This window comes from Pinus tabuliformis, chromosome 1_2, assembly GCF_031772625.1.
Source record: "Pinus tabuliformis cultivar Carrire ecotype Pingquan chromosome 1_2, CPIR1, whole genome shotgun sequence".
Classification (NCBI taxonomy): Eukaryota; Viridiplantae; Streptophyta; class Pinopsida; order Pinales; family Pinaceae; genus Pinus; species Pinus tabuliformis.
The window spans coordinates 1248863231-1249151588 of record NC_142298.1 but is presented as its reverse complement, the minus strand read 5'-3'; the positions used below and the strand labels follow the sequence as shown (position 1 = coordinate 1249151588).

Below are 288358 nucleotides of genomic sequence, written 5' to 3'. Positions count from 1 at the left end.
GAATCCCATAAGCCCAATATATCTGTCCCATTTTCATGCTTGGCTTTCAACTCATTCAACAGATGAATGTGGAATTTGCTGCTCATAAGCTTCTCTTCTGTAATTTGGTAATCCATATCTGCCAAGGTTTTCCATTTCAGGTTATTTTGAGGGGCATTCAGAGGTTGAACATTTAGTACTACAGGTGTCTCCATTGCACAGGAGGATTTTGAATCAAGTGCAAAGTGATTTTGATTGAGCAGGACAGTACAGAGGAATGCCTCTGTACCAGGGAGGTGAAATTATCAGGAACAGAGAGTGGTTCTAGGAAATAGCAATTGAAATACTATTTATAGTGCAACTAGGACCAATGTTTGGCCTCTCTTTGTCTCTCTCAGTAGTTAAATTTGGTTTGAATGAGTCTGCCGCGATTGCGCAGTCAGAGCTTAGTTTTTTCAATGAAAATGTAGGTAAAACAAGGCTCGGCTAGTAGTTTTCGAGTCCACAACTGTCAAAGGGGCAGGTGCAGTGATTTCTGTCGGTGAATTCAAGCGTTTTCTCTGTTCTAAGCTCTTTTGAGGGACAAAACAGATAAATCAGGTACGTGAAGGATTTATGGCGGAAAATACCTGGTGAGGAGTAGGCAATGGTCACGGATGACTGTGGAAATGGTGCTCCTCCGGTCTCCTGGTCGGGTTCTGCAGGTTGGTGGACTTTGGACGTGAAAGTCACATGCAAGAGCAACAATGTATTTTGTGAGAAAAATGTGAAAAAACGCGAAATTTCACCATATTATTGGCCTTTTAGACTTTTGGCACGTTTTTCTGCTGACGTCAGCATGACGTCATAGGTGGGGTCAGGGCCGGCTGACATCATAGGTGAGGTGGTGGGCTTTGATTGGTCCACGGGGATGGTGAAGTGGCGGGACAGGTCGGCCGATGGTCGGGTGCAAGGGTTGACGTGACGACATGGTGGCAGTGACGTGGGATGACGCGAAGGTGACATAGCATAGGCGAAAAAGCCGAAACTGGAAACAGCCAGCGGTTTCATTTCGCACCGCTTATGGTACGGGGCAGAATCTATCAGACGTACCTCCGACGAGCTGTGGCGAGGACGCGTGGCTGCCGAGTGACGTAACCATTTTACGGATATCGAACAATATCCGTCGGACGTGAGACCCGCTCCGATATCGATGCTGACCGTCGGATCTGGAGGGCTCGATCCAACGGCTATCGGGGGAGTGACGTGACCGGTATATACGGCGGGTAAACGGCGGACGTCGGAGCCGCTCCGATGTGATAAGAGCCGTTGGATGCTCTAGATCATATCAGACGGCTGTCGGGGCGATGACGTGATAGGTGGATAAGGTAGCGGGCGGAGGAATAAATACATATTTTTTAATGCTTTTTCAATATATTTCGAAAATCGAATATATGCGCAAACTTTGGTTAGGCAACGGAAAGTGGGTTTTTTCGGGATTTTTGGTAGTTTCAAAGGGTTTTCATGGGTAAAGGGGTTTTGTAAGGTTTTTCTTGGCAACTAACAGTTTAGTGAGTGGAATGACTTGAGGAAAGGGGGGTAGATGAGGTGAAGGTTCATCCAAGTGGCCAAATGTCACTTTGATCCCTGTCATAGGACTTATTGGCTATAATGCCAAGGGGAGGGGTATTTATACAAAATTTGGGGTTTATACACCATGGTGTTTAATACTAGTAGGGGAAAGGTGATATAGGGATTTACATAGTAAAGTTAAAGTTAATATGGATGGGGGGTGAACAAAGGGAGAAAACACTGAGTCTGTTTGTGAAACACTTGGTTTAAAGAGTAGATCAAAATGAAAAGATTTTTACACAAGAAATGTGGCTTTTGAATGAACAAGAACCACCATGAAACCATGATCTTCTTCCATGAATCTCAACTGAAGAGGGGATGTTAGTAATGAAATGGAAGGGGGAAAGAGGGAGGTTAGTCATGCTCCTTGCTGTAACTTGATGAAGGTGAACACCTTGTCAATTGATAGACTTTGCTTTGGTAAACACAGTTAACACATCTGCAATGGTAAAGATAACCTTTCTGCAAGCCCCAACTACTTACCCAACTATTTGCCTAAAATTTTTTATTTCTTCTTGGAGGGTGCACTTGGAATTGCAGACCCTTAATTGCCTTTTCTTTTCTTTGGATTTTTCTTTGTTATTTCTATCTACCTCTACCCTTATTTCTTCCAAGGTCCCAAATTAAGCTGTTGGGAGCCTTTTTTTCTCTACCTAAACTACTTGTCTGCCAAGATTAAACAATTTGGACAGACTTTCTTCTCTATTCTACAACTAGAAATTTAAACCATGGAATGATCCAGATTAGACTGTTGGACCATCCATCAAAATCTTAAGTCCATACCTAGCTATATACATAGATTGGATTCTCTTGGAAATATGTGATCTTTGAGTTATCAAAGCAGAGCATATTTGGTCCTTTCATAGCCAATCATGAAATATGAAAACTATTGGTATAGGTAGCTAACAGAGTGACAAATCATAAAGGTGGTTCCAAAACATCAGGTTCAGTGTCAGGCTCAAAAATTTCAGGTTCTTCAACTAATTCACTAGAAGGATAAATACTACCCGTAACTTCAGAAAATGAAATTGGCTCTTGAATATATTTTGTTGTTTATATTTGATAATTACGATGAACAATTAAAGATGACTCTTTGGCTTCTGGTGATCCAACTCTACTGTCACTAGGTGATACGAGAGCTCATAGCCCTTCAAGTTGGCTTGGTGTATACTCAGGAGGTTCCCCTGAAGTCTATGAGATTGTCTCGGTAATTCTGCTACGATTAAATATTAATTAATCACACACAAACAAAGAAAATATCAATAAAAACACCTAAAGTGTCTAAAGAAACAAACAGCTGAATCACACACCTAAAAAATATAAGAGTTCAAGCCCCACACAAACAGTAACTTCCCGTACTAAAAACACCAGTTGGTGATGAAATCCAACTTAGTAGAAGTTTAATATAGAAAGGGCAGTTGGAGCAGTTACCCCGATAACCTACTTAATCAAACAAACTGGCACAAGTTTCTTCACAAAACCATCTCGAGTGAAGAGAACCCCCCAGAGAGTCGAAGTGAGTCTAGTCGACGTCTACTCTAGGTACAATGAGATCTTTCCTTCACCGTCACCTTAGGAAATAATCTTAAGTTTATGTACACTAAGGTTACCAATAGTAAAAAAGACAGCTAGGGGAACAATCTACGATCCAATCTACGCGCAAGGGCATAGTAACAAGGCTCAATCACCTTGAAGGCTCCTCGACATGGACAATCCGAGGTTTACCAACAAGTGACCCCAGGCTCCTCGAAAATAGTTAATATGAGGTTTACCGTTTATAATACGCGCAAATCTTCTATCTTTCCCAATGAAATAGAATTGATTGTCTCAAAGCTTCGGACATGATCTCTTGATTGACTCCTTTAAGAGAAGCTACCCAGAATGTATCAATTACAATTAGATTTATTTCCTACCTCAAAATGTATCTACTTGTTTTTTTTAACTATCTTGGAGAGTTAATTACCCCCTACTCCAAGATACTAGCCTAAGCTATATTGGTGATAAGAACCCTAGAAATAGAAAATATTACTATATCAATTTTAATTAAGCGTTGCTTTTATGGGTTGTTCTTTAAGTCGATAAGTATGGAAATGAAACTTTGATGGTGTGAAGACTCGACTTGAAACACTCTAAAAAAAATGCACCTAAAATGATAAGCAATTTGTTTTTCTTTCAATGAAATTCTAGCTAAAAGAAAGAGTTCGAGAATGCAATTCTTTAAGAAACAATTATTTCTTTCAACATGGAAATAGAAAGAAAATCTTTTTGTTTTTTCAATAATAACTCAAAATGAGACAAATAATTAATGCTCACAATAAATCATTTTCCCTTTTCACAACTCAAAACTACAAGAAAAACAATTTTCTTCAAAAGAGATCTACAAGTTCTAGAAAAACACTCAAAACTACAAAAAACTAATTTTGATATCTAAAAACTTTAAAAATCTATTTGAATAAAAGCTTCAATTCTTTTTTGAGGATGTTTTACTTAGTTTTTCAGTAAACTAAGGATTCATTTGCACAGAATAACAAACCAATCAAAAAACATCCAGATATGCTTTCTTTTGTAAAAATGAAATTCAAAACTTATAACAAAGTTTGTTCAAAGATTTGCAAAGAGAAACCTAAATCTATTTCTCACAAAGGATAGATTTCACAACCAAGTCAGACTCATCAAGAAGACGATAAGACACCAAGGTGATCTAAGGTTTCTCAAGCTTCTGATCTTTGACTCAATACAGAGGCAAAGTGAAAACCACTCCAAGCATGCAAAACTTCTAGAAAATCATTCAAAACAAAAATACTATCAGAACTCACTCACAAGAGATTTTTGACAGGAAAAATACAGATCTGGTTAGACAATAAAAATCCTAAATCAAACCTAAACTTAACTGGAAGAAGATATCTGCAGACTCCAGAAGTAAGAGGTGCGGTTCCGCACTGTTTACTAAAGGAAAAATGCGGAGATGCCCGCATTGTCTGTAAATAGAAAGTGTCGTCCCCCGAAAACTTAAAAAAAAACAAAAATATTTCTAGATTCTAAAAGCTACCCAAGCCAGTATACATCAATCAAAAACCAAAAAAGAAACAATTTTCTCAAGTCAAAACAAAGGAAAACCAAAAATCAAAACTAGTCCCCAACGGAGTCGCCAATTTGTTGGCCGGATAAATCGATCTTGCGAACAAGGCCGATCTCCCTCATATCAAAATATATTCTAGAAACAAATGGACAAACAAACCTATCTTTCTCTAGACATATGTGATTTATAAGTAAATACTACAAAGGTGTTAAGATCCTACCTTAGATCCAATGCTTGTTCGTGGTAGTCATCTTCCAATCGTTTGAAAGAGTTACCTTTAAAGATTTGCAATCAAAAACAAGCAAACATTAAATAGCACCTTCATAGAAACTATTATAAATCATGTCTATTATGGTGATCAAGGAATCCATAAAATAAACCATGAATTAACATCTTATTGAGAAAAACAAATATATTTGTATTAACTTTGAATACTAGAAGAACCTTACAACCTTTCCAGCCTTCATGTTGAACAAGCTCTTCCTAGGGTCCGAAACAGGAATTTCCTTTACTTTGACAAGCCTCGCACTCTTCCAAATGAGATCTTAGAGGTATGCAATCTCTCCTCATAAGAACTCAACTAAAGAAGACTAAGTTCTAGCAACATTTCACGTCAAAAAATATTAAGCTTCTCACTAGTAACCAGCCTAATGCTTCTTTTTATAGTGCAAAGGAGGAGGTTACAGGTCCACATATGAAGGGATAGAATCCTTCTTCAAAGGGATAAGCTCCTCACGTCAAGGGGTTAGCTCCTTAAGGTATGGGATACATGAACCTTAAAAGAGAGAGCTTGCCACCTCAAGATTCCTTCCAAAAGCTTCTAGAAATAAATGAAAGTGAGTTTTTTAGAGTATACTCGCACCTTTTTAACTTTTACAGGGGTCCACACCTTTAACACAGAGACAGTGCGGTCATGTGCGTAGGAGACTTGACCATTAGGTGCGAGACCATAGGTAAGACAAAGATAAAGTGCGAAACCAGAGTTTTAAAGACTTTTTGAAGGCATTTGTCTGATTTTCCAGACTTGATATGAGGAACTAATGTTTTAGACTTGTAGAGGACGAAAGTATAAGTGGTAATGAACTCACACAGATAGTAGAATGTTAAGGTGACAATGTTTTGTGCAACAGCTAGTACTAGGAATGCTTATGCAAAGAGCGTAGGGATACCCTTTAGTCCAACAACATAGGACACCCTTGCAAGTATCCACAACTATGTGATTGAGCAAAGGAACTTTGTAAATGTGTGAATTGCCTCCTTCTACAACCAAATATTCCACATCATCTATAAAATACCAATTGATCTGAATCAGAAATCCCGGGGTGGAATGCAACGACAAATTGCGCACATTTACTTGGAGGGCATCACAAGAAGACAACAGATAATTCCATTGTTTGCATAGACTCCTCATTTTGCTCAGAACCTTAATGGGCAACCTCGCTAAAGTCATATGCAACAGTTCTTCTGGGAGCCTTTTCCATATTTCTGCTTCCATTACTAAAATGTTTCTTTCCCACTCAAAACATAAGAAATATATTTCTTACTATTGACTATGCAACCACTCTTTCTGAAACCATCCACAGTCTTGCTGCTCAATCCACTATTTATCAGGATCTAACTTTTCCCATAAGAAGTGCTCCCAGTGTCTTCACTATTGACACCCCAATACATAACAACCAAATCGAAGAATTAATTTATATTACTAGACATCAAATTTGACATGAAATTGGTTTACGTAACCACAGTTCAGAAAATCTAGGTCCACTCCAACGATGTAACTAGTTCCTGTTACTTTACTACAAAGAAAATTAACTTCATTTTATATGCATAATTATAGTTAAATATAAATATTATATTATCTATTACTAATACATTTCTTTATTTATATTAAAATATGAGTAATAATAATAAGGTTTTTGTCACCATGAGTCAGAAGTGAGGGTTCATAACCCTATCTTATTAGACTAATTCAATTACCAATTTCTTTAATTAAAAAAAAATATTAAAACTCTAAGAATCTATTAATAATAATATATTGTTTTTAACTATAACTCACATGAAATTACAAAAATGGTCATTGCTATATCACAAATGCAAGGTGGGTCAATATTTAGTTTTTATATCATAACGATGAGTATGCGCATGGGTATCCTTACTATAGTGTTAAGAATGCTTTATTCTTAGAATATAGAAATGGAGAATTTTTTATTAAATATAAATATAATGTTATTAAAATAAATAATAAAATATAAAATTAATTGTTATTATATTAATTTTGAATTAAATATTTTTTTACTTTAAATGAAATTTGTATATCAAGAGATTTGATTCTTCTAGACCAGAGCTAAGATGGATCTAGAATGGCTTACTTTCTCTCTTTAAATAGGTTATATTCCATATGAATACCATGGGTCAATAACATGGGTTTTCATACCATGGGTCAATACCATGGACCATATTTATTTTTATTTTTATTTTATTTTTATAGGGTTATTTTTACTTTTATTTATTTATTTTATTTTAATTTATTTATAATTGGGTTTTTTCTCGTCTAATTTCTCTAAAATCCCGCAGGAATTTATTGAAATCACAAGGTCAATGGGTAACCCCTGCGCAACTGAAGTTTCCTAGGGTTTTTCATGGTGTTGAATTCATATATACATTAAAAAAATCAGTTTAAATATCACAAATCAAGATTTCATCTCAAATTTTACCACCAACCTCGAAATTCCAAAAATTTGCACTAATGACAACTCCATTACATTATATCAAATAATAGTCTTTAAATGCAACTTATTGAAAAGTATTATGGTTTATTTTCCAATCTAATTTTTCGAGAGTGATTCATTGAAATCACAAGTTTGATGGGTGAAAACTTCATAATCCAAGTGCCCCAAGGGTTTTTGAAGGTGGTGAATTGATATATGCCATTAAATAATTAGTTTAAACAACACAAATCAAGATTTGACCACAAAAATTTTTGTTACATTGAGAAACTCCAAAAAAATTGCACTTAACGACTACTCCGTATATTAATCTTTTTATATAATTTATTTTTTTGTTTTTATTTCTATATAATTTGACTTAGTCTGAATCTTAAACATTACATTATAACATATCTTCCACATTGTTGATTTTTTATTTTTTTTTGTGCAATTTGACCATGTCAAAATGTTGTATTCATAATCTTAATTATTAAAAAAATTTCAAAATTTTCAACAGAGTCAAGATGTTTATGGGCATTACAATCTCCCCCTCATACATGTTTCCTTTCAGATTTAATTTAGAATATAAAAGATAAAAGTAAAATAAAATATATATAAAATATTTGATTTTGAAATGAGTTGTTGGTTTTGGGATTGTGGTATTAATATGTCATGGTATTGTAAAAAAACTTATTTGCAAGTTAATAATATCCATAGTAAAATGAGGTGAATATAAGTGATTAATAATCTTGTTATATGGTAAGTTTATTGTAAGAATTAGGTTTTTATGTTCTTATTAATTAAAATTAAATATGACTATGGAATTATTTTTTTACACAAATACATCTTGCCAGTACCTTTTTTCTTTTAGATTTAATTTAAAAAATGTTATAAAAATAAATTAAACTAAAATATTTAAAAAATTGTTGACATACAATCTTTCTTACATTACACCTAATGCCTACACATCTCTGTAACATTGAGTTGGCTATCCGCGCAATAAAAACAAATTAATTCATCTTTATTTGTATTCTTATTCTTTGAAATATATTTCTTTGCTAAAATTAGGTATAAATTTAACTTATGTGTATTTAAGAGAATATATTTTAACGTTAATTCAATGTTCCACCAAGTTTCTAGGGAACAGGGACAATCAAGGGGACATGTGAGAGAACCACCAAATTTTATGGAAATATAGGGGTGGGAGAACGCCAATGTCTACCTCTTTCAATGTTAATTATTTTCTCGATTTTTCATGAATTCTCATTAAACAACAAAATTGTTTGGGCCAAGGAGTGGTGTAGGAGGTCCCATATCGGTCCCAAAGTCATTGGAACTCTATAGTGCTGAAATGAAGAGGCATCAAATTAATACGATATGTGAACTCTTGACATAACAAGAAATTTTCCAACAACAATTGATGTAAATGAGTTTTTGGAAAAGTACATCAAATCAAAATGCTTCAATTGTGGACTTTAGACTTGGTACATAGGTGCATCATGATTGGAAAGTTGGAAGTAGACTCAATCTATTCATGTCTATGTGTTAAAGTTGTCACTCACAATCCTCGGCCACATCGTGAAAAGAAATTGTATCTAAGGCATTTGGTCTTGAGACTTCAGTCTTAGTACAAAGGCTTAACATTTTTTGGAAGAAAGATATGATGTGTAATATCTAATATGGAACAAAGAATATGGTCTTAGCACTTGGTCATGAGGAAGGATGCTTAAGGTTAGTTAAGGAACAAGCCTAGAAAAGCATCTAATCTGTGGCCATGACATATTTAAACGTGCAAATTATGTTAAATATGGTGTGTGCGTGCAGGTTAAAGGTGAGAGTGTTGATTAGAGAGGACGATAAAGCATAGATGCCATTAGGAAGGATGAGTGAGAATAGAACATGTGTAACAAGAGCATGATAATGTGGATATCACAAGAGTTAAGTGGATATTCATACTATGTGAGAGTAGTGGAGAACTGCAAAGATATGGTTTTGTAAGGGACAAGATAGAAAGAACAAAGAGAGAATGTGGGAATATATGAGAGAAATGAAACATAAACAAAGTGGGTTCATAAGAGAAGTGCGAGATCTCATCCAAGAAGGAGTAAAGAATAGAGAATTTTACTACATAACATAATAGAATATTGTACATGAACCAAGGAGAAAAGGTTCCTACAAATAAAGAAAAGAAGTAGGTAGATATGAATTAAAAATTGTTGTCTTTGAAAGAATTGAAGAATGTGCCTATGAATCCAATTTGAAAATGTGATGAAATCGAGATCTATGATGTAAAATAAATTAGATCAACATATCCAAAGGGGATTGGTGTCTCCTGCAAGTTAATGCTTGCAAAGATGAGGGGATTGTTGTCTCTTATAGGTTAAAGCCTACAAAGTGTTTAATATTAGGTTGGTTGCTATTTCAGTCAAATAATTAATGTGGATTCGTAGGTAATTTAGTTTGAAAATTTTATGAAAGAGGGATCTGATGGGTGGTGTCGGTTGATGCCTTTAAATAAGGGGACTTAAGTCTCCTTCAAGTTGGTGCTTGTAAATATAAATGGGTTGAAGTCTCCTTTACATTGGTGCCTTTAAATATGAGGGGATCAACATTTCCTTTAGGTTGTTTCCTATAAATCTTAGGAGATCAAAGTATCCTTTAGTTTGGTTCTTGTAAATACCATGGAATCGATGTATATTTTAGGTTGGTGATTATAAATCAGGAGATTTATGTCTCTGTTAGGATGGTGCATATAAATCCTAGGGTATATGTTTATCCTTCTAGTTGTAAGTACTAAATTCAATGTAATAGTATATTGGTTTCTACAAAAATATGCAGACATAAGTTTTATTTTTTTCTCTCCTATGGGTTTCCATGTAAATATATATGTCTCTTGATCTATGTGTATATATTGTTTGATTAATGGTGTTTCTATGTGGTTTACTAGAAATATCTCATATATATTAAAGATTTGAAAAAGTTGTACAACACTAATTCACCCCCCTCCCGCCAATATTATCTTGGATTTAACAGAAAAAAAGGTTCCAACTACTTAGGTTCAAATTTAACTTATTATTTATATCTGATTGAAGTTTATGGTTTTCCTTAAGGACTAGGTTTCCAACCTGGAAATTTATGCTCTTGATTTTCTTATTGTATCTATGACAAAGGTGATTTTGGTAATCTTGTAAATGGTTCAATGCATTGAGTCATTATTTATCTAGTAGTTCTAGTGTACACAATTTGGAAACTTTTTATTCTTCATTATAAATAAGGTGCTACAAGGAAATCTATAGATATGGGATCCTAAACTTAATAGGTAGAATAAATTCAGTAACATAAACAATAGAGTATGGGGTGGCACCTATAAGAGTGAAGATAATAGTGCAATAAGCCCATAAGGCAGGAGTAAGTTGAAAGTGTCAATCATGACTAACTTCATTGACCATCATTTTAAGGATTTTTAAAATGGTTTTGTGAGATCCCTCGGCTTGGTTGCTACCCCATAGGTAATATGATGCAAAGAAGTGGCATTGGATATGGAATTTATTGAAAATCTCATGAACATTAGCACTTTTTAACAATGTACCATTGTTAATGGTGATAACTTGTGTGGCTCCATATCAACAAATGATATAGTTCAAGATGAATTTGAATATTTGTTCGCTAGTAATATACATGAGAGGAATGGATTTAACATACTTCATAAAATACTTGGTCACACCGATTATGAATTTATGCCCATTGGATGTGGTAGGATGAAATTTTCCTATGAGATCAATTTGCCATTGTCAGAACAACCATGGTGTAGTAACATATTAGAGATCTTCTATTATCGCATGTATCAAATCCCCATTTTGTTGAAACTGTTGACATTTAGTACTACATCGTTGAACATCTCGTTCAATAGATGGTTAGTAATGTTGATTTTTGTGTATCTTGGGAGGTACTCCAAGCCCTAATGTTCAAGGGTTGGAGGTCAAATGACCAGAAGTAGACTTGTGGGCTTGGTATCCAAGCCTAGAGTTTTGTACCTATATATGTTTGGGCCAAAATCATGACAATTCTTTGACATGTGATGAATGAGGATGATAGCTCTCGGCAATACGATTCTAACGCAATCAGAATCATCTGATTTCGAGTTTTAATTGAGGAGTTATGAATTTTTGAAGATTATGTTGGGTTTTGCACATGATGGTCTAGGTTGGCCGAAGGTTAGTGATGCAAGAGAACCTAAATGAAGAGGCGATAGTTGGGAGATGTTTCTTGTTATTTTCTATTTTTTTTCGTTTTATTTTGACAAGTAGAGAGGAAACAATTTCAAATTTATGTTTCATTTAGTTTCATTTTCTGTTATTTTAAATCAAGGCTGAATCAACCATTATTAGTTTTTTGAATTAGACAAAATGGGGTTAGATAGGAATTAGTTTAAAGAAATTGTCTCATAACAGAGAAATAGTTCCTCGAACTATAAAAGGAACTTCCAATGATGTATTAAAAATGAAACAAGAATGAAGAGTGGGGGGTTAGCCGAGTTGAGTATGATTGTAAGCCTATGGGCAGAATGTAAGAGGGGCCACTGGAGTTAGGTGAGCATACCACAGAGAGAGACAGAGCCTCAAAATATATCCTTTGTTTAATTTTTATGTGCAAAGACAAATTCAAATCCATGTAACTATGTGTTTTTAATAGTTGAATGATGAATTCAATGTAAATCATAGCTTCTATACTATATATATATATATATATATATATATATATATATATATATATATATATATATATATACATGCAGGTGAATTTAGCAGACTCAAAGAGGCGAAGGAACACATAGAGAAAACTTGCTCGTGGCACAGCGGAAGCGTAAAAGGCTCAAACAACAGAGGAGCAAAAGATTAAGGAAGTGACACTCAGGGACCGTTGGATCCAACAGATCAATGACAGAGATTGAATCGGTGAAATTGAAATCGGCGAGTGGAATAACCCCAACCTCGGGCAAACACCGACTGCGTTCAAGCGACAGAATATGGATCGTTGGATCTGTGGGAGGATCAATGCAGAGATTGAATTGGCGGGACTGGATCGGCAAGTGGAACAACCACGACCTCAGGTGATCATGGATTGCGATCAAGCAATTGAGCGAGGACCATTGGATCTGTAGGAAAGATCAATGGTGGAGATTCAATCGGCAAATTTTGATCGGTGAATGTCGACGCAATCATCGGAGTGATCGCATCGCAACATTCAATCACATTGCAACCTTTGAAAGGTGGCTATCACTGGAGGAGTATGGACGTAGGTGATAAGGCGGACCCGACGATATTTATAAGCCCTACTGCATAAATTTGAGATCCGGCCTAAGTGATTGGAGCAAATTTTTCTTTCTATTCCTGTGTTTCCCATAATTTCCAATATAACGAACGATGCAGGTTTTTAGTGTAAAAACCACCCCTCTAGAGTCCCAATAGTGTAATTGCATGTCGAGGAAGTGGAAGGAGTGGGTAATACGACCCGCAGAGGGGCCGATACCCGACTGCGATAAAGGGAAGGTCTCGGAAATTGTGCCAAGACTATGGAATGAGCAAGGAAATGGTGTGTTACGCATGTTTTATGCCAAATTCCTTTCTTAATGTTTTACAACCATTATAGCAACGATTTGAAGGATTCATGTAATAAATCCAGTAAACCAAGGTTAAAGAGGAGTAGTTACATGCATGTAGGCTTGAGGGCTTAAAGCGTTATAAGGGGGTTGTAGAGTCCGATAGGAAGAATTGGTGAAGGGAAAAGGTTGGGTTACTGACTTAAAACATTCTATAGAGACTATTTAAAGGGGTCATATGATAGAAAGGTAGTCCATGATGGAGTGAAAATTTGTTACATATTTGTCAAAGATGGGATAAAGCATACCTTGGTACCCGTGAAAGAAGCCAGGAAAGGAGAGGAGACAGTAGAAACAAGTGGAACGACAACATTAGTGCTAGGAGAAAAGGAGTTTCTACGACGGATTGAAGAGAGTGAAATGAGTTATGAACTTGGGAGAAGACCAAGGGTAGTGTTAGTACACACAAATCTTATTGATTTACCAGAAGAGATATAGAACATGCTGCAAGAATTTAGTGATATTGTGGTAGATGATCTACAGGACAAACTACCATCAAAGAGGAGCATGAGTCACCATAATGATTTTATTCCAGTAGCCATTTTTCCAAACAAGGCTGCCTACCAAATGATTCCAAAGGATAATGAAGAAATCTGGAAGCAGGTGCAGGAGTTGCTAGATAAAGGACTAATTCGGGAGAGTTTAAGCCCTTGTGTAGTTCTGACTGTTTTGTCTCCCAAGAAAGGAGGTGAGTGGAGAATGTGCACGGATTCCCGGGACATTAACAATATTACTATCAGATACATATTCCATTACCTCAGATGGATGATATGATGGATTGCTTGAGTTGAGCAGCGTACTTTTCAAAGATAGACCTGAAAAGTGGCTACCACCAAATCAGAATTCAAGAAGGTGACGAGTGGAAGATAGCTTTCAAGAATAATGAAGGCCTGTACGAATGGCTGGTTATGCCATTTGGATTGATCAATGCCCCTAGCACGTTCATGCGGTTGATTAATGAGATGCTCAAGGAATTCATTGGAAAGTTTGTGATTATGTATCTAGATGATATACTTATATTCAACAAGATGAAGGAAGAACATTTTCGACATGTGAGGTATGTATTGGAAAAATTGCAGTAGAATAAATTATTGATATATTTGAAAAAATGTTATTTTTTCAAGAAAGAGTTAATTTATTTAGGATTTTTTATTTCTAGGAATGAACTAAAAATGGATCCAGATAAAGGTTGCAGCTATAGTTAGTTGGCCATCCCCCAAAAGTTTTTTTGAGGTATGGAGTTTTCAGGGATTGGGGAGTTTTTATCGAAAATTTATTAAAAATTTCAGTGGCATTTGTGCAACCTATGCTGGACACAATTAAGAAAACAAATCAACCTTCCCATTGGACATAAATGACAGAGAAGAGCTTTCAGTTACTCAAGAAGAAAATTACTCAAAGACCGATTTTGAGATTACCAGACTTTAACAAACTTTTCCAAGTTCATTGTGATGCCAGTGGGACAGCCGTTGGTGCAGTACTCAGTTAAGAGGACAAGATGGTAGCCTATTTTAGTGAGAAACTAAATGAAAGTAGGCAAAAATACACATCCTATGACAAGGAACTTTATGCGATGGTTCAAGCACTAAAGCATTGGAGACATTATCTATTGGCCAATGAATTTGTCTTATTTTCAGACAATTTTGCATTGCATTATATTATGCAGCAACATAAGCTGAACCATAAACATGTGAAGTGGGTGGAGTACTTGCAGAGTCTTACGTTTGTGTTGAAATATATCAACGGTCAAGCCAACAAAGTGGCAGATGCGTTAAGAAGGAGGAATATGATCCTACAAGAAATTACCATACAAGTATTAAGATTTGAACATCTTAAGGACTTGTATGAGGAAGATGCAGATTTTAAAGAAGCTTATGAAGCTTGCCGAAATCCATTATTGAGAGATAACAGTTCATGGCTGGACTATAACATGCAGGAAGGATTGTTGTTCAAAGGAGGGTAGTTTTGTATTCCAGAATGTTCTATGAGAGATAAAATAATCTAGGAAAAGCATAGTGGTGGTTTAGCCTGGCATTTTGGCATAGCGAATACCTTGGATCAGTTGAGCCACTTTTACTATTGGCCGAAGATGCGCAGATATGTAAAAATGTTTGTAACTAGATGCAAAATGTGTTAGCTTGCAAAGGGACACACCTAAAACACAGGGTTGTATATGCCCTTACCCATTCCAAACAGACCATTGGAATCAGTCAGTTTAGACTTTGTCTTAGGTCTATTGAAGACACAACAGGTATTTGATTCCATCATGGTGGTGGTGGATCGTTTCACTAAAATTGCACATTTCATTCCATGTAGGAAAATCAGTGATGTCATACATACAACACATTTGTTCTTTACCGAGATAGTCATATTACATGGCTTGCCAAATTCTATTGTTTCAGATCAAGACGTTAAATTTACAGGACATTTTTGGCGAACCTTATGGAAAAAATTAGACACCAAACTAAACTTCAGCTCAGCTTATCATCCACAGACTGATGGCCAAACCGAAGTGGTGAACCAGAGTCTGGGAAATTTATTGAGGAGTTTAGTTGGAGAAAATTCTCGATAGTTGGATCATGTGCTTGCACAAGCAGAGTTTTCTTATAATGATTCGCCCAATTGGAGCATAGGTAGTAGTCCTTTCTAGATCCTATATGGAATGAACCCACGTGGAGTACATGAGTTACGGGATTTGGGACAGTTGGAGCGCAGGACTGCTAATGGTGAAGACTTCACAAAGGCAATCAATGATCTTCATGAACATGTGAAATTAAAATTACAGAATAGCAGCCAAAGATACAAGAAGAAGGCAGATTTGAAAGGGCGGGAGGTGCAATTCAACGTAGGAGACATGGTATTAGCACACCTACATAAAGAGATGTTTCCAAAAGGCAAGGACAACATGTTGAAATGGAAAGAGATTGGGCCTTGCAGGATTCTTCAGAAATTTTCTGCAAATGTTTACAAATTGCAGTTATCCCCAAGTATTGGAATTTCACCCATTTTCAATGTAGTAAACCTATACCCCTACATTACAGTAGGGGACGAAGACATTTTGGAAATACGAACACGAGACACCCAGAAAGAGAGTGATATGTGTATTAAACAAATTCCCCTAGAAAAACCTCTAAAGATTGAACGGATCCTAGATACCCACGTGGCTAGACGAACTCGACGGAAGGAATATTTGCAGTACCTAGTCAAGTGGAAGGGTCATCCTATTGAAGATAGTTCTTGGCTAGATGCTAGCCAGATTCAGAGTGCTGGGTACTCTATTGAAGAGCTCATGGACATGAGCCATGAATTTAATTTACCCTAGGAGCCTGATGAGGGAGCACTCAAATGAAGAGGCAACAGTTGGGAGATGTTTCTTGTTATTTTATTTTTTTTCGTTTTATTTTTGACAAGTAGATAGGAAAAAATTTCAAATTTCTGTTTCGTTTTGTGTTATTTTAAATGAAGGTTGAATCAACCATTGTTGGTTTTTTGAATAGGACAAAATAAGGTAAAATAGGAATTTGAAGAAACTATCTCATAACTAAGAAATAATTCCTCGAACTGTAAAAGGAATTGCCAATGATGTATTAAAAATGAAACAAGAATGAAGAGTGGGGGGTTAGCTGAGTTGAGTATGATTGTAAGCCTATGGGCAGAATGTAAGAGGGGCCACTAGAGTTAGGCAAGTAGACCACAGAGAGAGACAGAGCCTCAAAATATATCCTTTGTTTAAGTGTTATGTGCAAAGATAAATTCAAATCCATGTGACTGTGTGTTTCGAATTGTTGAATGATGAATTCAATGTAAATCATAGCTTCTGTACTATATAGATATATATATATATATATATATATATATATATATATATATATATATATATATATATGTAGGTGAATTTAGTGGAATCAAAGAGGCGAAGGAGCACATAGAGAAAAATTGCTTGTGGCGCAACGGAAGTGTAAAAGGCCTGAACAACAGAGGAGAAAAATATTAAAGAAGTGATGCTTAGGGACCATTAGATCCAACAAATCAACAATGGAGATTGAATCGACGGAATTGAAATCGGCGAGTGGAATAACCCCGACCTCGGGCAAACACATATTGCGATCAAGCAATAGAATCTAAACCATTGGATCTATGGGAGGATCAACAACAGAGATTGAATCGGCAGGATTGGATCGACGAGTGTAACAACCCTGGCCTCGAGCGATCACTGATTACGATCAAGCAATTGAGTGAGGACAATTGGATCTGTAGGAAAGATCAACGGCAGAGATTCAATCAACAAATTTTGATCGGCAAATGCCAACGCGATCATTGAAGTGATTGCATCGCAACATTCAATCGCATGCAACCTTTGAAAGGTGGCTATCAGCAGAGGAGTATGGACGTAGGCGATAAGGCAGACCCAACAATATTTATAAGCCCCGGTGCATAAATTTGAGATCCGGCCTAAGTGATCGGAGCAGAATTTTCTTTGATTTCCCGTGTTTCCCATAATTTCTGATATAATGAAGGGTGCAGGTTTTTAGTGTAAAAATCACCCCTATAGAGTCCTGATAGTGTAATCACATATCAGGGAAGTGGAAAGAGTGGGGAATGCAACCCGTGGAGGGGCCGATACCCAATTGCGATAAAGGGAAGCCCTCAGAAACTGTGCCAAGGCTATGGAATGAGTAGGGAAATGGTGTGTTACGCATGTTTTATAACCATTATAGTGCCTATTTGAAGGATTCATGTAATAAATCCAATAAACCAATGTTAATGAGGTGTAGTTACATGTATGTGGGCTTGAGGGCTTAAAGGGTTATAAAGGGGTTGTAGAGTTCCAATAGGAAGAATCAGTGAAGGGAAAAGGCTAGGTTACTGACCTAAAACATTACATAGAGACTATTTAAAGGGGTCGTAACCTATAAGGTTTGGAGATTGGTGCATGCTATAAATTGATGGCATCAGTTAGGAAGGCCTAATGATAGTTGTTCAATCCCCTAGAACATGAATTTTTGGATCTCCTCTCTTTAGTATAAATAGAGGGTGAATGTGAGAGTATTATCTCATCCAAAGGTGCAACACAAGAAAAAGAAGGAGCTCATTGGAGGAGAAAGAGAATTTTGTCTTGGCCGTAGGAAAAAGGAAAGAAACTAGCAAGGAGGAGAGGGTTGTTAGGGAATCTCTCATGATTGTTGGTAATCGAGTTTTGTTGTGCAAGAGGGCCAAGTAAGGATAGACAAGTTTTGGTCTAGTTTTGAAGGTGTTTAAGGGTGGAGAGGCATTGGAAGGGGCGGTCGTAGGACCCAGAAGTTTGGTATAGGTAGATGCAAGTGTTACAACCTGAAAAATAGTGGTGTAGGGTTGTTTGGAGTTTGGTTTATGCACAAAAAAAAAATGAAGGAGGGGAGGAGACTCCCAAGGGAAGACCACAATGAGAAAAGGAACTATGATGTTGAAGAGAGGGGTTGATGTCGACCTACAACTAGCCCTAGCCAGATCATATAGTGTAAAACAAGTTAACACTGGATAAGAGATATGTTTCTATCTTATGTGGGTCAATATTTGACTAGTTTGGATCAGTTATAGGGAAACCCATGGAACTCAAATAGGAGGGGAAAGTCTCATGGTTAGATGCCCTAAGCTAGTGACAGTTTCCATAGTGATTGGACAACATCTTGGATTAGTTTGATGGGTTTCTTGTAGGAGCGATCTGAAATTAAAAATAAATGCAACAAATTACAGATATAATCATAAATACATAGATGCAACAGAAAAACACTTCATTTCATTAATAGAAAAATACTAAACTATGCTTACAAACAAAATCGAAATAAACTAGCTTGGACGATGGTAGCTTATCTCTAAGAAGAGATGTGGTGGCTACATGCCTTTGAACTATGTTACAATGAGGCTCAAGGCCCTATTTATTATTGAGAAACAAGATAAAATCCTAAAAAACCAAAATGATAAACCGACAGATGTAACACCAAGAGTTAGTGGGCCTCGTTGGGGTTAGTTGGGCAGCTAAATTCTCGGGGTTGTAACTTGGTCATGTTATCTTCGTTTGATGCATATGATACCTTTCTGGAAAGGTCTCTCCAAGTACTACGGGATTTGTGCTAGGCCTTTCCTATGGAAATGGGTCAATATCAGACCTCAAAAAAACATCGTTTAGGGGGTCGAAACTAGTCCAAAAGTTCAAGACCTGAAAAACTACTAAAAATATTAAATGCTAAAATAAAAAAGGAAACAGATGAAACTGGTTGAGGTCTAGGTGGAATATGTGGGTGGCCACCAATATCCACCTGGATCATTCCTCCCCCCCTTAGGAAGAAATGATCCCCATTACGTACAGAGCCTCCATGAGGTGAAATTTTTTTTGTTGAACCTGGTCCCTGGTAAATCACTTTACCTAGTCAAGGAGGTGGCCTCCTTCAACAAATCAATATAGTTGGATTCTCTATTGGAGAGTGTTCTTGATCTATATGTCCATGAACTGATCAGTCATTGCTTGTTCCATGTAGTTCGGGTTGATCTATATTGGTGTGAGTTGTTCCACAATGTTTGATGTGTCGAACAATTGTTGAAAGTATGGCCAAAGGGGGTCTACATTGAAAACTAGGTGCAGACCAAGGAACATTGGGATGATAAGCTTGAGTACATTGTCACTGATATCCTTAGTGATGGTGTATGACACATATCAGTGGGTGGAGCTTGCAGTAGGGTCCAGTGAGGCGCTTCTTCTGCAAACATAGGCAAACTTTGTCACCCACCTAGAATGGGTGTGGCACTCGATGATGATTATGGCACTACTTGTACTTACAATTGGCTCTATCCAATATATCATGCACTAATCTAGGTGGCTCCAGAGACACACACAGGACAAAAAGGGCTTATGGAAGCTAAAAAATAAAAGTGATCAGAATGCTTTCGAACTAGGACCAGAGCGTAGATCTTGTTGTCCTGATCACAACGGTGTGAATGGTTCATCAATCTGAGCTCGTATGAGGGAGAACGAGCCAGTCAATGTTTTGGTCAAAGTTGGGTTATTGGCTAGGTTTAAGTGTCCTACAATTTGACTGACCCCGAGGCATGAAACCTAACTTCTGAAAGTGGGAAAAATGTGGTCTCTTTAATTTGTCTAATAACCCTTATGTTAGACAAAAATTAAAAAATTCCCTATTTCTAATAAAAACCAAAAAAATATAATATGAGTTGGCGAGCCATGACCCCCACAACCTCCCTTCCCCAATGCACATTTAAATATAATAAAAAACAAATTTTATGTTTGGGTCGCTGGCCATGACCCTGCCGAACCCTCAGCAACCACATAACAAATAAAATTAAATATGGCTCAAGGGCCATTACCCAATCGAGCCCTCCAACTAACCCCACATGCATTAAACACATAGTACATGGTGTGGGCGAGCCACCTCTAGTGGACCGGGCCCACACCCAACCCACTAAAAAATAATATGCCATGTTAAAGGAGGGGCTGGTGGGAGTTGAACCCATGGCTGGTGGGAGGGTCAGCCCCACCCACACGGTGGCTTCACATGTCACCATCCCATGGTACAACCAAAAAATGCGCACCAAAATTAACATGCCACATTAAATGCACCCTCCATTTAATACAACAGGTATACGTAGTTATGGGAGTTAAGCGGAAAATCATTCAATGCAGACCGAACCCCCACAAAAATGAAATTCGTGTGGATTTTTGGAGGTAGGATTTGATCCCTCAACCTCCCCTTAACTAATTACTTCTTTTACCAATGGACCAGTGGGGCCTTCTTGTAAACTCCACCTGGAAATTTGCATATAAACTCAAAAGTTTCCCAGTGTGCTAAGACATGGAGGACTAGGAGCACGCATGGAAATTGAGGGGAGACAATTTTTAATTAACTTTTGCAGGTGGAACCATGATCCTAAAAAAGGGCAAGTGGAACCATGATTGGGAAAAATTCTCAAGAGGGAGAAATTTTTGCAATGTCCAAATTGGAAAAATTTCATGTCCATCTTACACCTCTCAGAGACACGAACCAGATGGCGCAGTCAGTTTCCTGATTTGAGCAGCCTATTTGAAGAGGACCTGGAGAAGTGAATCTTTGAGGAATCTAGGGGAATCTAAAAGATTCCTTAAGCCCCATATTCTCATTTTCTTAGAATTTAGAAATTTGACAATCGATTTTTCACTATTCAATGTCACAAATCTGATGGTAGATTAAGATTTTCCATTTGATCATTTCATTTTTTGACTACTTTTCAAAGTGGAGTGTAGGTGTTGGCATTCATGTGTGAGCAGCGATTCCATGAGATTCGATGCTGTGAGATTGATGGTATAGCCAGTTTCAGTAGTTTGACATCCTTTTCCTTAGATGGCCCCTAGGTGTGAGTTATATGCAGTTTGTTCATGTACTTATTTTTGCTATGCATTGTGCTGCACAAATCCATGTTTGATGTTTGATGTGGGATCTTGTTTCTTACTGTTTTTCATGATTCCTACTTGATGTGATGCGAAATCATTTATGGGATGTACTTTTTGTCATGATTCATCATGTTTCGTTTGAGATCCCTTTGTCGTCATGTTGATGGGATACTCATGTTGTCGCCATGTATGTTTACATTGAGATCCCCTTTATGACATGTTGGAGGGATGATCGTTATCATCATGCATGAGTTTATGTCATATTGATAAGAATCCTTTTATATTGAGAGTTCCTGTAGCGAAACATCTCTTGGAGCCACTCCTTGCGTGAGGGAATTTTCCTTATATGATAGCGACATCACCTCTTATGTACATCATCACTATTGACAACACTTAATGTAGCGACCTACACCATCTTGACATGGGGACCCGAAGATGTAGCCCCTCCTGGACGAACTTCGTTATCAATGTCTTGTTATTTTATGTTGTTGATGAATGTCATGTTCCTCTTCTTTACAACATGCAAAGGTATTCATTTATGTTCTTTTAAAAATGAAATTTAACACATCATGAAAGTAAAAGGTCTTGGAAGGGTCCTTTGTCACACCCCAACCTAGATCAGGTGGTATCAGAGTGGTCTTTGCATCGATATGAATTGCAAGCGTGAACAATGGACCGTGCAGCGACAAAGAATAAAAAAGAGATGTACGAGACAATGCTAAAAAATTCCAAAAGGGTGGAAATGATGTATGAAACTCTACAGAAAGAGACAGAGGAAAAGGAGCTGTTACACAGTAATTTGTCACCATCCCTATTACTCCTCTTGTCGTACCTTGGAGGACTCATTCCGGGAGTTATAAGAAGTGACAAGGACTAAAAACACTTGCATTATGTTTCCCTGAGTATGTACTCCATGTTCCCTGAAGACACCTTCTACAGATCATCCCTAAAAAGTGCTCTTTTTCCATTGGGCAAGTCCATAGTATCCTACCCACGCCAATGATGGAGATCCTCAAAAGAGGGCGCGACCATTGGAGCTCTATCTTAGAGCAACAGTCGCGCCAACCAAATTTAGTCGTGCTTTTTGCCTTAATGCATGTCCGACTGTTGTTTCCTTCATTACATGGAGCTTTTCTGAGGATAGAAAATCTGTTTTTTGTCAAGCTTTATCCATCTTTATGGCTTTTGCTAATTCCACGAAAGGTGTCCCGGTTCATCGCATCCTCCTCCCTTCTCCATCTATATAAGCTTGTCATTATGCATTGGACAAGCTAGTGCAAAAGAGAGTGTTGGTGTTAGTGTTATGCTAGTGATTTGGTGATTGAGTTATGGTAGTGATGATTATTGGTCATGGGGAGAATGCTAATGAGTGCTAGAGAGATTATGCTGCCGGAGAGGAGATGCATGTCAAGACACATATACTTACTCACCCAGCCAGGAGAAGGGTCAACGTCAGAACAATGGTTGTAACTTTTCCTGTTTATTAATTGATGAGCGACTGCTGTTATAGTTCCAATCTCATTATCTATCATGGTGATATGTTGATTTATTTCCTTTCTGACTGAAATATAGTTGTGCCTTGGTAGTTTCTATGTTGGTATTTGTCTCTTCCTTTGCATGTGCAGGTGTTCGTTTATGATCTGTTGGAGCAAGGGAGCAAGGATATCAACTCTGCTTCAATCATAGCGTTGGACTCTAGGTTAGTCTTCTTGATTCACCTTTGATGCATAACTAGGAACTTGCGTAGTAGCGTGGTTTGTTTGTGGCTAGTTCTGTGATAGGCTAGTGGGATCGCCTCTGTCCGCAGAGGGGATTTACCTTACCAACAAATTGGTGACTCTACTGGGGAGTAACTCTTTGATTTCTGTCTTGCATGTTAATTTTCTTCTGCTTGCTTGAGTGCATGAGCTTCCTGAGTTAGTTTTGAGTTGATTCTTTACTGTTTGACCCATCTGAGCACTGTCAACCCGACCTGAGGTTGTATCTTTTGTCTTTTTAGTTGGCAAGCTTAATTGGCACGGTTATTTCTCTGACAGTCGCGCCAGTTGGCGCACGTTGCTCAAAGGCAACTCGCGCCAATTCTGTGGTAGCGCAAGTTGGAGGCTGACAGTCGCGCCAGCTCTGTAAATTTTGCCTGTGTGTGGGTAGAAAGCTCATTCAGTCTCTTTATATATCTCTTTCAGCCTCTGGAACTGTGTTGAACCTCTGCTTGACTGGTTTTAGCCTGTATCCCTCAGCTATTTTCTTATTTCCAGTGACTTTGCATGTCTAGCCTTCTATGGGAAGTTTCGGTCTCTTGATCATCCAGTCAGCTTGTTGATTGTTCTACACCTATCTAGTGCTTTGTTAAAGCTTGATCTTCTATACTCTGAATACTTCACTTCTAGCCTCTTTGAAGTTCACTAGTTTTTGTGTTTTTCCTTGCTTGCATGGTTCATTTTGTGTTTTAGAATTGGTTCTATTTCATTGACTGAACTTGGATTGTGCATATCTCTTAGAATTTGTTTACATGAATCATGCCATCTTATAGGAAAGGAAAACAAAAAATCTCTTGCATTATAGTAGTTAGCATTTATTGTTATTTGTTGCTATTGAAAAGGAAAAAGACAAAACTTCGTTTCTTGTTATTAGCTGCATTAGGATCTTTGTTCTTTGTTGAGGTGATCATTTTGTTTGTGAAAAAGATCTCAACCCTCCTGTAGATAGAATTCATCGAATCAATTGATTTAATTCCGGCATATAGTTTGCATGTAAGAATTTTTCGAGATATCACATACGGTAGGACCAAAAAACTGAAACATAATCAAAGATAAACTTTAAAATGAACTCAATGAACATAACAACGCATTGGAACATAACACAAACACTCTAGAGGTCTAGGTTAGAGACGTGTTCCAGCGTCATTAAACCTGGTAGTTTATCGTCGAGTGGTTGGGTGATTCCTCCACGGTGAAACGGTAGCTTCCAATACAGACTGTGCTCCCACGTACCGTCGAGTATATATTGGGAGACCCCTATAGGAATAAAGCCTTTATCCATAGGAAGCTGTGTCAGCCGCCCTACGATTTGCAATGCAGTGAACACAACATTCACGAAGATCGACCACCCGTACCCTAAAAACTATTCTGTGGTTTTGCGAAAAGTTTGGCACACCCTCTACCTAGAATTCCAGAGCAGTCACTTTTGATCCTTTTCGGACTCCCTAAACGAAAAGGTGACTATGAGCGCCTTGTCACTTCGTGCTCATTAAATATTCGAAGGAGACTAGAGTCATCTTTTACCCTTTTCTTGACTCTTAAAAAATGAAAAGGTTAAGTTCAGTGTCTTAAAATTTCTTGGCCATGATAACATCTACCCAATTAGATTTTGTTTGCGTTAGCTTGAGTAGGGTTATTCCTCGTTCAATGGCAGCCTTTCTGGTGCCCACCGGCCAAGGTGTTCCTCCTGATGGGTACCCTCGTCCATTTCCTTCTGTTGGAAATGTTGGTGTTCAGTATATCGCAACATTGTCTTTGCCTGGGTTGACCATTGGTTTACCCGTATGGTTGTTTTCAAACTAGGTGGTCTCAAGTGTGATGACTCCTGTCCCACCACCACCTCCTCCACCCGAACAACACCATATTGATTCTAAGTTGGACCCCTTCCCTTCTTCGCCTATTGCTGCATCCTCATCTTCTACTTCGCCTGGTGAAACCTTGGATTTCACTAACCAGGTGGCTAAGAAGAAGAAGAAGAAGACCAAAAAGAAGAAGTCTCCTAAGGGAAAGGTCGTATCTACCACGAAGCTATCAGAAGTGGAACCACCTTCTGCTCCTCCGCGGAAGCTCCGGTCTCCTTGTCGATTATGCAAAGGGGACCATTTTCTTTCTGATTGTCCTGGCATTCCCAGGATCCTAGATATATGGTCCCGTGACCCGACTCGCCCCTTGCTGTCGCAAATTGATGACACCTTACTAGTTGGTAACGGAAAAGGGAAGGTTCGTTTCCCTTGTCGACTTTGTGAAGGTAATCATCTCCTTCGCCTTTGTCCACTTATGGATGAAGCTTCCCGTCTTTTGGAAAGTCTGTCGGATTCCTTACCCCAACTACCCGCTGGATATCAGCGTCTTGTTACACCTGCAGAGCGTCTCTCCACTAACCAAGTGATCAAACCTGATTCCTCTTTGGTCCAGCTTTCCCTTCCTGGACCTACCTGTGCTCAGCCCGTTCCAGACTAGTACCTGGTCGGAAAGAGTGTTCCTCAGCCCGTTCCAGACCAATACCTGGTCGGAAAAAATGTTGCTCAGCCTGTTCCAGACCAGTCCCTAGTCGGAACAAGTGATTTATGTTCATCATCTACGCACCACTTGATCATCAAAGATGGACCCCCTGAGTCCAAACCGACCGAAAGTCCACAGTTCAAGCTTACAAGTAACCCGGTCTTTCAAAAGGTCCAGCTTACAAGTGACCCGGTTTTGCCTACAGAAGTTCCATCTTTAGCTGCTCTTACATCTGAATCCAAACCAGACAACAGTCAAATGGTCCGGATTACAAGTGACCTAGTTTTTCTTTCAGAACTTCCACCCCTAGATGATCCTACATCTGAATCCAAACCAGACAACAGTCAAACGGTCCGGATTACAAGTGACCCGGTTTCGCCTTCAGAAGTTACCTCCTCAGATGATGTTATCACTGCCAAGAATGACGAACCCACCGTCCAAATTCTATTCATTGACATAGACATTAATGATCAAGTGAGCATCCCTTTCATTTCTTCGCAAGAGGAAGAAATTCCATTAGAGGCATATCCGGCTGTCTATCCAGTCCCACCTCTGAGCAACCTAGTTATTTCCTTTAATTGGGATCACCTAGTCAATCCTCGGTTACCAACCTCCATACCATTTCGAATTATAGTTCAAGTCTATCACATGGTTATGGCTGGTACAATTATTGATGAAGGATCTCCTGTGAGTATCCTTTCTTCAACAGTTGGGAAGCACTTGGTTCCCCACTGCTTCTACCTGAGATGAGAAGCCTTGTAGGTTTCCATCGAGAAATCACTCGACCTTTAGGAATTCTTCCCAATGTACCTATCACGTTAGAAGGGAAGACTATCCAAATGGGTCTCATGGTAGTCCAAGGTCCGTTAGATTACAATTTACTCCTTGGACGAGACTATATTTATCGCATACGTGCTATTGTGTCCTCACTCTTCAGAGTGATGTGTTTTCCGCATGAAGGAAGAACGATCAAAGTCGTAGACCAACTTTCATTCCCCGGTTCACACTTCACATATAGCCATTTGCCATTCCTAAATGGTCTTATTTCCACAGGAAATGCCCCAGCACCCACCCCGTCATTCTGATGACGGCAGCTCACCCGGGCGCGTGACTGAAGCCCGGGGGCATCCTCCAATCGAGTCTTTCCAAGTAAACCTTCATTCCATCCACTCCGTGAATGCCATGAAGCTTGGGGGGCATGTACCTCGATTGGTATAATCATGCTGGGGGCATGCAACAATTTGTTTTTACAAGCATAGTTTTTAGTTTCAAGCTTGTGTAAAAATGAAACCGAATCCAAGCATGGTTTTTCGTTTCAAGCTTGTGTAAAAATGAAACCGAATCCAAGCAAAGTTCTTCATGGTTCAAGCTTGTGTAAAAATGAACCCATTTACATCCCGTGATTGCCTTTTATCCGCTAAAATTCTGCTAGATGAGCCCTGGTTTTTTCATTCCAACAAAAAAAAATTTACAAGCATAGTTTTTCGTTTCAAGCTTGTGTAAAAATGAAACCGAATCCAAGCATAGTTTTTCATTTCAAGCTTGTGTAAAAATGAAACCGAATCCAAGCAAAGTTCTTCATGGTTCAAGCTTGTGTAAAAATGAACCCATTTACATCCCGTGATTACCTTTTATCCACTAAAATTCTGCTAGATGAGCCCTGGTTTTTTCATTCCATCGCTACCATATTTTTTGCCGATCATATGCTTTCACTTGGTTGTTTCTCCTTTCCTGAGGAACCGCAGCGATGAGTGGTCTTGTTAGCCAGCCTCTTAACCTTTATGTGTTTCAAGTAAAGTTCCACCATTACCCGAACCAGTTGCTATCCCTTATACCACTAGTTCCTTCAGGACGAGTCGCCTTTACGCTCTTTTCTGACTCGTAAAATATGAAAAGATTGCCGAGTATTTTTCCCTCTTTGACTCGTTAAAGAAAATAAAAATGGAGGTCCGCTTTCAGCTCTTTTCTGACCATTTAAAGAGGAAAAGATTGCCGATTCGCTCCTCTTGACTCGTTAAATGGTGATAAGGGGCGGTCGTGTTAAGTTCTTTTTGTCGACCGTTAAAACATAAAAAGATTACCGGGTTTTTGTCGTTTCAAACTCATTAGTGGTTACGAAACGACGTGGTTTTGACCGCTTTTTTACTTTTTCAGGTCGAAGTCACTAATCATGAAAAGTACTACTCGATCGTAATGATCGAGCAGTTCTTTCGGGTATTATTTTATACTTTTTCGGGCCCGAGAGACACAACTTTACAAAAAAAGACATCCCTGGAGTTTCCTTTTCTGCTGTCTTTTCAAACTCTCTAAACAAGAAAAGACGCCGAGTTCTTCCTTTTTCAAACTCGTTAAAACTTAATGACATCAGATTTTGTCACAACACAAGCATATGCTATCCCCATCAAGCTTGTTAAAAATAACTGGGGTACTCGCCAGAAATGGTGGGGGAAAATAAAATTTTTGAACCATAATTGTTACCGTAACGGCAGTATGTCGCTCTTGAACATGGCACTTTTTGCTTTCGTGTCCAGGGTGGGGATATTTCATCTCATATATTTCACTTACTTCCATGGATTTGGGTACCCTATTTGACCTCTCATTCACTCATTGCCTCGTCATAATGACCTTTGATACATTGATGTCAAATACTGCCAATTCCGTTAATGTGCCGCCGATATGTTCAAGAGAAGTTGACCTCTGCAAATAAACAACCTCCCTCTGATAGTTCGCACAATCTTGATTCATGACATTATCTCTCTGTCTCGTGTCGATGATGTGGGAAACATTATGGCCCACCTTCGATCAAGGTCACTCCCTGTCGACTTCAGCTCATTATCCAGGAAGTTGATCTAGAGACTCCCTTCCGGTGCCTTGGAGCCTGCATGCCTCAATGGTAGGTTCTTCGTGTTCGACGTGAGGTTTTCATCATTGGCCTCTGATCAAATGATTCTACGGGTGTTCGACTTCATCTCATTAATTCACACGCCGTAGATTGTACCTATAGTACCTTGAGGGCCATTGTCATTATTGGTGGTACCTCTCGCGTCTGTTAACAGTTTCCATTATTGACTGGTAATCAGGCGATGTTCATGCATGCTCGACTTCATCTCATATATTCACATGCTTGGACTTGTACTCTTGTTCGGTTCGAGATGGAGCGCAAGACCCTGGATTGTGTCTGTTGTAATCCAGGCGTGATTCTTGGTACTTGACTCATTCACTGGATGGTTGGGACCATACCTGAGTCAGTTCGTTGATCCTAACCAGATGGCTGCGTCCATACTATGGATCCAGATTATTTATGTACTCTCTTATGGATGGCTGTGACCATGCCACGTACATCATGTAATTGAACTATCAGTCATGTCTCTTAATACAGCTCCTCGGTGGCAGTAACTATATGTGCTCTTGTGTGCTCTCATGTGCGTTCTGGTAAAGCATTTCACCCCTCTCCACCTCTCGGACTTCATGCTTTAGGGGGCATCTGTTACACAGTAATTTGTCACCATCCATGTTACTCCTCCTGTCGTACCTTGGAGGACTCATTCCGGGAGTTATAAGAAGTGACAAGGGCTAAAAACACTTGCATTATGTTTCCCTGAGTATGTACTCCATGTTCCCTGAAGACACCTTTTGCAGATCATCCCTAAAAAGTTCTATTTTTCCATTGGGCAAGTCCACAGTATCCTACCCGCGCCAATGATGGAGATCCTCAAAAGAGGGCGTGACCATTGGCGCTCTATCTTAGAGCAACAGTCACGCCAACCAAATTTAGTCGTGCTTTTTGCCTTAATGCACGTCCGACTGTTGTTTCCTTCATTACATGGAGCTTTTCTGAGGATAGAAAATCAGTTTTTTGTCGAGCTTTATCCATCTTTATGGCTTTTTCTAATTCCATGAAAGGTGTCCCTGTTCATCGCATCCTCCTCCCTTCTCCATCTATATAAGCTTGTCATTATGCATTGGACAAGCTAGTGCAAAAGAGAGTGTTGGTGTTAGTGTTATGCTAGTGATTTGGTGATTGAGTTATGGTAGTGATGATTATTGGTCATGGAGAGAATGCTAATGAGTGATAGAGAGATTATGCTGCCAGAGAGGAGATGCATGTCAAGACACATATAGTTACTCACCCAGCCAGGAGAAGGGTCGACGTCAGAACAATGGTTGTAACTTTTCCTGTTTATTAATTGATGAGCGACTGTTGTTATAGTTCCGATCTCATTATCTATCATGGTGATATGTTGATTTATTTCCTTTCTGACTGAAATATAGTTGTGCCTTGGTAGTTTCTATGTTGGGATTTGTCTCTTCCTTTGCATGTGCAGGTGTTCGTTTATGATCTATTGGAGCAAGGGAGAAAGGATATCAACTCTGCTTCAATCATAGCGTTGGACTCCAGGTTAGTCTTCTTGATTCACCTTTGATGCATAACTAGGAACTTGCGTAGCAGCGTGGTTTGTTTGTGGCTAGTTCTGTGATAGGCTAGTGGGATTGCCTCTGTCCGCAGAGGGGATTTACCTTACCAACAGGAGCGATTGCAACTTCAGTTGCAAGCCACAGAAGGCCATGGAAGAACTAAAGCACAACAACCAAAAGCTTCAAATAAAGAACGCTAAATTGAAGATGTTTTTACATGAAGAGGAGGAGGAAAAATAGAGTTTTCTACAACAACTATAAGAAAAGGATGAGGCCTTGGAAAAGCTGCAACGTGACCCATGTGAGGTAAAAAGTAGTTCTCTGAATTTATGTATGTTTCTTAATGATGATTTCGCTATTTTTGAAAATCATACCACAGGAATTGGCTCCAAACTATTGAAGAAAATGGGGTATGAAGGCAAAGGCTTGGGTGTTAATGGCCAAGGCATTGTCAACCCCATTAAAGTAGAAGAATTAGCCTTTTAGGTAGGACTTGGGTATTTCAGAAAGGAAGTTGGGGAATGCGCCGAGACAGCTAGCAAACCAACAACAACAGATGATGAGAAGCCTTCGTCGGTTCTTTCCAAATTGAAAAAGGAGTTAAAAGATGTTGATTTCCTTTTGGTTTCATCATCACATAGTATGATTTCTATTGGAGATGTGGAAATCCCAATTACAGGGACAAAGATGAGGCTCCTTAATAAGACGAGGCATGAGGAGGAAAAAGAACTTGGTGTTAATAACCAAGGCATAACTCAACCTTTGGAGGTTGTGCGTAGACATCAATTTGTAGGCTTGGGATACACCAAAGGAGAATGCTCGAAGGTTTCATATTCTTCTTATACATTGTTGAAATCACCGACGAAAGAGAATGATGGGAACACATCCCCATCATCTAATGGCAGTGCCCATTATAGGGAGAGAGCTAAGGAAAGATCTTATCACCATACTTACACGAGAGACAACAAGGAAAGGTATAACCAATCTCAATATTCGAATGTTCATGTAAACTATAATCATGTTGTTAATGATGGACATAAATCATGGAATCGAAAAACATGTACCTTTCGTGGATTACATAACCATACATTCTAAGTGTTGGAAAAGAATGGAAACACACAAAAGGATGAGGTGTGAAAGGCCCTCTCAACAGCAGGTAAAGAAACATGTTAAGCAGATCTAGAGGAACAAGATGTATTGCAGTCATTGCAACTGATGTGACCATCAAAGAGCCACTTGTTGGAGGCTCCATCCAAAGCAACACCTTAAAGACAAGGCGTCGGTGCATGAACCAAGTGAAACAATTGTTTGACAAGAAAAACCACCACAGGGGGATGACCCATTCATAGCGATCAGTGAAAAATGGTTTCTAGATATGTTAGCTTGTCATGGTCGTGCTTTTGTAAATCATTTTTTGCAACTTAAAATGTAAAATTGATGATGTGTTTCCATCACTTGTTCAACAACAATGATGTCTGGTATTAATTTGAGTTGCATTTTAAATTGTGAATGTGATGTCGTGTTTCCATCACTTGTCAAAGAAACAATAGTGTTCGGCCTTATCTTTGTAAATCATGTGTTGCAATGATGATGTGTTTTCCATCACTTGTTGAAGCAACAATGATATGCTCGCCTTGTTTTTGTAGCTGGGGTATTGCATCCATCTTGATGTAAACTTGACCACTGAGTATGTGTTATAAACTCATGGCAAGTGTTGGATGATTCGGTCATTAGTTGGTCATGAAAGTCAAGCATGTAATTTGCAAAACAATGTACTACCGGTTGTAGAGATTGCAGGTGTTGGCTCATCGCTTAAGGCTCCAAAGAACAAAGGTGAAGGAGATGAAAGCAAGACCTTTCAAAACACTTGTGATGTAGATAAGGTATAAAGAATTTGCAGACTATTTTTCATGCTTTTGGAAGACCAAACGCTCCTCAGTGGGGAGATTGATCTAGGTGGCTCTAAAGACACACACAGAACAAAAAGGGCTTATGGAAGCTCAAAAATAAAAGTGATCAAAATGCTTTCAAACCAGGACTAGAGCATAGATCTTGGCACCCTAATCGCAATAGTGTGAACAATTCGTCAATCCAAGCTCGTATGAGGGCGAATGAGCCAGTCAAAGTTTTGGTCAAAGTTGGGTTGTGCCCTAGGTTTAAGTGTCCTACAATTTGATCGAACCCGAAGCATGAAACCTAGCTCCCAAAAGTAGGCTAAATTGTGGCCTCTTTAGTTTGTCTAATAACCCTTATGTAAGAAAAAATTAAAAAAATGTATTTCTAATAAAAATAAAAAAGATATAATATGAGGTGGCGGGCCATGACCCCCGCCACCTCCCTTCCCAACAACACGTTTAAATATAATAATAAAAAATAAATTATGTTTCAGTCGGTGGCCATGACCCTGCTGAAACCTCTGCAACCACATAACAAATCAAATTAAATATGGCTCGGTGGTCATTACCCCATCGAACCCTCCAACTAACCCCACATGCATTAAACACATAGCACATGGTGTGGGCAGCCCAAACCCAACCCACTAAACAATCATATACTATGTTAAAGGAGGGGCCAGTGGGAGTTCAACCCATGGCCGGTGGGAGGGCCAGCCCTGACCCTGCGTCAGCCTCACATGTCACCATCCCACAGTACAACCAACGAACTCCCACCAAAATTAACACACCACATTAAATGCACCCTCCATTTAATACAACGGGTATATGTAGCCTTGGTAGTTAAGGGGCGGGTGATCCAATGTGAACCTGACCCCCACAAAAATGAAATTCATTTGGATTTTTGGGACACGGGATTTGATTCCCCGACCTCTCCTTAACTAATTACTCCTTTTACCAATAGGCCAGTGGGGCCTTTTTGTAAACTTTGCCCGAATTTTTTTATATAAACCCAGCATTTACCCTATGCACCGAGGCATGGAGGACCAGGAGCACACATGGAAATTGAGGCGAGAAAATTTTTAATTATTTTTTTCAGGTGGAACCATGATCTTGAAAAGGGGTAGGCGGAACCATGATTGGGCGAAATTCTCAAGAGGGAGAAAATTTTGCAGTGTCCAAATTAGATCAATTTTATGTCAATATTACACCTCTCAGCGACACAAACCTGATGGTCCAGTCAATTTCCTGATCTAAGAAGCTGATTTGCAGAGGACCCAGAGGAGGGAATCTTTGATGAATCTAGGGGGAATCCAAAAGATTCCTTAAGCCCCAGATTCTCACTTTCTTAGAATTAAAAAATTTGGCAGTCAATTTTGCACTATTCAATGCCACAAATCTAATGGTGTATTCAGATTTTCCATTTTCTAATTTCATTTTTCAGCTACTTTTCAAAGTGCAGTGTAGGTGTTCACATTCATGTGCAAGTAGCCATTCCATGAGATTCGACGCCGTGAGATTGATGGTATGGCCAACTTCAGCAGTTTGACATCCTTTTCTTCATATGGCCCCTAGATGTGAGGTATATGCAGTGCGTTCATGTACTTCTTTTTTCAATGAATTCTGCTAGATAGATCCCTATTTGATGTTTGATGTGGGAACTTGTTTCTTACTTATTTTCATGATTCCTCCTTGATGTGATGTGGAACCATTTGTGGGATGTACTTGTTGTCATGATTCGTCATGTTTCATTTGTGATCCATTTGTCATCATGTTGATGGGATACTCATGTTGTCACCATGTATGTTTGCATTGAGATACCTTTCATGCCATGTTGGCAGGATGCTCATTATCATCATGCATGAGTTTATGTCATACTGATAGGAGTACTTTTTGACTGATAGTTCCTATAGTGGAACATCTCTTGGATCCACTCCTGCGTGAGGGAATTTTTCTTGTACAATAGTGACATCACCTATTATGTACATCATCACTATTGACTGCACTTAATGCAGTGGCCTACACCATCTTGACATCAGGGCCTGTTGATGCCCCGAAAATCGTTGTATCAACATTGGGGGATAACCACCCGGTCCGGACCTTAATACAACTCCTTTTCCATTTGGAATGGTGGCTCCGACTGGGGATAATGGGACCAGTTTCCCATTAATGAATAAACGAGATGGATGAATGATTGATTGTCTAATCTAGTGATAGGCGAATAACTTAATCTATCAGCAAAATAAAAGAACTACTATTAATCTCAAGAACTATTGTACTTTGAAGTGTAGCACTTGATTATCTATGTCTATTGATAGGCATATATATGACTCCATCTAATAGACATGGACATTTATTCATTCAAGGATTACTTTGCTTAAATAGTTAAACAAAATGATTAATGCAATATTGCTACACTTATCATTTATATCATCGATACATATATGATCAAAAGAAAAGCATACCATAAACATCCAATAGTGGAGGGAATAAAGAAATGATGTTAAAACACATAAATATATTAGATAATAGCAAAGGAAATCAAATGACAATTCATATAAAAATAATGAATTCAGACATAGATAATAATACCATATGAGCTGCTAGTCACTCCCAATATCAATCGCTATTTGAGATTCTTCTTCCAACTCAGGAATACTTTCAAACAAAGACAGTAGTGCACATTTTCATAAACGCTTCCTTGCCAAAAATAGAATAATTGGTCCAGTTTTATAAAAGAATATGGATGAAGTACAGTAGTGCAACTTCAGGCTTTAAGTCATGTACAAAACTTTACGACCCTTTCCAAAACAATGAAAGGGTCTATAAATACTGAATTAAACTAACTATCTATGAAACTGAAATCCTACTTAATTGGTATCAAACGATCTTGAATATCTCCTTCTCAGCAATCTGGCAGTCGGTGCCATGAATCATCATGTAGGTTGTTTGCCTTTAAACCTGAGCTGACATATCGCAAGCATTGGCTCCACTTCGGGTGGTCTGTTGATGTGAGAGTTGAGTTGGGCGGCATAGGTGGCATCCTGAATATCGGGAATAATATACTCGATTGCATCTGTAAGGAATTTGAGGGCGGCTCTTTGGATGTGTGGTTTTACTAAGAAGAACCAATAGGCATCCCATGTTAAACTGTTAATTCCAGCGATTAATCTCCCATTTTTCTCTAGATCTGGATAACATGACTACTCCAATGTTTTCGCCGCTGTCAATTTACCTGGAGTGCATTGGGAAATCATGTTAGACAAGTAGAGAGTATTATTAACCAATTCAACCAAATTACTTGTGGTTGATTTGCATCTTGAAATTACCCTCTCTGCTTTCATTAACTGGGACTGCCATTCTGTAAATAATATTTCCTTATGTGATTCTAAAATCTTTGGTAAATTTGCCACCTGTCCCTGATCAGTATCTTGCCACTCAAGAAACTCAATTAATGTTTCATCAGCTTGATCCAAGTCTGTTCTAGCTTTTTCTGATTTTTTACTTATTGATGTTGTCAAATCGCATAATGGTTCTGCCTAGGTGATTTGTTGGCATAAAAGCTTGATCTGTGTTATTAATGCCTTATTTATCTGTAATTCTTCTGATTTGAATTCGGCTATATGTGGAAGATCCTTTATCTTCTCTCGCTGGGCTAATAGTTGAGCAATCTGTTCATCTTTTGACTTCAGCATTTGTTCATTAGCTGCCCTCAGTTGTGCCAATGACTCAGACAACTCTTTCTGCTTCTGGATTGCGCTGTGATCAATCCTTCGTTTCTCTTCCTGCAATTGTTGAGTTAATTGATTATTTATTTGCTGTTGTGTTAACAATTGTCGTTCTTCCTGCTTTGCCTTCTGTTGTGCTTCTTTTAGTTGTGCTTGCAATAAAAAGATCTCTTGGTCTTTTTTTTTTAATAAAAGACTCACCTCTGATGCCTTGTCTATTGTTGCTGCCGAATAGGCTCCAACATATTGCAGTAGTTTTTTTAGGTCATCAGAGGGGTCAAATTCCTCCTTCCAAACCAGATTTCCCATGACCGTTTGTTCTAGGAATAGGGAAGGTTGATCAGTCCTTCTCCTCTTCCTTTGTCGTTTTACCACAGCTTTGTGTCTTGGGCTATAGAAGACATCGAAGGGAGGAATTTCTTCTATCTGCAAAATAATTTGATCAGAGGGATCCTTTGGGATTATTTCTACTTCTTTTGAACTGGGTAGGCCGCTGGTTCCACTTGGAACCTGTTTTGAAGTGGTCTCCTGTGTATCTGCCGCTTTTGAAGTTTCGGTGTCCTTTGAGCACTCAAGATTACTGATAATTGAATCAAATTGCTGCCATTCCTGGAGCAATTTAGGATCAATTTGAGTATCTACATTTACCTCTATGTTTCTCTGTTCTTGCTCTTTAGTCTGGGTTTCCTCTTGCACTTTCTCCTGTTCTTTTGTTGTAACCGGAGGTTCCTTAGTATGTCGTTGTTCAGGCTCACTTGATCCTGTTGCTGGGGTTGTCGCTAACACATCTAGAGGCAGAGTTTGCAACCTCTGTTCTCTAAGTTGTTGAACTCAACTAACCCTTCATCTTTGTATTCCATTATGGCCAGCGATCTAACTTGATACATTGATTTAGCTGAGGAGAACAGGTGATCAAACTTATCTTCTTTATGGTTAAACTTTGTCAATTTGGCCTATTCAAGTGCATTATAGGCGACTTTGTTGTGATCAAATCACCTATTAGGGAGAGTTTCTAGAGTTAATGATTTCATCTTTGTAGGTTCTTTCTCTGCATGTTTGAAATCATGCAAAGTGTAGACACCACATCTTAGAGGAAAAGAGGGCCAGACCTGCTTCTTATTTTTCTTCAGAGTTTGCGTAACTCCTTCGGAAATAATCTGATAGGCTATCTCCCTCGCCAGCAGTTTATCAGGTATGTACAAAGGAAGGACATGAGGTTCGGCTTGGCTGCCGAAAATTCTTATATAAGTAAATTTTTCCTCACCGAACCATCTTTGTATTGATGTCAAATCAATCCCTGTTTGGTAAGAAAATTTGGGGGCAGGTTTATCAAAAATAGAGTAATGAATGGGTAACATGAAGCCATTGCAGACTTGGTATAAATGGTGCTTATAGGAAGTTTTCCACAACTTCTAATGGTATATGTGAATAGGCATGGGGTCTTGTGCAGTCCACCTCCAGCCGAGCATGGGAAATTCAGAATTAAAACACAGGGTATCTAGTATATAAGTACTATAGTAGAATGGAGGAATAAGCCTTTCGGTGACGCGGGTTTTAGTTCTAAAATCGAGAACTGTTGTTGCTAGCTTATCTGATAGTATAGTTTCCCAATCCATTATTTCACTATTACGTGCCGATTCCATCAAAGGAACCATTTCTATAGTGAAATTAGCGGAATCGTACAACCCCCACAATCTACACATCATTATCCCAGCATAACAATAAGGAGAACATAGGGAATCAACAAAGTACTTATCGGAAGTTTCATGCTTGTGTTTCGCCGAATTTTGCCTCCAATCCCAAATGGGTTTGGATTCAGTTCCGTTCTCACTTCGGAATTTCTCCAGAAATGCCTTGTTGTACTTCTTATCTGGCTTAGGCAAATGATACATTTGCCTCAAATCATTAGCCTGAAATGAACCGAAAATTCTCCCATCTCGGGTGCAGAAGGTTCTGTCTGTGATGGGGATTTCCTCAATTGCCCACCTCACTACATCCGTATATGGATGAATTTGTTCCCGAGCCGCTACCCGATGAAGGAAAGAGTTGGCTAAGTCCTTTAAAGTACCATCAGGTTTTCGATTGGTATCCGTTGTGGCTTGTAGCGCTGTCACCTTTGGTTCTTCGGCCTCAATCAAATTATAGGTACTTTTCCAAGTAGTTCTGCCGAGTCTTGAACATGTAGTATCAGATATCAATCCTTTCCTTTTAGTTCCTGGATCAGCGACGGCTTGTCCTGTGGCTGGTGAAGCGGAAGCGATTGTAGTTTTCTTAGACTTCTTCCCAACTCTGCTTGAATCTATTACTTCGGAAGAATTCTGCACAGGAGTGAAAATAAGTGTAACACAGAGAATTGGTAGTGAAAATCAAATACGAGTGAGATATATTGATCAATGCATGATGAAGGATTAACTTAAAGTGGCCGTGAATACAATCTGTGAAAAGATTTTTTTAAGCTTACTATTTCATTAAATGGCCGTTAAAACCTGCCAATCCTTTAAATGCCCATCATATCGTTTATCAGCCGAATGATTTGTTTAAGCGTGCCTTGGATGTTTTGGTGGTTGTGCACAGGTGAATCATTGTTTGAAAGATAAGGCCTTTAATACGAATTAATCGTAATATCCCTGCCTTAATAATTTTTTAAGTTTGCGCTTTTTGCTTTATCGCAATCGGGCGTCGGGGGAAAACTTAAATCTTTATATTGGCACCTTTTGGAATCCCCGATCGCCGATAGCGATATCGCATCGCATCGGGATTATTAACTAGGGCACTTTGAAAAGCATGTATGGTATATCCCCGATCGCCGATAGCGATATCGCATCGCATCGGAGCGAAAGGGACTTGATCGCATCGCATCGGAGCGAAAGGCACTTTTGTTATGGGAACTTATTATTGCCGATATTCGATAGCCTATTGCATGTTATCGCGTCGGAGAAAACCAATGGGCCTTTAAGTTATGCCTCCTTTGTCTTTGCGATATGCGATCTTGCAATCGCTTTATCGCAATGATAAAAGATTAATCATTTATATTATAAGACTAAACAATTGGTTTGTCAGAAAGCTTTTGTAATGTTTTCTTTTTGTTTTCGGACCTTTTTAAATAATACAAAGTTGATACCAATTAAAATAAAAAGGGACCCATTTCATATTATAGTTTTGTGAATAAAAATGATATGAAATGGGGGGTTGTTGTAGAGCACAACAATTGGCGATTTGCTGGAAGAAACAGTTATCTCTGAAAAGTATGGAAATACTTAAACTTTTTCAAAATAGAGTTCTCATCAAAGGGGAAAATTCTAATATAACTAAGTATATATGTATTCCAAATAAACTGAAACTATCTTTGCTAATTTCCTCTCTTATTTAAAATTAGATACATTCTAATTTTTAAATTGGACTTTATTGGTTGATAGTGATAAAACAGGAAACCTTTCCAAATCACCTTTAGGAATTGACTCCTTTGTCATAGGTAGAGCCTCTGCTGCCAACAAATATTCATAGTTTCGACAGGGATTCCTTTTAACCATGTTATTGTCTGTTGTCCCGCTCATTTCAGAATATGATTAACAGAATGAATTCAAAACATGCTTTTCTTTTATTTTATAAGACAAAAATCCATTATCCTGGCTTGGTGACCAGCTGAGTGACAATGCCATTCATTGGTAGTAATTTAACCGAACAAGCTGGTTCATGATGACACCCCTTGTCTTATAATTCTAAGCCATTACCCTATTTTGGTATGCAGTATTGGTAATGTTGGTTAAACTATTTCCCTATGATCATGGTAAGCAGGCTTTTAATAAGACCTCTTATCTTTTATATCAAATATTGTAGAATTACACTCTGAGTAATCATAGGCTTTGGTGAGTGGGATGGACAATTTTCTCCTTAAGAGTAAATGGATGACAAGGTAAGAGTTAAAGATGCTGAAGTTGGATTAGTTTCTATTTTGATATTGATAACCTTTTTTTTGACCAATTTGAAAACATAAAATGATTTAAAATATTTCTAAACTTTGAGAAGCCTTCACAAAAATGGAGTGTTGTTTCGGAATGCAACTACACCTAGTTTCCTAGAAATTATCCCTTTCGTTTAAGACTTCTATTATTTTAAAAGTAAATATCAACCCTACTTATTTTGAGCAAATTTCAAGTACAGAAAAGGTCAATGGAATATACTTCACAACTTTATTTTCTAATGATCCTACAAACTACAAAATTTTAAAAAAAGGAGAAGGGGTTACCTTCTCAATTGAAGAATTTCTTTAAGGTAAGGCCATTAACAGGGAGAGAATCTCTCAAACCTGATAAATCTTGTAATATGAAGGTCAAATGGCCTATATTCTCGCAGATCTGAAATGGCCCAAGACACATCTTCTGGAACTTGGTGTGTTTCCCTTGTCCTCATGGGCTTTGTCCCATTTCAGAACTAAATCACGGACTTGAAATTGTTTTGAACCGGATGAGACTGAATCAAAGGATGACTTGATGATTTTATGATGTTTTGCATGAATAACCTTGGCTTTTTCTCTTTCCTCTTCTAATTTTAAAATTTGGTCATGTCTAAGTTGAATAGAAGAAGAAGGGCTTTCCTCAATAAACCACACTATGGCTAGAGAAGGAAGGACAAGATTTGTTGGTAGCATTGCTTCTTTTCCATACACAAGGTTGAATGGAGAAGAACCTATGGAAGCCTTTTGCGTTATCCTATCAACCCATAGTGCAAATATTAAGGATTTGTGCCATTTTTATGATTCCGTTCGATAGTTCGCTTAATAATTTTAATCAGATTTTTATTTGTAGACTCTGCTAAACCATTACCCTGGGGATAGTAATTAGCAGAATATTTTAATTTAAATCCTCTTTTAATAGCGAAATCAAACATAGCATTGCTTGAGAAGTAAGATGCATTATCAAAAACAAGAGCATTTGGGACACCAGACCTGGTAATGATGAATTGATCTATGAATTCAATGATTGCCTCAGAATTTGTTGTCTTCAAAGGAATTGCTTCAACCCATTTAGTAAAATAATTAGTAGCGGTAAGGATATACTTATGCTGTTTGGAAGAATGTGGAGTAATTTCTCCAATGATATACAATCCCCATTGCTCAAATGGTTGTTCAATGTTGACTGGTTGCAAAGGGAAAGCTGGTTTTCTTTGTCTTCCACTAGAAGTTTGAAAATTTCAGCATTTCCTTACATATTCATGAGCATCTCTAAACAGAGTGGGCCAATAATATCCAGCATGAATGATTTTGTGGGCTGTTGTATCAGCTCCAAAATGTCCTCCTGCTAGTCCATCGTGTAATTTCTACAAGACCTTTTGTGCTTCAGGTTTTTCTAGGCATCTTAATAATATTGAATCATAATTTTTCCTAAAAAGAACATCATCAATAATTGTAAAATTTTTTGGTTTTAATCTAATGGCCCTTTTGTTTTTGTAAGACAGGTTAGGAGGTGCATATCCATTTTTCAAATAAAATATTAAGTCAGCATATTGAGATTCAGAATCAGTAATACTTATCTGGTTGATTTCTTCGGTTTGGTCTGTATCACTTGATTCTGGAATGTTGGATGCTCCTGCCAATAACCTACAAAAAACTTGGCCTCTAACAATCTTTGCTGGTTTAATTTCTAAATCATATTCTTGAAGTGTTGTAACCCAATTTTCCCTTTTTTCACCTAGTTGTTAGAAAATTATATATTACGGAGCAATGGAACACATAAAATGTTGCAGAAATATAAACACAGAAAACACACAAAACAAGAGAGACACAGATATACGTGGTTCACCCAGTTTGGGCTACGTCCACCTCGAACAGCCAGTCCTTCCTTTCTATTATCCAGCAAAATGAAGAGACACAACCTATAGCAAATCCGTTGTAATATCCTCTGTTTTCTCTCACAGTCTCACCTCTCTGTTTCTCGCACACACAATACACATCTATCGCACAGCCTCAAATACAATACCCTCATACAAAGAGAGGGGTTGCCTTCTAGGGAAAAAAACCCTAAACTAAACATAAGTTCTACCGTTAGATCATCTGCCTAATGAATGACCCAGATTGACTAGAAATTACTATACTTTTACAAGGCAATTTTACAGTTGTTTTTAGCTTTAGGGGCGCTGCCCCCGAAACCCCCCGTCGCACCCCCGTGGACCCCCCCTGCAGCGAACATTTTATGGGCGGCAACCCATTTTGAACTGGGGTCCTATGTGGCGATACCTTTGAATATAGAAGATAATCAGGCTCCACATCCAACACTAGTTCCCTTTGGATTAATAGTTGCCTTACTGCAGGGAAAGGAACTATAACTTTTGTATGGGCTTTTAAAAGGAAGGGTCTGTAATGTTTGACAGCTTTATATACAGCAAAGGCTTGTTTTTCTATGTCGGAGTAATTCAATTCAGTACCCTGAATATTTGAACTATAGAATGAAATGGGTGCTTCCGAATTGTGATCATTAATCTGTGTGAGTATTGTTGCATAAGACAAATCGTATGCGATAGTATACAATGTGAAATGACTAGAAAAATTAGGGGTATTTAAGGCGGGGGAATTAATTATTGATGGTTTGATTAAATCAAACGCTTCCTTTTCTGTTGATCCCCACTTAAAGACTGAATTTTTCTTAATCATAGTTTGAAGTGGCAAAATGATTTGAGAAAAGTCTGGAACGAATCTTTTGACAAAATTGATTTGGCCTAAAAATGACTGCATGGATTTTTTATTATGAGGGAAAGGGGTTTCAGATATTTCTTTGATCCTATCAGGATCAATATAAATGCCATCTTTAGAAACTATGAAGCCTAAGAGCTTTCCTTGGTCAAGAGCGAAGAAGGATTTTTTAGGGTTAAGTGAAATACCATACCTTTTGCAGCGTTGAAAGATTTGATTTAAATCATGCAAATGATTGGACTTCTCTTTTGAAAATGCAGTAATATCGTCTAAGTAGACGACTAATGTTTTATATCAACCCTTTAAAAGTTATATCCATCGCTCTTTGGAATGTGGCTCCTGCATTAATAAGTCCGAAAGGCATTTTTTGATATGCATATGTTCCCCATTTTGTTCTAAATGTGGTTTTGAGTTGGTCATCAGGATGGACCAAAACTTGATTATATCCTGAAAAACCGTCTAAAAAGGACATTAACTCAGAGCCTGCTACTAATTGGAGTATCTGCTCCATAGTAGGTAATTGGAAATTATCTTTTAGGCTCGCCTTGTTCAAATTTCTGAAATCTATACAAATCCTGATGTCGCCATTTTTCTTTCTGACTGGCACCATATTGGAGATCCAGTTTGAGTGTCGAACATGAAAAATAATCTTAGCTTTCAAGAGTTTATTAAGTTCAGATTTTATTTGAATCTCTAAGTTCAGATGTATTTTCCTCAACTTCTGTTGAATTGGTTTTTATTCGGGAAGCATTGGAATGGTATGATGGATGATGGATGTATCATATGTCTTTAAATCATCATATTTCCAAGCAAAAACATGTTTATTTTTTCGTAACAGTCTAATGAATGATTCCTTCTCTTCCATGGAAAGTCCTAATCCTAAATTAATGTTTTGAGGAGTTTTCTCAGTGCCAAGGTTTATCAATTCAAACCTTAAGGTAGAACTTTGGAGCTTTGTATTGGTCACAGGTTTAAACCTGTCTTTAATATCATAAAGATCCTCAAGCTTCACCACAGGCTTTGGGATTGAATTCTCCTTGGGTTTACCTCTCATTTGAAGGTCATGTTCATTTTCCTCAATTATTTGATCATCATATGACTTTTCGGAAGTTAAAAATTGTAAAATTTCTTCATCGTGGTTGAATACTCTCCAATTAGTGACATTGTCTGGAATTGATGGCCTAAAAAGTAATTCTACTAAAAATCTATCTGGGCTATAGTCTTCAGAAGGTAGGAGCTTGGAAGCAACATTGACTAGCAGGTTGGCTGCCGAATTTTGAGACCTGGAATGGAAGAAATATTGAATGCCGAAAAGTGGGAGGTGAGTTCCTGCACCAACGATTGATAATGTTTAAGATGGGTGGAAATACAATGAATTGTATTCCTTACCTATTTGATAATAATTTCAGAATCTCCAAACACTTTCAAATATTGGACTTTGAGGTCAATAGCTTTATATAGTCCTTGGACTAAGGCTTCGTATTCTGCTGTATTATTCATGCATTCAAACTCTAACCTACAGGACAACATTGTTTTTTCTCCTTGCGGGCTAATCAAAATACATCCTGCTCCCGAGCCCTCACTAGATTTGGACCCATCGAAATATAATGACAAAAATAAAGAAGTATTAACAATTTTATTTACAACTTCCTCAGTATCATTAAAACATCTTGACCTATCTGTTGGTGAATAATTTTCGATCTGAGATGTAGAATGGTTTACTGAGAAAGGAGATGGTTGGGTAGCGAAGCTGCCAAAGAATGACTCTGATGAATAATTCCCCAAAATGTTGTTATTAAATGCTATTGGTTGGTTTTCTTGTTCAAATTCAGTAACTGTATGGGTCATATGTTTTTCCCGATCAATTTTTATTTGATTTGGTTTACCCTTATAGGGAAGCCACATATGGGAACAATCGGTCGAAATATACGCATGTAGTTTTTCAGACCAATCCCTACTCAAGATCAAACCATAAAATTCAGGTATATCGGCGATCAAGATATCAATTCCTTGTACTACTCTAGGATCAACGGATAGCCTGATAGTTACGGAGTTGATTTCTCCCAAAACCTGTACTTTAGTCCTTTCCAACTGCACAATATGAATAGCGGACTTCTGGGGTTCAATGTTCAGTTTGGAACAAACTAAAGCTGGAATTATGTTAGAAGATGCCCCTGAGTCAATCAAACAGTTATGCAGGTTTCTATTGTAGATCTCATAGGTTAGAAGGAAAGGTGGAGTATGAGAATTTGATCTATCTCCTATCAGAACTGCATCAGTAGCTTCGACCATACCAGAAGGTGGTTGACCTGTATCGTTTGCAGCTTTAGCACTAGGAAGGGGTGAAGTAGGAACAACATTTAATTCTTTGAGAAGCAATTTTTGTTGATGTTTCAATTTACTAAGTTCAAACATGGTAATGTTTGCCTTGGTCTTTTTCATGTCATCAACAATATTGTAATCCATTGAATCAGACACTACCAATGTCTTAGATGTTGATGGGATTGTTGAGGTTGAAGGTTGGTTTTGTGGAATTGTTACAGGTGGCTTTTTTGGGGGTACCTTTTCCTTTGTTGTAGCAGCACCTGCACTTCTTTTCTTCGAAGTTGTCTGAATAGGTTCGGAGGTACCTCTACTCCTGGTAGTGACAGGAAACGCTTCTTCTTCATTTTCTGTATTGGAGTTAGGTAATATAAAATCCCACATTCCATGACATTCAACAACTTCCTCTTCTTCATCAGTTGGTGTAGCTGTTTCTTGTTCTCCTTCTTCAAGATCTAAATCTGCATTCGATATAACATTCGGTGGTTTTGATTCAGTTTTCTTGTAATTCCTAAAGGGTCTTTTGGTTGAGGTTTCAGCTACCTGTTTTTGATTTCAACCATTTGATTTGACATAGTTTTGAGGACCTTTTGTAGACCCTCCATGTCATATGGATCTTTAGGGGTTTTCTTCTTTGAATCATCTTTAAAAGAAACTTTTTTGGTTTTTCTATCTTCAAGAGCAACTTTCTTCTCTAGAGCATTAATACGTTTCTCCACAGAAAGTGCTTCTTTCATGTTTTCAGCTAAAGTTGGTTTTCCAGCCCTGTCTACAAAAATAGCTATATTGGCAGGTAGGGAAGTTATATACCACTCGCTTCGGATTTGCTCACTTGGTTTGGAGGTCGCTGGGATTTTGTTCAAGAGTTTATTGAATCGCGCATTAAATTCTTTAATTGGTTCCCTATGCTCTGTCCTAAGATTTGAGAGATCATTTATTAGTGTAGGCAAAGACCTATCATCACCATACTTAGTAAGAAACTATTCTTGGCAAGTCGTCCAACTGGTAATGGAACCAGAAGGTAAAGAAAAATACCAGGATCCTGATGATCCTTGCAAAGTATAAGGGAAAAGCCTAATGACAACATCTTTCTCCGTTACTCCCTTAAAATTAATTGCCAACATGAAGTTATTAATATGTTCCTCAGCTTCTGTTACATCATCTGGGTTAAACTTGGGTAGCCATTTCTCATATGCATCAGGTAATGCATTCAATGGAGCGGGCATATTGACTGCCCTAGGCCTGGTCCATGGATCTGCCATTGTAACTGCAGTAGTGGATGATATTACTGTTGAACTTAAAGAAGTCTGGGAAGGAGTTAATATTAAGTATTACGCAGTTTGGGATGTTGCAGTTGCTAATCCCTGATGAACAACAATGTGTGATGAGGGAGTGGATGGTTGACTTCGCACGTGGAAAGGTGAGATGGACGATGTGGATGAAAGTTCTTCACTGTCAAATCCTTCAATTTTTTTCTTCACCTTTTTCCTTTTGGGTAAAGGGAACTTAGTGGGTTCAATACCGAGCTTTCCACTCTAAAGTCTGGCGAGAGGGTGAGGTAAATTAAACTGCGAAGTCGCACTGCTTTGAGATACCTCAGATTTCTGTGGTGAAATCGAGAAGTTTTGAAGTTTGTGGATAAGAGACTGGACTTCAGGGGATTCAAGACCTAAGTGTTCAGGAGTATGTTGAGTTTGAGCAGTGGTAGTTGATTCCTCTTCTTCTTGTTTGGACACTGGAGAACCAGCATGCAATTGGGAAGTGCGAGGTGATGTGGAGGGGGAATTACTCTTAGAATGGTTTGTAGATTTGGGTTTGCTTGCCATTCACAGTTGATGGCCCTCCTTCTAGCACCAAAAATGTTGATGCCCCGAAAATCGTTGTATCAACATTGGGGGATAACCACCTGGTCCGGACCTTAATACAACTCCTTTTCTGTTTAGAATGGTGGCTCCAACTGGGGATAACGGGACCATTTTCCCAGTAATGAATAAAGGGGATGGATGAATGATTGATTGTCTAATCTAATAATAGGTGAATAACTTAATCTATCAGCAAAATAAAAGATCTACTACTAATCCCGGGAACTATTGTACTTTGAAGTGTAGCGCTTGATGATTTATGTCTATTGATAGGCATATAGATGACTCCATCTAATAGACATGGACATTTATTCATTCAAGGATTACTTTGCTTAAATAGTTAAACAAACTGATTAACATAATATTGCTACACTTATCATTTATATCACCGATACATATATGATGAAAAGAAAAGCATACCATAAGCATCCAATAGTGGAGGTAATAAAGAAATGTTGTTAAAACACATACATATACTCAATAATAGCAAAGGAGATCAAATGACAATTCATATAAAAAGAATGAATTCAGACATAGATAATAGTACGATATGAGCTGCTAGTAACTCCCAATATCAATCATTATTTGAGATTCTTCTTCCAACATAGGAATACTCTCAAACAAAGACAATAGTGCACATTTGCATAAACGCTTCCTTGACAAAATTAGAATAATTGGTCCAGTTTTATAAAAGAATATGCCTTAAGTACAGTAGTGAAACTTCAGGCTTTAAGTCATGTACAAAACTTTATGACCCTTTCCAAAACAATGAAAGTTTCTATAAATACTGAATTAAACTAACTATCTATGAAACTGAAATCCTACTTAATTGGTATCAAACGATCTTGAATATCTCCTTCTCAGCAATCTGGTAGTCAGCGACATGAATCATCATGTAGGTTTTTTGCCTTTAAACCTCAGCTGACATATCGCAAGAATTGGCTCCACTTCGAGTGGTCTGTTGAGGCGAGAGTTGAGCTGGGCGGCATAGGTGGCATCCTAAATATCAAGAATAATATACCCGATTGCATCTGTAAGGCATTTGAGGGCGGCTCTTTCGCTGTGCAGTTTTACTAAGAAGAACCAATAGGCATCCCATGTTAAATTGTTAATTCCAACGATTAATCTCCCATTTTTCTCTAGATCTGGATAACATGACTGCTCCAATGTTTTCGTCGTTGTCAATTTACCTAGAGTGCATTGGGAAATCATGTTAGACAAGTAGAGAGTATTATTAACCAATTCAACCAAATTACTTGTGGTTGATTTGCATCTTGAAATTGCCCTCTCTACTTTCATTAACTAGGACTGCCATTCTGTAAATAATATTTCCTTATGTGATTCTAAAATCTTTGGTAAATTTGCTGCCTGTCCCTGATCGGTATCTTGCCACTCAAGAAACTCAGTTAATGTTTCATCAGCTTGATCCAAGTCTGTTCTAGATTTTTCTGATTGTTTACTTATTGATGTCGTCAAATCGCATAATGGTTCCCCCTGGGCGATTTGTTGGCATAAAAGCTTGATCTGTGTTATTAATGCCTTATTTATCTGTAATGCTTCTAATTTGAATTCAGATATCCATGGAAGATCCTTTGTCTTCTCTAGCTGGGCTGATAGTTGAGCAATCTGCTCATCTTTTGACTTCACCATTTGTTCATTCGCTGCCCTCAGTTGTGCCAATGCCTCAGACAACTCTTTCTGCTTCTGGACTGCGTTGTGATCAATCCTCCGTTTCTCTTCCTGTAATTGTTGAGTTAATTGATTATTTATTTGCTGTTGTGTTAACAATTTTCGTTCTGCCTGCTCTGCCTTTTTTTGTGCTTCTTTTAGTTGTTCTTGCAATAAAAATATCTCCTGGTCTTTTGTTTTTAATAAAAGACTCACCTCTGATGCCTTGTCTATTTTTGCTGCTGAATAGGCTCCAGCATATTGTGATAGTTTTGTTAGGTCATCAGAGGGGTCAAATTCCTCCTTCCAAACCACATTGCCCGTGACCATTTGTTCTAGGAATAGGGAAGGTTGATCATTCCTTCTCCTCTTCCTCTGTCGTTTTACCACAGTTTTGTGTCTTGGGCTATAGAAGACATCCAAGGGAGGAATTTCTTCTATTTGCAAAATAATTGGATCGGAGGAATCCTTTGGGATTATTTCTACTTCTTTTGAACTGGGTCGGCCGTTGGTTCCACTTGGAACCTGTTTTGAAGTGGTCTCCTATGTATCTGCCGCTTTTGAAGTTTCGGTGTCCTTTGAGCACTCAAGATTACTGATAATTGAATCAAATTGCTGCCATTCCTGGAGCAATTTGGGATCAATTTGAGTATCTACATTTACCTCTATGTTGCTCTGTTCTTGCTCTTTAGTCTGGGTTTCCTCTTGCACTTTCTCCTGTTCTTTTGTTGTAACCGGAGGTTCCTTAGTATGTCGGTGTTCAGGCTCGCTTGATCCTGTTGCTGGGGTTGTCGCTAATAGATCTAGAGGCAGAGTTTGCAACCTATGTTCTCTAAGTCTATTGAACTCAACTAACCCTTCATTTTGCTATTCCATTATGGCCAGTGATCTAGCTTGATACATTGGTTCAGCTGAGGAGAACAGGTCATCAAACTTATCTTCTTTATGGTCAAACTTTGTCAATTTGGCCTGTTCAAGTGCATTATAGGTGACTTTGTTGGGATCAAATCGCCTATTAGGGAGAGTTGCTAGAGTTAATGATTTCATCTTTGTAGCTTCTTTCTCTGCATGTTAGAAATCATGCAAAGTGTAGACACCACATCTCAGAGGAAAAGAGGGCCAGACCTTCTTCTTATTTTTCTTCAGAGTTTGTGTAACTCCTTCGGAAATAATCTGATAGGCTATCTCCCTCACCAGGAGTTTATCAGGTATGTACAAAGGAAGGACATGAGGTTCAGCTTGGCTGCCGAAAATTCTTATATAAGTAAATTTTTCCTCACCGAACCATCTTCCTATTGATGTCAAATCAATTCCTGCTTGGTAAAAAATTTTGGGGGCAGGTTTATCAAAAATAGAGTAATGAATGGGTTACATGAAGCCATTGTAGACTTGGTATAAATGGTGCTTATAGGAAGTTTTCCACAACTTCTGATGGTATATGTGAATAGGCATGGGGTCTTGTGCAGCCCACCTCCAGCCGAGCATGGGAAATTCAGAATTAAAACACAGGGTATCTAGTATATAAGCACTGTAGTAGAATGGGGGAATAAGCCTTTCGATGACGCAGGTTTTAGTTCTAAAATCGAGAACTACTATTGCTAGCTTATCTAATATTATAGTTGCCCAATCCATTATTTCACTATTACACACCGCTTCCATCAAAGGAACCATTTCTATAGTGAAATTAGCGGAATTGTGTAACCCTGTTAAAGCCCCGAAAATCGGGTCGACAACAAAGGGGGATACCCACCCGGTCCGGACCTTGATTGGCAGCTCCTTATCCGTTTGGTATAGCGGGTCCGACTGGGGATAATGGGACCAGTTTCCCAATCTAAGGGTGTGTGTGTGTAGAGTTGGATGATGTTGATCTAGGAGTGTTTTAATATAATTTAATTCAAACTTCTAAACTAACTCTATGCTATTGTAATCTAATGAGAAACAACACATCTAATCTACGCTAACCCAGGGTGTATTTCTTCTATTATGTAATCTAAAGAGATTTCGAACAATAACTGGTAATAAAGATCATTCAGCTATCATAAGAATAGAAATCAATTAAGATAAACCATTCTGCATAAAAAGTTAAGAAAAATAGTTGTGAACAACATATCACATAATAAGTTATTCATATATCAAGCATTAAAAAATGACTCCACCGTACAAAAGTGCCAAATGGTAACCCACACATTCATGCATTAACATATAAACAACTGAAAACTACATATCACTTTAAGAATATAAGCAGAAACTGGTAAAGAGATAAAAGTACCATTTATGACTGGTTCCACTCATAAGCTTCAAGCAATAACGATTTATCTCTACTTGTTCTAACATCTACTAAGAGTACAAAAGTGCAACATCAGTAGCACACATTAAATGCAAACATTAATAAATATCGATCCATCCATTCATCAAAACCTCCTCTGAGGGTGCAGAAGTGCATGTTCCGAGGACAAGTTTTTGACAAATTTCTGGACCCTTCTCTAAATGCATGAGTACGGTTAAAATACTACTTCCTAATTCTAATAATAGTATTATTACAAAATTTAGGATGCGGTTTTCAAATGACCATCCTTTTTCTAATCTAGTTAAAAAAAAAACAACTTTCTAAACAAGGCTACTTCTGAACTTGGTCCCTAAAGTTGCAAGTGTTTAGCATGGGCTTGAGGAGAGTCGGCTGACTGATTTCGGCGCTGAGCTGGGCTGCGAAAACAACATCTACGAGAGCTGGCACTATTTTTTCGACTGTGTTTGTGATGCATTTCACCATCATCCATTGGCTATGAGGCTTGACCAAGTATGTCCAGTAACATTCCCAATTCAACCTGGCTAATGCTTGGATTGCTCTCCCCTTTGCCTGCGCTTTCTGCTTCCATTCTGCTTCCATTTGTAACTTATTTGGTAGGTACCCCGGGGTTGTCTCTGCGATTAAATTGGCCCTGTGTAAATTCTCATTTACACAGTCGATAAGAATGCTTGCCTGTGTAGCCGCTGTCTCCGCTGCTCGCTCCGCCTGCATGATTTGATCGTCCCATTTATTAAAGAGCAATTCTTTATGATTTTTCGTTTATCCTAGGTGCACCTGCTCTTTTCCCTCAATCATCATCCTTCCAAGTTAAATATTCCGTCACCCTTTTGTCACTCTGATCATAGTCACTCCGCAAGTCTACCACCTGATTGGTGATTTTATCGCTCAACTCGCAATAGTGACTCCACTGTGATATTTTACATCCCAACTCTTCCTGTTGCTACAGTAGTTGCCCATTTAAGCCAACAGTTTCTGAAATAAATTTCTACTAGCTTAGGCTCATCTTTATGCATTTCTTGTAAAGTCTCCAATTGTTTTCCTTTCTCGTCTAGACTTCCTTGATAGCCTATCTGCATCTATTGAAAGTCTTCCTGCAGCTTCTCGAGTTGTTTGGAAGCTTCAATGTTAGCATTGGCTTGTTGCAATTGTTGTTGTAGCAGTTGTATCTGATCTTTTCAATAGTTTCTGAACTTCCGATGCTTTATCAATAGTTGCAGAAGCATATGCTCCTGCGATCTGAGATAGCTTAGTGAGTTTTTCAGTCGGGTTATTGTTGGGGTCTTTCCATAAGACGTCCAAATGTTCAACATCTTGTGACAGTGTATTTTCTAGTTTTCTTTTCTTCCTCTGTCTCCTTACAACTGCTTTGTGTTGGGGACTATAGAATACATCCAGTGGGGGAATTTCTTCTACATTAAGTAGAAGCTTAGAAGGTGGAGCGATAGGAATGTGCTCCGTTTCTGTGATACTACTGACTATGGTCGGAATCACTTATTTCTCTACCTGTGTATTGTTCACAGGTGTTTTTGGGGCTTGCCCTTCAAGATTGATCAATTCATTGAAGGTTTCTCATTCTTTGTCCAGTTCTGTTGTGACGAGTGGTGCTTCAATGACAGGAGGGGGGACATCTCTTGGCGAGGAGGCGATAACTTGCTGTTGAGACATTGCACTTGACTGAGCTGTATCTTTAGTTGTCTCTTCGTTTTTTCCTTGGTCGTATCAAGACTTTTTAGGATGCTCAGGAACTCCTTTCACAGCGTTGGATTTAGATCTTGAAGTGCTAGAGATTTCGCTGAGGCTAATGCTTGGAGTTGGTTCTCTAGTAGGCAGTCGTAGCTTCTCTAGAGGAATACTGGCCAACCTTCTTTCCCTGTATAACATGAATCTTTGGAGGTCATCTGGAGACAACCTCGACCGAGCTTCCCGCAAAATTTCTTGGAGCGAGCTTCTACTCTGAAACAAATCATCAAACAAATCTTTCTTCCCAACGAACACTTTTATTTTGACGTTCGTTGTGAACTCTTGGGCAACATCATTTGGGTCAAATGGCCTTGCTGGGAATTTAAATAATTGAAAACACTTCACATTCTCCACTTCGCTAAAAGCGTGTCCTACATCAAACAATGAGAAGGCCCCACAAGCTACAGGAAATTGAGGCCATGTGGCCTTCTTCTTGTCCTTTAGGTCTTTGGTCAGGCTGCCTTATGAACAGGTCTGGTAAGCAATTTCCCAAGCCAAAAGTTTATCAGGGATATATAGAGGTAGGACATGTGGAGGTACATTGCTTCCAAAAACTCTAATGTAGGTAAACCGTTATTCCCCGAACCATCTTGCGATGGGGATGATGTCGATTTGTGCCTTGGGAGAGCACCTCGGGGGGTATTTATCATACATTATTCTATACAAGGGCAAAATAAGCATGTGGCAAATCTGGTAGAAGTGAGTGACGAACTGAGAATCCCATAACATCTTATGATAAACATGGATAGGAAATGGGTCCTGGGTAGTCCATTTCCAACCCATAATAGGGAATTTAGACACAAGACAAACATAATCCATAACATATGCAGACAGATAAAAAGGAGAATAGACCCTTTGAGACGAGGATCTTTTAGACCGGTAATTGATAATAACCGTGTATAGATTATCAGAAAGGATTTTAGCCCAATCTATAATATCGGTGTTTGTGGCAGCATCAATTAAAGGTAGCCATTCAGACGAAAACTTGTTGATATCCGGCATCCCAAATAACCTAAAAAAGCATGGCCGCAACAAAACAATATGGAGAGGTGAGGGAACCAGTGTTGTACATACCGTTTTTGTCCTTTTTGAGCGGCTCCTTTTTTCTAGACCAATCTTTGGTGGTCTCTGATAAGTCTGGGTTCTCCGCCGCGAATTACTTAACGAATTGTGCGTTATAGGTCGCCTGTGGTTCAAGAAGATGATACATAAGCTTCAAATATTGCGCAACAAACGAACCGATGAGCCCGTGTCCCTGAACTTTGAATTGTCTGTTTTTCATGTCTGCATCATCCAGTATCCACTTGATCATATCTGTATATGGTAGAATTTTGGGTCTTGTCGCTATCCTGTGAAGAAATGAACATGCTAAATCCTCTAAGGACGCCTTAGAAGAGCGTTGTGAGCCCGCAGCAGCAAAAACCTTCATTATTCTAGGATTTTCCTCTTCTAGCAGCCTGTACATGCTTTCCCATGTTGATATCCCTGCGTCTCTATTACAGGCTGTGTCTGTATACAAAGGCGCCATCTCCTTCATATTTTCCTTCGCTTCGGAGCTTTGAGCTTTATTTTTCTTTCCCATTCCTTCCTGCGTTTGTGTTTGAATCATCTTAGCTCTTCGTTCCTACAGATTACAAGTGAAATGGAAATGACTGATCCAAAAAGGTGATGGGAGAGTTTTAAATGCAACAGATGTACCAAATATGCCACCTTACATGAAGTAAATCTCTACAAAGGCACGCGTCTTTAATTCATTTAATAACTGACAACTAATTCATTTACTATCATTAAAAGCGCATGATTTTGAGTCAGATTATGGTAAGTGGCTTTTCTTTGAATGGCGTGCCCGAAGGATTCGTAATGAAGTGATTTGCTTACGTAACCTCGCATATCGCGCGATCCCAAATCGTACCATTGCAAATCGCACCGTCGCAAATTGCAAGGGTGCAATATCGCAGCGATCGCAACATCGCAGATCGCAGAAGTTTGATGTTTGCCAAATCTTGTTGGCTCATTTCTGCGATATGCGATCTTGCGATCGGCGTTATCGCAGATCGGTGAATCTTTAAGTTTTTCTTTATGAGTATTAATTTGCTGTGACGCGATGTTATTCTTAACACGAGGATCTTGCGCATACCAATATTTTAAAGAAAAATGGAGGTATTTCCTATTTTTTTGCAACGCGACTTTAAAGATTTTCTCCTTATCATAGACTTAGGTTTAAAATAATCAAAGGACTTACCTAAGCCCATGATGGCAACCATATTTTGAGGAAAGGAAACTCTTGTTTTTTCTAAACATTAACTAAATGTCCCCATTCATTTAGTATTTTGGTCAACACTTAAATGAACAAAGAGGGGTGTTTCCGGCCACAACAAACCCCCACAATCTACACATCATTATCCCAGCATAACAATAAGGAGAACATAGGGAATCAACAGAGTACTTACCGGAAGTTTCATGCTTGTGTTTCACTATATTTTGCCTCCAATCCTGAATGGGTTCGGATTCAGTTTCGTTCTCACTTCGGAATTTCTCCAGAAATGCCTTGTTGTACTTCTTCTTTGGCTCAGGCAAATGATACATTTGCCTCAAATAATTAGCCTGAAATGAACCGTAAATTCTCCCATCTCTGGTGCAGAAGATTTTGCCTGTGATGGGGATTTCCTCAATTTCCCACCTCACTACATCCGTATATGGGAGAATTTGTTCCTGAGCCGCTATCTGATGAAGGAAAGAGTCGGCTAAGTCCTTTAAAGTACCATCAGATTTTCGATTGGTATCCACTGTGGCTTGTACCACTGTCACCTTTGGTTCTTTGGCCTCAATCAAATTATAAGTACTTTTCCAAGTAGTCCTGCCGAGTCCTGAACATGTAGTATCAGATATCAATCCTTTCTTTTTAGTTCCTGGATCAGCGACGACTTGTCCTGTGGCTGGTGAAGTGGAAGCGATTGTAGTTTTCTTAGACTTCTTCCCCATTCTGCTTGAATCTATTACTTCGGAAGAATTCTGCACAGGAGTGAAAATAAGCATAACACAGAGGATTGGTAGCGAAAACCAAATATGAGTGAGATATATTAATCAATGCACGATGAAGGATTAACTTAAAGTGGTCGCGAATACAATCTGTGAAAAGATTTTTTTAAGCTTACTATTTCATTAAATGGCCATTAAAACCTGCAAATCCTTTAAATGCCCATCATATCATTTATTAGCCGAATGATTTGTTTAAGCATGCCTTGGATGTTTTGGCGGTTGAGCGCAGGTGAATCACTGTTTGAAAGATAAGGCCTTTAATACAAATTAATCGTAATATCCCCGCCTTAATAATTTTTTAAGTTTGCACTTTTTGCTTTATTGCAATCGGGCGTCGGGGGAAAACTTAAATCTTTATATTGGCACCTTTTGGAATCCCCGATCGCCGATAGCGATATCGCATCGCATCGGGAGTATTAGCTGGGGCACTTTGAAAAGCATGTATGGTATATCCACGATCCCGAAAGCGATATCGCATCGCATCGGAGCGAAAGGGACTTGAATGCATCGCATCGGAGCGAAAGGCACTTTTGTTATGGGAACTTATTATTGCCGATATCCGATAGCCTATTACATGTTATCACATCGGAGAAAAAAAATGGGCCTTTAAGTTATGCCTCCTTTGTCTTTGCGATATGTGATCTTGCGATCGCTTTATCGCAATGATAAAAGATTAATCATTTATATTATAAGACCAAATAATTGGTTTGTAAAAAAGGTTTTGTAATGTTTTCTTTTTGTTTTCGGACCTTTTTGAATAATACAAAGTTGATACCAATTAAAATAAAAAGGGACCCATTTCATATTATAGTTTTGTGAATAAAAATGATATGAAATGGGGGGTTGTTGTAGAGAACAGCAGGGCCTAGAGATGTAGTCCCTCCTAGATGAACTCCGTTATCAATGTCTTGTTATTTTATGTTGTTGATGAATGCCATGTTACTCTTCTTTACACCACGCAGAGGTATTTATTTATGTTCTTTTAAAAATGTAATTTAACACATCATGAAAGTAAAAGATATTGGAAGGGTCCTTTGTCACACCCGAACCTGGATCATGCACCTACTAGTGGATGTGCTGAATGTGCTCAATGAAGTTGTTATCCCTATCAGCTTTAAACTAGATGTGAGCCGAATCTGCTTGAGTGGATGCCACTGGTATCACCACATCAATGGGACATAATGGCTAAAATCCCAACCCTACCTGAAAGGATTTATGCCTCGTTGAGTTGTGCAAAGCTCTGTTTTATCTAAGTTTAACATAGGGGAGACTTTCATCCCACGTGCCTGGATGCTTCGAGTTGTACAAGTGAAAAATGTGTATGATCATCCTATTGACAACCTCTATTTTGCCATCAATTTGGTGATGGAAATCCATGGACTTAGTAAGTTTTGCATACAGCATTGACCAAAGACTTGACCAAAATGCACTCAGGAATCTGTTGTCCCGATCTAGGAGAATGGACTGTGGGATCTCAAAGTGTACCCACACTCACTCAAAGAAGAGCTTAGCAGTGGCCTTTGCTGTGATACTCTTCTTGGAGGTCACCATCATGGCTATCTTAGAGCATCTGTTGGAAACCACAAAAACGAAGTCATTGTCGTGTTTACTAGAAGGCTCGACATGTAATCCATGGAGATAGATTCTGAAGGCCAACTAGGAGCAGGTAGAGTATAAAGGCCTTTATTCTTGATGGTTGGTTTGGAAATGGAATAGGCAGTGCAATATCTCATGTAGATCCCAATATCCTAAAGAACTTTCGACCAATAAAAATATTTCTGCCATACTGCAACTGTTTTATCTACCTCGAAATGTCTCATGATCCAACTGTAGTGTACCTCCCAAATCATCTTCACATGCTAGCTTGAAGGAACATAGATGTGTCGTAGGTGGCATAATAGTGCATCATAAAGGTGAACATTTAGAACTTTCTTCCCTTCCAGGAGTGTCTGGTATGTTCTGCCAAATTCTAGATCTCTTTGGTAAAGATGTGATCACCCCAAAGTCTCGTGCCCACAAGGGTCGAGCATAGTGATCAACACCATGATTGATGGTCAGCTAGAGAAATCATCGACATTATTGGTGTTTCCCTTCTTATACTTAATGTTCAAATGGAACCATTGTAGGTAGGTGGACCATTTATGATGGTGAATGTTCTGTAACTTCCCTTGTGTCTGTATGAACTGTAGGGGTCAGTGGTTTATGTGGATGATTGTTTCCTTCCCCAAAATTCAATGCTTCCATTGACAACAAGCCTGCACAATGGAATAAATTTCTTTTTCATAAGTGGGATACTTTCAGATTGTGTCTGGAAGTGTCTCACTATGGTAAGCCACTAGATTCCCCTACTGATTAAGAACTACACCAATAGCATAGTCAGAGACATTTCTCTCAAATCGGAAAATGCCAATTGTTGGGTTTCACGTTGAAGAATCAAGGGTAATTTAGCTATAGTGTGATTCTTCTTGACTTGATAACAATTTGTGAAGTCTTTGTAATTTTTTTTGTTAGCTTAATCCTCTTCTTCTTATTAGTAATGCATGTGCGTGTACTTCATCAAACTGCTACAAAAAACATAAGAACAAGAACACAAGATGTTGGCTCTCTGCCAGGGTCAAAACCTCTCTTCTCTTGAGAGTAAAACCATTTAGTAAGTTTCTATTATTGAAGCTTCTTATTGGTCAATGCTAAACCCTAGACCCTTGACTAGAATGTCCTCCAAGCACAAGTCAAGTAATTCCTCCTTTCTACACTTTGATACCCGACACTTAGTCTCATTCTTCTCGCACGTCATTACACAACACTTTGTCCTTCTTTCAACTATTGTTAGACCTTATTTATGTGAGCTGTAGATGAGATGCTTCTCTTCCATACTTAGAGATATCCTTCACTTGTGTGGACACCTTCCTTCTTTCAACCAAATGAGATCCTTCTTGAGATGTAGGTGTAGAATAAAGTGACTATATAGCAGCCCTATATTCTCACATGTGTGGGAAGTTTCCCCTATACTTTGGTTCCTCTCCCCTTTGCTTGAGAGACTCTCTTCTTCGCTTGAGTATGAGGCCTTATAGGCCTAGGAAACTAGCCCAAAAAATGAGATATATATGATTGTTATCATACTACTATAGCAACTACAGATTCTCCTCTATTTCTCGCATGTCTAACTATTTTTCACCCTAAAAATAGTCCCTAAAACTTTGGTTTAGGTCTCTCCTTGTTCACTTCCCTTGGAGACTCTTATTTCATCGTTCAACAACCCTTTTTCTGACCTTCTACTTTCACTGATTTCAGAGAGAATGCTTGACATTATAGTGGAGTGGAAAACCTCTATATATCTAGTGTTTTCTCTCCTTTTAGGCTAACTAGAAGACTGACTTGAACTATTTTCCAACTTGATATCTTTGTTTTGAATGGATTTTTTGGTAGTGTCACATGCTTGGAGGAAACTTGAATTTTCTTGGAGGGTTATTCTTTGACTCTTATACAAACATATACATGGAGTAACATGCCCTTAAGGTCTTCAACATTTTATCTTGACCATTTGACTCACCTATAGAACTTTAACATGTGCTAGACCTATTTCCTTGAGAAAGTAAATCATTGACATATATTATAAAAATAATATTTCTTTTCTTCAATAAATGCAAATATAAAAAGTACATTTATGAAGACTGAACCTATTTACATTTCCTTCAACACTCCCTCTTAACTAGGGAGGCATTCATACAACATTACAAGGTGTTTGGCTATGTTTCAATATTGAAGAATTCACATAAGAGAAAACGGATTTGCAATCCATGTGTTATAGCATCATGATAACCAACATTTTTTCCACAAAAAGGCCTTGATTGACAACTCTATCTCTCAATGGATCAACTAAAATTGTTTACCAGACCAATGACTTATAGACACCATAGTCATTGTTTCTCGAGGTACATACCCGCCTGGGTTTTCAGTGGGTATGACCTTCTAGGAATATTGTTATCCTAGGTTCCCATCCCTCAAAGAATATCGGTCCTCTTTCCTACTCTTTTCTTGGATTCCCTACAGATCCTCAAAGAGTATCAAATGCCAAATTATTACCCAATCCTCCCATTCTTTCTTCCCAGGTGAAAACAAGAATGTTATGTCTATCTCTTCCTCCCAATTGAGGAAGACATGCCCAAATATCCTCTGACAAGGTACTTGTCGAAGTTCTTTTGTAATTGGGAACTTGTTATAATACCCTCTTAGCTAGGGACTTATCCATTCATCAACAAATTCTTCTTCATGGATCCTCCAACTGCTTGATATCCTTCCTTCCTTTGATTTCATGAAGTATTTAGACGAACTTCTTCTTGGTAGGGAACCATCCATCGATCACTTTCCTTCCTCTCTTGTCATGTCATTGCTGCATTCGTGGAAACTCGCCTTCCTATCATATATTAGGTTCTCTTGTCATCTGGTCATTCTTTGTCATCTTGTCTATGCTTCAGACTACTCTTCACATGGATGCTTCCTTTTACTTGCTTGTTCCCATGCTTTGATCTAGTAGCCCTTCATGACTCCATCCTGATATTTCTTCAATAGTAAATGGTGCTTTTTTTGGATGGATTCTTTATCATGACATCTTTGTAGAGTAGAATTAGTTATCTACACCATTCATATCTCCAAGGCCTTCATAGGTCTGAAGGTTCCTTTGATATTTTCTTCCTTTGTTATATTTTTCATGCCTTCTTTCGGGAGATGTCTTCAAAGTATCTTGTAAGAAAGTGATTCTTTGTGATCATGGTGTTCTTCACATGCTTGTTCTCTTTCTTCATTTACTTCTTCTTGGATAGATTGGTCAACCAGTTTCTACTCCTTGTCAGAGAACTTATTCATTGCTTGCTTCTAGGGCTAGTCAGCATTTCTTCTTTACTTGCTTCTTAGTCAACAATCTTATACTCCTTATGTGAGTATTTTATTTTTTTGACCTAAATTATATTGTATTACATGCTCTCGAGCATGTCATTGGTGAAAGAGATTATTTCCTACTTGATCATGTTATAGAACTATTCCCATGACTCAATAATATACAAATGATAACATTATTAAATGTTGAAGCATAGATACCTCATCTTGATTCTCCTTTGATAATCTTAGCTTCATTTGGTTGTCCTTGGTGTGGCCCTTCTTGCTTCATCTTAGCTTTCCTTCATATCGTCCATTTCTTCAATCCCATGAATGGGATTCCCAATGAGACATTTTCTTTTGTGTATGAATCTTCTTTTGAAGATTCCATCATAGGATCTTGAAGACCCTTCCCTTGCAAATGTTTCTTTCCTTTTGATGGTGGAGGTCTTCTAAGATTCTTAATCATGATCAATTTTATTTTATTATGGATTAGGTCCTATTCTAGGTATGTTCCTTCTACATGAATATCTTGAGCTATATCTACCATGCTTCTATATTCAAGAAGATATTTCTAATGATGTATATTGTTCTTATTTATAAAATCTCTTTGTACATGAGTATTTAGAACTCTATGTACTTCATGCTTCTAGATTCTAGAAGATTTTTCTAGCCATGCAATTTTATTCTATTCCTACATGCTCCTATCCTACTGAAAACTTTGAAAGAATAATTTATGTAAAGAGTTTGACATAGTCATAGAGATATGGAGGATATTAATTATTTTGCTTCTTTTCTTATTCTTTCACCTCTTGATTCATGTGAGCTTCTTCCATTTTTCTTTTGTTGTTGTTTTCCTTCTTTAGTTTAGGACAATTCCTTTTGTAGTGTCCATATTCTTGGCATACATGGCATTAGGTTTTGGACATATCTTTGTTATTTGTTCTTCGTGGATCAAATTTTCCAAATCTTCCCTTTCTCTTGGCCATGGTAGCAAATGATTGCTCCTTGAATCCCACATCTTCCCTTGATTTAAGTCTTGTTTCCTCTATCTTTCATAGAGACCACATTTCACTTAGTGGGGTGGCTTCCTTATTTGCATATATTTTTGACGTGAAGTTGACCAAACCCTAAGGTAGAGCATTGAGTACTATAGTTTTAATTTCCTTGTCAGACATAACTTCCCATATCTCTTGAAGTTGATCCCCCATCTTAGAGGTATTCATGAAGTAGGGAGATATTCCTTCCTTTGATATCTTCATCTTGTACAATTAATTTCTTAGAGATATCACTTCTCCAATTATGGTTACTGAGAATAGCTCCACTAGTTTGTCATAGATTTCTTTGGATGTCTCCAACATTGAGAGATAAGGAATGAGAGAGTCTTTAATAGATTCTATTAGAAACCTCTAGGCTCTTGTATCATCCTTATTGTACTTGGATAAGGCTTTATTTTGTTCCTTATTAGGGATAGTTATTTTCCCTTTGATGTGTTATAGAAGTTCATTCTCCTTGAGAAGTAAAGCAGTCCTCTTCTTCCATGCAAGAAAGTTATCGGTACTTACCAATTTGTTGATTTCCTCGCAAAAGTGTTGGGTTGTGTTATATTCTTTCTACTGCTAGCGCCGATGCACGGGGGGGTGTGGTCATAGGGGGGTTTGAGAGGGTGGTTAGCCCCCCTCTACGGGGTCTAGGGAAGCACCTACCTATGGTTTTGTGCATGGTTTTCGCACATGGTTTTGGGCGCGATGGTTTTCGGTCCATGGTATTTTGTAGATTTGATCAAGGGAACTATGATTATGTTCGAATCCAAGGTTAATGGATTGGATTTATGGATGATTTGGCATATATATATATATGTATTGTAAAATTGAAAGGAACATAATGAAAAATCAATTTGGTAGTCCCGGTTTTGGGATCTAAAGGAAAATCTTTGTGTATATTTGTTTTATGTGTTATGCTCTTGCCATTATTTATTTTCTGTGTTTATAATTTATATGTAGGTAATTTTTGTATGGGGTTAAAACCTACATTTGGTATGAGAGTTTTTTTGGCTTCAAGGGGATGCCTTTGTTGCTTAGGGGTTTCTCTCAGGCCTGTGATAGACCCTGTTTAGTGGGAGATATATGGGATCGATTTTGGTGGTGAAAGAAGATCACGAGCAGTGGAAAGATAGAGACCAATAAATTCAATGGTCAGAGTTTTGAGATGTGGAAACTCAAGATGGAGGATTTGTTGGTGGAAAAATATCAGTGGATCATAGTAGATCTGGATACTAAACCAACGAGAGTGTTTGATGAAGAATGGAAGAAGTTGGATCGGAAGGAAAAAAGCTTGAATGTACGAGGGGAAGCTACATCGAAGGCTTTTTGGGAAAATTTAGGGAATTTGTACCAATCTAATTCTTTGGTGAATAAATTGTTCCTATGGAAAAAGTTGTATAACCTGAGGATGAAAGATGGAGACTCGGTGACAGATCATATGAAAACATTTAATAGTGTGGTAAGACAATTATTATCTTTTGTTATTAAAATTTCAGATGAAGATAAGTGCATTATTTTGTTGTGTTCTCTACCTAATTTGTGGGATAATATGGTTATTGCAATAGGTAGCAATGCAATTTCCTTGCAGTTTGACGAAATAGTCTCATCCTTGTTGACAGAAGAGATGAAACTGAAAAATATAGAGAGCCAGAATGGTGATGCCTTGTCTATGTGAGGACAGTCCCAGAACAAACAAAAAAATAAGTCATCGAATGGGAGATCTAAATCTAGAGGGAGATCTAAATCTCGAGGAAAACCTGTAAACTTCTGCTAGAAATGTGGAAAGGAAGGGCGCTACAAAAGGGACTATAAAACTAAAGCTCCTGAGAAAGGGAAGGGATCTGATGATGCTCCTTATATACAGGTGAAAACCACCTCAGATGAAGGTGGGGATGTGTACTTGGCTTCTTCTTCAATTACACATGTACATCATGAGGCATGGTTGATCGACTCAGGTGCCTCCTTTCACTTCACTCCCCATAGAGAGTGGTTCGTGAGTATGAGGAATACGATGGTGGTGATGTATTCTTAGGGGTGATAGGAAGGCTAGAATCTTTGGTCATGGAAAAGTAAAGTTGAAGTTTCAAAGTGTAAGGATTAGAACACTTCCGGGTGTTCTGCAGATTCATGCATTGGCCAAGAATTTGATTTCTGTAAGTAAGCTAGATGATGAAGGTGTAAAAATAGTGTTCAAGAAAGATATCTGCAAGATGGTTCAGGGAGTGCTGGTATTGATGTGGGGAGTTTCGATTGGAAATCTCTCAAAGCTCCAAGGTAGCACTGTGATTATGGGTGCAACAATTCTGTGGTTCCTGGAAGTGGAGCAAAAAATATCGTGGTCTCTGAAGAGAAGAACATGTTGTGGCATCAAAGGCTTGGACATATTGGAGAGAAGGGCCTTCAAATACTTCATGGTAAAGGTATGGTAGAAGGTATGAGTAATAGCTCTTTGGATTTTGATTTCTATGAAAATTGTGTATATGGGAAGGAGAGTTGGGTGAGTTTCCCCTCTGGTGGTAAGAGGGTGAAACAGATATTAGAGATTGTGCATAGTGATGTGCTTGGATCTCTGTCGGTTCCATCACTGGGTAAGTCCATGTACTATGTATCATTTATATATGACTTCTGAAGGATTATATGGATATATTTCCTCAATAATAAATCTTAAGTCTTTGAGAGGTTTAAATAATTTAAGGCTCTAGTGGAAAAATAGATGGAGAAGAAGATAAAGGCGTTTATGGTAGATAACGGTGGAGAATTTTGTAGGAAGCAATTTGAAGAGTTCTGCAAGAAGTGTGGTATAGAACGACAAAAGACTACTCTATGCACACCTTGGAAAAATGGAGTTGAAGAAAGAATGAACAAGACGTTGATGGAAAGGGAAAGAAGCATGCTCAATGGTGTCAGGTTAGGACAGGAATTCTAGGGAAAGGTGGTGGAGACTACATGTTACGTGGTCAATAGATCACCTTCATCAGAATTGGAGGATAACACTCCACAAGAGGTATGGACTCATAAGAAACCCTCTCTTACATACCTTAGGATATTGGATATGATGCATATGTACATGTTCCAAAGGAGAAAAGAAGAAAGTTGGATAGTAAATCTGAAAAGTGCATCTTTATTGGGTGTAAGGATGGTTTAAAGGGTTATAAGCTTTGGAACCCAATAACAAGGAAGGTTGTGTATAACATATATGTGGTGTTTAGAGAGGTGAAAGATGTTATTAAACATGAAGTCCAATCAAAGGAACCTAAGAAGATAGAGTTTTAGGTTAAGGAGGAATAATCAAAATCTACAGCAGAAGAAGAATCAGAAGATGAAGAGCCACAAACTCCGATTGTGAGAAGATAATTTTGAGAAAGAAGGCAACCAGAAAGGTATAGTCCATCAAGTTTCTGTTCAAACTTTGCATCATATATTACTGATGATGATCCCATAATTGTGAAGGAAGCAGTAGATTTAGAGGATGGAAAACTCTGGAAAGAGGCCATGGTTGATGAAATGGCATCGTTGCACAAAAACAAGGCTTTGGAACTGGTGGAGTTGTCGACAAGAATGAAACCCATTGGCAGCAAATGGGTGTTCAAGAAGAAGATAAATGCAGAAGGAAAGGTGGAGAAATATAAAGCTCGGTTGGTAGTAAAAGGTTATTCCCAAGTGCCAGGAATTGATTTTCGTGATATTTTTTCTCCTGTTCCCAAGGTAGCTTCTATTAGATTACTATTATCTGTTTCTGCTTATTTTGATTTTGTGGTAGAAAAGATGGATGTGAAGACAACATTTCTTCATGAGGATCTAGTGTTAGGATATTCCGACACATAGGAAATAGTTAAGTACAACTTGGTCTAGTATAGAGTTAGGTATAGAGTTAGGTAAAGTATGTTTCTTTACCATGTACATTTTGTAACTTACAATCCGACGGTCACGATATATAGTGATCTGACGGTTCATTCTCTCCTCGATATTACTGACACTTGATCCGTGGCTTAACACCCGATTGGTCCATGATCTCTATTTAAAGAGCATGGAGGGTCATTTGTAGGGTACTCCATCTATGAGAGAAGCATATGTAAATTTTCATTCTTTTATTAATAAATTGCCTGAAGTGGCCGTGTTGGCTCAGGCCGTGGACCGTTTCCCTCTTTGAGGGTTTTAACCATGTCAAAAGTACGGGTGTATTGATCTATAATTTTTTTGTGAGCGGTGTCCTTTGGTGTTCTGTCTGAGGAACTTACCCTGTAAATTCCTACATGGTATCAGAGCTATTTGAGGGCTGTGTCCGTTGGTGATCCAAATCTGAAGCCGGTATAACTGCATTCGAAAACGGTTTCCTAGATCTATTGTTTCTGACTTCTTTCGGGCCAAGAGGACTGCTCTGTTGTGTTGGGAGCATCTGTTCCAGTGAGGAACCCCTTTCATTTCACGCAAAAAGGTTTTCGATAGCCCTAGCTACGTCATTTTTAAGATCTGGAGGTACACAGTGTTTATTTGCAGTTTACAATCATTTTCTCTCTGTTTATTTCGGTTTCGGTCTATTTAGCTTTTTTTATTACCAGATCTATACCTTTCATTTCTACGTATGCTCTTTGCCCTACGACTCTGTACGATATGGGAAAATCAGAAATAGAAAGGAAGGATTTTTCTCATGCGTATGCTCTTTTCCGCTGCACCTTAGTGTGATCTCCGAAAATCAGAAACATTGAGGAAAATATTTAGTTTCCAGCTAAAGCTAACTTCGAGCCGCAAGGTTCGTTTTTGAAAATATTTAGTTTCCGACTGATTTTTTCATTTCCACACATTCCCGCACTTCGTCGATGACTTCATCAAATTTTCTTCAAAAAGCCATAACTTCTTCATCCGAAAGTCGTTTTCAGAACCATTTTTTTGAAACAGCCTAATTTTTCGAGATCTTTCCATTGCAACACTTAGTTTCAACATCTATAGCTTCAGTTTTTTCTTTAATGGAAATTCCATGCCAAATTATTCTTGACAGCACCAACTACTTCCAATGGTGGTCCTACATTGTGGATTTACTTAGAAGTAAAGGTATTTACAGAATAGCCACAGGCCAAGAGACCAAACCAAAAGATGAAGACAAGGTATCTAAATGGGAAAATAGACAAGACCAAGCACGTGGGTTGATAGGGATGTCTATTTCTCCAGATCTTAGATTCCATATTGCAGAACATGATACTCCTGATGAAGAAATGAAACAGATTACTAAAGTCTTTGTAATTAAAAATGAAATTAAAGCCCATCAACTTGAAAATGAATTGCTTACATTGGACCCCAATAATTTTTCTTGCATTGAAGATTTTTTGTCCAAGTTCAAGACCCTTAGACCTCTCTTGGAAGGTGTTAAGGTTAAGAAAGAAGATAGTAACCTTATCTATTCCATTCTTACTAAGTTGATACCAACCTATTCTGTGTTTGTTTCCATCTTCCATTATACAAGAGAAGCCTTCATTTCTCAAGGACAAACCTACAAGTCCCCTTCCTTTGGTTCCTTTTGTGATTCTTTAATAAGGGAACAAGAAAAACTCTTACACCTTGGTCTTCTTCATCTTAGAAACTCTTCTAAGAAAGGGTTAGCCGCCCAGCAGCAACTAAATCCAAAGAATCCTAAGAAGTTGTATCCTAAAAGGAATGGTCCTAAACCAAACAAGGGTCCTAAGAAATTTCAACCTCAAAATGAAAAATCATTTCAAAAAAATGATAAGACAAATAAAAATGAAGGGAAGAAGATTGATAGACATTGCAACTTTTGTAATCGAGATGGCCACTTAGAATCCAAATGCTTTAAGAAGATGGAAGCCTTGGAAGCAGCAATGAAGAAGCATAACATACATTTGGAGCACTCTTCAACTTCAAGTTCATCTTCAGGAATGGCACTTTCTGCATGTGGTTGTCAAGCATCTCGGTCTAGCTATGCACTAAATGTATCTTCTTATTCTCATTCTCATGAGTGGCTCATTGATTCTGGAGCTTCTTATCACATGGCCGAAAACAAAGCCATGTTTTCTTCTTTAAATGATTCAAACACAAAAAATATATATGTTGGTGATGATAGATCTCTTAGTGTTGTAGGGACTGGAACTGTTCATCAAGACAATGGTCAGTTTGATGATGTATTATGTGTTCCAACCTTATCCTGCAACCTTCTATCTGTATTCAGATAACCCATTCAGATGAAGGTAAAATTGTTGAATTTTCACCTCACGATGTTGTAATTAAGGACCTAATAGATCCTAGACAGATTTTAGCTACTGGCATTTTTGATGATTCTACAAGGTTGTATAAGTTTCACAGCTTTTGGTCATCAAATCTTCCCTCAGTATTTGTTGCTCACAATGATGAAGTGAGCAAACTTAGGCATGAGCGATTTGGTCACTTAAACTATCGCTCTCTTCAGAATCTATGTAAATAAAATATGGTGATAGGTCTTCCAATGGTATCTTGCAGATATGGTGTTTGTTCTGGATGTGTACTCGGAAAACATCATCGGGACAATTTTGAAAAACGTGCCTCTTGGCACGCCTCACCCCATTTACAGCTCGTGCATAGTGATTTATGTGGTCCACTTCCAGTTGCTTCATTCTATGGCTACAAGTATTTCTTAACTTTCATTGATGATTTCTCCAGAAGCACTTGGGTATACTTCTTAAAACTCAAGAGTGAAGTATTTAAAATGTTCTTGGCCTTTAAGGCCTTTGTTGAAAAAAAATCTGGACATCAAATTCTTAAGCTAAGATCTGATAATGACGGAGAATATGTTAAAAACACATTCATCAACTTTTGCACTGAGAATGGAATTCAAATGCAACATACTATTCCATATACTCCACAGCAAAATGGTGTAGCTGAAAGGAAGAATCGCACCTTAAAGGAAATGGTTAATTGTATGCTTCAATCTAAAGGACTTAGTCTTAATTATTTAGCAGAAGAAATTAACTGTGAAAATTACATAATAAATCGTACTCCTACTAAGGTTTTAAAGAATATCACTCCAGAAGAAGCATGGAGCTCAATCAAACCAGATGTAAGTCACTTTCGTGTTTTTGGAAGTGAAGCATGGGCCCATATTCCAAATGAGAAACATAAAGCTTTAGAACCTAAGAGTGAAAAATGTATTTTTTTTGGATATTCTGAAGATGTCAAAGGATATAGACTTATTCCACTTAAGTCCAAAAATGTTATCATTAGAAGAGATGTAAAGTTTGCTGAAAATATATCGGCCCGTGAGCCTAGTTCGACAGATGTGCCACCTCTCCCTATCTCTTCTACTTTTGAAAATATTTCTTCTTCAGATGATGAAAGCGAGGATGAAAATCCTCCGCCACCTTCTTAGGATCCTCCTTCAACTCCTCAGCTTCCCAACTGGGTCTGTGCTACTCGGGATGCAGCAGGTGATCTTGCCGGTGATCCTACAGATCAACAATGTACACGTTCTCAGTTCGAGAGAGCCTCTTCTTTACTGGCTCAAGCTTCAATGAATTATGATCCTAACACCTTTGCAGAAGCTTCAGGCCATCCAGATTGGGAAGCAGCTATGAATGAAGAATATCATTCATTATTGGCAAATGATACATGGGATCTTGTTCCTCTACCAAAGGGACAAAAACTTGTTAGATGCAAATGGGTTTACAGAACCAAGTATGGACCGGATGGGAAAGTTGATAAACATAAAGCTCGTCTTGTTGCTAAGGGTTTTTCACAAGTTGAATGCATTGACTCTACTGAAACCTTCTCCCCTTTTGCCAAAATGAACTCTATCCACCTTGTTCTTTCCCTTGCTGCCTCTTTCAAATGGGAAGTCCATCAGATGGATGTTAAATCCACCTTCTTGCATGGGGACTTGCATGAAGCAATCTATATGGAACAACCTATTGGCTTTATACAAATAGACTCCAACCTTGTATGTCGGCTTAAGAAATCCCTTTATGGTCTCAAGTAAGCTCCTTGAGCTTGGTATGCCAAAATGGATAACTTTCTTTTAGAAAATGGCTTTTCTAGGTGTCATTTTGACAATACTATCTACACCAAGAAAGTGGGCAAGTCTCTTATCATTCTTGTTCTTTATGTTGATGATTTTATCCTGACTGGTAGTGATCCAACCTTATAAACCATGTGAAGTCTAGCCTTAAAAGGAAGTTTGAAAGGGTGGACTTAGGACACTTACATTATTTTCTTTGTCTTCAAGTCTTGCAATCCAAGGAAGGTATTTCCCTTTCCCAATCCAAGTATGCCTGTGATATTCTACACCATTTTCACATGGAAGACTGTAAGCCAGCCCCTTCTCCCTTTCAGTCTGGATTCAAACTTTCAGTCACTTATACTTTTCCTGAAGTTGATGCTACCTTATACTGTCAACTTGTAGGAAAATTTTTGTATCTAACCCATACTCGTCTTGACCTTTCCTTTGTTGTTGGCCTTGTTGCTAGGTTTATGCAAAACCCACATGAAAGTCATTGGAAAGCAGCTAAAAGGATACTTCGTTATGTTCGAGGTATAGTTCAGTTTGGAATTCATTACAGTGCCGAAGCAGCTCCTCTATTGGTTGGTTTCACTGATTCTGATTGGGCTGGTGACCCTGATGATCGGAAGTCTATTGCAGGTTATGTGTTCACTCTTGGTTCATGACCTATTATATGGGCTTGCAAGAAACAAGGTGCCATTTCTCTTTCTTCAGCAGAAGCAGAGTATCTTGGTGCTATAGAAGCTAGTAAGGAAGCCTTGTGGCTTCGTCAGATCCAGTTAGAGTTTGGCTTTCAACAACAGCATCCGACTACACTTTGGTGTGATAATCAAAGTACCATTCAACTATGCAAATATCCAATCCAACATCAGCGCAGTAAACACATTGAACTGCACATGCACTTCATCAGAAAGCTCATTCATGACTATGTTCTTGAAGTGCAATATTGTTCAACAGATGATCAAGTTGCAGACATCTTTACAAAGGCTCTCACAAAGGCGAAGTTCACTAAACTTTGATTTATGGTTGGAGTTCAGGAAGTTGTCACTAAGGGGGGATATGCTCTAGTGCCTCCTTCCTTCTCCTACTGTGTCATATTTGTAAATCCTTCAATCCTATCCCAAGTTGTTCTTAAGGGGGGATGTTAGGATATTCCGACACATAGGAAATAGTTAAGTACAACTTGGTCTAGTATAGAGTTAGGTATAGAGTTAGGTAAAGTGTGTTTATTTACCATGTACATTTTGTAACTTACAATCTGACGATCACGATATGTAGTGATCCAACGGTTCATTCTCTCCTCGGTATTACCGACACTTGATTCATGGCTTAACACCCGATTGGTCCATGATCTCTATTTAAAGAGCATGGAGGGTCATTTGTAGGGTATTCCATCTATGAGAGAAGCATATGAAAAGTTTCATTCTTTTATTAATAAATTCCTTGAAGTGGCCGCATGTGCTTAGGCCGTGGACTGCTTCTCTCTTTGAGGGTTTTAACCACGTCAAAAGTACTGGTGTATTGATCTGTGATCTGTTTGTGAGCAGTGTCCTTTGGTATTCTGTCTAAGGAACTTACCTTGTAAATTACTACATCTAGAAGAAGAGATCTACATGAATCAACTTGAAGGCTTTGCAGTGAAGGGTAAGAAAGAACTAGTATGCAAGTTAAAAAAGTCTCTGTATGGGTTAAAACAGTCACCAAGGATGTGGTATCAAAAATTTTATACATTGATACAGGGACTTGGATTCACCAGAAGCAAGGTAGATCATTCTGTGTATTCTAAATTAATTTGTGACTGTGTTATTTATCTGGTCTTATATGTGGACAATATGTTGTTGGTTGGAAATGACAAATAAATTATCTAGGATTTGAAGACCCAATTATCCTCCAAATTCGACATGAAAGATCTTGGTGTTGCAAACTATATTTTGGGCATGGAAATCAAAAGAGATTGGGCAAAGAGGAAGCTCTTGTGAAGCCATAAGAAGTATGTCGAGACAACACTAGAGAGGTTTAATATGCAGGATAGTAAACCAGTGAGGGTTCCTATTCCTGTAGGTGTAAATTTATCTGTTGAACAGTGTCCCAAGACACAAGAAGAGGAAGAGGACATATCTCGTGTTCCATATTCAAGTGTAGTAGGTAGTCTGATGTATGTGAGGGTCTATACTAGACCAGGAATTGTACATGTAGTGGGAGTATTGAGAAAATTTATGTCAAAACTAGGGAAGGAGCATTGTACAACAGTGAAGCGGGTTTTCAGGTATTTGCATTGGACTAGTGATTATGGTTTGTGCTACCAAGCAAGACTGGAATTGGAAAGAGTTTTGGATATCTGTGGCTTTGTTGATGCAAAATGAGTTGGAGATTTGGATCAAAGTACATCTACAAGTGGGTGTGTGTTTAACCTATTTAGAGGTGCAGTCAATTGAATGATTAAGAAACAATATGTAGTGGCACTATCAACTATAGAGGCAGAATACATAGCAGCCACTCATGCAAGAATGGAAGAAATTTTGTTGCAGAGATTGTGTTCAACTGTGGGGTTAGTACAGGGAACCATAAGGATAGACTGTGACAACCAAAGTGCAATTTTCTTGGGAAATATCCCTGCTTATCATTCAAATACAAATAACATTAATGTTCAGTATCACTTTGTGAAGGATATGATAGAAGACAAAAATGTGTTGCTGGTAAAGGTGAACACTTTGAAGAATACTGCATATGCATTGAAAAAAAGTGTGATCTCTAAGAATTTCTTTTGGTGTAGAGAAACAATGGGTGTTGCAGTGTTAGATCAATTAATAAGCTCTCTTGTGGCCCCCTATGGAAAGAAAAAAACAAGCTGCAGAATGTTGGGTTGTGTTATATTCTTTCCATGACTAGCGTCGATGTGCAGTGGGGGGGTCACAAGGGGGGCGATAGCCCTCCCTGTACGAGGGGTTTGAGGGGGGAGGTTAGACCCCATCTAATGGGTCCAGGGCAACAGCCTCGGGAATTTTTTTTGGGACCATATATTAGGTGGACAGACCTACCTATCGTTTTGTGCATGGTTTTCGCACATGTTTTTGGGTGCGATGGTTTTTGTTCCATGGTATTTTGAATATCGGGTCAAGGGAACTATCGTTATGTTCTAATATAGGGTTAATGGATTGGGGTTATGGATGCTTTCGCATGTATATATAGGTATTGTAACATTAAAAGGAATAGAATGAAAAATCAATCTAGTAGTCCCAGTTTTGGGATCCAGGGGAAAATCTCTGTGTATATTTGTTTTATGTGTTATGCTCTCACCATTGTTTATTTTCTATTTTAAGAATTCATATGTAGGTAATTTATGTACAGGGTTAAAACCTACAAAAAATACATTGATGTATATTTAGAAGGGGACATGCAGTTACTTGATAGGTTTTGAGATGTAGTGCACTTGCTTTCTCCTTGAAGACTTGATGGCTTTCCTTCCTTAGATCTTGATGTTCTTCAAGTTGCTTTCTCCAAGTGAACTTGACTTGATGATGTTATTATCTTGATGACTTCTAGCTTAATGTAGGTCCTTCTTTGATTTTCTCTTCTTGTAGGTGCCCTTGTGTAAGGCTCTCCTTATTTCTTTGTAGTCATTCTTGATGAATGATAGATGGTAGACGTTCTTGTTCTTGAAGTGATTGAGACTTCTTGGATAGGTGCTTCAACTTTTGTACATGTCCCTCCTTGATTTGTGTTCTTGAGATGCCCTTTCCTTGAGGTGTAACCTCGCTCTGGTACCATGTTGAAGAATCAAGGATAATTTAGGTGTAATATGTTTCTTCTTGACTTCATAACGATTTCTGGAGTCCTTATACTTTTTATTGTTAGTTTAATATTATTCTTATCATTAGTAATGCATGTGTGTTTACCTCATCAAACTTCTACAAACAATAACACAAGTTTTTGGCTCTCTACCAAGGCCAAAACCTCTCTTCTCTTGATAGGAAAACCCTTTAGTAATTTTCTCTTATTGAAGCCTATTATTGATCAATGCCAACCATATACCCTTGACTAGAATTGCCTCCAAGCAGAAGTCAAGTCCTTCGTCATTTTTGCACTTTGTTCCCTGACACTTAGTCTTCCTTCTTCTGGCACTTCGTTACTCAACACTTCGTCCTTCTTTCAACTATTGTTAGACATTGTTTATGTCAGCTCTAGATGATATGGTTCTCTTCTATACTTAGAGATATCATTCACTTGTGTGGACACCTTCCTTCTTTCAACCAAATGAGATCCTTCTTGAGATGTAGGTGTAGACTAAAGTGACTGTACATCATCCCTATATTCTCGCACATGTGGGAGGTTTCCCCTATACTTTGGTTACATTCTGCTTCACTTGAGAGACTCTCTTATTTTCTTGAGTAGGAGGCCTTCTAGGCCTAAGATACTAGCCCAAACCATGAGATATATATGAATGATATCTTCTTGTTTTAGTGACAATAGAATGTCCTCTATTTTTTTCATGCATGACTGATTTTCACCTTAAAAACATTTCCTACAACTTCGGTTTAGGTCTCTCCTTCTTCGTTGCCCTTGGATACTCTTCTTTCATCCTTGAACAACCCTCTTTATGACCTTCTACCTTCGCTAATTTCAGAGAGAATGTTTGAAATTATAGTGGACTAGACAACCTCTATATATGGATGATTTTCCCTCCTTTTAGGCCGACTAGACGGCCAACTTGAAGACTATATGCAAGCCAACTTGTAATCTTTATTTCAAATGGCTTATTTGCTTCTGTCACATTCTTGGAGGAGACTTGACTTTTCTTGGGGGATTATTCTTTGACTCTTATACAAACACATACATGGAGGAACATGGAAATAAGGCCTTCAACGTTTTATTTTGACCATTTGACTCACATATATCACTTTAACATCTGCTAGACCTATTTCAATGAGTAAGAAACTCATTGAAATATATTTATAAAAATAGTATTTCTTTTCTTCAATAAATAAAAATATCAAACGTACATTTATGAAGATCGAACCCTAAACCGTAAACCCTAAAAATGTTTCTTTCATTTTGCCACTAGTGACTTGACTTAAAGGCCAAGTGATATGACAGAACCCCAATACAAACCTACCATCGAAATTGGAAAGACCCAAAAAGCTACAGAGTTATTTTAAGTGGTTGGGTCTGGAAAATCTCGAATGACTTGTATCTTGGCTGGGTCCACATGCACATTCCTCTTGTCAATGATGTACCCTAGATATTGCTCCTTGATTGGGCCAAAAGTGCATTTCTCCAAGTTAACACAAAACTTTTGTTCTCGCAGGGTTTGCAGGACTTGTTGAATATGGTGGAGGTGCTCTTACCAAATTTGGTTGAAGATAATGATGTCTTGTAAATACACAACCATGAATGCATTGGTGAAGGGTCACAATATGTCATCCATCATTCTCATAAAGGTTGCAGGGGAATCCATCAATCGAAATAGCAAGACCAACTATTCGAAAAGGCCCTCCTTGAATTAGAAGGTATTCTTCCACACATCGGAGGGTTCGATAAGAACCTAGTGATATCTTGATTTTAAGTCAATATTGCTGAAATATTTGGCCCACTTGAGCTAGTCTAGAAGGTCATCAATCTATGGGATTCGGTACCTATTCCAAACAATGATCTTGTTCAATGCCCGATAGTCAATACAAAGTCTCAAGGTCCCATCCTTCTTTTGTACCAATACAATCGGGCTTCCATAGAGTGATGAGCTTAGCCTGATGTGCCTTTTCTGTAATAGTTCTTGAATCTTCCTCTTGATATCGTCGTTCTCCAAAATAGAGTGTCAATATATCAGTCCATTGGGAAGAAACGCTCCCTCGATCAGATCCATGGATTTCTCGACTTAATCGTGTAAAGGTACCCATGTAGGTGAAGAAAAAATGTCCATGTACTCCTCCATGACTTTGTCCATCTACTGCTACTGTTCAGAGGAGACCTGCTTGGAAGTCGTGGCCAAAAGTCATAAGGAAAAAAAATTCCTGGTCTAGAAAATGATCTTACTGCACTTATTTGTAATGATCAAAGAGATGGCGGTAGGTGGGGCTACCTCTGGTATGTTGCAAAAATTATTGGCCAAAGTAGTAATCACATAGTGAGGTCTAGACTCATATACAACATGTCACTTCCATAAGTATGGTTTTCCTAATAATACATCACAAACTTCAAGAGGACCAACACCACACAATACCTCATCCATGAAGGGTTGATGTTGTAGGGAAGGCGACACTATTAGCTGACACAAAGATCTCATCCTTCGTGAAGCCACCTGATAGTGTACAGTTGTGGATGTGTTGTAGTATTTAGGCCCAACTGCTTCATGACCTCTATTGAAATTAGGTTCTTTTGGCTCTTGATGTCAACAAGGAACTGTAGCGAAGAACCCTTCACCCACATCTATGAGTGGAAGAGGTGTTCCCCCTCCTCTGGATATTTAGGCTCAATCTTATGGATCTTGGTGGTGGCCACGGTGGCACTAGGCTCTTCATCAATTATCTTCTTCCCTTTATCATTCCCCTTAGCAAGTTCTAACTCAAAGTCAAAACATGCATCTGGTTCAGAGTCCTTCAGCTTGGCCACAAGTGACTAATTGGGCCGACACTCACTTTTTTTGTGAGTGGAGCTCTTATGGAACTTGTGGAATTTCCCCATGTCCTTCTTTGTATTTGTGGTGTTGTTCTTTTCTTGTGGCTTCGATGAGTTTTTCCTGGTAGCCCCAACTTGTCTCTTTCCTTTGTTTTGTGGTTGGGGGTGTATTTTCCTTGCTTTGGATTCGCAAATCCAAAGTCCTACTTCTTCTGTTTAAACTTCTGCTCAATCTTGACAACGTATTGGTACATCATGCTGAGCGATGAAATGTCCAAGAAATCCATTGCTTCTCAGATGTACTTGTGTAGACAACCATGGTACTTGAGTACCAAATCCCCCTGAGAATCCTTGATATCCAGCTTCGTGCGAAGCGTATGGAAAACCTTTGTGAACTCCAACACATCTTGGTCCCTTCCTTGTCGTAGCGTGCTCCAATTTATGTATTTTTCTTCATAGCTCCCAAAAGGATAATATTATTCCTTGATGGCGTCTTGGAAAGAATCCCAAGTGGTTGTAGCTAAAAATAGTGAGGGTTCACTCTCATCCTTTTGTTCACAATAGGTTTCCCACCAGTCCTTGACGTGTGGGGTGGCTTTAGGAAGTGAAAAAGTAATATTTTCCCGATTGGAAAAGTCATGAACTAAAAAATATCCTTCCAACAAATATAACCATTTATCTACCACATCCACATCTATCTGGCCATCAAATATGGGAATATCAAAGTTAAATTGTACTTTAAAAGGAGTGGTGCCTCCAGAGTGGCGACTATATGAAGATGCATCTCCTGTGGGTAGTTGTAGAAGGATCTTGGCAAATTTATCCATCACTGCGTACTCTATCACTTGAGGGCTTCCTTGAGGAACATTTTGAAAGGATCTACTACACCCTCATCTTTATTTGCTTTTGCCATGGGAGGCTGTCGAGGTTTTCTTGGCTGATCTTGAAATGGTTCAACTAAATCGAGCCCTAACTCCTTATACCCTAACCTCATTGGGACACGCAAAGAAAAACAAAGAAAGAGCAGACGACTCTAATACCGTTGGTTTGAACTTAAACAGGAATGCAATGAATTACAAATATAATCATAAATACAGAGATGCATTAGAAAAAACCTTCAATTCATTAATATAAAAATATTGAATTATGCTTACAAATAGAATGGAAATAAACTAACTTAGGCAATGGTTGCTTATCTTTGAGAAGAGATGTGGTGGCTATATGCCTCTGAACTGTGTTACAATGAGGCTCAAGGGCCTATTTATTATTGAGTAATAAGATAAAACCATAAATAACCAAAAACCTAACCCCAAGAGATGTAACTCCAAGAGTTTGTTAGCCCCGTTGGGGTTAGTTAGGCAACCCAATTCCTGGGATCGTAACTTGGTGATGTTATCTCCATTTGGCACGTACAATACCTTGTTGGAAAGGTCTCTCAGAGTACTATATAATTTTTTATAGGCCCCTAACCATGGCCACGGGCCTGCATTATACCTCAAAAAAATTTCATTTAGGGGGTTAAAACTGCTTCAGATGTTTAGGACCTGAAAAACTGCTAAAATAGTAAATGTTGAAATAAACAAGGAAAAATATGAAACTGGTTAGAGGTATAGGTGGAATAGGTGGGTGGCCACCAATATCCTCCTAGATCAAGGAAGCCCTAAGAGTTGTTTTCAGGAGACCACAGGGATTTTTGGGAGGCCTACCAAGCAACCAAGGTGACAATAGGCAAATGAGATTGGAAGACAAGAGGACAACATGAAGGAGTGTTATAGATTTTCCCTTGGTTGATGAGATAATGGTGTCCTAGGAGAGGAAAATTTTTTGTTTCCTAGATGCGTTCAATAGCTCGTCTATTACAGAGAAAGGGGGAGATTGGTGAAGTCTATAGGTAGCCATGTGTAAGGGTCTCCTATGTGTGGGGATACCCTAACTAGGTGTAGATTCTACAACATGGACTTTGTCTCTCATGGAAAATTATAGGGTAGCATGAGAGAAGACCAAGTGTGGACGAGATTTGGCACTTATGGTTTATTGGAGGACAACGTTATAGTGTCAAACTTGTTGCCCATTGAGAAACACCTTGATGGAGAAAGGTAGTTTCGAGAGAAGCAATTCTTGAGCTTAGGTGTTGACGAATTAGAGGAGAATTTGTGGAGCCTGAGACTCATGTGTGGAGAAGGACTTATACAAAAAAGTGATGGGAAGTCCTCCTAGACTGTGTTCATTGTGGGAGATAGACATCTTGTAGTGATAGGTGGAAGACCTCTATGCCAAATGTTTGTCTTCATCGAAGCAGCACAGGAATACCGTAGTGAGTAGAATTCCCTGAGTAGCTGAGGAGCAACCATGGGTAGATCAAGAGTTGTTCACAAGTGGATCTATGAACAAATCGATACGAGTCTCGATGTGTTGTAACCTTGACGGATGAAGGCACAACTAGAGAGAAGATTGGATAACTGAGATTCAGTGGCCAGATGGACTTGGAGCATTGATACAGGGAGGAGCTGCAAATCAAGAGCCGAAGGATTGGGTAGTTATATGGTATGAACAAGAGGAGATCAAAGATCATACGATAGCCAAATGGTCAAGTATCGTTTTGAGGGTAGATTGGTTGTCTATGGACTGACATTAAGTCCCAATTTTGTATATTGTAGTAGTGGATGTATGAGGGCTATTCTCCCTGGTATAGGATCGCTAGACTGTTGTATTATATGTTGTTTAATATAAAGAAGTTGGGTTGAAAACTGTAAAAATTTGTATATATTCCATGCATGTGTGATTTACTATTTTTTTTATTCCACTTTGCGAAGTAGTATCATTGAGATTCTTGTTTTGGTAGCATCATATATTTTAAGATTCTATCCTAGACCCAAGATCATGGAAATTCAACATGGTATCAGAGTGTATCTGAGCTACTTTGATGGACAGTGAATCAGAATATGCACAACGAAGAAACTCAGAGGTAGTTTTGGGTATCTAGATCATGGAGAAAAATGTTCATTTAAAAACATGGAGATGTGGTCTTGATAGGTTACATGGTGGTATGGGCTAGCAGTTTGGGTGGATTGGTGGTGAGCCTGGTGAAAAAAATGTTTTTGTAGGGCAGATTGCTTATCATGGACTTTTGTGGATTTTTCATGGATGGTTGGGAAAACTCAAGGGTTTCTTTGGCATGGATGAGATAAGGTTAATCGAGATGGATACATGTGATGTTCTAGATATTGGTAGGCTAGAGTCTTCATCGGATCGTGATATTGCATATCCAAGATTGGTGGGATTTGCACAAGTATTATTTAATCCAGGACGATGAATTATTATAGAATTGAGCCATTGGATATCATGTAGGCTCAGAGGCAGTCTAGCCTCATAGGGAGCATCCCTATGGAGGTTTTGAATATTCAGGTTTGGATGTGATGAGGCAGAGGCACTACCCTGATTGTCACATTCATTATATAGGGTATTTTGCAATGATGGATGCCAGATGGGCTAGTCCCGTCGCTAGATGATGATGGTTACTTCCTAGTCTTAGAAGTACCTCCTTATCTAAGAGGGAGTGTTGAATTTTTTATAGCTTGGGAGGTACTCCAAACCATAGTGTTCAAGGGTTGGAGGTCAAAGTTCCACATGTAGGCTTGTGGGCTTAGAACCAAAGCCTAGGGTTTTGCACTCATAGATGATTGGGCCAAAACTATGATGAGTCTTTGAAATGTGATCGATGAAGATGATAGCTCTCAACGAGAAAATTCTAACGCAATGATAATCATCTCATTTTTAGTTGTCGTTGAGGAGTTATGAATTTTGGAATGTTATGTCAGGTTTTTCACATGATGGTCTAGATCGACCTAAGGTTAGGAAGGCCTAGTGATAGTTTCTCAAGCCCCTAGAACAAGACAGTTTGGAGCTCCTCTCTTTAGTATAAATAGAGGGTGAATGTGAGTGTAGGTTAGAACCCTGTATAGAAATTACCCGCATACGAATTCTAAAATAGAAAATAAACAAAGGCAAGAGCATAACACATAAAAAAATATACATAGATATTTTCCCCCGGACCCCAAAACTGGGACTACTAGATTGATTTTTCATTATGTTCCTTTCAATGTCACAATACATATATATATGTATATATATATATGTGTGTGTGTGTGTGTGTGTGTTGAAGCATCCATAAACCCTAATCCATCAACCCTGTATTAGAACATAACCATAGTTCCGTTGACTGGATTTACATAATACCATGGACCGAAAACCATCATGCCCAAAACCATGTGTGAAATCTAGGCTGCCCCCTAGATCACGTGGAGAGGAGACCCATGCATACCCCCTATAAGGGGGGATGCCACCCCCCCTATGACCCCCCCGCTAGTCATGGAAAGAATATAACACAACCCAAAATTATCCCACTTTTTGTTTTCTTTCCACCGGGGCCACAGGAGAGCTTAGTTATTTATCCAGCCCTGCAATGCCCATTGTTTCTCTACACCAAGAGAACTTCTCAGAGATCACATATTTTATCAATGCATCTGCAATATTCTTAAATGTGTCTACCTTTACCAACAACACCTTTTTGTCTTCTATCATATCCCTCTTAAAGTGATACTAAACATCAATTTGCTTTGTATTTGAATGATAAGCAGGGTTCTTTTCCAAGAAAATTGCACTTTGACTGTCACAGTCTATCCTTATAGCTCATTGTAATAACCCCATACTTGAACACAATCTCTACATCCAAATTGCTTCCTTTCTTGCATGAGTGGCTGCCATATATTCTGCCTCTGTAGTTGAAAGTTCCACTACAAATTGTTTCTTACTCATCCAACTGACTACACCTCCAAATAGTTTAAACACATACCAACTTGTAGTTATTCTTTGATCTAAATTTCAAGCTCAATCTACATCAACAAAGACACATATGTCAAAAACTCTGTCCAATCCTGGTCTTCCTTGGTAACACAAACCATAATCACTAGTGCCGCACAAATACTTGAAAACCCACTTCATTGTTGTCTAATGTTCCTTCCCTAGTTTTGACATAAGCATGCTCAATACTCCCACTTCATGTGCAATTCCTAGTCTAGTACAGACCATTAGATACATCAGGCTACCTGCTACACTTGCATATGGAACACAATACATGTCCTCTTCCTCTTCTTGTGTCTTGGGACGTTGTTCAGTAGATAAATTTCCACCTATAGGAATAGGAACCTTCACTGGTTTACTATCCTGCATATTAAACCTCACATCATTATCTAGACATACTTCATATGGTTGAACCAGAGCTTCCTCTTTTCCTAATCTCTTTTAAAATCCATTCCCAAAATATAGTTTGTAGCACCAAGATATTTCATGTCAAATTTTGAGGAAAATTTTGTCTTCAAATCGTGGATAATTTCTTTGTCATTCCCAACGAGCAACATATCATCCACATACAAGACTATATAAACAACATGGTCATTAATTAATTTAAAATACACACAATGATCTGCTTTTCTTTTGGTGAAGGCAAGTACCCATATAAACGTATCAAATTTTCGATACCACATCCTTGGTGACTATTTTAACCCATACAGGAATTTGTTTAACTTTCATACCAGTTCCTTCTTACCCTTCACTACAAAGCCTTAAGGTTTCCTATTGAGCCCTGAACTTGCATCTTTCCTATACACCTTCCTAGACTTTTTCCATTCACCTGGACCTCCTAAGCTATCAACATCATTGCATATTAATCATAAAAGAGCACTTAAAATGGTTTTTAACTATGTTTTGTGTTTACTGTTTGAATTAGATTTTTTCTCATTGAGCTACGAAATCTTGTCACTTTCCGCATCTATTTTTGTTAAAGTCTACATTGCAGGTGTCATCAGGAAAATCGAGCCACATGGGCAAGTTGGAAATGACTTGGACATGGACCGAGTCCTATTGGCTCAGTCGGATTCATCAGAGGAGGCCGTGGTCAATGGTGGTCAAGCGGTGGTCAAATAGAAGAGACCTATGGCAACATGACTCCATTTCCAAGCACGTGAAAGATTTTCGTGGCCGTTTCTAGATTTCTGGAGGCACGCTGACACCTGTAGGCTGGCCACGATGTGAATCCAACAAGCCATTTTCAATAGATTGAATAATGTCGGGATCATGACGCTAAATCCATGGACGCTATCGTTTACGTGTCCTCTGTCAGCGTAGTTTTATAGGAAAATAGTTATGTAATCTTTTGTTATAAATAATGCGTTTCTATACGCATAGTAGTTAGGATTTTGAATATAATTTTGCTGTTAAAAATCCCACTATGCCTTGACACTAGTTTCATTATTGTGATTGTGTTCTGAAATATATGAGAAGACTCTACTTCTGAGCATAATTCTTGATTGATAGCTATTGCCCGAGGTTGTGCAGAGGGCCCCTGCACATGCCAAGGTTTTGTTTCTTATTGTTGTACAGTTTCATGTTGTTTTTCTTTATGTTTATTATGCCATAGTTATTCACTTATGTATATTTCATTACTATGGTACTAATGTTTCGTTCGTGTTCATGATTTTACATGCTTTACATTGATGTTAACGCTGATCAGTGTGTATGTTCCAGATTACAGTAGGAAGCCTAGGCATTTGCATATAATTTTCACAATGACTAATGACATGGAATCAGTATTTCTGCTGACTTACTTTTCTTAGCTTTTAATTTCAATTCTGTTTGTTTATTTCAGTTTTCTTCATTGGCTTTATTAGTTAGCTTAGATATTAAATTACTCAAGTTGTTGATGATTACCTCCAAAAGGCATAGTGAGACTAACTGGCGAGGGGTCAGACTATGAATTGATGTGATTTGATTTTAAGTTTACTTTTCTGCAATTAGATGTTAGATTGCTCAAGTTGTTGATGATTACCTCCGAAAGCCATAGCGAGACTAACTGGCGAGGGGTCAGACTATGAATTGATGTGATTTGATTTTAAGTTTAATTTTCTACAATTAGATATCAGATTGCTCAAGTTGTTGATGATTACCTCCAAAATCCATAGTGAGGCTAATTGGCGAGGGGTCAGAATATGAATTGATGTAATTTGATTTTAGCTTTACTTTACATGCAATTTTTTGGATTTCTTTGAGTACATTAGCTTAATTCATTTCTTTTGTATTTAGACAGCAGCAGGGATAATGGTTTCATGATCAATAGTTCACTGTTTGTTTGATTAGAATAGTGGCACGTTTTCATTTTATTTTAAGAATTTATTTCATCATTAGTTCTAAGGCCCTCTAAAGTTTGAAGTTTTGGAAATCATTATAAAGGACATAATTGCCTTGAAAATTTATATCCATACTTGTCTTTTAGAATTTCCATTTCACATTAGGAGATAAATGAAGATAAAAACCCCCAAAACAAAATAAAAAATTAAAAACGACAAAAAGTAAGAAATAGGTTATGTTGCACATATAGTGCACCACACTTCAACAATTTACGACTCCCGGATTGAAAATTGATATAGAAATTTAGGACACTCTAAATTGACCAAACATTTTGGCATCATTTCCGGGGAAGTGTAACTAGGTAGCCAATTTCTTAAAAAAAAAATTCAAAGAAGGGAAAAATTGATAACTTCTCAAAGTATGCTCTCCTCTTGCACCTACTCTGATATGGAGGATCAGAAAAGAGAGTTATTCGTTCAATAATTTCTTGAGTATGCTCTCTTCTTGCACCTAGAGTGATCTGGAAGATCAGAAAGAGAATTATTAGCCCGACTTGAAGATAAAGAAATAAAAAAATGACATGCATAGAGAAAAAGATTCTAGAGGATGGTTTATAGTTAGGGCCAAGAGTTCGATTTTTACAACTCCAGCTACTTCAAGGCATAAAAAAGATACACCTCCATCATCTCCAACTCACACTCCTAGCCTTAGGATTCCTAGAATCCAAGGGGTAGCAGCTGAATTAGGAGACTCTCCCACACTATCCATCAAATCTGACCTAGGGAAATAACCTTTCTTCACTTCTACAGGGGAACATATTGTAATCAAAGAAGTAGAATCACCTGAAGAAGAAGAGGGAGAAATTCCTCCTTGTTTTCCATTAATAGAAGAACCAGAGGAATTTGAAAACTCTAAGGAAACTATCATGACAGAGGAAGTAGTAAACGGATTTGGAGGAGGAGTTAGAGGTAGAGGTAGAGGAGGAGGAAACAATGGAGGAGGTAGAGGTAACAATGGGGAAAATAGGGATGGAGATAACTCATTTGGATTCCCTATAGTTGATGAGGAAACTCATACAACAATGAAAAACATCTCACCATCTATCCTCCCAAACTTTTATGGGTTGCGAAGTGAGGATCCTGAAACATTTCTATTTGAGTTTGAAGTCGTGTGCCGAACTTATGACTATATGGAAGACTCTCAAAAACTCAAATTGTTTCCTTCAACATTGAAGGGAGATGCTTTGAAATGGTTCATGGGATTAGTCACACAATCTATTAGGACTTGGAACGATATGAAACAAACATTTCTAGATAGATACCTGGACTATTGCATGCCCACCAACCATAAGGATGAGGTATTCAAAATGGTGCAAAAATAAGATGAAAACTTAGAGGATTTACTTGAAATATTTCAATACAACTTAAAAAGAGAAAAAATGAGTAACTTAGATGAGGAGACCTTGAAATCCCTTCTATTAAAAGCCATTAGAGATGAATGGATATATATTTTAAACATGATGGGAAAGGGAGATATTTCTCAACTTCCACTTTGTGACATAGCAGAACTATGTGTCCATCTCTCGAGGGGAAAATCTAAAACAGGAAAAGGGCCTAGAGATCCTTCTCTCATTAGAGCAAAAAAATCTGCAACTGGATCAGTAAGTAGGGCACAGATTGGAAATATTCTTGATGTGTTCAAAACTGATATTCTAGGGAGCCTTAGTGAACAATTAGACACCCTTAAAATACAAAACAAGTAGAAAGCAGAAGCTGAAGCCTTGGCCCTATTTTGTCCAAAATGTAGGAAGAAACATGCTCTAAGGGAATTCCCCTTCGATGAAAAAGTTGTAGAAACATGTATGATTTGCTCAGAAATCCATGAGACCAAGGATTGTCCTTCAATTCCTGGGCTCAAAGTTGTCTTTCAAGAAGATCCAAATTTATTAGAGTCTCTCTATTTTGTTTCAAGGAGACCTTGGCAGGGGCAACAAAATCAAGGGCTTAACAACCCTATGAACTTTCAACCCCCGCCAAATTGGAATTCTTGGCAACAACCTTGGTCCTAACCTAAAAATCCATATCAATCATGGGTACAAGGTATGCAAAATCCTTATGGGAGATTTTCTCAATTTTATCAATATCCTCCATCTTTCCAAAATCAACAAGCTCCACAACTTCCAAATCAAAACCCACAACTTTCATTTCCATTTCCACAACAACAACCTTCTCAACAAAATCCAAATTCTCAACTCTTGCTTCCATTCCAACAAAAGACAAATCAACTACCAGCCTAGCCATTACCAAATCCTAATAACAAAAATCCTTAGAATGCTTACATGGTAGAAGGAAAAAAATTTTCTACCTATATGATTGTTCCTCTTAATGATGTACAACTCAGGTCTGGTAGAGTTTTAGAAAAACCTTCTATAGATTGCTCAAAAGAAAATTACTTCTGAGGAAGATTCTCTTAAACTCAATAAAGGTTCTGAAGCATCTCTTAAAAACCCAAACACTAAAAAAGAATAAGAAAAAGAGTCAACCCTCACAACTCCTATAGTTGAGCAACCTGCATCTTCATCTACCCCTCATTTCCCTGAAAGATTACAAATTGAAAAAGGGGTGGAAAAACAAATCTTGTTGCCTGACTATGATTTCCTAGATGAATTAAAGAATGTCTGTATCAAGATTCCCTTGCTACAAGCCATTAGAGAGATTCCTATTCTAGCAAAAAAAATAAAGGAGTTGAGTCTCAAAAGACCAGGAAGGAAACCAAGAGATACAAGAAGAATCCACCTGGTAGGAAAAATTGCAGATATCATGATGGGAAAAACTACCATGCAGAAATATGTAGATCTAGGTAGTCCAATTGTGAAGAAACATATAAATGGGATAGAAATTCCAAACACATTAATTGACTTAGGGGCTGCTATCTATATTATGAGTAGACAAACTATGGAACAACTTAAACTTCCTAATCTTGTTTTTACACCTACCTTACTGCAACTTGCAGATAGATCAATAATCAAACCAGATGGTGTATTAGAAGATATTTCAGTCTCCTTAGATTCTTGGGAATATCCAGTAGATTTCATGATTTTGAATCCCAAGAGTAATTTAGGAGGGCACCCACTCATATTAGGAAGACCTTGGCTAGCCACAGCTGATGCTTTCATTAGTTGTAGATATGGAGATATGTACATTTCTGATGGTAATTCGACAAAGAAGTTCAATTTGTATCCTCCAGCAAAAGCAATTACAGAAGTAGGAGATAATGAATGGGTTGATGATGAGGACACTATACAACCCATCTTTACCATTTATGAAATTAGTGAAGATAGTCAAATTCTGAACACATTAGAAAATTTTGAAACATCTTCTGAATATGACCACACACAATTTCAGTTAGATTTTGATATTGAGTATTTATCATCAAGACAAATGTCTCTTTACTCTATGGAAGAGTTCGGTAGTTCCACCATTGAGATTTTTCCAGGTAAAAAATTGAATATCAATAAAAATTTGGAAAAGTCACAATAGGAAGAGCTAACCAAAATCTTTCAAAAGCATTCTACTACATTTGCATGGGAGTATACTGATATGAAAGGTATTGACCCTAAGAATTGCATTCATCACATCTACATTGAGGAAAACAATAGACCAATCAGACAACCTCAGAGAAGGATGAATCCAAACCTTAGGGAGATAGTGAAAGAAGAGCTCCAAAAACTACTCAATGTAAAATTCATTTATCCAATTTCAGATAGCCGATGGGTTTCTCATTTGGTTATAGTACCTTAAAAGAATGGTAAATGGAGGGTATGCATTGATTACAGAGAATTGAATAAAGAAAATTTGAAGGATCACTTCCCTTTTCCCTTTATCGATCAAGTATTAGATACATTAGCAGGCAAAAAGTACTTTTCATTTCTGGATGTTTTTAGTGGCTATAATCAAATTCAGGTAGCACCTAAAGATCAAGATAAGACCACATTTACGTGTCCATGGAGAACTTTTGCTTATCGAGTTCTTCCTTTTGGATTATGTAATGCACCTGCAACATTCCAAAGAGTAGTGCTAGGAATATTTTCTGATCGAAACCATGATTCTGTAGAGGTTTATATGGATGATTTTACAATTTATGGTAATTCATTTGAAGAGGCATTAGAGAATTTGGAAAAAGTCCCTATAAGATCTAAAGAAACAAACCTTTCATTAAGTCACGAAAAATTCTTTATGATGTTTACTGAAGGTATTGTTTTGGGACATCACATTTCAGGGGATGGGATTAAAGTTGATAGATCAAAAGTTGAAGTCATCTCCAAGTTGCCTATTCCAAATTGTCAAAAAGATGTTAGAATTTTTCTGGGATTTACTGGGTACTATAGAAGATTTATAGAGAACTTCACTAAAATAACATCTCCACTCTTCAAATTGCTTAAAAAATATTGTGAATTCAAATGGGATCCTGATTGTCAATCAGCATTTGAAACTTTGAAAACAAGAATATCTGAAGCACCCATCTTGAGAGGGCCAAATTGGAAACTTCCTTTCCATATTTCTACATATGCTTCAGATACAGCTCTAGGGGCTATGTTGGGTCAAAAGGATTCAGTTCCTTATGCCATTTACTATACCAGTAAAAATTTGACTCCCAATGAGTTGAACTATATTGTAATTGAAAAAGAGTTCTTAGTTGTTGTTCATGCAATCAATAAGTTTAGACATTATATAACAAGCTATGTAACTTTTATTCATACTGATCATTTTGCGATTAGATATCTAATGAAAAAAAATGTTACTAATGGCAGAGTTACAAGGTGGCTCTTACTTTTACATGAATTCAACATTACTGTGTTGGATAGACTAGGGAAACAAAATACAGTAGCTGATTTCTTGTCTAGGATTCATAATACTAAAGAAGATTCTCCTGTAGAGGACAAGTTTCCTAATGAATACTTATTTGCAGTAACTACTAAGACCCCTTGGTATGCAGATATAGCTAACTATTTGGTTACAGGGAAAATGCCTCCACATTTGTTTCCTGGTGAAAGAAGAAAGATTATTCAGGAGATTTCAAAATATTCATGGATTTCTAATGAATTGTTTAAAATAGGGCCAGATCTTGTGATCATAAGATGTGTTAGGGAAGATGAAATACCTAATATCCTCAAAGTGTCATGATGAACCATGTGGTAGACACTTTGCTGACAAAAGGACAGCCTATAAAATCCTCTCTTTGGGATATTATTGGCCCTCCCTTTTCAAAGATGCAAAAGAGTATGTCAAAAGGTGTGACAGCTGCCAAAGAGTAGGGAAACCTACCCTTTCAAATGAAATTCCATTGCAGCCATAGGTACTCGTCAAACCCTTTGAAAAATGAGCTTTAGATTTCATTGGACCTATTAACCCACCATCTAAACATATATATATATATATATATATATATATATATATATATATATATATATATATATATATATATATATATATATATATATATTGTTATGTACTGATTATGTTACTAAATGGGTAGAAGCCAAAGCATTATTTTCTGCTACTGAAAATTTAGTTGTTAATCTTCTTTATGAGGATACTTTTACTCGCTTTGGTGTTCCAAGAGAAATTGTGACAGATCAGGGAAGTCAATTCACATCCAACCTGGTGGAGAAGCTGATGGAAGAATACAAAATCAAGCACAGAAAATTTACTCCTTACCATCCGCAAGCAAATGGCCAAGTGGAGTCTACAAACAAAGTTATTGAAGGCATCATCACCAAAATTGTTCATCTACACAGAAGAGATTGGACAGAAAGGCTTCCTGAAGCCTTATGGGCCTACAAAACCACATGGAGAAATACAACAGGACATTCTCCCTATGAACTAGTTTATGGGAAAGAAGTCCTGCTCCCCATTGAGTTCCAAGTCAAAACTTTCAAGATGGCAGTTCAATTGGGGATGGATCTATCAGAAGCCCAAAAGCACAGAATGGAGCAATTGAATGAGCTAGATGAGATAGGACAAGAGGCAATTCTAAGAACTGATCTAGTTCAATATCAAAGAGCTAAGTGGCATGAAAAATACATCAAAGAGAAAAAGTTTCAAGAAGGAGATTGGGCATTGCTATTTGATTCCAAGTTTAAAGGTTTTAAAGGAAAATTTCAGACTCATTGGCTTGGGCCATATGAGATTGACAAAATCTTTAGCAATGGAGCGGTAAGAATCAAAACCATTGATGAACATCAAACTCCTCTTATTGTGAATGGCCACAGATTAAAGATCTATCATAAGCCACTCTCAAAAGAGGAATTTGTCAAAATATTTCAAAATAGTTATGCAATAAGGCTGGTGAAGAAGAATCCTTCTTCTCCACCAGCCTAGCCTTTGTTCATTTCTATTTCTAATAATAATAATAATGTATAAGCCTGAAAACCAATCACTAATTGGCAGTCTTATACAGAAAATACAGGGCGAAAATCAGGAACTCCTGATGCCCTATATTTTCCAAAGAAAAATTCTCTCTCTCATTTCACAGTTTTGTGACACTCCACTTCATTTCATTCCACTCCATTTCATCCATTTCATTCCATTCCACCAATAAAAGTTTTTTCCATGAACATTTTCATTCAGTGAGTTATCATCTATCCATCTCCATTCAGTCAAATGATTGCTGTGTCAGTTTTCGCAGCTGAACCCAGTTTCCGCAGCCAGAAGTAGTTTCCGTAGCTATCACTCTGTTTTTCAAAAAAATTGACAGTCAAATGTTAGTTACATAATCATGAAATCAAATACAGGTATGATCTGGAACATATTATGAAGACATGAGGCACTTAAAAGCATCAACAAAGAGCAGCTGATCAAATATTAATGGACAAAAAGTGGCAAGAATTCCAAGGTATGAGTAGAAATTTATTTCAAATAGCATTCAAAGCACATTTTTACATAGTTGTAAAACCATAGCTCCATTATATGCAATGATTGGCATTGATAGCTCCATAACCGTTCCACGATCTCTATATGATTCCCCCCACAATCCTTGCATTTATTTTCCAATGGCCTCATAATCAAGCCTCTGGTTTTAACTCATGTTCGGCTGCACTTTGATACTCCACCTGTAATTATGGGACATGGTTGATTTGATCACGGCTTCTCTCCACCACACAAATTCCGTAGCCATTTCATAAGCGTGTTTACGTCCACTCCACAGCCATTCAGTTTAAAATTCTGCCGGGTTCACTTTACTCCCTTACTATTTTATTGAAGCCACGGTTGCATTTCCACCTTGTTCATATCAGTCTCCACTCCATTTTGTGAATTCACTTCCACTACCTATTCTCTGCTTTCCATTTACAGTAACTGTTTTCTTCTCCATAAACCTCGTAACCCAGCCCTCTTACATCCGCTAAAACCCTTACTCACGCAGATGAATTTTAAAAGACAGAAGGAAGGATGGGTCTACTATTGAGGGCAGAACCGGAAGGGCCCAAGTTTTTGGAATGATACACGCAAGTGAAAAACATATTGAAAAAGGCAAGGTGGCTACGGTTTATTCAAAAATTCAAGGGCTACAACAAGGAGATTACAAAGAATTTTCCGAGGTCTTTTAACAACTTGGAACTGGAAGTTGGAGACCTCAAGTTTACAGTCACTGATGCATCTATAGCAGTTGCTACAGAAATTCCGTAGGAGGGTGAATGCTAGTTCAAGAACAAGAGCTTTGACGAGAAGGCTTGGAGGGTTATCCTATGAAATCCAGGTATGGATGTAACTATTTTTAAATGAGGAATCCCTGTCCATGCTTTAGAAGAGAAGTGGGCCAGTCTATTGTTGATTATGCAAAATTTCATCACCTTTGAGGGATGTTTTGGATCAATGTATATGTATCACACCCGGTTGTTGATGAATTTCCTAGAAATCCAAATCCTCAATCTGCCATACTTTTTACTGAACAGTTTGAAAAAGATGTCTATAACCGTTCAAAAGAATCTGGGGGACGTAGAACCACACTTGTATCACCATGGCCTTGTGAAAATTTTGATAGAAAAGCAACTGAAAGAAAGAAGGATACATGGGAGTAGTTTCTAATCAGAAATTTCTTTCAAGGTCCACAAGAAGCCCCTGAAAGCAGTACATCAAGAAGAAGCAGAAGAAAGAGAACAAGCGATAAAACTCAAAGTACTCCTACTAACATAGTTGATGAAACTAGTATAGAAGAAAGACTATCTAAAAGGAGGAAGGAAAATAATGAGGGTAAGAAGCCAACAAAATCAAAAGAGAAAAGAAGAATTGAGGCTGTGCATCAAACCCCAGAACCTTCCTCAGAAGAATACCATCAAGTATTTGTCTGAAATACTAGTTCACCTTCAGGAATAGTTAGTGGTAGCCAAGAAGAAAGGAAAAGAAAAACAGAGTAGGGAGGAAAAAGACACTAGTCCACAACATGTAAGAAGAAGCTCCAGGCTAAAAGGGAAATTAAGAACAATCCAAACTAAAGGACCCCACTTTATTGACTTGGGAGGGGAAACACCGGAATAGCCTCCAACAACCTCTCCTGACCGTAGCCCACAACATACTTCCATTTCACAGCCATATTTTGACATGAGTCCTTCTTGGCCAGATTTGGAAATCAGTCATTCTCAACAGGATTTTGGGGTCAGTCCAAAGAAAACTACACCTAAAATAGACCCGAACTAGCAAGAGATGTATGATTATATACAATCCTTGGAAAAGACAGCCACAATTCCAAGCACTTCATCCACTCAACCTCACACAACACAAGAAGCTCTAGTCCAATCGTTGAAACAAGAAGTTTTTGAATTGGAGGTCTTAAATAGACATATTAAAAATGAAAATGAAGCATTAAAGGAACAAAGCAGATTGGACAAGATCATTAATGACAACACTATGTTACATATGGGGCTGTGGCAGAAAACGAACAGGAAATTGAAGAAGAAATGCAAGAGGTTGAGTAAAGCACTTATCAACCTCAAATTCAGATGCTTGATGAGGAAGCCTAAAATATTAGTAGTACCAAGGAAGAGGAGAAGAGGGCTGGATGTGCTGGCGGAGGTGTCAGAGCATATCGATTGAAGTGAGTATAGTCAAAATTTTGGTTGCATGGGGATATGAAACACCTTCAGAGTGGGGATATGTTGAGCCCTGAACTTGCATCTTTCCTATACACCTTCCTAGACTTTTTCCATTCACCTGAACCTCCTAAGCTATCAACATCATTGCATATTAATCATAAAAGAGCACTTAAAGTGGTTTTTAACTATGTTTTGTGTCTGTTGTTTGAATTAGATTTTTGCTCATTGAGCTGCGAAATCTTGTCACTTTCCGCAGCTGCTTCAACTTTTCGCAACTGTTTTTGTTAAATTCTACATTGCCTGTGTCACCAAGAAAATCGAGCCACATGGGCAAGTTGGAAATGACTTGGACATGGATCGAATCCTATTGGCTCAGTCAGATTCATCAGAGGAGGTCGTGGTCAACGATGGTCAAGCAGTGTGTTGAGCCTCAAACCTGCACTCCTTTACACATCCTCTCAGCCTCCTTTTCCTACTCATTTCCTTCTTTTTCCACTCATTTCCTTCATCAAATTGCTCAAATCATTGTATTATAGGACTTTTTACATGATTTTCTAATTATGCTAACGACTGTTGTTGGTTTAGAATTTTCGTACAAAGTGCTGCATTTTCGCAGCTCACACAAGGTTTCCGCAGCTGATCCCGGTTTCCGCAGCCAACCCCGGATTCCGCAGCTGTTTTCTTAAATGCTATGTTCCAGGTGTCCTCCGGGTAGAAGAGCCACATGGGCAAGTTCGTGGAATCAAGGACATGGTGTGTGTCCTTCCAACTCACCCAAACTGGTCATATAAACCCGTGGTCAACGCAGAAGCAAAAACGGTCAAACAGAGGTCATTGGCGGTGGCACGGCTCTGCCTGTTCGGTTTGGAGCACATAAAGAACAGCTGGCCTCCTCCTCAGCCACGAGGACCGTGGGAAACAAGAATCCAACAGAAGATTGATAGCCCATAACGAACGTTGCCTAAATCCGAGGATAATGCCAGATTACGTGTTTTTACACAGCTGATAGAATAGCCCATCTTGCGCTAAGTTAGTTTTCTTTCTTTGCTATAAATAAAGCGTCTCTAAATGCTGGATAGTTAGTCTTTTTAGTCTTTGTAATCAGTTGTAAACTCTGTTGAGACATATTGTTATAAGCATTTTGTAAACTCCCCACTGTATTTTTCATATGTGTTGTTAATACATGAGAAGACCGTTCTGTTTCTAAGCATGTAATTGATCTTTTGGATTGGTTGAAGTAGGCGGAGGGCCCCTGTCTGCTACAACCACTGTACAGTAGTCTTTACTTTATTTTCTTGCATTTCTTCTTTCTGATTTTCATGTATATTAATGTACAGTTTGAATTGCTGCATTTTATTTTCTTTTAACATGTATATTATTGTACATAAACTTTGAATTATGCTGATTTACATTTCTGCACTTTTGTTCATGACTGATCTGTGTGTTTTTGCAGATTTCTTAGGAGCCCGGGACAATTTTCTTTCTTCTCTTTTTACAACTAGTGGCATTTGTGATCGTCTTATCTAGACTGCTGATCTTTATTTTTTATTTTCATTAGTATCATTGCTTTAGTTTGCACTTTACTTTCTGCTCATAGCTTATCAAGTTGTTCATCTTTTGATGTCTCTTTTTATCATAATCAACTAACTTTAGTAGAGCCAAAATATCACTTAGTGGAGCTTGGTTTATTTTGTTTTAAGACTCACATTGCTAACTTGCTCATAACTCTTTCTTACATGATCAATCTAGCTGAAGGCAAAAAGGTTAAGGGAAAATTAAGTGGTGTGATTTGTCACCTAGATCTTACATTGCTTAAGATTTAATTGAAGAGTTAAAGTAGTTGTTCTTGTTTTTAATTGAGTTAATGTAGATGTCATTTTCATTTTCATTTTCATCAGTAGTAGAGGTATTGGGACGATGCCATTGGTCTTTTATTTGATGCCTTTACTTTCCTTTAAAGTTTTGATTTCATTTCAGTTATTGTTCAATCTTTCTTTAGAATACTCTTTAAGTTTCAAGAAATCATTTAGAAGTCGCCACAAACACACACATTCACTCACTTGATTACATCTCCATCACATCACATTAGGAAAGATAAATGAAAAACAAACTAAAAAGATAAAAACGACAAAAGATTAAGAAAAGGTTATCTAAGTACATATAGTACACCTCACTTCATCAGCTTACGAGCCCCGGGTTGACATTTAAAAGTTGCAATTTAGACATCACTAAATTGACCAAACATTTTGGCGCCGTTGCCGGGGAAGTGAAATTAGGTAGCCAGATTCTTAAAAAAAAAATGCAATAAGAAAATTTCAAGGAAGGAAATTGATAACATCTCAAAGTATGCTCTCCTCTTGCACTTAATTTGATCTGGAGGATCAGAAAAGAGAGAGTTATTGGTTTAATAGTTTCTTGAGTATGCTCTCTTCTTGCACCTAGAGTGACCTGGAAGATCAGAAAGAGAATTATTAGCCCAACTTGAAGAATAAAAAAAAAAAATGACATGCATAGGGCAATATATTCTAGGGGAATGTTTTTAGCTAGAGCCAAAAGTTCGATTTTTACAACTTCATCTACTTCAAGGAATAGAGAAGAGACACCTCCATCACGTCCAACTTACACTCCTAGCCCTAGGATTCCTGGAATTCAAGAGGCAGGAGTCGACTCTCCCATACCTTCCATCAAATCTGAATTAGAGAGAGATCCTTTCCTTCTTTCTCCAGAGAGACAAATTGTAATTGAAGAAGTAGAATCACCTGAAGAAGAGGGAGAAATTCCTTCTCATACACCCTGAGTAGAGGAACCAGAAGACTCTGAAGTAGGGAAACTACCATGACAGAGGAAGGACCAACTGGATTTGGTAGAGGTAGAGGTAGAGGAGGAGGAGGAAACAATGGAGGAGGTAGAGGTAACAATGGAGGAAATAGGGATGGGGATAACTCATTCGGGTTTCCTATAGTTGATGAGGACTCCCGAGCCACAATGAAAAACATCTCACCATCTATCCTCCCAAACTTCCGTGGGTTTAGGAATGAGGACCCTGAAACATTTCTATTTGAGTTTGAGGTAGTGTGTCGAACTTATGATTATCTGGATGACTCTCAAACACTCAAACTGTTTCCTTCAACATTGAAAGGATCAGCCTTGAAATGGTTCATGGGATTACTCACTCAATCCATTAGGTCTTGGAATGATATGAAACAGACATTTTTGGATAGGTACTTGGACTATTGTATGCCCACCAATCAGAAGGATGAGGTATTCAAAATGACGCAAAAATAAGATGAGAAATTGGAGGAATTAATTGAAAGATTTCAATATAATCTGAAAAGAGCAAAAATGAGTAACTTGGATGAGGAGACCTTGAAAGCCCTTTTACTAAAGGCCATTAGAGATGAATGGATAGATCTTTTGAATATGATGGGAAAAGGAGATGTATCTCAACTTCCACTTTCTGATATAGCAGAATTATGTGTCCATCTCTCAAGGGGGAAATCCAAAACTCAAAAAGGGCCTAGAGATCCTTCTCTCATCAGAGCAAATAAATCTGCAACTAGATCGGTAAGTAGGGCTGAGGTTGGCAACATGCTTGATGAATTCAAAACTGATATCTTAGGGAGTCTTAGTGAGCAACTAGACACCCTTAAGATTCACAATAAGCAGAAAGCAGAAGCTGAGGCTTTGGCCATGTTTTGCCCAAAGTGTAGAAAGAAACATGCTCTAAGGGAATGTCCCTTGGATGCAAAAGTTGTAGAAACATGAGACCAAGGATTGTCCTTAAATTCCTGGGCTCAAAGCTGTCTTTCAAGAAGATCCAAATACAATTGAATCTCTCTGTTTTGTTGCAAGGAGACCTTGGCAGGGGCAACAAAATCAAGGGTTTAACAACTCTATGAATTTTCAACCCCAACCAAATTGGAATCCTTGGCAACAACCTTGGTCCCAACCTCAAAATTCTTTTAAATCATGGGTACAAGGTATGCAAAATCCTTATGGGATATTTTCTCAGTTTTACCAATATCCTCCATCTTTTCAAAACCAACAAGCTCCACAACTTCCAAATCAAAATCCACAACTATCATTGCCATTTCCAAAACAACAACCTTCCCAACAGAATCCAAATTCTCAACTCTTGCTTCCATTCCAACAGAAGTCAAATCAACTTCCTTCTTAGCCATTTCCAAACCCCAATAATAAAAAACCTTCAAAATGCCTACATGATGGAAGGTCATCAATTTCCTACCTATATGATTGTTCCTCTGAATTAAGTACAACTCAGATCAGGTAGAGTCTTAGATAAACCTTATATAAATGATAAAAAGCAAAGCATTTTTGAGGAAGAGTCTCTTAAAGCCAATAAGGGTTCTGAAGCATCTCTTCAAAATCCAAACACTCAAAAAGAAAAAGAAAAAGAATTAACCCCCACAACTCCCATAGTTGAGCAACCTGCATCCTTATCTGCACCTCCTTTCCCTGAAAGATTACAAATTGATAAAGGAGTGGAAAAACAAATTTGGTTGCCTGACTATAATTTTCTAGATGAATTGAAAAATGTCTGTATCAAGATCCCCTTGTTACAAGCCATTAAAGAGATTCCTATTCTATCAAAAACAATAAAGGAGTTGAGTCTTAAAAGACTAGGAAGGAAACCAAGAGATCTCAAAAGGATCCACTTGGTAGGAAAAATTGCAGATATCATGATGGGAAAAATTACTATGCAGAAATATGTAGATCTCGGTAGTCCAATTGTCAAAACACATATCAATGGGGTAGAAATACCAAATACTTTGATTGATTTAGGGGTTGCTATCAACATCATGAGTAGACAGACTATGGACCAGCTAAAACATCCTAATCTTAATTTTACACCTACTTTATTGCAACTTGCAGATCGATCAATTATTAAACCAGATGGTGTATTAGAAGACATTCCAGTCTCCCTAGACTCTTGGGAATATCCAGTGGATTTCATGATTTTAACCCCCAAGAGTAATCTAGGAGGACATCCTCTTATTTTAGGAAGACCTTGGTTAGCCACAGCTGATGCTTTCATAAGTTGTAGGTCTGGGGATATGTATATTTCTGATGGTAATTCGACAAAGAAGTTCAATCTGTATCCTCCAGCAAAAGAAATTACAGAAATAGGGGATAATGAGTGGGTTGATGATTGAAGATACTATACAACCTGTCTTTACCGTTTCTGAGATTAGTGAAGATAGTCAAATTCTGAACACATTAGAAAATTTTGAACCATCTTCAGAATATGACCACACACAATTTCAGTTGGATTCTGACATTGAGTGTCTATCATCTAGACAGATGTCTCTTTTCTCTATGGAAGAGTATGGTAGTTCTGCCATTGAGATTTTTCCAGGAAAAACACTGAATATCAACAAAAACTTGGAAAAATCTCAACAGGAAGAGCTAACCAAAGTCTTGCAAAAGCATTCTACTGTATTTGCATGGGAATATACAGATATGAAAGGTATTGACCCGAAGACTTGCATTCATCACATCTATATTGAGGAAAATAGTAGACCAACCAGACAACCTCAAAGAAGAATGAATCCAAACCTTAGGGAAATAGTGAAAGAAGAGCTCCAAAAGTTACTTAATGTAAACCTCATTTACCCCATTTCAGATAGTGAGTAGGTTTCTCCTTTGGTTATAGTACCTAAAAAGAATGGTAAATGGAGGGTTTGCATTGATTATAGGGAATTGAACAAAGAAAATTTGAAGGATCACTTTCCTTTACCGTTTATTGATCAAGTATTAGATACTTTAGCAGGTAAAAAGTATTTCTCATTTCTGGATGGTTTTAGTGGTTACAATCAGATTCATGTAGCACCTGAAGATCAGGACAAAACCACATTTACCTGTCCATGGGGGAATTTTTCTTACCGAGTACTTCCTTTTGGATTATGTAATGCACCCGCAACATTTCAAAGGGCAGTATTAGGAATATTTTTTGATCTAATTCATGATTGCGTAGAGGTCTATATGGATGATTTTACAGTTTATGGTAACTCATTTGAAGAAGCATTAGAAAATTTGGAAAAAGTCCTTATAAGATGTAAAGAAACAAATCTTCCATTAAGTCATGAAAAATGTTTCATGATGTTTACTGAAGGGATTGTTTTAGGACATCATATTTCAGGGGATGGAATTAAAGTTGATAGATCAAAAGTTGAAGTCATCTCCAAATTACCTATTCCAAATTGTCAAAAAGATGTTAGAAGTTTTCTTGGGTTTACTGGATATTATAGAAGATTTATTGAAAACTTCACCAAGATAGCATCTCTGCTCTTCAAATTACTTACAAAAGACTGTGAATTCAAATGGGATCCTGAATGCCAATCTGCATTTGAAGCTTTAAAAACAAGGATATCTGAAGCACCCATTCTGAGAGGGCCAAATTGGAAACTTCCTTTCCATGTTTCTACAGATGCTTCAGATACAACTCTAGGAGATGTCTTGTGACAAAAGGATTTGGTCCCTTATGCCATTTACTACACCAGTAAAAATTTGACTACCACTGAGTTAAATTATACTGTGACTGAAAAAGAATTCTTAGACGTTGTTCATGCAATCAACAAGTTTAGAAATTATATAACCGGCTATGAAACTTTTGTCCATACTGATCATTCTGCAATTAGATATCTCATGAATAAACCTGTTACTAATGGCAGAGTTACAAGATGGCTTTTACTTTTACAAGAATTCAATATTACCATGTTAGATAGACCAGGGAAACAAAATACAGTAGCTGATTTCTTGTCTAGAATCCAAAATACTAATGAAGATTCTCCTGCAGAGGATAAGTTTCCAGATGAATATTTGTTTGAAATAACTACTAAAACCCCTTGGTATGAAGACATTGCTAATTATTTGGTTACAGGGAAGCTACCTCCACACTTATTTCCTAATGAAAAAAGGAAAATCATTCAGGAAAGTTCAAAGTATTCATGGATTTCTAATGAATTGTTGAAAACATGGCTAGATTGTGTGATCAGAAGATGTGTTCGGGAAGATGAAATGCCTGACATCCTTAAGGCATGTCATGATGAACCGTGCGATGGACACTTTGCTGACAAGAGGACTGCCTATAAAATCCTTTCTTTGGGATATTATTGGCCTTCTCTCTTCAAAGATGCAAAACAATATGTTAGAAGGTGTGACAGCTGCCAAAGAGGTGGGAGACCAACTCTTTCAAATGAAATTCCATTACAACCACAGGTACTCATCGAACCCTTTGAAAAATTGGCTTTAGATTTCATTGGACCTATCAATCCACCATCTAAACAAAAGAAGTATATATTGGTTTGCACTAATTATGTTACTAAATGGGTAGAAGCCAAGGCATTGCCTTCTGCCACTGAAAATTCAGTTGTTCAATTTCCTTTTGAGGATATTTTTACTCGTTTTGGTGTCCCAAGAGAAATTGTAACACATCAGGGAAGCCAATTTACATCTAACTTGATGGAGAAGCTGACGGAAGAATACAAAATTAAGCATAGAAAATCTATTCCATACCATCCGCAAGCAAATGGTCAAGTGGAATCCACAAATAAAGTTCTTGAGAGCATCATCACCAAAACTGTTCATCTCCATAGAAGAGATTGGGCAGAAAGGCTTCCTGAAGCCTTATGGGCCTATAGAACTACATGGAGGAACACAACAGGACATTCTCCCTATGAACTTGTTTATGGGAAAGAAGTCTTGCTCCCCATTGAGTTTCAAATCAAGACCTTCAAGATGACAGTTTAGTTGGGGATGAATCTATCAGAAGCCCAAAAGCACATAATGGAGCAGCTGAATGAGCTAGATGAGATAAGACAAGATGCAATTTTAAGGACTGATCTAGTTCAGCACCAAAGAACTAAATGGCATGATCGATACATCAAAGAGAAAAAGTTTCAGAAGGGAGATTCGGTACTATTGTTTGATTCCAAGTTTAAGGACTTCAAAGGAAAATTTCAAACTCATTGGCTTAGACCATATGAGATTGATGAAGTCTTTAGCAATGGAGTAGTTCGAGTAAAGACCATTGATGAGTTTCAGACTCCTCTCATTGTGAATGGCCACCAATTGGAAGTTTACCACAAGCCACTCTCAAAGGAGGAATTTGTTAAAATGTTCCAAGAAGATTCTACAATGAGGCTGGTGGAGAATAATCCTTCTCCTCCATCAACCTAGTCTTTGTTTCTTTCAGTTGAAAGAAAAAATAAGAAAAAAAAAAAGAGAAAAAAAAAGAAAAAAAAAAAAAAAAAAAGTCTCTTGTATAAGCCTGAAAACCAATCTTGAATTGGCAGTCTTATGCAGAAAATATAAGGTGAAAATCAGGGGCACCTGACACTTTGTATTTTCCAAAAAAAATCTCTCTTTCCATCTCATTCGCCATTTCAGTTCATCCATCCCATCATCTCCATTCCACTTCATTTTCATTCCATTTCATTCATCTCACTCCATTCTATCAATAAAAGTCCCTCTCAGGACTATTTCATTCAGTTAGTTCTTTTTCTAACTATTTTGTGAAGTGAACAGAGTGTTGTCTCAGTTTCCGCAGCTGGGAACCGTTTCCGCAGCTAACACCAGTTTCCGCAGCTCGAAACGATTTCCGCAGCCAACACACTCTGTCTCCACAACCAGAACCACTCTGTTTTCAAAAAAAGGAAAAAATCACAGTCAGAGGTATCATCATCACCAAAGGGCAGCAAGGATATGAGGCACCTGCAAGGTCAGAAAGAAATAATGGATCAACAACCTTAATCGACACATGGCAAACTCATGAAGGTATGATCAAAATTCTTTTCCAAACAACAATTTAATGTTGTTTTATGCATAATTATTGAATCGTGGTAAGAGCCACTAAATACAATGACTTGGCAAGATCACCCCACTCCTCTTCCACGGTAATGCTTAATCCACCTCATACCTCTCTAATGGTCCCCTAATCATCATTTATTCAAAACTTGAGACAAGGCTGCTCCTCCATTACTGGCCGTACCTCTGTGACGTAACCCAATGTACCACGGCTCTCCTTACCGTCATTTCCGCAGCCAACGATTGAAGACGTGTGCAAGCCACCCGAATCTTAAGGATTCGACCGTTATTCCATCTACTTATCACTCCATTTACCGCATGCATGAACTCATTTCCCATGTTTATCTTCTACTCTCTCGTACTCACACCATTTCCACTCCCGTTCCCGCTGCAAACTCCACATCTCTGTTCAAACCCCGATTACAGTTTGAAATACGCTTACATTTCGTTATGGCTACTCCACTTACAGCCGTAATCCACCTGTGTTTTTTCTCGTAAGCATCGACTACTCCACTTACAGCCGTAATCCACCCATTTTTCCCATGAACATCCTCCTTGAGCATCCATACACAGTCAAAGATTCAGCCGAAGTTGAGAGCCGAAGATGGGGAAGCTGCTTAGAGCAGAACCTGAGGGTCCGAAGTATTTAGAAGGGTACCCACAGACGAAGGAGGCACTACAGAAAGAAAAATGGTTAAAGTTTATTCAAGAATTCAAAGGGTATCATAAAGAGGTAACGAAGGCATTTGCCTGGTCCTTCAATGGCAATACCGTGGAAGTAGGGGACCTGAAGTTCACAATAACAGAGAGCACCATAGCCACAGCAACCGGTTTACCTCAGCAAGGAGAACGATGGTTCAAGAACAGAGTAGAGGAAGATCAGGAATGGAAAAACATGCTTAAGAACCCAGGTATGGACACTTCAATATTCACTAAAGGGATTTGTGTGCATGTAATTAAGGAAGAATGGACTGCATTGTTATTGCTTGTTCAAAAGTTTATCACATGTGAGGGCCGCTTTGGCACTATGTATATGTACCATGCAAGAATTATGATGAATTTCATGAAAGGCCATGCCCTCAACTTACCCTACTTTCTGTTAAGAATCCTAAAGAAAATGAGTTCCACTGTCCAAAAGCATGTAGGACATATTGAACCCCACTTGTATCATCACGGGCTCATTAGGATTTTGATTGAAGAACAGTTGAAAAATAACAAGGATACATGGGAAAAGTTTCTAATCTGAAACCATTTCCAAGAGGTAACTGAAGCCTCTAGCATCTCCCCTAGAATCCCAAAAAGAAGTAGGAGAAGAGGAAAAGATGTTGCAGCCCAAGATCCTCCTATGGTAGAAACCCAAGAAATTTCTCAAGAAGAAGAGGAGGGAGCCAGAACTAAGAAGCAGAAAAAGGATAAAGGGAAAACAATTGTTCAAGAATCACATCCATCACCTGAACCTTCTGTAGAGGAAGACTCTCAAACCTTGGCTGATAGACTAGCACAACTTCAAGATGCTGCCCTCTCAAAGAAGAAAAAAAAAAGAAAAACAAAGTGCCCAGCAAAAGAGCACTAGTGCACAAGTGAGAAGAAGCAATAGAATTAAAGGAAAAACGAGTGTGACTAACAATCACATTTCATTGACTTAGGAACACCTGAAAAAGGTCCAGCTCAGGAAGTTATAGAATCAAGTTCCCCACGTGTTGAGTCCACTCCTCCACGTGAAGAAAGTCCCTTTCATCCAGAGCCTCAAACATAATTTGAATTTGAACAGAGCCCAAGAAGAACACCTGACATTGACCCTGACCAGCAGGAGGTATACAATTATTTGGAGACCTTAGAGCAATCAGTTGTAGGTCAGAGCACTATATTTCCTCTTGATGAACAGGTCCAGTTTTTAAAACAAGAGGTGTTTGAGCTAGAAGTCTTGAACCGACATATTAAACAAGAAAACGAAGCATTGAAAGAACAAAGCAAGGTGGACAAAATTGTCCATGACAATACCATGCTTCACTTAGGACTTTGGCAGAAGAAGAACATAAAATTGAAGAGAAAATGTAAGAAGTTGAGCAGGGCCTTGATCAATTTGAAATTCAAGTGTTCAGTCAGAAAACCAAGGACAATTTTGGCAGCAAGAAGAAAGAGAAGAAGGCTGGATGTTTTGGCAGAAGCATCTGAGCATATGGATTGAAAAAAATGACAAAGTTTTGGTTGCATGAGGACATGCAACATCTTCACAGTGGGGGTATGTTGAGCCTCAAACCTGCACTCCTTTATATATCCTCTCAGCCTCCTTTTCCTACTCATTTCCTTCTTTTGCCACTCAGTTCCTTCATCAAATTGCTCAAATCATTGTATTATAGGACTTTTTACATGATTTGCTAATTATGCTAACGACTGTTGTTGGTTTAGAATTTTGGTACAAAGTGCTGCGTTTCCGCAGCTCACAGAGGGTTTCCGCAGCTGATCCCGGTTTCCGCAGCCAACCCCGGATTCCGTAGCTGTTTTCTTAAATGCTATGTTCTAGGTGTCCTCCAGGTAGAAGAGCCACATGGGCAAGTTCGTGGAACCAAGGACATAATGTGTGTCCTTCCAGCTCACCCAAACTGGTCATATAAACCCGTGGTCAACGCAGAAGCAAAAACGGTCAAATGGAGGTCATTGGCGGTGGCACGGCTCTGCGTGTTGGGTTTGGAGCACGTAAAGAACAGCTGGCCTCCTCCTCAGCCACAAGGACCGTGGGAAACAAAATCCAACAGAAGATTGATAGCCCATAACGACCGTTGCCTAAATCCGAGGACAGTGCCAGATTACGTGTTTTTACATAGATGATAGAATAGCCCAGTTTCTGCTAAGTTAGTTTGCTTTCTCTACTATAAATAAAGCGTCTCTAAATGCTGGATAGTTAGTCTTTTTAGTCTTTGTAATCAGTTGTAAACTTTGTTGACACATATTGTTATAAGCATTTTGTAAACTCCCCACTGTATTTTTCATATGTGTTGTTAATACATGAGAAGACCGTTTTGTTTCTAAGCGTGTAACTGATCCTTTGGATTGGTTGAAGTAGGTGGAGGGCCCCTGTCTGCTATAGCCACTGTACAATAGTCTTTACTTTATTTTCTTGCATTTCTTCTTTCTGATTTTCATGTATATTAATGTACAGTTTGAATTGCTGCATTTTATTTTCTTTTAACATGTATATTATTGTACATAAACTTTGAATTATGCTGATTTACATTTCTGCACTTTTGTTCATGACTGATCAGTGTGTTTTTGCAGATTTCTTAGGAGCCCGCGACAATTTTCTTTCTTCTCTTTTTACAACTAGTGGCATTTGTGATCGTCTTATCTAGACTGTTGATCTTTAGTTTTGATTTTCATTAGTATCACTGCTTTAGTTTGCACTTTACTTTCTGCTCATAGCTTATCAAGTTGTTCATCTTTTGATGACTCTTTTTATCATAATCAACTAACTTTAGTAGAGCCAAAATATCACTTAGTGCAGCTTGGTTTATTTTTTTTTAAGACTCACATTGCTAACTTGCTCATAACTCTTTCTTACATGATCAATCCAGCTGAAGGCAAAAAGGTTAAGGGAAAATTAAGTGGTGTGATTTGTCACCTAGATCTTACATTGCTTAAGATTTAATTGAAGAGTTAAAGTAGTTGTTCTTGTTTTTAATTGAGTTAATGTAGATGTCATTTTCATTTTCATTTTCATCAGCAGTAGAGGTACTGGGCTGATGCCATTGGTCTTTTATTTGATGCCTTTACTTTCCTTTAAAGTTTTGATTTCATTTCAGTTATTGTTCAAGCTTTCTTTAGAATACTCTTTAAGTTTCAAGAAATCATTTAGAAGTCGCCACAAACACACACATTCACTCTCTTGATTACATCTCCATCACATCACATTAGGAAAGATAAATAAAAAACAAACTAAAAAGATAAAAACGACAAAAGATTAAGAAAAGGTTATCTAAGTACATATAGTACACCTCACTTCATCAGCTTACGAGCCCCGGGTTGACATTTAAAAGTTGTAATTTAGACATCACTAAATTGACCAAACACAGTGGTCAAATAGAAGATTCCTGCGGCAACAAGACTCCGTTTCGAAGCACGTGAAAGATTTTCGTGGCCATTTCTAGATTTCTAGAGGCACACTTACACCTGTAGGATGCCCACGATGTGAATCCAACAAGCCATTTTCAATAGATTGCATAATCTCGGCAGCATGACGCTAAATCCATGGATGTTGTCATTTACATGTCCTCTGTCAACGCAGTTTATAGGAAAACAGTTATGTAATATTTTTTTATAAATAATGCGTTTCTATACGCATAGTAGTTAGTCTTTTGAATATAATTTTGCTGTTAAAAATCCCACTATGTCGTGACACTAATTTCATTATTGTGACTGTGTTCTGAAATATATGAGATGACTCTATTTCTGAGCATAATTCTTGATTGATAGCTGTTGCCCGAGGTTGTGCAGAGGGCCCCTCCACACGCTGAGATTTTGTTTCTTATTGTTGTACAGTTTCATGCTATGTTTCTTTATGTTTATTATGCCATAGTTATTCACTTATGTATATTTCATTTACTATGGTACTAACATTTCATTCTTGTTCATGATTTTACATGCTTTACATTGTTGTTAACGCTGATCAGTGTGTATGTTCCATATTACAGTAGGCAGCCCGAGCATTTGCATATAATTTTCACAAAGACTAATGACATGGAATTAGTCTTTCTGCTGACTTACTTTTCTTAGCTTTTAATTCGAGTTCTGTTTTGTTTATTTCCGTTTTGTTCATTGGCTTTATTAGTTAGCTTAGATATTAAATTGCTCAAGTTATTGATGATTACCTCCGAAAGCCATAGCGAGACTAACTAGTGAGGGGTCAGACTATGAATTGATGTGATTTGATTTTAAGTTTACCTTTCTACAATTAGATGTCAGATTGCTCAAGTTGTTGATGATTACCTCTGAAAGCCATAGCGAGACTAACTGGAAAGGGGTCAGACTATGAATTGACGTGATTTGATTTTAAGTTTACTTTTCTGCAATTAGATTTCAGATTGCTCAAGTTGTTGATGATTACCTTCGAAAGCCATAGGGAGACTAACTGGTGAGGGGTCAGAATATGAATTGATGTAATTTGATTTTAGCTTTAATTTACTTGCAATTTTTTGGATTTCTTTGAGTACAACAGCTTAATTCATTTCTTTTGTATTTAGACAAAAGCAAGGATAATGGTTTCATGATCAATAGTTCATTGTTTGTTTGATTATAATAGTGGAACGTTTTCATTTTCTTTTAAGAATTTATTTCATCGTTAGTATGTTCTAAGAACCTCTAAAGTTTGAAGTTTTGGAAATCATTATAAAGGACATAATTGCCTTGAAAATTTATATCCATACTTGTCTTTTAGAATTTCCATTTCACATTAGGAGATAAACGAAGATAAAACCCCCCCAGAAAAAATAAAAATTCAAAAACAACAAAAAGTAAGAAATAGGTTATCTTGCACATATAGTGCGCCACACTTCAATAGTTTACGACTCCTAGATTGACAATTAATATAGAAATTTAGGACACTCTAAATTGACCAAAAATTGCCTCATGTAGATCTCTTCTTCGAGATCCTTGTGAAGAAATTTTTTCTTCACATCCATCTATTCTACCTCAAAATTTAAAGCAACAACAATAGATAAAAGTAATCTAATAGAAACTACCTTGGCAACAAGAGATAAAATATCACCAAAATCAATTCCAGGCACTTGGGAATAACCTTTTGCTACCAGCCGAGCTTTCTATTTCTCCACCTTTCCTTATGCATTTATATTCTTCTTGAACACTCATTTTCTTTCAATGCATTTCCTTCCATTCGACAACTCAACCAGATCCCAAGGCTCATTTTCGTGCAAAGATGCCATTTCATCAACCATGGCCTATTTCCAAAGTTTTCCATCCTTTGAATCTACTACTTCCTTCATCCTTTTGGGATCATCATCATTAATAGATAAAGAAAAATTTGAACAGAAATTAGATGGACTATACCCTTTTGGCTACCTTCTTTCTCGAACTGATCTTCTAACAACCGGAGTTTGTGGTTCTTCATCTTTTGATTCCTCTTTTGTTGTAGAGTCTAATTCGTCCTCCTTAAGATGAAACTCTATATTCTCAAGTTCCTTTGGTTGGAGTTCATGTTTAATAACATCCTTCACCTTTATGAACACCACATCTCGGATATACACAACCTTCACTGTTACTAGGTCCCAAAGCTTATAACCTTTTAAACCATCCTTATTTACTATCCAACTTTGTTCTTTTCTTCTTTGGAACATGTACATATGCATCACATCCAAATACCCTCACATGTGAAAGAGAGGGTTTCTTACTAGTCCATACCTCTTGGGGAGTGTTATCCTCGAACGCTAATGAAGGTGATCTGTTGACCAGGTGTTGATGCCTCGAAAATCGCTGCAACAACATTGGGGGATAACCACCCGGTCCGGACCTTAAAAGCGGCTCCTTTTCCGTTTGGTGTGGTGGCTCCGACTGTTCATCTATGTCCAGTTACCTTCTCCCTATTGCTATTGGTTTATAATGTATCTTTAACTACCAATAGACAGGGACATCAGATCACTTCTCCTTGTTGATCAGGCAAGAGAATGACCCTTAAGCTGATTTAGGCTCAGCCAAGCCACAAGTAAAGTTTTGCCTCTTTCAGGAGAGGACTTAACAGAGTGTATAATTTACTCTAAATGCAAGATTATTCTATGATGCAAGAAAAAGAAACTAATTTAAATCCTATCTTAATTAGACAGATATAGATCTAACCCAACTAAGAGCAAGATAATTAAAATATTGGGATTTAAATATGTCTTGTTTATAATGAATATCAAGTTAATGAAGTAGTTCAATTAACTGATATTATGGTTACCAAAACACATTCTATTGAGACCTTAAAACTGAAATAATAAATCAACAACATTTAGGAAGTAGTTCTCAAAATGATATTGATTATCAAATCAATAAATCCAATAATTGAATAATGATATGTAGAAATAGTTCACACACATTATTATTCAATAAATCATTTTCATAAGATAGATTTCAGAGTAAGTAGTTACTCCAAAATGAGAAATTAATCCATAAAAACAGAGGTACATAATAACAAGATTGAGACAAATTACCCATATTGACAATAGTGCACAAACATGAATAAAATGACACATTCTTGTTACCATAAAATGAAACTGATATTTAAAACAGTAGTATTAAAAATACCAATTTATTGCATCCATTTCTCTGTCCTTGGTCTCCAACAGCCCTTTACATTGCTTGAACTTCTGCCTTCAAAACTAGAGCCACAATAGTGCAAGCTTTGTTCTTCATGCATAATTCAATATACAAAGGGAAAATCCTCAATGATCCCCAGATCTGAGATTTTTCACTCCTCCCTCCTACAACTCTAAATTCCAATTACAATAGTGCTTTTAGAAGCTCTAAAATTGCAGAGGAGAGCCGCCCCTATTCCATTTTGCAATCTGCTATTTATACTGTCTGTGAAGGAATTCTTGAGAGGAAAGTTTGGTGAAGAGAAATCTGCCAAATCCAATTCTATTTGCTCAAAATTCTTGATCTTCAATTGCTGGAGCCTTCTCATTGATTGAGATCTTTTTGTCCATATTCTTCCCACTGTTTTCCTGCAAAAAGAAATCAAAATAAATTAAAATGCAACAACAAAATCAATCATGGCATTGCTGGCATTTAAATCAAATCCAATCAAATTCTATTTAAATAAATAATTAAAAACAAAATATAAGCTCTGTATTGATGTTTGGAATGGTTTGATTGGTAAATGATATTATTGACCAATGGATCTGCACTTAGAAGAGGTTTTGGACAAATGAAATTGAAAACAATAACTCAGAAAATTGATTTTGTTTTCAAAATTCGGAGCCTGATCTTCTGCCTGATTTTTGGCCCAATAAATGATCAAATCTGTTGGTGAAACCTCCTTCAAAATGTTCTCCTTGATTTTCTCTTTCCAATGAGCCGTCCTGGGCCTCATTTGGCCAAGTAGAACTCAATTTATGAGCTTCCAAAGTTGATGGGTCAAATCTGATGTAAATCTGAAAATTCTGTCGCTGGGCTAAAAATGAGAATTTAAATTAAAAAATTAAATCCTAAATTAGTCCCTAATTAATTCTAATTTAATTGTTAATTATAAACTAAACTATTTATTAATTTAACTAACTAATGATTTATAAACAAATCTATTCTTAATTAAAAACTAATCAATATTAATCTAATTAAAAAAACTAATTAATATTAATCTAACTGATATTTAAATTAATTAAATATTACCTAAGATTAATTAATTTAATTAATATAATATATTACATATATATTAATTTAATTAATATAATATAATATATATTACATGTTAATATATAAAAACTAATATCTAATATATATTAACCTAAACTACTTTACTCATTAACTCCCTTTTACACTTCACTCATTAACTCCACTCATAGGTATGAGTGAGTTGACAAAACAAATGGAGTATTAAGTTAATGCCTCATTGAGTTATGAAACCATCGGCTAATCGCATCGGGGGATGCCTAATGTGCTTATCGGGGTTTTTTGAAACTTTGGTGCGAATAACCTCCGACCCGATACTTAAAACATGTTTTTATGTTAATGTCCCGTGCCTCATGCTTTATCGGCATTTCGCATCGGGGTTATGGTGTTGTATCGGGAGTTGTTAGATTTTCCATATAAGAAACTTCCGATGCGATATTTTTATTATTATATTTTTTATTTTTTATTTTTTTATATTTTTCATTTTTGTTTGTTTTAAATTTTAATTTAATTATATTAATTATATTTAATATATAAATTAATATAATAAATTTAAAATTTAATTTTAAACATAATTTTTTTATTTTTGTTTTATTTTTATGAATATAAGTTTCTAAACTACAGCCACTTAGAAAATAAAAAAAATAAAAAAAAATAAACTACAGCCACTTGAATGTTTGGTTTTTCGAGATTAAGATTTGATCAGAAAATTGGAGTGAATTTCTTAAGTCCCGATGCTTAATTATTTGGCTGCATAATGAAAAATATTAGTAAAACCCTCTACGAGTTAATATTTAAACTGGATGCGTTATTGGACAAATTTATTTACAAAATGCGATATTGTACATTTTATGCATTTTTAACCCAGGCTAGATAAATGATGAGATTTCAAAAGAGTGCTATTTTCAAACCATTTGACCAAATGAGGCGAAACAAGCGTCGATGGGAAGCTTATAAAAAATTGATTCTAACAAAGAAATCAAAACAAGAATCCAAAGAAAACTAAAAATTAATGAAAGCGTAGGGTAATCAATTAAAATAAAAATCAAAAAGGTGCTTAGCCAAAATTTTTATAGAAAGGGTCCCCATTATTCAAAGCGGACGCATCAATAATGGGGGGTGTTGTATTTTTACCACAACAATTGGCGACACATGGGAGAAGAACCAGTTATCTCTGTTATGAATGAGATTTTCCTAAAATTAAAGTAAAAGTAATTAAAGAAGAGAAAATTTTGCGTGAAATGCTTTGACTAGGTTCATTAGTCTGAATGAAAGAAAGAATCATCTAATTGTAATTTTTCTTAAAATTCCTCATAAATTAAAATATTTCAAAACTCTATATCAGTCATTAATTAGCTGAAGGGATAAAGCAGGGGTAACTTTACAGCTTAGCTTTTAAGGTCTACTCATTTGTCACAGGTAGAGCCACTATTGCCAGCAAACATCCATAGTTTCGACAGGGTTACCTTTTAATCATCAATGATTCAGAATCCCATCTTTTCAAGAATTATTGATCTAGAGATAAATCCATTTATATATTTATTACTTTTTATTTTATTTTTTTATATATATTTTTTTATTAAATCTTAAAAGCCATTGTCCTAGTATGGTAGCTAGATAGTTGACAATGCCATTCACTGGTTAAAATTGGACTGAACAAGCTGGCTTGTGATGAGACCCTTTGTCTTATAATTGTTTTGCAATCATAAGCCATTACCCTGGTTTGTTTAGCAGTGTTGGTAATGTCAGCCTATTTTCCCCTATGATCATGGTAAGCAGGCTCACGATGAGACCTCTTATCTTTTAAGTTTAAATATATTTCTGGATTATACTCTAGAAAAATAAGACTTTTTGAGACAGGGAGAATCATTGACTCCTTAAGAGTTAAGAATGACAATTTCAGAGTTAAAGGTGCTTTGCTGTAAAGTGTCTTTACTTGGTTAAAAATAATTTTTCTTGACTGATAATAGAATTCTGAAAGATCTTAATAAAATTTTGAAATCTCAAAATGATTACAATTTGATGAAAAATAAATTTTCAGATTTTATGATACTTTGCCAACTTCTCTTGATTGGTAATCTCTTCCTTAAGTATGGCTATCTTTATAATAAGAAAATCAAACTTCATTAAGAGATTTAAGAAAAAGCTAATAGGTGACTATTAACAATTTTTCTCCACGTATCCTGAACGTTGTTAGGTAACCAGAAGACCTTCCATATAAATCACGGCAAAATCACCAAAATCAAAACTGAAATCCAAAAGAAAAGAAGTCTTATGCTAAAGTGAGAAAAGAAATCAGCAATAAAAATAAAAAACAAAGAAATCCCTAAAAATGGGAAGGAAAATCCAAGTTTCGCATGATAAACTCAAACAAGAATGTTTATACCAATGCCTCAACAATATGAAGAAAAAAAAAATAAGCATGTAATCATTTCTTCTTATGTTGAGAGTTAGAAAAACATACCTTGCAGAGTTGTGAATGCTTTAGGCTTTTAGATAACAGTGATCGTAAAATTCAGCCACAATGAATAATTTCTGTTTGATATGAATCTTCTTGTTTCCAAGCATTATCTTAATCATTTTCTAAAAAGGAATGCTTGAAGAAACAGATTAAAGGTTCATAAACTTCCTGGTGTAGCTGTTTCGATGAAGATTATCGCTGCTTATTGAAATAAAGCCAGAAGAAGAGTATGGACATTGAAAATATGATTCGGCAGAAGATTGAAAAATTTTGTGAAGAGCTGCAAAACAGAGTTTTATATCAGCATAATTTAAAAACAAAAATTGAAACTAGCGTGATGAAATGAGAATTAATGAAAGTGGGCACATGAATCTTACCATTGGATAATTGTTTTTGATCTTACCTGAAAGGTGTCAATTTCTCCAAACTAACTGACTTCTTATTTTAATTAACATTAAAAACATGAAGAAGTCACACTAACCAAAATCTTGTAACCCAAAATCATTATTTATTTTATTTACACTAAAGCAAGCAGTAAAACGTAAAAATGAAATGCCTAGTGTTCAAGGGAGTTGAAATTAAAGCAAATGCATCAAAAATGAGAATGAGAATTTGCAGCAATGACTGTTTCTCAAAATATCACAAGTTTCATATAAATTCCATGATTTTGTAAATAGTTCGGAATCAAGACCAAATCTACTATAATAAAATTTTAAATATGAAGATAGAGAGGTCTTGAATTCCATTTTTAATTATGGAATTATATATTTAAACTAAAATGTATGAGAAATTGAAATAATTTGAATATGCTGCAAATTGGTCATTAACTGCTTTCTTACCATAGTGGTTACCCAAGCTCGCTTTTAAAATAACAGAATGTCGTATCGGATTATTCACATAACATGTTTCTTCACCATGCTTCAAATTTAATCTGCAGAACTTCACCTTTATTGCTATGCCATTTATCGATTAAATGTTAATGGCTCAAAGGCATGCATTGGAAGCTATCGCATAGAAGATTGCATTGGCAAATTTATTGTGCTACCCGTATCGCAAAACGCACATCGTAGATTCAGAGAAGTGACATGAGCATAAAAATGTGATGAATATGATTGCACTATCGGCGATGCGATGGATGACGTAAATCGGCGATCGGCAATCTTAAGCACCCGATGTAACACAATATGATTGTTGCGATGCCGATATGCGATGAATGGCGTGGCTAATCGGCGATCGCGATCGGCAATGTTATGCGCATGATTTAACAATTCTTAATATGCCGATATGTGGTGAAGAGTGGACCCGATAATTTTATGTTGAAAATTTGATAACATATCGGATCCAAAACATCGGCCTCCTTTAAAGTTATACTCCTACCATTATTGCGATTGAACAGACGCGATATTTTTTATGAATTTGCTTTGAATTTCATATCGGGTCTAGAATTATGTGTTTATCGCAATATCAGTAAATTCGATTATCGAAGATCGGCGATTCATGTTCATGGAAGTATACTTCACTTGGAAAGCTCCGATATGCGGAATGCAATATGGCATATGAGTAAGATAATACATTGGAGGTCTTTGATGAGCGAAGAAATGCTAAGAGCTACTTCCGATGAAATCTTATGATGCGAATGGTCTTATGATATTCCTTGAAATTTCAATTGGGTTTTCTAAGTGAATAAAAGCAAAGCTACAAAAATGCTTGAATTATAATAAATCAGAATTAAATTTCCCTGAACCTGTTTGCAAATTTGAAATGAGTTCGCTGATTACTTCAAGTCTTGAAAAGAAATAAAAACCTGCAAATAAAACAGAACATAAATAAAAAATAAACTAAGGAAAAGAGAAACTAATAAGAGATGAGAACGAGCTTGCAAATGCATACCTGGAAGGAAATTGTCTGCAAATTTTACCTTATGAATCTTCAAATTCTTCCTTCGGTTTATCAAATTTTCCCTTCGTTTCAAATCATCTCATTATTTATTCTAAATCTAAGTGTGCAATCAGCCTAAACAAAATCTGTTTATTCATGTTCAGGAAATATAAAATTTATCAGAAATAAATATTAAACTATGCTTCCCTTTCAAATTGAAACAACAATTTATTACCTCTGCTCATTCCGAATTAATCTTGAGAAAAAAAATCTGTATTGTTATAGTGACTTTTTAATAATGCCTTTAGTAAATAGACATGATGCGTTTTTACAGCATCAGATAATAAACTAAAGATTAGAATGAGATTAGGCCACTAATTGTAGAAAAATGTCAAAACAGATTTAAATGTGTGCACTTGGTAAAATGGGCATCCTTAAGATCAGCTTTTGGCAAATTCCTAGGAATATAATATGAAGTTCATATGATTGCTGTGAAAGGTTGGACTGACTAATAATGATTAGAATTAGGCTTATCATAGTCAATCACACATCTCATGGGATAATGGGATCATGAAGCTCTTATATCCTCACTATATAAATTTCAAAAGAAGATCTTAGAAAGAAATCTCGAAATAAAGAAAAGTGGCTTTGAGGCAATTGATGCCAAGTGCATCTATAATTGAATTTAATCAAGAGATTATTCAGAATAGGCAGAGTAGAGGTATTGTTGTAAGAAATTAGAAAAAAGAAAGCAAGAATTAAAATTTTCTGATAGGGAAAAATGTTTCCACTAGACATGTATGAGAAGGCTGATTGCTTTGTTTTATTTTTTAATCTACATAACTATTGCAAATAAATTAACTACATAAAAAAAGCTAACTAAATTAATTCTACTCCTATTCTAACCATATGCATGAGAATGACTAGGTATAGTTATATTTCCAGTGTAACCATTCTCTCATTTTTATTCCTGCGTTTATGTACAGTTCAAATGTTAGTAATATGAATAAAAATCTAATTAAACTAAGGAAAATAAATCTGAAATAAGAATGTACAGTTATTGTTAGCAACTTAATTAAAATCTCTTTCTCATGAAATTTCCTTTCCAATTCGATACCAATTGGATCGCAAAAATCTGGATGGATTTCCATTAAGGATGGGGAAATGTTCAAGGGAAGAGATAACAGGCCGAATTGTGGATATGAGTTTTGAAATTCAAAGGCCTGGAAAGAATTGTTAGTATTATGTACAAATGTTAAATCATTGACAATTTTCCTTGAAGGAAAAACTTCCAAATAATTTTCAAATGAGTCAATGAAAAATGAATGGAAGTCTGTCAAATGACATGGAAAATTATTAATTAAATTGGATTGCTGGCAGATTTCTAAAAATACATTCTCTTGTTGATATTTCCTTTGAGGAGATAGAAGCTTTTGATAAGTAATGAGCATCAATTGACATTGATATGTTAACAGCTCTTGATGTTCATGGTTATAATATGAAACTTCAATTTCCCAATAAGGCAATTCATCAATTGAGTGTTTGATAATAAAGTGTTTAATATGCCAGCGGAAAGTGTGAAAATTTTGCAAAATAAAATCAGAAAGTAAATCTAAATTTAAACAGAATAACTGTGAAAGAAAAACTAAAATGAAATCACTATCTGTACAACTAATGTTACAGCACATTTGGGATCGTTTTGAAATGATTTCATTTTCACAAGGATTGGCCAGAATTATGGAATTTGAAAAATTTGGAATTCCAACTTGTGAATTAGAAAACGAATTATGGTCATGAATAGGAATGGGAGTTTGATCCTCATGTGAATCATAAATTGGACTGTTTTCAAGAATAATGAAATCATGAAGATAATTAGCTACTCTAAAATGAGGATTGGTTGGGATAATTTCTAAATTGAAGCGTTCCTCATTCTCATATGTTATTTGAATTTTATCATGAGGATTCTTTTGAGAAAAATTGAAATCAACATCCTCAATATCAGAGTAATCATCATAAATGACCTCACAAGACTCTCTAGAATTCCCTTCAATTTCATCCAATATATCCAAACAAGAAGGAACAAGAATTTCATGTTCATTAATGGCAAAAGAATGATCAATTATTGTTTCTTTATCTTGATAAAAATTTAATGGTAATTCATTTAAATCGTCCTCTTTAATTTCTGAAATATCATTAATACTAAGAGGAGAAAAATTACTATCATTAAAAATATCAAGATAAAGGGAAAAGTGTGAACCTGAAACAATGCATTTAAAACTGTCTCTGTTTGAGAGCTCTTGTGCATTATGCTCATTGTAAATTTCAGATTGCAGATCATTCCTTTGCGTGCCTATGCTTTCTTGAAGAACGCTGCTTTGCTGCTCTGATTTCGGCATTTGTTCATCATGGAGAAATTCAGAAATTTGTACAGCAGTTTGCATTTTATTTTCTTTGATTGCTGCTTGTACTTGCTGATTTGCGATTTGATTTTCCGAATTTACTTCAAAGTAGCTTTCAGATTTCAAGGCGACTTTTTCTCCAAAATTGCTATTGTTGTCTTCTTGCATTTGAATGGAAATATTTTCCAAGCTTTGTGAAACCACTTCATCACCATTTTTTTGCACATCCATATTGGAATTTTCATTTATATTGGAAGGGGATGGAACAAATCTTGAATCAATCTCATATGGATTGGGAATGGGTGGAAGAGAACAAATATATTCAAACCAATCTAATGATTCTTCTTCCGTAGGCTTATCTTCGTCTTTAAATTTTAAACAATTCAAATGAAATCGACTATTAAAATCATTAACAGACTCATTTTCAAACCTACGTAGATATTCAATTTCTTCACATACCTGTTCATAATCATAGCTGTCGAATTTACAAATGAAAATTGTAACAAATTGATCCCAGCTGTGAATTGAAGCAACTGGAAGAGTTCTACACCAGCTTCTGGCTTTTGCCGCAAATGTAAGAGTAAAAATTCTGCATAAGATGCCTTCATCAATTCCTTGAAAATCATAATTTGAAATGTTTTGAATAAATTGAAAGACATGGTTAAAAGCAGAAGAATTTCTCTTACCATTGAACTTTACCTGAGACAAGAGTCTTACCACTTCGGGTGGAGTATTGGAAGATGCACGTCCATGGATACAACTCCAAATTGGAAGTTTAAGAGGAGCCATAAACAAAATGTTAAAATTGAAAAGACTCCAATAGACAAATTTCTCAGGCCCTCCTTCTAGCGCCAAAAATGTTGATGCCTCGAAAATCGCTGCAACAACATTGGGGGATAACCACCCGGTCCGGACCTTAAAAGCAGCTCCTTTTCCGTTTGGTGTGGTGGCTCCCACTGTTCATCTAGGTCCAGTTACCTTCTCCCTATTGCTATTGGTTTATAATGTATCTTTAACTACTAATAGACAGGGACATCAGATCACTTCTCCTTGCTGATCAGGCAAGAGAATGACCCTTAAGCTGATTTGGGCTCAGCCAAGCCACAACTAAAGTTTTGCCTCTTTGAGGAGAGGACTTAACAGAGTGTATAATTTACTCTAAATGCAAGATTATTCTATGATGCAAGAAAAAGAAACTAATTTAAATCCTATCTTAATTAGGTAGATATAGATCTAACCCAACTAAGAGCAAGATAATTAAAATATTGGGATTTAAATATGTCTTGTTTATAATGAATATCAAGTTAATGAAGTAGTTCAATTAACTGATATTATGGTTACCAAAACACATTCTATTGAGACCTTAAAACTGAAAAAATAAATCAACAACATTCAGGAAGTAGTTCTCAAAATGATATTGATTATCAAATCAATAAATCCAATAATTGAATAATGATATGTAGAAATAGTTCACACACATTATTATTCAATAAATCAGTTTCATAAGATAGATTTCAGAGTAAGTAGTTACTCCAAAATGAGAAATTAATCCATAAAAACAGAGGTACATAATAAAAAGATTGAGACAAATTACCCATATTGACAATAGTGCACAAACATGAATAAAATGACACATTCCTGTTACCATAAAATGAAACTGATATTTAAAACAGTAGTATTAAAAATACCAATTTATTGCATCCATTTCTCTGTCCTTGGTCTCCAACAGCCCTTTACATTGCTTGAACTTCTGCCTTCAAAACTAGAGCCACAATAGTGCAAGCTTTGTTCTTCATTCATAATTCAATATACAAAGGGAAAATCCTCAATGATCCCCAGATCTGAGATTTTTCACTCCTCCCTCCTACAACTCTAAATTCCAATTACAATAGTGCTTTTAGAAGCTCTAAAATTGCAGAGGAGAGCCGCCCCTATTCCATTTTGCAATCTGTTATTTATACTGTCTGTGAAGGAATTCTTGAGAGGAAAGTTTGGTGAAGAGAAATCTGCCAAATCCAATTCTATTTGCTCAAAATTCCTGATCTTCAATTGCTGGAGCCTTCTCATTGATTGAGATCTTTTTCTCCATATTCTTCTCACTGTTTTCCTGCAAAAAGAAATCAAAATAAATTAAAATGCAACAACAAAATCAATCATGGCATTGTTGGTATTTAAATCAAATCCAATCAAATTCTATTTAAATAAATAATTAAAAACAAAATATAAGCTCTGTATTGATGCTTGGAATGGTTTGATTGGTAAATGATATTATTGACCAATGGATCTGCACTTAGAAGAGGTTTTGGACAAATGAAATTGAAAACAATAACTTAGAAAATTGATTTTGTTTTCAAAATTCGGAGCCTGATCTTCTGCCTGATTTTTGGCCCAATAAATGATCAAATATGTTGTTGAAACCTCTTTCAAAATGTTCTCCTTGATTTTCTCTTTCCAATGAGCCGTCCTGGGCCTCATTTGGCCAAGTAGAACTCAATTTATGAGCTTCCAAAGTTGATGGGTCAAATCTGATGTAAATCTGGAAATTCTGTTGCTGGGCTAAAAATGAGAATTTAAATTAAAAAATTAAATCCTAAATTAGTCCCTAATTAATTCTAATTTAATTGTTAATTATAAACTAAACTATTTATTAATTTAACTAACTAATGATTTATAAACAAATCTATTCTTAATTAAAAACTAATCAATATTAATCGAATTAAAAAAACTAATTAATATTAATCTAACTCATATTTAAATTAATTAAATATTACATATAATTAATTAATTTAATTAATATAATATATTACATATATATTAATTTAATTAATATAATATAATATATATTACATGTTAATATATAAAAACTAATATCTAATATATATTAACCTAAACTACTTTACTCATTAACTCCCTTTTACACTTCACTCATTAACTCCACTCATACGTATGAGTGAGTTGACAAAACAAATGGAGTATTAAGTTAATGCCTCATTGAGTTATGAAGCCATCGGCTAATCGCATCGGGGGATGCCTAATGTGCTTATCGGGGTTTTTTGAAACTTTGGTGCGAATAACCTCCGACCCGATACTTAAAACATGTTTTTATGTTAATGTCCTGTGCCTCATGCTTTATCGGCATTTCGCATCGGGGTTATGGTGTTGTATCGGGAGTTGTTAGATTTGCCATATAAGAAACTCCCGATGCGATATTTTTATTATTATATTTTTTATTTTTTTATATTTTTCATTTTTGTTTGTTTTAAATTTTAATTTAATTAAATTAATTATATTTAATATATAAATTAATATAATAAATTTAAAATTTAATTTTAAAAATATTTTTTTTATTTTTGTTTTATTTTTATGAATATAAGTTTCTAAACTACAGCCACTTAGAAAATAAAAAAAAAATAAAAAAAAATAAACTACAGCCACTTGAATGTTTGGTTTTTCGAGATTAAGATTTGATTAGAAAATTGGAGTGAATTTCTTAAGTCCCGATGCTTAATTATTTGGCTGCATAATGAAAAATGTTAGTAAAACCCTCTACGAGTTAATATTTAAACTGAATGCGTTATTGGACAAATTTATTTACAAAATGCGATATTGTACATTTTATGCATTTTTAACCCAGGCTAGATAAATGATGAGATTTCAAAGGAGTGCCATTTTCAAACCATTTGACCAAATGAGGCGAAACAAGCGTCGATGGGAAGCTTATAAAAAATTGATTCTAACAAAGAAATCAAAACAAGAATCCAAAGAAAACTAAAAATTAATGAAAGCGTAGGCTAATCAATTAAAATCAAAATCAAAAAGGTGCTTAGCCAAAATTTTTATAGAAAGGGTCCCCATTATTCGAAGCGGACGCATCAATAATGGGGGGTGTTGTATTTTTACCACAACACCAGGTAACATGTAGTCTCCATTGCCTCTGCCCAAAATTCTTGTCCTAACTCGGCACCACTGAGCATGCTTCTTGCCCTTTCCATCAATGTCTTGTTCATTCTTTCTACAACTCAATTTTGATGAGGTGTGTATGGAGTAGTCTTCTATCGTGCTATACCACACTTCTTATAAAATTCTTCAAATTCCTTCTTGAAAAACTCTCCACTGTTATATGTCCTCAACACCTTTATCTTCTTCTCTATCTAGTTTTTCACCAGAGCCTTAAATTCTTTAAACCTATCAAACACTTCAGATTTATTCTTGAGGAAATATATCCATGTATTCCTTTAGAAGTCATCTATAAATTCTACATACTACAGAGACGTAACCAATGATGGAACCGACACAGGTCCAAACACATCAATGTGCAAAAGCTCTAATATTTGCTTCGCCCTCTTACCAATAGAGGGGAAACCCACCCAATTTTGCTTCCCATATACACATTTTTCATAAAAATCAAAATCCAGAGAGATATTTGTTGGGTTGTGTTATATTCTTTCCACGTAGTTAATAGGGGGTTTGAAGGGCACCCGTAACCCCACTTTATGGGGTCCGGGGCAGCGCCCCGGAAAATTTTGGTTTTGGACCATATGTTAGGTTGGGCGGACCCACCTATGGTTTTGTGCATGATTTTCGCACATGTTTTTTGGACGCAATGGCTTTCAGTCCATGGTATTGGACGTGATGGTTTTCGGTGCATGGTATTGGATGCTTCGGCATGTATAAATATGTATTGTAACATTGAAAGGAACGTAATGAAAAATCAAGCTGGTAGTCCCGGTTTTGGGATCCAGGGAAAAATCTTTGTGCATATGTGTTTTATGGGTTATGCTCTCGCATTGTTTATTTTCTTTGTTTAAGAATTCGTATGCAGGTAATTTCTGTACAGGGTTAAAACCTACACTATTACTCATACCTTTTACGATACATTTACCATGAAGTATTTGAAGGCCCTTCTCTCCAATATGTCCAAGCCTTTGATGCCACAACATGGTCTTCTCTCTAGAGACCACTAGATTTTCTGCTCCACTTTTAGGAACCACAAAACTATTGCACTCATCAACAATAGTGCTACCTTCTAGCTTGTATAGAGTTTGAATCCGAACTCCATGCATAAATACCAATGCTCTCAGAACCATCTTGCAGGTATCTTTCTCGAACACTATTTTTACACCTGCATCATCTAGCTTGCTTACAGAAATTAGATTTTTGGCCAATGTATGAATATGCATAACACAAGGAAGTGTTCTAAACCTTTTAACTTCAAATTTACTTTTCTGTGACCAACGATTCTATCATTCCTGTCATCCCCCAAGAATGCATCACCACCATCATATTTCTCATACTCGCAAAACCACTCTCTATGGGGAGTGAAGTGAAAGGATGCACCTAAGTCAATCAACCATGCCTCATGTTCTACATGTGTACTTGAAGAAGAAGCCAACTACATATCCCCATCTTCACCTGAGGTAGTTTTCACCTTTGCAGAAGGAGCATCATCAGATCCCTTTCCTTTTTCATGAGCTTTATATTTACGGTCCCTTTTGTAGTGCCCTTCCTTTCCACATTTCTAGCACACCTTTACAAATTTTCCTGAGATTTAGATATCCCTCTAGATTTAGATCTCTCGCGTGATGACTTAAGTTTGTTTCTATTCTAGGACCGTCCTCGTGCAAACAAAGCATCACCATTCTGGCTCTCCATATTTTTCCATATCATCTCCTCTGTTAGCAAGGATGAGACTATTTCATCAAATTGCAAGGCAGTTGTATTGCTACATATTTCAATAACCATGCTAACCCATGAATATGGTAGACAACACAACAAACTCATGCACTGATCTTCAGCTAAAATTTTAATATCAATAGATAATAACTAACTTACCACAATATTAAATGTTTTCAGATGCTCTGTCATCAAGTCTCCATCTTTCATCCTTAGGTTATACAACTTTTTATGTAGGAATAGTTTATTCACCAGACTTAGATTGGTACAAAGTCCCTAACTTGTACCACAAAGCCTTTGTTGCAGCTTCCCCTGATACATTCAACAATACTAAATCTGAGACACACAATCGCATTGTTCTATTTGCCTTTAGATCCAACATCTTCCATTCTTCATCGGACACTCCTGTTGGTTTAGTACCCAAATCTACAGTGATCCACTGATCTTACTCCACCAACAAATCCTCCATCTTGAGTTTCCACAAATCAAAACTCTGGCCATTAAATTTATTGATCTCTATCTTTCCACTGCTCGCCATCTTTTTTCACCACCAAAATCAATCTCGCAAATATCCCACTAAACATGGTCTACCACAGGCCCAAGAAAAACCCCTCAGCAGTAAAGGCATCCCCTTGAAGCCAAAATAACTCTGATACCAAATGTAAGTTTTAACCCCATACAAAAATTACGCACATATGAATTATAAAACGAAAAATAAACAAAGGTGAGAGAATAACACATAAAACAATATACAAAGAGATTTTCCCATGGATCCCCAAACCAGGACTAGCAGATTTATTTTTCATTATGTTCCTTTTAATGTTACAATACATATATATACATGCTGAAGTATCCATAAACCCTAATCCATTAACCCTGGATTAGAGCATAACAATAGTTCCCTTGACCAGATCTACATAATACCATGGACCAAAAACCATTGCACTCAAAACCATGTGCGAAATCCATGCACAAAACCATAGGTAATATAGGGTATGAAACAAAAAATTCCAAGGGCGTTGCGCCCTGGACCCCGTGAAAGGGAGACCCATGTATACCCCCTGATAGGGGGGCTTCCACCCCCATTGTGACCCCCTTGTTAGTGGTGGAAAGAATATAACACAACCCAACTATGAGAGTATTATCTCATCCAAAGATGGAACACAAACAAAATAAGGAGCTCGTTGGAGGTGTTACTACCTGGATTGAACCTTAGGTTGAAGGAAGGCAATGCCAGCGTAACCACAAACTATGATTAGCCAAGTAACTAGCCCTACCAAGCCGGGAGAGGGATCTCTCTGTAATGATCTTAGCCAAGATGACTGGATCAGGTAAAGTATTTTAGGCTAGGTATAGTAGCATGAAGTTTTGATTGGATTTTGAAAGGGTTTTTCCAGATCAGGAGGAGCTAGTCAATTTAGGTCTAGGGAATTAGGTCAGAATTGCAGCGTATTCAATGGGGTAGGGTAGGCATAGGCTTTAACACTCAAGGGCTTGATGGGGTGAAATGTTTTAGACTAGTGAGAAGCTATGAAGAGCATGTGAAAACCATGGATCCTTCCTAGACTACAAAAAACATGAAATGGTGAATGGTTTCCCAAGGCAGAGCATTGATACAATGAATTCTGCCTATCAACTTGAAAAAATTCAACTAGAAGCAATGAAATGATTAGAAAAGTATTCAGAACACATTAACATATGAACACATAAGAATAAACTATACTAAAACTCATACCACATGGATCCCACAAAAATAGTTGCAATTCTTATTAATCTCCCGCCAAACTACTTACAAAAGGTGTACAATCAAGGTCTGAGCATCCAACCGAGTCCAACACTTTACAATGAGAAAGAAGAAGAAGATATAGACATGAATTCAACCTCCTCCCATCCTCAGGTGTTGAATCCCTAAGATGAGGAGCTAATCTAACTAATATTGAACAAGAAACAGGAATATAGGCATTCCAACGACTTGCCTCTAAAAGTGAAAAATTGATTCATTTGAGCTCAAACTGACTCCTAAGGAAATGAATCTACCCTATATTACTATTTATCTATCATAGTTACATACCAAGTCATCATTTAAAAAGGTAAATCATCCTCCATGAGAGAGAATCCAATAACATAATAAAAAACTAGAAAAATAGCCATCCTGAGCAAACACTGCCCTACACACAGCGCCACTGGACCAATGCGTAGCGCCACTTTTAGGTCCCTTTTGGGGGCCTTCCCGACATCCAAATTCAACTAATGATAGCTCATTGGAAATTTATTCAATTTTAATTTCCAAAACACCTAGAATTTTGAAATTTGTAGCTCATTTGTCCCCTCAAAAATGGATTTTCCCAAGACTTCTTCTGTGTGTCCAAAAAGTGGCAGAAATGTCATTTTTAGGGTGTTTTTTGGCCTTTTGGTGGACCCGTTCTTCCCCAAAAACTTTGAAAATTTCTAGGGTGAATGTCCTCATCACTCCGAATCCAAAAATGAAAACCATTTCTTCATTGGACGCCCCTAGGAAAAGTGCAGCGCGACCGACTGTTTTGCTATGTGTAGAATTTAAAAAATTGGCAAATGACAAAAATTTCTCCAAACTTTTCCAAAATTTGTGAGAAGCATCATCATCAAGTGTCTTGATGAGACAAGGAAGCTTCAGCAAGAATCCTAAGCCTATCCTCCTCCTTTTTGCCTTTCAAAGCCTCCTTAAGCCTAGTTTTCATTTTCTTGACCCTCATATTGCAAATCTTGTTTCGGGTCCCGTAATGATAGGCCATGTGTCTAATCATCTAATTGCTCTATTGGCCTTCTGTAGCAACTTCTCAAGGTGCAATTTGACTCTCTCAAGCCAAGTTTCTCTATCATATTCAATCTCTTTTTCAATAGGAGTCAAAGTGACTTGTGCCTCTTTGCCACTTTGTCGTTTCATCTTGAGCATTTCTAGCTCCATGAGGACTTGCCTGTCATTCAACTGTTGTTTTCTTGCTCCAATTATGTGATGACATACTTGTCCCTCTCCACATTGTCCACCAAAGCTTGTGCTTGAGCCTCCTTTTCTTGTATGATGATGTCTTTTATGATTTCTTCATCTTAAGCCTCTAAGTCAATGATTTCCACTCCATGATGTGTATAATGCTGATGTGGCTCATCATGCTCAATAAAGTCAAAGTCTCTTTCCTCCTCATCATAAAGACTCTCCTCCAACATCTTTTCCTTCCCTTTGTGTAGTTGTTTCACCTGTACCTGTTGTGCTAATGGAGAAGGCAAAGCCCCTTTCACATCCTATGGAGCTAGCATTTTCCTATGAGTTGATGAAGAAGGCAAGGTCCCTTCCACATCTCGTGAAGAAAACACTTGCCTATTGGCTACAAATAATCTCCTTGTGCCCCTCTTATATTTCATGTAAACGAGCACCTCGGTAGTTCTAGTCTCCTTGACTTCCTCATCTATTTTCACTTGGGCATTGCTAGAAGGTCCCCCTACTCCTTGGGACACTAGTGGAGGAATTTGAGGACCCCTGAAGATATCATGAGAAATAAATGTCTCCCAAGAGATGTTGAGGAGACTGATATGATGAAGCACAATTATCTTGATGAGGGAGTAAGATATAGACTACTCATCTGCTCTGGGTGTGGCTTCTTTTGGACAAAATGAGTTATCTTCTCAATATTCTTGAACAAGAAGTAAGGGAGGTTTAACATCCTCACCCTAGTAAAATGCATGAGGAGCCTAATGTGATAAGTGTACAACCTGGAAAATCTGCCCTCAAAAGTGAAATACTTCATGATGATTTTCGTCATGGGGACATACTTATCTTCGAGAAATTTGAAAGGAAAAAGCCTCTTGACCTCATTTTTGTACTGGGGTTTTATATAAGGCTCATAGTAGTGTTCATCCAGGTCCTGGGCCTTGTACCACTTCTCCCCTACATTCAGAATCTTGGTGGCATCTGAAATGATAGAAGGTGAAACTGTGAATGTTACCCTAGCAAGAGTCACCCTGTTGTCCTGAAGATGAGCTATAAAAAGTCTAGTGAGCTCAGGGTCATGTTTAACTCTCTTGACCTACTCACAGAACTCATAGCAGCCAAGATATATGAAACATGTGACAGAAAACTAAGAGGCCTGCAATTCCCTAAGGTTTGATGTCTCTTCTCTGATAATCCTTCCTCCCTTGTGTGGTTTTTTCTGCTGCCTATTTCTATCTGCTGAGGTGTCATTGCCTGTGTTTTCCTCCTCCTCATAGTCTTAGTCCTTTGTTTCCATGTTTGTAAGGCTAGAGTTTATATGAAGGGAATGAGTGAGAGCATTTTAGGAGTGAGGGGATGGGAAATGACTTTATGGGATAAAAATGAATGAGGGAGTAGGAAATGAGAGGGAGGGATTGTTTTGTTTGAGAAATTTCCCTTGGGGAAGAGGGATAAAGGGATGGGAATGATATGAAATAGGGATAAAGGGAGAAGGGAATATGGATAGGGTTTATATCTGTAAGGATAGGTTATAGGATGAACAATGAGGGTTTAGTGTTTTAGGCACCAGTAGGGAGATTTTTAGGGTTTCATATTAACATGGAGAATGATGCTTATGAGTGTGATATGCAAACCAAAATTGCAGCAAAGGAGGTCAACTTACTTGTATGCATGTGAGAGAGAGAAAATTTTAGGTTTGTATGAATATCTGAGGCTTTTCTAGCCCTCCTGCTCAATGCGCAACACTAATGCATAGACGCACAACACCACCCTAGAACCACAGTGCCAGTGTAAAATTACACTGCGAAATTTTTCCAGACGCGCAACGCTGATCTCAACCTGCAGCACCCAACTCTAAATGTGCAGCGCCAACCCTACCTGCCTCAGACACGTAGTGCCACTTGAACACTACTCTAGAAGCACAACGCCACCCTCTAGAAGCGTAGTGCCAACCTTCTTTCACCCAAAACTCACTCAAACTTTCCTCTTCTTCTCACTTTTGGACTCCTTGCTTGCCAAATGTGAATAATGAATTTGAAAATTAAATATGGGAGCTTAAATAGGAGTAGATTTTGATTTTTCATTTGATAAACCCACTTTCTAATGTTTCTTGTCCTTCTCAAAACTCTTTTTTAATGCCTTTTCTTCTTTGTGTCTTTGCAGGTGGATAATGCTCAACTTGAACTGATTTTTGCAGTGTTTCTTTGTCTTGCAGCAAGGAGAGATGCTTTGCTGCATTTGGGGATCAATTATTACATATAGTGACTTAAAATTACATAAGAAATACAAATAAACTCAAAATACTCTGTTTTCACCTCAAAAACATGTTTTTTAGGTGAAAATTGCATTAGGTTAAAAGATACTGATTCAGTGACTATGACCTACATGCCATGATGCTTGACTTATTTATCATCCTCATAACTTTGCTGACCTTTATTTACAATTTAAAATCAGGTTTTTGACCTTGGTAATGAAACCCTAAGACCTAATGAAAACATGCCCTATGACCTAATGAAAGCATGATTGCAAATTGACAATGAAACCATAAATGAAGACAACTTGAAGAAGGGTCAGCAAGTATACTCTATGAGGGAAAATTTTAGATTTTATGAAGCGAATATAACCATCAATGGATCATTTTGACATTACCTAATGAAATGATGCAAAATTTTCAGTATGGGACCCCTAAAATGACAATGCAAAGAGAAAGTTTGATCCCTAATGGAACTATGCAGATACTGACACTAACAGGAGGAGAAAAATAATTTTCTCTTGGCCGCAGGAAAAAGGAATGAAATGAGCGAGGAGAGGATTTTTAGTGCATCTCTCAAGGTTGTTTGGTAACCAAATTTTTTTGTGCAGGAGGGACGAGTGAGGATAGATGAGTTCTGGCCCAGTTCTAAAGGCGTTTAATGGTGGATAGACCTTTAGAAAGGCAGTGGTAGCAACCATAAGTTTGTTGTAGGTAGGTCGCAAACCTTACCAACCTAAAAAAGAGTAGTGTAGGGCTATTTTGAGATATTTTTGTGCCTATAATAGTATAGAAGGAGGAGAGGAGCCTCCCAAGGGAAGATTGCAGTTAGGAAAGGGACTATGAGGTGGAAGAGAGGAGATGATGTGGAGCTACAACGAGCCCTAACTAGATAACAAAGTGGAAAATAGGTTAACACTGGATTAGAGGTATCTTTCAGTCTTGTGTTGGGTTAATATTTGACATGCTAGGATCAGTTATATGGCATCCTTTGGAAGTCAAAGAGGAGGGGCAGCTATCATGGTTAGTTTCCCTAAACTAGTGACAGTTTCCACAATGATTGGGGAAGAGCTTGGATCAGTTTCATGGGTTTCTTATAGTAGGCCTTAGGAGTTATTTAGAGGGGCCCATGTCTATTATCGGGAGGCCTACCAAGTAGCTAAGGTAACAAAAGACACATCATATTGGAAGGCAAGAGGAAAATAGTAAGGAGTTGTTACATATTTTCCCTTGGTTGATGAGTTAACGGTGTCCTAGGAGAGGAAATGTTATCGTTTCCCAGATTTGTGCAATAGCTTCTCTATTGAAAAGAAAAGGGAAGATTGGTGAAGTATGTGGGAAGCCATGTGTAAGGGTCTCCTAAGTGTGGGGATGACATAACTAGGTGCATATGCTACAACGTGGACTTGGTCTCTCATAGACTGTTGGAGGGCAGCATGAGAAAAAACCAATTGTGGACGATATTTGGAACTTATGATATGGTGGAGGATAGCGTGATAGTGTCCAAGTTGGATCCCAGTGAGCAAAACCATTCTACAGCTAGGTGGAATGTGGTAGTCCCATATTCGATTGGTTCATTGCATTTATTAATGATAAATTCATTCCCTTGATTTTCATGTGCAAATGTACTAATTTAAATATGGATTTTGGTTGTTGATATGTTGATGGTATTTTTTTCCTATTATGTTGGTTATGTGAATATGGTGTTACAACAACTATGTATGGATCTCAACATGTTTCTACTTGTTTATGAATGGATAATTTATCTATTTCCTAACAAATGATAAGGCAACAAATGAAATGGGAAACAATTGTTGATGGTTATTCTCAGATAAGTATGGGATCCCTACACTTAATTCTATTGTTTACACCAGTAGATAACATATTGGTGATATGTTTGAAGAAATTCTTGTCATGGCTAGTAGGTGTCTGGATACAATTTTTTTCATTTTACCACTTTGGCATCATTTTTTACCTATACAGTTATTGATTTTCAATTATTATTCCATTTTGGGAAGTGCTCTAGGCTCTGGGCCTAAAAAGGTGGCTCAATTCCCGAAATGTTGGCCAAACAGAGTGTTAGCCTATAGACTAACGCATTTGGCTAAGGAATGGAGAGTGTTATAACTCACTTAGGTTGTGTCTAGGGAGCGTTACTTTGGCCTAGGTTGGTCAAAACTTCAGTAGGACCCAGGGGTAAGCTGTCTAAAGTGCTTGTTTGGTTCCGGTGGGTCCTAAGGCTGGTGTTGGATGTTTTTTCGTTATGATTCCATCGATTCCACTTCCTTAAGGTCACATAGGAGGTTGAATCCCATCATAGTAGCCTCTTCTCACATGTTTACCCTGGTTGGCTAGTTACTTGGGTAGATGTGGTAGGACGACATTACAAAGTGGTATAAGAGCATGGTTCACCCCTCAGACTAGATGGGCTATGTTTTGGTCATGAATTCATGTCAATTGCATGTGTCTCTCACACTTGCATTTCATTTACTTGTTGCATTTATTGATGCTTGATTATGGTTGTAGTATAGTTATCATGGAAAATTAGATATTGATTTTGTGAAATGAACTAATCATGATTATGTGACTTACTGTATATGGACTACATGATGCTTATATGTTGATTTTATATCACCTACTTACATCCATGTATGTTAGGTTACATTCTTGAACATTTTGATTACATATACCAGTCTTGTAGGTTGATTAGAAGATTTGATCGCTTATGCTCGATTACCTGTGTTTATACGTAGGTCTAGTTGATTTGGAATTACTTATGCATGTTGATAGTTGCATGTGAAAATGTGTACAATGGATTAATGGTTGTTGTCATGCATGAGGTCATAGCATGCATTGTTGATATGACCTTGCATTGATGACTAGACCCTAATTAGAGTGATGCTTATGTATTGATATATTTATTTTTGTATGTCTATATGTTGATATGGTTATGTTATATATATATATCATGCTGACTTGGTGATATTGCAGAAAAGGTATCCTCCCTGAGCTATATTAAGGTATGTTGATTTATTTTGATTTTGTTTATGTGACATTATCGATTACAAGAAATATCAAATGGCTAGCAAGATGGTTGACTATAGAGACTCTCCCTACGAATCCGAAGAGCAGTATGGTGTTGGGAACTCTTCCAATTTGGCAGTAACACTGAGAAGTTTAAGGGAAGATATAAGGATTTGTAAATAAAATAATGAAAAAATCATACATGCATAGGAAAATATAGCATGTCAGTAAATGCAGTGATACTAAGAGCTTGTTATATTTGTAACGGCAAGGACCACTTCGGATCAGTCATGAGCAAGAGGAAAAAAATAATGGGGAATATGTTAGTAGATCACATGGTGGTCATCAAATAGATAGACATGAAACAGTCAGAGATGGAAGATTGCTGGACACTCTGGAGAGGAGAGGGGATAGACATAGTTATGATTCTAGTTTTGATTAAGATAGGCACTATGATCATCATTGTTATCATCCTTAAAGGAGGAGTGATAGGGGATACTTTCCGGATGAGTTTAAGAAAGAAAAGGCACCTACTTTTGATGGAGAGGTAAAGAGATCACAAGATGCAGAGGCATGGTTTCTTGGTATGAATATGTTCTTTAGTTTGCATGACTACTCAGACAACATGAAAGCTCTGCTAGCTACATTCAGTCTTAAAGGTAAAGTAGACATTTGGTGGGAAGATGTGAAGAACATCAGAGATATAAATGAGCAAGATATGACTTGGAGTAAATTTGAGAGGCTATTGAAGAAGAAGTATTCGTTGAAGATATACTTTGATGACAGGAAAAAAATAGTTCTATGAACTGAAGATGGGATCCATGACATTTGATTAGTACACTAGTAATTTCTTGGAACTATTGAGGTATGTGCCTTAACTCAAGGAGGAGAAGGCTAAGGTTCAGAGATTCATTAGTGGACTAACAGTTGCATTCAAATATTGGATTGAATTCAATGAGCCTAGATCATTGGAGGAGGTCATTCAAAGGCTAAAATATTGCTATGAAAAATCAAAGCGCAGATTTCAGATCAAGCTGGAGTGGAAAGGTAATGTAAAGAACAAAGGAAAATGGGACAAGAAGTGAGAAAGACCACAAGTTTCAGGTAATAAGGATAATGTTGCACCACCTAAGCGGTTCAATGCATTAGAAGAGGACAAGGACATTCGCCTGAGGAGTAGAATAAGGAACCTGTGTGTTGTTGGACTTGTGGAGTGGATCATCACAGGAGAGGTTGTCCATAGTATTAAAGAGGTATACATTAGATATACAGGGCGCAGGAGGCACTAAATGTTAGGGATGTCAGTCACAGTATTCGAATATCTATGCTACATTGGATAACAAACAAGAGGATCATCAGGCATCTATCATTGAGATGGATGGTAAGCTTTATGATCAAGTTATTTATATTTTGCTTGACCCTAGATCTAATTATAGCTATGTTAGTCCTGAACTGGTGGATAAGTGTGGTTTGAGTAAGGAATGACATCCATAATATTGGTTAGTACAGTTGGCTATATGTACAAAGATGTGATTCCATCATTGGGTAAGATCTTGTGCATTTGATTTGAATGGTGTGCCTACCGCAACACATTTGAACATATTACTGTTGGGTTCATACAATATGTGGTTGGGCATGGATTGGTTGTATCTGCATAGAACCAAGGTAGATTACTATGACAAAGCTGTTGAGTGTGTTGATGACAATGGAGAACCAAGATTCTTATAGGGTAATAAGAAATCTAGATCATCTAGGATGGTGATAGCTATGCAAGAAATCGTAGTCACAGGAAAGGGAGTAACCTATTTGCAGTACACATTTCTAGTGATAAGGGTTAGGAGGTTCATGATGCAGATCTCTTGAACAAGTTCCATGTTTTATAGTAGTTAAGGGATGTATATACTAAGCATATTGCAAAGTTTCCACCTAATAGGGAGGTAGAGGTTTCTATTGAGTTAGTGCCTAGGGCAACTCTAGCATCGAAAGTGCCTTACAGGATGATCACACCTGACTTGGTTGAGTTAAAGTTGCAGTTGAAGGAAATGTTGGATAAGGGATATATTAGGCCAAGTGTATCACCTTGTGGTGCATTGGTCTTTTTCATAAGGAAGAAATATGGTACTCTCACGTTATGCATTGAATACAGGTAGTTGAAAAAAGTGACTATCAATAATAGGTACCCTTTGCCGAGGATTGATGACTTATTCGATCAGCTGAAGCGAGCAATAGTGTTCTCAAGATTGACTTGTGTTGTGAAGGCAAATCCCCTCTGTGGACAGAGGTGATCTCTCTATCTCAATGAGTGGGTCTAGCAATAAACTAAACAAACTAACATACAATTTCCTAGCTTATGTTTAACAAATGTAGAGGAAAAGTGGCCTACCCCGCTCCATACTTGTTCTTCATATCTGAGTACCTACAAGGAAGATCAAAGATCAGTACAAAGTACAAGAGCACATATAGCATACATTAAACATAAAATACCTAATAGATCAAGGAGTATTAGGATAAAAGCATAAAAATTTACACAATTATGGAATGTGAACATCAGATGTATATATTATTAAGCTAAAAAGGGAAGCATACAACCTATGCCTTGATGTTGGACGTCCAAGTTCAAGAAAAGACTCTTCAGGCACGCCTTCTCCAAGTTAGAATGAGAAACATTTGGGAATAATCTCAGTATAGGAATGTAGGCAATCAATGAACAACTATTTGGGGATGGAAGGGAGTTGATTTATAGGAAGGGAGAGGGAATTAGTGATCCACAAAAGAGGGAGGAAGGTCCACATCTCAATGGGAAAATCCCATAATGATAAGATCAATAGATCCAAATGGGAGAGCTCGACCATATCAACAACAATCAATATCCATCTTCTTGTTCTCGAAGTTTATAGTGCATGAAGCTTCTCCTCCAATTTGGGAAAACCTGCTAGAATAGGTTGAGTGTGGGTTTTCATATCAAAACCCACACTGGCAGTGCTAGGGTAAAACAACTCAACCTTCCATTAGCACAGGTAGGAAGTGGAGCAAAATTCGTTGACCTTGAAAATTAGGGTTTTAGCTAACCTTTTTCAGAATTGACTCAGGGTAGTTTTCCTTTGGTTCTTCAGGGAAGTTTTGGTCTATATATCATGATGGATATGTTGCACAGTTGTCAATGTTTTGGAACTTTGGGATATGGAACAGGAAGTGAACAGGAAGTTTGAAAAAATACTATGTAATAGATGCTCCCTAAGGCATGAAGGCAGAACAAGGAATGATGGCTGAGATGCTTTACAAATCCATGAAAGGACTAAAACAACACCATTGGGAGACCTGCAAATCAAGAATATACATATACATATACATATCTGACATATATGACAAATATTCCTTGTGATACATGAATAGGCATCTAATAATACATGAATCCACGACATGGACGTCGCCATCAGAATAGATGGATCCACGGTATGGACATAACCATCTGAATAGAAAGGATCATGTATATGGACCCACATTATGGTTGCAACCATCTGTCTAGAGGAAAACATGTTTATAATCATGAATAACTCATAACTCCATGCAACTTGTATTTATCAGACAGAATCCAGGGTCTTGCACTTTGTCTCTACCTGATCAATCTACGAATTCTAACATGTGAATTGATGTGTCGAAGTCGAACATGATAGAAAACCACTTGATTACCAATCAATGATGTAAAACGTTAACATGCAAGAGAGAAACCACCAATAATGAAAATGATTTTCAAGGTATAGTCGGCACAACCCCTAAATGTGAATAATGAAGCTGAAGTCAAACACCTGTGGAATCATCCAATTGAAGTTCAATAACGTAAACATGTCTTCAAATGCGAAGAAGTTTCCATTGAGGCATGCAAGCTCTAAGGTACTAGAAGGGAGTCTCTAGATCATCTTCCTAGATAAGGAGATGAAGTTGACAGGAAGTGATCCATCCAATGAGGGCCATAACAAATCCCACATCATTGACAGAAAACAAAGGATGCAGTAGAGTATATAATTATGATCTAGTACTGTGCCAAAAAGTCATACAATGTATAAGAGGTAAAGAACTAATAATAGGACTTCTCTTGAACATATCGGTGGCATGACTCTAGAGTTTGGCAACATTTGACTAAACATAGGATCAAAGGTCATGCTGATGAAGTGGTATAATCAGATGAGAGGAAAAATGGATATCCCAAACCTAGGAAGGCAAGTGAGTAAGTGAGGATGTCCCAAACCTGACAAGAGAAACAAATGAGTTTCATGTTCAAGAGCGACATGTTTCCTTTACAAAATACAAGAGATGATCACTTTCACTTTTCCCCCCACCATTCGTAGTGAGTACCCCATTATTTTTTATTGCAAGCTTGAAGAGGATAATTTTTTTTATGAGCCCTATGAAGGATAAAATCAGTCTTGTCATGAAGAAAATTCCTACGTCGTTTAAGTTTGACGAGTTCGATGGAGGTGAAACTTAGCATCTTTTTCATGTTTAGAGAGTTTGAAAAAGAAACAGAAAAGAAAAATCCAAAGGTCCCTTTTTGTAAATTGTCTCTTGAACCCCAAAGGCAGGAAATAATACCCAAGAGTACCTCTTAGCCATGTTCCACTAAGGTATTCCTTTTTCGTACAATAGTCTATCTCAATTCGGAAAATGATTAAACTCATACTAAGTAGACATCATTTCATTTACTTTAACGAGTTCGAAACGACAAGCACTTGACAATCTTTTCATTTTTCAAGAGTTAGAAAAGAGCTTAAAGATGACTCTAGGGGGTCACTTTTTCATTTATTTTTTATGATTCTAAAAAAGTGATAAAATAAAACTTTTTTAAATCAGTCAAAATAAATCACCATCACCAAGTAAAATGACCTGTCGCTGCACATGTGAATGAACATTACAAATTTTCGAGGAAAAATGTTTAAAAAATAAGTGAAAATACCCTAGTTTTGGTAAAAATAAATTTTGAAACTTATAAAAATTTGGAAAAACAAAATATTTTTACCATTTTGAAATTTGGAGAGAAATGTTACCCCATTTTCCCTCAAATTTCAAGCGTGGAGTATGATCAACTCGGGACACCATTCACTGAGCTGCAGGTAAGAGATTTGTGCCTCCCCTTCATTTTGTTTCTATTTCATGCAACTTTATCCATAGATTAGGTTTCTTGGAGGATTGACTAAAAATTTAGGTCGAGGGCGATTAGCATTGGTTTTACCTATTGAACCCGTGTTGATCAAACACAATCGCATTGGTGCCAAGGTAAATATTTTTTAGTTAAATCCTGTTGGGTTGTGCTATATTCGTTCCACAAAAATCGGGGGGGGGGGTCACATGGGGAGCAGAAGCCCCCCTTTCAGAGAGTATGCAGGGGTCTCCCCTGCAGGGGGTCCAGGGGGCAACACCTTGGGAATTGTTTTTTTCGGACCTTATATTACCCATGGTTTTGTGCATGGATTTCACACATGGTTTTGGATGTGATGGTTTTCGGTCCATGGTATTATGTAGATCTAGTCAAGGGAACTATGGTTATGTTCTAATCTAAGGTTAATGGATTAGGGTTCATGGATGCTTCAACATGTATATATATATATATATATATATATATATATATATATATATATATATATATATATATATATATATATATATATATGTATGTATGTATGTATTGTAACATTGAAAGGAAAATAATGAAAAATCAATCTGATAGTCCGAGTTTTGGGATCCAGGGGAAAATCTCTATGTATATTTGTTTTATGCATTATGATCTCACCTTTGTTTATTTTATGTTTTAGAATTTGCATGTGGGTAATTTGTTTACAAGCTTAAAACCTACATTTGGTATCAGAGTTGTTTTGGCTTCAAGGGGATGCCTTTGTTACTGAGGGGTTTTTCTCGAGCCTGTGGTAGACCCTATTCAATGGGAGATCTACGGGATTGATTCTAGTGGTGAAAGAACATGGCGAGCAGTGGAAAGATATGGATCGAGAAATTTAATGGTTAGAGTTTTGAGTTGTGGGAACTCAAGATGGAGGATATGTTGATGGATAAAGATTAGTGGATCGTGGTAGATACAGGTACTAAACCAACAAGAGTGCTCGCTAAAGAATGGAAGAAGTTGGATTGTAAGGCAAAAAGCACAATATGATTGTGTGTCTTAGATTCAGTATTGATGAATGTATCAAGGGAAGTTATGGTGAAGGATTTGTGGGACAAGTTAGTGAATTTATACCAATCTAGCTCTCTAGTGAATAAACAGTTCCTACGGAAAACGTTGTATAACCTGAGGATGAAATATGGAAACTGGGTGACAGAGCATCTGAACGCATTTAATACTTTGGTAAGCCAATTATTATCTATTGATATTAAAATTTCAGATGAAGGTAAATGCATTAATTTGTTGTGCTCTCTACCAGATTCATGGGATAGTCTGGTTATTACAATAAGTAGCAATGAAACTTCCATGCAGTTTGATGAAATAGTCTCATCCTTGCTAATGGAGGAGATGCGACGGAAAAGTATGGAGAGCGGGAACGGTGATGCCTTATCTGTACGAGGATGGTCCTGAAAAATAAACAAAAATAATTTATCAAATGGGAGATATAAATCTACAATAACATCTAAATCTCTAAGAAAAATTGTAAAGGTGTGCTGGAAATGCAGAAAGGAAGGGCACTACAAAAGGGACTGTAAATCTAAATCTCCTGAAAAAGCAAAAGGGATCTAATGATGCTCCTTCTGTAGAGGCGAAAACCACCTCAGATGAAAATGGAGATGTATACTTGCTTCTTCTTCAAGTACACATGTAGATCATGAGGCATGGTTGATTGACTCAGGTGCATCCTTTCACTTCATTCCCCATAGAGAGTGATTCTGCGAGTATGAGAAATATGATGGTGGTGATGTCTTCTAATGGGATGAAAGGAAGTCTAGAATCGTTGGTCGCGGAACATTTAAAGTGAATTTCCAAGGTGGAAGGATTAGAACACTTCTGGGTGTTCTGTATATTCCTGCATTAGCCAAAAATCTGATTTCTTTATGTGAGCTGGATGATGTAGGTGTAAAAAGAGTATTCGAGAAAGATACCTGCAAGATGGTTCGAGGAGCACTGGTATTGATGTAGGGAGTTCGGACAGAAATTTTGTACAAGTTGCAAGGTAGCACTGTTGTTGATGGGTGCAACAATTCTGTGGTTCCTATAAGTGGAGACAAAAATCTAGTGGTCTCTGGAGAAAATATCATGATATGGCATCAAAGGCCTGAACATATTGGAGAGAAGGGCCTTTGAATACTTCATGGTAATGGTATGGTAGAAGGTATGACTAATAGTTATTTGGATTTTCATTTCTATGAAAATTGTGTATATGGGAAGCAGAATCGGGTGAGTTTCCACTTTGGTGGTAAGAGGGTGAAACAAATATTAGAGCTTTTGCATAGTTATGTGTTTAGACCTATGAAGGTTCAATCACTAGGTAAGTTTGTGTACTATGTATCATTATAGATGACTTGTCAAGGAATACATGGATATATTTCCTTAAGAAGAAATTTGAAGTCTTTGAAAGGTTTAAAGAATTTAAGGCTCTAATGGAAAACCAACTAGAGAAGAAGACAAAGGTGATGGGGACAGATAACGATGGAGAGTTCTTCAAGAAGGAATTTGAAGAATTCTGCAAGAAGTGTGGTATAGTGTTGAGCCTCAAACCTGCACCTTCCTATACACCCTCTCAGCCTTCATTTTCCACTTACTTCATCCACCATGTTGTTAAATCATTGCATCATAGTCTAAAAAGAGCTTCTGACATGGTTTTCTAACTATGCTTATGATTGTTTTTTGGTTTAGATTTTTGTTCAGGTAGTTGCGGAAACTTGTCAGTTTCCGCAGCGAGCACATGTTTCCGCAGCCATTTTGTTAAAGGCTATGCTACATGTGTCCTATGAATAAATGAGCCACATGGGCAAGCTATAGGTGACGGGTACATGGAACGTGTCCCTTCAGATCAACCAAATCATCCATAAAAGGTCACAGTCAACAAGGGTCAAATGCAAAGCCAACCAAGGAATTTAGCGGTGACATGTCTCTGTTTTGAGCACGTGAAAGTTTACGTGGCACAGTCCTCAGCTCACGGAGATATCGGCACACCTGGAGATCAACCTCGTAACCTGAATCGAACAGCTACCACTCCGAGGATTTAATGGACATTATGACCATTACGCTAGATCTTGGGCTGAGGAGATCTATGTGTCTCTGTCAGCGCAGTTAACAACATAGGATTTATTTAGTTAGTTACAACACTTTTTCATTATAAATAACGCGTTGATAAACGCTGTGTAGAAGCTTTTGGATATGTAATTTTTGAACTGTTGTTATTATCACCCCACTTCACTCTGTTTTACATATTTTGCTGCTGCTTTAATACATGAGAAGACTACTTTCCTGAGCTCATTTTTGTGACTGTTCGTTGACTGGCTGAGGTGCCAAAGGACCCCTACACACTAAAGCCCTGTATAGTTTTCATTTGATTTTATTATGTTTCTGCTTTCATAATCATTAGCTTGTATATAACATGTTGTTTTGATGTTTTTAATTCACTGTGGTTTAAATTTTCATTTATGTTTTCTTATAGCTTTCAGCTGATCAACACTTTTCTACAAGTTTTCTTAGGCAGCCTGGGCAAATTTTCATCTTTTTGACAACTACTGACATATGAGATCATCTTGTCCTTCTTGCTAATTTTCACTTTCTGAAGATTAATTCCAGCACTGTCATTTTTGAAATTGTGTTTTGCTTATTTATTTTTCTGCTACTTAGACATCATACTACTCATTTGTTTATGGTTTCTTTCTATAGTCAAGTGACTCTATTAGTAAGAAATCATAATATTACTTAAATAGTGTGATTTAGTTATCATATTGCTTAACTTGTTCATGATTGCTTCCCATAAGGTAGATTGAGCTGAAGGGTAAAGGATCAAAAGAGTTGAAGTAGTGTGATTAGTTTCCTTTATGCAATTTAATTTCTTGCAATTTAGATATCATATTGCTTAACTTATTCATGATTGCTTCCCATAAGGTAGATTGAGCTGAAGGGTAAAGGATCAGAAGAGTTGAAGTAGTGTGATTAGTTTCCTTTATGCAATTTAATTTTCTGCAATTTAGATATCATATTGCTTAACTTGTTCATGATTGCTTCGCATAAGGTAGATTGAGCTGAAGGGTAAAGGATCAGAAGAGTTGAAGTAGTGGGAATTAGTTACTTTGCTTTTAGTTTTTGAGTTGCCTTAAGTTCAGTTTTTACTTTCTTTTTCATGCAGCAACAAGGATACTGGGCCATTGTCATTAGTTCATTGTTTGATACATTTACTTTCTCTTAAGAATTGATTTCATTACAGTTATTTTAAAGCTTTATTTTTTAACACTTTTAAGTTTGGAAAAGAACTGTAGAAATCACCATTACCATCCATACTTAACTTTCATTTTCGCCATCACACATTATGGAAAGATAAATCCAAAAACAAACTAAAAAAAAAACTCAAAAACGACAAAAGACTAAGGAAATGGTTATCTTGTACATATAGTACACTTCACTTCGTCAGTTTACGAATCCCGGATTGAAATTTTAAATAGAAATTTAGAACACACTAAATTGACCAAACATTTTGGCGTCGTTGCTGGGGAAGTGAAATTAGGTAGCCAATTTCTTTAAAAAAAAAACAAGAAAATTTCAAGGAAGGAAAATTGATAACCTCTCAAAGTATGCTCTCCTCTTGCACTTAGTGTGATCTGGAGGATCAGAAAAGAGAAAGTTATTGGTTTAATAGTTTCTTGAGTATGCTCTCTTCTTGCACCTAGAGTGACCTGGAAGATCAGAAAGAGAATTATTAGCTCGACTTGAAGAAAAAAAAAAAATATGACATGCATAGAGCAAGAGATTCTAGGGCAAGGTTTTTAGCTAGAGCCAAGGGTTCGAGTTTTACAGCTCCTTCAACCTCAAGGAATAGACAAGAGACACCTCCATAATCTCCAACCTAAACTCCTAGCCCTAGGATTCTTGGAATTCAAGAGATAGTAGTTGAGTTAGGAGACTCTTCCTCACCATACATCGAATCTGAATTAGGAAAAGATCCTTTCTTTTCTTCTATAGGGAGACACATTGTAATTGAAGAAGTAGAATCATCTAAGGAAGAAGAGGGAGAAATTCCTCCTCGTTCGCCATTAGTAGAGGAACCAGAGGACTTTGAAATCTCTGAGAAAACTACCATGATAGAAGAGGGAGTTAACGAATTTGGTAGAGGTAGAGGAGGGGGAGGAGGAAATAATGGAAGAGGTAAAGGTAACAATGGGGGAAATAGGGATGGAGATAACTCATTTGGATTTCCTATAGTCAATGAGGATTCTTGAGCAACAATGAAAAATATTTCACCATCTGTCCTCCCAAACTTTCATGGGTTAAGAAATGAATATCTTCAAACATTTCTATTTGAGTTTGAGGTCGTGTGTCGAACCTATGATTATCTAGAAGACTCTTAAAAACTCAAACTGTTTCCTTGAACATTGAAAGGAGTTGCTTTGAAATGGTTCATGGGATTACTCACTCAATCCATTAGGACTTGCAATGATATGAAACAAACATTTTTGGATAGATACATGGATTATTGTATGCCTACCAAGCACAAGGATGAAGTATTTAAAATGGTACAGAGAGAAGATGGAAACTTGGAGGATTTACTTGAAACATTCCAATACAATATGAAAATAGCAAAAATGAGTAACTTAGATGAGGAGACCTTGAAAGCCCTTCTATTAAAAGCCATTAGAGATGAATGGATAGATATTTTGAACATGATGGGAAAAGGAGACATATCTCAACTTCCACTTCATGACATAGCAGAACTGCGTGTCCATCTCTCAAGAGGAAAGTCTAAAACTAGAAAAGGGCCTAGAGATCCTTCTCTCATCAGAGTAAACAAATCTACAACTGGATCAGTAAGTAGGGATGAGATTGGCAATATGCTTGATGAATTCAAAACTGATATCTTGGGGAGTCTTAGTGAGCAACTAGACACTCTTAAGATCCACAATAAGCAGAAAGCAGAAGCTAAAGCTTTAGCCATCTTTTGCCCAAAATGTAGAAAAAAACATGCTCTCAGGGAATGTCCATTGGATGTAAAAGTTGTAGAAACATGTGCGATTTGTTCAGAGAATCACGAGACCAAGGATTGTCCTTCAATTCCTGGGCTCAAAGCTGTCTTTCAAGAAGATCCAAATACAATTGAGTCTCTCTGTTTTGTTGCAAGAAGACCTTGGCAGGGGCAACAAAATCAAGGGTTTAACAACTTTATGAACTTCCAATCCCCACCAAATTGGAATCCTTGGCAACAACCTTGGTCCCAACCTCAAAATCCTTTTCAATCATGGGTACAAGGTATGCAAAGTCCTTTGGGAGATTTGCTCAATTTTATCAATATCCTCCATATTCTCAAAACCAACATGCTCCACAAATTCCAAATCAAAACCCATAACTATCATTGCCATTTCAACAACAACAACCCTCTCAACAAAACCCAAATTCTCAACTCTTGCTTCCATTCCAACTGAAGTCAAATCAACTTCCTTCTCATCCATTGCCAAACCCAAATAATAAAAACCCTCAAAATGCTTACATGGTAGAAGGTCAACAATTTCCTTCCTATATGATTGTTCCTCTCAATGATATACAACTCAGATCTGGTAGAGTTCTAGAGAAACCTTCTATAGATGCCCAAAATCAAAGCATTTCTAAGGAAGAATCTCTTGAAGCCAATAAGGGTTCTGAAGCATCTCTTCAAAACCTAAACACTCAGAAAGAAAAAGAAAAGAGCTAACCCCCACAACTCCTATAGTTGATCAACCTGCATCTTCATTCACACCTCCTTTTCCTGAAAGATTACAAATTGACAAAGGAGTGGAAAAACAAATCTTGTTTCCTGACTATGATTTTCTAGATGAACTGAAGAATGTTTGTATCAAGATTCCCTTGTTACAAGCCATTAGAGAGATTCCTATTCTAGCAAAAAAAATAAAGGAGTTGAGTCTTAAAAGACCAGGAAGGAAACCTAGAGACACAAGAAGAATCCACTTGGTAGGGAAAATTGCAGACATCATGATGGGAAAAATTTCTATGCAGAAATATGTAGATCCCGGTAGTCCAATTGTCAAAACAAATATCAATGGGGTTGAAATTCCAAATACTTTGATTGATTTAGGGGCTTCTATAAACATTATGAGTAGACAGACTATGGAACAGTAGAAACTTCCCAATCTTCTCTTTACACCTACTTTACTGCAACTTGCAGATCGATCAATTATTAAACGAGATGGTGTATTAGAAGACATTTCTGTCTCCTTATACTCTTGGGAATATCCAGTAGATTTTATAGTTTTAACCCCCAAGAGTAATTTAGGAGGACACCCTCTCATCCTAGGAAGACCTTGGCTAGCCATAGCTGATGCTTTCATCAGTTGTAGGTCTGGGGATATGTATATTTCTGATGGTAATTTGACAAAGAAATTCAATCTATATCCTCCAAAAAAATAAATTACAGAAATAGGAGATAATGAGTGGATTGATGATGAAGATACTATATGACCTGTCTTTACCATTTCTGAAGTTAGTGAAGATAGTCAAATTTTGAACACATTAGAAAATTTTGAAACATCTTCAGAATATGACCACACACAATTTCCGTTAGATTCAGACATTGAGTATCTATCATCTAGACAAATTTCTCTTTTCTCTATGGAAGAATTTGGTAGTTCCGCCATTGAGATCTTTCCAGGAAAAACATTGAATATCAACAAAAATTTGGAAAGATCACAACAGGAAGAACTAACCAAAATCTTGCAAAAACATTCTGCTTCATTTGCATGGGAGTATACCGATATGAAAGGTATTGACCCTAAGACTTGCATTCATCACATCTACATTGAGGAAAACAGTAGACCAATCAGACAACCTCAGAGAAGGATGAATCCAAACCTTAGGGAGATAGTGAAAGAAGAGCTCCAAAAGTTACTTAATGTAAACTTCATTTATCCAATTTCAGATAGCCGATGGGTTTCTCCTTTGGTTATAGTACCTAAAAAGAATGGTAAATGGAGGGTATGCATTGATTACAGGGAATTGAACAAAGCAAATTTGAAGGATCACTTTCCTTTACCCTTTATCGATCAGGTATTATATACTTTAGCAGGCAAAAAGTATTTTTCATTTTTGGATGGTTTTAGTGGTTACAATCAGATTCAGGTAGCACCTGAAGATCAGGACAAGACCACATTTACCTTTCCATGGGGAACTTTTTCTTACTGAGTACCTCCTTTTGGATTATGTAATGCACCCGCAACATTTCAAAGGGCAGTACTAGGAATCTTTTATGATCTAATCCATGATTGTGTAGAGGTTTATATGGATGATTTTACAGTTTATGGTAATTCGTTTGAAGAGGCATTAGAGAATTTGGAAAAAGTCCTTATAAGATGTAAAGAAATAAACCTATCATTAAGTCATAAAAAATGCTTTATGATTTTTACTGAAGGGATTGTTTTAGGACATCATATTTCAGGAGATGGGATTAAAGTTGATAGATCAAAAGTTGAAGTCATCTCGAAGTTGCGTATTCTAAATTTTCGAAAAGATGTTAGAAGCTTTCTTGGATTTACTAGATACTATAGAAGATTTATTGAAAACTTCACCAAAATAGCATCTCCACTCTTCAAATTACTTACAAAAGACTGTGAATTCAAATGGGATCCTCATTGTCAATCTGCATTTGAAACTTTGAAAACAAGAATATTTGAAGCACCCATTCTGAGAGGTCCAAATTTGAAACTTCCTTTCCATATTTCGACAGATGCTTCAGATACAGCTCTAGGAGCTGTATTGGGACAAAAGGATTTAGTTCCTTATGCCATTTACTACACCAGTAAAAATTTAATTCCCACTGAGTTAAACTATACTGTGACTGAGAAAGAGTTCTTAGCTGTTGTTCATGCAATCAATAAGTTTAGACGCTATATAACTGGCTATGAAACTTGTGTCCATATTGATCATTCTGCAATTAGATATCTCATGAATAAACCTGTTACTAATGGCAGAGTTACAAGATGGCTCTTGCTTTTACAAGAATTCAATATTACTGTGTTGGATAGACCAGGGAAACAAAATACAGTAGCTGATTTCTTGTCTAGAATCCAAAATACTAACGAAGATTCTTCTGTAGAGGATAAGTTTCCAGATGAATATTTGTTTGCAGTAACTAATAAGACTCCTTGGTATGTAGATATTGCTAACTATTTGGTTACAGGGAAGGTACCTCCACATCTATTTCCTGGTGAAAAAATAAAAATTATTCAGGAGAGTTCAAGTTATTCATGGATTTCTAATGAATTGTTTAAAACAGGGCTAGATTGTGTGATCAAAAGATGTGTTCGGGAAGATGAAATGCCTGACATCCTCAAGGCATGTCATGATGAACCATGCGGTGGACACTTTGTTGACAAAATGACGGCCTATAAAATCCTTTCTTTGGGATATTATTGGCCTTCCCTTTTCAAAGATGCAAAACAATATGTCAGAAGGTGTGACAGCTGCCAAAGAGTTGGGAGGCCGACTCTTTCAAACGAAATGCCCTTACAACCACGAGTACTCATCGAACCCTTTTAAAAATGGGCTTTAGATTTCATTGGACCCATTAATCCACCATCTAGACAAAAGAAGTATATATTGGTATGCACTGATTATGTCACTAAATGGGTAGAAGCCAAAGCATTGCCTTCTACCACTGAAAATTCAGTTGTTCAATTTCTTTTTGAGGATATTTTTACTCATTTTGGTGTCCCAAGAGAAATTGTGACAGATCAGGGATTTACATCTAACTTGATGGAGAAGTTGATGGAAGAATACAAAATCAAGCACAGAAAATCTACTCCTTACCATCCGCAAGCAAATGGCCAAGTGGAGTCTACAAACAAAGTTCTTGAAAGCATCGTCACCAAAACTATTGATCTACACAGAAAAGATTGGGCAGAAAGGCTTCCTGAAGCCTTATGGGCCTACAAAACTACATGGAGGAACACAACAGGATGTTCTCCCTATGAACTTGTTTATGGGAAAGAAGTCCTGCTCTCCATTGAGTTTCAAGTCAAGACTTTCAAGATGGCAGTCCAGTTGGGGATGAATCTATCAGAAGCCCAAAAGCACTGAATGGAGCAGCTGAATGAGCTAGATGAGATCAAACAAGATGCAATTTTAAGGACTGATCTAGTTCAACATCAAAGAGCTAAGTGGCATGACAGAGACATCAAAGAGAGAAAATTTCAAGAGGGAGATTGGGCGTTACTGTTTGATTCCAAGTTTAAAGACTTCAAAGGAAAATTTCAGACTCATTGGCTTGGGCCATATGAGATTGACAAAGTCTTTAACAATGGAGCGGTAAGAATCAAGACCATTGATGAATTTTGAACTCCTCTCATTGTGAATGGCCACCGATTGAAAATTTATCATAAGCCACTCTCAAAAGAGGAATTTGTCAAAATGTTCCAAGAGAATTCTGCAATAAGGCTGGTGGAGAAGAATCCTTCTCCCCCATCAACCTAGCCTTTGCTTCTTTTAGTGAAAAATAAATAAATAAATAAAAAGAAAAAAGAAAAAAAAAATGTATAAGCCTGAAAACCAATCATAGATTGGCGGTCTTATACAAAAAATGTAGAGTGAAAATCAGGGACACCTGACACTATATTTTCCAAAAAAAAATCTCCTCTCCTTCTCTTTCCATCTTCACTCCATCTCATTTTCCATTTCACTTCACCTCCATCCCATTCTCATTTCCATTTCACTTCACTCCACTTCACTTTCATTTCATTCCACTCATTCCATTTCATTTCATCAATAAAAATCCCTTTCAGGACTATTTTCATTCAGTTAGTTCTTCTCTAACTATCTTTGTTCAGTTAAGTGGGTTCTATCTCAGTTTCCATAGCTGGAAGCCGTTTCCGCAGCTAGAAGCAGTTTCCGCGGCCAACATCACTCTGTTTTCAAATTTACAGTCAACTGTTAGTACAATAATCATGAAATGCAGGTGTAATTGAGCTAAAGACATGAGGCATCTCCAAGACATCAAGGAAGAGCAATTGGTTAGAAGCCTTGAGCAAGAAATGACAAAGTTTCCAAAGGTATGATCAATTTTTTTTATCAAATAACAATTCAAGTCATAATTACTCATAGTTATCAAACCATAACAAGTTCTACTATGTGCAATGATTTGATACGATAGCTCCATTACCACTCCTATTCCACGATATCACTCCACACACCTTGCATTCATTTCTCCAACGGTCTCATGATTATTCCGAGTTTAAACTCAATATTGAATGCACTTTCATTTATTTCCCGTACTCTTGAGACATGACCTATTTTGTTACAGTTCTTCTTAGCCATAATTTCCGCAGCCGTCTGTTGAGACGTGTAAAAATTTCATACACAGTCATCCGATTCAAAAGAATCCCGATGTTACTCCATTCTTTTACCACTCCATTAATACCATACTCCTCGCATGCATCTGCATTTTATTTTGAACTTGTTTACTGCTGCTCACCCTCTATTCCTCCGATAATTCAGGTACTTCCGTTCCCTGTTCTCCATTTTTGATTGCAGCCACTATAGTTATCCTAAACCCTGATTGTAGGCACTACAGTCTATCCTAAACCCTGTAACTGAGCCAGTTCTTTCTCTGAAACCTCACACACAAAAGAGCTCTGAGTTGAAATTTAAAACAGAGGATGGGAAAATTACTGAGAGCAGAGCCAGAAGGACCGAAATACTTGGAAGGTTATCCTCAAACTAAGGAATTGCTAAAGAAAGCCAGATGGTTACAATTTATCCAAAAGTTTAAAGGCCATAATGAGGAGGTGACCAAAGCTTTTGCACGGTATTTTGATGGTCAAACAATGGAGATTGGAGACTTGAAGTTCTCGGTTACCGAGGCCACAGTAGCAGCTGCCACGGGCCTACCTCAAGAAGGTGAAATGTGGTTTAAAAATAGAAGTGTGGATGATCAGATATGGAGAATCATGCTACAAAACCAAGGTATGGATACCACTGTATTTACAAGAGGCGTCCTTGTTCATGCACTAAAAGAGGAATGGTCTAGTCTATTGTTAGTTATCCAGAAAATTATCAGGTGTGAAGGACGTTTTGGTTCTATGTATATGTATCATGCTAGACTAATGATGAATTTCCTAGAGGGTCACACTCTTAATTTGCCTCATTTTCTGCTGTTAATTTTGAAAAAGATGAGTATTACAGTTCAAAAACACATAGGCAACATTGAACCTCATCTCTACCATCATGGACTCATAAAAATTCTTATTGAGGACTAGTTGAAGAAAACTAAAGATACTTGGGAGAAATTCTTGACAAGAAACTACTTCCAAGAGCCATCTGAGGCCTCTGGAAGTAGTCCACCAAAGATTCCAAGGAAAAGTAGGAGGAGAGAAAAGAACACTACAGTCCAAGACTCTCCTACTATAGAAACTCAAGAAACTGTCCAAAAAGAAAATGAAGATAGAGCTAAAAATAAGAAACAAAAGAAAGAAAAAGGCAAAAGAACCATCCAAGAAGTCTATCCATCCCCTGAGAAATCCATAGAGGAGGATTATCAACCACTGTCAGAAAGATTAGTAAATCTTTAGGCTGCTACTATAGCAAAGAAAAATCAAAAAGGAAAACAGAGTACAAAAGAAAAGAGTACTAATCCATACTTAAGGAGGAGCACTAGGCTAAAAGGAAAGGTGAGTAAAACCTAAGAAAAACAGCCTCACTTTATCGATTTAGGTGAAGAGACACTTGAAAAATCTCCAGCTCAGCCAAGCATTGAACCAAGTCCTCCACATGATGAAAGCCCTTTTCAGCCGGAAAGAGAGAGGAGTCCTCCTCCTACACCAGATTTTGAGCTTAGTCCGAGAAAGACACCTGAGGTAGATCCTAATTACCAAGAGGTATATAACTACCTGGAATCGTTAGAACAATCAGCTGCAGGACCGAGTACCACTCTGCCACTAGATGCACAAGTTCAGTCCTTGAAACAGGAGGTATTTGAATTAGAAGTCCTAAATAGGCATATCAAACAGGAAAATGAAGCACTCAAAGAGCAGAACAAGGTAGATAAGATTGTCCATGATAACACTATGCTCCATTTAGGACTGTGGCAAAAGAAAAATAGGAAACTGAAGAAAACGTGCAAAAAGTTAAGCAAAGCGTTGATTAATCTCAAGTTCAAATCTCTAGTTAGGAAACCCAGGATGATGTTAGCACTAAAGAAGAAGAAAAGAGGGCTAGATGACCTAGAAGAAGCCTCAAAACATATGGATTAGAGGGAAATGACTAAATTTTGGTTGCATGAGGACATGCAACACCTTCACAGTGGGGGTATGTTGAGCCTCAAACCTGCACCTTCCTATACACTCTCTCATCCTTCTTTTTCCACTTACTTCATCCACCAAGCTGTTAAATCATTGAATTATAGTCTAAAAAGAGATTCTGACATGGTTTTCTAACTATGCTTATGACTGTTGTTTGGTTTATATTTTTGTTCAGGCAGCTGCAGAAACTTGTCCGTTTACGCAGCCAACACAGGTTTCCGCAACCATTTTGTTAAAGGCTATGCTACAGGTGTCCTATGAAGAAACGAGCCACATGGGTAAGCTACAGGTGACAGGTACATGGAACGTGTCCCTTCATATCAGCCAAATCATCCATAAAAGGTCACGGTCAACAAGGGTCAAAGGTAAAGCCAACCAAGGAATTTAGCGGTGGCACGTCTCTGTTTTGAGCACGTGAAAGTTTACGTGGCACAATCCGCAGCTCACGAAGATATCCGCACACCTGGAGATCAACCCTGTAACCCGAATCCAATAGCTACCACTCTGAGGATTTAATTGACATGATGACCATTACGCTAGATCTGAGGCAGAGGAGATCTACGTGTCTCTGGCAGTGCAGTTAACAGTATAGGATTTAGTTAGTTAGTTACAACACTTTTTCATTATAAATAACGCATTGATAAATGCTGTGTAGAAGCTTTTGGAGATGTAATTTTTGAACTGTTGTTATTATCACCCCACTGCACTCTGTTTTACATATTTTGTTGCTGCTTTAATACATGAGAAGACTACTTTCCTGAGCTCATTTTTGTGACTGTTCGTTGACTGGCTGAGGTGGCAGAGGGCCCCTGCGCACTAAAGCCCTGTATAGTTTTCATTTGATTTTATTATGTTTCTGCTTTCATAATCATTAGCTTGTATATAACATGCTGTTTTGATGTTTTTATTTCACTGTTGTTTACATTTTCATTTATGTTTTCTTATAGCTGTCAGTTGATCAATACTTTTTTACAGGTTTTCTTAGGCAGCCCGGGAAAATTTTCATCTTTTTGACAACTACTTACATATGAGATCATCTTGTCCTTCCTGCTAATTTTCATTTTCTGAAGATTAATTCCAACACTATCATTTTTCAAATTGTGTTTTGCTTATTTATTTTTCTGCTACTTAGACATCATACTACTCATTTGTTTATGGTTTCTTTCTATAGTCAAGTGACTCTATTAGTAAGAAATCATAATATTACTTATTGTAGTGTGATTTAGTTATCATTTTGCTTAACTTGTTCATGATTGCTTCCCATAAGGTAGATTGAGCTGAAGGGTAAAGGATCAGAAGAGTTGAAGTAGTGTGATTAGTTTCCTTTATGCAATTTAATTTCTTGCAATTTAGATATCATATTGCTTAACTTATTCATGATTGCTTCCCATAAGGTAGATTGAGCTAAAAAGTAAAGGATCAAAAGAGTTGAAGTAGTGTGATTAGTTTCCTTTATGCAATTTAATTTCTTGCGATTTAGATATCATATTTCTTAACTTACTCATGATTGCTTCCCATAAGGCAGATTGAGCTGAAGGGTAAAGGATCAGAAGAGTTGAAGTAGTGTGAATTAGTTACTTTGCTTTTAGTTTTTGAGTTGCCTTAAGTTCAGTTTTTGCTTTCTTTTTCATGCAGCAGCAAGGATACTGGGCCATTGTCATTAGTTCATTGTTTGATACATTTACTTTCTCTTAAGAATTGATTTCATTACAGTTATTGTAAAGCTTTCTTTTTGAACACTTTTAAGTTTGGAAAATCACTGTAGAAATCACCATTACCATCTGTACTTAACTTTCATTTTCGCCATCACACATTAGAGAAAGATAAATCCAAAAACAAACTAAAAAAAACTCAAAAATGACAAAAGACTAAGGAAATGGTTATCTTGTACATATAGTACACTTCACTTGGTCAGTTTACGAATCTCGGATTGACATTTTAAATAGAAATTTAGAACACACTAAATTGACCAAACATATAGCACGACAAAAGACTACTCCATGCACACCTGAGAAAAATGGAGTTGCGGAAAGAATGAACAAGACATTGATGGAAAGGGCAAGAAGCATGCGTAGTGCTGTTGGGTTAGGACATGAATTCTGGGCAAAGGCGGTGGAGACTGTATGTTACCTGGTCAACAGATCACCTTCATCAATGATAGAGGATAAGACTCCACAAGAGTTGTGGACTGGTAAGAAACCCTCTCTTTCACATCTGAGGGTATTTTGATGTGATGCATATGTACATGGTCTAAAGGAGAAAAGAACAAATTTGGATAGTAAATTTGAAAAGTGCATCTTTATTTGGTATAAGGATGGTTTAAAAGGCTATAAGCTTTGGAACCAAGTAACAAGGAAGGTTGTGTACAGCCAAGATGTGGTGTTTAGAGAGGTGAAATATGTTATTAAACATGAAGCCCCATCAAAGGAACCTGAGAAGATAGAGTTTGAGCTAAAGGAGGAAGAATCATACTCTATAGTAGAAGACGAATCAGAAGATGAAGAGCCATGAACTCCGGTTGTGAGAAGATTAGTTCGAGAAAGAAGGTATCCAGAAAGGTATATTCCATGTACGTTTTGTTCAATTTTTTTTATATTTATTACTCATGATGATCCGAGAACTGTGAAGGAAGCAGTAGATTGAGAGGATGGAAAACTCTGGAAAGAGGCCATGGTTGATGAAATGACATCTTTGCACAAAAATTAGGCTTGGGATCTGGTGTAGTTTCTAGCTGGAAGGAAACCCATTGGCAACAAATGGGTGTTCAAGAAGAAGACGAATGTAGAAAGAAAGGTGGAGAAAAAAAAAGCTCAGTTGTTAGGAAAACGTTATTCCCACCTGCCGGGAATTGATTTTGGTGATATTTTTTCTCCTATTGCCAAGGTAGCTTCCATTAGATTACTTTTATCTTTTGTTGTTGCTTTTGATTTTGAGTTAGAATAGATGGATGTGAAGACAACATTTCTTCACGAGGATCTGGAAGAGGAATCTACATGAAGCAACCTGAAGGCTTTCCAGTGAAGGGTAAGAAATAATAGGAATGCAAGTTAAAAAAGTCTTTGTATCGATTAAAATTGTCACCAAGGATGTGGTATTAGAAATTTGATACATTTATATGAGGACTTGGCTTCACCAGAAGAAAAGCATATCACTGTGTGTATTTTGAATTAATTGGTGACTGTGTTATTTATCAGGTCTTGTATGTGGATGATATGTTTTTGGTTGGAAATGACAAAGAAATTATCGAGGATTTGAAGACCTAATTGTCCTCCAAATTCAACATGAAAGATCTTGGTGCTAGAGATCCGGATGAGAGAATATCTACAAATGGATATGTGTTTAACCTATTTAGAGGTGCATTTTTTTGGATGAGTAAGAAATAATTTGTAGTGGCACTATCAACTACAGAGGTAGAATACATGGTAGCCACTCATGCAAGAAAGGAAGTTGTTTGGTTGCAGAGATTGTGTTCAAGTATGGGGTTAGTACAGGGAGTTATAAGGATAGATTGTGAAAGCCAAAGTGCAATTTTCTTGGAAAAAACCCTGCCTATCATTCAAAGACAAAGCACATTGATGTTCAGTATCACTTTGTGAGGGATATGATAGAAGACAAAAAGGTGTTGCTGGTAAAGGTGGACACATTGAAGAATACTGCAAATGCATTGGTGAAACCTGTGTGCTATGAGAAAATATTTTTATCATTTTGAAATTTAGAGAGAAAATTTACCCCATTTTACCTCTAATTTCAAGAGCGGAGTACGATCAACCTCAGACACCATTCACCGTGTTGTCTACTACGGTAAAAGCTATGTGCCTTCCCTTCATTTTGGTTTCCATTTCATGCAACCTTATCCATATCTTAGGTTTCTAGGAGGATTGATTGTAAATTTAGGTCAAGGGAGATCAACACAAGTTTTACCTATCGAACCTATGTTGATCACCTTGTGAGCAGAGGTAATTTTTTTTTACTTAAATCCTATATGCTAATTGGTCTTTCTTTAACTTTATCTTCATGGAAGCTCATGAAATGTTTTTTTATTTTTATTTTCCATAGGATAATCGATCCAAAATGGCGACTAAATGGAAGGAACAAGAACATGAAGCCAAAGAATGGGAAGCATCTCAAGATATGAATTACATTGTTGCTCTTCAAAACTGTAGGCTATTGAAGTTCTTCAAGCTTCCATGGATCAGGTCCCAGTCTGAGTTATTACAAAATTTAGTGAGTTGGCGGGATGTAAATCACCAAATGTTCTTCACCTAAAATTAGGAGCTCGAGATAGCTATCTCATAAATATACTTCATGATTGGGTTATCTATGAGGGGAGAACGGATTTAACTATCCAGTTCTCATGCCCTTTAGGAGAGCACAAACACATTATTGTCAGGCACTACCTAGGTTCCTGAAAGACCAAAAGTGGGAAGATCGATATAAAAATGATCACAAATCTCCCTTTGAGAACTATATTGCACACTATGGCTCAAATTGTTGGAGCCCAAGCATTGCATGAGGCAACAAAATCTAACTTTCAGTATATTATTGACCATTTAAACCTCATGATTTTCAATTGGTGCAAGTGTTTTTTGGTCATTATGAAAGACCAATTAACCAAGTACAGAACGGAAAAACTGAAATAGTTTGGATATGATTCCATTTTGGTGATGTTCTTTTTGGATCGTGTTCCATTATTTTTGTATCAGTGGATAAAGGTGGATGCCCGAGCACCCAGAGATCCACGATTAATTAGATGGGGAGAGATGATGCCTCAACGAGGAGGTGGCTAGCAAATGGAATTCCCTCTGACATTCTTTGGATGCTTGCGTCAACAATTAATGATGGTTGACGATTGGACTTACGAAGGCACATATTTCTGACGAGATCCAAATCTTTCACTTCCACTAGGCACATAGTGGACCAATGCAAGTAAAAACTAATTTTAATTTTTTTTAAGTTTTTGATTTTTTGTATGTATACTGAGATTTTACTTATGATCATTTTCAGATGTGGGACCAGAGAGACCTCCAAGGGTTTCTCCAATATCCAGGTGAATGGCATGCCAGATTGAGGAGTCTCCTTACGAGGACGGAGCAAATATGATTGTCGAAGTAGAGCGTAACCCGAAAGCCTTAACTAGGGGAATTCCAGAGTATGCCACGATAAATGAGGTGAGATTCGGTACCAGAGACACACTATAGGGGTGTTCACTAGACTATGTTGGTTGTTAAGCTGAGTTATCATGGTTATTTCATGCTACCATGAGCACCATGTGAGCGAATAGCCATCTCTATTTTATTTTCTGCACCAATGTAGGCTTATGAAGCCATGTGTCTCTGAACGCAAATTTTTTCATTTTGATGTAGCAAACACTTTTTCCAACTCTCTCTCTCTCTCTCTCTCTCTCTCTCTCTCTATATATATATATATATATATATATATATATATATATATATATATATATATATATAAGAGAGAGAGAGAGAGAGAGAGATATACATATACATATATATATACATGTTTTTCTACTTATCATGTCTATTATGTGATGTTTTACGATTTACATGTTTTGTAAATGTCTATCTAACACATAGTTAGCCAATGCATTTGTTAAAGTGTTCATGTGTCTTGAAATGTGACGATAAGTAATAAAATCAAAGTATTGTTCCAAGATATGGACTCCAAATACATTCTCAAAATTTGAGGGTTCTAACTTAATATTATCCACTAAGTTGTAGTACAATGGGCTGTGAATCAAGATTCATGATTAACTCTCTAATGCTAAGAGCAATATCTTCTGACAAAAGTTCGATGACCGCACTATATTCATCACTGTTATTAGTCGTACGACCTAAAAAAATGCCCGATAAATTCACTAACTCACCATTAGGGTCATATATTTCCCTTGTATTGGAAGACTCTATGAGAAGATCTCATAAAAGAGGGCAAGAACATCTTAAGCTCCCTGTGAGAAAAATATACCCTCAGTTGAAATATTTTGACAATCAAAGGTTGAACTTAAATGCCAATGGGCAAGGTCGGAGTAATGTTCCCCATGTTACCTTCAGAAAAGAAATCATGCACCAAAATAAGTGTTTGAAGTGGATGACTCGATGTATGGAAAACAAAGGATTATAAACATGATGAAATCTCTCCAAGACTTGGGAGAAATGAGGAATGATAATGGGCATCATTCCAGGGGGTTTCTTCAACACACATAACCTAGAGTATACTCTTGTCAGTGGTAAATGTCTCCTTCAAGGGGTCTAAACAATCCTAAGAACCAAGCTAAGGGGACTGTGAATACGCATCATATGCATACTAGGATTAGCATGACTTTCAAAAATGGTTGTTGAAGCCAAAATAACTTCTTCGTAAGCTTGTTCTGGTGGGCTGAGCAACATGGCATTACCAAAAGAATCAACTTGATCGGGATGAGGAATGATATATGGATCATGTGAGGTAGAGATCATGTCAACGGAAGTGACATTTGGAGGTGCGAGGGAAAATTTTCCCATAAGAGCAGAGTCTTTAAAAAGACCCACCCCAACACTATCATAAGGGATGTCAGTATTTCCCAAATATGGCACATTTCCATTTGAAGAGCTCGAAGAGAAAAAGGCTAACTGGTCAACTATGACTATTTCCCCTCATGAGGAAAATGGACCACATGGAACAAAGTAGAAACCACGCAAAACATCGCATGGGTCCAACTCCAACAAAGTAGACGGTTATAATTCAAGTTCACATCGACTAATTCTACTTCCATATTAATGGTTTTCCCTTCCAACGTTATGGGTAATTTTGTGATTATACTGTATGGACGAGATCCTCTACTGTCAAAGGCTTCTAAGGTGTTCAGAGATTGGTTGAGAGACAGAGAGCCAATAGCTTTCCAGCATGAGATAGACATGATGTAGGTGGAAGCACCCTCATTAACAACAATATAATGAATCCTCTTGCCCTTAATATGGCTTGGATAAAAAAGGAAAGTTGATGTGGAAGACGTGGAACATGATTTTGAAGGTAAAAAGTAATCAGACTCAAATAAGTAGGGTTTATTCCTTCGATATCGGATAGTAATGCTTTCCACTTCGATGGAAAACTCTGGAGAACTTCCAAGACAAACATTTTCGAAGGCACTTGAGCTAAATATTCGACAATATTATAATGTTGAGCAACTCATACATTCAGATTCTATGATGATTTCCGAAGGACACCCTTGGGAGGTGGTCGGATAGCAGATTCATTGCTAGGTCTCTCGATACGAAGAGGAGCATAAGTAGATGGAGAAGAAGTGGAAGGTATATTAGTAACTTCTTTCTCCATGACTCGTTTGGGAGGAATCAAATAGTATTTTGACTGAGTGGCAACAGAAATATGTGTCATTCCACTCATATAAACTCAAGATCCTGAAGATGTAGAAGAAAGTGGTTGTTCTACCAATTGGGTTTGTTGTGATGGAAAATTTTCTTTTAATACAGTTGGTGTCCCTTGGGTTCCTTTTAACAAACTACTGAACTCAACACGATGGGTACAATCCTTGGTATAGTGATATTCATCACAAATGAGATAAGGATATTTGGGCTTACGTTTAGATGCATCATCAGGAGATGTTTTTGGAGGATCCTATTTTTGGGTATAAAAGTTGGATTTTCCTTAACCCTTCTTCTTACTATTGGACCTCAAAATTACTCTCTCTTTGACAACTTCTCTCACTTATTTCTCTTGTTTTTCAATAAAAGAGAGAACCCCATCACTAATAAACGATAGAATATGTCTCAAGGAAGACATTAAATGATTGACATGTTATACTTTTATGTTTTTGATATTTGAAATAAGCTTTTGCAAATTAGCTATGGAATGTAACCCATTCTATAGCTAATTGTGTGTTCCGTAGCTACTTCCATGGTTGAACAGGTTACAAGTGTCAAATGAGGAAACTGACCACATGGGCATCTCTGGAATTGTCTCGACATGGATCCTATCCTAGTCACCCAGCCCAGATCAACAAAAAAGCTAGCTCAAGAAAACAATCAAAGGTGCAATCAAACGAGGAAACCTAGGAGCAATAGGACTCTGTGTCCACTCTTCGTGGCTAATTAATAAATCCGATAGCTTTGTTGTAGCATTAACTCGAACCAGCCACCGATGATAACAGGTTCATGCAACCATCTTGCTGACTTAAAGTCACCTATAGTTGATCCACCATTTACATCGATTTGTTGTAATACGTGGAGACCACCTATAGCTAAATTCTCTCAAAAGATAGTTAGGAATGTTTCTCTAAATATCAGTTGTACAAAACTGAAAAGGAGTTCGAATTTTTGTATGTATTAAGCTCATACTTACAACTCTGTAATTTTGGAATTTATTTTCTTGTTAATAATATGAAGTCGTGTTTGACCAAGTGATCATTTGAAAGAGTATATTTAGCTAGTTAGTATCTCAACTCGGTCAATTATAAAGGCCCCCTGCATTGAAGGAGGTTTTTCTTCTTTTTTGTTTGTTTGTTTACTATTCAGTTTAGTTTCATTATTTACTTTTAGCAGTATTTGTAGTTTAGGTTGATTCCCTGTAGTTTGTTTTCTTTTAATTCTGTTCAGTAGCATAATGTTAGAATTCAATGGTACAGTCTTGTTTCTCCTATCTATTTCATGAATGACACTTGTTTTGTTTTAATAGGGTAAGGTGGAAAAGTAATAAGGATGCATTGTTGATTAGTTTAGTTATTGTTTGTTTCCTCTGTTATTTATTTCCTAGTTTAGATTGCCAATGCACTGTGTGAATAAATGTTTTTGGTCACCATTTCAAGTTGATATCGATCCTAAAATAAATGGTTAAACATTCACTTCACGTGAGGATTGAAATCAATTATTTACTCTATGCATATTTGATTTACTTCTTTGAACTATAAAGTACAGTAAGTTTCTTGTTTGCCATCTCAAGAAAGTTATCTTTAAAAATTGAAGGCTTGGACAACTAAAAGTACTTTCATTAGTTTCATTCTTTGTAATTATTTTGATTGGCCTTTGTTGGGCTCCAAAAATGGCACTCATTACCATACATTTTTCACCTATGCTTCCATTATTTCACTCACTATTCATCACCTTGTCACTCCATTTTTCCTACTATTCACCATTAATGGGTCTCATTCATATTTTCCAAATATTGTTTATTTTTAAGCATTTTTGAGAGAAATTCTTGATTAAATATTAGAAAATAATATATTTTACTTTATATATGGAAAGTGGGTTGTTTTGGTGACATGTGTAGGTTCCAAGGAAGCTTCCAAGACACCTTTATGTGGCCTTGAATGATCAAATTCGAATTTGATAAGATAAACCTCATGGAAAAGATCATGGAGAAGATCATGGACCTCATGGAGGAAATCATGGAGGATAGGGTTATGTGTCTAGATGGTTGAGAAATGTATGGAACTAAAAGAGAGATTAATGGATCATCATTATGAGTTTGTTATCTCCTCTCATTGTATAAATAGGAGTACCTCCTCCATTCCAAAGGGAGGACTCTTAGAGCATTGTATCCAACTTATGATGGCATAGAATAAAGCTTCATTTTTCATACATTTCTATTATGTAGTTTTACTTCCATTATGTAGTTTTTAGATATAAGTTTTCTTAATGTAGTACATGGAATAATTTGTCTTGTTCTTAAGAGAATTGAGCTCACTCTAAAAGGATGAGAGAAACATGTTATTTCATATTAGATCTTGTTTCATTTCATTGTTTAGATGTTTAAGGATTTGATTAGTGAATGAGTTTTGAATTAAAATCTTATCAGCATGTGAGAGAACAACCAAGGGTCTAAGTTAGACTCTCTCTCTATTTGATTTGCATGATAATTAAAATTCATTCTTTTGCTTTTATGTTTCAAGTATCATATGAGGAGATACCAAGAGTTTAAGTTAGGCTCTCTCTCCAATGATTTATATGGTAATTGAAATTCATCATTTTGCTTTCATGTTTCAAGTTAATTCATTTCTTATGCTTGTGAATGAATCTTAGTTTATTTTGGATTAGTACATGAGAGGACAATCAAGAGACTAAGTTAGTCTCTCTCTCTACTTGAATCTAAACAATAATTAAGTTCATTCTCATGTCTTCATTTCAAGTTTTTTTTAGTTTTATGTAATCAATGATTTCTCTATGATACTGTAGGGAAGGACAACCAGGACCTCCTTAGTTAGGATCCTCTTCCCTTGCATATTATATTGAATCTTAAATTATTTAGTTAGACATAGGTTAGTTTCCTACTCCTGCATATATTGTGCTGGCATCATCACAAGCTTACGAGTTTCCCTGGTTGATAATTTATGCAGCAATTTAAGTCCAATAAATTGCCCAACATTTTGGCGTCGTTGCCGGGGATGGTGCTAACGGATTAGGCATTAGAAATTTAATTTAGTACTAGTATTTTTCTTTAGAAAAAAATAACTTGTGAGGCTAGTTTTAAATTCAATAATTTTTTAAACCCCCCCTGCATGAATAAAAACGAATCAATCAATTAGTATGCTCTCTCCCTGCGCTTCGTGCGATCAGGAAGATCAGAGAATCTATTGATTTTGTTCAAATAAAAAAACTCTTGCTGGAGAAGTAATTTGCACGGAGACAATAGAGAATTTTGTGAATAAAAAAAACATCTTTAAATTATTTTTTAAGATGAAATTTAGTTTTTTTTAATTTTAGATTTAAAAAATAAAAAATAAAACATTTAGTTTGTTAGTTTTAGATGTTTTTTAAAAAATAAAAAAATTAGTTTTTAATTTTAGATTAAAAAAAAAAATTCCACAAAATAATAATACTATATGTATCATAACATATATTATTATTATTAAAAAAAAAAAAACTAACCATTTTGTTTTGTTATGTTTAGATATTAAAAAAAATAATTAACCATTTTCTTTTGTGTTTAAAAAAAAAATAAAAAAAAAAAAAAAAAAAACCTTGTTTTTTTTCTTTTTCCTTGTTTTTTAGATAATTAAAAATGCAAAACATTTATAAAAAAAAACAACTTTTTGAAACAAATGCAAAATATATAAAAAAAAAAAAAACAAAATATTAAAAAAAACAAAAACAACTTTTTGGAAACATTGCAGCTTTTCCTGGGTGATACCATTCTTGATAAGGGTAAAAAGAGAAAGGATACAGTTTGCATTGTTCTGGTTGATGATACCTATGAAGAGCATAAGATCAGAATGAACTTAATTGTTTCTCCCACAGGCCTTGGATTAGATCCACAATTTCCTTACTTTAAATTTTTCTGGGAATTGGTATACAGGAAATTTAACACGGCATTCATTGTTAACTTCACATCGGCCAAGATGGTGCTCAAGAGATATGTGTGCCAGAGGATGCGATATTGCTGTCGTTGTTGCATCTTCTCCACATATTCACTCGACACATTCCACCAAGGTATTGATAGGACTGGATCTTCAAGCTCTCTTGATCGATAGTCCTCTACAATCCTTCCGTGTTTTGCCAGATAACAGCATTTCAAAAAAAAAAATCGCACTGGACATATATACATCGTGGCATATCATGGCAGGATGCACACCTCAAGATGGTGTTTTCAGATCCTGAAAGAGAAGCAAAATCATTTATAAGTCGCCCTTCACAATCCGAATCCAAGGTCAATTCCTCAAGAGGTACATCTCTGGCATTAAGTGATGCTCGGAGGCGACTAGCTTGAAGACCAACTTGAAGACTGCCACGGGAAGATGCAATATTAGTACACTAGGTTGTGGCCAGGTTCCATCAAATGATGAATGAGTTAATAAAAAAACAAATAAAAAATTGCAACAAATAAAATGGGATTCGGATTTCGTTCAAGCGCAGCGATAATGTCAATATCTATAGACTCATATTCTCCCCAACTGCCTAGTAACATTTATGGTTCAGCGCAATCTTGCTGGGTCGATGTCCAGATGGGTTGTGAACAAGCAGTGCCCCAAATTAGTGATGGTTATCAACATCTGGTGAGGTTGTTAGGCAATTCATATCCAATGAAGACGAAGCTCGGGGTGACGGAACAGCTGATTCAGTAAATCCAGACAAAGGACGCAACTCCTCAGGTTTGTGTGCAAAAAAAAACATACCCTTGTACAATTTGTTTCATCTTTGCATAACCGAGTTCGATATTGAGCAGGGTGCAACCAACAATCAAAAAAAAAAAAACACACACAGATCACCACGTCTACAAGTCCCTTTCCTGAACTCTGGACAAGGAACAGAAGTATAGTGATACTTTCGAGGATCTCGTCTTCTGGCATTTTCTCCAGGGTGCACAAATGGGCACTCAGTCCAATCATGAGAATAAGCTCTAGAACAAGGTCTCACTTTGAAAGAATACATTCGAAACTCATCAGTGCTATACACGCCATTCTTTATGTCTGGAAGAGAAGGATCCACAGGATACTCTCTCTTTTCAATACCATCAGCACAATTCCTTGATGCCTCGGAAATCTTCGGAGATAACATCAGCACTTTAGGATTTTGTGGTTCAAAATATGACGAGAGATGTGGCAACGAACCCAGACTATTGGACCCTTGTCCAGACAAGTCAGTATTGCCATACTTTGAAACTCTACTAAGAACCTTTGTCCAACCCCTTGCCCTGCTATGATATTATGCTTTTATCATATTGTTCAATATGACCTTGGCATTAAAGAGCTTCGGGGAAACCACAATCACATCTACAAGCCTCCTTCCATTAGCATCCAAACAATTAGCATCTGCGTCTGACTGAAGCAATAGCCTCACGGCTTCAACAGCAAAAATAGACCCTCCTGCAGCAGCACAATGTAGAGCAGTGCTCCTGTTCGACACTATTGTTCAATATGACCTTCACTTGCCAATATTATCGTTCTGTTTGGATTTTTCTTTTCTATTTTTAGATTAATTTTTTTTTGTATTTATTGTTATATATTATATTTCTTTTTATTTTTTTATTTGTTTTGATTTACATTTATAAATGTTGGATTTCTTTTGATTTGTATTTGTATATTTTTAGTAATAATTTTTATTTTTATTTTTTTTTATTTGTTTTGATTTACATTTATATGTTTTTAGATTTGTATTTGTATATATTTAGTTATAATTTTTTTTTAATAATTGATTTGTTTTTATTTATATATTTAAGTAATGTTTGACTTGTATTAATATATATTATGATTGTATTAGTATATTAATTATATTAATATGTTATAATTATATTAATATGGTTAAAACAAATAAAAAAATCAAAACAACATTTTTATTTTACATTTATTTTCAATTAAAAGAAATGGATTTTCTTAAAAAAAAAAAAAAAAAAATACTAAGTTCATTTTAGTGATAGTTTATTTTTAGGTTTTCCAAAATAAATTTTGTTGATTCTACAATTTCAAAAGAAAATTCAACTTGAATAATAAATTACAAATTTTTTGTTTTTAATTTATTGTTTAAAAAAGAAGTAAAATCAACATAAAAAATGATGTTTCCATTTATTTTTATTTAAAAAAAAAAAAAATCACAAAATTCACGCAGACATGAAAATAAAAAAATAGGATACTTGGAGACACATTTCGAGAATTCATTGGAGGATTCTTATGACGATAATAGCTTCATGTTGGCATTAAACTCATACTAGCTTTCTGTTGAATACTTTTATATGAAATACTAACATGCAGAACACAACAGATCTTTCTAATGCCAATCTTTTTGTCGAACATATTTCGTCTAACATCAACAGGGAGTATTACCTTTCCATGGTTATTTTAAGAATGGATTGATTTTAAAATCATGATCACGTCAATTTTAACACATTGTCTCTCCTTAATTTGTTTTATTTGGTATGAAATTTTTTGCATAAGAATCATGAAGAAACTGGCCATTTCTTCTAGAGCACACTTATGTTTTCTTTGTACCAAGTTTTTTTGACAGGTTACAGGATAATCAAGTGAACATAAGGAGATTACATTGTGACGACAATTGGTCTTCCAAAGACTAAGTCATGAAAGTTTCTAAAGACAAATCCAACTCTACAACCACTCCTTTGCGACTCCCTTTTTGCAAAATATTTTCCACCAATTGTCCATGTCCATAAAGCATACCTTTGCCATGTCCATTTTTCACAGCAAGAGTTCTTATTCATACACCATGCATTTCCTTATTGTCATTTTCCATGTCATTGCCATTCCCCTTCATTTCCGCAATAAAACTCTGCTTGAGTCAAAGTCCTCGAGTCTAAGTATCATTGAAAAAACACCTAGAGGCTTGCATGCCTTAATGGCAAGTACTCTTGCCAATGAACAATGGGAGTACATTAATATCCCTTGTTCGTTGGATCTTGTAGGTGACTCGACCACGACACATTCATTCGTACCTACAAAGATGTGTTAGGCATCCTGACTCCCATTGGAATCAATGATGGGAGCTCTTGTGTTGGCTAGGGGTATTCATTAACAGCCACTAAGTCAACAACTTCTTTCTATGTTCGACATCGACACATTTAATCGCATAGTAAGATTTGTGCCATCGAGCGTTGAAGACTTGAAGACCCATATTTTGTAGCAGATGAAGCCAATTTCTTTTCATTGTTTTTCAGTTTGCCATCACTTGAGGACAAGTAAATCAATAAGGCTGGGAGGGAAATGTAACTTATATATTTTGTATACCTTCCAAGCCTTATAGATTTTCAGCCATATTTAGCAGACTCATCAGATTCATCATCCAGCAGCAGATACGACTTTCAGCCATGTTCAACAGACTCCTCGGATTCATCATCTAGTAGCAGAGGATCCAGCAGCCGATACGACAACACAGACCCATCTTTCATCCACAACTTGAAGAAGAAGCTTCAGATCAGAATTGTGGCAGCTGAACATGCATGATTCATCCACTTCCTTAGGTAAGTAAGGTATGATGTTTTCTAACCTTTAATCTTGAAATTCTTTTTAGATGCTAAAATGATGATATTTGGAAAATATTCCACTATTTCACTATTTCCTTTCTCATTTAAAATTTCCAAAAACCATCAGTTGGGGAGGGGATAATTTTACACTTCATTCTTTTTCCTCATTCATATTACATCTTAACCCACATAGTCTTCCCACAATAAAAACTACTACAAAATGATGAGCATATGATTAATCTCAACACAGTATATAATGATTGTAAACACAAGAACCAATCATTAAAAAGAGATCTCAACAAAGTAAATAATGATTGTAAACACAAGAACCAATCATTAAAAAGAGATCAAAGTAAATAATGATTGTAACACAAGAACCAATCATTAAGAAGAGATCAAAGTAAATAATGATTGTAACACAAGAACCAATCATTAAAATATGTCAATGCTTTGCAAACAAATAAAAGTTATCCAAAGATGTGCAAAGTTAAAAGGAAGCTCATTTAAGAATCAAATCAAGTAAGTCATTGTAGTAGCTTGCATGAGGACATGCAAGAACTTCAGTTGGGGAGTATGTTGGGCTCCAAAAATGGCACTCATTACCATACATTTTTCACCTATGCTTCCATTATTTCACTCACTATTCATCACCTTGTCACTCCATTTTTCCTACTATTCACCATTAATGGGTCTCATTCATATTTTCCAAATATTGTTTATTTTTAAGCATTTTTGAGAGAAATTCTTGATTAAATATTAGAAAATAATATATTTTACTTTATATATGGAAAGTGGGTTGTTTTGGTGACATGTGTAGGTTCCAAGGAAGCTTCCAAGACACCTTTATGTGGCCTTGAATGATCAAATTCGAATTTGATAAGATAAACCTCATGGAAAAGATCATGGAGAAGATCATGGACCTCATGGAGGAAATCATGGAGGATAGGGTTATGTGTCTAGATGGTTGATAAATGTATGGAACTAAAAGAGAGATTAATGGATCATCATTATGAGTTTGTTATCTCCTCTCATTGTATAAATATGAGTACCTCCTCCATCCCAAAGGGAGGACTCTTAGAGCATTGTATCCAACTTATGATGGCATAGAATAAAGCTTCATTTTTCATACATTTCTATTATGTAGTTTTATTTCCATTATGTAGTTTTTAGATATAAGTTTTCTTAATGTAGTACATGGAATAATTTATCTTGTTCTTAAGAGAATTGAGCTCACTCTAAAAGGATGAGAGAAACATGTTATTTCATATTAGATCTTGTTTCATTTCATTGTTTAGATGTTTAAGGATTTGATTGGTGAATGAGTTTTGAATTAAAATCTTATCAGCATGTGAGAGAACAACCAAGGGTCTAAGTTAGACTCTCTCTCTATTTGATTTGCATGATAATTAAAATTCGTTCTTTTGCTTTTATGTTTCAAGTATCATATGAGGAGATACCAAGAGTCTAAGTTAGGCTCTCTCTCCAATGATTTATATGGTAATTGAAATTCATCATTTTGCTTTCATGTTTCAAGTTAATTCATTTCTTATGCTTGTGAATGAATCTTAGTTTATTTTGGATTAGTACATGAGAGGAAAATCAAGAGACTAAGTTAGTCTCTCTCTCTACTTGAATCTAAACAATAATTAAGTTCATTCTCATGTCTTCATTTCAAGTTTTTTTTAGTTTTATGTAATCAATGATTTCTCTATGATACTGTAGGGAAGGACAACCAGGACCTCCTTAGTTAGGATCCTCTTCACTTGCATATTATATTGAATATTAAATTATTTAGTTAGACATAGGTTAGTTTCCTACTCCTGCATATATTGTGCTGGCATCATCACAAGCTTACGAGTTTCCCTGGTTGATAATTTATGCAGCAATTTAAGTCCAATAAATTGCCCAACAGCCTTACAACTTCACCTTTTAATTTTTGACTTAGGATTAAATGAGAAGATAGGATAGATGCTCTATTTTCCCTTCCTTTAACTTAGATTTTGATTAGTTAACCTTTAGGAAATTTAGACTCAGTTTCTCATAATTCAGACTATACATCATTAGGAATCAATGAAACATGCAAAAAAAAACAATACAAAAATAAATAAAAAACGAAGTAAGAAGGGTTAACTAGCTTATACAGTGCACTACACTTCATCAGCTTATGAGCCTCGGTTGATAATTTATGCAAAGAAATTTAGGAAACTAAATTGACTGAACACTTTGGCACTATTTCCAGGGAAGTGTAACTAGGTAACTTTATCTCTTACATTCAAAAAAAATTTATATGCATAGAGAAAGAGACTCTAGGGGTAGATTTATAGCTAGAGGTAGGATTTCAATTCCTACAACACCACCTACTCCACTAAGAATAGGAAAATATACACCTCCATCCAAAACTTATATTCCCATCCATAGAACTCCTGAAATCCTAGGGGCAGAAATCCAATCAAAATAATCTCCTACTTCATTTACCAAGTTAGTCCTAGAGGAGAAAAATCTTGAATCTCCAACAACAGGAGTAGCCTTCTTCACCTCCACAAGGGAGCACATTTTAGTTGAAGAATTAGGAATGCCTAGTGAGGAAGAAGAAGTACAACCTCTCTCCCATATCCATTAATAGAAGAACCAGAGGAGGAGAAAGTAACATTGTAGCTTGAACCCTATACTAACCTTGAAGAAACTATAATGGCAGAAGAAGGAGAGGATGGAGAATTCACACTATTTGGAGGAGGGGGTAGAGTAAGAGGTAGAGGAAATAATGGAGGAGGTAGAAGAAATAATGGAGGAGGAAGAGGAAATAGGGAAATATATAATTATTTTGGATTCACTATAGTGGATAAAGAAACAAATGCCACAATGAAAAATATCTCACCTTCTATCCTCCCAAACTTCCATGGGTTAAAAAGTGAGGATCCTGAAACATTTTCATTTGAGTTTGAAGCCTTGTGCAGAACCTATGATTATCTAGAAGACTCTCAAAACCTTAAGTTGTTCCCTTCAACATTGAAAGGAGCTATTTTGAAGTGGTTCATGGGGTTAGTCACTCAGTCCATTAGAATATGGAAGGACATGAAAAAAAAAAAATTGGATAGGTATTTGGATTATTGCATGCCTACCAATCACAAAGATGAAGTGTTCAAAATGATGCAAAGAGAGGATGAAAATTTAGAGGATTTGATTGAGAGATTCAACTATAATTTGAAAAAAGAAAAGATGGACAATTTAGATGAAGATACCTTAAAAGCTCTTTTATTAAAATCCATTAGAGATGAGTGGATAGATATCCTTAACATGATGGGGAAGGGAGATATCTCTCAACTCCCATTAAATGATATAGGAGAATTATGTGTTAATCTCTCATGAGGAAAATCCAAAACTGGGAAAGGTCCAAGAGATCCTTCTCTTGTTAGAGTAAATAAATCTGCAACTAGATCAGTGAGTAGGGAAGAAATTGGTAATATGCTTGATGAATTCAAAAAAGATATTTTAGGGATTCTTAATGAGAAAATAGACACCCTTAAGTTGCAAAACAAGTAGAAAACTGACACTGGTGCTTTAGCTATTTTATGTCCAAAATGAAAAAAAAAAACATGCTCTAAGAGAATGCCCTTTAGATGCAAAAATTATATAAACTTGTATGATTTTCTCATAGAATCATGAAACCAAGGGTTGTCCTTCGATTCTAGGTCTTAAGGCTATTTTTCAAGAAGAAACAGTTCCAAATTCAGCAAAACCTTTTTGCTTTCTGTCTAGAAAACCATGGCAGGGGCCACAAAATCAGGGATTTAACAATCAGATGTATTTACAACCCCTGCCAAATTGGAATTCTTGGTAACAAACTTTGCCTCAACCTTAATCTCAATCTCAACCTTGGGCACAAGGAGTACAAAATCCTTATGGGATATTTTCTCAATATTATCAATATCCTCCATCGTATTAGAATTATCCTCCCCCACACATTCCACAAAAAAATTAGCAACCACAACTTCAAAATCATAACCCTCAACTTTCATTAAAATTTCCACAAAAAATTCCACACAAAATCCACAACAGAACCAAAGTCCTCAACCCTTATTGCCATTTCAGTAGAGACCAAATCAGCTACCTACCCAACCATTACCAAACCCCAACAATAAAAATCCTTAGAATACATACATGGTGGAAGGACAACAATTTCCAACTTATATGATCACTCCTCTAGGTCTCAATGATGTTCAATTAAGATCTGGTAGGATATTAGAAAAGGAAAGACCTTCTGTAGTTATTCAGGAACAAGACAATTCTGAGGAAGATTCTCTACAACCCAATAAAAGTTTTGAGGGAACATCTCTCCAATACCAAATTACTAAAAATAAAAAACAGAAAGAACTAGTGAACTCAACTCTTATCATTGAGTAGCCAGTATCTACTTCTGAACCTCCTTTTCCTGAAAGATTACAAGTTGATAGAGGAGTAGAAAAACAGATCATGTTGCCTAATTATGATTTTCTAGATGAATTAAAAAATGTTTGCATCAAATTTCCTTTGTTACAAGCCATTAAGGAGATTCCAATCCTAGCTAAAACAATAAAGGAGTTGAGCATAAAGAAACCAGGAAGAAAAGAAAAAGAAACAAAAAGAATTCACCTGGTATGAAAAACAACAAATATAATGATGGGAAAAATTCCCATACAAAAACATATAGATCCAGGAAGTCCAATTGTGAGAACACACATCAATGGAGTTGAAATTCCTAATACATTGATTGATTTAGGGGCAACAACAAATATCATGAGCAAACAAACCATGGAACAGCTCAAGATTCCTAATCTTCTTTACACCCATACTCTACTGCAATTAGCGGGCAGATCTGTAATTAAACCAGATGGAGTGTTAGAAGATATTTCAGTATCCTTAGATTCTTAGGAATATCCTATTGATTTTATGGTCTTAACCCCCCAGAAAAATCTAGGAGGACATCCACTCATATTAGGAACACCTTGGTTGGCCATAGTTGATGCTTTCATTAGTTGTAGATCTGGTGATATGTATATTTTTAATGGGAATTCAACAAAGAAATTCACTCTATATCCTCCAATAAGAACAATCACAGAAATAGATGACAAAGAATGGATTGATGATGAAAATGACATTCAACCTCTCTTTACTATTTCAGATATTAGTGAAGATAGTCAAATCTTAAATACAATGGAAAATTTTGAATCATCTACAGAATATGAACATGATCAATTTCAAGAAAAATCAAATATTGAATATTTGTCATCTAGGCAGATGTCTCTTTATTCTATGGAAGAATTTGGTAGCTCTACAATTGAAATCTTTCCAGGAAGAACATTGAACATAAACAATACCTTTGAGAAATTACAACAGGAAAAGCTAATCAAGGCATTACAATAGCATTTTTCTACATATGCATGGGAATATACTAACATGAAAGGAATTAGTCCTAAGAATTGTATACATCACATCTACATTGAGGAAAAATTTTAGACCTATCAAACAACCTTAGAGAAGAATGCATCCAAATATTAGGGAAATTGTGAAAGAAGAGCTGCAAAAACCATTGAGTGTAAACTTCATTTACCCAATTTCAGAAAGCCAATGGGTTTCCCATTTTAGTAACTTTGCCTAAAAAGAATGGTAAATGGAGGGTGTGCATCAATTACCGAGAATTGAATAAATCTACCCTTAAAGATCATTTTCCTTTGCCCTTTATAGATAAAGTGTTAGATATATTAGCAGGTAAGAAGTATTTCTCATTCTTGGATGGTTTTAGTGGTTATAATTAGATTCAGGTGGCACCTGAAGATCAAGATAAAACCACATTTACTTGTCCATGGGGAAGTTATGACTACTAAGTACTTCCTTTTGGGTTATGTAATGCACCTTCAACATTCCAAAGAGCAGTACTAGGAATTTTTTCTAATCTAATACATGATTGTGTAGATATGGATGATTTTACAGTCTATGGGAATACATTTGAAGAAGCTTTGGAAAATTTGGAAAGAGTTCTTAAAAGATGTAAGGAAGAAAACCTTTCACTAAGCCATGAAAAATGTTTTATGATGTTTACAGAAGGTATTGTTTCAGGGCATCACATTTCAAGAGATGGGATTAAAGTTGATAAATCTAAAGTTGAAGTCATCTCTAAATTATCAATTCCAAATTTCCAAAAGGATGTTCGAAGTTTTCTAGGATTCACAAGATATTATAGATGATTTATACAAAATTTCACTAAAATAGCATCCCCACACTCCAAATTACTAACCAAGGATTGTGAATTAAATTGGAATCCTGACTGCCAATTAGCATTTGAGACTTTAAAAACAAAAATTTCTGAAGCACCCATCTTGAGAGGTCCAAATTGGAAACTACCTTTTCACATTTCAACAAATGCTTCAGATGCAGCTCTGGGATCTGTATTAGGAAAAAAAGACTTGATTCCCTATGCCATCTACTATACAAGTAAGAATTTGACTCCCACTGAGTTGAGCTATATTGTAATTGAAAAGGAATTTTTTGTTGTTGTTCATGTAATCGACAAGTTTAGACATTATATAACAGCGTATGAAACCTTTGTTCATACAGATCACTCTGCAATTAAATATTTAATGAATAAACCTATTACTAATGGCAGAGTTACAAGATGGATTTTACTCTTGCAAGAATTCAATATTACGGTGCTAAATTGTCCTAGAAAACAAAACACAGTTGCTGATTTCTTGTCCAGAATTCAAAATATCAAAGATGACACTCAGGTTGAAGATGCGTTTCCTGATGAATATCTTTTTTTAGTAACTACTCAAACTCCTTGGTTTGCAGATATTGCTAATTACTTAGTCACAGGGAAATTTCCTTCACATTTGTTCCCCAAAACAAAAAGAAAAATCATTCAAATAAGTTCAAGATACTCATGGATCAATAATGAATTGTATAAAACAAGCCAAAATCTTATGATCAGAAGATGTGTTAGGGAAGATGAAATGCCTGAGATTCTTAAGGCATGTCATGATTAGCCATGTGGTGGACACTTTGCTGACAAGAGGACACCCTATAAAATCCTCTCTTTAGGATATTATTGGTCATCCATCTTCAAAGATGCCAAAGAATACGTCAAGTGGTGTAACAGCTGCCAGAGGGTAGGGAAACTTGCCCCTTCAAATGAAATGCCACTACAAATTTAGGTACTTATTGAGCCTTTTAAAAAATGGACCTTAGTTTTTGTTGGGCCAATTAATCCTTCATCTAAGCAAAAGAAGTATATATTGGTATGTACGGATTATGTCACTAAATGGGTAGAGGCCAAATCATTACCTTTTGCTAATAAAAAATCTATAGTTAATTTTATTTTTGAGGACATCTTCACTCGTTTTGGTGTTCCAAGAGAAATTGTGACAAATTAGGGATCCCAATTTACATCTAAATTGGTGAAGGGTCTCGTGGAAGATTGCAAGATCAAACATAGGAAATCTACTCCCTGGCATCCACAAGCAAATGGTCAAGTTGAATCTACAAATAAGGTGATTGAAGGAATTCTCTCTAAGACTATGCATCTACATAGAAGAGACTGGGTAGAAAGGCTTCCTGAAGCCTTATGGGCCTATAGAATTACATGGAGGAACACAATGGGACATATGCCATATTAACTTGTTTATGGGAAACAAGCCCTATTCCCTATAGAGTTTCAAATCAAAACCTTTAAGATGGCAGTCCAATTGGGATTGGATTTTTCAAAGGCACAGAAACATAGATTGGAGCAACTCAATGAACTTGATGAAATCATGCAAGATGCAGTCCAAAGAACCAGTATAGTCCAACAACAGAAGGCTAAATGGCATGATAAATATATTAAGGAGAAGAAATTTCAAGCAGGAGATTGGGCATTGTTGTTCGATTCAAAATTTAAACATTTTCAAGGGAAGTTTCAGACTCAATTGCTTGAGTCATATGAGATTGAGAAATTCTTTAATAATAGAGTAGTAAGAATAAGAAAAATAGATGAGGAAAAGGTACCTCTTCTTGTGAATGGTCATCGGTTGAAGATATATCAAAAACCAGTTTCAAGAGAGGAGTTCATTAAGATTTTCCAAGATAACTCTGAAATGAAGCTAGTGAAGAAGAATCCTTCTTCTCCACTAACTTAGTCTTTATTTTTCCTAAAAAAAATGATAATAAATGTATAAGGTTGAAAACCAATCATTGATTGGCATATTATACTGAAAATACAGGGTGAGAATCAAAGATTTCTAACATCCCATATTTTCCATTTCCTTTCTGTAATAAGTAGTGACAAAAAGCTACATTTATTTGTAGTATAGAGTCTGCAATTTCATATTCTCATTCCATCTCATTCTGTTTTCATTATGTTTTATAGTTCCACTTCATCTCACTGTCATCTTTCATTTACATTTTATTTTTACAATTTTACTCCATTTCACCCTATTTTCATTTTATCTTACATCTCATTCCATCTCACTGTCATAACTCACTTCCATTTTATTTTTACATCCATATTCCATAAGCCATATTTCACTTTTCCTTCATTTCATATTTTTCAGTTGATTCCATTCCGCAGCTAATCTGATTCTACAGCTACAGCTTACTTATCAGCTCTGGCACAATTGTACAACTCACAAATAAATCATGAATGCATGGAAATTGAAGAATCAAGTTTTGGATACAAACCATGCTCAAAGTACCTATGAATCAACACCAGAAGAATTATCAAGAAAAAGGTTAAGTTCTAAAGGTAAAATGAAAATTTATTTCAAACAACAAGTCATAAACATAAGTCATGTATAATATGAATGATGATATGTCTCCTTAACAAGTCATCATTTGATTTGAATACCACTTCATGATACCACATCTCCACCACGTCTTCCTCATTCGATACCAAATGGTATATAATAATTTCATCATACCACAACTCCACTACGTTCTCCATACTTCGTACTTAAACGGTCTCTAGTAACTCCATCTGTTAACGGTCAAAACTACAAAGTGACCAACGTATTCATGTCTCTCCAAACCCTTACTGTCTACTTATTCCACGTAAACCCATAGCTCTTTTTCACCATACTCACAAGCAGTCCATTTCATAGACCAGGAGAGTAATTCTGAAGGTTAGAAAATTCAACGAAACAGAGACCATGGGACTCATTGTTAGGGCAGAGCCCATAGGGGAAAAGTTCATGGAAGGGTACCAACAACTCAAGGAGATGCTGCAAAGGACTGGATGGCTCAATTTCATTGAAACTTTTGATGTATATCACAAGGACATCAAAAAATATTTTGCTAGATCATTCGATGGTAGAAAAGTAGAGATTGGAGACATTAAGTTTACAGTAATAGAATCTTACATAGCAAAGGCTACATAACTGTCAAGACTTGGTGAGAGATGTTTCAAAAACAAAGAATTTCATAGTGAATCATGGAAGGTAATCCTCAAGAACCTAGGTATGGATGTCACTGTGTTTAGAAAATGAATTCCTATTTCAACACTTAAAAATAAATGGAGGAGCATGCTTTTGATATTACAAAAATTTATTACCTGTGAGGGAAGATTCAGATGCATGTATGTTTATCATATGCATTTATTGATGAACTTTCTAGAAAATGGAAACCTCAACCTCCCTTTCTTCCTTCTAAACAGTCTAAGGAGGATGGCTTCAAATGTATAGAAGAAAATAGAGTCCCTGGAGACAACCATGTACCATCATGGGTTGGTTCAAATACTGGTTGAGTATCATCTGAAAAGAATAGGAGGTACATGGGAAAATTTTATGATAAGGAACCATTTCCAAGAGGCACCAAAATCTCTTGAAGAAGATAATATCAGAAAGAGTAGGAGAAAGAAGACTAATCTAACCATTCAAAGAAACCCCGAGCCCTTAGTATAGAAAAATGATGAAGAACCAATCTCTAAAAAATTAATAGAGATCAAGGATCAAATCAAGCAAAAGAGGAAGATAAAAAAGAAAGCCGGTGGAATTACTGAGAACAAACCTGAATCTCCATTACAACAAGATGATGAACAACTAATCTTTGAAAAAATGACAGAGCTTAGGAAACAAATCAAGAGGAAGGAAAAGATAGGAAAGGAGAAAAAGGGTACAAAGGAGGAGAACATAAACCCCGTACAACTTAGAAGGAGCTCTAGACTCTGAGGTATGGTAAAGAATGTATCAACAAAGGGAACAAAGTTCATAAACCTAGAAGAAGAAACCCCAATGCCATCTCTTGAAAATGTTACGTTTACATACATTCCTCAAAACTCTCCTAAACAATATTTTGAAGGCATCCCCAGCAAAAGATCCCCAGGCATAGACCCAATGAGCAAAAAAATTATGATTACATAGAATTACTAGAAAAGAAAAGTGCCTCAATGGATCCAGGATCCTCAGCCAATCCAAAACAACCTGTCAATCCACAAGAACCTCTGACTGACTCTCTCAAACAGGAAATCTATGAGTTAGAGATATTGAACAAGCATATCAAGAAAGAAAATGAAACCTTGAAGGAACAAAGCAAATTGGATAAAGCCATTCATGATAATACAATACTACAACTAGGGTTATGGTACAAGAAGAATAGGAGGTTGAAGAGGAAGAATAGAAACTTGAATAAAATAGTCATCAACCTTAAATACAGACTTCTCATGAAGAAACCCAGGATGGAAGTCACTTCAAAGAGGAGCAAGAGAAAAAAGTTAGATGTACTAGCAGAGGTATTTGAGCGGATGAAATAGGAAAGAAGAGTTCATAGTTTTGGCAAAATTGCATGGGGACATGCAATGATTTTTCAGTGGGGGTATGTTGGACCTTAGAATTACTCTCTCTTTGACAACTTTTCTCACTTCTTTCTCTTGTTTTTCCATAAAAGACAGAGCCCCATCACTGATAAATGATAGATTTTGTCTCAAGGAAGACACTAAATGATTGACATGTTATAAGTTTATGTTTTTTTGATTTGAAATAAGTTTTTGCAAATTAGCTATGAAATGTAGCCCATTCTGTAGCTAACTGTGTGTTCTATAGCTACTTCCATGGTTGAACAAATTACAGGTGTCAAATGAGGAAACCAACCACATGGGCATCTCTGGAATTGTCTCGCCATGGATCCTATCTTAGTCACCCATCCCAGATCGACAAAAAAGCCAACTCAAGACCACAATCAAAGGTGGAGTCAAATGAAGAAACCAGGGAGAAATAGGACTCTGTGTCCACTCTTTGTGGCTAATTAATAAATCCGACAGTTTTTTTGCAGTATTAACTCGAACCAGCCACCAGTGATAATAGTTTCATGCAACTATCTTGCTGACTTAAAGTTACCTGTAGTTGATCAACCATTTATGCAGATCTGTTGCAATATGTGGAGACCACTTGTAGCTAAATTATCTCAAAAGACAGTTAGGAATGTTTCTTTAAATATCAGTTGTATAGAGCTAAGAAGGAGTTCAAATTTTTGTATGTATTAAGCTCAGACATAAAACTCTGTAATTTTGGAACTTATTTTCCTGCTAATAATATGAAGTCGTGTTTGACCAACCGATCATTTGAAAGAGTATCTTCAGCTAGTTAGCAGCTCAACTCAGTCAATTGCAAAGGGTCCCTGCATTGAAGTAGGTTTTTATTTCTCTTTCTTTATTTGTTTACTATTCAGTTTAGTTTCATTATTTACTTTTAGTAGTATTTGTAGTTTAGGTTGATTCCATGTAGTTTGTTTTCTTTTAATTCTGTTCAGTAGCATAATGTTAGGATTCAATGGTGCAGTCTTGTTTCTCCTATCTATTTCATAAATGAAACTTGTTTTGTTTTAATAGGGTAACATGAAAAAGTAACAAGGATGCATTGTTAATTAGCTTACTTATGGTTTGTTTCCTTTGTTATTTATTTCCTAGTTCAGATTGCCAATGCAATGTGTGAATAAATGTTTTTGGTCACCATTTCAAGCTGATATCCATCCTAAACTAAATGGTTAATCATTCACTTCACACGAGGATTGAAATCAATTAGTTACTCTGTGCATATTTGGTTTAGTTCTCTGAACTATAAAGTACAGTAAGTTGCTTGTTTGCCATCTCAAGAAAGTTATCTTTCCAAATTGAAGGCTTGGACAATGAAAAGTGCTTTAGTCAGTTTCATTCTCTATAATTATTTCGATTGGCCTTACAACTTCACCTTTTAATTTTTGACTTAGGATTAAATGACAAGATAGGATAGATGCTCTTTTTTTCATTCCTTTAACTTAGATTTTGATTAGTTCAACTTTAGGAAATTTAGACTCACTTTCTCATAATTCATACTTTACATCATTAGGAACCAAGGAAACCCCCAAAACAAAACAATACAAAACAACGAAGTAAGAAGGGTTAACTAGCACATACAGTGCACTACACTTCATCAGCTTACGAGCCTCGATTGATAGTTTATGCAAATCAATTTAGGAAACTAAATTGACTAAACACTTACCTATTGAGATTTTTTCTACTGCGGTAGATGAAATGACATTAACCTCAGAGTTTTTATTAGGATTTTGAGAGGGATTCGAAGGAGGATTAGATGCAATGTTCGAAATAAATTTCTGCTTCATAGAAGCAGAATAAGGTTTACTAGAGGTTTGAGTCACTGAGTCAATAATACCATCAATAGGTGGTGTCCCTCATGGTTTGGAAGGTGCAAGATCAATAGATAGTCTCGGAGCATCAGGAAAGAGATCATACAATGTGCCAGATTGGGAATAAACCAAATGACGATATTGGGCATGGGAAATGGATTTCAATTTTGTTATGTTATCACTTATAATTTTTCCCTAGAAGTTATCAGAAGAAGGAAAAGACCGAGGTAACCACAAACCAATCTTTTAAGTATAAGCTCTAGCCAACCTCTGACTTGGAGAGGGCTCTCTATATGATTTAGCTTTGTTTGCTGAGATTTAGGCTAGTTCTTAAAGTTCAGGGGGTTTTGATTTGTGTTGAAGGTTGGATGGTGGAATCCTTAAAATAGATGGATAGAATGATGTCTCTAGACTATTGGGCTATGGAGTCAAAGAAGGGAAATATAACTAGAATTAACTCATTAAAGGGAGTGTTTGAAGGGCAAGCTAGCAGAGTAAAGTGCAGGTCTTTGAGCCGAATGGGTGAAATTATCTTAATCAGGGTGAGAGATCATTTAAGAATTCTCAGACCGAGATTAAAATGAAGAATAGAGGATAATCATGAGTAAAGGGGAATTAAGAATCCTTTACTATAGATTAGACAAAGACTACCTAAACTAAGGCGTAATCAAGAATTCCTTAACTTAGATAATTTGCAGAAAAAATTAAAATGCATAATAGTTAAGATAGAGTGCAATGAAGCAAATTTTGAGATATCATTCCATATTATAGCATTCAAATTTCAGATACATTAAATATTGTGAAAAAAAAGTTGAAAAAAGATATTAACACAAGAGAAAATACTTGTTGTACTTCGCTCTACACATGAATCCTGCGAAATGTCTTGTCTTTACTCATTAATCCAACTTGCTGGTCCAAATTGTGATACAATAGCTTATAGTCTTTTGATCATGAAAGTCTATAGAAATGTCTGAGGATCCACTCTACATACTTCGAATTGTGAATTATTTATACAAAAAAATATTACAAAATATCTAAAACTAACTTCATATTTAATTTAAGAAATACAAATATCTTCTTGCAAGAAGATAGAGATAGTTATTGAACTGTTTCATGTTGTCCCTTTTCATGTGGTACTACTAGCTTTTATGGTTGAATTTGTAGACCTTTATGTTGGCTTGTAGTTGTTAGAGTCGGTCTGGTCAGCCCTCCGTCAGAGATCAAAACTCTGTATGCATTTCATGTTTAGGTGTCCCGCTCCATACACTGAGTTGCATTTCACTAGGGGCATGCCATGATCTGACGGAAAAAGTCATGCTAATTATTCCCCCTCATGTCTGGCTCCTGCTGGCTCAGGTATTTTGTCCATAATCACCAAAGTCCATGGCAATCAAGGTCTGGTCCTTTAAAGGACAAAAGGCATTTTCTATGTTTAGGTCTATGAACTCATCAATTTGGTCTTTGAAACATGTCCAGTAAAGCCATGCAAGCCAGAGGGAGGCCCTTACATAGCTATGGTTCAGAGAGCTTCATCGTCATGTGGATAGACTTCGACTCTTCTTCAAAACTCTGTTTTGAAGAAAAGTCAAACAGTGTCATTTATGACAAAATTTTCCAAAAAATCGCCAGTTGACTTTTTCAAATGCAGTCGTGGTTTCCATGCCAAATGTCCTGTCATATAGTCCTTGCAAAGATGTGCCGAAAATTTCATCATTTGAGCCAAAATTTCAAAGAGAAAGTAAAAATCAATGTGTTTTAAAGTAAGTGAAAAGTGTAAAACACAACATTAGAAAAACGGGTTTTCAAGGAAGCAAAAGTTAAACCCATCTCTCCCAAGGCTATATAAAATCAAGGGCATTGTGCTATTACAAGCCTTGGAGAGACGTTGCAAAGGTGTGAGTGCGAGATTGTGAGTGTTTGAGTGAGTTGGAGGTGATTTTAGAGGGCGCGACGCATATAACCAGGAGTGCGGTGCACACGGAGGGCGCGGAGCACACGCAGTCTGCCCGCAGTTGAATTTTTCCACAGGCACAGTGCATACCCAGTGTGCGGCGCATTGGGCTTTGCGCGCAGCGTACAGGGGCAGAACGCCCGAAACTTTGCCAAACCGCCTCAATTCTTGGGGGAGCTCGTCTATTTGCAAGGTAGGCTCTACACACCCCTTGTGCATCAATTTTTATGGGTGATATAAGGGTTTTTATGCCTATAAATCAAACGCAATTTTTTTTATAAAGCAAACAAAAGAAGACACAAAGAAAACATGATCCTAGGGTTTGTGCTACAGTGACAATGCTGCCAAGGTGTTTCCTACCCTACCCCCATTACTCATTCCCCTATGCTATTGTTCCTATAATCACTACCCTAACCCTACCAAAAAATCATACTCCCTTTCCCCTTTCCTATTGCTCAAAAAACCCAAACCATACCTTGCAAACAACACAAACCCCACCCCATCAAACACTATACCCAAACTACTCCCAAGTCCCTGACAAATCTCTCCCTTTAACCCCTATTCCCATTACATCAGTCCCTTCCTAATACTCCCTGTCTAATTATCCCCTTGGTGGTAGATTCTCAAAGCAACCACCAGCTTCATTTGAATGAAAGGGCAGCCTCAAAACCTAGGGTACAAACAGCAGTCATGGCATCCAAAGTTTCATTAGAATATGAGGAGGAGACCCACAGTGACACAACTTCAGGAGAAAGGGCCCCTAGGAGACATCACCAGAGTGGCAGACATCTTAGAGATGAGCCAGACACCCTCACCGAGTTGCAGGCATGACCTCTTTCTATGTCTTGTTTCCAGCACTTAGCATGTTTTGAATTTTGTTAGAGGGTGGAAAATGTCAGAGTTCATCATGAGTTGGCCTCTTTTTGCACTTCACCTACATGGAGGATAGTCTATCTTGGCTGGGGTCACTTTCACATTGACACCCGAAACCATATTAGTGGCAACAGGCATACCACACATTGGAGAGCAGTGACATAAGAAGAAGAAGGTGGAGAGGCATCATTATGAGCCTTACATTAAGGACAACTGTTTGAGCCATCTCACGAGAGCTTTTCCATTCAGATTTTTGAGAGATGAGTATGCTCCACTCATGAAATTGATCATGAAGTACTTCAGTTGTGAAGGGAGGTTTTCTCGCTTTTACACCTATCACATCAGGATTCTCATGCACTTTACCAGGGTGCAGATGATGAACCTCCCATTTTTCATCTATGGGAAAATAAAGAGGATGAAGAATTTCATGCAGCACAAGACCCCTTGACAGCACCTTAACAACGTTTATAACTTTACCCTTATCTGGATTTTCGTGGACCATCAGTTGGGATTGCAGGGTATTTCTTGGGAGGAATTCATCTCCCGTGACTTCTTCAGTGCTCCACAGGTGGTATTAGAGGCAGAGCATGAGATAGGGGGCCCATCTAATTAGTATGAGCGACATGAGACTGCTACTATGCCAGTATACATCACCTATCAGAAAGGCAGCAGACCCTTCTTTGCAGCAGCAAAGCGAGTGTTATCCCCACCCGGGGTGGAAGGGGCCTCGCTTCTGACATTAGCATCGCAAGAGTAGAGCAAAGGTAAGGAGATAATGCAGGAGGAAGGGCCATCAGGTGAGAGAGAGACCGAACTCATTCTCCTCCATGATGATGAGACAAATACAAAACCAACAACTGCAGAGCTTACAAATCCAGGAGCAGCAATCAGTGATTGAGGACTTATACCTTGACTTAGAGAGGGCCATGTGGAACATGAAGTACTTGGAGTAGAGAAACAAGCATCTTTAGGACCAACAGATGGTTATGGAGCTGCAAAACATTCATGAGCATCGCCAAGCTGCTCAAAGAAGAAGGGTTGCGCTCACATCTTTGGAGCAAGCAATCAATGAGGATCGGGAGGCCAACCTTGAGAGGGTCAACATGCATTTGGAGAGGCTACTGGACAAATCTGACCAGGACCTTGCTCTACTGAGACACATGGCTTTCCGTTACAAGGTGCGAAACATGAGTGCATAGGCCCGAATAAGGAACTTGAAGGCAAAATTAAGGAAAGCAACAAGAAAAGAAAAAAGGGCAAAAGAGCAAGATCAGCTTCGAATCTTGGCTGAGGCTTCCTTGGCCCATCATAACACCACATAGAGATCCTCTAGCCCAAATTTCAAAAAATTTGGGGAATTTTTGGTCACATGGTAATTTTTTGGGCAAAAAACAGGGATTTTCTCCCTGTGCGTCGTGCCACTGGCACGACGCTAAAATTATAGAGCTCCAAATGAGGAATGGCTTGTAGTTTTGGATTCAGCATGGAAAATCATGACTAATGGTGTCTGGGTAAGAAATTTGGCAAGATCTATGTCTCTTAAAGGTCAAACAACACCCAAAAATGGCCTCTCTGCCACTTTTTTGACACACAGAAAGCAGTCTTGGGAGAATGGAGATTTGGAGGGGAAAATGAGCACCAAATTTGAAAATTACAGTTGGGTTAGAAAGTAGACAGGATAGGATTTCTAGCAAGCCCACTTGGGCACATTTTGAACACCTGAAAGTGCCCCAAAACAGGCCCCAAAGTGGCGTGATGTACATAGAAAATGGCGCGGCGCACAGAGGAAAAAATTGCCAATTTGCTTCCGTTTTGCAAAATTTCGGTTCACCCGCTCATCTACACTTCGGTTTTTTGGTACAAAAGGTGGAATTTAAAGTTTTTTTTTTCTATAGATTGGCTTCTATCCAAGTGGCGAAGGAAGGCAAACGGTCACCCAAGCCAAACGTCATGTTTGTAGCGCTGCACCTGTAGCTGATGGTTGGCTCTCCATCTCCATTTTGTGATGACTCGAGCAACTCCCCAACCCTTGGGCATTCTATCTCTTCCTTAAACATTCTATATATTGTATGCAAGCTATTTGCAAAGGGTTGGTTGGCTTGTAACTTTTTGGAGACTGTGGGAAATAAACACTGTTTCTTCACTGTGTATTTTTGACAGAGAATTAATGAAAGGTAGGGGCTCTATTTCATGAGATTCTTGTGGTTGTAAGTGTAGCAAATGTATTTCTTATGTGTTCATATGTATTTCTCCATGTTTCATAATTCATTTCATGCTCATTTCCAGTGAAATTTTCTAAGTGAGATTAGGTAGAATTCAATTTTTATTGCTCTGCCTGTGGGAAAATTTCATGTTCAGTGTTCTTCTTCTGTTGAAAAGGATTCATGTAACTATGCCCTTTTCACTTTCTTCAGCAATCTTTTCATTCTGTGTTACCTCAAACTAAAATTGCTACACTTTTCACCTGCCTTGCCTCACGGAATAATCTGTGTCTTCATATTAAATTCTATGTTCTTAGCTGATTGTTGGTCCCATACCGTCCGAGAAGCTCGGTCATTCATGAAAATTGTTTCCACAATCCCTATTCACTTACTAGCCTAAGGTAAATATTTCATTATAAGTCATCTCAGACCGTTTTTGATCATCTATTCACTGAACTTGACTCGGAGAGAGCCCTCTCCTGCTATGGTAGGGCTAGCTACCAGACTGAGCGTGGTTTTTGGTTACCCTAATTTTTGCCTTCCTTCAACCTGTTGATGCCCCGAAATTCGTTGCAACAACATCGGGGAAACCACCCGGTCCGGAACTTAGTGCAGCTCCTTTTCCATTTGGAATAGTGGCTCCGACTGGGGATAATGGGACCAGTTTCCCAAAGATTATAAGTAAACGGGATGGATGGATGATTTACGATATGAAGTGATAATAAATAACTAACTAAACTACAAGAGAAATATAATAACTATAAGCTAATCTCGGGACTTATCGATTCATAGAATGCAGCATTTGATAGTCTATGCTTAATTGGCAGGCATATAGATGTCACTAACAATAAGCATAGATGTTTAAATCATTTAAGATTTCTCTGCATAAGTAGTTATGCAGAGCGATAATAGCAAATTACTGCACTCAGTCATTTATATTATTGATACACGCATGAGTAAGAGAGATAACAAATCACAAAACATTCAATAGTGATATGAGATGAAGACTTGCTGTTATATTGCATACATGTATTCAACAATAGCAAAGATAATAACACAGCAATTCATATAATAGAAAAGAGAACAGATACAGATAATAGTAACATGTAAGCTGTTTGTTCAATCCAGTATATTAATCACTATGTCGCGGTCCTTCCTTCAAACCAGAAAGCATTCCAAGCAAATGACAATAGTGCACAATTTACTTAAAACAGCCTTCCAAGTAAAATTAAGGACCAATGGTCGAGTTTCAAAAAGAATATAGACTGAAGCACAATAGTGCAACCTTCAGCCTTTAAGTCTTTTACAAAATTTTACGACCCTTTCCAAAACAATGAAAGGATCTATAAATACTATACTAATCTAAATATCTAGAAACTGAAAAGCTACTTAATTGGCATTAATAAAAAACATCATGTATTCTGGTGATCTGGCAGTCGGCAGCGATGCTTCATTCAGAGGTCTCTTTGCCTTTACTCCTTCGCTGACATATCGCCAGCATTGGCTCTACTTCTGGTGGAGTATTGAGGCGTGAAGTCAGCTGTGCATCGTATGTGGCATCTTGAATGTCGGAAATCAGGTATCGGAGGGCATCTGTTAGGCAGTTAAGAGCCGACCTTTGAGAATGTGGTTTAATCAGAAAGAGCCAGTATGCATCGGCGGTTAAGGTATTTACTCCAGCGATTAACCGCACTTGTTTCTCCAGATCAGGGTAATTCTTGTGCTCCAACATGTTTGTTGTTGTTATATTTCCCGGTGTGCATTGGGAAATCATGTTTGCCAGATAAAATGTATCATTGACTAGATTAATCATGTTGTTGGCAATCATTTTGCATCTCGAGGCTGCCCTTTCTGCCTTCATTACCTGTGTGTTCCATTCCATGAAGAGTATGTCCTTGTATGTTACACAGATTCGGGACAAATTTGCCGCTTTCCCTTCTGGAGTGTCTTGCCATTCAATATACTCTGTTATATCATCTTCAGCCTGATCCAACTTATTTCTGGCTTTCTCTATTTGCTCACGTACTGTTGTAGATGTTTCACAAAGTAACTCAGCGTCAACAAGTTATTGACATAAGAGCCTGATCTGAGATATCAATGCACAGTTTATTCGAGTTGCCTCTGTTCTGAAATCATCAATACTCTGGGCACCTTTGATACCTTCGAGCTGTGCTGATAGCTGAATTATTTTCTTGTCTTTAGCTTTTATCATCAGCTCGTTTGATGCCTTCAACTGGGATAATGCCTCTGACAATTCTTTTGCTTTCTGAATGTCAGATTGATCTGTCCTCAGTTTTTCTATTTGCTGGGTTAACAAATGATTCTCTTGTTGTTGGGCCAGCAATTGTTCTTCTACCTGCGCTGCCTTATTCTTTGCCTCAATTACTTCTGCTTGCAATGCATATATTTCATTATCTTTAGTCTTCAAAAGAAGACTTATTTCTGAGGCCTTGTCTATAGTTTCCGCTGAATAAGCTCCCGCAAATTGCGATAACTTTGTCAGATCTTCAGAGGGATCTGATTCTCCCTTCCAGACCACATTTCCCGTGATTGTTTGCTCAGGCGAAATAGAAGGTTGATCAAGCCTTCATCTTTTCCTAGAGCGTCTAACAACGGCTCTATGCTTTGGGCTGTAGAAAATGTCTAAGGGAGGAATCTCCTCCACCTGAAGATCAATTTGATCGGATGGGTCTTGAGTAATTACCTCAACATTCTGTACCATGGGTGGGCCGCTGGTTCCTTCTAGAACTGGAGAAGAAGTAGTAACGGGAGAATTATTTGTTTTGGAGGCGTCTGAGTCTTTGGAGGCTTCCTTATCACTTATAATGGAATCGAATTGGTTCCTTTCTTTAATCAATTCAGGATCAACAGAGATTTGCTCACTTTGTTCTGCGTGGGCTTTACTCTGTTCTTTCTCTTGTTCAATCCTCTGTTGTTCCTCGAATGCCTTCCGCTGTTGGTCCTCTTGTGCTCTTCGTTGTTGTTCCTCCAATTCCCTTTTCTGCCTATCTTCCAGTTCTTTCTTTACTTTCTCTTCTTCTTCTCTTTTCCTCTGTTGTTCTAGCTCCTTTTGCTTTCTTTGCTCTTCTTCTTTTTGTGCCTTTTGCTGCCTTTCTATCTGTTCCCTTCTATGCCTTTCTGCCTGCAGCTTGTTTTGCCTTTCCTCCTGTTCTTTAATTGCAACAGGAGGTGAATTTATTTTCTGCTGACCAGGCTCGCTTGAGGATGATGTTGGGGTTGTGGATAATAAATCTAGAGGCAAAGTTTGCAACCTTTTCTTTCTAAGTTTATTGAATTGGGTTAACTCCACATCTTCATATCTCATTGCAGCAAGTTGTTTGACTTGGCTTATTGAATCATCACTCATGAACAAGTCGTCAAACTGATCCTCCTGATGGACAACCTTTGACAGTTTGGCCTGTTTTAAGGCAATGAAAGCAGTCTTTTTTGGATCATATAGTCTATTTGGAATAGAAGCCAGAGATATCATTTGGAGTTTTGCTACTTCCTTTTCTGCATGTTTGTAATTCAGCAGCGTATAAACTCCAATTCTTAAAGGAAAAGAGGGCCATCCTCTCTTCTTCTCCTCTTTGAGAGTTTGTGTGACACCCTCAGACAAAATCTGGTAGGAGATTTCCCGGGCTAATAATTTATCTGGGATGTACAAGGGGAGAACATGTGGCCTAGCCTTGCTTCCAAAAACTCTAATATAGGAAAAATGTTCTTCGCCGAACCAATGGGCTACGGCTGGTAGGTCAAAAGAAGCTTCATAGGAAATTCTAGGGATAGGTCTGTCAAAAATAGAATAGTGAACGGGAACCATAAAACCATTGCAAATTTGATACAAATGGTCTTTGTGGGAGGGTTTCCACAATTTCCGATGATACAAATGAATAGGTGTTGGGTCATGGGTGGTCCATCTCCAACCAAGGACAGGAAACTCAGAATTAAAACAAAGGGTGTCCATGATGTAAGCAGAATAGTAAAAGGGTGGGATTTTTCTCTCAGTGACTCTGGTTTTGGCCCTAAACTCGCGAATAGCTATGACCAACTTATCTGACAGAATAGTGGCCCAATCCATGATTATAATATTTACGGCCGCTTCCATTAAGGGGACCATATCAATATGGATATTAGCAGAGTCATGAAATCCCCACAATCTACACATCATAATCCCAGCATAGCAATAAGGTGAAGCCAAAGAAGCATTGGAGTACTTACCCGACATATCATGCTTGTGTTTAGCTAGATTCTGCCTCCAATCTCGGAGAGGTTCGGATGGTGATTCATTCTCCTTCGCGAATTTCTCCAAAAAGGCTCTGTTATAGACTAGCTCAGGTTCAGGCAAATGATACATCCGTCTCAAGTCACCAGGCTTGAAGGAACCGAAAATCCTTCCATCCTTAGTATGAAAGGTTCTATCAGTGAGAGTAATCTCTTCAATTGCCCAGCGTACCACATCAGTATAAGGCAAGACTTGTTCTCTGGCTGTTATTCTGTGCAGAAAGGAGTCAGCCAAATCTTTAAGAGTTGCCTCAGACTTTCTTAGTTCATCCACACTAGCCTCCGTTACTGTCTTTTCTGGTTGTTCTGCTTCTAGCAAATTGTATGTAGCTTGCCATGTAGTACCAGGAAGACCAGTGCATGTAGTATCTGAGATTAAGCCTTTATTTGAAACCATAGTAGCTTGGCCTGAGACAGGTGTCGCAGTAGACCCTGCCACCTTCTTGAATTTCTTTCCCATCATATTCAGACCTCTCTCGACGGTTGAATTCTACACAATTGCAAGAGGAATCGTAACAAGGAAATAACAATGACGATCCATAACGGGATAGATATATTATTTGAAGCGTGGTGAGATCATTCAAAAAGTGGCTGCGGATCTAATGATTTGAGAAGGCACCGCAGATGCAATGATGGTGATCTTACAGCCTGCAGCTCCATAAATGACCATTACTTAAGTTATTAAACCGAATGACCCCTTAAAGCATGCAATAGATTTTTTCAAAGGTCTAATCGTAATTGTTCGTTAATTCGAAGGGGCAAAGCTTTAAATACGCATGCATTACCTTATCCCTTTAAGTAACGACATTTTGAAATCTGTGCTTTTGTCAAATCGGATTTAAATATAACTTTAATGCTTTGAAATAATCACCTTTTAGGAATTCTGGTCATCATTAAACATCATCGCATCGCATCGGGAGTGTGAGTGACATTATCATTTGGGAGAGATCTTGGCGAATGCCGATTGCGACATATCATATTAGCGCGCGAACATAATCCCTAGATGTATATCAAATGATTTACCGACTACCGATAACGATATCACATCGCATCGGGTAAAGATCTGGACGTCTTATGAAAATGCGTGGGATTCTGCCGACTGCCGATAGCGATATCGCATCGGGTCGAGGCTTAAAATACTTTTCATAAGGAGCAGCGCCGATAGTTAATCACCGATATCATGTCGCATCGGGGAAAAGACATGTGCTTTTTCTGTGTGTGCATTGGCTATCGCCGATGGCCGATAGCGATATCGCATCGGAAAGAACCAAGGTAACAAGCGATCCGGCGATTGCTTTTTCGGACTTAACCAAAATTTGCTTATTATTTGTTCAAAAAGGCTTTTATTCACAAATTCATTTGATTACCATTCCTTTTTTGAACAAATTCATTAATGCCAATCAAAATTTTAAAAGGGACCCATTTCATATGTTAATTGTTTGTAATAAAAATGTTATGAAATGGGGGGTTGTTGTAGGGCACAACAATTGGTGATTCGCTAGTAGAACCAGTTATCTCTGGACTAATAAATATACTTACACTTTTTCAAATAGAATCTTTATAAAGAAAGGAAATTTCTAATATAACTAGATGTCTATTGATTCTGAATAAAACAGGCTTCTTTATTTGACTTCCTCTTTTTATAAAGAAAATAAATACATTTTAAGTTTTAAAACAAGTCCTTATTGGTTCAAAAAGGTAAAATAGAAAACTTTTCCATATCAGCTTTTAAAATAAACTCTTCTATCACAGGTAGAGCCTCTGCTGCCAGCAAACGTTCATAGTCTCGGCAGGGTTACCTTTTAACCATGTTGTTGTCCATTGTTCCATTCACTTAAGAGTGTGACTAAACAGAATGAATTCAAAAGATATTTTTGTATTTTTTGAATTTCATTTTCTTTGCTTAAGATAAAATCCATTGTCCTGGTTTGGTGGCCAGATAATGACAATGCCACTCACGGGTAGTAATCAAACTGAACAAGCTGGCTCGTGATGAGACCCCTTGTCTTGAAATTTCAAGCCATTACCCTGTTTGATATGCAGTTTTGGTAATGTCAGTTAAATTATTTTCCTATGAACATGGTAAGCAGGCTTGTAATAAGACCTCTTATCTTTAATCTTTTATATTTTAGAATTACACTCTGAGTAATCATAAACTTTTGGTGAATGGGATGAACAACTATCTTCTTAAGAGTAAATGGATGACAGGTTAAGAGTTAAAGATGCTGAAGATGGATTAGCTCCTATTTTAATATAGATAACCTTTAGAGACTAATTTTAAAAACCCAAGATGACTCATAGAACTTGGTTCAGAGTGAAGTTTACAAAAGTTAGACTGTGATCTTCAGAATAAAAAGATATCTAATTTCCTAGAAATGATCTCTCTTGATTTAAGATGCTATTATCCAAAAGTAAATATTAATAGTGCCGTGGCGAGACAACTTTTATTTACAGCGCAAGGTCAATGGAAGATGTCCCACATTCTTATTTCTACAAATCCTACAAATTACATAAAACTATGAAACTATAAAGAGAAGGGGTTACCTCCTCAATTAAAGAATTTCTTCAAGATCAGACCATTGACAGGGAGAGAATCCCTCACGCCTGATAGATTTTGCAGTATAAACGTGGAATGGCCTACTTTTTCACAGATCTGAAATGGTCCGAGCCACAGTTTTTGAAATTTAGAGTGTTTACCTTTATGTTGTGGGGAAAAGTATCCGATGCGGATGACACTAACCCTTTCTAGAAGTGACAGTCTCTAGCAACAACTGAATGATAAAGTTTTCATGTTCTACTTTATGAGAGTACAGAGAGAATGAAAAGAGGGTCAACCAACCTGGTGTCTTGTGCTTGATTGATCCTTATCCTTCTTTCTTTGTATCCTGCTCCCAGCTCTTTGCTCTCCAAGCCGATCCAGCTACACACAAGACCTGCACAACAAAAGAGAGCAAACTACCAGATACAAGCACTCATAATCAAAGCATGGATTAGATTGCATCAAATATACATGTAAACACAAAGCATCTATGTAAAACAAGTATATAGGAGAACATGCAAACTTTATTGATAGAAAGTAACAGGGTTCCAGAGGAAGTTACAACCAATGATGTTGGCTCCAATCCAGCAGCACCTCCTCGGCAGCAAGAACTCTCTTCTTTACCTCTAGTAAAACAATCACCCAATGATCCTAGCAGTATACCAACAGCACCTCCTTGCTTATACAAAATTCCAGCCTCCATAGACCTCATAGAAGAGTTCTATATATAGGAGAGAAGAGGAAAGGATGAGTCAGCTTGAGGCTGGCAAAGAGCTGACTAGTGTCCTCTCCATCTTCAGTTAATCTTCAGTTCCTGTGTCCACTTGGAGATCCTTGCTTACACATGGTGATCAAGTACCTCTTACTCATCACAGGGCGAATCTCATGAACCAAGTATCAGTTTGGAAGCTTCCTGGGCAATTGACACCTTGCAGGATGACTGTGCCACTTGGCCAATCTCGCCCAGCGCAGGTAGCCTTCATTGTTTTTGACTTCCAGCGCAGGTACAGAGTGGGACAGTTGTAATACAGCGCAGAAGCTCAGTTAAGCAGCTGACATGATCCAAAATAAGCCTGTTCTGAAGTGTTTTCAGGTGGAGAACTGATTGGAAGTGCTGTTGATTGATGACCTTGTTCTTTTAGGGGTAAGAACAACATGTTTAGGGACTGAGGATCCCTGTAATTATTGACATTCCATGCTCCTTGACGCGAGGCACAAAAATTTCTATAACAGTTGCCCCCTAAAGTATGAGGCCGTTAATCGGGTGAAATGCTTTAGCTAGAGGGTCCGAAGTTCGTTCCAGTGCCTGAGGAGAGTGCCCTGTAATACAATACAATACAATACATTATCTTTCATTCAATTTCATGGTCTAGCTGAGGCGGGCATTCCCATGCTCAGCTTTTATAAATACATTTTGATACATATGACAGACGATCGTCTGTTGACAGACTGATAATCTTCCGCTAAAATTACCATCCTTTGATAGGATGATCATCTGCTGCAATGATGTATATGGCAAATGTTTTTATATTTCCTGAATATATATCCCAGCCCGGATGGATGAAACTAGATCCGGGGTCTTCAAACTCGTTCGATCTTCACTCTAAGTACAAGTCGATCCATGTGAGAATTGCGTCGAAGTCGAACATGGAAAGACGTCGCTTGATTACCGGTCAATAATGAAAACCGTTAACAAGCGCAAGAGGAGTCACCATTAATGACAATGACCCTCAAGGTACTGCAGTACAATTCACGTGGCATGAATAAAGGACTTGGCGTCGAACGCCACGCAAAATCTTCTGGTTGAAGGTCATTGAGGTATACCTGTCGCCGGAAGTGAGAAACTTGCCATTGAGGCATGCAAGCTTCAAAGTACTGATGGGGGTGTTCCTAGATCAACTTCTTGGATAATGAGCTGATGTCGACAAGAAGCGATCCGTCAAAGGAGGGCCTTAATGAATCCCACATCAATGACACGGAACGGAGCTAATGACTTAGTGGAGGTGGAAACAAACTGTGACATATGATTCAGGGTGGCGATCATGAAATGGATGAAGGATGATGTATGGTAGTGGATGGGACACGGTTGACACTTTCTGAATGACCCCTCTTGAACACATAACGACACTGATGCGATAAATCGGTAGCATTACCCCAAATGGATGGTGTGGCGAGGACCATGGTGATGAGACCGGTGAATGAGACAACCCAACCCGATGTGATACGGAGGAAAAGTGTCATGTTCAAGAGTGACTTGCTACCTCTAAACTTTGATGTTCTCCCAATTTTTCCCCAGTAATTTCTGACCAGTACCTCTTTATTTTTGTCAAGCTTGAGGAGGATAACATATGCTTGTTCTATAACCTGCCCTTCGGGCAAGCCCATCGCTAAGATTTAACGAGCCTAGCGATAGGGAAACTCGTTCTCGTCTAAAGACAAGTTTGTCGCTATTTAATCATTTTAACGAGTCTAACGACAAAGAAAACTCGGTCCTTTTCATTTTTAGAGAGTCTGAAAAGGTACAGAAAGCCAACTCCATAATTCCTTTTTCGTCAGCATATCCCTTAAGTCCGAAAAAGTATAAAACAATACAGAAGGGATGGTTGTTCGGTACTTTTAACGAGCCGAACCAGACAAGCGCTCGATCCTTTTGTGCAATAATCCCTCAGGTCCAAAAATATTAAAATTTAGAGGAGGGATAGCGTTCCGGTCATTTAACGAGCTGGAAGGCCAAAACTCGGCAAACTTTTCATATTTTACGAGTCAGTGAAAAGAGCTGAAAGAAGACTCGTCTTTTGAGGAACGAGTGATAAATAGGTATAGCTACATATTCCAGGTACAAATTGGAATTTTCCAATCACGGTAATGTCACAAGGATGGCTAGGTGAAATCACTCTTTGCAGATGTTCCTCAAAAGGGGTAAACACACATATGGGGGTGAACGATCGGCCAAATGACAGTGGAGGTGATGGATGAAAACACGACCAGGGTTTTTAAAGGCTGATAGCTTTACGATCGCAATGGTTGTTTACTGGGATAGGTTCATTTTTTAATGAGCTTGGACTCTGCCGAAAACTCTGCTCACACTTTTCTATTTTTTAACGAGCATAAATTCCGTGGTAAAACTGCTCGATTCATGGTCAAATTTAATTTTTTACCTTCATTAGCTTTTCCTCTTTTCAAATGTAGTACTTCATTATCAATTGCTGCAACAAATTTTGTTAGAAATGGATAATAATTGCATGAAAATGAGAATGTAACCCTAATTTTTAACTTTAAACGATGTAAAAAAGTCATAAAAAGGGGTTTTTACCTCTCATTTACCATTTCATTTGCATTTTGCTTGTTGGAGCTCTGGAGGTGCCTCTTCTTCCTTGATTTTCACCAGCTGATTCCGGGAGATTCAGTGGACGATTTTCGGCGCCGTTTGGACCAGGTAGGAGCTAAACCTTAGCCCTTTACTTTCATGGTTTTATTTTCCTGTTTCATGCTTGTTTTCCAGTGTTTCTGGGCCCCAGGGGTTCCATTAGGGCGCCCTGGCATCAGCGCAGGTTCCCCTTTCGAAACCTGCGCTGTATCCCAGTCAGCTATGAAGCAGACTGCGTTACAGAGCAGGGGGAACACTCTCTGCCTGCGCTGGGCCTATAAAGACTGAGTTTGCATGAGTTTTTTGATGTTTTTTCGCCAGATTTTCATCAAATTCAGGAACTTACTCATCCTCTTGTTTGTTTGCAGGGAAATTCTACCAAAATGTCCCTTACATGGCGAGAACGAGAACATGAAGCAGAGGACATGGTTGCTCTCCATGATCCAGTCACGGTGAACGCACTTCGGAACTGTGGACTGCTGAAGTTCTTCCGTATCTCTAGTATGAGAGCACAGATATCTTTACTGCAGTATATGCTTGATGCTTGGGATCCTGTTAACCAAGTATTCCAGATTAGGGGGAAAGCCATCCCCTTGACCATAGAGGACATGTACTTCTTGACTGGATTGTCAAGGCGGGGTGCCCCCATTTCCTTGTCAGGTACGGTCCGAGGGACCAATTCCACCAGGGATTACATTCGCCAGTATTGCAGGGAAGGTTCACAGCCGAGTAAAGACGGCAAGATCAACATCCGTGACATCACTGACAGGTCTCTCAGGTCCATTCTGTTCACCATTGGTAGGATGGCAGGCAGTGCAGCTTTGCATGTTGCCAACAGGTCTTATATGCAGTACGCTTTGGAGTGTCTCCAACCGAAAGTGTTTAACTGGTGTGATGCAGTACTGGTACAGATGAAAAGTCAATTGACCAAGGTAAAGGACGGAGGGCTGAAGAACTTTGGATTTGGTTCTATCTTGACTGCCTTTATCTTGGAGAAAGTCCCATTGATGCAACCTCAGTATATCATGCTTGATTTGCCTTCTCCGACCGAGCCACGTATGCAGAGGTGGGTTGATCATATGTCCCGGCATGCTGGTCAACCTCATATTACTTTTACTGAGTCCTTCTTTAGGTGGTTCGAGCGCCAGGAGATGGCATTCTCTGAGTATCCATATGTGGGTATGGACTACCGAGGTGATCCGGACTTGGTGCTTCCGGATGGTGAGCAATGGGGCGCTATAGGTAAAATCTCTGACCATGTCACTGTTTATTGTTTTTATCATGATGTTACTGTTCAAAACTGATCGAACTCTTGGGTGCATGCAGATGTTGGTCCTGTTCGTCCAGTAGCTCGTCCACGGTCGCCAGTTGCTGCCCCAGCAGCAGAGCCTGCTAGGAGAGTTGTTATCCGCGACCTTGGTGATTCTGAGATACTTGCAGCTGTGCAGGAGCAGGTGGAGAGCCTTACTCGTGGTCTTCCGGATGTACAGATTGACGAGTTACCTTTACAGTTGCAGCGACACACCATCGGTGTGCCTAGACGATGGACTCGTCTCTTGCGCATGATTGCACAGACCGTGACGTACTTTCATGAGCACCACTAGGCTAGGGTGCCCCCTAGCATCTTTTTGAGTTCTAGGTCATACGACCAATTTTGTTTTGACTTCAGCACATTATGTATGAACTATAAACAGCTTTATATATATTTTGATTTTCGGAGTTTATTCTGGTTTATTGTGATCCACTTGCATAGCACCGAGGCATCTCTTTTTATATATGTCGTAGATGTCTATCTAATACATAGTTTGCTAATGAATCTGTTAATGTGTTCAAGTTTCTGGAAATATGTTGGTATTGGATTGAATCAAACTCTCTTTCCAAAATATTAACCCTTAGAAACATTCGATAAATAGCTGGATTGCGGACTGAATATATACCACTGAGTTGTAGTACCACAAGCTGTGAGTCTAGCCTAACAATTAGTTGGCGTATACCACGGGCAATGGTATCAGAGAGGAGTTCAATCAACGCACTATACTCAGCGATATTGTTTGTTGATCGACCAATACACACACCTCTGAAACTCACTAACTCGCCGCTTGGATCAAAAATGGCCCAGGCTGTGGAGGACAAACCCCGTGTACTACGACTCGCACCGTCGGCATATCCCACATATGTTTCAGAATAATTCGACATCTGCAACAAACGAGAAGGGCGGATTACTTAACCGAAACAAACATTTTAGCGAAAACAAAATACAACAAAAGTACTCAGGTTACTATTTAAGCATAGTAACGCTTGAGGTACAACCCGTTATGGGGTTGCGCCAGTGGTATTCCGTCATAATCCATTAACTCGTAGGCTCCTTTTGCTAACACCCTTTTAACAATATAAGGACCCATCCATAAGGACTGAAATTTCCCTGCTCCCAATTTATCGGATTCTTGGTCGTAAAGCAAAACCAAGTCACCCTCAGAGAAGACGCGAGGTTTGACATTCTTGTCGAACTGCGCTTTGACTCGTTTCTTATGAGCCTCGTTCGCCAAAGCGGCGTCACGACGGTTTTCATCCAACTGGATCAATTCCAAGAAATGAGCCTCTTCTTCTGAGGTTCCGGGGAGGAGGTCAATTGCGAGTTTAAGAGACGAAATTTCACACTGGATCGGTAAAACTGCCTCCAGGCCATACACCAATTGGAAAGGTGTGAATCCAGTGGCGTTTTTTACCGAGATTTGGTAAGCCCATAGTGCTGAGTACAGGATTAAGTGCCATCTTCTCTTGTGAACCCCGATCATCCTCTACAACATACGCTTCAGGACTTTGTTGATTGCTTCAACTTGTCCGTTGGCTTTTGGATAATATGGGGTAGAGTTGTCGTGAGATAGCCCGAGTTTGGCAGTTAATTCAACCATCATGTGATTGCGAAAATGCGATCCATTATCTGTCACTATAGCTTGCGGAACACCGAACCTGGCGACTACATGATTGAAAAAGAAAAGGGCAGCTGTTTCACCAGTGTTATCCAATGTAGGCATCGCCTCGGCCCATTTGGTAAAATAGTCAACAGCGACTATAATATACCCATGCCCCCCGGTCGAGGTGGGGTTACATTGCATGAAATCGATGCCCCACTTGGTGAAGGGCCCAACAGCAACTATTGGCTGCAAGGGTGCGGGTGGTCTTCTGGTTTTGCTATCAAAGATCTAACATGCATGGAAACTTCTGACAACTATTATGCAATCTTTAAACATAGTTGGCCAGAAATATCCTGCTCGTAAGATTCTTTGTGCTGTTGCATATCCAGATTGATGTCCCCCGCACGCTCCTGAATGACAATCATTCAGAGCTTTTTCGGTCTCCTCATGGGTAAGGCACCTCCTCAGAACTGTATCGACACTACGACGGTAAAGTGTATCACCGACGATCATGTAGCCTTTTGACTGGTATCGTATACGCTTCCGTTCCGAGTGTGAGGTATTAGACCTGAATTTTTGGGTTTGGAGATAAACAATGATATCTCCATACCACTCATCGCTTACTGATATCAGAAACAAATTTTCATCCACGATTGACTCTTCTGATGTATCATCGTTGAATGACGATGGGAGATCGCATAATAATTCAGCGAAAACTAGGGCTTTCTTCGATTTGGATTTTACAAAATCTAAATCAAACTCTTGAAGGATTGCTATCCATTTTGAATATTTGCCCCCAAGCAACTGTCGCGACAGTATATATGTCATGGGATTGCAATCTGACAAAACAGTAGTCTTCCTAAAGAGGACATAATGTCGAAACCTTTGAATCGCTTGAACAGCAGCAAGCGCTAGTTTTTCAACATAGGAATATTTACTTTCTGTATCATTTAAGTTTTTACTTAAATAATAAATAGGATGTTCAATTCCATCGACTTCTTGCACTAAAACCATCGCAATGGTCGTATCTGCTGCAGCTAGATACAGGTTAAAATCTCTTTGATAGTCCGGGGCGTACATTAATGATGCTTTTACTAGACTATCTTTCAGAGCGTCAAAGGAAGCTTGCGCAACCTGGTCCCAGACAAAAGGTACATCCTTTTTCAAAAGACGAGTATAACCCTTGGCAAGTTCTGCATAATTCGGAATGAACCTCCTCAGAAAGTTTGCTTTCCCTTGGAGTTTCTGAATCTGAAGCAAATTTGAAGGTGGAGGCAAATTAATGATTGCCTGAACCTTACAGGGGTCGAGACGAATCCCGTCCTTGGAAACCACGAATCCAAGTAAGCGACCAGAACCGACGCAAAACACACACTTATGTGGATTGAGTCTTATCTTGTAATGTCGGCAACGTAAAAATATTGCTCTCAAATGCCGCGGATGATCAGTCCGCTTCCGCGAGTGAGCCGGAAGATCGTCGAGGTAAGGTTGAACGATGTTCTTGATGTCATGGAAGGCATAATTCATTGCCCTCTGAAACGTCGCCCCTGCGTTCTTTAAACCAAAGAGTAATTTTCGATAAGCGAATGTGCCCCACGGACAGATGAATGCAGTCTTTGACTGGTCCTGTGGGCGGATATTTATTTGATTATACCCGGAAAATCCATCCATAAAGGAAAAGATTTCACATCCGGCGCATTCATCAATTATCTGGTCGATGAAGGGTGTAGGGTAGTTGTCCTTTGGACAAGCTTTGTTTACATCCCTATAGTCGACGCACACTCTTATCGTCCCTTGTTTTTTCATAACAGGGACAATATTCGATACCCAATTGGTTAGAGGAACCGGGTAGATGAATCCAGCATGGAGAAGTTTTTCAACTTCTGCCTTAATGGCAGCGGCTTTCTTCGGATGTACCTGCCGAAGCCGTTGTCTTACCGATTTGACATCAGGATACATTTTAATTTCATGTTCAACTATGCTCGAGTCAATGCCTGGCATTTCATCATATGACCATGCAAAGACATCTCTAAATTCGCGAAAGAGAGTACTATATATTTCCAGTTCTGAAGGGGAACAACTTTTGCCGACATGAATATTCTCAACAACATCAGATTTTGTCGAGATATTTATGGCTATGGTCTCTTCAATATTGGATAGGTTTCTTTCTGAATCCACCGTATTTACAGTATTTGTTAGGAATTCAAACACTGAAGGATGGTATAGGTCGTGATGAGTTTCTTCTTCACATTCTAGAAGAAGGGAACGATGGTGGTTATCGTTCCATGGTGCCTCCTCAATCATCATTGATTGTAAGATTCCTTCGTCAGTCCCATGAACTTTTGACCATGGATCTAATGGGGTACCATATTCTTCGGACCTATCTACCCAAATGCTTGACGAGCGTTCATTTGGGCTCGCCTCCCATGCCTGAAACATTGATTGCTACAATATTTCAATAGGGCTCGGTGGCAACACCACTTGACGATCCATGACGACTTTGTCTTTTGCGACCTTCGACGAAGATACCATGTTGCATGTTGCTACAAATGGGATATTCCCTTCATGGAACGGAGGTGGTAGCGTGAAAGTTCCCATCATTGTGGGATCTTTTAGCAAGCCTACTCCTATATCTTGTATTGAATGGTCGCTCCCATGGATCAGGGGAATGCTTCCAGTAACTTGTGAACCATTAGGGAGGAAACTCTGTTGGTCGACGATCGTAATCCCTCCTTCAAATGGGAATGCGATCTTCCTAAAATATGTCGACACTACAGCTGCCATGGCATATATCCATGGTCTTCCCAGTAGAATGTTATAGTCAAGATTGCCATCAATGACTTCAACATCAATTTCCATTGTTTTTCCTCCTAGTTCAACCTTAAAGTTATTTAGGATGTTGTACGGAGTGTACGACCTACCGTCAAATGCTTTCAATGTCGTCGAAGATCGCGACAATGTAGGAGATCCGAGAGTTTTCCAGCAGGACATCGACATGATACATGTCGATGCTCCCTCATCAATAATTGTTCTATGAACAGTTTTGTTGAGTGCTTTCACTTGTATAAGGAAAGCTAATTGCGCTGGTAACTGAGGATCATATCCTTTGTGATCAAAGGATACAAGATTGGAATCTTTATGATCCACTCCACCAATTGCTGATAACAATGCCTGCCTTTGGGATGGGCAATTTTGTAGTACCTCAAGAGTTGACATAGCAGATGGCGATTGGGCCAAATCCTCCACTATATTATAGTGTTGCGCCGCTTTGGCGCGAGGGTTGAATGTCGACTTGTGGACTACTCCCTTAGGCGGCTTTATTGTTAATTCATGCGTGAGGGGGGGTACAACTTCTGCCGAAGTTGTTGTCGAACTACTGGGTTGATCTTTCCCTTTGTCGTTCGACACCGGCGGATTCCCATAATCTTTATTCCTAGTCGATATCAAAGCATCACTTTGCTTAGAAACCGACAGCATAAGCACTTGAGACGGGGAAGCATTTCCACTATCAACCATATTTTGACCTGGGTTAGGAAACGGATCAGTCAACACAGCTGAAGTTTGGGAACTTTTAAAGAACCTTTTTAACTCAGCTTTGAACGGACAGTTCCTTGTTGAGTGATTTTCATCGCATATTTGACATGGAGGAAATTGTTTCTTTTTCCCAGGAGGGTTTGAAGAAGTTTTTTGAGGGGATGAACCACTTTGTTTCTTCTTCCTCCCTTTGTTTTGTTTCTTCTTGCTTCCTGGTTGATTGGAGTTTTTGTCTTTATCCGTAGATACAGCATTAACCTCCGAAGCAAGAATCTCTTGATTTGCTTTTTGATTCGAAGTCTTACGGGCTTTCTTATTCGAATCCCTTGTCAACTTAGCGTTTGCAGTTCCAATCACGCCATCACCGGCATGAGAGTCACTATTCGATCCAGGAGGAGGAGGGATTGAAAATTCCGGTCTGGGGGCATCAGGTATTTTATCATAGAGCGTGCCCGACTGAGTATATACTAAGTCCAAATATTGAGCACGAGCAATAACTTGCTCCTCTGTTACGACACCCCCCTTGGCCACATCTTCTGTAATTGCCGGCAGAAGCGACTTTATAAACCACTCAGCTAATAGCTGATCTGGAGCATAGGTTTTAACCATTCTGCGACGACGACGCCACTCATGTATATGATCAGATATATGTGTGGCCGTTGTCTGCTTGAAATTGGTCAAGATCTCTGTTCCAGTTTCGTACCTTATAGGTAACTGAAAGTGTGTTAAGAAAGTCGTGGCTAGGGAGCTAAAATTGTCGAAAGAGGCTCTGGGTAATTCAATATACCATTTGGCCGCCGGACCAGTCAATGTCCTCTGGAAAAGGCGAAGCCTTATTGAATCATCATTCAAGGTGTTCGACGAACACCATAGATGGAATGTCATCACATGATTCGACGGGTCTTCGCCCGGATTTCCATTGAATTTAGGAATGTCCGAAGGAAGTTTGTGAGGAATCGCTGGCCACCAATGGGCATAGGCGATTGGATCGTTTGTCAATCGATGTAAATCTGGTAATTCTAAGGTTGCCACGAATGGCAACTGCTGATTCAGGTTTGGCGAGGCGTACCCAGGATACGACGGAATCGCTTGAGCAGTAGGTCTTTGCACACCAGTATAATGCAACTGATGTTGATATGACTGATATGGTTGGTGGGCTTGGCCACTGTAAAGTGGTTGGTTTAACCCATTCTGAATATAGGGTTGCCCACTATTTGCAAAGATCTGTTGCTCAGATCCCTGGTACACCTGTTGAAACTGAGGTTGTTGGTATTGCACCATCCATGGTTGTGAAGCCATGTTTTGTTGTGCAATACTAACCGACGGCCCAAGATGCGGGGTTATGGTCCCCGTTTGTATCTGTGTCGTCCCGGCGGCTGGCGATTGTGGTTGTGTTGCAGGGTCAATTGGCTGTTGCATTACAACTTGTGGTTGACATACAACAGGCATCGATTGAACTTGCGACACGGTTACAATTGCTGGCGTCGTTGGGATGCTAGACATAGGTACACATTGTTGCATAGAGTATACAACTCTTGGTTGTTGAGGTAACATAGGTACCCAACTACTCGTCGTTACTTCAACTAAACTTGAATTTGGTTGAAAGCTGCCGTATGAGTATCCTCCCTGAAGAGGAAGTGAAAGGGCATATTGCCCCCCATAGGGTAACAATCCAGAGCTCATGGGCATTGATTGCTTTTGAGGACTGGATGGCCTAAACTGATTCCCAAAGGGATCAATTTGTCTAGTTTCAACATAAGAATTACCGGATATTACACCGGTAGAACAAACTGGAATAGACCAAGTTGTCATAATAGTCCCTGGGTGGACTCCTTCTAGTTGATGAGAACTAGTTGGGACGGATGGTATGCCGGCAAACATCGTTGGAATGGCAGCAGGAGCTTCTGCTATCGCTGTGTCATTTGGCACAGTCCTAGATGTCGACGGTTGTTCAGACATTTTGAGTCTATCCAATAAACTTCCTAACGATTCTTCAGGAACTTCCGGTGGTGATAGACAAACTTCTGACGCGGAAGGAAAAAGAGGGGTACCAACTCCAAAATGAATTGGAGTATTTGCTTGCTGGTCCTCTACGATTTCTTCTATTGCAATCAGACCAGGAGGAAGAGGCAGACCGTCAGGTCCATAAAAGATTTCTGGTGCCGAAGAAGGGGTTGCTTCAACAGCGACAGTTGTTTGAACAACAAGACCCTGTGAACCGGTTTCAGATGGAACTGGTTCAGTTAGACAAGTACTTGTTTTCAGACTAGGATCAATACAATTGTCCTTCTGTTGCCGTTGAACTTCTTCAATAGAGGCAGGGATTCCAGAAATATAGGGAGTGACCAGAATCTCAGATGTTGTTGGAACTTCTGTTCTAACTTTAAAAGGAGATTTTGACCTGGTCCAGCGAGATCGCTTTGCTCGTACTACCTTCGGTTCCCGAGACAAAGATGGTCGACCCGCAAGTCTCCCTGAACGACGGGGTTTTAATTGACTTTCCTCCACGGTTGCGGATTACTTGATCAACTAAAATACAAAAATGGGAATTATATTTCCGTATTGAATGAATTTTATTAGACGCTTTTAGACACAACTTTTCTTTTTCATGTTTTAAGAGTCGAGAAAAAGCTAAAGATGACTCTAGTCGCCTTCGATGTATTAACGAGCCCGAAGTGACAAATGCTCGGTTGGACCTTTTCAGTTATAGAGTTTGAAAAGGGCCAAAAGAAACTGCTCTGGAGATCTAGGCAGAGGGTGTGCCAAACCTTTCGCGAAACCACAGAATACGTTTTACGGTACGGGTGGTCGATCTTCGTGAATGCTGTGTTCACTGCATCGCGATTAGTAGGGCGGTCGACACGGTTTCCTAAGGATAAAGGATAATTGCCTATAGGGGTCTCCCAATATACGCGACGGTACGTGGGAGCTCAAATCCGTATTAGTGCTATCGTCCCTCAGGAGGAATCACCCACCTTCGTAGAGATCGACAGTCACTACGTTTAACGACGCCAGAACACGTCTCTACCTAGACCTCTATTGTGAGCGTTATGTTACAATGCGTTGTTAGATTCATTCAATATATTTTAAGTTGATCTTGTTTATCAGTTTGTCTTTTAGGATCACCACAAGATGTATTGGTACAAATTCCTAAATGCAGCTAAAATGATAAGCAAGCCTTCATTATCTTTTTAACTTTGAAAATCCTAGCTACTGAAGGGAGAGAAAAACAATATCTTTCCACACAGAGCACAAAGCACAAACTAATGCACTTTCTCCTAGATCAGACACCCAAACTTATCAAAAATGCAAATGCAAGATGCATGTATTTCTTTTCTTTTCCTTTAATGTCGATGCTAACAAAAGGAAACTGTTGTGTAACTTTTGAATTCAATTTGAAGCGTAAACAAACAAGTTTCGTCTATTATAAAGAGACACCTTACAGGTACTCGTTTTAACACTTAAATTATGTGAATTCAAACCATAACATGAACGGAAAACCAATTCAAACAACTATGAACAGTAATGAAACTAACTCATAAGATCACAAAAAAAACTTTTACAGCTCAGGATCTAAGAGGTCACAGCTGTAGGTTCGCTTTTCAAAATGGGAAACTGGAATTGAAACAAGAAATACTGAAAGAAAATTCACAGTTTCATCACACAACTGAGGCGGAAAAATGACAAGGAGGAGTGGTATACAGCAAATACAATGACCAGCAAGCAATCAGCAGGCAAAACAGTGAAAACAGGGCCAAGACACTGAGGAAGAGCTAGGCTAGACTAAGGCTGACTGGACCAGCGCAGGTGCTAGTTCACCAGTCTGACTCTCAGCACAGTTCCCGAAGGGACTACCTGCGCTGTAATGCATACTGCCTGTGGACAACCTGCACTGACTTACGAGAGTTACGTCTGCTAAGAATTCCGGGTCATAAAAAGCTCAAAAATGCACTGTTTTTGCTGAAATCAAAAGCTATAGGTCAAGTACAGGCAAAGGGATGATCAAGAGGATAAAGATCTATCACAAAGAGTAAAGATCCATCTGTAGATTAGCTATTTAAATCTTGAAGTTGCTCAGCAAAGGAGCAAGAGTAGCAAACCCTCTACTTCGCTTTTGATATAGTCAAAAGCTTTTCGATTCGGTACTCTGTTCTTCAAGAGATGAATAGCAAAATTCTACAAACACAACAAGATACTAGGTTCTCCCCAGCGGAGTCGCCAGTTTGTTGTGGGGAAAAGTATCCGATGCGGATGACACTAACCCTTTCTAGAAGTGACAGTCTCTAGCAACAACTGAATGATAAAGTTTTCATGTTCTACTTTATGAGAGTACAGAGAGAATGGAAAGAGGGTCAACCAACCTGGTGTCTTGCGCTTGATTGATCCTTATCCTTCTTTCTTTGTATCCTGCTCCCAGCTCTTTGCTCTCCAAGCCGATCCAGCTACACACAAGACCTGCACAACAAAAGAGAGCAAACTACCAGATACAAGCACTCATAATCAAAGCATGGATTAGATTGCATCAAATATACATGTAAACACAAAGCATCTATGTAAAACAAGTATATAGGAGAACATGCAAACTTTATTGATAGAAAGTAACAGGGTTCCAGAGGAAGTTACAACCAATGATGTTGGCTCCAATCCAGCAGCACCTCCTCGGCAGCAAGAACTCTCTTCTTTACCTCTAGTAAAACAATCACCCAATGATCCTGGCAGTATACCAACAACACCTCCTTGCTTATACAAAATTCCAGCCTCCATAGACCTCATAGAAGAGCTCTATATATAGGAGAGAAGAGGAAAGGATGAGTCAGCTTGAGGCTAGCAAAGAGCTGACTAGTGTCCTCTCCATCTTCAGTTAATCTTCAGTTCCTGTGTCCACTTGGAGATCCTTGCTTACACATGGTGATCAAGTACCTCTTACTCATCACAGGGCGAATCTCATGAACCAAGTGTCAGTTTGGAAGCTTCCTGGGCAATTGACACCTTGCAGGATGACTGTGCCACTTGGCCAATCTCGCCCAGCGCAGGTAGCCTTCATTGTTTTTTACTTCCAGCGCAGGTACAGAGTGGGACAGTTGCAATACAGCGCAGAAGCTCAGTTAAGCAGCTGACATGATCCAAAATAAGCCTGTTCTGAAGTGTTTTCAGGTGGAGAACTGATTGGAAGTGCTATTGATTGATGACCTTGTTCTTTTAGGGGTAAGAACAACATGTTTAGGGACTGAGGATCCCTGTAATTATTGACATTCCATGCTCCTTGACGCGAGGCACAAAAATGTCTATAACACTTTATCTTCGTGGGCTTTGTCCCATTTCAGGACTAAATCTCCGACTTGAAATTTTTTAGGACTAGATGAAGCCAGATCAAAAGCTGCTTTAATGACTTGCTGATGTTTTGCATGTATAGCCTTGGCTTTCTCCCTTTCTTCTTCAAGTTTGAGAATTTGATCATATCTAAACTGAATAGAGGAAGAAGGAGTTTCATCAATAAATTGCACTAGGGCTAGAGACGGAAGAAGAAGATTGGTTGGTACGATTGCTTCTTTTCCGTAGACAAGATTAAACGGAGAGGTCCCTATGGAGGCTTTCTGTGTTATCCTATCGGCCCATAATGCAAACACCAAGGATTTGTGCCAATTCTTATGATTCTCTTCGATTGTTCGCTTAATGATTTTGATTAGATTTTTATTAGTTGATTCTGCTAGGCCATTACCCTGAGGATAGTAATTAGCAGAATACTTTAATTTAAACCCTCTTTTGATAGCGAAATCAATCATTGCATTGCCTGAGAAGTAAGAAGCATTATCAAAGACAAGAGCGTTTGGAACACCAAACCTGGTAATGATGAACTGATCTATAAATTCAATGATCGCCTCAGAGTTTGCTGTCTTTAACGGAATTGCTTCTACCCACTTTGTAAAGTAATCAGTTGCTGTAAGGATATATTTGTGCTGCTTGGAAGAAGATGGATTAATTTCTCCGATGATGTCCAATCCCCATTGTTCAAAAGGCTGTTCAATGTTGACTGGTTGCAAAGGGAAAGCTGGTTTTTGTTGTCTTCCACTTGCAGTTTGGCATTTAAGACATTTCCTTACATATTCGTGAGTGTCCTTAAACAAAGTAGGCCAATAGTATCCAGCATGGATGACTTTATGAGCTGTTGTATTAGCTCCAAAATGTCCTCCTGCTGGTCCGTCGTGTAGCTCCTGCAACACCTTTTGAGCTTCAGGTTTCTCAAGGCACCTTAATAGGACAGAATCATAATTTCTCTTGAAGAGCACATTATCAACAATAGAAAAACTCTTAGCTTTCAATCTAATGGCCCTTTTGTTCTTGTAGGACAAATTGGTAGGTGCATAACCATTCTTTAAATAAAAGATCAGATCTGCATATTGAGATTCGGAATCGGGAATACTTAGCTGATTAACTTCTTGGGTTTGCTCTGTATCACTTGATTCCGGAATGTTTGATGCTCCTGCTAATATCCTGCAAAAACCTTGACCTTTAACAAACTTTGCTGGCTTTATTTCTAGGTCATATTCTTGGAGAGCTGCGACCCAATTTGCCCTTTTTTCGCCCAATTCTTTTTGAATTAATAGTTGCCTAACTGCCGAGAAAGGGACTATTACTTTAGTATGGGTTTTTAAAAGAAAGGGTCGATAATGCTTGACTACTTTAAAGACAGCAAACGCTTGTTTGTCAATATCAGAATAGTTTAATTCAGCGCCTTGAAAGTTTGAACTAAAGAACGAGATGGGCGCTTCCAAATTGTCATCATTCAACTGGGTAAGGGTTGCTGCGTAAGATAGGTCGGATGCAATAGTATATAATGTAAAATGATTAGAAAGATTTGGAGTATTCAGAGCCGGGACATTGATTATTGATTGCTTAATATCATTAAAAGCTTGCTTTTCTTGTAATCCCCATCTGAAGGTTGAATTCTTTTTAATCATCGTTTGAAGTGGTAGTACAATCTGTGAAAAATATGGAACAAATCGTTTAACGAAATTAATCTGTCCTAGAAACGACTGCATCGATTTTTTGTTGTGTGGAAAAGGAATCTCAGAAATTTCCTTGATTCGATCAGGATATACATAAATGCCATCCTTAGATACAATAAACCCTAAGAGATTACCTTGGTTAAGAGCGAAGAAAGACTTTTTCGGGTTAAGAGAGATACCATATGTTTTGCATCGTTGAAAAATCTTATTTAAATCATGCAAGTGGTTATATCTCTTTTTAGAATACACAGTAATATCATCGAGGTAGACGACTATTGTCCGGTTAATTAACCCTCTAAAAGCTGTATCCATGGCTCTTTGGAATGTCGCTCCTGCATTTATGAGTCCAAAAGGCATCTTTTGATATCCATAAGTCCCCCATTTTGTTCTGAATGTGGTTTTTAGTTGGTCATCAGGATGAACCAGTACTTGATTATATCCTGAGAAACCATCGAGAAAAGACATCAATTCAGATCCTGCTACCGATTGGAGGATTTGCTCCATGGTAGGCAGTGGGAAATTATCTTTCAAGCTTGCCTTATTCAAGTTCCTGAAATCAATACAGATTCGGATGTCGTCGTTTTTCTTCCTGACTGGTACCATATTAGAGACCCAGTTTGAGTGTCGGACAGGAAAGATAATCTTAGCTTTTAAGAGCTTATTAAGTTCCGACTTTATCTGGCTCTCCAAATTAGGATGTATTTTTCTTAACTTCTGCTGGATAGGTTTTTGATCGGGAAGCATAGGAATCGTATGTTGTATGATAGATGTATCATATGTCTTGAGGTCGTCATACTTCCAAGCAAAAACTTGTTTGTTTTTCCTTAAGAGTTTGATGAATGCTTCTTTTTCTTCAATAGAAAGTCCTAATCCTAAGTTGATATTTTGAGGAGCTTGATCTGTTCCTAGATTAATCAATTCAAACCTAGGAGTAGAGCTTTGGAGTTTTGTATTAATTACAGGTTTGAACCTATCTTTAATGTCATAAAGATCTTCGAGCTTTACTACAGGCTTAGGAATCGCGTTATCTTGGGATGTTTCTTTCATTTGAGAATCATGCTCATCTTCTTCAATGATTTGATTGTCATAAGACTTTTCAGAGGTTAAGAATTGCAAGATGTCATTGTCATGGTTGAAAACCCTCCAGTTGGTGATGTTATCGGGAACTGAAGGTCTAAAGATTAATTCTATAGAAAATCTATCAAGGCTATAGTCTTCAGAAGGAAGAAGTTTGGAAGCTACGTTGGCTAGTAAATCAGCTGCGGAGTTTTGCGATCTAGGAATTGAAGAAATGTTGAATGCTGAGAAATGTGAAGTAAGATCTTGCACTAGCGATTGATAATGCTTAAGGTGGCTTGAAAGGCAATGAATTGCATTTCTTACCTACTTAACAATAATCTCACTATCACCGAATACCTTAATATATTTGACTTTAAGGTCAATTGCCTTATATAATCCCTGCACTAGAGCTTTGTATTCGGCCGTGTTATTGGTGCATTCAAATTCTAATCTACAGGAAAGAATTGTCTTTTCGCCTTTCGGACTAACCAAGATGCAACCTGCTCCTGAGCCCTCGCTGGACTTAGAGCCATCAAAATACAAAGACCAAAATAAAGGAGAATTAACAAAAATATTTACATCCTTTTGATTTTCGTTGAAGCATTTGGATAAATTGGTTTGTGAAAAATTTTCTACTTGAGATGTACAATGGTTAACTGAAAAAGGGGAAGATTGGGAAACAAAGTTGCCAAAGAATGATTCTGAGGAATAATTTCCCAAAATGTTGTTGTTGAAGGCCACAGGCTGGTTTTCTTGTTCGAAATCGGTTACTGTGTGGGTCATATGTTTTTCACGGTCGATCCTTATTTGATTTGGCTTACCCTTGTAGGGGAGCCACATATGTGACCAATCTGTTGAAATGTATCCATGAAGTTTTTTAGACCAATCCCTGCTCAAAATTAAGCCGTAGAATTCAGGTATGTCAGCTATCAAAATATCTATTCTCTGTACTATTATGGGATCAGCAGACAATCTGATAGTCACGGAATTAATTTCTCCTATAACATGTACTTTGGTTCTGTCTAATTGTACAATGTGAATAGCGGACTTCTGGGGTTCTATGTTCAGTTTAGAACAAACTGAAGCTGGCATAATATTAGATGAAGCCCCTGAATCAATTAAACAGTTATGCAGATTTCGATTATAGATTTCATAGGTGAGCAAGAAAGGTGGGGTATGAGAATTGGATCTATCTCCGATCAGAACCGAATTGGTAGCTTCTACCATATCTGGAGGGGGTTGTCCTGAATCATTAGCAACTTTTGAACTGGGAAGAGGAGAAGAGGGGACAACGCTAAATTCTCTTAGGAGCAATTTCTGCTGATGTTTTAATTTACCTAGTTCAAACATGGTTATGTTTGCCTTGGTCTTTTTCATATCATCGACAATATTATACTCCATGGAGTCAGATATCACTAGTGTCTTAGATGTTGAAGGAGAATTAGAAATTGGAGGCTGGTTTTGAGAGGCTGCTACCGGAGACTTCTTCGGGAGAACTTTTTCTTTGGGTGTGGCAGCACCTGCACTCCTCTTTTTTGTAGTTGTTTGAGTAGGTTCAGAAGCGATTTTACTTCTTGTGGTAACTGGAAAGGCTTCTTCTTGATTCTCGGTGTCAGAATTTGGGAGTATGAAATCCCACATGCCGTGGCACTCAACTACTTCTTCTTCATCATCCGTTTGAGAGGTTGATTCTCCTTCTTCTTCTTCCTATTTTGAGTCTGCATTAGATATAACATTGGGTGGCTTTGTTTCAGTTTTCTTGAAAGTTCTAAATGGTCGTTTGTTTGAAGTTTCGGCCACCTGTTTTTTAATCTCAACCATTTCATTAGACAATGTTTTAAGGACTTTTTGTAAACCTTCCATATCGTATGGGTCCTTTGGGGTCTTTTTCTTAGAATCTTCTTTAAATGAAACTTTTTTAGTTTTTCTATCCTCCAAGGCTGCTTTCTTCTCTAGAGCATTAATTCGTTTTTCAACGGCAAGTGCTTCCTTCATATTTTCAGCTAGGGTAGGTTTGCCAGCCCTGTCAACAAAAATTGCAATGTTGGAAGGGAGGGCAGTAATATACCATTCACTCCTAATTTGTTCACTCGATTTAGAAGCAGTGGGGATTTTATTTAGGAGTTTGTTGAATCAAGCATTAAACTCCTTTATTGGTTCCCTATGTTCTATTCTCAAATTGGAGAGGTCATTTATTAAGGTGGCTAGAGACCTGTCATCTCCATATTTGGTAAGGAACTTCTCTTGGCAAGTAACCCAGCTGGTAATAGAACTAGAAGGTAAGGAGAAGTACCAGGATCCTACCGATCCTTGCAGGGTATAAGGGAAAAGTCTGACAACAACATCTTGTTCTGTCACTCCTTTTAAATTAACTGCTAACATGAAATTGTTAATATGTTCTTCAGCTTGTGTTCCGTTATCTGGATTGAATTTAGGCAACCATTTTTCGGGAGCATCAGGTAAATCATGCAATGGTGCGGGCATATTGACTGCACCAGGTGTAGTCCATGGATCTGCCATTATGCTGGCGACAATAGTTGTTACTACTGTTGGGATTCCAGATGACTGAGGAGAAGAGGTTGTTGAAGAGTGAGTAGTTTGAGATGTTGTAGTACTTATTCCCTGATGAACAACAGTGTGTAACGGAGGAGTGGATGGTTGACTTCGCAGATTAGGAGTTGAGATGGAGGATATGGAAGAAAAATCTTCACTACCAGGTTCTTCAGTAACTTTCTTAGCCTTTTTCCTTTTTGGTAAAGGGAACTCAGTAGGTTCAATACCGAGTTTCTCACTTTGAAGTCTGGTGAGTGGATGGGATAAGTTGAACTGCGAGGTCACACTGCTTTGTGATACTTCAGATTTCTGAGGAGAAATCGAGAAGCTCTGAAGTTTATGGATAAGAGACTGAACTTCAGGGGATTCAAGACTTAATTGTTCTGAAATATGATGGGTATGAGCAGTGGTGATTGATTCCTCTTCTTCTCGATTGTGTGCCGGAGAACCAGCGTGTGATTGAGAAGGGGAAGAGGATTTGGAGGGAGAATTAATCTTAGAATGGTTTGTAGATTTGGACCTACTTGCCATTCACAGTCGATGCCCTCCTTCTAGCGCCAAAAATGTTGATGCCATGAAATTCGTTGCAACAACATCGGGGAAACCACCCGGTCCGGAACTTAGTGCAGCTCCTTTTCCGTTTGGAATAGTGGCTCCGACTGGGGATAATGGGACCAGTTTCCCAAAGATTATAAGTAAATGGGATGGATGGATGATTTACGATATGAAGTGATAATAAATAACTAACTAAACTACAAGAGAAATATAATAACTATAAGCTAATCCCAGGACTTATCGATTCATAGAATGCAGCGTTTGATAGTCTGTGCTTAATTGGCAGGCATATAGATGTCACTAACAATAAGCATAGATGTTTAAATCATTTAAGATTTCTCTGCATAAGTAGTTATGCAGAGCGATAATAGCAAATTACTGCACTCAGTCATTTATATTATTGATACACGCATGAGTAAGAGAGATAACAAATCACAAAACATTCAATAGTGATATGAGATGAAGACTTGCTGTTACATTGCATACATGTATTCAACAATAGCAAAGATAATAACACAGCAATTCATATAATAGAAAAGAGAACAGATACAGATAATAGTACCATGTAAGCTGTTTGTTCAATCCAGTATATTAATCACTATGTCGCGGTCCTTCCTTCAAACCAGAAAGCATTCCAAGCAAACGACAATAGTGCACAATTTACTTAAAACAACCTTCCAAGTAAAATTAAGGACCAATGGTCGAGTTTCAAAAAGAATATAGACTGAAGCACAATAGTGCAAACTTCAGCCTTTAAGTCTTTTACAAAATTTTACGACCCTTTCCAAAACAATGAAAGGATCTATAAATACTATACTAATCTAAATATCTAGAAACTGAAAAGCTACTAAATTGGCATTAATAAACAACATCATGTATTCTGGTGATCTGGCAGTCGGCAGCGATGCTTCATTCAGAGGTCTCTTTGCCTTTACTCCTTCGCTGACATATCGCCAGCATTGGCTCTACTTCTGGTGGAGTATTGAGGCGTGAAGTCAGCTGTGCATTGTACGTGGCATCTTGAATGTCGGAAATCAGGTATCGGAGGGAATCTATTAGGCAGTTAAGAGCTGACCTTTGAGAATGTGGTTTAATCAGAAAGAGCCAGTATGCATCGGCGGTTAAGGTATTTACTCCAGCGATTAACCGCCCTTGTTTCTCCAGATCAGGGTAATTCCTGTGCTCCAACATGTTTGCTGTTGTTATATTTCCCGGTGTGCATTGGGAAATCATGTTTTCCAGATACAATGTATCATTGACTAGATTAATCATGTTGTTGGCAATCATTTTGCATCTCGAGGCTGCCCTTTCTGCCTTCATTACCTGTGTGTTCCATTCCATGAAGAGTATGTCCTTGTATGTTACACAGATTCGGGACAAATTTGCTGCTTTCCCTTCTGGAGTGTCTTGCCATTCAATATACTCTGTTATATCATCTTTAGCCTGATCCAACTTATTTCTGGCTTTCTCTATTTGCTCACATACTGCTGTAGATGTTTCACAAAGTAACTCAGCGTCAACAAGTTGTTGACATAAGAGCCTGATCTGAGATATCAATGCACAGTTTATTCGAGTTGCCTCTATTCTGAAATCATCAATACTCTGGGCACCTTTGATACCTTCGAGCTGTGCTGATAGCTGAATTATTTGCTCGTCTTTAGCTTTTATCATCAGCTCGTTTGATGCCTTCAACTGGGATAATGCCTCTGACAATTCTTTTGCTTTCTGAATGTCAGATTGATCTGTACTCAGTTTTTCTATTTGCTGGGTTAACAAATGATTCTCTTGTTGTTGGGCCAGCAATTGTTCTTCTACCTACGCTGCCTTATTCTTTGCCTCAATTACTTCTGCTTGCAATGCATATATTTCATTATCTTTAGTCTTCAAAAGAAGACTTATTTCTGAGGCCTTGTCTATAGTTGCTGCTGAATAAGCTCCCGCAAATTGCAATAGCTTTGTCAGATCTTCAGAGGGATCTGATTCTCCCTTCCAGACCACATTGCCCGTGATTGTTTGCTCAGGTGAAATAGAAGGTTGATCAAGCCTTCGTCTTTTCCTAGAGCGTCTAACAACGGCTCTATGCTTTGGGCTGTAGAAAATGTCTAAGGGAAGAATCTCCTCCACCTAAAGATCAATTTGATCGGATGGGTCTTGAGTAATTACCTCAACATTCTGTACCATGGGTGGGCCGCTGGTTCCTTCTAGAACTGGAGAAGAAGTAGTAACGAGAGCATTATTTGTTTTGGAGGCGTCTGAGTCTTTGGAGGCTTCCTTATCACTTATAATGGAATCGAATTGGTTCCATTCTTTAATCAATTCAGGATCAACAGAGATTTGCTCACTTTGTTCTGCGTGGGCTTTACTCTGTTCTTTCTCTTGTTCAATCCTCTGATGTTCCTTGAATGCCTTCCGCTGTTGGTCCTCTTGTGCTCTTCGCTGTTGTTCCTCCAATTCCCTTTTCTGCCTATCTTCCAGTTCTTTCTTTACTTTCTCTTCTTCTTCTCTTTTCCTCTGTTGTTCTAGCTCCTTTTGCTTTCTTTGCTCTTCTTCTTTTTGTGCCTTTTGCTGCCTTTCTATCTGTTCCCTTCTATGCCTTTCTGCTTGCAGCTTGTTTTGCCTTTCCTCCTATTCTTTAATTGCAACAGGAGGTGAATTTATTTTCTGCTGACCAGGCTCGCTTGAGGATGATGTTGGGGTTGTGGATAATAAATCTAGAGGCAAAGTTTGCAACCTTTGCTTTCTAAGTTTATTGAATTGGGTTAACTCCACATCTTCATATCTCATTGCAGCAAGTTGTTTGACTTGGCTTATTGAATCAGCACTCATGAACAAGTCGTCAAACTGATCCTCCTGATGGACAACCTTTGACAGCTTGGCATGTTCTAAGGCAATGAAAGCAGTCTTTTTTGGATCATATAGTCTATTTGGAATATAAGCCAAAGATATCATTTGGAGTTTTGTTGCTTCCTTTTCTGCATGTTTGTAATTCAGCAGCGTATAAACTCCAATTCTTAAAGGAAAAGAGGGCCATCCTCTCTTCTTCTCCTCTTTGAGAGTTTGTGTGACACCCTCAGACAAAATCTGGTAGGAGATTTCCCGGGCTAATAATTTATCTGGGATGTACAAGAGGAGAACATGTGGCCTAGCCTTGCTTCCAAAAACTCTAATATAGGAAAAATGTTCTTCGCCGAACCAATGGGCTACGGCTGGTAGGTCAAAAGAAGCTTCATAGGAAATTCTAGGGATAGGTTTATCAAAAATAAAATAGTGAACGGGAACCATAAAACCATTGCAAATTTGATACAAATGGTCTTTGTGGGAGGGTTTCCACAATTTCCGATGATACAAATGAATAGGTGTTGGGTCATGGGTGGTCCATCTCCAACCAAGGACAGGAAACTCAGAATTAAAACAAAGGGTATCCATGATGTAAGCAGAATAGTAAAAGGGTGGGATTTTTCTCTCAGTGACTCTGGTTTTGGCCCTAAACTCGCGAATAGCTATGACCAACTTATCTGACAGAATAGTGGCCCAATCCATGATTATACTATTTACGACCGCTTCCATTAAGGGGACCATATCAATATGGATATTAGCAGAGTCATGAAATCCCCACAATCTACACATCATAATCCCAGCATAGCAATAAGGTGAAGCTAAAGAAGCATTGGAGTACTTACCCGACATATCATGCTTGTGTTTAGCTGGATTCTGCCTACAATCTCGGAGAGGTTCGGATGGTGATTCATTCTCCTTCGCGAATTTCTCCAAAAAGGCTCTGTTATAGACTAGCTCAGGTTTAGGCAAATGATACATCCGTCTCAAGTCACCAGGCTTGAAGGAACCGAAAATCCTTCCATCCTTAGTATGAAAGGTTCTATCAGTGAGAGTAATCTCTTCAATTGCCCAGCATACCACATCAGTATAAGGCAAGACTTGTTCTCTGGCTGCTATTCTGTGCAGAAAGGAGTCAGCCAAATATTTAAGAGTTGCCTCAGACTTTCTTAGTTCATCCACACTAGCCTCCGTTACTGTCTTTTCTGGTTGTTCTGCTTCTAGCAAATTGTATGTACCTTGCCATGTAGTACCAGGAAGACCAGTGCATGTAGTATCTGAGATTAAGCCTTTCTTTGAAACCATAGCAGCTTGGCCTGAGACAGGTGTCGCAGTAGACCCTGCCACCTTCTTGAATTTCTTTCCCATCATATTCAGACCTCTCTCGACGGTTGAATTCTACACAATTGCAAGAGGAATCGTAACAAGGAAATAACAATGACGATCCATAATGGGATAGATATATTATTTGAAGCGTGGTGAGATCATTCAAAAAGTGGCTGCGAATCTAATGATTTGAGAAGGCACCGCAGATGCAATGATGGTGATCTTACAGCCTGCAGCTCCATAAATGACCATTACTTAAGTTATTAAACCGAATGACCCCTTAAAGCGTGCAATAGATTTTTTCAAAGGTCTAATCGTAATTGTTCGTTAATTCGAAGGGGCAAAGCTTTAAATACGCATGCATTACCTTATCCCTTTAATTAACGGCATTTTGAAATCTGTGCTTTTGTCAAATCGGATTTAAATATAACTTTAATGCTTTGAAATAATCACCTTTTAGGAATTCTGGTCATCATTAAACATCATCGCATCGCATCGGGACTGTGAGTGACATTATCATTTGGGAGAGATCTTGGCGAATGCCGATTGCGACATATTATATTAGCGCGCGAACATAATCCCTAGATGTATATCAAATGATTTACCGACTACCGATAACGATATCACATCGCATCGGGTAAAGATCTGGACGTCTTATGAAGATGCATGGGATTCTGCCGATTGTCGATAGCGATATCGCATCGGGTCGAGGCTTAAAAGACTTTTCATAAGGAGCAGCGCCGATAGTTAATCACCGATATCATGTCGCATCGCGGAAAAGACATGTGCTTTTTCTGTGTGTGCATTGGCTATCGCCGATGGCCGATAGCGATATCGCATCGGAAAGAACCAAGGTAACAAGCGATCCGGCGATTGCTTTTTCGGACTTAACCAAAATTTGCTTATTATTTGTTCAAAAAGGCTTTTATTCACAAATTCGTTTGATTACCATTCCTTTTTTGGACAAATTCATTAATGCCAATCAAAATTTTAAAAGGGACCCATTTCATATGTTAATTGTTTGTAATAAAAATGTTATGAAATGGGGGGTTGTTGTAGGGCACAACACAACCTAAGGCAGATTTAGGTGCGAACATAGTGGCGACTCCACTGGGGAACTAAACTAAAAGCAAATCCCCTTGTTCCATAATAATTCTAAGCTTTTGGATGATGAGCTTAGGATTGGATAGGCTAAGTAAACTGGTTGTGCCCTGGGATTTTTCTCAATAGCACGCTGGCTTCGAGACAATATACCAGAGCCAATCCAGACCCAGATCCTCCTCATATCTACAAAAACCCCAATTTGATCCCGAGACTCCTTCGTCAAGAAAGCACCATAACTCCCGTCTTCAAATCCCATTCATGTCCCAACATTTTTGAGTACCTTGAAGAGCTTGAGTTTGACGAACGTTTTGAGATATCATTGTTTGAGTCTAAATCCGAAAGGGCTGTTAACTACACTGTCCCCAATCCGCAATTTCTTGTAAACTTGGAAGTAGAAAGAGCTAATAGGTTAATTCATAATTATATTGCCACATAGCCCCAAACTCCAATTGTGAGCCCCTTGCAAACTGTGCACACTCCTCCAACACCTCTAAGGCCAAATCCACCGAGAATGATGGCTGCCCGTTTTGCGCCCCTGGTTTTGACCCAATTTCTAGATGATATGCCAATGGATTATCAATGTAGAATCCCATTTTTTGATGGCACTCCTAACAGCATTACTGCTCAACAACATGTAGACAAAATGGCAGACTTCTATGAACTTCATGAGATCGATGCGGAGAATGTGGCAATGAGGCTCTTTGTACAGACATTCGCAGGTGATGTGAGGAAATGGTTTAGGGGTTTGACGACAGCAAGTATCACTACCTTGGCTGAACTACAAAGACAATTTTTGAACCAGTGGGAAGTGAAAAAGAATCCCCTTCAAATTCTGGCCGAATATGAACAAATCAAATGGAACGCTGGTGAGTCAGTCCAAGACTATTGTGTTAGATTTAATGCAGTATATAACGAAATTCAAGATCATCTAAAGCCACTTGTGGGACTAGCGATGATGAAGTTTCCAGGTGGTTTTGATGCTGACATGGCATACCAATTAAGAGAGAGAGAATTGGACACAATGGAAGATATGTAGAAAATCACGGTCAGCTTTAAATCAAATCTGCTATCCAAAAGAGCTCGAGCGAAAGCGGAAAATAAAATCACAGTAAAAGAAGAGTCTTCTTCAATGGATCAACTACTCAAAAGGGTAGAGCAGATGCTTGAAAGGGTAAAACTTGACAAGCCTAAGCCACAAGTTAGGAATCCTAACATCCGTGGCCAGCAGCAGCCACAATATAGAATAAGACAGAGAGATCAACGAACTCAAGAGCAGACAGCACAACAGCCAGTACAAACACCTTTGCAGCAGAATTTTGTTCATGGATCAGAGTCAGATGAGGACGGGAATGTAATAGGTGAAGAAAACCACCTCTTTACTCTAGATGAGCTACCTACTTACATTACCGAAGAAGAAGAATGTGCAGTGAATTCAACTACACATCAAGACACAGATTTTATTCTAGCTAGCGACACTATTTTGGAAGAAGAATCGGAAGAATATCAAAGGGGATATATGAATGCTTTGTCCACACAACAATAGCGATATTCACTTAGAAACAGAGATGTGCCGGTCAAACCAATTCAAAAAAAGGAGGTTGAAGCAACAAAAAATGACTCATCAGCTACATAAAGAAAAGGAAAGGAGGCAGTTGGTCCGGAGAGCAGCAAATCAAAATCGGCAAAAAAATCACAACAACAAGCAATATCAAAGGAAAAGGAAAGGAAAGAGATCCCAGTCGAAGAGGTAGAAAAGACTCCCTCTTTTAGCTTAGAAAATGAGATTTCTAAGTTAAAGGTATCCATCCCCTTAACTGAAATAATGAAGAACAGCAGTTATAGAGGACAGATTTCTAAAATGTTGAATTTGGACCCAATGTCCAACATGGTAAATGTAGAATATGATCAGCCTCAAATGATTTTGGGACCAACATCAAATGGTGAGTCTCCTGATAGCGATGTGCCACCCTTCTATATCAGTTTATGATTGCATGATTTTGTGTTACACAATGCCATGTTCAATTCTGGAGCTTCTCACAATCTCATGCCCAAGGCTATCATGGATAAGCTTGGTCTGGGCATCACCCGGCAATATCATGATCTCTATTCATTCGATTCCAGCAGAGTAAGATGTATAGGACTCATCGAAGACTTGGTTGTGAGTTTGGATCAGCTTCCTATGAAAAATATTTTGATGGATGTGGTGGTAGCAAATATTCCTCCAAGGTTTGGCATGCTTCTTTCCAGGTCTTGGATAACGAAACTGAAGGAGACACTACAGCTAGATTTCTCCTATGCAACAATCCAGGTGTTTGGACAAATGAGGAAGTTCTATCAAGAACAAAAAATGAAATATATGATCACTAGCAAGGAGAAACCTATAAATCATCCTATTAACTATGTACATATAGATTTAGAGTCTTTTGTTTTGTTTTAAGATAGTTTAAATGATATAGATAGTCATATAGTAGAAGCAGATGACATTCCCGAAATAATAGAAAATTTCAGAGAAATTTTGAAGAAAGAAGGACAAGAAAAGCAGGAAAATGTTGGGCAAGCAGCTGAAAGTAATGGACAGCAAGCAGACAAGGCACGGCAAACAGATTTCCAGCACTTACAAGAGGAGGAAGAAGGCTTGTGGACCATGGATTTTTATGGAGCAGTAGGAAATGATGGTTCTAGAATTGGAATTTGGGTACGCAGTCCTTTCTCCACCCCAAACAAAGTGCCTAGCAACGTGAGGGTTTGCTCTTACAAGCTGGCCTTTGAGTCTTCAAACAATGAAGTTGAGTATGAAGCTCTAATTTCTGGCCTAAAGATTCTTAGAAAGCTGAATGCAAAAAGGATTTCGGTATATGGCGACTCCGAACTGGTAATAAATCAGGTCAGAGGTGAGTATCAAGCAAAACATCCTAGGATGCGGGCCTATCGTAATGCAATTTTATACATCTAGAAGTTATTTTCAAAATACACTTTGACATGTGTGCCTCATATACAAAATAGTATTGCTGATGCTCTTGCTAAGGCAGCAAGCAATTTGAATATCCCCATGAACTCCAGCAATAAATTTGAAATCCATGTCAAGCATCGTCCAACCATTCCAGACAATCAGCAATATCTGAATGCAAAACGGATTTCGGTATATGCCGACTCCGAATTGGTAATAAATCAGGTCAGAGGTGAGTATCAAGCAAAACATCCTAAGATGCAGGCATATCGTAATGCAGTTTTATACATCTTGAAGTTATTTTCAGAATACACTTTGACATGTGTGCCTCATATACAAAATAGTATTTATGATGCTCTTGCCAAGGTAACAAGCAATTTGAAGATCCCCATGAACTCCAGCAATAAATTTGAAATCCATGTCAAGCATCGTCCAACCATTCCAGACAATCAGCAATATTGGCAGGTCTTTCAAGATGATGAGGAGATTAAGGATTTTCTGCTAAACAAAGGCAAGTTCAAAGAAACCTCCATTGATGTAGAAAATGATGATGGCAAAAGGAATGGTACAGATGAAGTGCAGATCAATGAAATGGACGTATTGCAGCTGAAGAATAACATCATTCCTAAAGGCTTGATACCTTTGGAGGAACTTTTTGATCAGGATGATGTAGCCCGCAAGCCAACATTGCAGCCAACAGAGAAGGGTGTAGAAGAGATCAACATCGGAACAACTGCCAATCCAAAGTTGGTAAAGTTGTCCAAGGCATTACCACCAAAGATAAAGGAAAAACACATCAGTTTGATGGCTTCATTTGCAGATGTGTTTACTTGGGACTATTCTGATTTAAAGACCTATGATACCAATATTATTCAGCACACAATACCCATTAAGCCCAATCAAAAACCATTTAGACAGAAGCTGAGAAGGATAAATCCAAAGTTGTTTCCATCTATCGAAAAGGAGGTAAACAGGTTGTAAGACTCAGGTATCATTGTGCCCATCAGATTTTCAGACTGGATAGCTAACTTAGTGCTTGTACGCAAGAAGACCGGTGAGATCCGCCTATGCATTGATTTGAGAAATCTAAATAAAGTCTCATTGAAGGACAACTATCCACTGCCCAAGATGGACCATATACTTCAGTGAGTAGTGGGGGCATCTCGTATGTCATTGTTTGATGGTTATTCCAGATATAACCAAATTTTTGTCCATGAAGATGATAGAGAGAAGACAATATTCACCACTCCATGGGGAACCTTTCACTATGCCAAAATGCCCTTCGGTTTAAAGAAGGCAGGTGCCACATTTCAGCGGGAAAAGGAATTGACTTTTGCAAATGAGAAGGATGTGTTTTTGGTGGTGTACCTGGATGATTTAACGGTATTTTCCAAATCTGATGAAGAGCACATGCATCACCTAAAAATTGTCTTTCAAAAGTGTAGGAAATATGGTCTATCGTTGAATCCTAAGAAGAGCTTGTTCACCATGGAGGAAGGCAAATTACTTGGGCACATCATTTCAAAGGATGCCATTCGTATAGACCCAACACGTGTGCAAGAAATTTAGCAAATCGATCTGCCTAGGAACAAAATAGAGATACAATCATTCAATGGTAAGATGAATTTTCTGCGTCGCTTTGTGCCTAATCTTGCAGAACACTTAAGAGAAATGACCAACATGCTTAAGAAGGAAAGCTAGGTGAAATGGACAGAAGAAGCTGTAAAATCTTTCAACTTGGTCAAATTGGCCCTTTCTTCAGCTCCAGTTCCAGTCAGCCCGGACTACACTCAGGATTTCATATTGTTTTCATTTTCTTCTGAGCACACTATGGCAGCAGTATTATTGCAGAAGAGAGATGATCATGAAAGACCCATTGCATTCTTCAGCAGGGCTATAAGGGATGCAACTTTGAAGTACAACATCCTTGAGAAGCAAGCCCTGGCATTGGTGAAGGCATTGAAGGATTTCCGGGTATATATCCTATATTCTCACATTTTGGCCTATGTTCCTAATACTGTTGTAAAAGATGTTTTAGTGCAGACCGATCTGGAAGGAATAAGAGGCAAATGGATCGCAACCTTGCTAGAATATGATGTGGAAATAAAGCCCACAAAGCTGGTCAAAGGATAGGGGTTGGCAAAGCTAATGGCTAAATCAAACTTGCATGCCTTGGACATAAATCTGATCGCTGCCATGTCCGATGAGAATGAGGAAATATCATTCGTTTAGGTATCCGAAATTTTTGCTTTGTCCCCATGGTATTCAGATATAATATATGTGCTGAAAAATATGTCACCACCGCCCGGCATGACTAGAAACAAAGCGAGAAAACTTAAATTGAAGGCTGCCAAGTTTTGCATTTTGAATTCTGCACTGTATTGGAAGGATCCCGGTGGCATTTTGTTATATTGTTTGGTGGAAGAAGGGGCAAAGAAAGTCAAGGAGGATTTCCACGGAGGAGAGTGTGGGGGTCACCTTTTTTGGAAGTCAATAGCGAACAAAATTTTGAGAGCGGGGTACTACTGGCCTACTTTGTTTGCTGATGTGTATAAGATGGTAAAGCGTTGTCATAAATGTCAGATTTTCGAAGGAAAATAGAAATTACAGCCTTTGCCACTTAAGCCTATTGAGGTGAGCACTCCTTTCTAGCAGTGGGGGTTGGATTTCATTGGGGAAATTCATCCCGCCTCTTCTGGACAGCATAGATGGATCCTTATAGCGACAGACTATTTCAAAAAATGGATTGAAGCAGCTTCCACCAGACAAGCTACAAACACGGTAATCATTTTATTTCTAGAAAATAACATCTTTTCATGCTTTGCTTGTCCAAACAAATTAATCACAGATAATGCAGCAACTTTCAAATCGAAAAGGATGGTAGAAGTTTTTCATAAATATCACATCATTTTGGGTCATTCAACTGCCTATCATCCGCAAGGCAATGGATTAGCAGAATATTTGAATAAATCATTGGTCAACATCACCAAGAAGCTGCTGGAAATAAATAAAAGGAGCTGGAATAAGAGGGCGGTCCATGCGCTTTGGGCGGATCGGATCAGTCATAAAAAGTCCAATGGTATGTCACCATTTGAGCTCGTTTATGGAGTTGACACAGTATTTCCCGCCTCTCTTGCTGCCCCGGTGGTCAAACTTCTTCAGGAGGCCGACAGTGAAGAAGATCCCATGCAGAGATGGTTGAATCAAATGGTCCACTTGCAGCAAACAAGAGAAGAGGTTTTCAAGAACACATCCAAGTTGCAGGAGAAGATAAAGAAAATCTATGACAAAAAAGAAAACGCAGATAAATTTCAGTTGGATGATGTGGTGCTGAAGTGGGATGCAAGGAATGAAGAGAATGGTAAGCATGGGAAGTTCAAAAATCTTTGGAAAGGTCCTTTCAATATTGCAGCATATAGGGGTCAGAATGCCTTTCTTCTGAAAGAAATGAATGGGGAAGATTATCTAGGAGGGCCGATCAATGGCCGGTTGCTCAAGTGGTACCACTGCTGATTTAGTAACACTGCTTCCACTGTCATTGTAAGTACCATTTTTATTTCAGTTTGGTTTCATTCTATAAAGTTAGTTTTTGAGTTATCTCATTGTCAAGTTTGAGTCAATTTCTTGGTCATTTCAGTTTCATAAATAAATCAAAGTCCTGTGCTGTTTATCGAAATGATGACTCCATAGCCCAATGGACAAAAGGCACTATCTAGCTCCTCCAGAGATGTGTTGTTCTTGGCACCTCCAATGAGCTACCATCCCCCATTGGAGCCAATGTTAGAGTCGGTCTGATCAGCCCTCCATCAGAGATCAAAACTTTGCATGCATTTCATGTTTAGGTGTCCCGCTCTATTCACTCAGCTACATTTCGCTAGGGGCATGCCATGATCTGACGGAGAAATTCATGTTAATCATTCCCCCTCATGTCTAGCTCCTGCTGGCTCAGGTATTTTGTCCATAATCACCAAAGTCCATGACAATCAAGGTCTGGTCCTTTAAAGGACAAAAGTCATTTTCTATGTTTAGGTCTAGGAATTCATCAATTTGGTCTTTGAAACATGTCCAGTAGAGCCATGTAGGCTACAGGGAGGCCCTTACACAGCTATGGTTCAGAGAGCTTCATCATCATGTGGATAGACTTCGACTCTTCTTCAAAACTCTGTTTTGAAGAAAAGTCAAACAGTGTCATTTATGACAAAATTTTCCAAAAAATCACCAGTTGACTTTTTCAGATGCAGTCATGGTTTCCATGGCCAAATGTCCTGTCATACAGTCCCTACAAAGATGTGCTGAAAATTTCATCATTTGAGCCAAAATTTCAAAGAGAAAGTAAAAATCAGTGTGTTTTAAAGTTAGTGAAAAAGTGTAAAGCACAACATTTGAAAAATGGGTTTTCAAGGAAGCAAAAATTAAACCCATCTCTCCCAAGGCTATATATACATTTTTTTATCCAAATCAAGGGCATTGTGCTATTACAAGCCTTGGAGAGACATTGCAAAGGTGTGAGTGCGAGATTGTGAGTGTTTGAGTAAGTTGGAGGTGATTTTAGAGGGCGCGGCACATATACCCAGGAGCGCGGTGCACACGGAGGGCGCGGCGCACACGCAATCTGCCCACAGTTGAATTTTTCCACAGGTGCGGCGCATACCTAGCGTGCGGTGCATTGGGCTTTGCACGCAGTGCACAGGGGTAGAACGCCTGAAACTTTTCCAAACCACCTCAAATCTTTTGGGGAGCTCCTCTATTTGCAAGGTAAGCTCTACACACCACTTGTACATCAACTTTTATGGGTGATCTAAGGGTTTTTATGCCTATAAATCAAATGCAATTTTTTTTACAAAGCAAACAAAAGAAGACACAAAGAAAACATGATCCTAGGGTTTGTGCTACAGTGACAATGCTGCCAAGGTGTTTTCTACCCTACCCCCATTACTCATTCCCCTATGCTATTGTTCCTATAATCACTACCCTAACTCTACCAAAAAATCATACTCCCTTTCCCCATTCCTATTGCTCAAAAAACCAAAAGCATACCTTGCAAACAACATAAACCCCACCCCATCAAACATTATACCCAAACTACTCCCAAGTCCCTGAAAAATATCTCCCTTTAACCCCTATTCCCATTACATCAGTCCCTTCCTAATACTCCCTATTTAATTGTCCCCTTGGTGGTAGATTCTCAAAGCAACCACCAGCTTCATTTGAATCAAAGGGCAGCCTAAAAACCCAGGGTACAAACAGCAGTCATGGCATCCAAAGTTTCATCAGAATATGAGGAGGAGACCCACAGTGACACAACTTCAGGAGAAATGGCCCCTAGGAGACACCATCAGAGTGGTAGACATCTTAGAGATGAGCCAGACACCCTCACCGAGTTGCAGGCATGCCCTCTTGCTATGTCTTGTTTCCAACACTTAGCATGTTTTAAATTTTTTCAGAGGGTGGCAGATGTCAAAGTTCATCATGAGTTGGCCCGTCTTTTTGCACTTCACCTACATGGAGGACAGTCTATCTTGGTTGGGGTCACTTTCACATTGACACCCGAAACCATATCAGTGGCAACAGGCATACCAAACATTGGAGAGAAGTGGCATAAGAAGAAGAAGGTGGAGAGGCATCATTATGAGCCTTACATAAAGGACATATGTTTGAGCCATCTCACGAGAGTTTTTCCATTCAGATTTTTGAGAGATGAGTATGCTCCGCTCATGAAATTGATCATGAAGTACTTCAGTTGTGAGGGAAGGTTTTCTCGCCTTTATTCCTATCACATTAGGTTGCTCATGCACTTTACCAGGGTGCGGATGATGAACCTCCCATTTTTCATCTGCAGGAACATAGAGAGGATGAAGAATTTCATGCAGCACAAGACCCCTCGACAGCACCTCAACAACGTTTATCACTTTTCCCTTATCCGGATTTTGGTGGACCATCAGTTGGGATTTCAGGGTATTGCTTGGGAGGACTTCATCTCCCGTGACTTCTTTAGTGCTCCATAGGTGGTATCAGAGGTAGAGCATGAGATAGGGGGCCCATCTCATTAGTATGAGTGACATGAGACTGCTACTATGCCAGTATACATCACCTATCAGAAAGGTAGTAGACCCTTATTTGCAGCAGCAAAGCGAGTGTTATCTCCACCCGGGGTGGAAGGGGCCTTGCTTCCGACATCAGCATCACAGGAGCAGGGCAAGGGTAAGGAGCCAGTGCAGGAGGAAGGGCCATCAGGTGAGCGAGAGACCGAATTCATTCTCCTCCATGATGATGAGATAGATACAGAACCAACAACTGCAGAGCTTACAGAGATCATCCAGGAGAAACAATCAGTGATTGAGGACTTATCCCTTGACTTGGAGAGGGCCAAGTGGAACATGAAGTACCTGGAGTAGAGAAACAAGCATCTTGAGGACCAACAGATAGTTATGGAGCTGCAAAACATTCGTGAGCATTGCCAAGCTGCTCAAAGAATAAGGATTGCGCTCACATCTTTGGAGCAAGCAATCAATGAGGATCGGGAGGCCAACCTTGAGAGGGTCAACATGCATTTGGAGAGGCTACTGGACAAAGCCTACCAGGATCTTGCTCTACTGAGGCACATGGCTTTCCGTTACAGGGTGCGAAACATGAGTGCACAGGCACGAATAAGGAAATTGAAGGCAAAATTAAGGAAAGCAAAAAGAAAAGAAAAAAAGGGAAAAAGAGAAATATCGGCTTAGAATCTTTGTTGAGGCTTCCTTGGCCCATCATAACACCCCATTGAGATCCTCCAGCCCAAATTTCAAAAAAATTGGGGATTTTTTGGTCACATGGTAATTTTTTGGGCAAAAAACAAGGATTTTCTCCCTGTGCATCGCGCCACTAGCGCGAAGCTAAAATTCTAGAGCTCTAAATGAGGAATGGCTTGAATTTTTAGTTTCAGCATGGAAAATCATGACTACTAGTGTCTAGACAAGAAATTTGGGCAGGATCTGGGTCTCCTAAAGGTCAAAAAACATCCAAAAATGGCCTCTCTGCCACTTTTTTTACACATAGAAAGCAGGCTTGGAAGAATGGAGATTTGGAGGGGAAAATGAGCACCAAATTTGAAAATTCTAGTTGGGTTAGAAAGTAAACAGGATAGGATTTCTAGCACGCCCACTTGGGTACATTTTGGACACTTGAAAGTTCCCCAAAATAGGCCCCAAATTAGCATGATTCACAGAGAAAATGGCGCGACGCACAAAGGAAAAAATTACCAATTTGCTTCCATTTCGCGAAATTTCGGTTCGCGACTTATCCAAGTGGACCCGATCATATCCACTTCAGTTTTTTGGCACCAAAGGTGGAATTTAAAATGTTTTTTTTCCATATTGGCTTCTATCCAGGTGGCGAAGGAAGGAAAACGTTCACCCAAGCCAAATGTCATGTTTGTAGCGCTGCACCTGTAACTGATGGTTGGATCTCCATCTCCATTTTGTGATGACGCAAGTAACTCACCAATCCTTGGGTGTTCTATCTCTTCCTTACACAATCTCTATATTGTATGTAAGCTATTTGCAAAGGATTGGTTGGCTTGTAACTTCTGGGAGACTGTGGGAAAGAAACTTTGTTTCTTCACTGTGTATTTTTCACAGAGAATTAATGAAAGGCAGCGGCTCTGTTTCATGAGATGCTTGTGGTTGTGAGTGTAGGAAATGTATTTATTATGTGTTCATATGTATTTCGTTATGTTTCATAATTCATTTCATGCTCGTTTCCAGTGAAATTTTCTGAGTGAGATTAGGTAGAATTCATTTTTTATTACTCTGCCTGTGGGAAAATTTCATGTTCAGTGTTCTTCTTCTGTTGAAAAGGATTCATGTAACTATGCCCTTTTCACTTTCTTCAGCAATATTTTCATTCCGCGTTACCTCAAACTAAAATTGCTACACTTTCCGCTTGTCTTGCCTCACGGAGTAATCTGTGCCTTCATATTAAATTCTCTGTTCTTAGTTGATCATTGGTCCCATACCATCCCAAAAGCTCGGTCATTCATGAAAATTGTTTCCAGAATCCGTATTCACTTACTAGCCTAAGGTAAATATTTCATTGTAAGTCATCTCAAACTATTTTTGATCATCTATTCACTGAGCGTGACTCAGAGAGAGCCCTCTCCTGCTCTGGTAGGGCTAGCTACCAGACTGAGAGTGGTTTGTGGTTACCCTAATTTTTGCCTTCCTTCAGCCTAAGGCAGATTTAGATGCTAATAGTAGTTGTGGTATTTCATGCTGGAATATTCTTCAACTTTTATCTTTCACCCGATACACTTTGACCCTCACACTCTTTAACCATGCTATCACGTTTTCATATGTTTACCTAGCTGTTCTATTTTACTATTCAGTAAATTTTTGTTGTAAATTTCTCACAATAAATCAGTCATTGTTCCCACCATTCTGCACCACTTAATTTCACATTCATCATCTACCTATATATCTCATTAGATTCAGTGTACTGGAAAAAATGGGCTTACTGATGAACAAGTGTTTAATCTCATGGTGGAGAAAAAAAAAGTTCTCGAAGTGTTATACAAAACTTTCCCTGTTGGCAATGCTTTTATAGATGAAGTGCTAGCTTGTTCTTTAGCCAACTGCCTGAGTATATTATAATAATCCAATTGTGTCATGAGTTTTTCATTAATGACCAATGTACTAGACAATCCTTTCTCCCTCAAAATTTTGAATTTGGCCATGAATCTATCAATGGCCACCTGCATGTTATACCCCTTCTCTTCTAAGTTCAACGTCAGGTTTCTCTTGGAAAGGACCTTCCTTATTTCCAAGATGGTTTCAGTCCTATCTTCTATATTGAGCTCTTGAAGCTCATATCTATTTTTTTTGTTAAGGACATGGATGAGTCTATTGGCATCCTCTGGCATTTCACCCAATTTCTGTTTGACTTTATGAATAGCTACAGTAGCTACCTTTATCAATTATCTTTGCTCAAACATACCCTGAATAGATGGCCAAATATCCTTGACAGAGTCAATGATATTGGCCCATAACAATTCTTTGTCTTTCCCAAAGGGTTCTCCAATGTCAGGTATTTCTCAAGGATTTGACCTTTTCACTCATCCTGTTGGCTTTCTGTGTCTCTTCTTTTGCATAATCTGTGCAAGTTTATAGTCAGTTTCTAAACTTGCTACCTTTTCCTTCAATCTTCTCATTTCTATAGCCTCAGTTGACGTCTCTTCCATGGCTTTAACTAATTCCGATACTTTTTCTCCTGATGTACCTGCTTCTATTGTCGACTCTGTTGTAACTGGCAATGTTGTGGCAGGTGGAGCCCTTGGTGCAAGTGAAGTTGCTAGTGTAGAAGGGATTGTTGTAGATACTGTAGGGATGACATTTGTAGAAGTTGATGTAATGTTAGTCTACTTTAATTGGATTAAATTATCCAATTCTTTCTCGGTTTCTTTTAGTTGATCATTGATTTTTAGGACCAAGTCCATCAACTCTTCATTTTTGGTTTGGTTCTCAATGACTTCAAGTGTTTGAGGATGTTGCAGCTAAGGTACCTTCAATTGCTTATTCAGTGCATCAATATCATCGTTCTTCATTTTTATTAGATGCTCAGTAGCTTTTATATCCTTGGGATCATGTGCCATCTCAATAACCAAGTCTTCCAAAGACTTAATCCTTGTACCCTTCGCCTGTGAGGAGGCCTTCTCTAACCGAAACTATGCCGAAATGTCGTTCAAAGAATTTTGTACCTGATGGGAAGCTATGGCTTTACCTCTTAGGGTAGAGTATATCATCTCTCCAGCTTGTTGATGTAGTTATATCTGGTCTATGGGATGAATATCCCTTGCCAACACATCAAAGTCAACCCTCTTGAAATATGATGATGTTTTGGGCTGCTGTGTTGTAGGTTTCATAAAGGACATCTATAGCTTTCCTTCCTTGATTGTAAAGGCTAACATTAGCCTTGTTTTATTTGTGGGAGTGAGCTTTAGGTATTGAGCATGTGTTTGGTCTTTAAGCCTCTCATTCCTCATTTTGATTTCCTTATACCTGTCTTTTATGTCCTAGTCTTTATCATCAGACCTACTAAAGGAAGACATTTCCACACTAAGCTTCCTTTCCAACATCTGAGTTTGTGATGTGGAGGGCTCTTGTATGTCTTCAGATGGAGTTGTGGGCTTGCTTCTGTCTACCTTTGTGTTGGTAACCTATGTTGATCCTTCTATGTATTCCTATTCAGATGTCGGATTGAGCCTTTGCCTCTTGTTGTGACTTGTTTCCTATTGCAAATTAGAGTTGTCCATTCCTGAAGAGGAAGCTCCCTCTCTGTTTCTTTTTGGTTTTTTCTCCTAATTTTGAGGAGACTGCATGACTCGATGGGTTCTCACGACTCTTTCTTTCTCTTCTAGTTCCTCTAGGAAGGTGCTCCCATCAAGCCGCTTTTCCAAATCAATAAGATCATTTTCTACATCTACCCTCGTGTTGTCTTTGTCTACTAAAGTATTTTCCACCCATTTTGTTTGATTTACATATGCCTCTATATCTTGTATGGGGTGGTTAATAACAGGTCCTCCCTTGACCTTTTCCCTTTTCTTGGTAATAAATTCTAAAGGGTCATATCTCCATACAAAACTCCTTTGGAATTTCATTTTTTGCAGGATTAGGTCTGCCTCTTTCCTTGCCTCTCTAGAATTGCATATGAAGGGACCTAATTGATCTTTGATTTTGAAATAGACCTTCTTCTTGGCATTGACAAAGTTGACTTCATCTGTATTGATGATATGTCTATAATATTCTAAGGCAAACAACCTCATAGGGAGGTATCTCGACAACTTATATGGTGCAAGAAGGCAACCATATATTCTGATTTCTATGTGGTTTTGGTAAAGGTACCAATCACCCACTTTTCTTTGCTTCGAAAGATGGAGGACTCTTTTTATTTCTGGACTTATCCTAGGTGGAGGATTTCCAATGAGCATAGTCATGATTGGATACACAAAATAATCTATGAAGTTTGAGTATGTATATGGTGATCCAAACTCATGGAAAGGTGGGGACCAAAAAATGAAAGATTTGGGTTGGCCCCTGGTGTCAAGCTTCTGGAGAGTGAAAGGAAACGTATCCAACTGATAGTACAAAAATAGATGGTACAATACAGAGGAGTATTTGAATACCCTCTCATTGCCCGTTCTTGTGAACTGCTCATGCATTCTATTATCTATGAAACTCACAAAGTCATATATGGTTGCAAGAGGCTACCCTAGGGTATAAATGGACATGAAAGCAAGAATAAGTTCATCAATGTATTCACTGGTAGAGTAACCCAAAACATAGGATATCATGGTTACAATGTTCTGGCCCCATTTAGAGAAAATAGTTTCTACATATGGAAAAGGATCCTTAGGGATGTGTTTATCCTCTCTAATGAAGGTTTGGAACAATTGGGCCAATCTTGATGGGCTTAGCTTGGGATACTGGTCCAATAGGTCTCCAATTGAGAGTGGGTTTAGGTTTGGCCATGGCTGGAACTGCACCATTTCATTAACGGATTCAAATGTGATAGGGAATAGGACCTTCTGGTCATGAGACATTATGGCTCTATGGATGGGGACGTAGCATGCATAACACATATTAGCAACTTCTAGAAAGATATGAACTTGGGGGAACTGGTATCTGGGTAAATCAGAATCTTAGAGACCAATATCATTTGTATGGTTCAGGTATCTATCTTTTCTTAAGCAATGAATTTTAAGCAACAATTTTATTCCAGTCGTGTCTTTGATTTTGAAATCCCTGTCAACCAAGGGAAGGTGGTCTAGGTCTAAGTGTTTAGTGGTAATGGGTCTAACATCCAAGCGGACAGGAGTAGCCATAATTCAGTTCTTGTGGATTTGAATTATGCTCTATGAGGTTTTATCAAAGGTTTTGGGGTTTTTTAGAGGGTTTAGGTAAACAACTTCTTATATTGGCAATATTCTTACTCAATTTTCAACTTTAAAACACTACACAGGCTAAAGGTTTTGAAATTTTGTAGGGGTAAGAGGTAATTGGGTGAAATGCCTAGAATTTGTAAATTGGTTCTAAAATGGTGGTTCACAGTAGCTACAATGGTCGACGTGGTCTTGGTACAGACTAAATAGTCAGCATGTTTGTCTACAACGTCTTCTGGAGCGATCTTGAAATTCTGGTCGTAAATTTGGAATTCACAAGGATTGCAATGGTCCAGAGAATTTATAGAGAGAATGCACGGAAAAAGAGTGAAAAAGGGCTTTGCAGCCTTTTATAGAAAAACGATTAATTTTGGTGGGTTCACTTTCAGATGAGCAGTTGACAATTTTCGGTTATGTGGGGGGAGTTGTTTAGGAGGGCTGTCGTCCAACTTTTGTGGTCCGGGCGGTATTCAGGATGGATCACCTGATGCGATACAACACTTGACACATAGCATCTGTGGGATCAAGGAAAACCACTTTATCGTGTGGTTATCATTCGGCCATCGGGCGCGGCCGATATAGCTGTGCGTCATTGGATGAGGGGGGGTTAATGATCAATGGAAGTCAAGCAAAAGAGTTACGCGAGGGGAAATGACAGGAGTTTATGGGGGGGCTAGGGATTTAATAATGATGGTTTGGGATTAGTTTAGGGATAAACCAGAGGTTTAAAATGATCAGGCTGGGCTTAATTGTAGAATTAGGGAGTCAGGTGAGTTTAATACCGGGATTAGGTAAACTAAGTAAGATTATATGAGGATATGGGTGATTTATAGTTTTCATGAAAACTAATGGTGGGGTAGTTATGTAAGGGAATTAAAGGAATTAATTTAATAGATGATAATGGGGATTTTGAGGAATTTATATAATAATATTAGAAATTAATATGAAATTGCAATGGCAGAATGGGCTTTTCCTTTGTACAAGGGTAAAGTAAACATTTGCACATTTAGCTTTATACATAGGAAAAAGGCTTTTATGGGTTTTTTGTATGAAAGGGTTTTATATTGTGTGTGGGGAGGGGGGGGTGTATTATTTTTCTAGGTAAAAGATGTTTAAACATTAAGAAAATGGCTTTTCTTAGGGTAAAGAGGGGAAATAGATTTTATGAAGGGGGAATGTGTTTTTGTGAAGGGGGTTCTAGTACTTGTCCCCCTAAGTCATTAAGCCGAGGGTTTGGTCCCTCCAAAAGTCAGAGAAATGCTCTGAGCCTTTTTTACTTGTAGATTTAAGCACTAGAACCTATTTATGGGAAATTAGCGAAGTAAAGGGGTGAAATCAATGAGGAGATGTTAAATAAACCATATTGTCAGCCATTGTCTTTGCTTTGTTTACTGCTTATGCATATTTGAAAGATGCATTTAAAAAAATGACATTAGTGTTTTTATGTAATCACAAGATATTTCTACAACCTTTCCACTACTTACCCATTTACCTACCCTACAAATTTTTCTTCACTTTACTTGGGTGCATTTAGGCTAGCAAACCATTATCAATCTTTTTCTTTTATTTTACAAAGTAATCTATCTAATTCTAACCTTATATCATCCAAGGGCTCAGATTAAACTGATGAGATCCTTTTATTTACTCTAGATATCTAATGATCTGCCAAGATTACACTGTTTGGTCAGATTTTATTCTCTAACTATAAACGTAAAATTTAAAACATGAAATAGCCAAGTTTAAAACATTTTGACTATCATGGATTGTGGCATGAGTAACAAGCTGCACACAATCATTTGTTATGCATGAAAGTAAATAGTAGTGCCATTTTGACTTGCTCACTTTCATGGTCTCTTTTTGTCTTTTGGGGTTCATATATTTTCATTTTTTGACCTTTTCTTACTCTTTTTGTCCTTTGATTATTCTTTTAGGACATATCCTTTTTACATTTTTTTTTTTTAATATGGAAAACATTTGCAGAAATAAAAGGTATATACAATATTACAAGGTTTAATCTTACTCATTCAAAATTATGACTCCTATTGGTATAGGAACCTAACATTGGCTCCACTTGGGGATGGCATTTTGTAGTGAAATGTCAAGAACTTTCTAGATCAATAGCCCCTGAATTGTTGTTGATGTTACCTTGCAAAATGTCCCTCTATGCCTTTGCATTATTGATACTTATGACAGTGAATCTTTCAAATCTTAGGGCCTTCTCTTCGGGCTTCAACTTCAAAAATCACCATACAATCCAATCTAGACTTTTGAAAATAAAATATTCTATAATGCAAAATGAAAATTAGTAACCAGGTTCAAAATAGTGTTTTAGCATTCGACCATTCAGTGGCCCACCTTCTGCTTCTATACCATCCATTTCTCTTAGGAAGAAAGACTTATTACCTCTGAAAGCATAAATGACATATGGGCCTTTCCATAGGAAATCAAATTTCCCATGTTTACCTTTGTCTTCCCTTCTTGAATCCCACTTGAGTACTTTTTCACCAAGGTAGAAATCTTCAGCCTTGGTTCTCTTATAAAAAATCTTTTTAATCCTTTCCTGCACAACTTCAGAATTGATATAGACCTCTTCCCTGGTTTGTTGAAGATGAATTGTTTGGTTGATTCTTCTTTGGATACTATTTGGGTCAACCTACAATTCATGAAGCAACTTCATCATTGGTGTTCCCAAGGAAGATGGAAAAATAGCCTCCATCCCGTAAACTAGTTGATAGGGAGAAGTACCAACTGATTTCTTAGTGGTTAGTCTCTCTGCCCATTAGGCTTGGACTAGCTTCTTATTCCATGTTTTCTTATTGTCCTGTAGTAGCTTCTTGATTATGTTTACTAGGATTTTGTTTGAGGATTCTGCTAGCCCATTTCCTTAAGGGTAATACATTGTGGAATGGCCCAGGGTTATATGATATTTGTTGCAGAAATCTATCATTCTTTTGCATTTAAAGGCTACTGCATTATCAATAATGTGCTTAGTTGGACATCCAAATCTTGATAGGATATCGGTTTCAAGGAAGGTTATGATAACAGTTTTTGTGGCTTGCCTTGAAGGTATGGCCTCTACCCATTTTGTGAAGTAGTCTGTGGCTGTGAAGATCCATTTGTGTTGGGCAAAGGAGGGTGGGTGAATTTTTCCAATGAAGTCTAAACCCCATTGTTGAAAAGGTATTTCAGCAGAAATTGGCTTGAGGGGTAAAGGTAAAATATTTTTCTTTCCCTCACAAATCTGACATTTGTGACAGGAGGTAACATAGTTCTTGACATCAGAAAACACGGTAGGCCAGTAGAAACCAGCTCTAAGAATTTTATCTGTAGTGGTATTCCAGTAAAGGTGTCCTCCATAACCACCTACATAAAACTCTTTCAAAATCTTGTCAACTTCATATTTTAATAAGCAATTGAGAAGAATGCCTTCATGATCTCTTCGAAACAAAACATTGTCTAATATACAAAATTTTAAGGATTCATCTTCAAAAGATATGCTTTTAGTCCTAGATAATTCAGGAGGAGCTTGTAAGTTCAGTAAAATGTAAATAACATCAACATACCATGGTGATTCAATAAAGGCCTAGTTGATTAGTGGAATCACCATCTCTTCTCCATCATCTATCGCTGCAATAAAGTTTATATCCAAGGCCTGACAGTTCGATTGAGCCATGAGCTTGGCTAAACCTTGGTCCTTGATTAACTTAGTTGGCTTGATTTCTATATCATATTCTAGAATAGTAGCAATCCACTTTCCCCTCTTTCCATCTGGACCTTCCTGAGTTAGGATGTCTTTGACCACTGTTAAGAACATATGCCACTATATGAGAATATAAGATGTATACCCTAAAATCCTTGATGGATTTGACCAAAGCAAAGGCTTCTTTTTCCATTATGTTATATTTCAAGGGGGCATCTCTCAGGGCTTTTCTAATGAAAGAAATAGGTTGTTCATAGCCCTAGTCATTTTTCTGCAGTAGAACTGAAGCAATTGTGTGCTCAGATGCAAAGGAAAATAAGATGAAATCTCTGTCAAATTTAGGACTAATTAATACTGGTGTTTTAGTTAAGGCTAGTTTAATGTCTTCAAAGGATTTCTTAGCCTCAATAGTCCATTTCATGGTCAAATATTTTTTCAGCATATTGTTGAGTGATCTAATTAACTCAGCTAAATTAGAAATAAATCTTCTAAGAAAATTAATTTTCCCTAAGAAAGCTTACAATTTTCTAATGTTCCTCGGATGTTGTATCTGTAAGACGGCTTCTATTCTTGCAGGGTCTATTCAGATACCATATTTTGAAATTATGTGACCTAATAACTTTCCTTCTTCTAACCCAAACAAAGACTTCTTGGGGTTCAATGAAATTCCATATTTTATGCACTTAATAAAAACTTGCCTTAGATGATCCAAATGTTGATTGTCATATTTTGAAAATAAAGTAATGTCATCTAGATATATCACAAGGAAATCATGAATTTATTTTGCAAAGGCTATATCCATAGCCCTCTAGAAAGTGGCTCTTGCATTCATTAGTCCAAAAGGCATTTTCACATACATCAATGTGCCCCAAGGAGTAGTAAAGGTAGTTTTGGGTTGGTCATCTGGATGAAACAAGATCCGATTATAACCAGAAAACCCATCCAACAATGAGATTATGGTTGCTCCAACTACTCTCTGTAAAATGTGGTCCATTTTTGCGAGAGGGTAATTGTCTTTCAGTGACACTTTGTTGAGGTTTCTAAGATCCACACAGAGTCTGATCTCACTAGTTTTCTTCCTCGTTGGCACCAAGTTTGAGACCCAATCATATTTGGGACAACATCATACATCCTCTGAATTTCCTTTTCAATTACAGGTAATAAGATATGATTAATCCTTCTAAGTTTTTATTTGAAAGGATTTTGATTTTCCTTTATAGGAATGGTGTGTTGTATGATGTTGGTGTCATAGGATTTGAGGTCCTCATAACTCCAAGCAAAGACATCTTGAAATTCTTTTAATAATTCAATGTATTTAACTTTTTTAGTTGGAGGTAACGATTTCGAAAGTTTAATCAATTTTGGATTTTCATGAGTGCCTATATTACAATCCTCTATATCAGATTTCAAAGGTTCCATTTTAGGTTTCCTAGGAACATCATTTGAATCAAACAAATCTTCCAAAGGGGTTAATCCCTTAGGTAAGAAATTATCTTTGACATTAATTACTTCGGTGTCTTCACTGATTATTTCATCAATCTCAACTTGCTCTAGGTTTTCTACATATGACAGTAAATTTAGTAGGATGAAATCTATCTATTTCTACACATTCTATCTAATTTATTTCTATCTCATCTTTAATGATAGGATCTCTTGATGCGTCAGTATCTATATTTCTATTTAAAAACTCTTCTTATGAGATTAAAAAGTCGTTTATCTGCTTGTCATCAGAAAATATTTTCCAGTTCTTCAAATTATCTGGAGGTCTGTGCCTAACTTCAGCAGTGTACTGATGGTTAGGTTGGAAGGGTAACTTGCAGGTGCTGGCAAACATTGCTAAACTATGAGCCTGCATATTGTGTTTTCTAGGAATTACTACAAGCTTAGTTTCTAGGAAAGTGTTAAGTATTTCTACAATGGTTCCTCTATAACAACTTAATCTAGGGTCCTTTATCATATATACAACATCAATCTATTTTATAACTAGTTCAGAGTCTCCAATGATAGAAACTCTTTTAGCTCCTAGATTCCTAACTAATTTAAGGCCTAAAATTAATGCTTTATACTCAGCGATATTGTTAGTACATTTAAAATTCAGTATGTATGCATGGACTTCTGAGTGATTATTCTCCAGATTATATATCCACACTCCTGCTCCTACTCCAAACTTATTGACTGACCCATCAAACTCAAGATGCAATAATATCTCATGCTCATAATTTTCAGCATTTAGTGCAACAAAGATTTCCTCATTTATAGCAATTTGGCCACCTTACTTATTGGAAATTTCTAAAGTTTGGTTAGTTTCTTTTTTAATAAAGACTGCAATTTCTTTTGGTTCTATATCAATACTATCTAAAATAGTTTCTTGTGTTTGATGAGCATTATATAGGATAAAGGAATCAATGCTGGGATGTACGGAGTAGATAGGAAAGTTTTAAGGCTGATCCTCTCTACTTACCATGTATTTCATTAAGGTTTCTCGATATAGTTTCTTAGGTTGTCCAAAAGCAGAGATTGTTGCATATAACATATCTAGTTGTAAAGATCCCTGAAGTTTGGCTCCCCATGATCTGGATAAAAGCATGCCATACTTTTGTAGGATGTCAGCAACCACAATATCCATAAGGATGCTTTTGGAATGATATTGAACTAAAGTAACACACCGAACTTTAATCAATACTAGACACTTTACTTGACTTGATTCGAATGAGAATAAGTCCTTGTAAGGTCTTGTAATTCCTAGGATTAATTTCTCCATTACTGATTTAGGCATTAAGTTGTGGGAGGCCCCAGAATCCAACATTACATTATGTAGAATTTTTTCATGGATGCTAAGGCTAATGTAGAAAGGTGGTACTCCTCCGTCTAGTGGTTTTCCATTAACATCTGGACCAAATCTAAGTTCTAGTTGGTCATCAAACAGGTTGACCGAATCCTCATTTTCAACAATGTTTAAAGTTTGGTTTATCTCTGACTTGTAGGTTTCATTCTTGATTATTTCTATTAAAGGGACTGAAATCCTTAGCTTAGTTACCTCTACTCCCAAATTAAATGGCAAAGATACTTTCTCTATTTGAGGGTTTTGAATTTTCATAGCAAGGATTTGAGTGGGATGGTCTTCTTTTCCTTTATTGCGGACCTCTTTATGTGGGTTTTCAAATGTGGTGTTTTGAGGTTTGTCCATTGGTTCTTTAGGGGGAAATGAAGTGGATGGTTGATCATCAGAAGGTTGATTACGGGTTATATCTACAATGGTGGGGCTAGAAGGATTCTGGTTCTGTCTAGGGAGAATCTAGAGGATTTTAGAAACCAGGGCTTCTCTGATTTTCTTTGGTTGATTTGGCACTATTTTCTTGGTTTCATCGGAGATATCAGAGTTACATTCTTAAAGAGATGTAGAGGATCTAAAAAAAACCTAATGTGATGAATTCAGAAGATGAAATACACAATTATGAAGATTGCAGAAGCCTAAAAGATAAAATACTCGCTCGATATGGAAGGGAAAAAATGAAAAAAGTTTGCAATTTTGAACTATACAGATTGCTCTTAACGAAAAAGAAGACTGATCTTTGTTGTGGGGAAAAGTATCCGATGCGGATGACCCTATCCCTACTCTAAAGGTGATAGTCTTTAGCAACAACTGAAAGTAAAGTTTTGATGTTCCACTTTATGAAAATACAGAGAGAATGAAAAGAAGGTCAACCAACCTGGTGTCTTTCGCTTAGTCGATCCTTGTCTTCTCTCTCTTTGTCTCTTGTCCCCAGCTCCTTGCTCTCTTTGCCGGTCCAGCTACACACAGATCCTGCACAAAACGAGAGAGCAAACTACAAGATACATGTACTCATAACTGAAGCATGGATTAGGGTGCATCAAATATACATGTAAACACAAAACATCTATGCGATACAAGTATATAGGAGAACATGCAAAACTTTATTGATAGAAAGTAACAGGGTTCTGAGAAGGTTACAACCAATGATGATGGCTCCAATCCAGCAGCACCTCCCCAGCAGCAAGAACTCTCCTCTTCACCTCTAGTAAAACAATCACCCAATAGCTCTGACTACAAACCACCAGCACTTCCTTGCTTTAACAAAATTCCAGCCTCCTTAGACCTCATAGAAGAGCTCTATATATAGGAGAGAAGAGGAAAGGATGAGTCAGCTTGAGACTGACATGAAGCTGCCTTGTGTCCTCTCCCTCTTCAGTTAATCTTCAGTTCCTATGTCCACTTGGAGATCCTTGCTTACACATGGTGATCAAGTACCTCTTACTCATCACACGGTGAATCTCATGAACCAAGTGTCAGTTTGGAAGCTTCCTGGGCAGTTGACACCTTGCAGGATGACTGTGCCACTTGGCCAATCTCGCCCAGCACAGGTAGCCTTCATTAGTTTTTAATTCCAGCGCAGGTACAAGGAGGGACAGTTGCATTCCAGCGCAGAAGCTCAGTGGAGCAGCTGACATGATTCAAAATAAGCCTGTTTTGAAGTGTTTTCAGGTGGAGAACTGATTGGAAGTGCTGTTGTTTGATGACCTTGTTCTTTTAGGGGTAAGAACAACATGTTTAGGGACTGAGGATCCCTGTAATTATTGACATTCCATGCTCCTTGACGCGAGGCACAAAAATGTCTATAACAGTTGCCCCCTAAAGTATGAGGCCGTTTATCGGGTGAAATGCTTTAGCTAGAGGGTCCAAAGTTCATTCCAGTGCTGAGGAGAGTGCCCTGTAATACAATACAATACAATACATTATTTTTCATTCAATTTTCATGGTCTAGCTGAGGCGGGCATTCCCATGCTCAGCTTTTATAAATACATTTTGGTACATATGACAGACGATCGTCTGATGATAGACTGATAATTTTCTGCTGAAATTATCATCCTTTGATAGGATGATCATCTGCTGCAATGATGTACATGGCAAATGTTTTTATATTTCCTGAATATATATCGCAGCCCGGATGGATGAAACTAGATCCGGGGTCTTCAAACTCGTTCGATCTTCACTCTAAGTACAAGTCGATCCATGTGAGAATTGCGCTGAAGTCGAACATGGAAAGACATCGCTTGATTACCGGTCAATAATGAAAACCGTTAACAAGCGCGAGAGGAATCACCAATAATGACGATGACCCTCAAGGTACTGCAGTACAATTCACGTGGCGTGAATAAAGGACTTGGCGTCGAACTCCATGCAAAATCTTCTGGTCGAAGGTCATTGATGTATACCTGTCGCCGGAAGTGAGAAACTTGCCATTGAGGCATGCAAGCTTCAAAGTACTGATGGGGGTGTTCCTAGATCAACTTCTTGGATAATGAGCTGAAGTCGACAAGAAGCGATCCGTCAAAGGAGGGCCTTAATGAATCCCACATCAATGACACGGAACGGAGCTAATGATTTTAGTGGAGGTGAGAACAAACTGTGATATATGATTCAGGGTGGCGATCATGAATGGATGAAGGATAATGTATGGCAGTGGATGGGACACGGTTGACACTTTCAGAATGACCCCTCTTGAACATATAACGACACTGATGCGATGGATCGGTAGCATTACCCCAAATGTGGATGGTTTGGCGAGGACCATGGTGATGAGACCGGCGAATGAAACAACCCAACCCGATGTGGTACGGAGGAAAAGTGTCATGTTCAAGAGTGACTTGCTACCTTTAAACTTTGATGTTCTCCCAATTTTTCCCCAGTCATTTCTGACCAGTACCTCTTTATTTTTGTCAAGCTTGAGGAGGATAACATATGCTTGTTCTATAACCTGCCCTTCGGGCAAGCCCATCGCTAAGATTTAACAAGCCTAGCGATAGGGAAACTCGTTCTCGTCTAAAGACAAGTTTGTCGCTATTTAATCATTTTAACGAGTCTAACGACAAAGAAAACTCGGTCCTTTTCATTTTTAGAGAGTCTGAAAAGGTACAAAAAGTCAACTCCATAATTCCTTTTTCGTCAGCAAATCCCTTAAGTCCGAAAAAGTATAAAACAATACAGAAGGGATGGTTGTTCGGTACTTTTAACGAGCTGAACAAGATAAGCGCTCGATCCTTTTGTGCAATAATCCCCCAAGTCCAAAAAGATTAAAATTTAGAGGAGGGATAGCGTTCCGGTTATTTAACGAGCTGGAAGGCCAAAACTCGGCAAACTTTTCATATTTTACGAGTCAGTGAAAAGAGCTGAAAGAAGACTCGTCTTTTGAGGAACGAGTGATAAACAGGGATAGCTACAGATTCCAGGTACAGGTTGGAATTTTCCAATCACGGCAGTGTCACAAGGATGGCTAGGTGAAATCACTCTTCGCAGCTGTTTCTCAAAAGAGGTAAACACACAAATGGAAGTGAATGATCGGCCAAATGAACGGTGGAGGTGATGGATGAAAACACGATCAAGGCTCTTATGGCTGATGAATTTAAGATCTCAAAAGGTTATTTACCGGTTCATTTTTTCCATGAGCTTGAACTCTGGGGGAAACTTTTGCTCACACTTTTCTATTTTTTAACGAGCATAAATTCAGTCCTAAAACTGCTCGGATTTGCGTTTATTTTTTAACGAGCATGAACTATATGCTAAAACTACTTGAATATACCAGTCATATGAAGAACGCCTCTCGTAAGGACCAATTTTTATAGAGCTTATGCCTTACCACAGCTATGCTCTAATTTTGGCAAATTTTACTTTTGCCCCACAGGCTTCCTTCATGCAAGTTTGGAAACGGCTAATCTTAAAACCAGATAAATAACCGTCCCTAGCTTGCACTCCAGAAGGTTTGCATGCCCCCAGGTATAGGATAGAATTTCGAGGCTGCCCCTCCTCTCCCCTACTTCTGCTTTTCTTTGGGTGTTCACAGTTACTTGTCATCTTGCCAATCTAATGCTAACGATACTTGTCTTCTCGTTATTTCAAGGGGTCTTACGCAGTACTCAGGCTTCCCGTCGGCCCACTTTTAACAAACAGCTATTTGTGACAATAGAAGAACACTACTCAAAGATAAAACATCGGTATTATTGAGGGAGGCTTGCCTCTTTCTTATTATCCAAAGACGGTTCTATTTGCTGCCGCAAATCAATCTCTTTCTTCGGCGGTGTCTATCATTGGGTTGTCCAAAGATGGTTACTCTCTGTCACAACAATATAGTCCCCTTCTTTGTAGGTTGCCCCTGCTTATCCTTCAAAACACATGTTTCGATGGGCGAGGCTTGAATTCAAAGATGTTCACTACTTGTTGCAATAAGGGAATTCCTACTCGGGCATTGCCCACTTTTTAAGACAAAGGTGAATGATTCCCAGACACATAACTTTAACAAAATATTATTATTCCATAACAACCCCACTTCCTACGGACGGGGTACGGACTAGTCATATTCTTCTGCGGAAATTCTTCCTTATACCCGGAGTTTCTTCTGCCCGAAGCAGACCAGGGTGCATGCCCCCTGGGTCCTAGTCTTTCTTTCCGAATCACTCGCGCTCATCGGAAGAAGGACTGGGGGCGGAGGCGTATCTTGAGTGAATAGACCATTTAGGATTGGTATTTGACTATTTGCGATGCGAGATCCCGGAAATGAAAGTTGGTCTACGAGCTTGACCATCCTTCCTTCGTGTGGAAAACACATTACTCTAAAGAGTGAGGAGACTATCGCTCCGATGCAATAAATATAGTCACATCCAAGGAGTAGGTTATAATCCAAGGGTCCTTGGACGACCAACACGTTCATCTCGACGGTCTTCCCTTTCAATGTAACCGGTACATTGGGGAGGATCCCTAATGGTCGACTGGTTCCTTTATCAAAACCTGAGAGATTTCTCAACTCAGGTAAAAGCGCTGGGGAACCCAGTGCTTTCCAAGCAATAAAGGAAAGGATACTCACAGACGCCCCTTCATCAATGATAGTACCAGCCATAATCATTCTATAGATCTGGACAATGATTCTGAATGGTATAGTGGCTGGTAACCGGGGTCTGCCTAGTTGATTCCAATCAAAGGATACAACCAGGTTGCTTGGTGGTGGGACCGAATATACGGCCGGATATGACTCTGATGTTGTTCCTTCCTGCGATAAAGGAATGGGCGCATTGCCCTGACTCTCATCAGAGTCTGCGCTGATATAAAGAACCTGGATGGTGTCATCCTTATTCTCTTCAGCTAGGGTGTCGCATGAAGATGACTCTTCAGCGACGGTGTCATTTGAAGACGGATCTTCAATGACGGAGTCATTGGACGATAGAACCTCTGAAGGAAGAACCGGGTCAACTGCCGTTTTGACCTTTAGACTTTCGTCTGGTCTGGATTCGGTAGGTTCATTGTCAATGACCGACACTTCAGCTGACCACTTGAGAGGGTCAACTGGATTTTCAACTATCGAGGGATTAGGCGCGAGTTTTTGATATCTAGGAGGAAGTCGCAACGGTGAAACCGGGCGATCTTCCAAAACTCTCTTGGCCTCATCTAAGAATGGAAATTTGTTGATGGCATGATTACCTTCACACAATAGACAGGGTGATCTTGGTCCCCTTCTTCGTCCTTCACTCTCGCTAGTTGACGGAATGCAATCAACTTGACAACCAGAGATTGATGCTACCGGATTGTGCAACCTTGGGGACCAGTCCCTTAGTATCCGCGGAATACAAGGACAATCACGATGGAAATGGACCCTTTGCAAATGACACATGGCGATTTAGGCCCGGTCGGTGCAGTGTGTGGGTTTTTGTCAGTTTTCTTCTGCTTGCCCCCAGTCGCCTTCGCCAGAGGCTCCTTCTGCTTCTTTTCTTTCTTCTTATTTTCCTTCTTCTCCTTGGGAGGCTGACTTTTGCCGGCTCTACCTTGCGAAGATGAAGGATCAGAGGAAGTATCATAAGAAGTGGAAGGCTGGTGGGTAGTTTTAGATTGTTCTGACTGTTGATTCGACTGCTCAGGATTAGTGGCGATTTGGACTATATTAGTTGAAAAGAGCCAAACAGGGAGGCCGATTGTCAATCCTGGAAGTGACAATGTAGCCATATGAGGCGTACCAACATCTCCCCAAGAGGAGAAGGGATTTGGACTTCCGCCAAGGTTACTTCCTTGGTTGGTGGGCTCCATACTTTTCAACTGAAAGATCAACGTGGGAATAATAGGTGATTATGTTCCGCTTTAAAATAAATTTTATTTACGACGCTTTTAGACACAAACTTGCTTTTTCATGTTTTAAGAGTCGAGAAAAAGCTAAATATGACTCTAGTCACCTTCGATGTATTAACGAGCCCGAAGTGACAAATGCTCGGTTGGAATTTTTCAATTATAGAGTTTGAAAAAGGCCAAAAGAAACTGCTCTGGAGATCTAGGCAGAGGGTGTGCCAAACCTTTCGCGAAACCACAGAATACGTTTTACGGTACGGGTGGTCGATCTTCGTGAATGCTGTGTTCACTGCATCGTGATCAGTAGGGCGGCCGACACGGTTTCCTAAGGATAAAGGATAAAAGCCTATAGGGGTCTCCCAATATACGCGACGGTACGCGGGAGCTCAAATCCGTGTTAGTGCCACCGACTCTCAGGAGGAATCACCCACCTTAGTAGAGATCGACAGTCACTATGTTTAACGACGCCGGAACACGTCTCTACCTAGACCTCTAGATGTTTGCGTTAAATTCCAAAGCGTTGTTATGTAAATTGAGTTTATTTTAATGTTGATCTTTCTTAACAGTTTTCCTTTCAGGTTCGCCACGAGATGTATATATACAACTTCCTATATGCAATCTAAGAATGAGAAGCAAATCTTTTCAATCTTTCAACTTTGAAAACCTTAATCTACTTGAGGGAAAAGAAAGACACAACTTTTTCCACAGATCAAAGAACACACACTAAAATGCACATTTTCCTAAATCGTCAAGCATACAGTCAAATGCAAAATGCACAATGCATGTATTTCTTTTCGTTATCCTTAACGTTGATGCTAGACAAAACAAGCTTGTCAAGTAGAAATAAACAAGCTTGTCCACAATCAAAAAGACACCTTATGATAGACTTGTTTAAAATACAGGAAATGTATAGATTCAAACCATAAAATGAAAAGCAAACAAACTCAAACAACCATGAACAGTAATACAACTAGCTCATAAGATCACAAAGACACTTTTACAGTTCAGGATCTAAGAGGTCACAACTATACTGGTTCGCTTTTCACAATGGGAAACTGGAACTGAAACAAGAAATACTGAAAGAACATTCACAGTTTCATCACACAACTGAGGCGGAATAATGTCAAGGAGAAGTGGTCTACAGCAAGTACAATGACCAGCAAGCAATCAGCAAGAAATCAGTGAAAACAGGGCCAAGACACAAAGGAAAGCTGAGCTAGACTAAGGCTAACTGGACCAGCGTAGGTTCTAGTCTGCCAGTTTCACTCTCAGCGCAGTTCCCGAAGGGAGCACCTGCGCTGTAATGCAGACTGCCTGTGGACAGCCTGCACTGACACACGAGAGTTGCGTCTGCAAAGAATTCCGGGTCATAAAAAGCTCAAAAATGCACTGTTTTTGCTGAAATAAAAAGCTATAGGTCAAGTACAGGCTAAGGGATGATCAAGAGGATGAAGATATTTCACAAAGAGTAAAGAGTCTTTTGTAGATTAGCTCTTTAAATCTTGAATTCGCTCAGCAAAGGAGAAAGAGTAACAGACCCTCTACTTCGCTTTTGATATAGTCAAAAGCTTTTCGATTTGGTACTCTTTTCTTCAAGAAATGAATAGCAAAATACTACAAACACCAACAAGATACTAGGCTCCCCAGCGGAGTCGCCAGTTTGTTGTGGGGAAAAGTATCTGATGCGGATGACCCTATCCCTACTCTAAAGGTGACAGTCTTTAGCAACAACTGAAAGTAAAGTTTTGATGTTCCACTTTATGAAAATACAGAGAGAATGAAAAGAAGGTCAACCAACCTGGTGTCTTTCGCTTAGTCGATCCTTGTCTTCTCTCTCTTTGTCTCTTGTCCCCAGCTCCTTGCTCTCTTTGCCGGTCCAGCTACACACAGATCCTACACAAAACGAGAGAGCAAACTACAAGATACATGTACTCATAACTAAAGCATGGATTAGGGTGCATCAAATATACATGTAAACACAAAACATCTATGCGATACAAGTATATAGGAGAACATGCAAAACTTTATTGATAGAAAGTAACAGGGTTCTGAGAAGGTTACAACCAATGATGATGGCTCCAATCCAGCAACACCTCCCCAGCAGCAAGAACTCTCCTCTTCACCTCTAGTAAAACAATCACCCAATAGCTCTGACTGCAAACCACCAGCACTTCCTTGCTTTAACAAAATTCCAGCCTCCTTAGACCTCATAGAAGAGCTCTATATATAGGAGAGAAGAGGAAAGGATGAGTCAGCTTGAGACTGACATGAAGCTGCCTTGTGTCCTCTCCCTCTTCAGTTAATCTTCAGTTCCTGTGTCCACTTGGAGATCCTTGCTTACACATGGTGATCAAGTACCTCTTACTCATCACAGGGCGAATCTCATGAACCAAGTGTCAGTTTGGAAGCTTCCTGGGCAGTTGACACCTTGCAGGATGACTGTGCCACTTGGCCAATCTCGCCCAGCGCAGGTAGCCTTCATTAGTTTTGACTTCCAGCGCAGGTACAAGGAGGGACAGTTGCATTCCAGCGCAGAAGCTCAGTGGAGCAGCTGACATGATTCAAAATAAGCCTGTTTTGAAGTGTTTTCAGGTGGAGAACTGATTGGAAGTGCTGTTGTTTGATGAACTTGTTCTTTTAGGGGTAAGAACAACATGTTTAGGGACTGAGGATCCCTGTAATTATTGACATTCCATGCTCCTTGATGCGAGGCACAAAAATGTTTATAACAATCTTACATTCTTAAAGAGATGTAGAGGATCTAAAAAAACCTAATGCAATGAATCCAGAAGATGAAATACATAGTTATGAAGATCACAAAATCCTAAAAGATAAAACACTCACCCGATACGGAAGGGAAACAATGAAAAAAGTTTGCAATTTTGAACTATACAGATTTCTATTAACGAAAAAGAATTGTGATCTTACATTCTTAAAGAGATGCAGAGGATCTAAACAAACCTAATTTGAGGAATCCGAAATATGAAATACACAATTATGAAGATCGCAGAAGCCTAAAAGATAAAATACTCGCCTGATACGGAAGGGAAACAATGAAAAAAGTTCGCAGTTTTGAACTATACAGATTGCTCTTAACGAAAAAGAAGATTGATCTTACATTCTTAAAGAGATGTAGAGGATCTAAAAAAACCTAATGCGATGAATCCGGAAGATGAAATACACAATTACGAAGATCGCAGAAGCCTAAAAGATAAAATACTCACCCGATATGGAAGGGAAACAATGAAAAAAGTTCGCATTTTTGAACTATACAGATTGCTCTTAACGAAAAATAAGACTGATCTTACATTCTGAAAGAGATGCAGAGGATCTAAAAAAACCTAATGCAATAAATCTGGAAGATGAAATACACAATTATGAAGATCGCAGAAGCTTAAACGATAAAATACTTGCCCGATACAGAATGGAAACAATGAAAAAGGTTTGTAGTTTTGAACTATACAGACTGCTCTTAACAAAAAAGAAGATTGATCTTACATTCTTAAAGAGATGCAAAGGATCAAAACAAACCTGATGCAATGAATCCGGAAGATGAAATACACAATTATGAAGATCGCAGAAGCCTAAAAGACAAAATACTCACCTGATACGGAAGGGAAACAATGAAAAAAGTTCGCAGTTTTGAACTATAAAGATTGCTCTTAATGAAAAAGAAGACTGATCTTACATTCTTAAAGAGATGCAGAGGATCTTAAAAAACCTAGTGTGATGAATCTAGAAGATGAAATACAAAATTATAAAGATCACAAAAGCCTAAAAGATAAAATACTCACCCGATACGAAAGGGAAACAACGAAAAAAGTTCGCAGTTTTGAACTATACATATTTCTCTTAACGAAAAAGAAGACTGATCTTACATTATTAAAGAGATGAAGAGGATATAAAAAAACCTAATGCGATGAATATGGAAGATGAAATACACAATTATGAAGATCGTAGAAGCCTAAAAGATAAAATACTCGCCCAATACGGAAGGGAAACAATGAAAAAAGTTCACAGTTTTGAACTATACAGATTGCTCTTAATGAAAAAGAAGATTGATCTTCCATTCTTAAAGAGATGTAGAGGATCTAAACAAACCTAATGTGATGAATTCAGAAGATGAAATACACAATTATGAAGATCACAGAAGTCTAAAAGATGAAATACTAGCTCGATACGGAAGGGAAACAATGAAAAAAGTTCGTAGTTTTGAACTATACAGATTGCTCTTAATGAAAACGAAGACTCATCTTACATTCTTAAAGAGATGCAAAGGATCTAAAAAAAACTAATTTGATGAATCTGGAAGATGAAATATACAATTATGAAGATCACAGAAGCCTAAAATATAAAATACTCGCCCGATACGGAAGGGAAACAATGAAAAAAGTTCACATTTTTGAACTATACAGATTGCTCTTAACGAAAAAGAAGACTGATCTTACATTCTTAAAGAGATGAAGAGGGTCTAAACAAACCTAATGTGATGAGTCTGGAAGATGAAATACACAATTATGAAGATCTCAGAAGCCTAAAAGATAAAATACTTGCCTGATATGGAAGGGAAACAATGAAAAAAGTTCACAGTTTTGAACTATACATATTGCTCTTAACGAAAAAGAAGACTGATCTTACATTCTTAAAGAGATGCAGAGGATCTAAACAAACCTAATGCGATGAATCCAGAAGATGAAATACATGATATTAGAGTTCTTTTTACTCCTTAAGTTATATTGTTTATACACTTCAAATATGGAATAATCATATCCTTGTTTATAATCAAATGACTCTCCAAATTGGATTTGCAATTGCTGCAACATATGCGGTTCCTGCTCATCTTGGGTTAATAAAACATTATCTTCATCATCTAATCCCATCACGTTAATCTGTGTATCTTGTTCTATATCTTCTGGCAAGGATGTTTCTACATAATTTTCTTGAAAAGGAGGTTTAATATTCTGATCAGGTCCATTTTTTCTAATGTTTTGGTTTTGGTTTTTTTCTAAAATTTGGGTTTCTAACTGGAGGTGCTTGTTGGTTATCCCATTGAGGTTTCCTCTCCATATTGTCTATTCTATCCATTAGTTTCTCTGTATTTTTGGCTAAGCCTTCTATTTTGAGGTCAGATGATGAAGCTTCATCTTTTGCAGTTCCTCTCCTTTCATTCCTAAATCTAGCTCTTTTAGCTAACAAATTGGCTTCTACACTAACTGCTACAATTTGCATTTCCTCTAAGGTTGGGGGGTTCTTTCCCTGAGTTGGTATGCCATGTCCGTGTCAAAACCATCAGGAAAATTTATTAATGCTAAGTTAGGTGGGGGTCTAAGGTTAGCTAGGATTACATTATATATATTATTGAATCTAGTGCAATAATCTTGTACAGTTTCATCGGGTCCTCTTCTAATATTTTAATACTCCGAAAGGATCTGTAAGGAGTTCTTTTTCTTTTCCCATCTATTCAAAAATTGTTGGTAAAATATATCTAAATTATCAATACTCTTAGCAGGTAACGCTCTAAACCATTTCCTAACATCACTAGCTAAAGTCTGAGCAAATAGTCTCATTTGAACATCCCCAATATAAATTTCATGTAGTTCAAAGTAATATGCCATCTTATTGACATGGTGTTGTGCAGTGTAGGGTCCTATACCATCAAATTGAACAATTTTACTTTGGTAGTCTGCTGGCGTAGCATCAAGTGGCGCAGGTAAAATAAGAGGAGCATATCTATCAACCATGGATGTAAGTTGGGAGTGGCTAAGATGTGGGGTTGAGGTACTTGGAGATGATGAGTAGTGGATGATGAACCAAGACTAGTAGATGGTGAATCAGAAACGCTAGGTTGGTGATGGAGTGAAGGTATAAATGGTGGTGAAGAATGGATTTCAGAAGTTGAAGGGAACAACAGTGAACTGAGAGTAGTAGACAATTGTTCAGAAAGCTCAAGGATCTTGGCAGTACTAAGGGATGATTGTGGAGAATTCAAAATTTATTCATCAATTGACTTGTTGGCCTTTTGGACTTCAAAGGTCTGCAATGAAATTAGAGTCTAGAATAGTATCATATATTTTACTTTCATACTTTTCTTTAAATAATGACAAATGAAATTGCTCATCAAAGGGAAGATTTTCTCAAAACAACCACTCATCAGGACATGAATTAGCTTTAACTAAAGGTGTGTGACTAGCTCAACTTTCTTCTTTTCTGGATTCTCTTGAAATAAAATTGGGATTATCAACTACTGGGGTAGGGTTTGGATCTGGGTTAGCCCCAGTATAATGAGTTCTCCTTGAAGCCACAATTTTAAAATTTTTCTAATTGTTTTCTTTTGTGAGATTTTGAAAATAACTTCTAATAAATTACTTTAAGAGGCTCAAAATAAAGATTTAAAATTTTCTTAAAGCTTTATTAGAACTGAGGGTTTGAGATCCGCAGTATGGTCGCCACTATGTTATCACTCAAAAATTTTCCCTAGAATTTATCAAAAGAAGGAAAAGGCCTAGGTAACCACAAATCAATCTTCTAAGTATAGGCTCTAGCCAAACTATGACTTACAGAGGGCTCTCTCTGTATGATTTAGCTTTTCTTGCTGGGATTTTGGGCTAGTTCTTAAAGTTCAGGGGATTTTGATTTGTATTGAAGGTTGGATGGTGGAATCCTTAAAACAGATGGATAGAATGATGTCACTGGACTATTGGTCTATGGAGTCAAAGAAGGGCAACAGAACTAGGATTAAGTCATTAAAGGTAGTGTTCAAAGGGCAAGTTAGTGGAGTAAAGTGCAGGTCTTTGGGCCGAATGAGTGAAATGATCTTAATCAGGGTAAGAGAGTATTTAAGAATTCTCAGACCAGGATTAAAATGAGGAACAAAGAATAATCATGAGCAAAGGGAAATTAAGAATCCTTTACTATAGATTGGAGGGAGACTACCTAAACTAAGGAGCAATCGGGAATTCCTTAACTTAGATAATTAGCAGAAAACATTAAAATGCATAATGGTTAAGATAGAGTGCAATGAAGAAAATTCCGAGATATCATTCCATATTATAGCATTCAAATTTCAAATACATTAAAGATTGTGAAAAAAAACATTTTAAGAAAGATAACAACACAAGACAAAATACTTGTCTGTACTTCGTTGTACACATGAATCCTGTGAAATGTCTTGTCTTTATTCATTAATCTATCTTGCTGATCAAAACAATGACACAATAGCTTGCAGTATTTTGATCAAGGAATTCTATAGAAATGCCTAAGAATCCACCCTACATACTTCAAATTATGAAGTATTTATACATAAAATTATTACAAAATATCTAAAACTAACTTGAGATTTAATTTAGGAAATATAAATATCTTCTTGCAAGAAGATAGAGACAGGTATTGAATTGTTCCATGTTGTCCCTTTTTATGTGGTACTGTTGGTTTTTATGGTTGAATTTGTAGCCCTTTATGATGGCTTGCAAATGTGGTCTTTCACACTGGAATCTTCTTCAACTTTTATCTTTCACCTGATACTCTTTGAACCTGATACTCTTTAACCATGATGTCATGTTTACATTTGTTTACCTCACTGTTCTATTTTTACTGTGTAGTAAAATTTTGCTGTAAATTTCTCACAGTAAATCAGTCATTGTCTCCCACCATTCCGCATTAGGTAATTTCACATTCATCATCCACCTATATATCTCATCAGCTTCGGCGTAATTGGAAAAATTGGGCTTAGTGATGAACACGTGTTTAATCTCATGTTGGAGAAAAAACAAGTTCTCGAAGGTGTTATACAAAACTTTACCTATTGGAAGTGCTTTTATAGATGAAGTGCTAGCTTGTTATTTAGCCCACTCCCTGAGTCCATTATCATAGTCCAGCTGTGTCATGAGTTTTTCATTAATGACCAATGGACTAGGCAATCCTTTCTCCCTCAAAATTTGGAATTTGGCCATGAATCTATCAATGGCCACCTGCATGTTATGGCACTTTTCTTCTAAGTTCAGCATGAGGTTTCTCTTGGAAAGGAACTTCATTATTTCCAAGATGGTTTCAATCCCATCTTCTATATTGAGCTCTTGAAGTTCATATCTATTTTTGCTATTAAGGAAGTGGATGAGTCTATTGGCATCCTCTGGCATTTCACCCAATTCCTCTTTGACTTTTTGAATAGCTATTGTATCTACCTTTATCAATTCTGTTTGCTCAAACATAACCTGAATAGATGGCAAAATATCCTTGATGGAGTCAATGATATTGGCCCATAACAGTTCTTTGCCTTGCCCAAGGGGTTTCTCCAATGTCAGGTCTTTTTCCAAGGCTTTAACCTTTTCACTCATCCTGTTGACTTTCTGTGCCTCTTCTTTTTACATAATTTGTGCAAGTTTATAGTCAGTTTGTAAACTTGCTACCTTTACCTTCAATATTTTCATTTCTATAGCCTAAATTGACATCTCTTCCATGGCTTTAACTAATTATGCTACTCTTTCTCCTGATGTACCTGCTACTGTTGTAGACTCTGTTGTAACTGGCAATGTTATGGCAGGTGGAGCTGTTGGTGCAAGTGAAGCTACCAGTGTAGAAGGGACTGTTGTAGATATTGTAGGGATGACATTTGTAGAAGTTGATGCAATGTCAATATTCTTTAATTGGATTAAATTATCCAATTCTTTCTCGGTTTCTTTTAGTTTATCATTGAGTTTTAGGACCAATTCTATCAACTCTTCATGTTTGGTTTGGTTCTCTATGACTTCAAGTGTTTGAGGATGTTGCAACTAAGGTATCTTCAATTGCTTCTTCAGTGTAGCAATATCATCGTTCTTCTTTTTTATCAGCTTCTTAGTAGATTTTATATCCTTGGGATCATGTCCCATCTCAATAACCAAGTCTTCCAAAGACTTAATCCTCATATCCTTGGCCTATGAGGAGGCCTTCTCTAACTGAAACTATGTCGAATGTTGTTTAAATAGTTTTGTAGCCGATCAGCAGCTATGGCTTTACCTATTAGGGTGGAGTATATCATCTCTCCAGCCTATTTATGTAGTTCTATCTGGTCTATGGAATGAATATCCCTTACCAACACATCAAAGTCAACCCTCTTGAAATATGATGATGTTTTGGGCTAATGTGTTGTAGGTTTGATAAAGGACATCTACAACTTTCCCTCCTTGATGTCAAAGGTTGACATTAACCTTGTTTGATTTTTGGAAGTGAGATTTAGGTATTGAGAATATGTTTGGTCTTTAAGTCTCTCATTCCTCATTTTGATTTCCTTAAACCTATCTTTTATGTCTTGGTATTTATCAGTTGGCCTACTGAAGGAAGACACTTCCACACTAAGCTACCTTTCCAACATGTGATTATGTGATGTGGAAGGCTCCTGTATGTCTTCAGATGGAGTTATGGGCTTGCTTCTGTGTACCTCTATGTTGATAACCTGTGTTGATCCTTCTGTGTATTCCTATTCAGATGCCATATTGAGCCTTTTCCTCTTGTTTTGACTTGTTTCCTATTACAAATTAGAGGTGTCCATTCCTGAAGTGGAAGCTCCCTCTCTTTTTCTTTTTGGATTTTTCTCCTCATTTTGAGGAGTCTGCATGACTGGAGGGGTTCTTATGGATCGTTCTCGCTCTTCTAGTACATGCAAGAAAGTGCTCTCGTCAAGTTGCATTTCCAAATAAATCAGAGCATTTTATACATCTACCCTCGTGTTGTCTCTATCTACTAAAGTATTCTCCACCCATTTTGTTTGATTTTCATATGCCTCTATCTCTGGTAGGGGGTGGTGAACAAAAGGTCATAGCTTGACCTTTTTCCTTTTCTTGCTAATGAATTCTAAAGGGTCATATCTCCATACGAAACTCCTTTGGAATTGATTCTTTGTAGGATTAGGTCTGCATCTTTCCATGCCTCTCTGGAATTGCATATGAAGGGACCTAATTGGTCTTTGATTTTGAAATAGGCCTTCTTCTTGGAATTGACAAAGTTTACTTCATCTACATTGATGATCTATCTGTAATATTCTAAGGCAAACAACCTCATTGGGAGGTATCTCGGCAACTTATATGGTGCAAGCAGGAAACCATATATTCTGATTTCTGTGTGGTTTTGGTAAAGGTACCAATCATCCACTTTGGTTTGCTTGGAAATATGGAGGACTCTTTTAATCTTTTGTCTTATCCTAGGTGGAGGATTTTGATCTGAATTTGAAACTACTTGTAAATGGTTTGCAAGGTATTCACTTCAGAAATATACATGTTTAAAATATGTCCATGTCTTGCAAAAAAGAAACAAATGACATTTTCAGCTGTTCATGACCCACTTAAGTATAGCAGATTTATTTCCTTTTACTATTTAACACACTAAAACGAATTTGTTCTGCAAAATAAATCAACCACAGATGCAAAAGAAGTTGATGAAGTAGTTCACCCCTCCTGGGCTACATCTGTTGGGTCCAAGGCTCCCAAATGGGCCTATCCTTGTTTTAATTAAATACTCAAATTGAATATATAGCTGAATAGAAGCATCTACATGTGGAATAGATGGTAAAAATGGATTTAGAACACTTGAATCCTTCAGGATTGACTACTGGTTCACCTCAAATGGATACCTACAACCCTATACAGTTCTCCCAATACTGGGCCTTGATGGCTCCTAGAACTTCCACGGCTCCAAAACCTTTGAGAATGACCTCAGATGGTTGTAAGACCTATTCCAATGGCTTCAGAAGGTCGAAAATACCCAAAATCAAAAACAAAAATGTTCCAAAACGGACTTTCCTAGCCAAAGTTATGGCCATTTACTCCCAACTGCCAGCTGCCCTTGAAAAACTCCAGTTAACTTTAGTTGGAGCCAGTTAGGCCCGCCAAAATTTGGTGCTCTGGAAAAATTTTCACCAACTTGACTACAGTTATAATAAATTCATATGAATGATTGGTGGTTTTACCTCGGATTTTGTGGCGACGGTTAAGGGTTAGGCCCACGATTTTGGGCATGAGGTCACGTGGTATGGGGCTGGCCCCATTAAGGCCCTACCCAAATGAAGTTTAAACTTCCTAATTTTTTTCTGCCGCCCTCATAACAAATTCTGCCTTGGCAGCGTAGTGGTAAGACATTGTGTTAGCTTCCGGTAGGTCGTCGGTTCAAACCACGCTCGACCCAACTTTTGAATATATGTGCGCGCACAAGCTTGCTAATGTCATCCTGCGCCACGTGGCGGCCTCCGAGACTTCCATGTGGCAGCTTGCTATTGGATTCTCAAATGGAATATTCCCTAAAATATTCCAAGGAATATTTTGTGGAATATTCATTTTTTAATTTTTTTTTGAAAAATTCAAAATTTCAATGTTATTGAGAAATTCTTCTTTTTGCTATAACTTTCTCATATGGCGACTGTTTTTCGAACCGTTTGCAGCACCGGAATCAGGAAGACGATCTCTATTCGGTTGTTTAGGTTTGAACCAGTTCTAAGCATTTTAAATCTTTAGAATTTTACGACACTTGGGACATGAGCCCCTGATCACGCCTCCCCATTGGGAAGCTTTTGGACCCCAAAAGCCTTCAACTACTTGTTAAAGAGGTGAGGGTATGGCTCCCCCACTCTATCCACCTCCATCCACTTTGCCTTGTTTGGTTTGCTACCTTTGAAACCAACCTTCATATAATCTACATTGCCCCTCCTTGAAGTGTGTGTCCTTCTGTCAAGGATTGTATCTTCTTTCAACTCATCTAAGAATTCTGGCAAGAAATCTTCTATAGATGGCAGCTGAACAACACTTTCATGATCAGCAATCAGAGGAGGTTCATACAAACGTAAGTTCTCCACATTGACAATAGAATACATTTGCATGTAGGAAGGAAAATCTAATTGGAAAGCATTATTTCCAACCTTCTTGATGATTTCGAATGGACCATAACAAATAGGCTTCAGCTTTTTACCTTCTCCTTGCATCCTTTCCTTACTATTGTACAGCCATACCTCATCCCCTTCTTGAAACTTGTGATCGCCTCTATGCTTATCGTGTCTTTCCTTGTACTTACCTTGACTCTTCTCAAGGTGTTCTTGAATTTTCTGGTGTATTTGCTGAATTCTTTCAATGAATGAACGAGCTTTGTCAATATCACTATGTCCCTCAATGGTGACATCTTTCTCAAGAATGAAATCAAGAGGTGATTTTGGCAAGTAACCAAAACAAGCTTCAAACGGTGCGATGTTTGTGGAAGAGTGCTTGGAACGGTTGTAAGCATGTTGTATGTAGCGCAAATGTTCATCCCAAAGTTTGGGATGCTTGCTGCAATAACCTCTCAAGAGGTGCACAATGGTTCTGTTCACAACTTTTGTTTGCCCGTCTATTTGCGGATGGAAAGCAGTACTTTTCTTCAACTTTTTGTCCATCATCTCCCATAGGTTGGACCAAAAATTCCCCACAAATCTGGAATCCCTGTCACTAATAATGGAAGCAGGTAAACCAAAGTGAATCCATACATGATGAAAAAATAATTCAGCATTTTTTTCAGAAGATATAGTTTTCTTACAAGGCATAAGTATACACATTTTGCTGAAACGATCAACTACTACAAATAAATAATCATGTTGCTTTCTAGATTTTGGCAAACCTCCTACAAAATCCATAGAGATTCTCTGCCATGGTATAGAAGGTACCGACAAAGGAGTATACAAACCAAGCTTCCTATTACTAGGCTTGTTTGTAGCACATAATGAACAACCTCTTATGAACCTTGAAACAGAATCTACCATGCGAGGCCAATAACAATACCTCTGTAGAAACTGTTTTGCTTACACCAAAATGGCCAACAATAAGAGAAGAATGAGCTTATCTTATGACATTTATTCTCTCCCCCTGTGGTATACACAACTTTCCCAAATGAAACAGCAAATTGTTATGCATGTGATAGTCATTTTCCTCTACATGGTTCCCTTTACTCAAGTTAGCATACACATCTTTAAAGTCATCATCATATGCATATTGTTCTATGTAACTATCATGTACAATGGAATCATTCTTAAGTAAAGTAACAACACCAATAATAGGCCTTCAAAGCATATCAGCAACCTTATTCAAAGTACATTTCTTGTACCTTATTACCAAATGGAATTGTTGCAAGAAGCCCATCCATCTGAAGTGTCGTGACTATTGTAAATTGCTTTTTCATTGTAGGTACTGTAAGGGCTCATGGTCAGTATGTATAACAGTTTCTTTGCCCATCAAATAGTGTTTCCACTTTTTGACGCTTTGTACCAATGCATACAACTCCTTATCATATGTAGGATAATTTACAACAGCACCATTAAAAGTTTCAGAATGAAAAGTAATAGGCTTACCATGTTGTAGAAGAACTGCACCCATGGCATAATCACTAGCATCGGTTTTCTCGAAAGCTTTTTGCTACTTGCCTCCCCATTGGAAAGCATGCTTCACACTTGTCACTGCATGCATAGGAGCTGCTATAGAAGAGAAGTTAGAGATGAACTTCCTCCAATATTGAGCTACACCCAAAAAACTTCTTACCTCTGTTATGGATTTGGGAGTAGGCCACTTCACAATAGCCTCAATCTTAGTAGGATCAACTCTCAAAGCACCTCCTCCTACTATGTGTCCCAAATAAACCAAAGAAGTATTTCCGAATTCACACTTTGACATTTTAAGAAATAACTGATTCTTCTTCAAAACATCAAGTACTTTCTTAACATGCATGACATGATCTTCTCTAGACTTGCTGAAAATTAAGATGTCATCTAAGTAGATAATAAATCATCAAGAAAAGGACAAAAGACATCATCCATTACCCGCATGAAAGTTGCAGGTGCATTGCACAAAGAAAACGACATCACAAGCCACTCAAAGAGTCCTTGTTTGGTTTTAAAGGCTGTCTTCCAAATGTCACTTTCTTCAATTCTTACTTGATGATATCCATTGTGCAAGTCTAACTTAGTGAAATATCGAGCATCTTTCAGCTGGTCTATCAAATCATCTATCCTTGGGAGTGGGTAACAATTCTTTACCATTATCTTGTTCAAGGCCCTGAAATCAACACACATACGCCAAGTGCCATCTTTCTTTGGAATCAATACAATCGGTGACCCACATGGCAAAGTACTTGGCCTTATGAAACCCTTGTCCAACAAGTCCTTGATTTGCTTCTTTATTTCAGCATTCTCCATAATAGACATGCGGTACATGCCTATGTCTGGAAAAGGACAATCTGGATGCAAATGGATTTTATGTTGAATCTCCCTCTTAGGAGGCAAACCTGTTGGCTCCTGAAACATCTCATGATATGCATCAACTACATCATATAGATATAATTTAAGTTTTGGATCACAGTTGTCAAATGACTCACGATTCACATCAACCTTGGGCTTAATCATAAGAAGAACAAAATTCTTACTTGAATTGACCAACCTTTTTACCTGTCCTGCATTCACCATCGCTATATTTGTCTTCTTGCGATGAGCTCTAACAATGAACTCCTTGCCATATTTGAAAAGATTATATTTGTTTTCAAGGCGATGAAAGATAGCTTTCCTGTCAAACAAGTAAGGACTTCCCAAAACAATTCCTGCTATATCAAAAGGTACCACATCAAGTTCAACTGTGTCAATAAAATGTGCAGTAATTGCAAAGCGCAATGTGCACTTTCTTGAAACTTGTAAATTTGCATCCTTGCAAATCCATCCAAGTGGATATGGTTTCGGATGTGGAATAGTCTCAAGTTTAAGCTGCTTGACCAAGTCCTCTGATATAAGGTTTTCTTGTGACCCACTATCAAAAAGTGTGTCAATCTTAGTATGTTTTGAAATCACCCTCACATGAAACAGTTCAATTCTTTCTTCCTCATTAGGAGCTTGTACATGACAGTTTGAGGTACTAGTGCTGGCTTGAGTTTCAATTTATTTTCCCTTCAAGTTTTTCAAACCCATGGCTGCAATTTTGGTTTCATCACCTGAATCTTCACCTAAATCCTATGGTGTAGATGTAGTAGCAGCAGTTTTCTGTTTCCCTTTGGATTTGTTAAATTGAGGTTTTTTTTCAAGATGTAATTTCAAACAGTTTTTCTCCTCATGGCCTGGTTTAGAATAGTGTTTACAGATCACTTTCTCACTCTCCTGTTTGACAGATGCATTCTTTTTGCCCTTTCCCTTGGAGGTTTTCTCTTTGTTTTTCCCCTTGGGGGGCTTGTTTCTACCCTCTTCAAATGTGTTTTTTCACCTTGCCTCTAAATGGGTAGCTTGGACACAAACCTCGTCAAGGCTAGTAGGGTTAAATATCAAGATGGTGTGTCTAAGGCAGGGAAAATTTTAAGAACCCCCCTTAAATTTATAAATATAATAAATGGGTGAATCTCCATGGTATATAGGAAAAATGGAAGACGATTTTATCAATAATATAATATGTATATATAATTTTTTGGCGAATCTCTCACCAGGAATGGCGAATATTTTACTCAATTATAAAATCTTGTAAGATCTTTGCGAGTCTTTCACTAAATAATAAAACTTTCTAAAGTCCTAGTGAATCTTAGCATAGGCTACATGCTGGTTTAATTCCCCCATTTAAATGGGCTACATTCTAGGTGAATACCATGGGTCAATACCATGTGCCATTTTGATGAATACCATGGGTCAATACCATGGGTCAATACCAGGTGCCATTTTTATTTTTATTAATTCTAATATTAGGGTTAATAATGGTTTTTTGCATGGTATTGATAACAATCTAGTCCATGGTATTTGTCCCATAGTATTTTCACCATAGGTTTCACCTAAATATAACCCATTTTTTGAGTGTTCGTAAATATAAGGTGACTTATGGAGTAAATATAAAAAAATGTTTTATTTGTTTACCATACCTCTCGTTTATTTATATTTTTATTAATTTACCATACCTCTTTTACAAATATGGTATTTGGCCCATAGGATTCACTTAAATAAAACCTCTTTCTTGAGCCTTCATAAATAGAACGAGGGTTATGGATTAAATATAAAAAGAGGTTTTATTTATTTATGATACATCTAGTTTATTTATATTTTTATTTATTTACGATACCTTTTGAGTAAGTATAAAAAGACGTTTTACTTATTTACCATACCTCCACTTTACTTATATTTTTATTTGTTTACACCCTTACATGTATATAAGGTGACTTATGGAGTAGATATAAAGAATGTTTTATTTATTTACCATACCTCTCATTTATTTATATTTTTATTAATTTACCATACCTCTTTTATAAATATGGTATTTGGCCCATAGGATTCACTTAAATAAAACCTATTATTGAAAATGGGCAAATGGAAGGTTGTAAGTCCTATTTTTCAAGGGCTAAATTTACCTTTTTTACCCTCTCCCTTAAAATAAGGTGGGCTATTTGAGGTGATTTGTAAAAATTTACTATGATACAAAATATTCGCCCACTAAAAATTTAAAACCCCTTAATTTCGCCAAAGGGCGAACATTCGCCCCTAAAATTATCCTTGGTCTAAGGTAGCTATGCAAGTCACCAATGTATTTCAGCAAGGTTTCCTGGGTCTGTAAATCTACCCCTAACAAGAGAGCTCTTCTCCTGAATTCTTGGGTGTAGTCTTGGACACTTTGACCCTTAAGTTGTCTGAAATTTTGCCAGTTCATAATGGCTTTCTGCATGTGAGCAAGAGGATAAAACTATTTTTTAATGGCTAACAGAAATTCAGGCCATGTTAAGGTAACCTTACCAAATTTCTTGATCTCCTCTTTAGTCTTGGCCTCCCACCAGACAAATGTTGCTCCATCCATTCTCAAAGAAGCCAACTGAATCTTTGTGGCATCATCATGCATATTCTAGATCCTCAAGTAAACTACCAACTGCCTAATCCAGTTGTCAAGCTTTTCTGCATTCACTTCATCATTAAACATAGGTAATTCGAATTTTACATCAAGCTTCAAAAAAGTACTTTTTCCAGAGGATCTATGCTTATGCACAGAAGAAGAACATGAGGATGAAGATGAAGAAGGTGACGATGGGGGTGGTGGATCACCATTTCCTCCATGTCCTTTCTTGGAATGATCATCATCCTTCTTACCTCCTGAAGAGCCCTCTCCTTCATGTGGATGTTTGGACCCTTCTCCAGCCAATTTCTCATTTCTTTCTTGGTACAATATCCTCACCATCTCAGTGAGGTCCAAGAAAGCCTTTCTGAAGACTCTTTCTTCTTCTTTTGGATCCATGTCTGCAGGAATTTCTCCTTCATGTGCATACATTCTTGAAGCTTCTGCTGAGACTCTTGAGGGTGAAATTGAAGGTGGAGGTGATGGCTCTCTGGCCTTCCTTGACTGAGGATTCTCTCGTTCTCTAGTCAACTATCCTTCCCCTCTTTTAAGTTTCAACCTGGTAAGCATCGATACTTGCAAGACAGTTAGAACATCTTTGCACAAAATCAATCAAAAGACAACTACACTAGAGATTGACTGAAAGAGCATTTATCTACTTTGAAATTGTATACCAAGAGAATTTCGAAGGCTTCCTGGCTCGTTTCAGGCTCTGTCTATAGCTTTATTTGACTACTTTTGATACAAAGAAACAACAACATAGCTCTGATACCAACTTGATCTGAATTTGAAACTACTTGTAAATGGTTTGCAAGGTATTCAATTCAGAAATATACATGTTTAAAAGATGTCCATGTCTTGCAGAAAAGAAACAAATGAAACTTTCAGTTGTTCATGACCCATTTAAGTATAGAATATTTATTTCCTTTTACTATTTAACACACTAAAACAAATTTGTTCTACAAAATAAATCAACCACAGATGCAAAAGAAGTTGATGAAGCAGTTCACCCCTCCTGGGCTACGTCTGTTGGGTCCAAGGCTCCCAAATGGGCCTGTCCTTGTTTTAATTAAACGCTTAAATTGAATATACAACTGAATAGAAGCATCTACAGGTGGAATAGATGGTAAAAACAGATTCAAAACACTTGAATCCTTTAGGATTGACTACTGGTTCACCTCAAATGGATACCTACAACCCTATAAAGTTCTCCCAATACTGGGCCTTGATGGCTCCTAGAACTTCCACGGCTCCAAAACCTCTGCAAATGACCTCAGATGGTTGTATGACCTATGCCGATGGCTTAAGAAGGTCGAAAATACCTAAATTAAAAAAAAAATCGTCCAAAACAGACTTTCCTAGCTAAAGTGATGGTCATTTACTCCCAACTGCCAGTTGCCCTTGAAAAACTCCTGTTAAATTTAGTTGGAGCTAGTTAGGCCCGCCAAATATGGCGGGTCCACCCAAATTTGGCACTCCGGAAAAATTTCCGCCAACTTGACTGCAGTTATAATAAATACATATGAACGGCTGGTGGTTTTACCTCGGATTTTGTGCCGACGGTTAATGGTTAGGCCCACGGTTTTGGGCGTGAGGTCACGTGGTATAAGGCCCCGCACAAATGAAGTTTAAACTTCATAATATTTTTCCACTGCCCTCATAACAGGTTCCGCCTTGGTAGCGTAGTGGTAAGACATTGCGTTAGCTTCCGACAGGTCGTCGGTTCAAACCACGCTCGACCCAACTTTTGAATATATGCGCGCGTACATGCTTGCGGATGTCATCCTATGCCACGTGGTGGCATCGAGCCTGCCACGTGGCAGATTTCTATTGGCTGCTCAAATGGAGTATTCCCTGGAATATTTTGTGGAATATTTTTTTTTTTTTTGAAAAATTCAAAATTTCAATGTTACTAAGAAATTCTTCTTTTTGCCATAAATTTCTCATACAACGACCATTTTTTGAACCGTTTGCAGCGCCAGAATTAGGAAGACGAGATCTATCCAATCGTTTAGGTTTGAACCAATTTTGAGCATTTTAAACTTTGAGCATTTTACGACACTTGGGACATGAGCCCCTGATCAGATTTCTAGTGAGCATAGTCATGATTGGATGCACAAAAGAATCTATGAAGTCTGAGTATGTATATGGTGATCCAAACTCATGGAAAAGTGGGGTCCAAAAAATGACAGATTTGGGCTGGCCCCTAGTGTCAAGCTTCTGGAGAGTGAAAGGAAACTTATCCGACTGATAGTACAAAAATAGCTGGTACAATACTTGAATACCCTCTCATTTTCCATTCTAGTGAACTGCTCATGCCTTCTATCAACTATGAAACTGGAAAATTCATATATGGTTACAGGAGGCTGCAATGGGGTATAAATGACATGAAAGCAAGAATAAGTTCATCAATGTATTCACTGGTCGAGTAACCCAAAACACAGGATATCATGGTTACAATGTTCTGGCCCCATTTAGAGAAAATAGTTTCTACATATGGAGGGGATCCTTAGGGATGTGTTTATCCTCTCTAATGAAGGTTTGGAACAACTGGGCCAATCTTGATGGCCTTAGCTTGGGATACTTGTCCAATAGGTCTCCCAATTGAGAGTGGGGTTAGGTTTGGTCCTGGTTGGAACTGCAACATTTCATTAATGGATTCAACTGTGATAGTGAATAAGACCTTCTGGTCATGAGACATTATGGCTCTATGGTTGGGGACATAGCATGCATAGCACATATGAACAAATTCTGGAAAGATATGAACTTGGGGGAATTGGTATCTGGGTAAATTGGACTCCTAGAGGCCAATATCATTTGTATGGTTTAGGTATCTATCTTTGCTTAAGCAATGAATTTTAAGCAAGAGTTATGTTGTAGTTGTGTCTTTGGTTTGGAAATCCATGTCAACTAGGGGAAGGTGGTCCAAGTCTAAGTGTGGAGTGGTAATGGGTCTAACATCCAAGGCGACAGGGGCAGCCATAATCTAGTTCTTGTGGATTTTAATTATGCTCTATGGGGTTTTATCCAAGGTTCTGGGGTTTTTTAGATGGTTTAGGAAAAAAATTTCTTAAATTGGCAGTATTCTTACTCAATTTTCAACTTTAAAACACTACACAGGCTAAAGGTTTTGAAATTTTGCAAGGGTAAGAGGTAATTCGTGCTAAAATACCTTGAATTAGGTGAATTGGTTCTAAAATGGTGGTTCACGATAGTTTCAATGGTCGGCGTGGTCATGTTACGGACTGAACAGTCAGCCGGGTTTTCCGCGGTATCTTCTAGAGCGGTCCTTAAAGTCTGGGAGTAAATTTGACATTCATAGGGATTGCAATGGTTCAGAGAATTTACACAGAGAATGCACGAAAAAAGGGTGAAAAAGGGCTTTGTGACCTTCTATAGAAAAATTATTAATTTTGGTGGGTTCAATTTTGGATGACAGTTGACGGTTTTCAGTTATGTGGGGGAAGCAGTTTTGGAGGGCCGTCGCACTGCTTTTGTGGCACAGGTGGTATTCGAGACATGTCACCATATGCGATACAATGCTTGACATGTAGCATCCATAGGATTGGGGAAACCAATTTATTAGGTGGTTATCATTCGGCCATCGAGTGCGGCCGATATGGCTATGCACTGTTGGATGAGGGGTGGGTGATGATCAATGGTAGTTAGGCAGAAGCACTGCATGAGGGGAAATGATGGGAGTTTATGGGGGCCCCAGGGACATAATCACGGTGGTTTGGGATTATTTTATGGATAAACCAGAGGTTTAAAATGATCGGGTCAGGCTTAATTACGGAATTAGGGAGGTGGGTAAGTTTAATACCAGGATTAACTTAAGTTTACTAGGATTAGGTAAACTAAGTAAGATTATATGAGGATATCAGTAATTTATATATTTTTTATGAAAACTAAGGGTGGGGGTAGTTACGTAAGGGAATTAATTTAATATGGGATAATCGGGATTTCAAGGAATTTATATAATTATATTAGAAATTAATATGAAATTGTGATGGTGGAGTAGGTTTTTCCTTTGTACAAAGGGTAAAGTAAACATTTGCGCATATAGATTTATAATTAGGGAAACAACCTTTTATGGATTTTTTGTATGAAGGGTTTTATATGGGGGGGTATTATTTTCCTAGATAAAAGGTGTTTAAACCTTAGAAGAAGGGATTTTCTTAGGGTAATGAGGGAAAACGGATTTTATGAAGGGGTAATGTGTTTTTATGAAGGGCGTTCTAGTACTTGTCCCCCTAAGTCATTAAGCTGAGGGTCTGGTCCCTCCAAAATTTAGAGAAATGATTTGAGCGCTTTTGACTTATAGGATTTAATCAATAGAACATATTTATGGGAAATTAGTGAAGCAAAGGGGTGAAATGAATGAGGGGATGTTAAATAAACCATATTGTGAACCATTGTCTTTGCTTTGTTTACTGCTTATGCATATTTGAAAGATGCATTTAAAACAATGACATAAGTGCTTTTATGTAATCACATGATATTTCTACAACCTTTCCACTACTTACCCATTTACTTACCCTACCATTTTTTCTTCACTTTATTTGGGTGCATTTAAGCTAGCAAACCTTATCAATCTTTTTCTTTTCTTTTACAAAGTAAACTATCTAATTCTAACCTTATATCACCCAAGGACTCAGATTAAACTGATGAGCTCCTTTTATTTACTCTACCTATCTAATGATCTACCAAGATTACACTGTTTGGTCAGATTTTATTCTATAACTATAAACATAAAATTTAAAACATGAAATAGCCAAGTTTAAACATTTTGACTATCATGGATTGTGGTATGAGTAACAAGCTGCACATAATCATTTATTATGCATGAATATAAATAGTAGTGGCATTTTGACTTTCTCACTTTCATGGTCTATTTTTGTCTTTTGTGGTTCATATATATTCATTTTTTGACCTTTTTTTACTCTTTTTGCCCTTTGATTATTCTTTTAGGACATACCTTTTTTACATTTTTTAATTTTTTAATATGGAAAACATTTGCAAAAATCAAAGGTATGTGCAATATTACAAGGTTTAATCTTAATCATTCAAAATTATGACTGCAACCTCACAGGTTACACAACCACCCATATCTATGTCGTTAGAATTTTTATTAACGAATGATTTGGTAAACCGTTCAGTTAAAATTTCGTTAGGAATCTCGAACTTAATCAAATGACATCGACGCCCCCATTCAGGGATGTGATTGGAAATATGCATAGCAGTGCTCTGTTTCAAAGATGTAAGGAGATGGGTACCAGTTTTATATCAAACTAGCAGCTAGAAATGAGTAAGGAAGGCTATTTTCAAAGTGTTGATGTCTTGGAACACACCTTGAGGCAACTCGATGTACCATTTCACAGCAACACTCATCAAGGTTCGTTGCAAAGGACGTAGACGAATGGCGTCATCAGCCCAGGAATTGGATGAACACCGTAAATGGTAATTCATAACATGGGCTTGGGGTCTTCTCCAAAATTTCCTTCGAATTTTGGACAATCGCCAAGAATCTTAGTAGTAACCGGAGGTCAATACGACGAATGGAGTATTGCATCATTTGTGAGCCTTGACATATCTGGTAGTTCCAACGTTGCTAGAAATGGAAAATATGGATTTAAAGGCATGGAGGGCATTTGATAAGGCCTAATTTGTGGGTTCCAAGCTTGTTGGTATGGATTCTTCCCGCAAAGTGGTGGATTTTAACCATAAGGAGCTTGATATTTCCCCCACTAAGAGGTATTCTAACCATACAAAAGTGGATTTCCCCCCATGAAGGTGGGTTTTGTCTATGTTAAGGTTGATATTGACCTGACATAGGCCATTGTGACGCATAAGGTGGATAAAAAACTTGTGAAGAGTATGGAGTATAAGGTTTTTGTTGCAATTGTTGACCCTGGTGGTAAAATTGTTGACCCTGATGTTGCAAGGGTTGGCCTTGTTGATACAAGGGTTGGTTTTGTTGCTGCAACGGTTAACCTTATTGCTATAATGGTTGTTTGTAAGGCCCTTGTTACACATAAGGTCCTTGTTGTACATAAGGCTGATGTTGTTGGAAAGTTCCTTGTGGAATTTGTTGAGTTCCATGTTGGTACTAATAGGTTCCACTTTGAAATTGACCAGTTGTCCCAAATGAGGAATTTGGACCAGACAACATTTGGGTTCCTGTTTGTTGATTCAAAGGTGGATTTTGAGGCTGTTATGAGCCATATAGAGGGTACAGTTGTTGGTAGGGTATTTGGGCCTGAAGAGGCTGTTGATATGGAATTTGGCCTAATCGATACACTAGGGTAGGATACACTACCAATGGTTTGACTAACTCCAGTAGTGAGATTTTGAGATCCACTCACATAAGATCCACATGAAACAAGAGGTACATGTGGAGGAGGAGGTGGGTGTTTCCCCCCATGTGGTGGGATAGGTGGTGGGACATATTGTCCACTTAATGGAGGAGCTGAGGAACCTATAGGGAAATTAACTGTAACTGTCTATTGTACAAGAACTGAAGAAATTGTAGTTTGTACAGGAATTTGAAAAGACACACTTGAAACAAATGGACCAGAAGCAGGCATAACGTTCAATGAACAAAAGGGATTATGGTAAGGTGGAGGCACACTTGGTGTACCTGAAACCAATTGAGCTAAAGATGTGTAACATTTTAAAAACAAAGGTTTAGTGTTTTTAGTGGTGGTGGAGGTGGCACAGTTCCCACGTATCGAAAGCCTTCAGGCGGAAACTTATATTTGGATTCATCGACAACACTATTAGGTGTGTGCTATATTCTTTGCATGACTACCTCAGGTGCGGGGGGTCACAAGGGGGGTGGTAGTGCCCCCTACTGCCCCCTATATGTTGCGTCGGGTGCAACAGGGAGGTCACAAGGGGGGCAGTTGACCCCCCTATCGAGGGGTATGTAGGGGGGCAGTAGCTACCCTACACAGGGTCTAGGGTAGCCCCCACCTTATATTAGGTTGGCAGACCTACCTATGGTTTTATGCATGGATTTCACTGGTTTTGGGCATGATGTTTTTCTGTCCATGGCATTTTGTAGATCTGGTCAAAGGAACTACAACTATATTCTAATCCAGGGTTAATGGATTGGGGTTTAGGGATGCTTCAACATGTATATATATGTATTGTAACATTGAAAGGAATCTAATGAAAAATGAATTTCATAGTCCCGGTTTTGGGATCTAGGAGAAAATATTTGTACATATATTTTTTATGTTTTATGCTCTTTCCATTCTTTATTTTTTATTTTTAAGAATTCATATGTAGGTAATTTATGTACAAGGTTAAAACCTACATTTGGTATCGGAGTTGTTTCGACTTCAAGGGGGCGCCTTTGCTGGTAAGGAGTTTTGTTTGGCCCTACTCAGTGGGAGAAATGTAGGATCGATTCTTGTGGTAAAAGAATATGGTGAGCAATGGAAAGATAGAGATCGAGAAATTTAATGGTCAGATTTTTGAGTTTTGGAAAATCAAGATGGAGGATCTTCTCATGGATAAATATTAGTGGATCACAGTAGATCTGAGTTCTAAACCAACAACACTATCAGTTGAAGATTTGGTGAAGTTGGATTGGAAGGAAAACAATACAATACGATTGTGTGTCTCAAATTCAGTATTGTTGAATGTATCGAGGGAAAATTCAGCGAAGGATTTGTGGGACAATTTAGGGACTTTGTACCAATATAAGTCTGGTGAGTAAATTGTTCCTACTAAAAAATATGTATAACCTGGAGATGAAAGATGGAGACTCGGTGATAGAGCATATGAATGAATTTAATACTGTGGTAGGCCAGTTATTATTTGTTGATATTAAAATTTCAGATGAAGATAAGTGCTTCAGTTTTTTGTTTTCTCTACCAGATTCATGGGATAGTCTGGTTATTACAATAGGTAGCAACACAACTACCTTGTAGTTTTATGAATTAGTCTCATCCTTCTGGTCGAAGAAGATGAGATGGAAAAATATGGAGGGCCTAAATGGTGATGCCTCGTCTATACGAGGATGGTCCCAGATTAGAAACAAAAATAATTCCTCGAGTGGGAGATCTATATCTAGAGGGAGATCTAAATCTCCAGGAAAACATGTAAAGGTGTGTTAGAAATGCAGAAAGGAAGGGCACTTCAAAAGGGGTTGTAAATCTAAAGCTCCTGAGAAAGGAAAGGGATTCGATAATGCTCCTTCTATAGAGGCAAAAACCACTTGAGATGAAGGTGGGGATGTGTACCTGGATTATTCTCCATGTACACATGTAGATCATGAAGCATGTTTGATTGACTCAGTTACATCCTTTCACATCACTCCCCATAGAGATTGGTTTTTCAAATATGAGAAATATGATGGTGGAGATTTCTTCTTAGGGGATGAAAGGAAGGCTAGAATCGTTGGTCACGAAAAGGTCAAGTTGAAATTACAAGGTGGAACCATTAGAACACTTTTGGGTGTTCTGCATATTCCTGCATTGGCCAAAAATATGATTTTTGTAAGAAATTTGGATGATGCAAGGGTAAAAATGGTGTTCGAAAAAGATACCTGCAAGATGGTTCGGGGAGCACGGGTATTGATGCGAGGAGTTTAGATTGGAACTTTTTACAAGCTTTGGCGTAGCACTGTTATTAATGGGTGCAACAATTCTATGGTTCCTGAAAGTGGAGTAGAAAACACATAAAACAAGAGAGACAGAGATATACGTTTTTCACCCAAGTTGGGCTATGTCCATGGAGAAACAACTAATCCTTCCTTTTATATCATCCATCAAAATGGAGAGATACAACCTATAACAATTTTTTTGTAATTCCATCTTCGCTCTCACACAATATCCTCTCTTTTTTTTGTTCATAATACATATATACGTAGCCGCAATACAATTCCCTCATATATAGCGAATGGTTGCCTTCTAGGGAAAAAATGCTAAATTAAACATAACTTCTACTGTTAGATTTTCACCTAATGAACAAACTAGATTGACTACGAAATTAAAAAAATTTACAAGGAAATTTTATATCTACTTTTAACTTTGGCGGCACTTCCTTTGATCCCCCACTAGATCCCTTTCTTTCACAAATAACGGGCGACATTTCCTCCCCATTATGAATTGGGGTCCAATGCAGTGATACCTTTAATTAAAGAAGATAATCAGGCTCCCCAACCAACAATCTCCCACTTGGAGACTAATTATAGTAACTCCACCGCTACTTCATTTGCTAGAAAATGACTCCACTTTGGACCTACCTGTTCTCATCTTCATCATCATACTTGAAGACCAACTGAAACCGGTCAGAATCTCAGTTTCTCCCTGGTTACAAATTTTGTTAACATATCTGCAGGATTCTGGCTAGTGTGTATCTTTTCCAACTTCAATTGTCCATATTCCAACACTGATCGCATGAAATGGTACTTTAGTTATATATGTTATTATTGGAATAAAATGCAAAGTTCTTTGCAAGATGTACAACACTCTGGCTATCACTGTATAACTTGCCCAACTCTTTCTTCTTACCCAATTCATCCAGAAACCTTTGTAGCCAAATCATTTCTTTACTAACCTGTGTAGTAGCCATAAACTCTTCTTCCATCATTGAGAGTGCAACAACACTTTGTAGTTTTGAAACCCAACTAACAATTGTTCCACCTATAGTAAAAACATACCCTGTGGTGCTCCTTCTATTATCTCTATCACACATCATATCTACATCAACATATCCCTGTAGAGAAATGTTTGAACCACCAAAGCATAATTCTTGATTTTTGGTACCTCTCAAATACCCAAGAATCCACTTCACTGCCATCTAACATTCTTTTCCTAGATTTTTCATGTACCTACTTACAACTCCCACTGTATGTGCAATATCAGGCCTTGTGCAAACCACTACATACATTAATCATCCAACTACTGATGCATATGGAACTTTAGACATATAATCCATTTCTTCATGAGCATTGGGACACACCTCCTTACTTAGTTTGAAATGGATATCCAAAGGTATACTAACTGGTTTTTCATTTTGAATATTAAATCTTTTCAACACCCTTTGTATGTACTCACTCTGAGACTTAATTTGTGATTCTTCCTGTCTCTAATTATTCTCATACCAAGGATTTGTTTTGCAGCACCCAAATCCTTCATTGCAAATGAGTTTGCCAATTTTCTTTTGAGTAAATTTATTTCTTGCATGCTAGAACCTGCAACAAGCATTTCATCTACATAAAATAATAATATAATATAGTTTTTATCATTTTTCCTCTAAATTGAGATAAACACAATGATCATAGGGACATCTAGTATAACCTTGTTCAGACATAAACCTGTCAAATTTTAGACACCACTACCTTGGAGCCTATTTTAAGCCATAAAATATCTTCTTCAACATGCACACTAGTTTCTCCTTCCCTTTTACCTCATATCCTTGTACATGCTACATATATAACGCTTCATCAAAATCCCCATTGAGAAAAGATGTCTTTACATCTAACTTCTCAAGATGAAAATCTACAACTCCTACTAGACATAAAATAGTTCTGATTAAAGTCATTTGAACCCTTGGAACCCCCTTGCCATGAAAATAATAGGCGATGTTACTGCCCCATTACAAACTAGGGTCCAATGCGGTGATACCTTTGAATAAAGAAGATAATTAGGCCCACCAACTATGGCATCAAAGGATTTGACATATTGGAGAGAAGGGCCTTCAAATACTTCATGGTAATGGTATGGTAGAAGATAAGTCTAATTGTTATCTGCATTTTGATTTATGTGAAAACTGTGAATATTGGAAGAAGAATCGGGTGAGTTTCCCCTCTGGTGCTAAGAGGGCAAAACAAATATTAGAGCTTGTTCACATTGATGTGTTTGGAACTATGTTGGTTCCATCACTAGGTAAGTATATTTACTATGTACCATTTATAGATGACTTCTCAAGGAATACATGGATATATTTCCTCAGGAAGAAATCTGAATTCTTTGACAGGTTTAAAGAATTTAAGGCTCTGGTGCAAAACCAGACAGGGAAGAAAATAAAGGTGCTGAGGACAGATAAGGGTGGAGGGTTTTTCAAGAAGGAATTTGAAGAGTTATGTAAGAAGTGTGGTATATAACGGTAGAAGACTACTCCATAAACACCTCATAAAAATGGAGTTGCAGAAAGAATGACCAAGATGTTGATGGAAAATGAAAGAAGCATGCTCAGTGATGTCGGGTTAGGACCGGAATTCTAGGTAGAGGCGGTGGAGAATGGATGTTACTTGGTCATAAGATCACCTTCATCGGTGTCAGAGGATAAGACTCCACAAGAGGTATGGACTTGTAAGAAACCTTCTCTTTCAAATCTGAGGGTATTTGGATGTTATTCCTATGTACATGTTCCAAAGGTGAAAAGAAAAAAGATTGATAGTAAATATGAAAGCTGCTTATTTTTTGGGTATAAGGATGGTTTAAAAGGTTATAAGCTTTGGAATCTAGAAACAAGGAAGGTTGTGTAGAACAAATATATGGTTTTTAGAGACGTAAAATATGCTATTAAAGATGAAGTACTACTAAAGGAACCTAAGAATATAGAGTTTAATCTAACAGTGGAAGAATAAGACTCTACAGTAGAAGAGGAATTAGAAGATGAAGAGCCACAAATCTTAGCTATGAGAAGATCAGTTCGAGAAAGAAGGTAGGTAGAAAGGTATGGTCCATCTGCTTTCTGTTCAATTTTTTATATCTATTACTGATGATAATCCCAAAACTGTGAGGGAAGTAGTAGATTCAGAGGATGAAAAACTCTAAAAAGAGGCCATGGATGATGAAACAGTATCTTTGCACACAAATGAGGCTTGGGATCTGGTGGAGTTGTCAGCTGGAAGGAAAACCAATGGCAGCAAATGGTTGTTTAAGAAGAAGATGAATGCATAAGGAAAGGTGGATAAATACAAATCTCTGATGGTAGCAAAAGGTTATTCCCAGGTGCAGGGAATTGATTTTAGTGATATTTTTTCTCCTGTTGCTAACGTAGCTTGTATTAGATTACTTTTATTTGTTCTTGATTCTTTCGAGTTTGAGGTAGAATAGATGGATGTGAAAACATCATTTCTTCATGGGGATCTCGAATAAGAGATCTACATGAAACAACCTGAAGAATTTGCGGTGAAGGGTAAGAAAGAACTAGTATGTAAGTTAAAAAAGTATTTGTATGGGTTGAAACAGTCACCAACGATGTGGTATCATAAATTTGATACATTTATATGGGGACTTGGATTCACCAGAAGCAATGCAGATCATTGTGTGTATTTTAAATTAATTGGTGATTGTGTTATTTATCTGGTCTTGTATGTGGATAATATGTTCTTGGTTGGAAATGACAAAGAAATTATCCAAGATTTGAAAACCCAATTGTCCTCCAAATTTGACACAAAAGATCTTGGAGCTGCAAACTATATTTTGGACATGGAAATTAAATGATATCGGGCAAAGAGGAAGCTCTCGTTAAACTAGAGGAAGTATGTCAAGACAATACTGTAGAGGTTTAATATGCAGAATAGTAAACTGGTGAAGGTTCCTATTCCTATAGGCGTAAACTTATTTGATGAACAGTGTCCCACGACACAATAAGATGTATAATTTTTACTGGAGATCACCTAATATATACAATTTCCTAAAGCATAATACTAGATCTACTTCTATCATAAACTTTGCAGAAGCTTAAAAAAAAATTAACATCATAAAGCATGAACAAATATAACTGAGAATGAGAAGTAATCAACCATAACACAGAAGATATAACCCATGGAAAGCCTCAGCCTAAAACCCCAACTCTGTATTATCATACAAGTGGAAATATAGCCAGTATTACAAAAAGAATCAAATCAAAAGCTATCATGCTCTCTCTGCAATACATCTGCTACTCAAAGACAGTCAAAGGCCTCTATCTAACCTCTGGTCTGCCCTCCAAGCCTCCTATTTCTTTGCAAAATTTTGATTGGGATCCAGTGCAGCCACTTGTGTGAATTGGCCTCTTCACACACTCACGAACCTCTGATCCAACTACGCCATCCTGAAGGAGATAAATCCTCATCATGGATGAGCTTCCTTTATAGGAAAACAATTATCCAACTGATAGTACATTTTCCCTTATTTGATCTCAACGATCTCTATCTCAACTGACATGCATGATTTATTCATGAGAGTATATTCAATTATCTGAAGAACAACAATTATATGCTAGCATGCATTAACTAACCGAACTTACTTAATTTAAACAAACTATTTAAATCAATTATAAATGGACTTGACTCAGTTAACTGAGCCAACAAATTACTACTCAATATAGAACTCATCATTATCTCTTTAACTGATGGATCAATTCTTCAATTAATAAAGAAACTGTTGCATGTCCTCACATAGACTTCATGTTTGAATTTTCTCAACTAATTAACTCATGGTGAATTAATTAATTTATTTTCAAACAACTATTAAGTTCAAATTTGACTTTTACTTCCTATTTTAGTCCAGGGACTAACTAAAAATAGGAATCCATCCTGAACTGCTAGAAATAGAATTCTATTTTTAGCACTTCCATTTTTCATTCCCTATTGCCCAATCCAACACTGGTACTCAAACTGTTGTTTTTAGCAATGCTATTTTTAGCACTTCTACTTTTAGCATTTCTTGTTGCCATTTTCAACACTCCCTCTCAACAAGAAAGGCTTCAACTCGAACCCGATCCTGTACCTCTGGAATATTCTAGATGCAACACTCCTATAAAGTGTCGTTGCTCTAGCAACTCTTGGAACAAAAAAACTCCCAACTGACCTCTCCATTGGGCTAGAAACATACTCTGATGCTAAAGCTCTACCTACTGCTAACAAGTGCTCCCTCTCTGAGCTCTAAGCTGCTGCAACACTCCATGCATCTCGCACTGTTGCACACCTCACTGCGCCATCCTGCACTGGTGCAACACTCTTGTGCCTCTCGCATTGTTGCAGTCTGCTAGCTCTACATAGTCCTGGGACTCCTACACTGTAGCTCTCTCTACCACTCCATCTGCAGCTGGCTTTACCCAATCAACTAGTCTTGATACTCCTCGTTAGGGCTCTTGTAGCACAGTCGAATCAAAGAAGTCAGGTACCTCAAGGATCCTACCCCTCCTCCTTGGGACAATCACTCCACATCGCCCCATCTCCTACCTGGAGGTATGGCTGCATGTGATCCCTCTACCCACTTGGCTCGAAGTTTCCCCCTACTGGAGGTCTTTGCATGAGTAGATGTCTCTAGTCAATCTCCTCTCAGCTTCTCTAGTTGTGGCTACTCCATAACCTCCTGAAGCTGCTTCACCAATTGTGGCTCCTCCAAAATTTTTGGAGACTTCTTCTATGGTTGCATGTTGAGAGGTAATTTACTCTCCCTCTCAACCACCAAGTATCTAACCTTGACTTGCTCCTCAAGGCTTTGCATGCATCTTGTACCTCAAGTGCATACAGGTTCTTTGCTAGCACACCAATCTGTTTCATATTTCCCGCCGTCACAAAATTTTCTGGAAAAAGAGCCGATTTTAAATCAGCAATATCTCCCTCATCCAAACTCTAATTCAGCAGATTGTTTTTTTGAATTTTTATATTTTTCCGCAAGGAATCTAAATCTGCTATTTGTTTCTGAAAAATTTGTACATAAATTTTTAGATCTTCTCTACAAAACTCAACCCAAAACTCAAAACTTTGAAATCTCCTCTCACTATATTTTTCTCTCCTTGATCACTTGTTCTCTGATACCATGTAGAATTTTCACTATTGATCACCTAATATATGTAATCTCCTAAAGCATAATACTAGATCTACTTCTACCATAAAATTTGCGGAAGCTTAAATAGATATGAGCATCATCAAGCGTGAACAAATATAACTAAGAATGAGAAGTAATCAACCATAACACAAAATATATAACCCGGGGAAAGCCTCGGCCTAAAACCCCAACCTTGTATGATCATACAAGTGGAAATATAGCCAGTATTACAAAAAGAATCAGCTCAAAATCCATCATTCTCGCTCTGCAATACCTCTGCTTCTCATAGACAGTCAAAGGCCTCTATCTAACCTCTGTTCTACCCTCCACGCCTCATATTTCTTTGCACAATTTTGATTGGGGTCCAGTGCAACCACTTGTGTGAATTGGCCTCTTCACACACTCACTAACCTCTGATCCTGTTAGTGCCTAAATCACCTCAGGCTGAAGGAAGGCAAGTCTAGGGTAACATCAAACCATGCTTAACCTGGTAGTGAGCCCTACCAGGTCAGGCGAGGACTCTCTCCTTGTCAATCTCACTTCGAATATGGCAACTAGGGCTTGAGATGATTGAAAATAAATGTTTATTTTAGGCTAGGTTTATTAGGTTAGAGGATTATGTTTGATTTTGATGGTTGGCTGTGTTGATGCCTCGAAAATCGTTGCATTAACATCGGGGAAAACCACCCGGTTCAGACCAAGGATAATTTTAGGGGCGAATGTTCGCCCTCTGGCGAAATTAAGGGGTTTTAAATTTTTAGTGGGCGAATATTTTGTATCATAGTACATTTTTACAAATCACCTCAAATAGCCCACCTTATTTTAAGGGAGAGGGTAAAAAGGTAAATTTAGCCCTTGAAATTAGGACTTACAACCTTCCATTTGCCCATTTTCAAGAATAGGTTTTATTTAAGTGAATCCTATGGGCCAAATACCATATTTATAAAAGAGGTATGGTAAATTAATAAAAATACAAATACATGAGAGGTATGGTAAATAAATAAAACATTTTTTATATCTACTCCATAAGTCACCTTATATACATGTAAGGGTGTAAACAAATAAAAATATAAGTAAAGTGGAGGTATGGTAAATAAGTAAAACGTCTTTTTATTCTTACTCAAAAGGTATGGTAAATAAATAAAAATATAAATAAACTAGATGTATCGTAAATAAATAAAACCTCTTTTTATATTTAATCCATAACCCTCGTTCTATTTATGAAGGCTCAAGAAAGGTTTTATTTAAGTGAATCCTATGGGCCAAATACCATATTTGTAAAAGAGGTATGGTAAATTAATAAAAATATAAATAAACGAGAGGTATGGTAAACAAATAAAACATTTTTTTATATTTTCTCCATAGTCACCTTATATTTACGAACACTCAAAAAATGGGTTATATTTAGGTGAAACCTATGGCCAAAATACTATGGGACAAATACCATGGACTAGATTGTTATTAATACCATGCAAAAAACCATTATTAACCCTAATATTAGAATTAATAAAAATAAAAATGGCACCTGGTATTGACCCATGGTATTCACCAAAATGGCACATGGTATTGACCCATCGTATTCATCAAAATGGCACATGGTATTGACCCATGGTATTCACATGGAATGTAGCCCATTTAAATGGGGGAATTAAACCAGCATGTAGCCTATGCTAAGATTCACTAGTACTTTACAAAGTTTTATTATTTAGTGAAAGACTCACCAAGATCTTACAAGATTTTATAATTGAGTAAAATATTCGCCATGCCTGGTGAGAGATTCGCCAAAAAATTATATATACATATTATATTATTGATAAAATCGCCTTCCATTTTTCCTATATACCATGGAGATTCTCCCATTTATTATATTTATAAATTTAAGGGGGGTTCTTAAAATTTTCCCTGGTTCAGACATTAAAAGGAGCTCCTTTTCCTTTTGGTGTGGTGGCTTCGACTGGATATAATGGAACCAATTTCCTAATGATTTATAAATGGGATGAATAAGTGATTGATTTTCTAATATCTAATGGTAATGATAAATAATTTATTCCAAACGCAATAATATAAATAACTAATCTATCCCAGGAAGTCTTTCTCTTAGTGCAATTTTTTATGGTTCTTATTAACAAGTAGGCATATAGATAACTCTACTTATAAACAAAAATATTCATGTATATGATAATTACTTTGTTCAAGTAGTTGAACAAAGTAACAATTAAAACATTATGACACTGATCTTTATATATCATTGACATATATATGTATGAAAAATAACAACTCTTAAACATTCAATAGTGATAAGCCAAAGAATTGTTGTGAAAGCATATACATACATCAATAATAGCACAATGAATAAATGTTGATTCACTTAAAAGCATGAAGCAAAAACATAGATAGTAGTACCATATGTGTTTGAATCTTCTCCAATATGAATTGTGTTCAAACCCCGCCTTTCAACTTAGAAATTCTTTTAGAAGAAGCAATAGTGCATATCGCATAAAAGTATTCTTCATCAAAACTTAGAATTCAGGTCCAGTTTTTATAAAAATAAATATATCGGAAGTACAGTAGTGCAACTTCCGATCCAAGTCTTAATACAGAAATTTGAGAACTCTTTCTGAAAACATGAAAGGGTATATAAATACTATCTAAACTAACAAACTATGAAATAAAAATGCTATGTGCTGGTATTAACCAAATCACAGAAATTGTGATAATCTTCTCAAAATAGGCATGATGTAGTCGATCAAAGTAGTTCACTGTTTTGGCTGACTATCTTGTGTTCTGAGATGGAAAATGGCAAGCATCGGTTGCAGTTTTGGCGAAAGACTCATGTGTGAATGTAGCTAGGCAGTGTATGTGGCATCATTAATTTCGGGAATCATATAATTGATTGCATCGGTGAGGCATTTCATCGTTATTCACTGATTTTTTGGTTTAACAAGGAAAAACCAAAAGGTTTCCCATGTAAAAGTTTGAATGCTTTCAATTAATCTTTCCCTCTATTCCAGCTCCTGTTTCCATGTCTGTTCTAATGCTTTCACCAATGGAAGTTTCCTTGGAGAACACTCTTAAATTAAATTTGACAAATAAAGAGTATCATTAATCAATTCAAACAGATCACTTGTTACCGATCTGCGTCTTGATGTCGCCCTTTCTGCTATCATAACTTGAGATTGCCATTCAAGGAATAAAATTTCTTTATGCGATTCTAGAATTTGGGGTATATTTGCGGCTTTTCCTTCTTTGGTTTCTTGCCAAGAAAGAAACTCTATTAATGTTTCATCTACTTGCTCCAATTTCTGTCTCGCATCAACTGACTTATCAATCATAGATGACAAAATTTCACATAGGGAAGAACAAGAGAAATATTATGACATAATAAACTCAACTGATTAGACAATTCTTTGGTAATTTGGAGAGCTTCCGATTTGAATTCTCCCACTTGGGGATATCCTTTGAATCTTTCCATTTGTAGTGATAATTGAGCGATCTGTTTTTCTTTTGATTTGCTCAACTGTTCATTTAATAATTGCAAGTTGCTCAATTCTTTTTATAGTTCTTGTTGCTTGTGAATTGCATGTTGGTAAATTCTTTGTTTTTCTTTGAGAAATTGCTCATTCAATTGATCATTTGACTGTCTCTGGGCTACTAACTGCTGTTCCAACTGCTCTATCTTCTGCTGCTTTTCTTGTACCTGTGTTTCCAACAAAACAATCGCTTGGTCCTTTTCTTTAAGCAAGTTGCTTACCTCTGATGCCTTTTCCATTGCAACTGTTGTATATGCTCCAACATACTGAGAGAGTTTAGTGAGATCTTCACAGGGATTGACTTCCTCTCTCCATACCACATTTGTTATCTCCATTTGTGAAGTTAAAGAGGAGATTGATCAATTTTCCTCTTTTTTCTGTCTGTTAATTACAACGCTATGCTTAGGGCTGTAGAAGACATCCAAGGGTGGTATTTATTCTACATGTAAAACAATTTCATTAGTTGGATTTTCTGGAATTATTTCTACATAATTTTGAGTTAAGGGTGGGCCGCTAGTTCCCTCAGTCGGAACTGTATTGAGCGCCGATTTCTAACCAGTTGTCACCTCGGGTGTGCTGAATCCTTGTTGATTTTCAGTATTACTGATGATAGAATCAAATTTTTGTCATTCTTTGAGCAATTTGAGATCAACATAAAGGCTTGTGTCAATTAGTTCACTGCTTTTACCTTCTCCCTGCTCCTGTTTTGGCAAATTTTCCTTTTCGGGGATTTTCTCCACTACAGGAGTCTTGTCGGTTGTTTTTTATTCAGTTTGACTTGATGGCTGAACTTTAGGGGTTGTAGCTAATAGGTCCAAAGGCAGAGTTTGCAACCTCTGGGCTCTGAGCCTATTGAATGTTTCTAACCCTTCATCTTCATACCTTATTCTAGCCAGTCCTTTAACCTAAAAAAATGTATTGGACGAAGCAAGTAAATCATCAAAGTCATCTGCTTCATGATAAAATTTGGCTAGTTTAGCTTGAGCGGTGACATTATAAGCAACCTTATTTGATTCATATTTCCCGTTAGGAACTATGGCAAGATTCAACATCTGAATCTTTTCTGCATGCTTGTAGTCATGTAAGGTGAAAATGCCACATCGTAGGGGGAATATAGGCCACATCTGTTTCTTAAAATCCCTAAGGGTTCTTAATGTTCCTTCAATAGTTATCTGATATGCCAATTCCCGTGCTAACAATTTATCAGGCACATACAGAGGGAGAACATGAGGTTTAGTAAGACTACTGAAAAGCCTTACATAGGTAAATTTCTCTTCTCCAAAACAGCTTCCTACTACTACCAGATCAATTGCTGCTTCGTGGAATATCCTTGGAGCATGCTTATTGAAAATAGAATAATATACAGGTGAAATAAAACCATTGCAAACTCTGTACAGGTGATTTTTATGTTGTGCCTTCCACAACTACTTGTGATAAATATGAATCGAGTTAGGATCTTGGGAAGTCCACTTCCATCCGAATATTGGGAATTCAGAATTAAAAAAAATAATGTCCATCATATATGCACTGTAGTAGAAAGGGGAAATGATCCAGGTTGTTGTAAATGCATTCCTTCTGTATTCTAATATCTCTGTAGCTAATCTATCAGACAAAATATGTTGAGAATAATACTGAGAGGGGGGGTGAATCAGTATTATCAGATCAATCAAACTTTTTCAATTTCATATTCAGAAACATATACGCTACTTCAATTAAGTGAACCCGCGTGTACACGCTACTGTGTCTAAAGAAACTCGCGTATATCCAGAGATCTTATAATTCATTTAGCTTAATCTTCAGTAAATGCATCAGATCATTATTAAGCATATTAACAGTAAACAGGTGCAGAGTAACAGAACAAAACATCACACAAGAGCCACACACATGAACACCATGATATAAGGTGGAAACCCAATGTGGGTGAAAACCACCTGCTGCAATCCGTCTCTTTCTTCTTTAATGAGAAACTTCTTTTACAATGTACTGGTGCAGTCCTTTACCAGTACGCAGGCTACAACCTGCAGAGGGCTACAACCCTCTCTCGTTTTCCAACTACTTTTGGAAGGGAGCTACAACCCCCTCAGCTCTTGTACTAGCTGATCCATTTACTAGTACGTAGGTGCTGACCCTACAATCTTCAGGGACCACGTTTCATCAATTTTCAGACTGGATCCAAGAGTACAAAGCAAACATTACCGCAATACAATCATCAACTTATACTTGCATCATAATTCATTAAACAACCCAATACAGACTCACTGAAACCTTGTCATCAAGAACACAGAACCCAAACCAGAATCCAGAACTCTGCAATAACCACCAGAATCAGCAGCAACCTGAAATATCAACCCTTATCATGCATACGCTACTTCACTGCACCAAAACCGCGTGTATACGCGCTTTCTCCAAAGGCAACCCGCGTGCAGATCTAGAAATGATTACTTCTGCCTTCGCTATCAGATCCGACCCTTGCCAAGCGTCCCGAACAGATAACCAGCAATACCAGATCCTCTCACTGCGTCAGACACCCAATCCATACCTCTTTGCCTAGTGATCTTCTCCTTATATAGCCTTAGGCCTTGTTCAATACCAAGAGCCAAAACCATAGAAACACAATACCATCAACTTCAAAACTAGGGATCGACACGCCCGTCGAGACACAATGGTCCGAAACCATAGGCACAACTTCCAAGGACTAACCGCCATGGACCAAAGGTACTTTTCCACATACACGCGCTTTTGATGAAGCCAACTGGCGTGTACACGCGCTTTTGATGAAGCCAACTAGCGTGTACAAACTTTCTTGCCATGCTGTACTAAGATCTGTCCTCTGATTAAGTTGCCATCACTTGTACCAACCTCTGAGCACCTGTACCAACCTCTGAGTAAGTTGCCATCAAGGACAACACTTGAATCATAATGCCAACAATCTCCCCCTTTGGACTTGATGGCAACCACCACACCAAGTCACTCTCCCCCTTTGACATCAAGGGCAAAGGGTGGACCAAGATATTCTCTTCTTTGGTATACCTTCTGCTGTCCATACTCCCCCTGAGTACCTGCTGAAATCTCCAACTGTGCTCCCCCTTTGTGTATGCCAAAGTGTACCAATCTATCCATCCGACTCTTGCTGAATTGTGCTGACTGTAGGCAAGATCTGCAAAAGATGTTCTTCAAGAAGAACAAAGACTTATACATCATAGAAGACCTTCCTATCACCAAAAGACTCAATACAATCATTCATCACCCAACCTAGTGGGGATATACCAATATTGACTCATCCACCTAACCATGTGGAGATACATAAGAGTTTACTCATGATAATACATGAACATTACATCATTCATCCCAGTCATAGTGGGGAAACCAACATAGGCCGTTACATGACCTTGACATCATAAAAGAGATACATGACATAGTGATGAAATATCTAGACCAAGGCTTGTGAAAGACACCAACAGCATCATGATCTGTACCATAAGCATCAGCCTGCAATATCATTCTTAAACAGTAAGATGTATCATTTAGCTTCATAGACTTTATCAACAACTTCTAACCATAATGCCAACAATGCATTATTTGAAGAATATTCTCCCCCTGAGTGTGAGCCAACCATGTCTGAACCATTTCCTGAGTCTGTTCTGCTCCCCCTGAGCCTGAGCCAACCATGACTGAACCTGGGTCTGTTCTGCTGCCCTTTCTCCATATACGCGACTTTGCAGCCTGTAACTCGCGTATATACGCGACTTGTCTTCATTATATCAGCGTATGCAGGATGGAATACTGAATTTCATCACTTTCAGATTCCCCTGTGTCTGTTATGTCAGCTGACTAAGTTATCCCACACCTTTCTGTCTCTGTCTTCTTCAATTCCTGTAACTGTGATGATGTATGGTCCCCTTGTCTTGAATTTTGAAATCTGCTCCTGCATTCCCTTGCTTTATGCCCATAGTTGTTGCATGTATAACACCTTATATTTTTCATGTTCCTTCTATCACAATCCATTGCTTTGTGTCCATATGCATTGCAGGCAAAGCAATACCCTCTGAAATACCTGGGATGCGATGATCTTTCTTGAACCATTCTACTTCTGCATCTGGCTGCAACATGTCCAAGATTATGACATACATAACATTCAACATTATTCAGCGGAGGAAATAATCGTCTATCACGTCTATAGTTAGGAGTAAAGGATCTTCCTTGAGGAATTTCTTTCCTTGGTTGTTCCTTGAGCATTTCAGATTTCTCATTAGAGTTTCTTGCCTCACCTTGTGAACTAGATTCACCTTCATCATATTCATGAAAACCAAGACCAGTCTTGATAGCAGGAGATCTTTGACTATTAAGAATATCATCCAAGACTTTAGAACTATCTTGAAATCGTAAGAGCTTATCCTTTTCTTCTAGTTTACCTTTCAAGATATTTACCTCAACCTGATGTTGTTCTTCCCTTTTCAGATACTGCTTCCTTAGATCTTCTTCAACTTTTCTCCCTTCTTCCACTTGTCGCTTTAGTTTGATCACTTCATGTTCTTGATCTTCAAGATCTTCTTTTAGAGAGAGGATCTTTGATTCAAGTCTCTGAATAGTTGTGCTCTGATCTTTTGCTATATCCTGCAATTTCTCCCTTACCCTGGTTTCTGTCTCCAATAGTTCTTTTAATTTGGCAACTTCTTCAGTTTCTGCATTCTTCTCTTCATGTGCCATGAGACTTTTAATATCCTCGCTATTATTGGATGAAGCATTATTCTTCTTATGTGCCATGAGACTTCTAATATCTTCACTATCATTTAATGAACTTTTAATATGGGTATAATAGCTTCTACCATCTTCTTCATATATCTTTCCTTTGTTATGAGGACATCTAGCAGCATAGTGACCAACTCTACCACATAGAAAACATTTGAAAGGTAGCTTATCTTTGAACCTTCCAGAACCCCTTTGAAGATTTCTGACAAAATTTGATTCTTCTTCCTCTTCTTCTGGAACATGGCTTGCTTCATAGTAATCTTCTTTTCCTGATGCCTTAAAAGCAGCTTCCCTTCTGTCTGATGGACCTCCCTTTCTCATTTCATAAGCAGTTAGAATTCCATGCAGCTGAGACATAGTGAGAACACGGAGATTTTCCTTTTCTTCTACTGCAGATACTTTAGATTCAAACTTGGGGGATAATGATCTTAGAATCTTTTGAACTACTATAGTCTCTTTTATTTCTTCACCCAAATTTTTCATACAATTAACAATCTCATCTACCCGAAGAAAATAATTAGCCACACTTTCATCATTATACATCTTGAGAGTCTCATATTGAATCCTGAGAGTTTGAAGTTTAGCTTCTTTTACCTGATCATCTCCTTCGTAGCTTGTAACGATTTTGTCCCATATTTCCTTAGCTGATTTGAAATGCATGATCTTCATAAATTCTGATTGAGTCAAAGTACTCAATAGGACAGAAACCACTTTGGCATTGAGCTCATATTGCTTTTTCTCTGCTGGATCTGTAGGAGTTGCTGATGGGAATTTGTATCCTCCTTCTACGATTCCCCAAGCTTCTGCTCCAAGAGACTGAAGATATGCAGTGGTTCTTATCTTCCAGTGAGTAAAATTGTTCCCGTCAAAGACTGGTGGCCTGATGTGTGCCTCTCTTTCTTGATTAGCCATTTTGATGGATCTTTTCCTTCAAGCGATCAAGCTTCTACCAAAGGACCTGCTCTGATACCAATTGTTGAGAATAATACTGAGAGGGGGGGTGAATCAGTATTATCAGATCAATCAAACTTTTTCAATTTCATATTCAGAAACATATACGCTACTTCAATTAAGTGAACCCGCGTGTACACGCTACTGTGTCTAAAGAAACTCGCGTATATCCAGAGATCTTATAATTCATTTAGCTTAATCTTCAGTAAATGCATCAAATCATTATTAAGCATATTAACAGTAAACAGGTGCAGAGTAACAGAACAAAACATCACACAAGAGCCACACACATGAACACCATGATATAAGGTGGAAACCCAATGTGGGTGAAAACCACCTGCTGCAATCCGTCTCTTTCTTCTTTAATGAGAAACTTCTTTTACAATGTACTGGTGCAGTCCTTTACCAGTACGCAGGCTACAACCTGCAAAGGGCTACAACCCTCTCTCGTTTTCCAACTACTTTTGGAAGGGAGCTACAACCCCCTCAGCTCTTGTACTAGCTGATCCATTTACTAGTACGTAGGTGCTAACCCTACAATCTTCAGGGACCACGTTTCATCAATTTTCAGACTGGATCCAAGAGTACAAAGTAAACATTACCGCAATACAATCATCAACTTATACTTGCATCATAATTCATTAAACAACCCAATACAGACTCACTGAAACCTTGTCATCAAGAACACAGAACCCAAACCAGAATCCAGAACTCTGCAATAACCACCAGAATCAGCAGCAACCTGAAATATCAACCCTTATCATGCATACGCTACTTCACTGCACCAAAACCGCGTGTATAAGCGCTTTCTCCAAAGGCAACCCGCGTGCAGATCTAGAAATGATTACTTCTGCCTTCGCTATCAGATCCGACCCTTGCCAAGCGTCCCGAACAGATAACCAGCAATACCAGATCCTCTCACTGCGTCAGACACCCAATCCATACATCTTTGCCTAGTGATCTTCTCCTTATATAGCCTTAGGCCTTGTTCAATACCAAGAGCCAAAACCATAGAAACACAATACCATCAACTTCAAAACTAGGGATCGACACGCCCGTCGAGACACAATGGTCCGAAACCATAGGCACAACTTCCAAGGACTAACCGCCATGGACCAAAGGTACTTTTCCACATACACGCGCTTTTGATGAAGCCAACTGGCGTGTACACGCGCTTTTGATGAAGCCAACTAGCGTGTACAAACTTTCTTGCCATGCTGTACTAAGATCTGTCCTCTGATTAAGTTGCCATCACTTGTACCAACCTCTGAGCACCTGTACCAACCTCTGAGTAAGTTGCCATCAAGGACAACACTTGAATCATAATGCCAACAAAATATTTGCCCAATCCATGACATAACCATTAATTGCTACTTCCATTAATGGGACCATCTCTATAGAAAATTTGGCAGAATCATGTTGTTGCCACAGTCTACACATCATAGCCCCAGCATAGCAATAAGGAGAAGCTAGTGAGTCGACAGAATACATACCTGATGAATCATGCTTATGTTTTTCCGAGAAATGCCTCCATTGCTTGATCAGGTCTGATTCCAAGTCATTTTCCTTTGCGAATGCTTCTAGGAATTCCTTGTTGTATTGCTTCTTAGGCTCCAGTAGATGGTATATTTGCCTGAGATCTTCACGTTTGAATGAGCCGAATATCCTTCCATCTGCCGTGGAAAATGTTCTATCTGTAGTTTGGATTTTTGCAACAACCCATCTGACCACATCAGTGTATGGAAAAACTTTAGCCCACGCTGCTATCTTGTGAAGATAATAACAAGCCAATTCTTTGAGAATCCCCTCTGACTTGTTGGTTGAATCAGTTGTGGCTTCCTCTGATAATTCTTTGGGCTCCTCGCCCACGGGGTTTTGGATTGACGGTGAATGGGTGCGCATTTAAATCACTCCTTGCGATAGGTCACCGGTTCAATTCCCCGTGGGTGCTTAGTTTAGTCTTAACATAGAAAAAAAAAATTCTTTGGGCTCCTCTGCTTCTATCAAATTATAAATGCTTTCCTAGCTAGGATTGCCTAGACCAAGACATGTTGTATCTAATATTAGTCCTTTTTTGCTTGTTCCTGGTTCCTTGACTGCAGGAGTTGTTGTGGGCTTCTTTGATTTCTTCCCTATTTTCTCTGGATTTATGGATTTGAAGAAACTCTTCACAGAAAATTGCAAACCGTAACCAAGGATAATTTTAGGGGCGAATGTTCGCCCTCTGGCGAAATTAAGGGGTTTTAAATTTTTAGTGGGCGAATATTTTGTATCATAGTACATTTTTACAAATCACCTCAAATAGACCACCTTATTTTAAGGGAGAGGGTAAAAAGGTAAATTTAGCCCTTGAAATTAGGAATTACAACCTTCCATTCGCCCATTTTCAAGAATAGGTTTTATTTAAGTGAATCCATTCGCCCATTTTCAAGAATAGGTTTTATTTAAGTGAATCCTATGGGCCAAATACCACATTTATAAAAGAGGTATGGTAAATTAATAAAAATACAAATACATGAGAGGTATGGTAAATAAATAAAACATTCTTTATATCTACTCCATAAGTCACCTTATATACATGTAAGGGTGTAAACAAATAAAAATATAAGTAAAGTGGAGGTATGGTAAATAAGTAAAACGTCTTTTTATTCTTACTCAAAAGGTATGGTAAATAAATAAATAAACTAGATGTATCGTAAATAAATAAAACCTCTTTTTATATTTAATCCATAACCCTCGTTCTATTTATGAAGGCTCAAGAGGTTTTATTTAAGTGAATCCTATGGGCCAAATACCATATTTGTAAAAGAGGTATGGTAAATTAATAAAAATATAAATAAACGAGAGGTATGGTAAACAAATAAAACATTTTTTTATATTTACTCCATAGTCACCTTATATTTACGAACACTCAAAAATGGGTTATATTTAGGTGAAACCTATGGCCAAAATACTATGGGACAAATACCATGGACTAGATTGTTATTAATACCATGCAAAAAACCATTATTAACCCTAATATTAGAATTAATAAAAATAAAAATGGCACCTGGTATTGACCCATGGTATTCACCAAAATGGGACATGGTATTGACCCATGGTATTCATCAAAATGGCACATGGTATTGACCCATGGTATTCACATGGAATGTAGCCCATTTAAATGGGGGAATTAAACCAGCATGTAGCCTATGCTAAGATTCACTAGGACTTTACAAAGTTTTATTATTTAGTGAAAGACTCGCCAAGATCTTACAAGATTTTATAATTGAGTAAAATATTCGCCATGCCTGGTGAGAGATTCGCCAAAACATTATATATACATATTATATTATTGATAAAATCGCCTTCCATTTTTCCTATATACCATGGAGATTCGCCCATTTATTATATTTATAAATTTAAGGGGGGTTCTTAAAATTTTCCCTGGTTCAGACATTAAAAGGAGCTCCTTTTCCTTTTGGTGTGGTGGCTTCGACTAGATATAATGGGACCAATTTCCTAATGATTTATAAATGGGATGAATAAGTGATTGATTTTCTAATATCTAATGGTAATGATAAATAATTTATTCCAAACGCAATAATATAAATAACTAATCTATCCCAGGAAGTCTTTCTCTTAGTGCAATTTTTTATGGTTCTTATTAACAAGTAGGCATATAGATAACTCTACTTATAAACAAAAATATTCATTTATATGATAATTACTTTGTTCAAGTAGTTGAACAAAGTAATAATTAAAACATTATGACACTGATCTTTATATATCATTGACATATATATGTATGAAAAATAACAACTCTTAAACATTCAATAGTGATACGCCAAAGAATTGTTGTGAAATCATATACATACATCAATAATAGCACAATGAATAAATGTTGATTCACATAAAAGCATGAAGCAAAAACATAGATAGTAGTACCATATGTGTTTGAATCTTCTCCAATATGAATTGTGTTCAAACCCTGCCTTTCAACTTAGAAATTCTTTTAGAAGAAGCAATAGTGCATATCGCATAAAAGTATTCTTCATCAAAACTTAGAATTCAGGTCCAGTTTTTATAAAAATAAATATATCGGAAGTACAGTAGTGCAACTTCCGATCCAAGTCTTAATACAGAAATTTGAGAACTCTTTCTGAAAACATGAAAGGGTATATAAATACTATCTAAACTAACAAACTATGAAATAAAAATGCTATGTGCTGGTATTAACCAAATCACAGAAATTGTGATAATCTTCTCAAAATAGGCATGATGTAGTCGGTCAAAGTAGTTCACTGTTTTGGCTGACTATCTTGTGTTCTGAGATGGAAAATGGCAAGCATCGGTTGCAGTTCTGGCGAAAGACTCATGTGTGAATGTAGCTAGGCAGTGTATGTGGCATCATTAATTTCAGTAATCATATAACTGATTGCATCGGTGAGGCATTTCATCGCTATTCACTGATTTTTTGGTTTAACAAGGAAAAACCAAAAGGTTTCCCATGTAAAAGTTTGAATGCTTTCAATTAATCTTTCCCTCTATTCCAGCTCTTGTTTCCATGTCTGTTCTAATGCTTTCACCAATGGAAGTTTCCCTGGAGAACACTCTTAAATTAAATTTGACAAATAAAGAGTATCATTAATCAATTCAAACAGATCACTTGTTACCGATCTGCGTCTTGATGTCGCCCTTTTTGCTATCATAACTTGAGATTACCATTCAAGGAATAAAATTTCTTTATGCGATTCTAGAATTTGGGGTATATTTGCGGCTTTTCCTTCTTTGGTTTCTTGCCAAGAAAGAAACTCTATTAATGTTTCATCTACTTGCTCCAATTTCTGTCTCGCATCAACTGACTTATCAATCATAGATGAAAAAATTTCACATAGGGAAGAACAAGAGAAATATTATGACATAATAAACTCAACTGATTAGACAATTCTTTGGTAATTTGGAGAGCTACCGATTTGAATTCTCCCACTTGGGGATATCCTTTGAATCTTTCCATTTGTAGTGATAATTGAGCGATCTGTTTTTCTTTTAATTTGCTCAACTGTTCATTTAATAATTGCAACTTGCTCAATGCTTTTTATAGTTCTTGTTGCTTCTGAATTGCATGTTGGTAAATTCTTTGTTTTTCTTTGAGAAATTGCTCATTCAATTTATCATTTGACTGTCTCTGGGCTACTAACTGTTGTTCCAACTGCTCTATCTTATGTTGCTTTTCTTGTACCTGTGTTTCCAACAAAACAATCGCTTGGTCCTTTTCTTTAAGCAAGTTGCTTACCTTTGATGCCTTTTCCATTGCAACTCTTGTATATGCTCCAACATACTGAGAGAGTTTAGTGAGATCTTCACAGGGATTGACTTCCTCTCTCCATACCACATTTGTTATCTCCATTTGTGAAGTTAAAGAGGAGATTGATCAATTTTCCTCTTTTTTCTATCTGTTAATTACAACGCTATGCTTAGGGCTGTAGAAGACATCCAAGGGTGGTATTTATTCTACATGTAAAACAATTTCATTAGTTGGATTTTCTGGAATTATTTCTACATAATTTTGAGTTAAGGGTGGGCCGCTAGTTCCCTCAGTCGGAACTGTATTGAGCGCCGATTTCTAACCAGTTGTCACCTCGGGTGTGCTGAATCCTTGTTGATTTTCAGTATTACTGATGATAGAATCAAATTTTTGTCATTCTTTGAGGAATTTGAGATCAACATAAAGGCTTGTGTCAATGAGTTCACTGCTTTTACCTT

At 37.7% G+C, this 288358-nt stretch overlaps 1 pseudogene; it reads right to left on the bottom strand.

Annotated features, from left to right (window-relative positions):
* Positions 1-101334: 101334 nt before the first annotated feature.
* Positions 101335-250113, bottom strand: LOC149210771 (zinc finger CCCH domain-containing protein 24-like; annotated as a pseudogene).
* Between the last annotated feature and the right edge of the window lie 38245 nt (positions 250114-288358).